This window comes from Cyrtonyx montezumae, unplaced genomic scaffold (genome assembly GCF_038088225.1).
Source record: "Cyrtonyx montezumae isolate F1298 unplaced genomic scaffold, pur_monq_1.0 scaffold_14, whole genome shotgun sequence".
Classification (NCBI taxonomy): Eukaryota; Metazoa; Chordata; class Aves; order Galliformes; family Odontophoridae; genus Cyrtonyx; species Cyrtonyx montezumae.
In genome coordinates, this window is record NW_027071870.1 from 6,332,043 (window position 1) to 6,620,400 (window position 288,358).

The 288,358-nt window shown below is 35.5% G+C and overlaps 2 protein-coding genes across 2 annotated transcripts in view; both read left to right on the top strand.

Moving 5' to 3' along the window:
- The first annotated feature begins 1,835 nt into the window (after positions 1 to 1,835).
- MALRD1 (MAM and LDL receptor class A domain containing 1) lies at positions 1,836 to 211,871 on the top strand. The gene is made up of 40 exons (XM_065731331.1): positions 1,836 to 1,998; positions 4,153 to 4,290; positions 7,226 to 7,320; positions 7,402 to 7,560; positions 11,326 to 11,419; positions 14,587 to 14,730; positions 18,094 to 18,251; positions 23,215 to 23,307; positions 25,061 to 25,268; positions 31,170 to 31,316; positions 34,349 to 34,458; positions 39,629 to 39,796; positions 40,901 to 41,021; positions 47,302 to 47,454; positions 47,606 to 47,711; positions 48,568 to 48,935; positions 50,524 to 50,936; positions 56,805 to 56,892; positions 58,879 to 59,055; positions 61,295 to 61,472; positions 77,184 to 77,340; positions 78,711 to 78,821; positions 79,868 to 80,081; positions 83,245 to 83,492; positions 86,731 to 87,028; positions 102,558 to 102,803; positions 105,172 to 105,329; positions 125,795 to 125,975; positions 136,469 to 136,597; positions 146,114 to 146,275; positions 148,546 to 148,703; positions 154,475 to 154,676; positions 165,953 to 166,228; positions 171,391 to 171,516; positions 173,482 to 173,548; positions 200,699 to 200,781; positions 200,867 to 200,957; positions 209,367 to 209,442; positions 211,087 to 211,143; positions 211,458 to 211,871. The coding sequence occupies exons 1-40, from the start codon at positions 1,836 to 1,838 to the stop codon at positions 211,572 to 211,574; spliced, it is 6,438 nt and encodes a 2,145-aa protein (XP_065587403.1). The 3' UTR covers positions 211,575 to 211,871.
- Positions 211,872 to 234,137: 22,266 nt separating this feature from the next.
- Positions 234,138 to 288,358, top strand: part of PLXDC2 (plexin domain containing 2) — a 228,017-nt gene continuing 173,796 nt past the window's right edge. Inside the window, exon 1 of the mRNA XM_065731348.1 lies at positions 234,138 to 234,658. Coding sequence (XP_065587420.1) covers positions 234,550 to 234,658 — 109 coding nt within the window. The 5' untranslated portion in view covers positions 234,138 to 234,549. The remainder of the gene's footprint in view (positions 234,659 to 288,358) is intronic.

Here is a 288,358-nt window from a genome sequence, read left to right on the forward strand (position 1 = left end):
ATACAGTCAGTTCTGAAAACAATCTGTGCAGTTCACCGCAGTTGGATGGCAGTCTTTAGAGAAGTCTAATGTGTTGGTTTGTCTTCTTCCAAAAGAAAACTAGTGATTTCTTTGCTGTCTTCTTTCTCAGTGATGTGTCTGCTGAAGGTAAACTGATATTAAGTCCCTTCCTGTAACCTTCAAATGATGTCTTCAGTCAGGATATTGACTTCTGTTTCTTACGCTGGTGGTGTACTTCTGTAAAAGGATGCCTTTGTAATGCCCTTTACTGCTGGGTAAGCCCTGATGGGCTCACCACACAATGAACTGTAAATCCACTTAAACAAAGTAAATCCATTCCTTGTCCAATAAGAAGGAACTCCTGTGTCAGCCTAATTGTACATTTTTTCTTCTATTCGTACCATTACAGAACTCATCATTAAACAAATTATGGGGTGAGGAAAGTTTATATCTATTACAAAATAACCCTGAACAGAGTGCTGGCAGGGTAATATACTTGGGCTTTGTACTGTAATTTTCTCTAACGATGGATCCCTGCAATAGATGGCACCTCTAGTAAATTCTGACTATTCTTGTTGGTAAGACTATATCACTCACTGTTTACAAAAATTAATCTATGTTATCCTATTTGTAATGCAAAAGTACCAGCACTTCCGCATAAGGTTTGCCAATACCAAAGAACAAGCATAGAGCCAAGTGCCTCATCAGCTTAATGGTGAGGTGCTCCCAGTGTCAGGCACAGCCAGCCACTAGAGCCTTTGCCATGGGGTTTCCCCCTAGCAGTTACTAGTGGCATCTGGCCAGGAAGATATCCCTGCAATCCATTAATACCATGGCTGTATATATACCAGCAGGAGACAATAAAGCATTACGTATCAGGATAAGCAAAGTCATTCACAGGAAGCAAAGAGACTTGTTTACAGCTGCAGAGCAGTTTCTCACGAACAAGTTCATTCTAGCTACATGCAGAAAGTAGAGACAGTTTACTTGTGTTCCCAAGCTAATGCAAGCCCTTTCTTGTGGACTAGTGGCCTTTTCAGGCTATGATCTGTATTTTTCCACACTCTAGATATCTCTATTTTTTCTTTTTCTGGAAACATTAGACATCACTAGCAGTAACACAAATTATGATTTTTTCAGAAAATACAGAAATTTAGTTGTCTGGAAAGCATTATAAATAGCTAGTTCATTTATGCAAATTGTGAGTTGAAAATCAGATACCTTGAATACAGTATCTATTGCTGTAGCTTGAGTAAGTAATAAATAGATACTTCTTTAAATTAATGGCATCGTTTGTTTACAGCTCTTGGAAATCTTTCTGTCCTTGTATCAGTCACTTGTGATCTATGTGATGCAAAATCAGTGTTGAATTTCTTAACAGTGTTTCTACATCTGATGCATAAGCTCTGCATAAGTTTTGTAAGCATCTGCCAAAACCCTATGAGGAAAGAGTTACTTATGAATTCTGGTTACTTAGTAATTCTCCTGCGTGGTCATGTTACTTCCTTATCTCGTGTTTGCAAGCTATCAGGCAATAAATTCTGTCAATAAGTTAATGATACACACTAGACTTGCACAGCATGCACCAAAATTTTTTAGTCATAAAACAATGTTACAATTCAGTTAAATATTATTTGAAGATACGCGGGGTTGAAAGTCGCTGCTTCACGGAAGCCATGTTTCATTAAGCTGTGGATTTGGAAAGTGAAGTTCTGAAGAAGACTTTGAGAGATATGTGCAAACGCCGACTTTTTTTTCAGAGATACTTCTCAACAAATACTAGACAGTGAAAAGAAATTATTTTCCAAGTGGAAGTTTGGATAGTAACATAGCTCATGAACAAATCCATATGCTTTTGTGTGTTATACTGTGTTGCGCTGGCAGATATTTGTTCACCTATAGGAAGGGAATGGCATTGTGGTGATGGTTCCTCTGCTCCAGCTGGAGAGTTGTGTGTTTTCACCAACCAGTGCCATAGCAGCAGTGATGAGAGACAAGGTAAGCATATACACTGTACCTAATTCATAAATCTTCATACTGGCGTTATGTAGCAAAGTGTCTCCTCATCCATTTACAATTCGAATGATATTTTACAAATATTACTATCTTAATTTATGTTAAAAACATTTGTTGAGATTCAGAATTTATACTCTATGCCTGTGTTAAGGCTTAAGAAAAAACAGCATTCTTGTAACTACTGTCAGATACTGTAAATTAAATGTTCAGAAGATGCATTTTTTTCTTTCCAGGTGGAAAAAGGGAGAAATTGTATTGAATTTATGAATGGATTGCTCCTAGCTTAACCATTGCAACATCAAAAGACAATGAATATGGTTGCTACAATTTTCCTTTAGGGAGTCCAAACAATGAAAGTGAATTTGAATGATAAAGTCTGAGTAAATTTGCAACAGAAATCTACTATTTCCAGAACAACGAAACAAAGTTGTGCTGAAAATAATTTCATGCAATGCATAGGATAGTCCTGCTCACTGAAGATCGTTGATTTGAACTGGAAGGAAGGACTTGGATTTGTTGTTACTTCTAATTTTAATTAAAACCTTATTTAAGTTCTCCTGGTCTCCATGCAGCAAAGGAAGCCACTATTGTTTGTTGGATTTGGGGGTTTAACTTTAATTTTAGAATCTTTAAGTGAACTTGTGTTTACCTGTGCATACATGTTAACTGGAATATATAAATATGAGCATTCATCTGATATCTGGGAGAAGGAGTAGCAATTCAAATCCAGATTCCTTTAGCTTTTCTTTGACAGTGTTCTTTTCATTTATCCAAATATAATACAGATATATGTTTGGTACAGAATTCCAGAATCAATTCTGGGAAAGCTGTCCTTAGTTCCTCTGCAAATAAGACAATCGTTAGCTCTGTATTGTGTACTAGTAAATTCTTTAACTTCATTGTGCTGCACTACAATGTTCTAAGTGCCGCTGGCTGAAACCAATGCCTGTTGAATTCTCTAGATGTATCTTAGGTTAAGCATGTCATTTCCACAAGAGGTGGCTGTTTTAAGTTTTCACTACATAAACTTGAAACATGCACTGTGCTCGATTATTGATTTCTCTAGAAAAAAAGCACTTTCTTTAGGCCACATCTTGTATTTTGCCTGTATTATACTTCCATTAATTTTTATGCAGGCTTTTTTACTGTGTTCCAGTGAATAGCACCACAGATAAACACTTAAAATGAAAGTAGAGAAGGTTTCTCCAAAGATCAGTTAAAAAAGAACAGTATTCTATGAGCTGTATGATTTTGGCATTGTGAAAATGTCAAAATGTGTTCCATTAAAAGTAGGGAGATGAGGAAGAGCTGTAGAACTCGGAATGGCAGGTTGTGCACTCTGTGGCTGCTCAGATAAAATACACAGTACAACCCACATACTTCTTCTTTCTGATCTTTTCCTTTTTTTTTTTTTTTGGCATACACATCTTCCAGCAAATATTTTTCAAGTTATACTTTCTGTGAAAGCAAACGTTCCTTTGAAAAGCAGTCATGAATAATCAAGGATTTTCTTATTGAAAAAGATACTGTTACTGTTTTGTACATCTTTGTTTTCTGTCTATTTTAAAATTCTGAAGAAAAAACAGAACATTATTTTGTGCATTTAATTTAATGTGAAACAGGTATGCTTCCACTGCATTTGTGTTTTTCATGAATCACTGAAGTGCTTCAGCCACTTCAAGAGCTGAAGTATAAAAGCATCAATAAAATGTTGGTTGATGAATCAGCCAGTCTGCACTTTAACTTGATTCTGGAGTACATCTGTGAATTATCTCTTTTTCCCTCTATAATTAACTTGCCCTAAGTTGATGTGAATATGAAAACCATGAAGTTGGACATCATAGTGTCACTTTAAAAGATGAAGTTGCAATGTGATTTAAAATGATTAGTGAACTGTGATGATGATATAAAAAAGACCAAAAGTATTACTGAGGGCCTGGCATGCGCAACTAATTTACGAGGCAGCATGAGGGCAAAGTAGTCCTCGTATCTAACCAGAATCCCATTTAGAAGGCAGAGCCTTACCTTGACCTTCTCTACTGCATGTGAGAAAAAGCTGACAGATGTTTTCCACAGAGTGCATGGAATCTGGATGCAGTCTCACATATCTGCCCTTCTGAATTTCTTTCAATTTAGGTTTCTCTGAAAAATGTGATTTTGAAACTGACCTCTGCAAGCCTCTTCGTGAAGTGAGTTTACATCCTGGATGGATTAGAAGAAATGGCAACTCTGGTGTGGGACCACCATATTCTGACCACAGTGGGAATTACACTAGTAAGGATCCTTGCCTTCACTGAAGGAATCATGGGACTTTACAAGTTATTTACTTCTGTATTATTTGCTTAAATTATTATTTTCTTGATAGATCTGTTGGGTTATGACATGTTTTCTGAGATAAAAAACGTAGACACCAGAGCCTTCTAGGTGCTTATAATCACGGTAGTCTATAAGTGTGGAGGGGGGGGAGTTGAAAGTTGAAGGGAAGAGGCTGGAAAGAAACAGTTTCTGCTCTTGTTGTCATGGAAGATTAAGTAATTGGTCATCAAGAGTTGCATTTATCTTCCTGACCCCTACCTGTTGAGAGCAGATGATTTTGTATCTGGAAATAGGAAGAACTTTCATAGCCTATCTGAGCCAGCTTCTCTAAAACTTATTAAATTTTCACTTTGTATCAAAGATCGACCCTCAGTGGAGTAATTAATTCTTCCTGTCCCCAGAGATATATATTCCTTATGCTTGTCCTTTTGCCAAGTTAACCTTACTTTCCAGAGCCTGGCTTCTTTGTTCTGGAATACTTAACTTTCTTCATAACTTAAATTGATTTGAGCTGAATTTTTAGCTACAATGTATTTATTCCTGCTTTCCTAAGCTGTTAGAAAGCTTGTTTGTAAGAAAGAAAAAAAAAAAAAAAAAAAAAAAAAAAAAAAAAAGCTGGTTAACAATTTGATGGAGCACTCTATTTTCAAAGAAAAGATGTGGGCTTATTGTCCAAACTGTTTAATTATCTTCTCTGTTTTCCTTTCCTGTCTTTCTCCTTATCCATCCACCCCCATTCACTTCTCACAAATGCAGTAGTGATTTTTTGAGTCCTCAGAACAATCACAGGAAGGCAAGCATAAAATGTTAGAGAGTATACAACAATATAACTTACAGAAGACTAAATTACTGCTAAGAGATCAACAAGCCTATAGGTGTTTTTGACCTCACTTTTAAAGTGTTATGATTTGGGAGTGTGGAAATTTGTACTGTTCTGAAGCAACTGCTACCTCCTACATACTGCATAAGACACCAAACAGGTAACAGTTCCATTTAATGATTAGTGTGAATTATAGACTTAGAGCTGAGTGCCTGGAAAAGTTTTTGTTTGTTTGTTTGTTTTATGAATATCTAATGTGCCAGAGACAAATGAATGGGGCTGGGCTCTTTTCAGTGGTGTGCAGCAACAGGACAAAGGGCAATGGGCACAGACTGGAGCACTAGAAGTTCCATCAAAACATGAGGAAGAGCTGCTTTACTGTGAGGATGACAGAGGCACTGTACAAGCTGCCTGAAGTTGTTACGGAGTCTCTAGAGATATTCTAGACCTACCTGGATGCTATTCTGTGTAACCCATTGCAGGGAACCTACTTTAACAGGGTGCTTTAACTTTCTGATCCTCAGAAGTCCCATACAACCCATATGGATCTTGTGATTCTGTGATATTTTTAATAACATTTTACTTACGTAGTATACAATCACATCTTTCACCATGTATTCTGAAAATAAGACTCTTATCAAATAAACATTGGGTTAAACTGATGTTAGCAGAAAAATCTGGGTTATTACCAGAAATTTTTCTTAAAGTAAGCTTTATATTAAGTGCATGATTTAAAAATCAAGTGTTTATCAGAACTTACCATGAAACAAGTATGAGAGAAGCACAGTGTAATAAAAATCTAATAAAATCAAAATAAACCAGGCAACAATATTGCTCTAGGTGAAATTTCTTGAGTCTGTGCTTGCTTGGTAGTATCTTTCACCAGAAAGCAGCAATTCCTACCTATATCCAGTAAAAATTTACCTATTATCTTGTGAAATACTTGTGCAGAAGAAGAAATTTATGCAGCTATCCAAAGCCAGAAAGTTTTCAGACTGTCTCGTTACTGGAGACTTAGCAGACTGTGTAATCTGTTTTATATTTGTTCCTGCTTAAAGACTGGAAAATATATTGTACAATTTACAATGAAGTCCTACAGCAGAGCATAACAGGGAAGAGTTCCTGTCATAATGATAAGAAATTGCACACAAATTAGCAGCAAAATCATTTGTTAACATTTAATCATTTACTAGCACTCACCTGGTTCTCTTTAGCTTTGTCTGTCTGCATGTTTCTTTATTTTCACTGTTAATGCAGTTGGAAAATTTATGACAGATTCTTTAAAAACCAAAACAACAAATTATTATGAATTGAAACCTTTTATCTATGCAGACTTTGAATACAGAAATTACTGTTGAAAGAATTTCTTAATTACCAGTTCTGCCCCATCTGTGTAAGACTTAGAATCGGTGGGAGGTGTAATCTGATTTTTGTTGTTGTTGGGTTTTTTTTTGCATGTGTGTGTTTGATTTGTATGTATTTACCTTTAAGGAAGCAAAATAATAAAGTCATAAGTGTAAAACCAGATGAAACTTTGCTGTCAGATACTTTCAATTACAGCAAAGATTTTGTAATGCATGGATAATGGGTAGATTCTGAGAATGACTCTTCCTTCTGTGAGGAAAGAAAGCATACCCACATCCTCTGGAAGAGTGGAACACTGTGGCCTCCTCTCAGATCTTTCTCCACCTCCTTAAAGACTTGAGCTGTTATAGGTCACAATGGTTTATTGTTTAGGCATGAAATATGCAAAATATTCAGTTTAAATTCTTTGATCAGCTTACTAAGCCTTAGTTTTGTTCCAAAATTCTGTACTTTATTGAGAACTTAAGCCAGAAACTGAAGTTGTGGAAAATTTTGGAAGGGTACCTGATGTTTAGCCTGAACACAGAGAAGTGAAATGTCAAAATGAAGAAATGTTTGGTGTACAATGGCTATGAGTGTGCCATGAATCTTTTTTAAGGAAAAAATTCTAGTTGTTTTTTTCATTACTAATAAATACTTGAATGCATCTTTCCTTGTTTTACAGTTATATTTCCCCAAATTTATATATATATTAATTTCTTTTGATAGCTTATTTCCTTTCATTGTCCTCTGAAATGAGATCCTCTTCTGCAACATTAAGGTCCAACGTTTTGCTTCCAACTGATGAAGAACATATTTGCCAGGTATTTTGATGCACAGTCCTTTTTTTTTGCTTTTTCTCATAGCACTTCTCTGGAATAATTACAACTTTTTTTTTGTCCTAGATTACATTTCAGTATTGGATCAGTCAGAGCGGAGTATTGATGGTGGGGCTTCAAAAGCTCTCTGAAGATGCCATTAAAAACATCTGGCATGATTCAGGAGAACTGCAAAACCAGTGGAAAGCAAAAACCATCACAGTCAATAGCACTGAAAATTTTGAGGTTGGTATCGTGAGTTGACTGTAAATTGAACGTAAAGGAAAGGGTTTTTAAATTCTTTTTTTCCAGTAAGGCAATGCTAAATATTTTGTAAATGGGAAGCATTATCAAAAAGTATAAGATCAGCTATTTGGAAGCTCAGGACTGACACTAATAAATGCTGCTTGTTCTCGTTTTTCTGGTATTCAAGGTGATGATATACCTCACTTAAAATGTGCATGTGTCTAAAATAAGACTATCTTATTACGTTGTAAACTGTATACCTGCCCATAGAAGTGATGTACTTGGGATCTTAACTTTCAGTAAAGTATGCTTTTAGGTTCAGTTTAACTGTATTGTTAAATTGAGGTTTAATTCATAAGTATAATGTCTATGAAATACTGTTCTATACTGATAGCTTCTGTTCTTTAGAGATGCATCAGGTGACAAACACTGCACTATACACTGTAGCTGTGCTTTTTATGGTAACTTTGAGCCTTCATCACAGCATACATTGATATTGATGTTATTGCTTAAAGATATGAGGAGTCATTTAGCATGAAAATCTGAAGGCATGAGAGCACAGCTTCATTTCCATAAAACATAAGATTAACACAATTACTTGACTTGCAGAGGTAAAATTGTGTGAAAGCATTCAACAAAATATGACGTTTTGAAACAATATTTGTCTGCACAACTCTGTCTGATGATGTGTGTTACCTAATATATACACCCAACTCAAGTATCAGTGTTACCTGTTGAAAATTTAGCTCTATCTAATATAAGCAGTTGTTTACCAATGTGAGACCATACTGGGAAGGTTTATTTCTATATTTACTTTTTCATTCTTCATATCACTTAGAAAATTGACTGACTTTGGGAATGGTCAAAAAATATATCTCCTTCCTGCCTCTAAATTTCTGGATCAAATCCTAACTAGATTATAGATTGCAAACCTTCTTATGTTTTGGCTTCTGTAAAGTGAGCTGGCACATCCAACTTTAAAGAGACAGATATCAAACTTTCTGCAGTAATCATTACAATTGACAAAAAGAATGTAGCCGGGCACCTCACTATAGCTTTAGAACAAGGCTGTCTTTCTTTGGTTGCAAGTTTTCCCTCTAGTGACAGTTTGCATGATGCTGGTCACACAGTTTACTTGCGCTCCTGAACTTTTCCTTCTTTGAGATTTTTAGCCTTTCAGGGCTATCCGTGTTGTTTTTCAAGAAAATGTTTGAATTACAAATAAACAAGTAAATAGCTGTTTTTAGATGACTAGTAATCATACTTTGTTCTTTGCGTCAACATGAAAAATTCCCATTGTAATGAAACTAGTAGAAATATAATTACTTCCTGTTCCAAACTGACAAAATAATCAAAATCTTTCACCTTTTAGTGAACTAAAATTTCGTTGTCATGAATATTGAATATTTTGATTATAATTTCAGATTTCTTAGCTATAGGATTTCTTCTCAACAGTTACATTTTCTGTGGGGGAAAAAAAAAAGAAGAGTAGGAAATGGATATAATCTTTTTCCTTGAGATCTTTTTTGAAATAGAGTGCTTTGCATCAATTTTGCAAGAATGTTTGAGGTGAGAATTTAATTAAACTCAGCCTTGTTGCTTGTTTTCTTTGCCAGTCATTGATGATGACAGATACTTTTTATCTCTTCTTTCTTCTCTTCAAATAAGTAAATCCTGTTTTTGTTTTTGGTTTTTTTTTTCTCGTTAAGCATATATTATACACTACAGTTTTTGGTTTTGGCTTTCAAAAATTTCTAAATTCTGAAACATGAAGAATATTACAGGTTGAAGTGCCCAGCACACTACAATCTCAGTTGGTCTGATGTGGCTCCTTTGTAGTGAATTATATCCTGGATTGCTCTCCTGAACTACTTTTTTTCTCCCTCCAATTGAGATTAGATTTCCTTTTCACAAATTTCATTAAGGGAATTGGTTCAGGACTTAGGGTTTTGCTTCTGTTTTTGCAGTTATTTCCTATGTCAAGTCTTTTGTTTTGCTGCTGCAGTAGGAATCTCAGAAAGACCAGCCTGTGTGAAACTGCTAGTTATATTCATGTTTTACTTACCACTAATGGAGCTGCAGCATTAATTTGTTCTGACAGCCATAGAAACTACATATAGTTAATTGTTAATTACTGTTACAAGTAGTGTCATTAAGGAGACACTTGCATTATAGACTGAACTGGAAAGCTCTGAAGCTTTTGTAAAAGACAGAAAACCGAACAAACTTGCTCAAATGTGGATGAGGATCAGCTTGATTTCTACCAGGCTAAAGCCCTCAGGGAAAAGCAGATGGGTGTTTGCTGGTAAAACTTTGGTAATATTTTCAGATTGAGGAGTATCTGGAGGCACCTAGCATGGATTTCTGTCATCACAGGAAAATTAAGACATGCTGAAGGAAAAAATAGAATAGTTTCTAGAGAGATGGGTTCAGAGTTGCAGCACTGACTCTGCTTCCATTCCAGTCAATAGCTACCCTTTCTTGATAACTGGCTTCTGTCTTGTAGCTAAACACTTTTAATAGAAATAGCTGTTGGCCATTGGAGAGACCTCCTTGCGTGTTTAAATCACCAGGATGTGTACCTCTCTCTTGCTGTACAGTACTGGGATAAATTGACTTTGTAGGTTGCAACTCCTCTTGTGCAGGTCAAATACACATTTAAAGTAAACCACACTCTCTCCATGCCCTCCCTTCTATCTTCTCCCCAAGTCCTAATACCCTTCCTGAACAGTGTAGTCTTGTACAATGGAATAGTACTGTTGAGGACAATTTATAGGACCACCACAGGTTTTTTGGTACGTTTGCTTACTCTTGGATCATACACAACTTCACCCCTGGACTCTAAAGCTGATATTTGAGAAGTTATTCTTCAGATAATATTGTGCATTCACTATTAAGAGAGAGATTGTACCTCTAGGTGGATTGTGCCTATAGGACTCATGAAAAGCCTAGAGTGGTAACATTCCAAGAGATGGGGAATAATTTAGAGAATGATATTTGTATGTTTTGTCACTGAATTACTTGTAATTTTGTATTTTACTTGCATCCCTAAATAAAGTTACATTTCAGAGAATTTTTTCAGTTGAGAAAGAACATAGTTCAGAGTGTGAGACTAGGTTACTGTTTAGTTTTATTATGTAGCACAGCCTATCTTCATATGCATCTATGTGTACCCTTAACATTTACTACTATGAATCTCTGCTTCTTTCCAAGGAGTTTGGTTGCTTTTTTTCCCTCCTACTTCACTGCAGTAAGTTAAAATCTGTTTTAAAGACAAAAATGTAAAGTATTTGAGTCTTCATATAAGTAGAGAGTGTTTTTTTGCAAAAGCATTACTATTGCAGTTTTGGAGCAGAATAACTGTTGAGTTTTGCTTTTCATTCTGAGTACTCTTCAAGGTTTGTTTTGGCTGAAAACTTGTTTATGAAAGGTTTCTAAACTGAAAAGGTGTTTTTTGCCCTGACTTTATTCCAAGTCTCTGGTAAATTTTGAAAATAACCAGAAAACATTCATATTTTTCTGTGGGAAGAATGGTTTGATTTATAAAATAAACAAAACAAAAATAAACAAACAAAAAAATGAACAAAACAAAACAAAAAAAAAACCACAGTCTTTTATGTTTCCTAAATGTTATGATCCTTGTTTAAGTTTTAATGTGTTTTTCTGTGGTTCCAGGATCTTTTCTATTAAAATTAGTTTGATTTAGCCTCCTTCATCTCTTACATTGGTGAATGTCTTTTGTTGATTTCATATTAAACTCTGCAGGTTATCTTTCATGGAATAGTGGAGAGCCAGGGACAAGATGAAACTGTTGCTATTGATGATGTTTCTTTCAGTGAAGGATGTTCTCTAGCATATGGTAAGCATACTTATTTTTCAGGAAACGGTTCATTTTTCTTTGCTTTTCACTTTGATTTGAAGAGAAACACAGAGGGGAGAGAGCCATATGGTTCTTAAAGACTTTCTTAGCTTTGTTTTTTTTACATTACTAATTTTCATTCCTCTAAACCATCATCTGACAAATTACATCTAAACAGAGTTGCAAAAATGGCAGTAAATACCTCTCGAAGTCTTGTATGTTACTCTATACCAGCACAGGAAAGCAGTAAGGTCTCATCGGGCAGAAAGAATACTTGGCCAAAATTGGTCCAAAGAACTCATACAGCTCAGGGAAAGCCTTGAAGATGAGTTTGGGGAAATTCCCAAAGCTCTTATATTTATTTTTAAATATCTGAAAGGTCCCACTCCTCAGCTGTAGGGGGGATTATTTTGTTCTGCTCTGCTACATCCAAGAGTTGTAGTGTCAGGCTGGTCAGCTCTGCAGCTGAACCATCTGTGCATGCTGAGATTCTTCAGCAAAACATTTAGTCTTTTGCTTTTTAACCCAACGCACTATCATGGGAGAAGAATGCAACCCATCCTAGAAACAATTAGATTACTTGCTCTTCTCTATTACAGAAGAGGGTTGTAGTGTGGTACCCAGGCAACAGCCTCAGCTCAGTACAGTTCTGGTTCAAAGCATCCCTTTTGCTTCCTGCCTCTGCGATCTAATACAGAGTGTGGTTGATCTTTAAATTTAACGTGAGGTATGGGTGCCATGGTGGAAAGATATACAGTTCCTTTTTGGAAATGCTTTATTATTATTATTATTTTTATACTGTAATTTAAAACAAAGTTCTCTGGAGATCCCATTGGGAAAATAGGTACATGTGGCTAACGTTTTAGAGTGCTGAGAAATCATCAGCAGATTGTAGTGAGACGAAGACAGAAATCTTAGTGTAAAGATTGAGTCACGAATAGAAAAAGTCGTGTTGCTGGTAGATTGAATTTGGAATAACTTTTTTAATGTAGTCCTTAAGGAATACCTGGTTAATTGAAGTGGTGTTCTTTTAAATTTGTCAATGAAATATGTGTTTTTAGTGTACTTTCCAGATTTTCAATGCCAATGTAAACGTACGTGAAGTGAACCGTGGATTTGTATTCATTAGTATGACAGTGCTGTTAGGGTCATGAATAAAGTAGCTTATGTGTTTGTGTTTTTAGGAGTTTCCTGATCCAAACTTTGGTAGGTAAAACCAAATGTAATTTCTTGATGTTTTGAAGTCCTTTTTTTTTTTTTTTTAAATACCCCTCTATCCCCAAAATGTGCTCTTGCAGTCTCATGTCCAGTTTTGAAAACGAGATTTTCATATATAAAAACACTGAGTATAGCACTTTAAAATATCCATCTTTTACTTTCTTCCCAACAGTTGTCAAATTGCTTCACTTATCACACAAAATTACTATTTTAGCTATTAAATAGAAAATAGTGAAATTATGTTCTAGAACAGTTGTAATATAGTCTCCTGTAATTATAACTCTAGCAGACATTCCATTCAAAAGTTTTATATTCTTATCCATGTATCTACAATTGCTCTTAAAGCATCCCTTTTGAATACTGACAAAGCGTATACAAAGAACTCCTTTATTAGGACTGATTTTGCCACAGGCGTGAGAACAAAGACCCTGAAGGCATGAAACTGAAATACTGTAAGGGAGAGTGAAGTATTTGTATTGTCCTTCTGAAGCTGTTCGCAATGCAAAAACTATGTATCTTGTTGGCAGTACAATGGTACAATGTGATTTTTTTTTTCCTTTTTATCTTTCCTGGAAAACTGTGGTGTTATATACACACTACTTCTAAACTTAAAAAAAATGAAAATAAAAATAAATTCCAATATGAATTTTTACAACTGACATAATCTCAGCTAAACATAACTCCTTAGCTCATTCTATTCCTGCAAAGATGTAACCTTTAATATAAAAATACAGAACCAGGTGTGGGGATGGGAGTTAAAAACAAACAAAAAACCCCAAACCAAAATGTAAATATTACTGTTATCATATGTTAGAAAATGGGTGTTTTGTTTAGAGACAGATAATTTGCAAAGGAGAAATCCTCAATTATTTATAAATGAATTTTTAAAAAGCAGAATTAATTGAAATATTTCCAATAATTATTGTTTAACAGTGAATTCAGCTCTCCCTTTGGGTTTATTTGCAAATCTCTTCAAGTGCTGAAATTTGGCAAAATCAATCTTTTTATGAACAATTCTAGGAAATTGCATTTTCCATGGGAAATAAGTTGCCAACAAGCTCTTCACAGTTGATGCATTTGATTGAAAAAAAAAAAGGGAATATTCTTATGCAACATTGGAATAAATTGAGGAAATGACAGGTTTATAGCATCAGTTGAACAATATGTATTACTGAAATATCAGTTTTGTGAATACCACAATGATTTTGAGATGCAGTAAACAGTAATGTGTATGTATACCAAAATAAATTATTTTTTCCAAATCATTTGGAATCTTTGCTCTCTCTGAGATATTCTGACTTCAATTTAAAAGTTCATCTTAACTAGAAGATTGCCTTTGCACTTAAATAATGTTGAGAAGTAAACATTTTTGTTCAGCAATCCTGCTTAAAATCATGACTTTCTTCCTCTAGCCATGGTTAATTTCACAGCATTTTACGTCTATCATCCAATGTCTCAAGCTTCCAGAATTTAAAATTTCTTAAAAATGTAGTGTCATGTTCAGAATCTTTTGGTTCTAAAAGGAAGTCTTTTGTTGCAAGCACTATGGACATGTTAAAATGAAATTCTCAGCTTGAAGTGATTTTGTGGTGGCATCGTGTAGGAAAGAACATAAATAATTCTTTTAGTGACATGTTATTTTTGATGTTTTCTGGCAGTTCTTGTTGTGGGAATGAGTTTACCAAGGTTGCAATGATCAGCTAACGCAAATAACACTGCTCTGAAAAAATCATTTATCTTTAAGGAATGTTGTTTTTTTTTTTTTTAAATAGTATTACTCAAGACAACAGCATGAAAAACTAAATAGCTCTCATCAGTAGCCTGAACACTTGAGGAAACCTGAGGCAGAAAAATTGCCATATAATTTAACAAGCATATGTTTCTGATGAGAAATAGTCTGATAAATAATAATTTAAGAAGCTGAGTGATTGCTTTTCTTTGTCTCTTAGCACTGCAGACTTCCAGTTTTGAGCTTGGCATGTGTGAGTGGAATTTGGATCAGGCAATTGTGCCTACTTCATGGGTGCAACTGCAATCTGGGCACAAGATTGCATCCTGTTCCTCTTTGAAAGATCACAGCAATGACACTAAAGGTGAGAACCTTAAGTTAACACGTAGTTGTTAGCTGTCATGAATAATTTGGTGCTTTTTGGGAAAAAAATGGTGTCCCAGTGTGAAAATAGAGCATGACTGTGACAAGTAATTGTATGAATTTAGACTTTATTTAGGTTTTGCTTCAACTTTTTAGTAAGGATGCTGTGAATGTGTGCTGGTAACATATAGATTTTAATTCAAGAATTCCAATATAAACGAATAATCGGTTTAGTCTGTAGTTAATTCTTAGTATGAGATCTTTACAACAGGTCTTTGGTGAATTTAAGTTCATCAAACTCCTGGCATGGTTCCTTTGTTTTGTGTGTTTTTCTATTGTTGGTTGTTTTGTTTTGATACCTGGCTGTTTTACTTTTGTTGTACCATTCTGAGCATGTGGTCGTGTAGAACATTTTAAACCTTTAGAAGTGAACAATACAGAAAAATTCATTTTAAAATGCTGTGATGACTTTAAAGACAAAACAGAAATACTACAGTTGAAATTTTCAGATATAAGGAAACTTGTTTTTGACACCACTATGCAATGCTTATCTACTGATTTAAGTAAAATGTCTTTTGAAATGTTAATGCATATGAAAGTGTGTGTTGTAACATGAAATGGAGTTGCCATGCCAGCTGTTTGGTTGTTCAGTGGAGACCCTCTTTAGAGGGGCTAAGTAACACTAACTTGTAATGGTGTAATTTGTGATGCAGTTTTGATCTCTGACTCCACAAAATCGTGTTCCATCTCACTGATAGCAGCAGAATGAATGATTAGGTATTGTTTTGGTTTGAGAAACATTTTTATAGTAATTCTCCACATTTATTTCATTGCACTCTAATAACTGTGAGCCAAATTACAATAAAATACTAATCGAAAAGTATGTAAGCTGTATTAAAATGAATTTCTGACAGATAACGTTTATACACAACAGAGAGCATGCTGATCAGTAAAGCAGATTTTATTTTAAAAAGAAATAAATCAGTCACAGTACCTTTTAAATTTCCACTGGGACATCTAACAACAAGAATTGGTACTGGTATGAGCTAGTAATTAGTATGGGTGTCTCTTTTATGGCATTATTTTGCTAACAGAAATGCAACTGAAAATATTTAAGTAACTTTTACAGGACCAAGTACAATTAACCTCTATAGAAGCAGAGCACATTCTGAAATGTCTACTGTATAGGTGCTTGAGCACTGTTGTATAAATATTATGCTGATTGGAGAAGTTCTTTATCCTTTGGTATCATAAATAAAAAAAGAAAATGTGAAAGCAAGTGTCAAAACAACACACAGTAGCTAACTGCATGTTAACTTCAGAAAGCATTGAAAAATCTGAACTATGACAGCTTATCTCTCAATATGTTATTAATTTCAACTCATGCAGATGTTTAGATAAGTAAATTAAAAGGTGAGATGTTTAATAAATAGTAAAATTTCAGAAATAATATGCAAACAGCAAAAATATCTTGCTTGGTGATTCAAAATTGCAATGAAAATAGAGTTTGACTAAGCTTTAGTCTTTGATTTTAATCAAAGCTTTTACTACATAAATAGAAGAGAGGTAAGATACTGAATTACAAAGCAGTGATCTAGACAATTATATTTATAGAGAAAGGATTGCTTATAGGTTTTGAATAATCCTCCTTTCTTGGCATTCTTAAATTTAATAAAATGTTCTGTCCTTGGCTGACTTTCTTTCTATGTTCTTTTATTGCTTCTTTTCTCTAGTATTGTACTGTACTTCCTCTATAATTTTTCTGTTATTTCTCTAGGGTCAAAGGTTCTTACAGAGGTTTTATTTCTTCCTGTTCATAAAATATTTTTTTTTCTTTAGAATTGTTTCCTGCATGCTATATTGCTTCTATGGTTTATTCTTATACTGAATTAATCTTGTTTCCTACATCTGGGATTACATTTATTTTATAAGAAGGTAATGGAACCTAATCATTAGAATATTTCTCCATTACATTGCATTAGCCCTTTTGTTGTTATTCTTAAGATTCTTGTTCCTGACTTGGAATTTCTTAAAAAATTGTCTTCGAAGAGTAGAAACAATGGCAGGTTAGTTTTGAATCTTCTTCCCCAGGGTGGTAGAGTGGGAAATGTACAAGGGACTAGTTCAAAGGGAGCTGCTAGGGAAGAGAACTTGCTAGAGAGGAAGAGTGTCCATTCTTTGGCACAGTTTTATCTGAAAGCTCAATTGTTACTCTAGAAATTAACAGCACATAAATTACAAGGCAGGAAAATCTAGCCAAACAGCTAGGAGCTCTGATGCATTTATCGATCTCTTTCAAATAGAATAGGTTACATCTGTAATTAATTTTCTTTCTATCATGTTTAACCGTTGCGGCTGTAAATTATGTGCCACAACAGTAGGGAACAGTAAGGAATAACTCAATGAAATTGAAAGCATGTATTTTTTGTGTGGAAGACTGCATAATATGAAGAATAAGTTGACAACAAAGGGAAAAGAATGTGGTCCCTTATGAGTTTTTCCACGTGAAATGACAGTTTAACCCTTCAGTTTGAAATAATTTTGGTAACATCTGCATCTGAGATAATTTGCATTTAGACACATGAATACAGAAACTTCAAATTCAAGACCTTTAATCAGTCAATGTTTATTATAATATCTGCTTCAGAAGACAGCAAAACATTCAGTGACTCATGAGAGGGGAGGAAAAATGATCTGCTATATTTGATAAAGTATTTAGCCCTTTTATTTCTGACAGATAAAAGACGTTGTTGAAGGGATTGAGTACTCTCTTAGATCTCTGTAGGAATGCTTTTATAAAGGGCAGTAGGTCAAGAAGAGCACAAATTGCTTTCCTGCTTCAGAGGGAAAGACAATATGCGCTCAACGCTTTGTTGCAGAAGTTCTGGCTGAGAACTAAAGACCTTAGTTATGTGTGGTGGAGATGCTATTAGCTCCTGTAGTAGTAAGGCAGAAGAACACTTCTCCCCTTATTTTGAAAATTCCACAGAAGTATTACTGTAAAAAGATATTTAGTGGAAAATGTAATAGGAAGGAAGAAAACCAAGTTTCCAAATATATTTGAGATTAGGTATCAAAGTGTGGCTGCTTACAGGTTTTAATGCACAAAGTGACAAGTTTGAGATACTGTCAACTGATGTCATTTTTGGTTCCCAGGGCAAATGCTGATAGATATCTATCTCTTTAATAGGAAATGCTTAGGTAACATCCAAGTCACATCACCAGCATGACAATCGGATTCCACTGTAAGAGGAATGGGGCCATGGTTTAACTGCAGCAAAGCGATCCTTATTTTTCAAAGGCAAGACATACAGATATGTTTCGTGAAAAAGTGATCTTTTTTTTTTTTTTTTTGTATTCTTAGGTCATTTGGTGTGTCTAGAAGCTAATGACAGTGCATTATACGGAAGTGCTTATCTAAATAGCTCCATGTGCCATTGCTCCAGCGAGAATTGCCATTTTCAATTTCAGTACTCCATGGCAGATAGCAGTGTTCTCAAGGCAGTACTGTATAGCAGTCAGGTAAGAAACATGCGTTCATTTTTAAATGATCAAGATGCAACAGCCCAGCTTTTTCCAGCCAATCTGCAACTGAACGCATGATATCACATGCTTACCCTTCTGTTTGTGTGAACAGTCACTTTGTATTGTTCCAGTGTTGAATGCAGCTGTAAAACCTGAGTATTTGCCTATCTGCTATAAATTAATGTGGCGGTGAATGTTCTGCAATAGGACTTCACGTTGAAGCTCTAACTACTACAGACTGAAATGGTTTGGGAATTTTAGGGAAAAGTCTGTAATAGCAGCATTTCTTGTCTCCCTTCTGCACTGGAAATGAGAAAATCAGTGTCAGGAATGCTTAAACTATGCTTTTTCTCTGTGAAGGCACAGTATGAAGTTATTTACTTAGTATGTCTGGAAAGCTCTTGCTTAGCCACCTGATTAATTTTGCTGACTGCTGTAGTGCAGTAATTTTCTCCTACCATTAGTAGATACAATAACCATGTCAAGCTGAAACACAAATGAGAATTGAAAAGTAATAATTATTTCCTTCTTATCTCCCTTGTGTTGTGCGATCTTTCGGCCAATGGAATCTTCTATTTCTTATTTAATAACTTAATATTGTGGCTGTTATACTGCTACTTAATGAAAGCAAGAACAAGACAGCTGGTCTTACTAATGTCTCTTCTATCTTGATGCTGGGTTTGAATTATTTTTACCCAACAACACAGGTATTTAAAAAGACTGATCTAATTAATGCTTAATTTGCAAAGGTAGAATGCAAAAAAACCAAACCAAAACAAAAAAACCTACAGTCTAACCCTGTCAATATAGGAATATGTAACAGTCTTATTTCTCTTCTATCACATCTTCAAGCATTCATGAAAAACTCCAGGCTCTTGTGATTTTTTTTTTTCTATAAAGAGAAAGTGTAATTGTGCTTTTCTGTGATCTGCTATTGTATCACGGAACTATAATGTAGTTAGTATTTTGGCCAGAATTCATTGAAATTTGGACCATTTTGCTTGCCAATAAATTCCCAGGCATGATGTCTATTGCAACCTTGAGATACATTAGGAATGCTGATTCCTGTGGTTGGCTTAAGAAGCAACTGTGAATCCTATTTAACAGTTTCCTTTCCTGGAAGAAAAAAAAAATATGTACACACACACACACACACACACACACACACAAAAAAAACAAAACAAAAAAAAAAAAAACCCACCACCACCATTAAATTAATTAAATTAATGAGCTTGCCACTCTTAAATTAATGAGAGGAGTAGCTTTTATATATATTTTATATATATTTATATATATATATATATTTTTTTTTATATATATTTATATATATATATTTTATATATAAAATAACCTCTCAATTGTATGATCCAGTAGTATATAGTTTTCCCCAAAACACTTTTGCTATATTTAGTGGTTGCAACCTCCTGTCTTGGAATAACTCTTACTGTGACTCTGTACTGATAAGCCAGACACACTAAATGGACTGCATTTATTGTACAGCTGTCAATACAGTTCTGCACTGTAGATATTACCAATATGTTCCTAGCCTTTCTCACCCCTTTTAACAGAGAGACCATCTAAAATAAACGTTATGACAGTAGATGAATGATAGAGAAATTTGATAATGATAGAGACTATAGAGAATTTTTTTTTTTTTGGGGGGGGGACATTGCACCAAATCTGAATGTGCTTGAAGAATGTCCTCTGAGATTTTTAAAAGCCTTAATAAAGTCAAGATAATTCCTTTTTTAAAATTTTCTTAACGTTGTCTATAATGTCAAGAAAATAGAGATTACACTGGCTGGATGTAACTTGCTCATCAATAAAAACAACTAGTGTAGGTCTCTCGTTTTTAATTTCCTAGCTATTTACAAGATTGTTGTTAGCAATTCGTTCAGTGTCTCAGGAGTGGTCAACTTTCAGCTAATTGAGCTGTAATTGTATAGTCTGTGTTTTTCCCTTCCCTATAACACAGAACTGGAAGAACAAAGGTTCTGTAGTTTCTTCACAAATTTTCAGTTTCTTGTTTGCAGTAAAATATTTCATTCACTACACATCCTTTATTAAGTACTCCTTTCCCTCTCCGTTTCAGTACTTCAGACTTATATATATTTAATATTCATCTATTTCATCCCATGTCTGCATTCACATTTGGCAACTTTAATCATCTTCGGCATTTGATAGGTTTAAAACTTCGGTTTTCTGTTTTCAAATAAGATATTGTAGAGTTCAGTCCATCACGTTCTATTATTTGCTTTTTTGTTTTTCCCAATTAAGTAGCAAGCTTATATTTGTCTTTTAAATCTTTGTCTTCTATGGCTCACAAAATAGGCAGATATTTATTAAAAAATAAAATAAATCTTGACTTATGTTTATATGTGCAAGCATGCTTTTACACTGTGTTAAAATTTCAGCAAGTGTTCAGCAACATTGGCAAAACCCATGCCAGTACACTCCTCTGCAGAAGTAAAAGGTTGTGCATTAATCATTTTGAAGGAACAAATAAGAATTTGTTTCACATTACTCTGAGATGAAAAAAGCTGGAACAAAATGATGAGTGCAGTTGCACAGCAGTATGTGAACCTATCTGTAGAGAAACGTCAAAAATAAAAAATGTTGTAGTTTAGAAAGTGAGTTGATAAGAAAAAGTCATGATAAGCTCTTTCATTCCTCAAATCTGAGTAGCATTATCTTAGGAAAAAAAATATGTAAGAAGAAACAAATCCTATGATTCTTGTTCATTTTAGTCTAACAAAAACTGTTTGCAGATAGTGCTATATCATAGTAAGAGGAATAGGCAGAAGTCATTTTGAACAACTTCTCTGCATCACCGGAATAAATCTCAGGGGAAAGTATGGTAAAACTGATACGCTGAACCTTCTAGAAGACATAAAGAGAAGAAGCAATGTGCTAGAGAGTCCAACTTGTTTGTACTAAAGTGATGGAAGAAACACTACAGAGAAACATTGTGAAGAAGGAAAATATTATGTATCATTAGCTTATTAGAGTTGTAAAAAATCAGAGGGTATTGTAACGTCTGATACGTGTTACAATAACTAACTTGGAAAATTGCTGTCCCTGAACTGATTTTTCAGTGGCAGTTTATAAACAGCCCTATGAAGTCTGGATACTAGTGCGCTCAGAAAAATTAACAGCCACAGTTTACTACCACAAGCTACCTTTATTCAAATAAATTGGGGAGAAAGGTAGCCATGAGGATGGATGCCTAAGTGATTAATCCCATGTGAGCAGAATTGTAGTTTACACAGACACAGGCTTTTTTCAAACGCATGCATGCCTCATAGGAACGCTCTACATTTACTGTTTTGTGGAGTGTATGTGTGTAGCGATGTATACATGCCCCGATATTGTCACTTACATATTCCTAAAAGAAAACATTTAAACACATTTAAAACCAGGCTATATTTTAACCTGTCATGAATTATGGTTTCTAGTATACCATCCTTTTCTGTGTTTTATATCTGAATGTTGTAGATTTTCTTTGGAAGCTGAATTATTTAGCAAAAAGAAGCATGATTGAAATGTCCTTGATGTTGAAAGTCTTTTGATAAATATCTATGAGTACGTAATGTGAACTAGTTGAAAAATACCCACATCTTATACTAACGTGAAAATTCACTACAGACATTTCTGTGGCTTGTCCAAATTTGTTCTCTTCTATCTTCTTATGCTTGGAATTAGGGTATTGACTTACCCCTGTCTTGCAGTTTTCCAAAACTAATTTTTGAACACATACTCAACAGAAATTCGGCTTTCAACTTCGTTAACATGTCAAAGCAGTGGAAGCCTTGTAAGGAAAAGAGGATAGGTACTTGTGTATTGAAGACAGAAAAGAGATAACTCTCCTTGTCTATAGAATTGATGGAATTTCATAAACATTTCATATTTCCATTTATTCATCTCATATAAAGTAATTTTTTAAAATTCTTTCAGCTTGTCTCTGTACAACATACTTTCTGCTTTTCTTATCCTGCTTCACATCTTTTTTCTTGGGTTGGTTTTGAATTGCTTCTAATGTTGTAATATCCTTTGTGGAAAAGATATGACCAATACTTTGCATAGTATCACAATAGAGGTCTCACCTCTCAGTTGATTTGTGTAATTGTAGGTCTGCCTGTTCATATCCTATATTAAATTTTCCTACTCTTCCCATCCCCTCCCTAAAATTTCTTGTTTTGCTCTATAATGGTGCTGATTCTTGAGAGGAATTTATTTAGGGATTGGAAGTTTGTATTACTATACTCAGTTTCTTTACAGTGGTCTCATCATTTTCCAGTTGGGATCACGACAAGAAGCAGAGTGAATATGAGTTGTTTTTGCAGATTATTGCATTAAGGGGGCTTTGAATACGTGCATAAGGGGAACCATAGTGTGTTTGGCAGTCTTGCTATCATTTTCAGGAGGTAAAATAAAAAATGGGAATTGAAGTGAAAAATTCCTTAGATTTTGGGTAGTACTCTGTTTGCTTTACAAATTAAAAAAAAAAAAAAGTATGTTTCCATAACCATTTATTAGGTAAATTTGACAGACCTTGAAGTTTCTTTCTAAGAAGGAAAACTAAATCTAATAATGACAAAACTTATGAGGAATACTTATTTCTGAAAGAGGAGTCAGTGTTGAGAATGTAATGGAAACATATTATTAAATCCAGCAATAGTATAGTTTAATTTACATATAATTCAGTTTAATTAAGTACCACATTAGCTTCTGATAATTAATAACAAATGAATTAATCACTGTAAATAATTCTGTTTACCTTCCTTCACAAATACTTTGAAGAAAAGGTTGCAGATGAATTTCTTATGTTGTATTTCCTCACAACTACAAACATGTTAATGATCTGTCTAGGATATATAAAAAAAAAAGTCAGTTATAGTAATTGACTGGCCAAAAGAAGGTCAAAAGATAACTTCATAACATTATATTCTACATTCCGTAGGAGGAGCATGTCTTGTGGGAAACCAACATCACGACTAACAAAGAATGGGCCAAAGCTTGTATACAGATACCAACAGGGCTAGAAAAATTAAAGGTAAGAGTGAAAATGACAAGTGCTTAATCTTTTGAAAATGCTTTTTGTTGTTGTTTAAAAATTTTCTAGGATATGTAGGAATTTGTTAAATTTATATATATCCCAAAGGGCTCTGTTCATTAGTTCAGTTGAGTAAAGCTCTGATCACAGATCAGTGAAAACACTGATTTTCTCAACGTGAAACTACTGTCCTTTGTAACGTGTAAGAAAATGCATATGCATCTCAGCATACTTCAGCAGATCAACTGAGTCCATCTTAGTTATTAACAGCTCGTTAAATACAAATGCTGTTATGTGGGATGATGTGAATGATTGCATGATTTCAGTGGAATTACATGAATGAATAATTGTGAGTGTATCTTCTCCTTGATTTTTTTTTTCTTTCTAATTTGCATAAAAGAATTAAAGGCTTCTATTTTAAGTAATTTTACATCAACATTTTTATCATAATTCTGTAAATTACTTTTATACATATTTTGACTCTCTCAACAACCTGCTGATCTGTTGAAAAGCTGATCTCTGTGAAAAGACAAAGACCAAGCCTACTGCAAGCATTTATGTTTTGACAAGTAAATCCAGCAAGGTGCTGGATTGCAAGTACTTGCTTTCACCTGCATCTCCTTTTCCTATAAGAAGTATATGTAAAGAACCAGATGTTCATAAGAAAGCGCTAGAAGCTTTTGTAATATTGAATATTACCTTTAATGGAAGATGCTTCATTAGAATTCAGTTTTTCCCAGGGCTCGTGAAGTTAGAGAAAGCTATCTGCTTAAGTCTCAAAGTGTGTTTATTCTAGTTTTTCTCTTTTTTCTCTTTTTTTTTTTTTCTGAAATCCTTGCACCTTTTCTTGTGCTTTCTTCTTCCTGCGCATGAATACATAGTGAGTCTTCTATTGTAACCATGCCCCACCTGTCAAAACCCCCAGCTTCGGAACTTGATGAACACAAGTAAGAAATTCATCTTGCTTTGAAACCCAGCACTGGCTTGCATAATGGTCAGGAGCAAAAGATGTTCTCAGCTTATGTAAAAGTTCTAGAGAAGTTCTGTTGGAGGGAGAAATAATTCATGAATCCTTAGTCAGTAGTGCTAAAATAATAAGAGCATAGACTCAAGGATTGGCATATAGTACCCCATATAATTAAAACATTGGCATGATTCCTAGTGTTGTTTTCACTCAAGCAAATAAGCTGTCTCCTGGTCTCCCAGCCTGAAAGAGTTCAAGGGTTGCAAGAAGGCAGAAGCCAATCCCACTACACAGGTGGGTGCAGCTTTCTTATCTCAAGAGATTCACTGTGATCTGTGCTATGTCAATCAGTGTCTGAGAGGGACTCTAACCAATTTTTAATCTCCTGTGAGTGTAACCTAATTTTTCTGCCTTGAGAAACCAGCAAAATGAGGTTCTGAAGAAACTTTGGAAGACATGGACTTTAGGATGTTACGTCAGGTCACTCTTCTGAAGCCCAGAAGCATTGCAGCTTTTTTAACTTAACAGTTTTGATACTTGGAGTTTTTCTTTAAAACGAGATTTCGTCCTTGGAATTTGTCAAACCATTTTAACTAAATACTTTCAGAAAAGTCAACCCGAAGTAGTCTTTGCAGGATTTCAGCTTCTGGTTGGAAGTTTGACTTCTTTCTATATTGGAAGACATCCAGTGCTTTTTGCAAATAGGGCATTACTTTTTCATGTTAGGAAAAAAACAACTGGTTTCTTCCTGTCTGTTAATGCAAATATTTTGACTTTAACAATTCACAGCTTACACTTAAAGGAACAATCCAGAGCAGGACAGGGTTCATCTGTCTAAATAACATCCAGTTTTTGGACATCGAATGCTCAGAGCTATCAGCTTTCGGCTCCATAGAAGAATTCGCCTGCACCAATAGGAAATCTACTGAGCCTGGATCATCCTGTGTCTCTCACCCAGACTGCTCTGACTACGGAGATGAGGATCCAGCAGCTTGCTGTAAGTGAATTTTAGAAGGATGCAGTGCTGAAAAGAATAGTGAAACCAAAATAGGTTTATCCAAGGAATGGAAAGGAAAAATAGGAAAGTCAACTTCTATTATACATGTTCTGTTTTGTTCCTAGTATTTTTACTGATATATGACTTTATGACTATGCTCATAGCATTGTTTTGTTTTCCCCTTTCTATGGCTTTCAATTTCTTTGTCAGATCTTAGCAGTGTGTTTTGGATTTAGAAAGGTGAGTAGAACCACAAAATTTTACATACTTTTGTCTTAATGTATCTTTTGTCTTCAGTGTTTGCAACTATAATTCTTTGAGAGGAACTGAAATCTGCCACAGAACTTCATTTAGAGCATTTCTCTAAATTGGACTGCTAGTGAGTTTTTGAAAGAAAATGCAATGGGTGCCATTAGCTATATTTTAAGTGGTTTATCTAAATCATGTTTTCGATTGAAGGTAACTTTGCTTAGTAGGCATAATATTCACTGTATAGTCAAAAGAAAAAAAGTTATTGGAAAATGTATATGATAATTGTGAAATGATGGACCTCCATTTAAAAGTGTTTTTAGAGGCCACAGCTTTTAAAATGACTACTGTACAGAGTGCACTTGTTTGCTAGTGTCAAACAGGTGGCAACCTATTTCTATTGACAGCAATACTTAAATGTGTGTTGCAGATGAAAGCTGTATGCATGTTTCAGGTATCAGTAATGATACAGATTGTTGTTGGGAGCTGCAGATTAAAATGTTGTAATGTTGTGAGTCACTCAGAGTAGCAAGATGGAGGACACCATTAATGTTTTATTTTCAAATTGACTGAGAAGGTTCAGGAACAATTTTTGACTGAGTTCTCTTTACTTCACAGTTTTAATCTTCTATTCCTTTTGAACACTTTAATAGCCATGCAGTAACTACTTCTGAATCAAGTTACATGTATGAAAGTTGAAATATCATTTTAAATAGGAAGTTTTATACTATTCTATGCCCACATTCTATTATACTTTTTAATCTTAAACCCTGTGCCTTGGATAGTGAGTTTGGCACTGTGTAATTGAAAAACAGTAGCCTGGATATAGTCAGTCTCATAGCATACAAAAGAGAAGACAGTGGGAGTCTCCAGGTAATATTGCTTTCATCATAGTTGGGTAGGAAAAACTGAAGAATGCACAGGAGAAAGATTAGGGAGTCCGTGCTGGTCTTTCTGAGATCTTTGGAATTAAGGTTTTGGCCCAGTGAATGCACAATCCTCTTCTAGAACTGTGCCTAGCACTCTACTGGCTGCTGTTGCCTCTGCAATTTACATGGGCTTACCATGTGACACTGATTCTTGTTCACTTCTAGTATGTTTTAATTTAAAGAAAATAAGTTCAACAGTTTCTTAGTTTAACCTGAAATATAGAGATTATATGCTTCACTTTGTGTTTAAGCACTTACAGGTTAAAGTTAGATCATCTTGTTTAGCCAGTACACATAAGTATGCTCATCCTCTCAAAAAAAAAAAAAAAAAAGGTGAGGAAAAAATGATGTTTCTATAATATGAGTGAGGCACAGCAGATTTTTGATTCTTTGATCTAATGACTGAGGAGAAAAGGCAAGAAATCTTTAAACTAAAATTGACTCTTTTTAAGGTTGTCTATTTTAATGGCTAATATTGCCTTGAATGCTTCATATGCACACTCCTTTCCAGGAAGAACTCTAAAGGTGAAGCTTGTTTCTTCAGCTTTTTGATCAGCTTAAAAAATTTGTCTTTCTGGCACTTTCTGCAGTCTTGAACAAAAGAGACCTAAAGCAAAAACATTAATTTTCTTTTTGTTCTTTCCTCCCATTGTGTATGTTTTCCACATTGTCTTGAAGTTGTCCTCTGTGATATTTTGAGTGAACTAAGTGAACTATGACAATTCACATTAAATTCCAATAAAAATTCCTATCTAGTACAATAGGGCATATTTTAGTCTCTATTCTTTTAGGTATTCTAGCATCTATCCTTGAACATATACTCAGTAGCTTTTTTTGATGAAGTGCTCTCATGATGCAGAGCTGGCAGACCTCCATACTGAATGAAAACAAAGGTAGACAGCTGTTACTTAGCAGTGTGAAGGATTCTCTACTTTGAGAATTTTCTTTGCTTCATTGTAATAAGGAGAAAAAAACAATGTTTCTTCGAAAATGTGATTTATTATAAGAACTTACATATATGTTTTACAATACTTGGTAATTTCTGCCTATTTATATAAATAAGAATGAAAACTTGCAGTCACAATATTTGTGGGGAGCATTTTTGTGCATTTGAGTAACATTCTTTGATCTGTTTTGTTGAAATCAATGTGTTTAATGAGGTGAAAAAAATCAACATTTTTAGTATAAAATTGAGAACACTTCTAGATCTCTTATATCATAGTGAAAGATAAATGATCAAATCCTAGTTAATATAAACATGGAAAGTGAGATAGAGTTCTTAGATCACTTGAAAGATTAAAAATATCCCTTTCATGCTGATGTCAGAATCTCCTCATGCTGATGCCTTTCCTTTGTCATCTAATATAACAAAGTTTTGCACTATGTACCACATATAATATCAAGTGTTGGAAGCAGTATGCTTACCATTACATATTTTTTTAATTTTTAACATATGTGCATAGTAAACAATGCAAATGTATGAGCTAGGAATATTAGAGACACCCTTGGCAAGAAGTTTGGGGAGCACTTTCTATTTTCTCTTTGATACAGAAGTCTTTCTGAAAATTGCGTACTCTTCAACATTCATATAGGTGCAAAATCATTGTGAAAGAGGGTCATCCTCCTGTGTTTCTGAAAGAAAATCACCCTCCTTTTAGCCTTAAGACATCTGTCTTTAGTTTAACTCTTCTGTTTTTTTAGTTCTTGTCTCTAGTATTAGCTTATATATTTTCAGGCCTTCATAACATTTGTATGATTTACAAGTAAGAAATATGTAGAATGCAGGAAACTTGAATAACTTCAGAGCACTGTATCTTTTACTGCTGTATAGCCATATATACATACAAATTCAAATTCTTCTAGAGCAGATGAAGGATGCAAATCCTCTTGTCATCATTCAAGTGTGTTGTATAGCATTTTTATTATTCAGAAGCATTTTTTTTGTTCACATTTCCCTGTTTTTGTGACATTATTTTTCTTGTATTTCTGTTATCTGTTCATCAATCTTGGATCAAAGTGTGAAGAAAACAAAAAGCTACATCCCTATTATTTCACAACCATCTTCTTTGCTTATGAACACTGTTGTATACTGGCTTTGCATTTCACCATAACAATTTTGAAAAAGTTTTTTCTTTTTTTCTTCTTTTTTTTTATTCATAGCTCTGGCATGGTATGGTAATAATAATATGGATTTATTTTTTATAAATCTATAGAATTATAAACAATTTCAGGCTAGATGACCTATAGCCATCTGTGATCTTCTTGAATGACCCCTCTAATAAATTCAAGTTGAAAATATTCTTTATGAACTGGAAGGAAACATGCACTGATATTAAGAAGATTTGTTCCATTTCTAAAAATGCTACGAAATGACAAAATATAAATGGCACAGTACTTCTCTACAGAAATGCAGAACACATGGCTTTTACCCAAAATTGCTGAGGAATTTGGAGGCTGTAACCCTGAGGGACGGAAGCAGTCCTTTTTCCAGTGTTTTTCAGGGATTTGGTACTCTCTACTTATTTTGTCTTTCAAGTATATATGTTTTGGGAACACTTTTCTCCTGCTTACATCCCAAAGTGATTGCTATTGCAGAACTGATATAGTAATTTAGTCCTTGACTAGTAGAGATATACTGATACTTCCACGTGCAAATGTGGATTACTTTTTCAAATTTTTTGTTGTCTGGTTTTTTTTTTCAAATTTTGTTGTTAATCTTCTTATTAAAATAAAGTTGTCATTTCCTTATAATTTTCTGTTTTGTTGAACTATAAATACATATCTAAGAGTAAGAATTCACTATTTTGCTTTTAGAATATAGAAGATACTTGTACAATTTGAATCTAGTGAAATCTTCACAGTGTACTAAATAACAAGACCACTGATAGTAAGAAATGTAATAGTAAAGAACATAATATACCAGAAATATACTTTACCTTTTGTTAAACTTACATAACTAGCTGTTCTGTAACGTATTTTTTAAAATTTTGTTAATTAACATGAAATTAACAAGTCCAGAAACTGCGTGTGGTAGAACACTTAGATTCAGTCACTGCCTCTTGCCCAGGAACTTTGATTGCACGATGATGATGATATGCTGCTTGTTCAAAGCCTGTAATTTTAAAATCACATGTGCAATGATGGGAAGGGGAAGGGAATGTAGCATCTATTTTCATGTGTGGTGGATGTGTATAATATATATATAACTCAGCATACACTGAATTAGAACAGGATTTTTTTTCCGCACAAAAGATTTGCCACCAGATATGTTACTAACTTAACAGTTGTGTTCTGACTTGGTTTAAAAAAAATGATTGGGTTAAATATTTTGATATATTGTTATGTGATGCTGATTGTGATATTAAGACTGCTTAACATAGCAGAGCCCAGTTCCTAGACATATTAATTGCTATACAGGAAACAGCTTAGTCTTGACTACCATTTTGCCAGTCTGCCATAATGTATGGGCAGTCGTCCTGGTTAGCAAATTTCCTGGTTAGCAAATACTTTTGTTAAAAGTGTAAGCTTTCTGTAATTAAATAAGCAAATACCATGTTTAAGTAATACACCACACCAAATGGAAGAATTTTCTCCTTTGAATTTTAATATCCATTGTCAATCCAGTTAAGAGATACTGAAATTAATGATTTATTTTTTACACTAGGATTTGACTGCTCAGATAATCTGGTAACTGGAAGAACTGCAGTACTGAACTTTAATACTATGGTGTTTCAAGAAAGCAAATTTTATTTTGCTTTGTACCATCTGATAATGGGAATAATTGTGTCTGAGGTTGACAAGTTAGTTCAGTTGGAAGGGAATTGCCTATTTCTGAACCATTTCAGAGCTGAATAAAAGATGAAGCATGTGAGGATGTTGTCCAAATGCTTCTTGACACTGACAGGCATGGAGCACCCACTTGTGAAGCTCAACCAACCTCATAATAAAGAAATTTTTTCTAATGCCTAATTTGAACCTCCCTTGATATGCTATTGATGTGTGTCCTGTGATGGGATGAATGTGCTTGGAGGCTGGAGAATACCATCCTTCAAACTAAGTTTTGCAATTGAGATAAGCAGCCCAAAGAATTAAATGTAGCACTTTATGAAGCATTTCAGGACTAGGAAAGAAAACTTTCATACTGTACTATTCTCATAGCAAAGTAGTTATTTTATCTCAGGAACTGAAAGAGTGTATTTAAGTCAAATTCTTTTCAACTGCCGAACTATTTTTTTCTTTGCAGTAAGTTTTCCAAAAGTCCTAAATAATTCATAGTTTTAAATCTTATTTTCATAAATGAATTAAATAGCAGCTTAATTTGTCTTTACTTCCAGCATATTTAAACTGCTAAGTATGTTTGATTTTTTCTTCCACCATGTACTCCTAATTAAATTTTCAGTAAAATTCATCTTTGAGAAAATATAATTACACATCTGTAACTGATGGCAGCCTACGTACAGATATCGTGCTTACTAAGATATTATTTATTATTTTATAGGTAATTTATTTTGCAATTCTGAGTTTAAGAATGGAAGGACCTGCCTGATTTGTTTGTATTTTACAAGTTTCTCTCTATCTAAATAATCTACATTTCAATGAAGCATACCAGTGATTTCTTGATTAGAAATCCTTCTACATCCAAATACAAAATATTTGGTAGAGATCTGTCATTATAATGTTGCATCTAGTTGAACTTAACTGTACCTTGTTCTTTGTACAGCAGCTTATTACACTATGTGTAATTTTGACACTGACTTCTGTGGATGGAGAACACTGAACATGAGTGATGCTAAGTGGAACATAATGAAAGAAGGGTCTCCCTTTGGCAGCAGACTCCCTGACAGAGATCAAATAACTAAATCTGGACATGGTGAGAGACTATATGCACATATATATGAATCATTCTTAATGATGCCTGTCTGATGAAACTGAATTTGAAATATATTCTATGTATTATGTATGTAAAATAGGTAACATTACAGAGAGCATGTTTTTCAGAGATGTTTTTTCTTAGATATTATTTGATTGCTGTAACCTTCATTTCTTTTTCTGGTCAATTGAAGAAATATGAGACTAGATGTAACATTCAGTTTTTTGAAATCATGCCTTTTGAATGGACCTAACTAAATTTCATATGGAGAAAAAGTCATTGTAATGTTTTGTAGAGAACAGGTGAATTAATTAATTTTTCTCCAGGATAAACCAATATTTCTTCCTCCAACCCTTAGTTGATATAAAATGTATTCAGCTGGAAAAAGTTGATTCTAACAGAGAAATGTTTTTTACTGAAATTTATGTGTTCTTCATATACTGTTGGAAGCTCCACAATATGCTTGTTATTATCAAATAACACCTTCAAATATTCTGTTACTTTGCTTCTATTACAATGTAAGTATGACGGTGCTTCCAATGGAGATTCTACTGCTATCCCTTTAAATTAATATTTACAATGGAGCGTATTATATTACATTCAGACCTCCACACTTCTTGCACATTCACATTAAAGGAAAGTGAAACATTAATTATTCTACTTTAAATATTCAAAGGTAAAGGAAATCCTAGTTTGTTTTCTGAGTAAACTCTAGGGAGCTGTGAATGTGTGCATGCATGTTATCTACCAACTCTGTGCATTCATATTTTATTGGTCCCCAAGTGGTGAAGCACAACAAATTGTTGCTATTTGTTTTTTGAGTAGCAGATAATATTTTTTGTTGTCACACCAGGAGGTCAAAGTCTTCCTTAGTGTGTTCTCTGCAAATGTTGCTGTTTCTCAGCTTCCCAGTGCTCACAGCTCCAGAGAAGAGCACTGATATGACTACACGTTTACCACATGGGTTATTCTAGGTGCTGATGAGATGTAGCTGTAATGTAGGTGGCCTGAAGAAACATCTCTGCAGCATGTTAAATTAGGTCATGTGGGCTATGGCTCTGAAGCTGCTTTGTGATACCTGCCTGAATCATTTCGCAGTAGGTTAGTAGCTTTATACAGAGTTACAGGCTGTAGGTTGAAGCCCCTACCTCAGGCAAATCTTGGGGTTACCACACAGTATCTCTCAAAACCAGTAATGATGCATTCCCTGTGTAAGTCAGTGCAAAGGTCGTTCTGGTATGGTTTCATAAAAATCTATTACTATGCCTGCTTGAGCCCACATCACAGCTCTGCAATAAAGCTTTCAGAATTTGAGCAAGTTTTTGTCAGTGTTAAATTGGAACCCTTCAGATTTAAATAGTTATCTGTGACATCACAGGGTGTACATCTTTCTTCTCTCCTGGGGAGGGCAGCATCAAATTTTGATTAATGAAGATCTTAAGGAGTCTACTGTATAGCCTCAGCTGCAAATTAAGAGAGGATCCTTTGATGTGCCTTTGCATTGCAATGAGGGGAGTTTCCCTTATGCCATGGAGTGCAGCATGCCTGCTTGTACACGGTGCTGGAACGGTTACCTCTTTGTGCCAGTCTTGCTAAAGCTCTGTGATTATTCACATGGGGCTGGACCTAACCCTCTGCTTCATTATGTATCCATGGGAAATAAATGGCTATGGAGTGTGACTGAGGCAGCATAATGGCTGATTTTCCAAGATGTAAGGCAATATGTGTGTAATATCAATGTGCAAACAAGACAGCCTTTAGTGTTGTTTTGCGTAGACTTTCATGAAAAAATCTCAGTATTCAGCGGAGGCAGCACTGATGGCATTCAAAATATGCTGCTTTAGGGCCCCTTGAAGATGTTTATCCTTTCCTACCTTTGTCTGAAGCACATCTGCTGTAGTTCAAATCCAAAGGCAGTTTGTTTGCCAGGGTTCAGATTAGATCTTTAATTAAGCTTTCATCCCCACTAGCACAGACAACAATGTCAAGTCTGTAGACCCCATGAGAAAATATAGCTTATTCCACTGGCTCCCATGCTCTGCAACAATGTTAGCATGCTTAAAACTGTGCTAACAGTGAATACTGTATCCTAAAGGAAATTATTTTTAATATAAAAATCAGTTTGTAACATTATTAAATCCAATTAAATTGTGTCATTTAGGGGTAAGCTGAGGTCATGGTTCAATCTCCAGGGTGCTCTTCTCCAGCAGTCCCTTTGTGCTCCCCAGACCGTGGTAAGGGTGATGGAACTGGTGTGAACCAGGTGATGTCACTTGGAACATTTGGAGGACAGACATTGAGTTGCTGGAGCAAGTCCAAGGAAGGGAAACAAGGCTGGTGACTGTCTTGTAGGATATGCCGTATGAGGAGCAGATGAAGGAACTGGGGCTGTTTAGGAAAGAGGAGGCTGAGGGGAGACCTTATAGCTCTCTTCAAATACTTGAAAATGATTGCAGCGAGAGCAGAGTTGGTCTCTTCTCACTGCTGACAGGACAAGGGGAAATGGCCATAAGTTGCACCAGGGGAGGTTTAGGTTGGATATGAGGAAAGACTTCTTTACAGAAAGAATTGTTAAGCACTGGAGTAGGCTCCCCAGGGAAATGGCGAGTCACCATTCCTGAATGTGTTCAAAGACCATCTGGATGTGATGCTCAGGATCATGATTTAGTGGTGAGTTGTTAGAGTTAGGGTAGTATGGTTAGGTTGAGGTTGGACTTGATGATCTTGAAAGACTTTTCCAACCTGAGCGATACTATGATTTTAGCAATGGCTGCACAAATACCAAACTTTTCTTCACCTTCTTTCCTCATCTTTGGATTTTATTGCTAAGGAAAGAGCCAGGATCACAGGAGCATTCATCAATTCTACTTTTTCTTTATTTATTCACAGGGGCAGAGTTGAAGGGATTGCTGTTTCATTTATTTACGAGTAATTTTCATGTGCCTCACAGAGGACATGGCTAACTCTCTGAGGTAATTATTTACCACTGGAGCATGACATATTTCTTATATTTCTTTAAATTTTGTTTACAGAAACATTCATTTACTTCAGTGGATCATATCAGATGTACACAGAGATAGCCGTGTCTGATCTGGAGAGTCCCTTCCTTGTCAAGCAGTCCCCTGGTCTTTCCTGCTGTCAGGTAACCTTTGGACATTAACCTGCTCCCACCTTTCTAAGCTGTCACTCACCAGATGTATTGAAATGGTATTTTTCTTGCTATTAGTATTGCTGCAGAAAAACTAGCTCCATTTGAATTACAGCAGAACAAGAAACACTAATCTTTTAGGAGGAGCAAGGTATTGTTATAACTGCTTTGCTGTTTTATATTTGTATCTGATTATTATTCTTTCTAAAGCACCTGGCTCATATGTAAGGATATTCTGTGTGGTTGTTTTTTTTTTGTTTTTTTTTTTTTGTGTGTGCTATGTAAAATATAGCTGAACAAAATTATGAGGGCCGTATCAGCTCACAGCCTTCCTTTTGAGCAAAAGCTGGCAAAGAATCCTCATGCTGTTATCTGTTAGCTCTGTTAGTTGGAAGTATTCCCATGTCCAGCTTTCCTTTACAGGAGATTTGTGGTTTGGATTTTCTTGTTGGATTTTGTTTTTTGGATTTTTTTCACAGATTAAATGTGCTAGAGTGTTTAGAGAGAATTTGCTGTCGTGTTCCAGATACGTACTAAGTTTTATTCATAGAATAGGATGCTTATTATGCTGAACTTTGCAGTAATTAATTGTTTAACTTGAAGTTCTTTTTGTTGTTTTTTGTCAAAAATAGCTCTTTAGGGAAATGCAAAAGGAGTTAGTGACGATGGCACTTGACCTGAGGAAAAAAAAAATGAAAAAGGGGAGTAGGAGTTCTATTAAGAAGGAAAAAATAAGCAAGTCTGTGAGTAGAAAAGAATGTTGCAGTTTTCAAAGAGAAAGAAATTCAAATTGAAATTGAGGAAATACATATAAATAAATACACATATAAGAACAACTTTTTTGCTTTTCTTTTTGTTTTGTTTTTGTTTTTGTCCTGAGTATTTTGTAGATTTTCATTACCTTCTTTCATTACATTCTGATATAAGTCATAGAGGAGAAAAGAAAAAAATACTGAAAGTTTTAAAAATTGTCATCTAGTGTTTGTGGTTAAAAATAGCCCTTTTAGAGAACCAAAATAAAATCTAGACTGGTTACTTAATTTTACAAAGTCAATGTGAAATAGAAACTATAGTTTCACCTAGAAATTTTTTGTTCCAGAAACAAAGTGAGAAAATGTTTTAAGGATCATCCTGCTATACGTGTCTGGAAAAAGAGTGTTTCTGAAAACTGGAAGCTTGGCTTTCTGCCACCTTTTCCCTGTAGGCTTTTATTTCTGGGAAGGAGTAAGGAATAGCAGTTGCTCATTAAGATGTGTATTGATGTGTTATGCTCTCTGTATTTAGATGTGAGATGTCTTATGTTGGATGTCCCACTGAGAGGATAAAGGGATCACCATAAAGAGATCTATGTATGTTAATAGCTTTACAAGTCTTTTGACTCTAGTGGTTAAATTAAAAAATAAAAATAAATTGGAGTTGAGGGATAACAGTTTTACATTATGCCTCACTGGCTAATTGAAGCTTAGAAGTAAATTCTTTGTGCAGCTTCCTGTAGCAGAGTCTTTCAGTAGCTGTCAGCTAAGAAACATTTTCATTTAGCTCAAAGTTTTAGAATTGTAAAATTGAGTTTCTAGTCCCTGCTCTCTGCTTATGTCTCTTCAATGGACGGAAGTAATCCTATAATGGAACATGTAGAGTTAGCAAGCAACAGTAATTTTATTTCTTTACATAAGGAAAACTCAGCAGTTTTTTTTTTAAATATGTGATAAATATACTTCTTTTTTTAAATTTAGTTTATTTAGGATATGGGTATTCAAACAACTCATTTAAAAAAGTGTTTGAATACCTGGTGCCGAGTTATTCTTTTTCTAAATCTTGAGATTATCTTATACAATAAGGAATTTCGATGCACGAAGGGGGGAGAACTAGTATCAGTAATAGACCATGGACCATGATGCCCACAAGATGATTTTAAAAAGAAAAAAGTGTTGCAAAAAAGGGAACATTTCCATCAGTAACTGCTAACCTACCTTGTACTATGTAAACACATCAGAAGAAACTATCGTTTTATATATTCAAAAGTGGTATCTTTCAGGCACTTGCTTTTTTTATGGGTTAAATTTGGTGCCTGAAGTGAAAAGTAGTGCATCCATGGGCATGATAACTTTCAGATTATTAGCCAATTATCTGTATGTAGACTTCTCAAATTTACCAGCCCTGCTCTTTGACTTGATAGGCACACTGATGGCCTGCAAGCCATAGGTGTTAATATGATAATTAGAAAAAAAAAACAACAATTCTCAGTGTCTGCCTACCCTTGAGCTACTACATCCCTTAAATAGAAAGTTTTCATTGAATCACAATATGTGCATAAATTTATGTTCATCTCCATGCTCTGCCTGGATTTAATCTTCGGAAAATTAGTTATTGTGAGAGATCTTGATGATCAGACCTTCTTAAGAAAAAGCAGCAGCCTCTAGGTTGTTCCATGTCTACAGTTAAAAGCTCGTGCTGCATCTATGGGGTGACCTATAGTGTGTTAGAGAAAACTCTGAAGGGAAGGGTCTGTCAGAGTGAGGATGCCACCGAGGGACTGTGGCCCATCAAGGCCCTGAGCTGAAGCAGGGAAAGAAGAGTAAGAAGCAATGAGTAGAGAAGGGAAACATATAAGAGGTGGCAAAAACAAAACAAAACAAACAAACAAGAAAAAACAACACAACTGCTACTGACATACCCAACCTCCTGCTCCATTGGTCATCTCACCAAAGGAACTGGTTCAGGCTGTGTGCAACCAGAAAGGAAAACAAAAAGTTAAACCCATGAAGGAGATGTTAAATGCTGATATTCCCCTTGGGAATGGGGTACAGAGGTGTTTGCTCAAGTATTTGTTTATTTTCAAACATAATCAATGATAAGGAGTTTGTATTCAAAGTGAATTTAGCAAGAGTTACGTGCTCTCAGAATGCACTATTTTGCCACTTATTAGTCCCAAAAAACCCTTGGAAATAATTATATTGTGTTGACTGTCCTGCTCAAATAAAATACCTCAGTTTTTTTCTTGTATATAATTGAAAGCTAATGCAATCATCTGTTCTTGTTCTGAAGCAGAAGACAGGTTTCATTTGGCTATTATCCTAATGTGGTCTGAATTTCTTAACTCATTAAATTTTTGGTACAAACTGGAGGGAGGAAAAAGAAAAAGGAAATTTACTTTAGGCAATGTGACAATCCAAGGTGCTCTGTGTAAGGACATGTGAAGATGGGCAGAGAACTGTGCAGCATCTCATTCACAACATTTCAAGCATTATCAGTGCTTTTGAGGGTGGTAAAGTCTGTAAATATAAAAAAGGATTTTGTTTTCCACTATGTGAAGAAGTTGAAAGAGCTCACACTAAAAAAGTAGTTTTTAAAAATGTTATCTTTTCCCTCCAGTTCTCTGCTTAGCTTTTGTCTGGTTAGGATTAAATAATTAAATCTGGTTTATTCTGTATTTCAGACCAATCATAGCATGATGGGCTTCTCTTTGCTGAATGATTTTTTCTGTTGGACAAGCAGTAGCTTTTTTTCCAGCTTAATTGCTGCAGAAATTGTTTTTTATTCTTACTGTGTAGCAGTCAATCTACTTGTTTCAGTCTATTGATATGTTATTGCCCAGTATATGATTGTCTTCAAATAATTGTCATTGATATTGACTATGGAAATAGAGGCTCATAAGGCTCCCTGAGTATAAAAATCTTATCCAAGACTTCAGAGATTAACATATTCATTGAGCTATTCTATATTTGACATCTGTAGAGCAAAATAATCTTTGAAAACTTTCTAAGTCCATAGTAAACTGAAGTGAAATTAAAGGAGATCATTTCAGTTGGTATATAACCCATAAGAGATGCAAGTTAAAAATATTTTTTTAATAAGTTTTACTTTTTTTTTTTGGCTCTATTTTTGGACATAATACTACTCCTCAGCACGCCATTCATAGCTCTTTCTTTTATTCCACCATAGTGTATGTATAGTCCTGTCTATTTTTTTGTGCTATAGTGCATATATTTGTTTTTCTCCAAATATAATGCCTCTTATTTCTGTGGAACTTAGATACAGAGAACAGAATAGCACTATTTGACATAGTGTATTCTCACAATATTTTTTCAGCATGGCTACCACCAGTAACTGTGCATTTTTTGCCATGATAAACAGGAGCCTGTATGCAGTGTTCATAAAAATCTGCTCCTGTGGGGGTGACCCACTGTTTAACAGCTGCTGTTACAGCATAATTGCTAGGTAAATGTTGCCAATAAAATATAGTTTTCATCAGACCAAACAGATGGAAGTTAGAAGATGCCAATTCTGCACTACACTGTGGGTGTGGTAGGACAGTCCAGCTAAGACTGGCAATATGCTTCATGGTCTTCAAACTGGTATGGGGCCTGGTATTCTCTTGTTGCAAGATAAAGGTTGTCTTCTCTGGTGTGAATCTAGAAATCTGAGCTTTCAGCTTAGCCATCATCAGAATGTAGTGATTGGAGTTTGTGATTTGTCCAGGTGACAATGTCACATTATTGATAATGATGTAATTCAGGAGACTGTCACTTTCAGCTGACAAACGGTGTTCTTTCTGTTCTGGTGTGAACATTCATGGAACCCAGATGGCACAAACTGCAATATTTCATCATTGCCACCGTACTTTCCAACACACTAAAACTGATATTAATCTCTGTACTCAGTTTCCTGGTCATAATCCATTGATTCATGCAGATGAGCTGATTTAGATGCTCTTCATAGTGTGACAGCTATGTGTGAACATCTGGAATATGGCTTGTCTTTCATGTCACTGTTGCAAAATACACCACCCACCCCCTCACTGTGCTCACATCCACTTTTTGATCTCCATAAACATTCAGCAAGCATCAGTGATATGTCAATGGGTGCCATTTTCTTTGCATGGAGGAACTCAGTTCCACACCTTTGCTACACAGTACACTTCTGCGTCAGATGCCATTCTGTCAGACTGCTACTTTGCTGCCATCTGCCACATGACAACAAAATGTAATGGAATATTGGTGGGAAGGTTCAACCTTCCGTATCTACCAATATCTATATTGTAAGCCAACATAATGAAATGGGAGGCATTCATTCTGGAGCCGTGCTCTCATATGATTTGGTGTTGAATTAATTGTAGATTGATGATGCTGTTTTTAAAATGTTTCATTATGAACTCTGTCAACAGGTAAGATTTTGGTATTGGCTGTCTCAGGACTCACAGCTTTCAGTTTTTAAGAGGACTGCCTTGAATGAAAGTTTGGAAAAAATGTGTGATATTTTGGGAGTGCATCAGATGGAGTGGACAAAAGCAAGTATACCAGTAGGAAGTGCAGCTGGGGACTTACCTTTTCAGGTAAGTCGAAATTATGTTACTTTCAAATGGTAACTACAATTTAACCTTCAGAATTGTTACTTCCATAATAGAAGGTAAAAAGCGAATTTCTATCCTTTAGTGCTCATCAAAAAAAGAGGAAATCAGCTCTTTCAGTAGGTATAGGTATTAAACAGTAGCATCATTGTTTACCTCAGATTTCAGTAAATGACTAGTGAATTGTTTTTTTAAAAAAGGAACTTCAAAAACCTCTCATCATTGAGGGCTTAATTACATTGTCTAAAAGTAGAAGTGCAGAACCTTGAATTTAAAAGAACTCTACTTTCATTTGTAATCTCCTGAATACTTTCTTGTATTTATAAATGCATCCATATAATCCTTACGTTCACAGTACTATATGTAAGACATATTTTTTCTTTTCTATTTTTATAATATTTTATACTCTTTTACAAACAGCAAACTAGAAATGAGGAGAACCATTAATGAATTTATTAGCTGAAAGAAAATCAGAAACATTGATTTTGTTAAGATATATTTTACATATCTTATGCACATCACAGAAAGTATAGTTATTCACTAAAGCAGGGCTGGTATAGAACTCAGTTAAACTGAGTTATAAACTACCTTGTTTGTTTGCCTTGAATAGCTCATTATGGAAGTTGTATAGCTTTTATCAGTTCCAGCATGAAGATAGCTCATTCAAGCAGTGATGTCTATTATCACTTGAGATTGAATCAAGGTTGCCTGGGTTACAAAGCTTTCCGAAAGTAAATGTGGTTATAGTTTTGACAGTTTAGGAATAAATTTCTCACTGATCAAATCTCAATCATAGTTGTTATGGGCTGATAATCCAAGTTGGCTGTAGGTCATATTTATATCCTATGGAGAGAAAGGGTGGTCAGGCACTGGAATGGGCTGCCCAGGGAAGTGGTGGAATCACTGACCTTGGAGGTATTCAAGGAATGTTTAGACATTATGTTGAGGACCATGGTTTAGCTGGAACAATTGATGATAGGTGGATGGTTGGACTGGATGATCTTGTAGATCTTTTCCAGCCTTGGTGATTCTATGATTCTGTGATCATGTCATCACTAATGAACTTGCTTACTACTTTTATCTTTACAGATCATTTTCCGAGCTACCGTTCTAGCAGTGAATGCTACTGTTGCTATAGATAACATCAGTATAACAAAGGAATGCAAAGTTGTGAATATATCGCTATCAGCTTTCAAATCAGGAAACCAAGGCAAGTTTCCCAGTTTTCAATACATTTTCTCTGATGTTTGCTAAATGTTATTGGGATCCAGCTGATGGCTTAAAAATACCTATAAGAAATTAGGGTGTAATCTGAGGAAAACGTCCATCTGCTTTAATGAACTGTACATAACAAAATTTTCATCCAGAATGTGCTTTAAGTAGTTTGGAGTAGTTCTGTGAAATAAGCTATAAAAGAAATGTCCAGGTATCACTTACTGTGTAGAACCTGAAGAAGCAAAGCATCTTACATCTTCCACTGATGAGCACTATCTTTAAGGCAAGAGGGTACTTCCATCATCACTGTCAAATACATAACTCAAAGCAAGCTCCCACCATACTTGCCTGTGTGCCTGCACTCTCTAATCTTGAAATACAAACAGATGGAAACATAGTTATGACCTTCCATTAGACTGTTGCTTTTTGATATCTCCAGTACTAATGCTATGTTCCAAAATGACGTGCACTTAAATGTAGTCAGTCGTAATGCTATTAAGTTATACCCAACAGAAACCTGAATATCATCTGTGTTGAAAATTTTAAAGGCAAGTTGGAATACTTCAGTGTTGAATTTTTAAGGCTTCCTTAACTGTCTGGTTAAAAGTAACCAAATAGCTGATGAAAGATTACTTTGACTTTTATTTTCATACACCTGCACTCCCTATGTATGAAATCACAAAGGCAAAGCAGCAATATAATTATCTAAATAAGCTGAAAAACATTCCTCTCCTTCTCTTTCAGAAATCTACTGAAATAAGGTCAGAAGGCTTTGGTTATTTTTTTTTAACCTTCCCCTTCCCCATTCATTGAAATTTAGGTTGTTTTCTGATGTGTAGTTTGCAAACGTTTTCTTGTCCTGGAATTTTCACTGTGAACCAATCTTTGCTATGTTTGAGGGGTGCTCTTAATTTAATGCCTCCTGTTTTATTATGTTGCCCCAATGACATCAGAGGCAGATGTTGGAGGTATGATAGTAGAGGTAGAGCCCTCCCACCACTATCCCATCACATTTTATTGCTGTCTGACAGGTGGCAGCAGAGAGGGAGTCTGATACATTGATGTCTGACATGGTAATGAATATGAAGCACTAGTGTGGAATTGAATTCCTCCATGAGGAAAAAATGGCACCCATTGGTATGCACTGACACTTGCTGAATGTTTACATAGACCAAACAGAAGATGTTAGTACGGTGAGATGTTCTAGATGAATGTGCAAATTTTTATAAACACAGTATGAAAGCTCTTGTTCACAGCTGGTGTAAATGAATAGCTAATGGTGCTGACTATGTTAAAATGTTTTGGAGCTGAGAGTTTGCCCTATCAAACAGTGTTATTGTGCTCTTTGTATCTGTTGTAGTTTCCATGGAAATAAAGAGGAGGTATTACTTTGCGGACAACCTACATATTTGTGGGGACTAGTCCAGGTGATATGTCTGCCCTTGCTCTCGTGTGAGTGCATTAGTTCTGGCATATGTCTTGCCCACCTGAGGACTGGTATCCTTAGTTATTGTCGTCAGTGCCAGTGGTAGTAGGGAAACTGCTGCTTTTTCCAATCCACTCAAATTTCCTTTAATTACTTACTTATCTGTCATCAGGCAAGCACCTGTTCTAGAGTTTAATTTCAATTCATGGAAAAAAAATTCCTAAAATATCTCATGCTTCTTCAGTTATCTAGCTTCTAATTGTCTGGCACTTCATTTGCACATGCTTCTTCTATGTGTTTCAATTGGTAACAATTTTCTTGTTTGTCTTACAAAAATTACCAGACATGTAATGAGAATTTATTTTTCTTAAAATGATGAGACTAGTCTATTGTGTATTTGCACAGGGCTACATTCACTGTATAGTCTGTTCTAACTATGAACAAATTACATTTTTTGTTGCTCCCCACATTGACCTGAGAAGATTTAAATTCAGTTGTGTTCCCTCTTTAGAGTTAGAGTGTGGTGAGAATTTTATGCCACGTATAGGAAAAGTACCATTTGTACATACCTTATAATTTGTTGAAATTATTCTGTTCTTATGTGTCTCCTGGTCAAATAGATAAGTTTAGCTCATCTGGTTCTGTTGCAATTATGAGATTCTAATTTTCTTTTTTAGTATTATGGTAAAATTTAGACATTTATTCCAGATTCCTAGTTTCATTGTACAAAAATACATATCCTGGACTAAAAAAGTCCTTTAGATCTATTCTTCCAAGTAGTCAAAAGTAAAAACAATGTAAAATATAAGCTATGAAATGTTCTCTTTTTCAAGTGCTGCTACTCCTGACTATTAGCTCACAACTTTACTTCTGCAGCTGAAGAATTTACTGTGGCTATAAAGCTATTAGACATGACTTCCATGCATTAAGGCAGAAGAGAAAAGTGGCTGTCTTTTTCAAGTTGCTGATTTACAGCAATGACCTAACATACCTGTCACATTGTGTGCTCATGCTCTGGAAGATGAATGTTCGCCATAATTTCTAAAGTCTGCAGTCTATGCTTTTGGTGGAGTTCAAATTCTCACTTTAGCAACTGAAGAATTACATAGTATAGGAAATAAAAAAATTGAAAGTATTCTGAGAACATGAAGGTATTCTTGGTATTTGCTCTGAACTGTGGCACATCATCCCATAGATTCTCGCTCTCTTTTAGTTTATTATTTTTCTGTTTACTTAGTGTAGATTGTCAGATTTTTAACTATATCTAAATATCATATTGTAGCTAAATGTGTGTATACAAGGTGCATGTGAAATAATATACGTTAGGAGATATATATAAATATTGATTTAAATTTATGCATTCATACAGAAAATATACATTTAATCATCATTAGCAGTACAGTGTACTATGTAGTTAAGCATAAGCATATTCAGACCAGCCTTAAATGAAGTAGTTTGTAAACTGCCCATAATCTCACTATATATGAAACATTTAATTTCACTGAGAAGGCAAATAAAGAGAATGGTGTGTACTGTTTCTTAATAACTGCTTCTGTATTGTACCTGTTTAAATGTAATCACTATTGGGTTTCTAAGAACCACCTTTGTAAAAATAACAATTTCCTTGGTACTATAAGAATTTTTCGTTATATGGATAGGTGCTAATCTTGCCAAAGCATGAAACTACTTCTGAGGTTGTAAAATCAAACTCTTTCACGTCAAAACATGCCTCCTATGCTTGCTATTCCTTTGCGTCAGCCAGATGAGTAACTTTTAAAGGTGAGGCCAGGATTAACAACAACCTCAGAAGGATAGGCCAAAGAAGTGAAAAGGTTGCCAGCTTGTAAACAGAAGGAACATGAGGCTGTAATTGCCTAGACAGCTCGAGCTTGCTGATATGGGAGAAAAGTAACCAGGTGTTTGGATGAAGCCAGGGAAGGAAGAAAGGTGTTTGGGCGCTGGATTGGGATGAGATGTTCAAATAGCCAGTGAAACAGGTCCAGGAGAGAAGGAAACAATGAAAGATAAAACGGCTGGGAAGAGAGGGTAAAACAAGCAGAGAATGGAAATGAGGGCTGTGGGATAGAATTGTGATACTTTGGGAGGGAACAACATGAAGTTCCCTCCCTTTTTTAGTAAGTGATGAAAGACTGAGAACTTAGGAGCGGTCTGAGGGGAAAAGGAGCTGTCTAGGGAAATGGCTGAGCAAAGAAAGGAGGACAGGGTGGAGAAAGACAGGGGGGATTTCCTTCTTCCCAGTGAGACTGGGTCTGAAATAAGTGATCAGAGAAGAGTAAATTGTATGATAGGAGAAAAAGGGAAGTAGACTGTGGAAATGAGGAACATTGAGGAATTGCTGGTGGCGTGTTTTTGTCTGAAACCAGACAGGCTTTCAAAATTCCTATACAACCTAGAAATCTCAAATCTAACTGTTCTACTTCTGTCAGTGTAATATTTTTAGGACAGAAGAAAGGAAAAAAGGTATATCTCATTCTTATATATTTACTTCAGTCTGATTTTTTGTACACACTGTGGCAACAAATATGGCATTAGGTTCAACAGAGGTACAGGACATAGTAAGATGGCCTAAATAATGGTCAACATTCAAATACACTTGTTGGGATTTTTTGTCTGTTTTTTTCCAAATAGTCTGATTTACTATTGATGAGCTTTTGCATTTTTAAATTTTATTTTTCAGTGTGTTTATACTGAAAGTGTTTAAAAGTAATTTAATAGGGTCTGTATGTCCACTGATAAGCTGTTCTTGGATCCTAAATATGAAGATGTCAATAAAGTGACATCTAGTTTTTAGTCTTTAAAGTGTCCATTAAAAAAAGAAGATGAATGTCTTGATATATGAGGGTCTTTATAAACTCCTCTTAAAGTAAAGTGAAGGTTTTAAGACAGTAGTAATGATTTGATCTTCTCACCTGAATATTTTCATGCCAGGCTTTCCTCAATGGTGCATTATGTGTTTTGCTGCCAGACCAGGAAAGATCTGAGGGGGGAGGTTTGTGAGCTGTCAGTCTTGTAGAAATCCATACATCATAATCATTGAATTTTACTACCATTTTCAGGATGTTTATTAAATTTTTGATAGGCATTCATTCCGCTTACAGAAGAGCTGTGCACCTAATTTGGGGATATTTTTGAGTGAAGTTTCTCAAAACAAACAAAAAAATTATAATATGCAAAAACACTTTCTAGCAACCCAGAATCAGCAAGAACTTCAAGTTATGATAACAAGTCAGCTCAGGGAAGCCTGAATCCACTGACACTGTAAAGGCAATTTCCTCCAAACATCAATACCAGCAATAATTTCCTCATACACAAGGAGCAGAAAGCTCAGCAGAGTCTGTAGGATTACTTGACAGAGTATAATTAGAGCATGTAAGAAAGTTGGGTATTAGGACAGAAGGTAGATTGATTTGTGTCTGTTCACTGTGAGAGGAATTGCAGAGGTACCCAAATGACTGTCTTTCACTATTGACGATCAAGTGCCTGTCAATGTGATCATGAGACAATAAGAGAATTGAAGCATTATAAAACATTCATCAATTCATCAAATGAATTTCACTCAGGCTCCACCACCACACTCTATACATTTATCTTCCCTAGATTAAAAAAAAACAAAAACAAAAAAACAAAAAAACCACAAAACTTGGTTTAAGAATTACTTGAAGGTTTGAGGGTTATTTTGTCTTGAAGTATTCATTCATGCTTAAGAGAAATGCATCGTTTATGTAGTTACAAATTATAGAAATAAGAAGTCTGGGCTCAGAAACTCAACTATTATATCTTTCATTTTTGCATGTTTTTGAGTAACCATTTGTGTATAAAATTTGTCAAATTCTTTGTAGTTCTCCTTTTAATTTGAGATATTTAATTTCTTTTCTTTAGAGCTTCTAGCAAACAGAAGATAAATCAGAAATAGCACACTTTTGTCTTCCCATTAGTATGTTCTGCCAGTGGATGATCAATCATTTCCATTGTGCCTAGGTCCTTGTATATCTGTGAATGATTCTGCCATTATTTCATGCTAGAAAAGCAGTCTTTCCGAAGAAAAAAAGAATCATACTTCACACTTGATCTACATCATTTTGTGATTGACATTTCAAACTCACATATACCATATAAGTAGAAAAACTATTTTGTATTTGATCTCTTAAATGTTATATTGTTTTCATTTGGGTTTTCATCTGCTTTGCTTAATAACACACAAAATTTTGTCTTCTTTAGAAGCCCTAACTGCCACCAATAATGATATATAATATGCAGCCAAATATAATTTTCAAACCTTTGTCACTACAGTACTTTGTGTTTCATAGATGTCTTCCTTTTACCAGTATTATAGCATATCTTTAATGCCTGGTATTTAGCTTGATTCTTATTACAACTAGAGAATGTTTTTGTTATCTTTTAACATACTTGCTGAAATTCAATAAATAAGGGATCTGATTTCTGTCTCTAGAATTATTCCCTCAAAGATCTTGCAAAACTCTTGTTATTGCTTTATGTGCTCTGTTTTTCTGCTCTGCAACATGAGAATTGCAAGGTCTGTTTTCAGCTGATCCTCACCTGCTTTGTGTGCTTTGGCTGCATAGCTTTTAGAGAAAAGTTTTCATTTTATGAATGCAATGTGTATAGAGATAGCTCAATTGTTCCTGTGGGACTGTTATCTTACTCTGTTTTTATAAAACAAATACGGCATCTTTTCCTCACAACTCTACTAGACATTTTTCTAGGATGGTGTTGGCATATTGGAAATGTTTTCTTTCTTTTTCACACTGTAAAGTTTTCTTAGTAATGTCACACGTACAGAGACAAAATGTTTCTTACCTCATTTCAGCTTCTGTGTGTGACTTTGAAAGCGATGACTGTGGTTGGTTTGAAACTGCACATGCAGATGGGTTTGATTGGGTAAGAAGTTCCAGTAGTTCTCTTGAACCCACTTTTCAGCAGCAAGCTCCTCCTCAAGATCACACCTACAACAAGTCTGAAGGTAAATCAATCCAGGCCTAGTTACGGAGGGCTGGCATATATATACCTGCTCATTAATCAGTTTTAAAGTGGTGTCTGTGAGCTATTTCCAAACATTTAGAAAAACTTTCTTTCTTTAGCTTGAAAAGTTGTTTTCTGTTTTCTTTTCTTAGGTCATTTTATGTTCATTTTGAAAAACAGCAGCAGCATTTCACAAGTTGCTCAGCTACGAAGCCCAGAATTCCAACAAACAGGACCAAATTGCACAATGTCCTTTTGGTATGGGAAAAAAAGATTTAAAAAGTCTGCATCATCTCACGTTGTTTTTCTTGGATTGAAATTGTGGCTATAATTTACTGTAGTACGCAACCTCCTCTGCAGTATTTATTGTCTTTGTCTATTCCTTAATCAGGCAGTCTTCATTATAACCAATATGTGGGTTTAAGCTGTAGAACAGAACTGAAACATGGGATCTATTTGCTGTAAGTCTTTGGGCAAAGTTATGTTAAAGGGCTATGTCTTCATATATATAGGCAAATACTATTATTTTGATAATATTTTGACTTAAAATCAAATTGAAATGTTATCTCAAGACTTAGAAATCATTCAAGAACCTAGTACCTCACTGAATCATCACTTATCAATAGAGTATCCAAAATTGAATTGTACCTTCTTTGAATGAAATCTCCAGTGCAAGAATTAGAAATCCAATTTTGATCCTTTTCCAATATTCATAGGGAAAAAAACTATTTTAGCTATTTTCTTACCATAATCTATATAGAATCTTGTCAAAGAGGGAAATAAAAAATGAACTGTAATTATTTGTATACTAAGATCAAATATGTATGGCATAAATGTTCACATGAGTTTAACATTATTCATTTTTTCACTCAAATACATTTACCATAAAAAAGAGTTCTTTATCAAGGAGTTATATAGGTCTGGAAATACCACACTGCTGGAAACAGAACTGGGAACAGAATCAGTTTAGTTGTATGATTGCTCAGTTATATGAGCATATTAATTATTAAAATCATTAATATCAGTATTAATGATTTTAAAATGTGGTGAGATCTTCCAAAAATTCTATTAAAAAAAAAAAAAAGGCAACAAAATGTTGTTTTTGTCATTTTAGGTATTACAGTTACGGACAGTCAGTTGGAGCAGCAGAGATGCAACTGCTTGTGAACGGGTTGGATGAGCCTACTGTTCTTTGGCGGGTATATTACAACCAAGGAAATCAATGGTTGCAATCATTCATTCAGCTTGGACGTCTTTCGCATCCCTTCCAATTTTCACTCAATAAAATCAGCTTGGGATTTTATGATGGTGTGTCAGCAATTGACGATATTACATTTGAAAACTGTGCTCTTCCACCTCCAGCATTAAGCTGTGAAGGTCCTAATTGGTTTTGGTGCAGAGACACAAAAGCATGTATCAGCCGTTTATTGGTGTGTGATCTTGTGGATGACTGTGGGGATGGATCAGATGAAGACAAGTGCAGTGAGTACATTCCATTATTGCTTTGTAGCAAAAGAAATTGACAATTCATCCCTGTAGTTAAAAAAAAAAAAAAGGCTGTACTTGTACTCTTTCTTTCTATTAGTGTCATAGCAAATGATGATGCAACTCAATATAGTTGCCAATAGAATTCTCTGAAAACTGTTAGCCTAAATACATATGACGAGTAACATCTAAGGGTAAATATTATTCAACCTCTTTTATTCAAATGAGTCATATTACTTTAATTATTTTGTAAGATGCACACATTTAAAGCATTTTGTAAACCGCAATTAAAGTTTATTTTAATGAAGAGAATTCTGTCTCCCAGTTGATTTCAGTTAATGTGCTGGTTTGGACTACACTGATAAAAATAAAATAATATACACTGACTGAAAGAAGTGCACATTCTACCTCTATATAGCTCTATCTAGCTAGAAAATATCTGTATTATTAGAAGTTACTAGTTATTCTGGGCATCACTTTTCGTTTCAGAGAAAGAGCTTATAGGAATTGAGGAAAGCAGTTGATCATTCATGTTGTAGTGCTAAAGGGTAGAGTTGATTTTCTCACCCAAGAACTCAAAAACATTAAAATTAAACAATTACTAACTAGCAGGTGCTTTATCACATCCTAAGGTAACCAAATTATGCAAATCAGAGTGAGTCCAAGAAACACTGGACACCTTAAATGCTTGAGGGGATAACTGACTGCACTGATATCTGCTGAGTATGATCAGTTGATCTGAACTTCAAAGACAGTGCAGGATTTCCAGCTTATCTCAAGTTCTCCCACTTGAAAAATGCTTATCTTCCTTTACCCATTATGAAGTCTACAATAAGAAAATACTGAATGACTGATTTTGCAGTTTTAAACATCATAACAAGTAAAAGCTTAAATAATATATCAAAGAATTGGCTATTATATGATTAATAATTAGATGTTAATCATTAATTACTGTTTATGAAAGGTAGATAAAAAGCTGGAACACAAGTTAACCGTTTCTAAAGCAGTTTTTCTTTGCTTTAGAATTAATAGTTCTAATGAATATATTTTGTCTTGATGTCAAGTAATGATGTGTTATAAACGCCTTTTGAATTTAGCTGCTGTTCTATAAAAACATATTAGTTTACTTCTTGCATCTAACCACACATTTAAATTCTGGAATTTATTCCATCCAATTCATTAGTTAAAAAAAAAAAAACAACTTAAGGATTTTTTTTTAATACTTTAATTATAAAAATGCTTAAATCCATTTAATAGCATGAATAGTATAATTTTCTTCACAGTATTTATTGAACGAGTGAATGATGTGCTGATTACCAAATGTAATGAGAAAGTACATAATTAAAGGTTTTTATTTAATTTTGTTATTTTTCCCTATACAAGGGTAAATTTGTTCTTTGGGGGAGAGTTTTTGCAAAGACCATATGGATTTTTATCTATATTACACGTCTTTCAAAAGGAAAAAGAAAACAGATTATTTTCTTTTTCTCAGAGCGGGTGAATAAAGAGTATATTAAAACAGTACCGCTGTCTGATATTGTTGTGCTTACTTTACATCTGACATTTTGTTCTGCATATGTTTCAGACCCTGACCTCCAGTGTAACTTCGAAAATGGGCTGTGCAATTGGGCACAGGATACTGAGGATGACTTTGACTGGACCAGGATAAAAGGACCAACCCCTACGGTTAATACAGGACCATTAAAGGATCACACAACAGGCACAAGTCTGGGACATTACCTGTATGTGGAGTCTTCAGAGCCACAAAAATTTGCAGATAAAGCAGTTCTACTTAGTCCTCTCTTCAACCCTTCTTACAATGGAACCTGCATTTTCCGCTTTCATTATTACATGTCTGGAAAGCAAGTTTACACTTTGTCAGTCTTCCAGAGAACTATGAGTAATAGCAGGGGAATGTTGCTATGGTACAAGTATGGAAATCAAGGAGAAAGATGGATAAGACAGACACTGTACATCAGCAGCTCTAAGCCATTTCAGGTATGATCCTTCTAGGTTGTGTTACGTTTGTTTTGATGCAGCATAAATGCAGAAAGTGTATAAATGACTGTGCAGTCTAAAAGCTCTCAGTGACTGTGTGTTACCACTTGACTTTGCAATACGTTTGTGAGTTGATTTTCTTTGAGGAAATACTTCCAAAATTTTTTTGGTTGGAATTTATTTTTTCCCATCTCTAAAAAGATTATAATAACCTTTTAAGTATGAGCAAATGATATTTTAAGTAGGAGATATGTTTTTCAACATTGTTTACAACAAATTTATTTGTAGATCTGCTACAGAAGAGCTTACTTACTTTTGTCATCTGTTTCCCCAGTGCTTGAAGTGCTTAATATCTCATAAGTGATATTCAGGTTTAAAAAGAAAGATTTACTTGTTACTATTAAGTTAGATGGGGTTTATTCCATTTTTTTTTTTTAGGTGCCTAGTGAATAAAAAAACAAACTCTGAAGATGGCCTAGATTTTTTTTTAACACAGACATTTACTTTACTTTTTCTCTTGCAAATTTAAAAGATGAGCATATACTTAATTGATACCATATGTTCCTCTTCCCTCACCAAGCAAGTCTGTCATTTATTTACCACATGCCAAGAAAAAAGATCATTGCTTATCAATAGTAACCTTACGTGACTTACATGACAAAATGTTCATGTTTTTTAGAATATTTCCATGTGGGTAAAGCCATTTACAGTAGATTAAACAATTGTGATCTCCTTTGGTTGTGTCAGTCCCTTCTCAACCTTTTCCTCAGAATTTTAAATTTCGCAGGAAATCTCTTTTCTAGGTGCTATCAAACTGTGGCTGAAGTTTGTTACTGCTATATTAGATAGATATTTTAAATCTGTTTTAATAAGGTATCAGTGAGCAGAACAGGTCAGATGAGTGAATCAGGAAATCCAGAGGTAAATTATTTAAATGGAAAAACTGCAGGTCTCTGAGCCAAGATTAAGTTAACTTTAGCATTAGAAATATACAAGTAATAAAACTAGCTGAATATATACATACTTTGTACTTGTAGTTATCTTTTGAACTTGAATGGAGAGCTGCAGTTCTCACTTTCTTGGGAGGAGTTGAGTGATGTGTGTGTGTACTACCAGTGGAGGTCTCCAGAGGAGGGCCAGCAAAAATTATCCAAGGAAGAGAGCACCTCTGTGAAGACAGGCTGAGAGATCCGGGGATATTCAGGCTTGAGAATAGAAGGTTCTGGGGAGACCTGGGAGCAGCCTTTCAATATCTAAAGGGGAACTGTAAGAAAGAAGTGAGCAGACTATTTAGCAGGATCTGTTGTGATAGGACAAGGGGAAATGGTTTTAAAGAAAATCGGAGATTTAGATTTGGATATAAGGAGGAAATTTTTTTTTATTGTAAGGGTGGTGAGGCACTGGAACAGGTTGCCAGGAGATGTGGTGGAAGCCCCATCCTTAGGTACATTCAAGATCTGGTTGACTGGGGCTCTGAGCACCCTGATCTAGCGGTAGGTGACCTTGTTTGTTGCAGAGGGGTTGGACTAGATGCCCTTTAGAGGTCTCTTCCAACTCAAAAGATTCTATGATTCTTCAAAAGCTTGTGATTCCCCCTGTAAGCAAAGAAGCAGAGTATTCATCTGCAGTATTTCAGTAACTGTTCTCTATATGTGACTCCCTAGATGCATTACAGAAATAATCAACCCCTGTGATTTTGAAAATAGAACAAGAATTTGGATTAATTTACTTTTGCTGAAAACCGCAAGTGAAAATTCATTCCTTGTCAGTGATGTTATTTTTATGGGGCCCTTGATACAACATGGAAAATAAAAGACAGTTGAGTGTACTTACAACTTGGCTTGATCTAAATTTATTTTCTTATCCCTGAGATGTCTACTTAGATGTTTTTTCCTTATGAATGTATTGCATAAGGATTAAGGGATAAGCAAATGAAGGGTACATCATTGTGTGAGTGTACTATAGGACACCCACCCACAATGACAACACTGAATAATTTTTCTTTAAGGAACTAAATGAGTCCTTTAGGTCCTTATGGAGACTTTAACTTGCCAGATATTAACTGGGAAACATCATGCAGCTGATTCAAAGAGGTCCAGGAAAACCTTAAAACACCTTGATGATAGCTTCCTGGCATATGTGCTAAGGCTCAGTGACTGCGATGGGGTGTGCCTCCAAATTCAGCAGTTGAAGCGCACAACATCAGATCCTGAAACAGAAGAGAAGACACAGAGGAACCCCTCGTGGTTCTAGACATACAACAAAAACTGTAAGATCCATCCTGTAGGCCACTTCTGGCTTGACTTGATTGCTTGCTTCCTTGTTCCAGGTCTCAAATTCATTGTATATGCTGACATACCAGTTGAAGTTCATTAATTTCTGTTGTTGAAATTCATATATTTCATCAAAATCCTGTGTTAAAAGATGCTCTAAATTCATCAAGGACTTCTGTGTTTCTTAGATTTCTAATACCAACTTGTGTTCATTTTTCCATTATCACTCCTGATCCATTCTCTGGTAGCAATTTTCTCTCAAGGATTTTGTCATAATGGATTTCCACTCTAGCAACAACTTCATTTTCAGCTTTCACTTTATCTTCCTTTCCCTATTATTCTTTGTGCTTTTCCTAATAATCTGCTGAGATTTGTGTGGGGTTTTTTTTCTGTTTTTGTTGTTGTTGTTGTTTTGGGTTTTTTTTTATTTTGTTTCTGTCTATTGAGTGCTGCCATTATTTTCTGAGTCTTTTCATTTCTGCAATTATGCTTCGTGTATACTGATATTCATGTGTATTTCTTGCAGCTTGGTAATTCCCTTTCCAGGCATTGCCTATGTTTTTTCATCTTTGTTCTATGTGCTGGTTTCTTTCATCTCAGATACGTTTGCTTGTTGCACAATACTCTGGTTTTCAGATTTCACAGAATCACAGAAATGTAGGGGCTAAAAAGAACCTTGTTTATTTTAACTGGCAGGCAGTGACTTGCAGAAATGATTATGTTGTGTATGGGAGCCGTGCCAGACCAAATTCTGTAGAATACTTCATGTCTGTACTGTTGGAAGTATCAATATGTTTGGTATCATTGTATTTCTTTAGTCACAATTTTTCTTAGAATTTATCTTCAGTAAAGTTCAGCAGTTTCCCTTCTTTGTATAATTCTTGAGTTTGGAATATCTTCACACAGTCTTGAAAAAATTATAGAATGAAGACTTTTTATGACTTCGGTGGGTGAAACAAGGAAGGCATTTTGGTATAGATTTAACACAATGAATGGTTCTGTAGTTTAAGAACATACACAAATACTATTGTTTCATTAGAAGCTGTACTTTTCTTGATACTTTGTATGTACATAACATTTCTAAAATGTAGATTAGTTTATTTCAGAGGTATGCAGTGAAGTGCATGTCTATCCCATATTTGCTTTCAGTAACTTATGATAAAATATTCTATAATTTATTTATAGTATTATATGCTTGCATGTTTCTATCCCCTTTTAACAAAACCATAAGATTTCTTGCAAGAGATAAGCCCAAAATCAAAGTTAGCAAGTTCTAACTTCTAATAAAATCACTATGTAATGCTGCTGATACTTCCTGTGACAAATATCGTTCAGCTGTATGACTAGCTATGTACATCAAAACTTCAATCTCTATTTCCTAGGCATTCAGATACCTTTAGAGTTTTCCATACCTAAATGAATACCACTCTATCTAAAACTATGTTTGTATGGAAATTAAGATTTATTTTTGCTAACCTTCTGAGTGAATTGAGTAGTGAACTATGGGTTACTATAAAAATATAACATGTACAGAACAATGTTACTCACTGTGATTATCCTACAAACATTTGTCATAGTGTTCCTTCACCCTTGTATCTACTTTGTTCAAAATATAAAGGGATCAATAATTTTCTGCATATATGGTATCATTCTAACATGTTTTCCTTCTTATGGAGTGAGAAGCATATTTTATACAGCACACCTCTTGCGATCTCTGTAGTCTTCATTCAGACTAGATCTCTAAAGTTCTAAAAGCTGAAAATTTTGGGAAATATTCATCCTCATTCAAATAATAAATGAGATGTGAAATGAATTTCATAGTAGATGAATTCCCTGGAGATAGTTTAATAATAGCTGATGAAGTTCGAAGAATTTCAGCAGGCAAATCACAGAAGTTTTATAGTGCAGAATTAGCTTATTAATAGATCTTATTTTAAATTTTGAACTACAAAAAGCAAGACAATGTGGTCCTCAATTCTAAAATAATCTATTAAGTACCCACAATTGAAAAATTGAAATTGAAAAACCAATGGATTATGCCTTCTTAATATTGATTAGAATAATACCCCTGTATTTCAGTGTACACAAAAATCTTAAGCCATTAAGATAAAAGAGATTTATTTGAGCATGCACCTATTTGTTGTGTTTTCTGTCTTACTTACTGAATTCTTGCTATATACACCCCAAATAAATAAATAAATAAAAGAAAAATATAAAAAGGGGAGGAGGGGGAGAAATTAAGTGATTTATTGACATTGTTATTACCATTACATCAATGAGAAGATTTTCCAATTTGCCTTACTCCTACAATGTGATGCCAACTCTGACACTATTGCTATGCCCTTAACAAAGATATTACTACTTAAGGGATAGAAATGTTACTTCCTCCAGTGAAAGGGTGGTAGGAGATGATAAATAAGCATGTCTTCACAATGTTGCAGCTGGCTAGATGGGTGCAGGGGGCTTTGGGGAGAGAAGCTACTCAACCTACCGGTTCACATCAGTCAAAACTCAGCACAGTCTCACTGAAAAACAGAGTAGTTTATAGGTCTTGATTTTTCTCTTTTTAATAACTATATAAATTAGTTTAACAAACCCTCTGCCACTGTCTGAATTGTATCTCATTTATGGATAATTAATTGTGAGCAGATAATAACTCATGCATGAAAAATAATGTCAAGATATTATATAAACTGCCATGCATTTACCAGTCAAAATTAAACTGAAGGAGATTTTATCTCTTTGAAATAATACATTTTCATATATGACCTTTCCAAGTACTATATATCTTAATTTGTCCTGTTTAAGTATTTTTATTCTGTTTTTGAAAATAGCTACGTATATATGATTTTGTGTGTGTTACAGTTTTAGAAGGCTTTGGTTTCTCTCTCTCTGTCTCTCTCTTCATTTTTGAATATTGCCTTATAAATTAGTTACATCAAGGAAATTCTTGTTAAATCTTTCCCTAATCACTCACTTAGGTTTTTAAAGTTCAGTATCAACTCAGAATAAAATAGGCTTATTCAGTCATCCATACAGTATTTTGCCAATATTAACATCTATTCCTTGGTAGTAGTAGATGGTAATAAGGAAGCAACTACAACACTGGCAATTCTAATGAATTTGTAGAATATTTAGAATATTTTCCTTGAAAGGATTCCTGAACGCACATAACCCACTTAATTTTTTCATCAGAGATCTGAGTGTACATAATTAATTCACGTAAATGTTATTATAATTGATCATTATTAATATTCTGACAATAAGTATAATAGGAGCTAACTCTAACATGCCACTTATGATAACCATTGCCATCATTTTATATCCCAGTGATGTTTCAGTGGATTTATATTATTGTAAAGCTAACCCATTGTATTATGGTTCACTGTGATTAATGTGACCACCAATGAAAGCTGATAATAATTAGCCCTTCTGTAAAGTGTCTCGAAATAGAATATCCCCTAGAACAAATTTAATCTCATTTTTAGTGTGAAACATGGAAAATGACTTTTCTATCAATCAATATGAAATATTTAATGAGAAGTGGAAGTCTACTGTATACTGACAAATGATTTTTTAATTACCGTTTCCTTAGATCCTGGTGAAAGGTACAGTAGGAGATGGTTTCACTGGAGACATTGGCCTTGATGACTTGTCCTTTCTAGACTGTAGTCTCTACAATGGTAAGGGCAGAGCTGAAGTTGTGTAATTCTCTTTTCCACGGACTGATTGTTTTTTGTTATTTGTCCTGCTTCTGGAAAAACACAAGCAGATCATTCTAAATCAGATCTAATGAGGAAATTCAGACAGGCATTAGGAGGAAATAGCTGTGCGTGTAAGTTCCTAAAGGGACCCTTTTTAACAACTCCTTAACAATAGGGTGCTTCCATACTCTTTGGAATTTTGATTACTGTTTAATACAACCTTCCTCCTCTCCTGAGTAATGTTTAAAGTTGTTACAGTGGCAACTGCTCTCACTTTACAATTGCAAACAGTTCAGATGTTAAAGGCAGCTTGAACTCAGAGCTCATTGGTACCCTAGGGTATTACAGTGTCTACAGAACTGTATAATGTTACATCTATTAAGGAAGGGATTTTAAAGGGACTTCTATTAGCTGCATCTTTATGTACAGTCTGGTGGATTATCATAGAATCACAGAATGGCTTGCCTTGAAAGAGACCTTAAGAAACTTCTAGTTCCAACCCTCCTGTCCTGAGCAGGATTGCCGCTGACTACATCAGGCTACCTAGGGCTCCATTCAGCCTGCTGCTGAACACCTCTCTGGGGCATCTGCAACTTCTTTGGGAAACCTGTTCTGGCTCCCAGATGCTTTTTCTTAAGAAATTCAAGAAAGGAAAGATGGGCTTATTAACTTGGTGGTAAAGTCACTTATGTAATACTAAAGATGCAGAAACTTAAGCATACAGTTTTGATGCTCAATTTGAATGCTTTAACTATGGGCTATTCAACGATGTTTGCTCTAGGTGGAATGGTATTTCAGAAACTATAGAAAATGGATTATTTCAAATGTGAGACAGGAGATGATTCTGTCCTGAAGGTTATTGTATTTAAAAAATTTTTTTCCTGTTCCAACGTGAGGTGGAACAGCAGAGCCTTAAGTGTGGCATCTGTGTTCAAAAATTTCTGGCCAATAAGATCTTTGATGGTGTGAGGAGTTGTAGATATGTGTATTATACCATATGACGCTTCATCCAAAATGTTTCTCCTCTTTTATTTTTTGTTTAAGTCTAAAGATAGTATTACCACATCATTTATTTGCTGTCATAGAGGTGCTTGCTGCCTTACAAAAGAGATGGCTCTTGGTTTTGGGTAATTATTAGTAGTCTCAATGCACTGTACCTACGGAGAAAAAAAAATTCTGTTCCAGACATATTTCATATCAAGTCTTCACATGTAGTTTTAATTAACCCAGGTGTATTACTTTATTATATTACTATTACTGTAGCGCATTGTGCACAACACCTAATGATTACATTAATGATTAAATTCAAAGGAGTTGTATAATGAAAATTCTTTTTATGCACAATGTTAGCGAAGTTCTTCAAGAAATCAGAGTTAGCCTGAAGAAAGGTGCATAGAAAAGAACTGTAGGAAAAGAAACATAGAGAATGGATTGCAAAGCAGTGGTAGGAAATGTTAATGATATCACATTAATTTTTCTAGAGGGAAAAGAATATATTTCTTCATTGATTAAATTAAAAGGTTAGAAGGTTAGCTGGTAATTTCTACAGTTAGTTACAGTAATCAATGTGTTGAAAAAAGGCCATTGTTATCTAACAATCTGTTAGCTTTGCTTCACAAGGAAATTGAGTTTTTGTAACTGTTCTGATAGTCTCCTTGACATGAGTTTTTTTAATTAACTATTTTCATTTAAATTTGAAAGCCACGTGTAAGGCTTAAATAAGTGTTGAGGGTTGTATAAATTTTAGTTGGCAGACTTGACCAACCTAGGGCTTTCCACTGAGGAGACGTAGCTATCACATTTAGTTCCTGTTGGGCAGCGTTGAAGAAACTTAGCCTGGCTACCCAGACTATTTTTGCAGTAAAACTATAACTTTGAGAAAGGATGTGTGTGGCAAGGGAAGAAATCATTAAAAATCTGGAGTGCTTTTGTTATGTTTCTCAGAATTTTCCTTGTCTTTTAAAGGAACCTTTCCAACAGTCTCTACAACTCTGTCAGGAACTTCAGTTCCTGTCACACTCCCATTCAACAACTGCACAGAGAATGAATTTGTCTGTAGAGACTCTGGCCGTTGCATCAACATGATCCAGAAGTGCGATTTTAGACCTGACTGCTCTGATAAATCTGATGAATCAGATTGCGGTGAGTTTGCTAATTTCTATACTTTGCTCTTTTATTAGTTTGTGCCTATTCAGTATATTACTTTAACTACTGTTTATTTACCTTTATTATTTGATACTAACATTTAAGCATAATTTTTTTGTAAATATTTTTCCTAGAAAAGAGCAAAATTTTGTTCAAAATGTGGAAAGCTGAGATATTTTTCTGCTTTCTGCCTTTTAATGGGATGGTTGGACTTATATTCCAATTTTATTTTCCAATTCAACTTACTGGCAAAATTGGTGAAAAAAATCCCCTTTTCTCAAATTAATTTATGTTAAAATTTTCCAAATGTTCAGATTGGAAGAGAGAATACTCTCTAGTCTCATACTTGGGGCGTGTATCTGGGATACTTGAGTCCATTTCTTATCTACTTCTGTGACTGTAGTCAGTACTTTCAGCAGCAGACACGCTGAAGTTCAACTGTGAAAATAATAATGTTTTTGCTATTACTTAGTCCATTTAGAAAGTTTGATTTTGGCAAATGAGCTGTCAAGTCTGAATTGACAGGAAAGCGTAGTATTAGGCCTCTTAAGTTTAAATGAGAAAATAAATTTAAACCTGTTATAGGTCTCAGGTGTTTTCCTGTGACTAGAGTATCCAGCATGGTGTGCTCTGCACAAAAGTCAGTGAGTCCCAATCTCTAAATTCCCAGAGACTTGATGAGAGCAATAGACCTGAGACAATGGGCTGTGCTACCAGACCGTGTCCATAGATTTCTAAGACATTTGCTTATTCCTTCTGAGTGACACCAGTTCACACTATAGCATTTCAGGAGAAACCATCAAAGACGTTCTGCCTTAAAACGCAATTGCTTTTGAACAGAAACATTTTCAACTAATTAATGAGAGGTAAAAAGATCTCACTGATGATCAAATCTCTTCATTTATTATCCATGGTGTGGGGAACTCCAATCACTTCTCTCAGGGCTGAGAATTTAGCTAAGAAAAGTATAATTAGTCTCCCTCCTGTCTGTTTCTTAGGTGAATTAACCTGACATAAATGTGAGTTGGGTTATTTACTACATAATATATACATTCCTGTATAATGTGCATAAACACTAACCATTGAAAAACAATACTGAAAAATACATGAAGAGCTTATTGAGTAGACACTTTTTTCCTCAGAAATTTATGATGTGTTACAATCTTTTCCTTCTGAAACAGATAAGTACTAGATAGAATATACTTTCATACATTTACTTTTTCTGAAGCATCCAATCACTACAGCAGTGTTGTCAATTTGTCTCAAATAACAATGCAAAAATTAAGTATGTCCTGTTCAAGGGCAAAAATATTTTCTCAGAGAAATATTATATATCTCAAAGGCATTTGAAGCATTGTTTTAAAAACATGTATATATTTTTTTATTTAAGCAGGATAGAATACCATAATACCGTGCCACTCTGTAGTCTCAGGAAACATCACACATCCTCATATGGATACTCACACTGGCTGTGCTTTGATTCCTCAATGGAGATATAAAACTATAATTCAGAACTCATTCTCTCATTAGTCTATCGTTTCTAGTCAAAGTTTCTGCAGAATAAGTAGTATAAATGAAGAAACAGCTCCAATTCACCACTCAAATATTCTTCAGGGAGATGCATTATGAGGGATGGATGGCAGTGAGCTCATTTTTCTTGTCCAGTTGCTCAGGAAATCAAAAACTGAGACACAAGCAGCTACACATTTAGTTAGTAAGATAATAATTCAGTACTTGACATCAATGTCATATACTAGCATTATTATGTAGCTTTAAGGAATTTTGAGGACTGCTTGAAATAATGAATTGATTTGTCAGAGTTTCTGTGTAGGATTTTGTGTATAATTTGCAGCGAGTTTATAATATCATCAGCATGTTAGAGTGAAGAAGGGCTAACATACAATAACATCAGATGCCTTTTACATACATCCCAGCGTATATCACAATATATTCACTATTTGAATGGACTGAAAGCTGATCGGAACACATACAGTGATAATTACCAATGTGTAGAAGTGTTGCTATGTTCCTAAAAAGTATCTGCCTCATAGGAAAGAAAATAGAAAGTATCATTGATGTTTCATCTGTAGAGGAAAAAATACTAATGTTAGAAGTCTGTAAGTATTAATAAGAGTTTACATTTTGAATCCCTTTTTTTCTATTTACTTTATTGTAGTATAAATTAATGGTTCCCTATTTTTATATTAAAAAAAATATTTCCTGTTCATCTCTAAAGCTAAGGATATCTGCAATTTTGAAGATAATACCCACTGTGGATGGTATCAACCAGCCTTGGAAGAGAGATCAGAAACTGATTCTATCAGTAACACAAAAATGTTTAAGTGGGAACTTGGAAGTGGTGCAAAACTGTATCCCGGAGAAGAAGAACATTGCCCATCAACTGATCATACTACGTGAGTAAAGTTTTTCAGGTAGTCATCTGCTTTTTGAACTGTGAGTTTAGCCATGTGTGAATTGCCACAGGGAAAACTGCGAAGTATCGAAGCATGACGTGTGATTTAAGTGAAAATAAACAGGATCAGTGTTGCCAATGCAATAGGTAAATCAAGTATTACAATGTCAATAAACAGGTACAATTTCTAAATGCTCTTCTGCAAGTAATCCTCCAAAATTGTCCCTATACAGAATAATAAATGTGTGCCTCTTCTACTAGAGAACACGTGGGATATAAGAATGTTTCCTCTTTTGGGAAAACAAGTTTTCTATACCTCTTTGGAGGATACATGGTTGATCCAGCTTTATGCATATCCATGCCCCAGCCTATATACCAGTAATACATAAGCTATGAGACATCAACCCTCCCTGTAGCACCTTGTAATATCAGCTTGGACTGCTTGTAGCATCCAATGGATAGGATGCTCTGACCAATGCAGAGGTTGTTGTACCAGCAAAGCAACTTTTGAAATATAGTCAATTTTCGGCTGCAGCTGTTCCTGTTCTGTTGTCTCTCTCGCTATTACAAAATTTTCCTTCAAATACTTTGCAAGCTGTCTCAAACGACTTTGAAAACTGTTTACACAATTGTTATCTGTGCAATTTTGCCAAGGGTGTGCAGCGCCAGTTATCCCAACAGTGTGCCTTGTGAATTCAGCTGTCATTTGGTAATTAACTAGCGCACTTTGAATCAACTGTAGTTAAACTGAAATGTAGTTCATTTTATTTATGTGCATATATACATCAGATAAAAGTTATCACTTAATAGAAAAATAGAAAATATTACTACTCCAACAAGTCTTTCATGTTATTTCTTTTCTGTCTGTAGTATTCCGTTTTCAAACAAGGTATAACTGATTGTTATTCCTTGACCAAATACTATTTCAATGATTACTGAAGAAAACTGTCAGTTTTCTCCTTGCTTTAAAGAATCATTTTCTAAAGTTCCTGGAGAACAGAGCTGTTTTGTATTACTTTGTTGAGCATTTTCAATAAAAAATATAAGCGTGCTAATGAAGAAATATTCTAATCAGAGTGGAAATATGTCAGAACCTGAGCTGTCATTTTCTGTGAAGGTTTATATGTGGTTTTCCCTTTAAAAATAAAATAATAGAATAAGTTCAAAAATCTACAGTCCATCTGAAAAGCAGACTGTTCAAAAGAGAGTTTGGAAGCTTGACTATTTGAGTAAACAGGCTTACTCTGCAGAAAACAGCATAGTCTGTGCACATGCTATTCACTTTATGTTCACAAACTGAAGTAATTGTTTTGAGAGGTTAGAATTTTACCTGATACCAATAAACTATTAGAAATTATTCTTTAAAAGTTAAAAATAGATGAAAAACATATAGCATTCTACTCTCCTAGTGAAGATTTCTAAATGTGTGTTGGGTTCTAGACATTGTTTATAATGATAAGTAGTTCCTTCCAAAGACATACTTTCCGTTTCTCTCAAGGAGGAGGAATTAGCTTTTTTTTTCATTGAGATATAAAATAAATTAAAAAAAAAATTAAAAAAAGAAACAATTTAGAAGATTTTTGAATACAGTCATATGCCAGAAAAAGATAAAATTTACTAAAATTTTCTAAGTTTGAGTGGCACATGTATTAACTGTAAGAAACTTTCAATGTCATGCCAATTTGCTTAATCTAATTAGGCAAGTTCCTTACAGTGCCATTGATGCTCAGTAACGTGAACAGAAAAAAATTTGCCTATATGTAGCAATAGTTGTATTTGCATTCTGTTATAATAGTCCACTTAGTGAAAAAATAGATTTTAAATTAAAATCACAAAAAAATTAGAAAAAAATTGCTATTTATATGCTAGGTTAAAATGAGTTTTATATGACATTTGCATAGTCTGAGCTTATTTCTATACCTGTAAAAGAATCATCTCAGTATGATAATTGACTGTGTATTTCATTAAAATTAAAAGCCCATAATGACACAAATTCCACATTCATCACTGACAACAAAACCAAAAAAAATACACACACAAAAAAACCCCCACAATTGCAATATAGTGCAATTGTTTCAAAGTCTCTAGATTTTCTACATGACGGAAGTGTATTCCATAAAAAAGAGCAAATACTTAAGACAGCTTGGCTGTCAAATCTTTCACTGACTGCTGTTTAAATGTTATATATTAGCTGATAGTAGCATTGCACATACACTGAATAAGTCATCTCACAGAATTTTCACTACAGATTTGTGTTGGTAACAGTGATACATGAAATAATATCACTGTTTCTTCACCCAATTTTTCAGGTTTAATAAAACTAACTACATATTAAAAAGGACTGAAACAATTGAAAGTAAATGATCCATAAAAATTGTAGTTTTAAGGCAACAATGATGTATTATAGTTGAGATCTTTCACACTGGACGTAACTGATATAATTTGGTTGTGCTGTTTCCCAATCTTTTGTTATAGATGAGAATGGAAGCGTGAGGATTCCAAATTACAATGGAAAATACAGAGCAGTGCTTTGTTGAATTAAAACACTAAAATGTTTTTATTTTCTTTCCCCAAATTAACATTGGTATAGATGAGAAATGACCTGTAATATTATTTTCTTATTAGATCACAATGATTATGTATAGAAATAGATTCATTCTGATACAAGAATGGATTACAATCCAATGCTGTAGCCAGCAGAGCAAGGGAGGGGATTTTCCCCCTTTACTCAGCACTTGTGTGGCCCCAGTTGGAGTATTGCATACAAGCCTGGGGCCCCCAGCACAGGCAAGATGTGGAACTTTCGGTGGCCCAGAGAAGGGATCACAAAGATGATCAAAGGGCTAGAACACCTCTCGTGTGCAGACAGGTTGAAGGAACTGGGTTTGTTCAGCCTTGAAAAGAAGTTGTGGGGAGGCCTCATTCTGGCCTTCTAATATATAAAGGAAGTTTATAAACATGAGGGAAATCAAATTTTAATATGAGTAGGTAGTGATAGGACAAGGGTGGTTTTTAAACAGAGTAAGGGAGGTTTAGATTAGATACCAGGACAACTGGTTATTTTTTTTTCTGTTGTTGGTTTTATTTGCTTTTTTTTTTTTTTTTTTCTGAGGGAGTGGTGAGGTGCTGGCACAGGTTGCCAGAGAGCTTGTGGATATGCTGCTGGAGGTGTTTAAGGACAGGTTGGATGGAGCCCTGGTCTAGTAGTTGTTCTTGCAGCTGGTAATGCTGCCTGTGGCAGCAGGGTAGAAATGTGATGATCCTTGAGGTCCCTTACAACCTAAGCCATTCTATGAATTTACAATGAGCTTTTTCAGCAGAATTTCTGTGAATAGTTTGGGACTCAAACTGTCAATTTCTCAGAGATTGTTTATCTGTGCCACCGAGATGTAGGCTGATGAACTGTAAGGAAGTGGTGTGTGTGTTTGAACCTATAATTACATTAATTGAAAGTACTGACTTGAGAAATAGAGAGTTGAACAGCTTGTATATAACCCCAGTGCCTGCAGGAACAGAAGCTGTTATGGAATTCTGTGGCTCCCTAACAGTCCTGTGAAGAAAAGATGAAGAAAGATTGGTAAATGTTTTGCAAAGAATTAAGTGACATTCACTGTGTAATGAAATGACCATTGTGTATGTATTAATGTAGAGATCTGATGCCATGTTTCTCCACTTAGCAACAGGAATTCCTTATTACGGTTGGGTTTAAATGCCATAATAATGAAAGTATTAACCCCTATGGGCTTAAACATGTATATAAAGCAAGAAGATAACTAAAACCAGTTATTTTCATTTGAGAAAAACTAAGTAATGGAGTAGCAAATTCTACAACTTTAATAGTGATATTTGGATACAAAAGTTAATTGAGAACATTGTAGGCTCTTAATTGATATGATAATTCATACCTTAATAAGTTGTCAAATCTAATGAAGCAAAACGAAAAAGGACATAGAACAAAAATTCTGCATTCACATAATAATTATTACTCTGTAAGTAACTCCTCTGATAACCATTTTTAACACATCTGTCTTGCTTTTGTCTGCTTTTCAGATGATAATTATTGGAATTTACTTTAGGAAAATTTGAAGGCCTTAAAGTAGTATACTTTAAAATACTTCTTGACAGCTGAAATGAGAGCTGAGAGCCTAAGGGCTTCACTGCAGATGAAAAAATTGTAGTCCCAAAGAACACTACCTCTTAAAAAATGGGAAGAAAGCAGAATTTAACTACTTATAAACACTTTATATATATAATTTACTGTTTCACTTCTTTAATGTAACAAGAGACATCATTTTATTACATGTACAAATCTTCCTTGCTCTGTGTCATTGACCCTGACAGGGGTGTAATAATAAAAGGAACACTGAAATTACTCTGAATACTTTTTGGGTGCATGTTAAATCATAGGTAGTCTCCAAAACTTTTCTGTACAGTTAAGAAATATATGGTGTGAAGGGGAAAGAGACCTGAGTAACTTTGACCTGGAAGCTGTTGCACAAGAAATCAGTGTTCATAGGACAGGCTTACATACACAAAGATTTTTTTGGACCATTCCTACCTGAAGGGATACAGTGACACTAAAAATAAGGTTTTCTTTTTATTTAAGAACCAAACCAATAACAGCAGGAACAAAACACAAGGGATTAGAGGGAAAAATGGCCAACTGTAGTTAACAATCTCCCAAATTAGCATTTTCTTTATTATAGCATATTTTCCCCTGGAACTCTTTTGTAACAGAAGCTAGGAACTAGCTATATTTCATCAGGATCACCCTACTGTTATTATTATTTTTTTTTCTATTTATCTATAGTATTTATCTATTTTATCTACTTATCTATAACATGATTTTATGACTATTGAAGCACACTGTGATTGTCTGAAGCAAATGTTGAGCACTGATTAGGTGGTGACTTTGTATATGAATATTATTGGGTAGTAATTGGGAAATTTCATTGATTACTACCTATAATTTTATTCTTGTCTTTATTCCTCTTTTTTTCTTTTCTTTTTTTCTTCCCCTTTCTAAGGGAACTAAAAGGCATAAAAGAAGAGACGTGAAAGAAAATAACATCTTTAATCCTGTTTCCTAAGTGGCAGTCTCTACCCCATGAGAAAGCTGATTTAATAGGTAAATCACTGTTGCATAATTCACAGGTCTAAAGACTTGAGAATAATCCATAAGAACAATAAGTAGAAAATCATTGCAGCAGCAGCCTGCAAGTTCCTGGATGGAAGGGTGTAGAAAGCTGGAAATTAAAGACAAAAACAAAGTTGTAAACTGGAGAATGAGGAGAACAAAGGCCACTTCCCTTCCAGTTGCTGCAGTAGTTAGCTGCCTTCTGTGTTACCAGAAATGTAGTTGGTGATCTGTCTTCTCAACACCCTCAGCATAGATGACTACGTCCTTCACCATTGTAGGAGTTTTTTCAGAGTTGTCTCGCCTTCCACTTAACTTCATACTAGTGCTTCATTCTTCTTTCAAGGCACCATCATTCAAGGAGCACTTTAAGTCCAGAAGTCCAAAACGTTTTAAAATATTTTTGTGATATTGAGATTGGGCTTCCATATGTCCAGATGAAGTCTTCTCCTGGATAGTGTTCCTTCTTTTATGTATCATAAAGTGGCTTTGTTACTACTGGCAAATTTGTCACTTAATATCTGAGGTTCAGATAACAATAGTTCTGTCCACGTGAAGTTTACATGTAAACTCTCAGACATTTGTGATCTGTGTGCAGACCTCTCAGTCAAGGCATAGAAGGAGACATCAATTATCTTTTCTCTATAAAACATATATTCTCATGTTTTCCCTAGAGTGACATGCTATGCAAGTGCTACAGGGAAATGCATTCTATTAGGCTCTGAACACTTAGAAGCATATTCTCTCACATAGGTGATTCAGACAATTTTTTAAAAAATAAATAATAGTTCATCTATCTGTCTATCTATCCAAAAAGATCAACATAACGCATTACTACTGTTTTGCTTATTGTTTTATTTATAGCACTATACAGTTATTACAGCCTTTCTAGAAACCTTGACTAGATGATTCATCAGAAAAAAAATGTGTGACAATTCATTCAATTTTTTAAATAGTTTGTTTTTCCTGAGAATAAGAATTCAGATAATCAAGGTGCAGAGTTTTTGAACAAGGTGCAGCTTGAGGTATGTTTGTTCTCAAAGTGGCTGTGAAACATGGACAAGTCTATGTTATTACTGCATTAAAGTACTATCAAAATATCACAAACACTGCTTTACTGTACATGCTGGTAAAAATCTCAGTTGACAGTTAAAAAGACCATAAGCATTAGACATTTGATTCTAAGCAAAAATGTATTTACTAAGCAGTTTTTATAGCAAAGTACAAATTCTATACTATACTGAAACATAGAAAATTGCAAATTAAAACTAATGCCTATAGTGATTAGAAATTAGCTCGATCTTTTCACCCTAAGCTTAGTTATTTGAGAAGGAAATTCATTCTCATTGTTTCCCTTTTGCCTTCGACCTCTGAGGATTTATGGAGATATGTCAGAATGCTAATGAGTTGTGGCAGGTTGAGATGAGCCATGGAAACACCATGAATTAATCTCAGCTCTGTGTCAGTCAGAAGCCATGAGGCTAACGTCTCCAATGGAGAAAATCTATCTAACAGCCAGTGACTTGTATGTTATGATCAAAACATGCGATCTTTCATCTCAGGCCATTTGCTTTGTGTGTTGTTTGGTAATGCTGCAATGCTTTTAAGTGTTGTTGGTAAAGCTTGAGGGAGTTTGAAAAGATATTTTCTGAGAAAAATTATAAAGGCATGCTTATTTTGAGCTAAGTTTATTAGGCTTGAGTTCTGGATGTCGGATGATGCTACTTTAGACTTCTGATATTTTAGGGTAACCTTAACTCAGTGATTTAGTTTCTGCTCTTAAAGTACCCAATGTTATGCAATTTCAGAAAGTGTAGCTGTGATATTTAAAACAACAACAACAAAAAAACAAAAACAAAAACAAGCAAACAAAAAAATCCATATGTACAGTTAAGTGTAGACATTTTCAAAATTTGCAAATGCACAATTCTAACAGAAAGCACAGCTGTACAGGAAGGTGCCACTATTATGATTTGCCTGAGCAAGAGATCTAATGTTTGTGGCTGCTTCTTGCACAAGGTCCTGCTCAGCTAGTGAAAGAGAATGAGATCTGAAGCACCATGAGATTTATGATTCACTCAGCACTGTGTGCTCTCCTCTCTGACCATAAGTGGTATGTCAGTGATGCAGTTCAGGTGTACTGATGAGCTCCAGCCAAGTTTTAGCTAAGGTTGGTTCCATTTGTTGTAATATGAGAGCGTGTCCCTTAGCACAATACACAAAATTGTCCCAGAACAATGAGCACTGACATGCTAACTCAGTCATCTCTGTTCCGCTGTGATTACATTCTATCACTAATATAAACCACATAGATTTCTAGTCCCTTCTCCAACCAAATCTGCATGGCCTTCTGGATTCTTTTCTTCTTACCTGAATGATAGTGGCAGATGAATCTACAAAAAGTAATTATGATTCATTTATAGAATTAAAGTTTTTCCTCTAAAGCTTAGCACATGGGGTACTCTGAGCAGCATAGATAGTGTCTGTGGGGTTTTTTTCTTTTTGTGTGTGTGTTTTAATGTTTTTTTATTGATTTGTTTTGTTTTAATCAAAAATCTTCTCAAGAGACTTATGCTTCTCTTACAGTTATAACAAGTGATACACTCCTTAAACAGTGCACAAATAGCAATGAAATTACTATGCAGCTTTTTTTCTCATTAATTTCCTTTGAAAAAAAAAATCTTTCCAAATTTGTATCCTTTAATCAGAACCCATGTTTTACAAAGACACTCCTCCAAATAGCTTAAATGAATTTAAAATGCATAGAATATGAAATGACTGATGGGTAAGCAATTGTCTATGTTCCTACCGAAAGGACATAAACTAAAATAAAAGCTCTCCAAAAGAAATGACTTCCTGAATACAAAACCAAATTTCACAGCAATATGCCACAATAAATGCTTACTATGCCGATTCTGTGTTTGTCATTTTGTGATGAGTGTCTGGAGTTTGATGTTTTTCATTATGCTTTACTTACGTTGAACTTCCTGTCTCGTTTGTTTAGGCTCTGCTGACTATTATCAGGAATTTCTTGGAAGCACTGAATGTAATGACAACACATTTAAATAAATCTTTTAGGCACTGAGCAGATTAATGATACCTGAGAGTACCACAGGTAGTTACACTTATGTATAAGTGAAGGAGAGGTATGAGCTTTATGTAATGTTTTTATGCTCCATAGAGCTATTCTCAGTAGTATTATTTACTTTAGTAATAAAATAATTTACACACACAAATGTATGTGCATATCTAACTATCTCACTTGAGAACCCTATTCATAGTGAAGTGAAACATGAAAATTTAAATCTTACAGGCTCATCAGCTTATTTTGAGAATGTGGTTATTGTACTAGAATATGGAAAGTGAAAGGAAAGGAATAGTTCAGCCAAGCTCAAAGGAGTTTACTGAGCGTGCTATAGTAAATGTATCTACCACAATCTCTCATGTGCATTCTGCTTATATACATACAGTTCTTGTGATTCTTGTGATTTGAGTTTGAATGTGTGAGTGTTACTCCAGACTAGGGACTTGAGGAATAAGGTGATGAGGCAACAAAAAGAATTGTATTTTAAAATGTTTATAGAATTATTGATTTCCAATCTTTCCCTCCAGTTATTGACAATCCTGCAGTGCATTCTGGAAAAAAACAACAACATAACATTGTAACTAAAATGACTCCAGTATCCTCTTGTTCCTCTGTAGAACTAGAAGCACAACTTTGAATTTCTGGTTACTGCACCACCATTTGAGAGAAATAAGCCATCCTCAGTAAAGAAGTCTGAAGTATTATTAGATTCCAGGTTAAAATTATCTTTTGACTTTATCATAATTTGTTTTTTAGTGTCAACTTATATTAATACTAGCAAATTTCAGAAGAATGTTTCTGGAAAAATAATCTAGAATTATACACAGTCATCAGAATAATTCCGTTAAGACACAGAAGCCATTTGTTGATGAAAAACTGAACATAAATAGCATTAAATTTATTTATATATTTAAAAGCAGTCTGTACTGTGTGTTTAATGATTCTGAAGCAAGTACGGAAATGTTTTTTAGAGAAAAATGGTTGAATTTGAGAAGTGCTAGGAGGACAATTAGAAGCTTTGCAAAAGTAAATTAACAATCAAAAGTTATTTGAAGGATGATGTCAAACAACTAGTCCATTTTGAGTAATCATGATTTAAGAAGGAAAACTTGAAGTATTTTTCAGCTCTGTACATGAGAATGTCAGATCATGGCTGTAATCTCATAATGGAAATAGTTTGATTTGTACTCTGCATGGGCAAGCTTCTACCAGTAAATTTTCTATATGAAATTTATATTAGTTGATTTAAAACTAGACAACAGTCAAAGACACTCAAAATTTTATGCAGTATATTTGTATTGTAGTCAAAGAATGTTGTACTTCTCTGTAGTAAGGTTTTTTTTTTTAGAATTTTGGCTCTTGAGTCTGGTAATAAGTATAGCACATTCTGAGTGCAATAATTCCTCTTTTAATTTATACTGATTTTCTTTGGAGTATGTTTCTAGTCTGTGTGTCTAACTACAGGTCCTGTTATTTGGTCAGTTCTTAGTTATGTTAAATAGCTTTATTTCTGTTCAGTTTGAACTATCCACTGAGAATTCATCCTGTATTTGTGTTCCAAACTTTAGCTGCTCAGGATAGAAAATTTTGTATCAAAAAATTTTGACTCTAGTACTGTGCATTTGCATCCTTACACCTGTTTTGGTTTTTAAATGTGCTTGGGATACAGTGATGACCTTGAGATTTTGCTTGGAATATCATGGGATACAAAGACTCTTCCCATGGGAGTCAAAGACTTCCTAATCAACAAGGCTTTCACAGTAACACCTGCAAAGTGTTCTGCTTGACAACTTTGCCATATAGTATGATGAACAAATAATTAAAATTTAGTAGAGAGGTAAAGTAGATTCATGTACCATAGTTATACGTTTTCAAATAATTATATATAGAGAGGGGAAAAAGAAAAGTGAAAAAAGGCTTATCCTTACAATAAAAAAGACATTTTCAAAGCACACTGATTTTATGTCCCTATTAGCGCAGAAATCTTACTTAACCTATCTACTTAACCCTTGGTTCAGTAACTACATTTAAAGAAGGACTGAATAGCTGCCAATGCAAACATCTAAATGAACATCGATCTAAGGAGAAAAGGAGGCATTTGAGGTGCAGGAGACTCTTATAGTATTAATAAAGTGAAAGAACTTGATCAGTTTAAAGTCATTTAACATGCAAGGCATAATAAAACAAAATGAAATATTAAACTTCTAGCTTGACTCTGGAAGAATAATCCCAATCCAAAATTACTCAGAAGAACTAGATCTGTGGGAGTCAGAAATTTGTGCAATTTTTTGTAAACATGGCTAAAAGATGGCTTCTGTAACAGAAAATAGCTCTTGGAACCTTACCTTGCGAAAAAATATCTACTTTATGACATGAAAATTATATTACTTTTTTTGGTTCTAAGTCAATAGCGTATGAATGTTCAATGCTAATGAAAGAGGTGACTAGATAAAAAGTATTTTGAACATTATGGCAAAATATTATTTCTTTTGGAGTTTACTTGTGTTTGATACTAAATTTATCAAAAATAGCTATAAGTAAGAATCTGCAATCCTGACTTCTGACCCGGTCAGTTTTAATTATAAGACAAGTTTACAGATATGTTTAAATTTCATTGAAAATCCTGCAATACATGTATTTATACTACTTCTAGTTGTTCAGTATTGACTGGAGTGGCTGTCCATTCAAAGCCTATTAGAAGTTAAGTGGTTGTAATTGTTTCATGCAGAAAATCTTCCTCTTATATTCAGTGGAATTGATTAAGTTATTGGAGTTCTTATTATCCTGTAAGATTAATGGAACTTACACATTTTATGAAATACTTCTGTCTAGTGGGAAATGTCCCTGCCTATAGCAGGAGAGGGTTGGAACTACATGATCTTAAGGATCCTTTCCAACCCAAGCTGTTCTATGACTCCATGATATTGATTTTCTGCAGTAATATTCTTACAGCTGCAATCCTTCACTCATGAAAGGGCCCTGTTGAAACTCATGAATGTGTTATGTGTAAGTCACTTCAAGACAGAGGCTGTAAAATTCTCTTTGTATCTTATGAACTGTAATAGGCTATCCTATATCATCTACTGAAAGATAAGTAATCAAACTATTTCTGGTGCAGATAGTGAATATATAGCAAATACTACAGAAGCAACATATTTTCTTCTCATTCTCTTTTCCTGCCTACTAGAGAAGTGTGCTCTTCAGATTCACAGACATTATACATCTTGAATAAAAGCTTGGCCACTGGCCACAAATTATCGCTTTCCTACCTCAAGTGCTGGCTTCCTTTGGAAACAACGTGCATGATGGGTAATGCATCAAGTACCTGTTACCCCGAGAATGAAGGAGGTAGTGAATTTAAACAACAACACTGATAAGTGACAAGTAGAGGAGTGAAGACTGAGTAAACATATTTATCCAGCCTCTTCTATCTTTCCATTTCTCTTTACTTCCCCATACATTTCCATAACATTTTTTTCCAACTCCATACACTTCTTTATTTAATAGATATCATGCAGTGAAGTGTATCACCCAAGGTTCTTGAGACTAGTTTGCTATTTTTAAATGTAACCCTCCAGTGAACGTTGAAAAAAGGGCAAAATAACTGCTATGAGATGAGAATTATCTGGGTAGATACGTGATTTTGGCCTAATTCCAGGTAAGAGATTTGACCAAAGACAGCGAGTAAGAGATGAATGTCTGAATTTCATCATACTACTGTTTGTAACCTATTGCTTATTCAAATGAATCTCAATGACTGTTCTGAACTTGCAATAGCATTTACAGATAGAATATTTAGTATGTTTTCAGATCTCTTAATAATTCTGCTTGTTACTTTAATCCCAGCCCTCTTGAGTGTTGTTGTCAATACTATATGACATTCTTAGGCCACAATGCTGAAATCCCTGATGTTGCCACTGATTTTTGTTTTAAATTTTGTTCTAGTTTGGGGAAATTTTGACATTCTTAGGCTACTGAAGACATGAATTCCCAGTAGATGATTAAATTCTGAATTTTAAAATATTTTTCTAGACATTAAAAGAACGTGATATTCTTCTACCACCAGACAAGACTCTTGTAAAAAAAAATCAGAACGGAGGAAAAAATAAAATAAATTCACTATTCTACCTTGAAGTAACAAATTTCTTCAGAAGAAAGGAGGGAAATAAATGACTAGATCAAATGAAAACTTCTTTGAAAAATATGTAACTATATAAGTGTCAAAGTTTTCAGCTGTCACTGCAGCTTATTAGAAAAAGCTATTTTAATTACTTTATTTTTGGAGTGATACAAGCTTTAGGGTAATTTGGTAATAGCATGTATTTCTATATTTTGAGCTTATTTTCTGCCATAGTGCAAATGCAAATATTTACGCTACTTATGTAAATTCATGTAGTAATTATAAAGATGTCTACATTGCCAGGATACAGTGGTAAAAGAAAAGCTTCAGGGCCACTTCTGTCTTCTGCTTTTGAAAATAAAGTAAAACTGTAGAGAAGATTCAGATTTTTCCAGATCGTTACTCTTTCCCTTGGCACCTCGTGACTTTATCAACAATTCTCAGCCCATTAAAATGTCTGATCTTTGCCAAGTGAAGTTTTGCCTCACAGTTCAAGAAGTATTTCTAAAATTTTTACTCCTTCAAAAATATCCTCTTCTACACGGCTTAAAAAAAGATTATCTTTTCTTGAAACTTGCAGGCATTTCTTTTATAAGAGAGGACATTACAATTCTGCAGGTAGTCAGTTCCATTTTATAAGTGGTAATATAACTTAATCATGACTTCTTGTATGTATTTCATTTCTATTTAAAAAAAATGTGCTTCATTTTAACTAGTTGATGTACACACGTAAGATATTGTCTGCAAAATGATGTAATCTTTTCCGCATTAGCTCCTTCATTTAAAGAAATATTATAGTATTCCCCTTTATATTTAAGTAAAGCCATTATATGAATAGTTTACAGCTGTGAGTCACTTTTCCATGCTACAAATACGTTATGGCAATAATCCACTTTCCTGCTTTTATACCTTTGAAACAATTTTACATGCATCTTTCCTAATAACTGTAAATAATGATTCTCTCACTCTTGCATGCTGTGTAAGGTTTTGAGAAACCTCCAGAAAGTGCATGATAAGCAAACATTTCTACAACAGGTAATTAAAAGTGCTCCCACTATTCTGACCTATGGAAGTTCTAATGATTGCATGCTGCCTTGTTGAAGGAAATAGCTTGGGATTTCTGTATCAAAAAGACTTTTGCTATCAGAATTGTTAGTTATTTTCACCTCCTAAAATATTTTCTGTAGTTTTCCAAGACTATAGCAGATCTCCTGTTAATCTTATTTTTTAAAGTAAGAGACCGGAGAAGGTGGAAACAGTATTTTTTGTAACAATCAGTGAACCAGATGTTAATTTGCAATTATTTGATGAAGACTGTTTTTTATCAATTGCTATTACTAGATTTTAATTTTTCTATAAAGCAAAATTTAACACCCAACTGTCAAGAAAGAGGAAGATATGGAAAATTATTTTCATTTAAATAGAAAAGATAAGGAGATATTGGTGAAATTTTTACCATGGGCTAGCCAGAAAGATCAGTCTGTTTGCAGACTATCAATCTGTCAGCAGTTCCTGCATATGTGATTCTAAGGATTAATGAATTAATTAAAGGATTTCAAATTCATAGAGAAAATTGCTGTGTAAGTGTAGTCTTGCTTGTTTCTAGTCTATTTTATTCTATGTCATGTTGTATTTAGAATATTCTACTCCTAAAGTGACTGAATGGTGGAATTCATTAGTCTCCAAATTGTGTGATGGGCTATAATTAATATGTTAACTTTTAAAATTATTTTAACATGCAAGTTTTTACAGATAATATATTTGATCTACATTTTTTTTGTATGTTTATGGTAATAAACCTATATATACTAACTTTGTAGTTATTTTATCATTCAAGTAGTCAGTCATGAGTTCACTGTAGGCATCACAAAAGGAAAGGAAAACAGGAAACCATAATGAAGATATTTTAGGAAAGGAAATTTTTAACATGCAGGTCCCACCATCAAGTTTGTAAGGCCTTGTTGGAAATATTCATGTTTTTGTGAAGTACCAATTGTGCAGTATCTCCACTAAACAGAACAGAATCTTTTATTTGGTCAAAAGCTGCATTTTCTTCAAAAGGCAGCTTTTTTAGCAACTAAATCTCAGCTACCCAAAACCGTAAAACTGTCTCACTGTGTACTCTCAAAGTCTGATGCATACCCTAAAGGCAGCTAAGAGGGATTTGGATAGGCTGAACAGCTGGGCTGAGCAAAATGGGATGAGGTTCAATAAGACCAAGTGCCGGGTCCTGCACTTTGGCCACAATAACCCCATGCAATGCTATAGGCTTGGGGCAGAATGGCTTGAAGAATGTAGAGAGGAAAAGGACCTGGGGGTGTTGGTTGATGCTCGGCTCAACATGAGCCGGCAGTGTGCCCAGGTGGCCAAGAAGGCCAACAGCATCCTGGCCTGTATTAGAAATAGTGTAGCCAGCAGGAGCAAGGAGGTGATCATCCCCCTGTACTCAGCTCTGGTACGGCCGCACCTCGAGTACTGTGTTCACTTTTGGGCCCCTCACTACAAGAAGGACATTGAGGCCCTGGAGTGTGTTCAGAGAAGGGCAACAAAACTGGTGAGGGGTCTGGAGCACAAGTCTTATGAGGAGCGGCTGAGGGAGCTGGGATTGTTCAGTCTGGAGAAGAGGAGGCTCAGAGGAGACCTTATAGCACTCTACCACTTCCTGAAGGGGGGTTGTGGTGAGGAGGGGGTAGGCCTCTTCTCCCTGATAAGTAATGACAGGACGAGAGGGAATGGCCACAAGTTGCGCCGGGGAAGATTTAGATTAGACCTGAGGAAGCATTTCTTTTCTGAAAGAGTGGTCAGGCACTGGAATGGCCTGCCTAGGGAGGTGGTTGAGGCACCATCCCTAGCGCTGTTCAAGAAGCGTTTAGATGAGGTGCTAAAGGACTTAATTTAGTAGTTGGGTAGAGATAGTGATAGGAGGATGGTTGGACTAGATGATCTTATAGGTCCTTTCCAACCTTATGAACTTATGAACTTATAAGAATTTTACCCACTCTTGTAATTTCTTACCTCCGAGCTAGGAGGATGTCTGCATGTACACCATCTTTGAGTAGGCTGCTGATTTCACTGATGAAAGAGGATGAATGGAGTGAAACTAAAAGGCCATCGAGGCTCAGATATCTGACACTGTGTAAAGAAAGACTGTTTTTTGCTTTGTTTAGATGTGATACAAAAGTACCAGATGCCTTTTCAAGAAGTTTAGTGGGATTCTGGCAACACACTGATGAATTAAGGGCATCCAGATGCCCAGATAGTAGGTGTAATATATGTATAAGGAAATACTATCACTTTAGTACAACTGAAACTTAATTTTGATTACATTTTTTTTTCTTTTTAATAACGGAAACCTTTTCTCTCTGGGCAGGTATACTGAAGAAGGCTTATATCTGTTTGCAGACAGTTCAAATGGAGAATATGGTCACACTGCTGATATTGCTACACCAGTCATTTCCTTTACAGGACCCAAATGCAAAATCATATTCTGGAACCATATGAATGGTTCAACAGTAGGTTCTCTGGAGGTATGGAGTTGTAATTTGTTCTGGTTCGTTCTTAATGTCTGAAATATATGTGAGAAAATGAATGCCTTGTCATTTAATTATAGCCTATGCTGTCAATTAATGAAAATGAGCAATTGCTAATGTTCTACTGCTCTCAATATGTTTTGATCTGAAGGAAATGTTAGATTAAGTATGCTGTGGAAAACATTTTACAACAAACTAAAATGGTGACCTTTAAACATGTGCCAAGACTGAAATTTCCGTTCAAGAAAAAGCCTTCTAGTGCATAATACCTCTTGAAACTGAAAAAGCAGCAGTAGATATTTGGAAATTTAGGTTTTTGGACAAATCTGTGAGTTTGTAAAAAGAACTAATTGTGTGAAAATTCATTGTGACATTTTGAAGAAACTGCTTACTGCTATGTTATTCATTTGGAAGCGTAACATTTATTTCACCATGACAGTGGGAAAGGTGAGGATGGCTGATGCTTGCACTGGATTATCTTAGTGGACTTTTCCAACCTTAATTATTCTATGATTCTGTAGTTTCTAGTAGGAAACTACAATTTCACTCAGTTACTTAACTGACAGCTTTATCAATTTTAAGGTATACCAAAGTTAAATCACAAAGTCATTGTATTTTAAACATTGTTAATTGTTGCCTTACTTCAATTGCTTAATTATTCAGTAGACTATAAGGGAAGAAAAAATCTGGAATATAAAATTGTTTAGTTAATCTGGCATTATTTTCTTTTAAGGCTTATAAGGCTTCTATAAATGTGAATCTTTTCTGTGGTTGAAAACTACTGAAGTCCCTTTATTAGTCTTCTCTCCCTTGAATTAAACAAAAAGTGACAGTCATAAGTTTGGATTTTTGTGTGTTAGATTACATACCTGCCATCAAATGTAATCTAGGACATATTGAAGACTCCTGCTATTTGCATGAATGACCGTCTGTGTTTCTGTAATTCGAACACCTGTAAGTTGTTGGTTTACTGTGCAATCCCCATTTGAATATTAGCTGGAACCATTTTTATCCACTTTCTGCTCTCTGACTTGGCATGGGTAACTCTAACAAAGAATTAGCAGTCAGGTTTCAATGACTTGCAAAGTAATTCAAATGCATAGGGTTTTCAGTTAAATTAGGTTACAGGGAAGTCCTGGTCCAGATAAATAACTAAGCAGAATGTGTTTGTAGATGAGAAAGTTCTAAAGCATCGTTTTGTTTTGTTTTGTTTTTTTTTTCAAATAGTACTTTACATCAATGAATCCCTTTGTACTGGACATTTAATGGTGATATAGAATTAAATTATAGAAGATACCATGGACAAAATAAAGGAACATGGATTGAGTTTGTAATGGAAATTTTTTGTGACCTGAATTTCCTTCTAGGTACTTTGTGTAACAGGTAATAAGACTTCTACACTTTGGACTCAGAGTGACAGCCAAGGTCCAAAATGGAACAGAGCAGAGGTGTTCTTGGGAATTCGATCAGATTTTCAGGTGTGTATTCGTATTTTATGTGCTCTCCAGACAAGTGGCTTTAGATACTTTTACCCTCTGCATATCCCCCTTCTTTCCCTTTTTGCCACATAAAAACATTTTACATTCCCTTCTGAATAGCAATAAATAAATAAATAAGAATTATATTTTCTGTTTGATCACTTATCTGATACACACATATTTTTGGAATTGTTCTCATTCCTCTTCAGTCTTGGACACACATCCATTTGTAAGACAGATTATATTCTATATCCAACTATAGTTTTTAACTATTTGACTTTCTTCCCCTTAGCATGTAGTAGCATTGCATTTGATTTATGAAAAAGTAATATTGAGCATTATATCCATTTGTAGTATGATCTGAACCTTCGACATCATAGAGATGCTTAGTTGTCAGTATGTCATGCTTCCTTGTGTCTTTCTTAAAATAGAAACACACATCAGACAGAAACAACAGTGGTTTGTGAAGCACTGGATAATGCTGCCCAGAGAGGTGGTGAAAACCTTATCCTTAGAGGCATTCAAAGTCAGGCTGGACTGGGTTCTGAGCACCCTGATCTAGCTGTAGATGTTCCTTTTCGTTGCAGGGAGTTGGTCTAGATTATCTTTAAAGGTCCCTTCCAACTTAAATGATTCTGTTATTCTATGCTTCATTTAAAATTGTGTTACATTGCCCATTACTTCTGTCATGGATGACTTTTAATTGAACTTCGAATTTCTTTTAACATTCACAGGAATAACTAGTGAAAGACTAATATTTTTCCTGCTTACTTTGCAGAAGTGGAACTCCTTGCTATTAATTCAGGAATTTGCTGGTATCTGTTTGACTTATTCATTTTCTTTCCCTTTTTTGTAAATGGCTGATGTTAGATAATAGTCCTTTGGTAACAGTAGTAACGTCTACAGGTGGTAGTGCAAACTTACTGTGCTATGAGAATAAGAACATACCACTTGCAAGATCTGCAAGGACCATTGTTGTCTGTTCTATTCATGTTGCATGTATATCTGATTAGCGTTTTACTCTAATATTTTGTAATATTTGTTAGATTATTTTCAGAGCAAAACGTGGTGTCAGTTACATGGGAGATGTGGCAGTGGATGATATTATCTTTGAAGATTGTTCCCCTCTGCTCATTCCAGACAGACCTTGCACATTAGAGGAATTCACATGTGCCAACAAATACTGCATCCCAAAGGATAATCTGTGTGATTTTGTAAATGACTGTGCAGATAACTCAGATGAGAACCCTGTCATTTGCAGTAAGTATGATACTTTTTTTTTTTTTTGTTTTGAAAAATGTAATTATAAATAACTGTGCCTGTGGGGAATTCTGAATGCTTCAGTGTTTCTGGCAACCTATCACTTAAAACAGCAAACACATGGGTAATTATTGAATTATATTCCTTAATTTTTTTAAAAAATTAATAACTTTTATTTAGTTTGAAATAATGTGATGAATAATAAAAATACTGTTAGTAAATTTTTTAACGTAATTCAGAAAACATCTGTCTTTAATACAAAGTAAAAATCTGTTTTCCATATGAAAAGAATGCATTAAGACTAGGAAAAAAAAAAGCTATATCAAGTAAAATACCTTTGGGAAATGGGGACCTAGTTTCTTTGATATTCAGAGGATTGTCAAGTATAATAGAAAAATATTCCAGTATGAATGTTGTACAATTATAGTTTTACGAGAGACGTCAAGAAACAGCATTAGTAGTAACAGGAACTAAGATAGTATTTAATATCAAATGTTTTCTGGTTTTGTTTTGTTTTGTTTTGTTTTTTCTCTAGAGAAATGGGTAACAATATATTATTTAAATAGTACTAATGTGTTTTTTTCCTGTACGATTTTAGAAAATGCTCACAAGATCAATCAAATCTTCATAGTCTACTACATGGTTAAAAGTTGCCCTACTCTTATTGAGGTTAGGTATGCAATTTATCAACTTCTCAGGGAATACAATTATATGAAGCAAAGTAACGATGATATCCTATAAAGTGAAGGTAGATGGCAAAGGGGCTATATTTTTAGTTATTTTTCACTCTAATAGACTTCTCACTGATTTCCAAAACAGCGATATAGCATATCTCTAAGCTATTTGATAGAATTTTCCATAACAGTGATAGGAATTAGACCTTAATTTTTACTTTCTCTGAATGTGGTTATTTATTTATTGATTATTTCTTGTATTTTAATATGTGCTTACGAGATCAGTGTGAACAAGATCAGGCAAAGAGTTTCAGTGTTTCATTGGAAATTATTCTCTTATAGGATTTGGTGAAAGAGCTTATGTGTAAGTGTAGTATACCCTGATTCCTGTTTCTTTGAATATAATTAAACTTATTTATTTATTTTAAGACAAGAAAGTAGGTTGCCTAAGGGCAGAATGTTAGTCTGGATTTTGTGAGAAAGGGCGCTTTTAAGGTTTGATTTGAGCATTACTATCCTATCAATTTACTGTGCTGAATTCTCCAAAGACACCGCCACATGAGTGTTAAAGCAATATGATTGCTCATTATGCTATCCCATTTAAGTATGAAGTCTATCAGATAGTCAGCCATTTTCTCCAAGTGGTAAATCACTTAAATAAATAAATAAAAAAATTAAAAAATTAAAAAATAAAAGATAAAAAATTAAAAGTGTGGCCATAAAAATTTTCAATCATTATTTAACTTCGCTCAGAGCAGAAGATAGCAAAAGCTTGTTTGAGTTCTGCTACAATAAACCAAGTTTTCTAGATGTTGTTGACAGTGTCACTTTATGTGCATGAAAACTGATCGATCACTGGTTCCAGCAATTTTGGGGGCTCATTGGCTAGTACATAAATTTTAGCAGGATTGCTACTTCCATGGATTGCTACTTCAGATCTTGTTTGTTATGTGCGCAGAGAGTTATAACAACCTATGCAACTTGAAAGAATTTCTTTAGATAAGATCCTGAAATATTATGTAGCAGTATGGTCATAAGGCAAAAGATGAAGGCAGTTTCATTCAGCTGAGTTAAATGGTGATCTATTTCTACATAAAAAATTATGTTCTAAATGCTATTATAATTTACTATTTTTTAGCATTATCCATAAGATTTAAAAAGATGAAAAATAGCAGGTTGTTATAAAAAAATATTAAAAGTTACATTTTTACATTTTATTGCTTTCTTTTTTTTTAAGAACAAGTTTTGGAGTTCTTTTTCATGCACACAGCCTCCTCAAAGAAAATCTGCCTGAATTTAAGGACAAATTTAAAAGAAAGCTGTTTTGGTGCATGTGTACTCAATGAATGTTAACTCATCAGCTTAATTACTGAGTCTTCTGACAACATTCCAATTAAAAAAAAAAAAAAGGTATTTTTAGGTGGCTGAACTTTGTAAGAAGTTCAGGTTATGTTTATGTTGTAGGAGAAAGCCTTTGTCATTCCTTACACTGTCAGATCAAATGATCCGTTCAATTTTCCAATTTATCTTCAAAGTACTTTCCTTTCCAGCAATAATACTAACAATATTAAGGGTACAGTCAAAAGTATCTTAAAAGTTCTGGTGAAATCCCTGGTTCTTTAAGCAAGATTAGGCTTGATTAGTATGACCATTATAATAAAGTTATGGATTTATAGAGCAAACCATATATGCAGCTTATACTTTTGGAACTGTGTATTGACTCAACCATAATTTGTGTGGACACATGACTAACCATGTTGTCTGTTTTGATATTCAAAATTGGAAAATTAGTAAATTAGAAAAATTAGTAAAGAACATGCATTATGATTTTTTTTTCTCATAAGCTAAATATAATTAAAGGAGAAACCAAAATAATCTTCATAGTGGCTAATAAAATCTGCATGAATTACTTTGGAAACATGTTTAAGTAAACTAGCTAGGGGTTTGTTTCAGCTGAAAGTTAACATTCCTACAATTTGGTTTTACCTTTATGGTCTCTATGGAGCTCTGTTCTTTTAATTGAATGCGTTTATGTTCTGCAAATATTGGAACTTCATATCCATTTTCAGCACTGTGGGGATCTCACCTGGCTGTTGCAGTAGGCGTTAAGTTGTTCCTCCTAAAAAAGGATATTGTTCTGCAGGTGTCTGATTCTCTATGGAGGATGTCTATTGATATCTCCCTATGAAACTCTAGACTTAATCGGATTGCTCTATTGTGTTATTTTTATACTTATAACAGTGGTACATAGATAACTGTGCTATTATTAGTATAGTTCACATATATGCTGTCTTATCCTATGCCATAATTAAATCCTAGAACAGTAAATAACTCTTTGCTTAGTAAGATGTATGAGTATTACTTGCTTTGTTTTTATTGCATTTTAAAATTTCTTTCTTGGCAGAAAATTGTGTACCAGATAAAAGAGTATGTGACTAATTAACTTTCTGGAAAAAAAATATTTTCATGTTTTTGCATATATCTTTCAGGAACCTCCATTGGGCACTGTGATTTTGAGTTTGATCTTTGTGAATGGAAGCAAGATGAAAACGATGATTTTGACTGGCACCTCAGAACTAGCGGTACTACTAAACTGGGCACTGGACCAGCTGCTGATCATACCTTGCAAGACCTGTCTGGCCACTACATTTTTATAAAGAGTTCTTTTCTTCAGCTGCCAGGACAGAAAGCTAGGATTTCTAGCCCTGTGTTAAGCAGGATGAATAAAAACTGCAAGGTATGTGGGGACTGAACACTAGCAGGAGTGCAAAATTTGAATTCTAGGTTCCACCAAGATAGTATTCATAAGATAAAGAAAATTACTAAGATTCTTCTGATTAAAAAAAAGCATGTTGTGAAAAAAAATCGGGACCTGACCTTATTTCTAACTTGGAATAATAGGAAAACAAGAATCTTTTTTGCTAGTTTTGGGAGAGGTATGATTTCTGTAGCTAAGTATTCTGCAGGAAACTCAAATGAAATTAACAATGAAAGAAACGTATGTGATTTATAATAGGCATTATGCAACACCAGTCCTGAGTATCCTACAGCTATGTAAAGGATTGTGCTTTAATTAAGAAAATATGTATAAACACAATAACTGTATGCTTAAAAAAAGAAAAAAGCTACAAAAGAAATATTGCATGAAAGATGAAGAAAAATTTTTATTTTCCAAAGCATTACAACATCTTCTTGTAATTTCAACCTGATCATTTCTTTGCAAACCTTTATTTAAAAATTTTGCTATTTTTGATATAACATCAAATTCTTTGCTAAAATAATATCCTTCAGTTTCAGAAGACAGCTTGCAAAACTCATCCGTCAGAAGGTGCCATATGTTGAAAATTAAGGGAATTTTTCAGAAAGCAGAACTAGGTGGTGCTTTGAATTGGTGTTTGTTCTCTGTGTATGCATCTATTGCTTTCAATTTTTTCTGGTCTTGTCATGATTTTATGTCTTTAAGTGTCAAAGAGAAAGTAAGATGTATCTGAATTTCTAACATCAGTGTTGAGTGCAAAATGAAAGTTTAAACATAATAAGTGGCAACAATTTTAATTTTAAAACATAATTTTAAAATAGCAATTTAAAATAGAGATGACAAAATATCTATACATAATTAATTGGAGAAAACTACTGTGCATAAATGAAGCTGCTCTGGGTGAAAATAGAAGAGTTATAGACTTTATGAAATTACCTCCCTAAAATGAAAGGAAGAAAGAAAAATACCCAACATTAGGTAAGGGAAAAGGGAGATACTAACAAAAAGTGACTTAACCATTTGATTTAAGATTAATGAATTAATCTGTCTTACTGCTTTCTAGAATTATTTTTGTTGAAAGTAAGAGTAAACAAGAGTGGTCTATACATTGTGCCACACAATCTAGGGTAAAGAATTTTGAAACTACTGCGATTAAAAGAAACATTCAAGCTATTGTTTTGCTCTTTGCACATGGAGATCTGTTTAACTTGGCAACAGAATTGTTTATAAGTGTTTATTGGCTATATGTCTTTATTTACTCTCTATAGTTCAGGGACTATTTGATAGTCTGAACATAAATTAACTACTTTGCTCTCCAGCATCTAGAGCATCTTCGCTCTTGTTGCCACCCTCGGAACTCTTATTCTATTTGATACTGAGAGATAGTATCACAAAATCAAATATTTAGATAGATTCGTGATAGACAGAATGGGATGGAGAGGGGCCGGTTTATTTGAATTTTAAAGTATAACATTTCCTCCATTTTTTTCCTGTTATCTTGTCAGTCTTAATTCGATTCAATTTAGAAAATTTATTTCCAAATAGATTAGAAAGAATAGTTACTAAAAAAATAAAAATAAAAAGAAATATGATAAATTCTTCAAGATAGTCCTGAAGAAATTAAATAGCCAAGAACAGCATCTACAGAACTTTGGAGAACTACGACTATGAAGGGAACCTGTGTTATAATACAAAGCAAATTCAGTTTATGAAACTTAGGCTTATAAAGTATACAAAAATTATAGATTAAACCTAACTCGACAGTCAGTTAAGTTATACATGGGGGGGTTCCCATTCCAGAAGGATTTGCATACATGCTTAAAATTTGGCGAAAAACTTATACTTTATGACTGCATATAATACCTAGGAATTATGTGAAATTTGAAGTCAGGAAATCAAAATCTAATGATCTCAGACCAGAATAAGTTTACTTCTAAAACTGTGCAGAGCATTTTATAATTTCACGATATATGTATATGTTGAATAGACAAACCACATTTAAGGTTTTAAGAGATTTTAAGAGAAATGGGGTAACTGTGGAAAAGGAAATGAGTAAACAAATAGGAATATTTCCATGTAAGAAAGCTGACTAATAAAAATGATAATAATATATTATTTCATTGTTCATATCACCGAATTGAAGGGGTTGGAAGGGACCTCTAGTGATCATCCATATGTTCCAAAAGTGATCATTATAAGACTTTTGTACGAATAGTAATACAAAGCTCTTGGTAGCATTACTAATTAGTAATAGAGAAAAAAATTAAAATGATTTTTTAAACATTATATTTTATACAAAAGACTGCAGGTGTCTATGAAATCTTGTAGCTCTAGGTAAGGCAAAAGAACCTGACTTAATGTTTACAGAGGTAACATAATATTTGCTATTATTTTTATACAAGAAATAGGACAGATATTCCTTTCTTTAGGGCTTGTGCTATGCTTTAGACTAGGAGAAATTTAGGATAGGGAGAAATTTGAGCTGTAGACAAGTTCTTGTATAATATAACATGAATTGCCTTCATTCAGTGCCTTGTATAATTTTTGCAAATCTATATTTATCAGAAACAATATTGAATTAGACTAAGTATTAATCTGATGAAATACAAGCATTCCTTTGCTCTTGAATTCAAAATAACAGAGAACAGTTAACGGTGCTTTTTCAGTGTTTTTCTTTTTTATCTTCTATATTAGTTTATCTTACCTTAGTACTTTATCATTTATTTTCCCAATGACCTCTTATTTTTTCTTATCTATTATTTTGTGTTCCCACCACTCATTTTGCTCCCACAGTAGTTTTCATAATATCATCTTCTAATTATTCACTATAGTATTTCAGAAAGACTTTTAACACCAGAAAACTGCTCAGAAAAAAAAGAAGTTACTTCCCATTTAAAAACTGGCACTGCTCCAGCCCCTTTATGGTTCTCTTTCTTCTTTTATTCATCGAGTATTTTCTTTCCTTTACATTCATATGCAAAAGTTCTTTGAAAGCAGTGCAGTGTCAACTGTCATGGTATTGTAATGCTGGCTTTCAAGTTTGTTTCATGGAATAGTTCAAAAAGTCATTTTTGTCTGCATTTTAATTACATTGTGTTTGAAAGTGTAAAGCAAAGAGCTAGTAACACAGCTCCATTTAAAAGTTAGTATAAATACATTAGCAGAATGTCTCTGAATTCAACTACTGTGTACTGGAGTCTACTACTCTTACTTACAGGTATCTTTCTATTACCATATGTATGGAGCTCACGTGGGATCACTGATTGTCTACCAGGTGACTATGTCAAAACATAAAAAGATCCTCCTTATTCTTACTGGAAACCAGGGAAATTTCTGGCAGAGCAAGGCACTGAACCTGGTTGGAGATGGAAATGAAGATTTCCAAGTCATATTTGAAGGGATAGTTGGAAGAGATCTCAAAGATGGCATAGCACTTGATGACATCACATTATCTCGGGAGTGTTTACCATCCCAGGAGTTTCTACCAGTAGAATCCACAACACTGCCTCCAACAGGTATGTTCTTGCTAAAGGTCCTGAAAGAATACGTAGCAGTGGTGTTTTCATTTCTTTTTTTTTCCTTCTCCTTCAAAGTAGAAAGAAAATGCATATCTTAATAATGTCATGTTGAAATCAGTGAGTTTTTAAGCAGTGTTATGAAATGTTGATAAAATTATTTTTATGATGTAACTTTTGAAACAGTAAGTCAATACTTGTGAATCTACAAGTCCTATGTCCTGCCATGTATGCTTAGACAATATACTGTTCAATTCAGTGGGATTTATTTATCAGTATCTACTTGTAAAACGTTCTTAATGTAAAATAACTAAGAGTAGGACAGAGCCCAATATGAATGTATTGTGTTAAGGTCAACAAGCACATGGGGATTACTCCAGTGTTTTTTTGGCCAATGAGAAACCCTACTGAGATCCACTATTTAGGCACCATACTCTTCTTGTTCCCTTGTGATATGGTATCAACAATGATTCCATTATAAACATCATCCTCACTTATTGCACAATGGAAATAAGACTCAGAAAAAATGCTACCAAAATTATAGTGTTCTGATGGGGATGGATTACACTGTCTCCATGGTAAGAGGTGCTTCTAAAAGTACTGATCCTGTTCATTCACAATATTTACTTTGGATATGAAAAGTGACTGAGAAGCTCTTTCTATCAGAACAAAAAATATCTCCCTCTTTCCACATCTATCACCAGAGCTGCTGAAATTTAAACTCCGAAATTGGAATTTGGGAGATAAATTTTGTTCCTGGGCCTACTATTTGCACGGCTGTGGCAAGTCATTTTCTCTCTCTTCTCTTTTTCCAATGAATAAAATAAAGTTATTATTTCCTGAGGTCAATGAATACTGGGAGAATGGATTGTTAATTGATGCGAGTTGTTTTAATTTGTTACTACCACTAATGAGCAGCCTTCCCCTTTAGGATATCATTCAGCACTGCTCAGGCACTGTGATATAACACTGATGAGACTATATCAAACCTAAAAAACACCCTACCCTGTGCATTCTCTGTAAGATAAGCTGAAAATACATGGGTAATGGTTTCCAAATATACTCTGAACAATTTCAGTGCATGCTATTGGTTCCCTACTTCTGTCAAAAACAGTCATGGATATTTATTGCAAATGAGATTTGTATTTTAAAGTTCAGCTTTATATGAACATTACCCAAGAGGAACACTAGCTGAGATTTCTTATTCCTTTTTTTTTTTAATGTTTTCAGACTATCTGCTTTAATGGTAGATGCAACTCCCTGTGGCAACATTGGAAACTCTAAAAGCTTTAGTTTTGATAGTAAAGTATGTTCCCAAACCCTTTTTATGATGTATATAATAAAAAGGCTACTAAAATCTCAAGGAAAAAAAAATAGACATCAGAGATGATTTTTTGGAGTAACTCATCTAAAATATATTTTGTGAACTTTGTAGAATCACCAGTTTAAGATAATGGTTTAAATTCATCCTTATATTATCCCATCTTTTCTGTATCAGCAATTTTCACTTGTCCTGAACAGATAAAAACTACATTAGTCACTGAGGTTTCTAACTTACAGCCACTATTTGACAGCGCTGTCTGCTTGGATCATTGCTTGAAATGATCTTCAGTTCTGTAGAGAACAAGCTTCTTGTATTCAACAAATTAATAAAATATTAACTACATTATCTTTAAGAACTTAGGAATAGACATAGTGGGTCATAATTCAGATTAATTTTGCTCGTATCCTGTCTTCAACACTATCAGTGAGATGCTGAGTAAGATCCAAAAGAGGCACATGATGCATCCTCCTAATGTTTCTATTTTCTGTTTGTAAGACTGTGTTTTGCAAATGTACATCTTTTGTGGTCACTTAGTAGTAGTGGTAGTGACTGAGGATTATCACCTCAGTGAAATTGAATGATGGTATTCTCTGTCATTTAACAAGAATTTGGCTGCCAGTCATACAGAATTAATTCATTTTCTTAAGAAGGAATGTTTAGTTCCATTTTAGTCATGCAAGGTACATGACACATCTACCTGGGGCTGGCAGCCTTAAGATTATGGAAAATTGTGACTTGTGTCACAAAGGGTGCTCAGGGCCGAGCTAGCACTGGACACTATCTCTATGGAATTTCAGTCCCACAGGGTACTTTTATCATTCTTCTTAGACATTCCTGGCATGTACAATTCTGGGTAACATCCTATCACTAGCAAAGTTTCTTATTTCATTGGCCACACACTATTCTATTCATTTATGTGTAGAATGCATGATCAATGTTGTGGGTTTTTGTTGTTTTATTGGTGTTTTGTTTTTTCTTTCTCTTTTAGGAAGGATTAGAATCATTCTAATACAACAGTCTAATTGACAGGTGAAAAAAAAATTCGATTTCAACAACATAAAATAATGAAAAAGAAGAGAATGATCATTGGTATATTTTAATTTGAAATATTACTCTTAACTGCATATCCTCTAAGGACCATAAGATAATGTTTCAATCAATCTTTTGTGGATATAATTAGATTTGTAAAAATTTACAGACACATAAATTGAAATAACCTTGGCAGTTATTCTAATATATAATTATAATATGAATCACATTTAATGTTTCTTAGCAAAATGTTGTCTCCTTCTGAGAAAAAAAAAGTTTCCAACCAACAAATTGAATAACAAATCATTTTCATATCCCTTTAAAGCAACCAGTATCATCTGAGAACAGGATGTGAAACAAATAAAATAATAGATCTAAAGTACTTCAAAACAAGTTTTGGAAAGGAAAAATAACAACAACAACAACAAAAACACAAGCCTGTGAAGAGTACTGAGAATTTCTTATATGCCTAGATAGAAGATAGATATGTAATTGTATGTTGCATGCAGTTTTGATCATTTTCTTATCAAAAGCGATTTTTTTTAATTCATAATAATACAAGTGTGATATTTGGATTTCAAGTCAGGATTCGTTTGCATTCTTTCATCTCAGTGACATTTGTAAAATTTTTCTTATTCAAAAAAGGACGTAAATACTGCTTCAATTCTACTCTGTAGAAACCTGAGGCATTTTGAGTTACTTGCCTCTGGCTGCATCATGATCGTGGATTAAAATGTGAAGAATACACCACATTTGCCCCTTGACAAAGTTATAATCATAACAGATTTTCATGGCATAGAAAAAAAATCTGTAACCTATTTCTGTTGTTGGGGACTCAAGATAGCCAACCTTAAAGTAGTAACTAGATTTTTATGTTGCACGTGTGTAAGTATCTCAATGAAAATTAAAAACAAGATTAAAACTCTCAATTATAACCCTGAGAAGTTCAGTGTCAATAGAATGTGGCATTATTAGAATGTAGCACTCAGGAGAAGAATTTGAGGGTGTCAGTTGATTACAAACTCAGCATGGGCTGGTAATGTGCGCTTGCAGCCCAGAAGGCCAACCATAACCTTGGTTGATTCTGCATAAAGAAAAGCACGTCCAGCAGGTCAAGTGAGGTAATTCTGCCCCTGTACTCTATTCTTGTGAGACTCCATCTGGACTATTGCATCCAGTTCTGGGACCCTCAACACAAGGGCATCAAGCTCTTGGAACAAGTCCAGAAGAAGGGTATGAAGATGACCAGAGGACTGGAGAGGACTGGACAGGCTGAAAGTTCATGCTTTTCAGCCTGGAGGAGCCTTGGTTGGACCAGATGATCTTGTAGGTCCTTTCCAACCTTATGAACCTATGGAGAAGTTGCAGGAGGGACCCTATAGCAGCCAGTACTTGAAAGGGGCCTACATGAAAGCTGAGGATGAACTTTTTATAAGGGCATGTAGCAACAGGATGAGGGGAAATGATTTTTGAATGGGAAGAGATGGATTTAAACTAGATATTAGGTAGATGTTCTTTACTGTGGGGTTGGTGAGACACTAGAACAGGTTGCCCAGCTTGGCTGTGGATGTCCCCTGCCTAGAGACATTCAAGGCTGGGTGGGGCTTTGAGCAACTTGGTCTAGTGTGAGGTGTCCCTGCCTATAGCAGGGGGATTGGAACTGGATGACCTTAAATGTCCCTTCCAAACCAAACCATTCTATGATGGAATATAATAAGGTATTTATAAAGCAGAACCCTGTTAAAGAACCCCATTCTTATTTTCACTTTTTAGAATACTAAATAAGAAACCTGTTGCCCCATCTAAATTTTTCCAGGACTGGCATTATTAGCTGAGAACTTTCCCTGCCTTACCTTCAGGCAGAGGCAAGGAACTGTGATTCCTTGCCTCTGCCTGAGTGGTCCCAAATCATTTAAGCTCTAAACCTTTGAATTCCAAGAACATGCTAATCAATTACTCCTGCAAGAGTGTAATCATTATTTTTCTCTCACATGTACAGATAGGAAAAAACATAATACTGCAATATAGACTTTAAGTGACTATTAGGCATTCTAGCACCAGCAAAGGTGAAGGAAAAAAGATGTGAAATTTCACAGGATTGAATTCTGGTTTACCTTTGATGAAGTGCAGCTTTTGTCTTGCATTTCAGTTTTCTAGACATCCCAAAACAAATTTTCTGTGTGTGTTTTAGTCTGCAGCTGTGTTTTTGTTTCTTTTCTCTCCTTCTGTAATTGTAGCAACAGACTGCATTTGAAGAGGCTTTTCAGCGCCTATTTATCAAGAGTTATACTTTGTGTTACTTCTCTAGTTACAGTGTTTGCGTTTTCTATATTGTATATGCTAGTAAGGAAAAACAAAACATTAATCTGCACTTGGTATTTAAAAATTTTGGTATTAAAAACTTGATATTTTAAAAATATTATTTAAAGCTCAACTTTTATTTTGTGTTTTATATAGAGGAAGAGATGAGGAGTTTCACTGCATGGCTTCATTTTCATTCTAGGATTTATTTTGTTCTGAAATTTCTCAACAGAATGTATCTCCGAAGTGGAAGAGACATTTCTTTTTTCCATTTTGTTTCCCACTTTTCCCTTTTTACCCCTTTTCAGTTTATTTATTTATTTATTTTTAATAATTTTTTTTTTCATTATATAATCTTATTCCAAATGTCCCCTTTTAATACTTATGCTTATTTCATCTCCTTCTACAGATCATCACTTTGGAAACTCAGTCTCATTTGTTTTCCCTGCTCTGACCAGGTCAAAGGCAGTTTTGCATATAGAAATGCAGTAACAGTGTCCCACACCTGTATGCTGTGTTTATTCAGGACTGTGACATTAAAGAGACACTAATTTAGATTCATTATATTAAACTGAATTTATTCTGGTAGATAGTAGCATGGGAAAGTAACACAGCTAGTATTGCTGTGCAAATTACCTGAGGACATAGAAAGTAAATTCAGGGAATGGAGGCTCCAGGTAACTTTTTTTCACTTGCATTAATCCACTATTACTCAAATAATAGCTGCAGAAGTATAATATCCACACATCAGGATTCACAGCAGAAGTTGAGGATAATGGCTCATATAAAATCAGATTCAGTGGAAAATTTAAAAACTCAGAATACTGGATTGTAGATAATTGTGATTAAGAGATTAGAGGTAATTCATAGCTGGCATAGGAAAAGTCTTTCAAACTTTTTTTTATTTTTTAGTCTGTGTACTTTGAAGATCTTTTTATTTCCTTTAAGGACTTTACTGCAATTAAGATAATGGTACAATTTAATATTCAATATGTTTTTCAACACTGATATTTTTTGCAGCTACTTAGTATTGCATATATTTGCTGCATAAAGTTTTGCACATTACACTGTTACTTCGTTGTCTTCCAATAGCTATCTTTTTAGTTGAGCACAATGCGGTATTTATCAATCCTTTATTTATGATGTCTTTTAAGGAGATGCTCCTGATTATGTGGGGTTGTAAGAAAAGTTTGTGATCTTCCAGTAAGTCAATAGTTAAGTCTACTGTATAAATTCTACTGTTTTTCGTTCCAAACCTTTCCACTGATTGTGTGTATAGTTGTTGAACAGTATAGTTTGCAAGCACATATTTGTTGAGTATCATACAGTGCAATTACTATCATACAGAGCAGTTTATGTAACCAGACAGAGAATGAACAGGCATCTTTTAAAGATATGGTATCACAATTTCTTTTGTTACAATGATAAAAGCTGACTTGAGAAATGCATTTCTACAAAAAGAAATGTGATGGGCTTGTGGATTACATGGTAAGATAAAGTGTTCATCAAGGAAAAAAAGAGGTGTACCCATTTCAGTGAATGAGATCCAGAATGTAAATGTAATATTTTTCATAAGAATAATCCTATCTATACTATCTTAAGCAAAACTTTTCTCTGTTCTCACAGTGAGGCAATGATCCCTTCTGTACCATACTGTTGCTGTTCTGTAGCAGCTGGGGCCAGAGATGGATTCATACATATCATACAGTCGTTCCCTTTGGAATCAATTTCACTGAAAGATTCTTATGTGATTATGTGTAGGGTATTTTAGCAGTCATTCTCTCAAAATGACTTCCAGGTAGATAATATTCTTTGGTCAAAAAGTTATGTCAGCCATGAAGCTTAAGATCCTTAGTCTGCCATAACTGAGGGTGATCATAATTCCTTCCTTTCTGAAGAAATACCCAGGACTGAAATCATGTGTTTTTAGAGAAAATTGGCCTCTTCTTGAAGATAAAGAATTTTGAGAGTAAAAACTGCTAATTTAAGAGGTTGGTTATCCAAGTCAGTATCTGAGGCCGCATCTTGAATACTTTGTTCAGTTTCAGGCCCATTGAGGCCCTGGAGCCTGTTCAGAGAAGGATAATTAAACTGGTGAAGGGTCTGGAGAAAAAGACTTATATGGAGTGGCTGAAGGAACTGTTACTGTTTAGTATTGAGAAGAGGAGGCTCGAGGGAGACCTTACCACTATCTACAACTGCCTGAAATGAGGTTGTAGTGAGGTGAAGGTCAGCCTCTTCTGCCAGGTTAGGTGTGATAAGATGGTAGGGAATGGCTTCAAGCTACTCCAGGGAAGATTTAGTTTGAATATTAGGAAAAATTTCTTCTCAGGAAGAGCAGTTAGGTATTGGAGCAGACTGCCAAGGGAAGTGGTAGAGTCATTGTCCCTGCAGGTGTTTAAAGAAAGGGTAGATGTAGTACTCAGGAGCATAGTTTAGTGGACAATACTGGTGGTAGGTGGATGGTTGAACTAGATGATCTTGCAGCACCCTTCCAACTTTAATGATTCTATGATTCTGTGTTTCAGTGTTCTAACTGTTTATGGTAAATATAAAGCATGATCTACTGATTTGTCAACTTGGGAAAACATATTTTTGATGCAAAAAGTCTTAAATTTGGATGCTCAACTTCAAAGTAGTTAGGTTTAGTTCATCACAAATCAGAATGCCATGGGAGAAGCCTTTCTCATTACTTTGTGGCAGCCACCACTATAGAATTTTTCTTCCATATTTTGAAGTTCACTACTGTTGTGCAGCTAGGTTTCAAAAGAAGATTGATATAAAAAAAAGTATTCAGTTTCTGTTCAATTTCTAGGTGAAAGTTTGATTCAGATAAATAGGAGTTTTATGAGTAGTATTGATCTTCAGACAGCTGAATGGCAGCGCTTGCAAAGGAATTGGTGCATCTGAACTGATCATGAAAGTTTTAGGATAAATTTTAAGAGGATCTTTTAACTGAAGACCAAAAAGTAGTCTTCTGGTAGCAGCAATGGAAAAGGTTACTGATTTTATAGAAAAGAGGAATCGCTTGAGGTTGTTACCTTTCATAATAGTGGACTAGATTTTTTTTTTATTTGAGTGATTGGTTTTACAACCAAGGTTTCTGTGAAGTGGGATAAAAATTTCATCAGATCTCTTAGCAGCAAACTAACTTTTCTTCTGTACAAAGAATGCTGCTAAAAATAAATATGTACTGAATTGAAGTACAGTTAAGAAAGCTGTAATTGCTTTGGGAAATAAAGGTTGTGCTGGATTGGACAAAGTGTAAATGAGGATGACCAATAAAAACTGCTTTTGTATTAATATTTTTAACAATAACGTACTCCTTCTCCCAGAAGTAATACAAGTAACAGAAATACTTTATCGCATTAGAAACAATAAAAGGGACAAACTATGGCATTGCAGACTCCCAAATCAGACCACTTATGCTGAATGTATATTTACATTTTCCATCTTCTTTGCTTTTGTTATCTAAGGAAAAAACATGAATTTTGCACAGAGGAAAAGGAGAAACTGACCAGGTTGGCAGCAATATAGTTTTTTGACATATTGAGCAATTACAGTTTTTTGGTATCTTTGCCTTTCACCAAGTTGTTCTTATTGACCTTTCCAGTGGAGGCACAAAATCTTTTAATCATCATATTCTCCTCAACACGCTATAACATTCTGTTTGATATAGGTATAAAGTTCTGTAATATCAAATGTTGAATGCAGTAATCCTGAAATGTGTTCCTTCTGAGTAACTAGAGGTGAAGTATTCATATGGTCTGTGAGATTTGGTTTGGGGCTTTTTCAGTTTGTCCTACATCTGCCTCTTACTGAAGTGTTGCTGAAGAGTTTAAATGAGATGTTTTTAAATTCTATAATTGTTTACAGAAATTATTGCCCAAAATTTATTTACTGTGATTCTTTCATATTTTCGTTCTACGTGTTCTCCATAACTGAGAATATTCCAGTGTGGTTTCCTTTGTATTTTACATGCTTGAATATTGACACAGGTTAAACTGATTGATATTCATAATTGGCAGTCATCCTCAAATAATGATAAGTTTACATTATTTATCTTCCTGTTTGAACAGTGAACAATCTTATAAAAATTTAAAGATATTTGTGGACTATCTCACAATGTCTAAATTGTCAAAGAAAAGTTTCTTTAGAGACTTCTGATGTTTTATTGCATTCTTAGAGGAACTTAATACACTCAATCAATGACTATTTTGTATGTTTGCTGCTTAAGTTATATCCTTTCTCATACCTTCATTTAGCAAAGAAAGAAATGCTCAGATTCCAGGGCTCCATGTCCATCAAATTGTTCTCATGACCCAACTAGGGGAGTGTCTTCTGATTTTAGAGAAGGGATATGACTGAAAATAACAGCTGCTAAGGCAAGCATTGAGAGGGATTTGATGGAAATATTTTTCCCCTGTCACATCTACTAAGCATAATTCAGCAGCTCCAGCAAATAGCACATCAGTGCACTGCACGTCCCTTTGCTCTGTTTGCTTTGGACAACGACCCACAGTATGGTGGAAAATGTGAAGTGATAATAAGTTCCAGTGCAAAGGGACTTTGGAAGATCTCTCCTTTATCTTAGGTTATAACATAACCAAATGCATTTAGATCACAGAGTCCTCAGCTTTGCTTTGGTATTGTAAAAATTATCTTCTGACCTAACACAGCTGCTCAGATTTTGTGCACTCCATTTTGCTCTACTGAGCACTAGTAAATGGAAATCCATACCTTCTTCCACCCTTCTATCAAGCAAATAGCAGTAGGATCATTGAAGCAGAAGTCATGACTAGATCACACTGGGATCTGAGGTGGAAGGTTCATCAGCTATGCACCACTCCAGGCTTTATTCCAAACACTATAACAGCTGCTCAGGAAAGATTTTATTGTATACAATTTAGGTGAATTGTTTAAGTTGTGCTTCTAAAGGTCATGCTTGAAGTTGGAGTCAAAATTGGTGACGTTCAAAAGGCAGCTTTACTGGCTTCATCCCAGAGCTGCTGATCCAAGATACCCTCACACAAATGGGCACAGAGTGTTTGGCTGCTTGATATGGTGGAGAGGATAGGAGGTGCAAGCCTAAGTGTAAACATTTTGATCTAAAATGCATATGTTATATATATATATGTATTTAAATAGCTTAAAGTCACAAATAAAAACAAGATTTTCTGACATATTTTAAAAATTGTAGATTTAACTCATGAGTAATGTTTCCTGTCCTTTCTAAGGTGTTCCAACAGTGAATATTTTGGCATAATTTGCTACAAACATGAATTTCATGTGGTCTGATTTCATCTTATTTACTAGAAGCAATCTCAGGTGATTGTATTAAGCTTTTCACATCAATACTTATTTTCCTCAAAGTAGTGAAAGTGTATGATGAGTACCATTATTTATGGAAAAAGCTTTGTGTAAGAACTTCATGTCCCTCTCTGTCAGTCTCTTTGTCTTCCTTCAAAAGAATATGTTCTAAATTTCAACTTGGATTTTGAAGGAAAAGAATGTTTAGAAGTGTTGTACCCTGTTCCCATTATCTGTTTATCCAGTTTCAAGAGATTTCCTAGGTTTTCCTTACTTTTTATGTAAATTGAAGCCTTAAATTATCTTGTTAACACTGGAATAATCTTTGTTTGGCATCCTGTTTCCATTTTCTGGCAAGAAAAATTCCCATCTGAAGAGATTCACTGAGAATTCCCTTTTAAACTAAACTGCTAGTATGTTTTATAGATCAAATGCTTGTAAATTTACACAAGAAATATGGTAAACTATATGTTATTTCCACTACTGACGATAATAGTATATCAGTGGGGAGAAAGAAAGAACTAGTGAAATCTCCAGTAATCAAAAACTACTATTTTTTTCTTTTTTTCCAGTGAATGCACATTCATGTATACCTAAGCACCTGAGTCTGATGTCTTTATTCTTCATAATACTGCTTTTAGAGTTCCCCCGTCCTGCCTATAGTACACCCAATAAATTCTGTACGAATGGACACATATGTCCATCTTGCATTCAGCTCCTCTTAGTCTTCAGGTTTTCTGTTCATTTTAAATACTGCAAAGTACCAGCTGTGTCACAGAATGGTTATGTCTTAGTGTGTTGAATGGATGCTAAACAACAGTCATTTTTTTTAATGACTACTCTTACTGGTTCTGAAAAGGAGTATTACTGGATCTGATTGCTGGAAAGGAATTTTCTTGTGTTTACACATGGAAGCAGACAAAATAATAAATCAAGACAAACTTAAATTCAAATATTTAAACTTAAAGCTATAAAAAATTATTTTCAAAGAAAGAAAAGAATATGTATAGTAAGTTTGAAGTCTTTTCATTTCCAGATCTTCAACTTATGAAAGCCTTTAATAATTCTAATTTCCAAAGCTCTCCTTTGACATGAAATGTATTTTTCACATTCCTGACAAGTCATAACGACTATACATCAGCAGCTGTGGTGAAATCACTTTACTCTCTGTATTTCAGTAGTACTGGTGACATATTTGAGAAATGTTCCTGTTAACTTGTTTTTTAAAAGAGACATACAGTTCAGCCATACCAAAATGTCAGCTTGAAGAATGACCATATAGGAATTATTGCAGGAAAGCAATCAGAGGTCTAAATTACCCAGAGAACCCTTATCTCTGGGATGTCAAGCTCTTAGCCTACTAATTAGTTATTCCAGCCTCCATACAAGATTATGGTTTTATAAGAACTCTGACTGGTATACTTCTAGCTATGCAAATGCAAGTAAAATCATTTGAAGCTACTTTGAAGTACTTGCAGCTTTTCAAGTCTACTGATACATTATTCTTAGAACTGATGTATTTGAATAGGATTTAAGTGTGGAAAACATAGATAATAGCATTAAATACAAGAAGTTTAGGTGTGAGTATACTTTGGAATGTTCTTATAATCTGTCTGTTCCTTCTTACAACATAATTTATTTTGCTGGTGATTTTAACACAACACTGAAATACAACGAGAACTGAAAAAAAAAAAACATATCACAGAAATTAAACATTAAATGCTTATGAAAGGAGACAACAAATGCACTCACAAATAGAGTCAGTTCTGCAGTCTTCTAGGCATTTTGATCTTAAATATCTTTATAAGTTAAATTATGCTAAATTTGTTTCTAGTAGGCAAAGCACATAGAAAGATCAGCTTTAAGAAATTTGTAACGTCATGGAGAAATGTGAAATTTTCATCTTTACATGTACATAATATAAACAGCAATGAACATTTAGTTTATGTAAGCTATGTAAACTGCTTTTTTATTTTTAATGCATCACTATTATTTTAAAATCTTGTTGAACTTATCGGATTTTTATCTAATGAATTCCAAGAGTTATTAAATAATTTCTATTTAAACTAAAGCACGTTTCTAGGAAAAATTGTTTTTTAATCAAGACTTTAAATTATGGAGAATTTTTCGCAGTCCTTCATTATCTATTGACAATAGTTAATTTTATTGTTTTATTTTAGCTTAAATTTCACTAACTTTTTCAAGTAAATTTTTTTCTCAATTTTTTTTTTTCTATCACATTAGCACATTCTGCTATCAGAATGTTTGCCTACTGATAGGTAATTACAAAACATGAGGTATTTCTTCAGCTTGTCCTAATAAATTATGTTAATTGATCTCAATTTGGGCAATCAAAGTAAGAGTGTAGTCAGACAAATCCTTTAAAACATTCCATGATCATTCCAAACAAATATCACAATTTATTTTCATCGTGGAACAAAAATTAAGTTAGAAAGTATCTTTTTTTGTTTTTATTTTTAAAAAAGAAAACTAGATGCATGCTCATGTGTTCTGTTTGTGAACACTAGTAATGAGTTTTTATTCTCAGCTTATAATGCTATTTTAAAGAAAGTGTTAAAAGCTGATGCCTACTTAAATTGAAATACGATATTAAACAGAAAGGAGAAAAGGCAAAACAAATCTTGTGGAAGAAGCAAACAACTGCTGGAGAATTTCGTGATTAAATACAAAAAGTTATCTTTGCAGGTAAGGTTTTTCTGAACTGAAATGTAGGATAATCATCTTAAGACCCTACAATCTTTTAAGTGAGAGTGGAAGAAAACAGGTACATTCCAAGTGTCTCAGTCCTCCAAAAGAAAAAAAGAAAGAATAAATAAATGATGCTTATGCAATGATGGAGTTCATTGCTTTTAGAAATGTATTAATGAAAGTGTTAAACAGCCTTAGCAGTCCCTCAACTGAAGAGCACTTTTATTAGTATTTTTATGACTTATCATGTTGATATTTCCATTTTATCCATGTTCTATAGTTGTCATGTAATGATTTTTTTGTTCAAACAAGAATTTAAAAGTTTGTGTGTGTGTGTGTGTAAGTTATATATGTATGTGTGTGGGATGCCTATATATAGGATGTATTTATATATATATATATATATATGCACATATCCCACAAATATGCATACATTTTAAATTTGGTTCAGTGCAAAACATCTGCACTAATCTTTAAGAAACACGATTCAAAGGAAGAAGTTACTGAACTTTACTAAGCAGAAGTTCTTCTCTATTAAATATTCCTATTATGTCCATGGTCACCTACGTAATGAATTTGTTTACATTCCAAGGATTGAGGAAGAAAAGAAGGAAGAAAAAGGCAGAGAGATCAAAAAATCTGTTCGTGTAGGATTATTCCTCCTCTCAGTTATAAATCTTTAGAAATACAGCAATTAAACAGAAACCATGCAAACTACAGAAGCACATCCGGAAACAAGTCACGTTACAGACTTGAGTAGACAGTGTAATATCATTCATTACACATGCTTCAATAGATTCATTCATGCCAGGATTCAAGATGGATTTTTCTTTTGCTTCAGATAACAAAGGGTTCCACTTTTCAACTCCACTTTTTTTCAACATTACATTGGAACCAATGTTCTAATGGGACCTCAAAATGCAATAGATTTCACAATTATTGATCACAATGAATGGCAAGGAAAATAATTCACAAGCTTGGACTCTTAAAATTTAAATTTCTAGTTTGAACGAAAAATATTTTTGTGCTTAAATTCCTAACACAATGACATGAAGTGAATGCAAGGGTCATGATAAATAGCTCCTAAAAATGATGCCTTCTAAGGCAGAGATTTCATAACAAATTTTTGTCTTTGGGGAGCACAGATGATTGAAATTATAAAGACTGCTTCCCTCAAAATATTTGTGATATACACAGGGCATGCATGCCAGGGAAATATCAGCTGAATAGAGATGTGATTGCCAGATATTTCTTCTCACAGTTTTTCTTTGTAGTTTGCATTTACTACTACAGATTGATAAAGAGGATAATTTTCTGATGCACTCCAAATGTTTTGCAAGTTGCAGTAATTAGATTCTGATTTATGCATTGATGTGATTAATATGTTCTTTTGGGCAGGATCATTTTCATAGATTTTGTATTAAGCAAATCCTCACTGATAGTCAGAGTCTACTCAGTCTCCAGCTCTGGAGACCTTTGCCTGATGTTCTTCATTATTCTAAGTTCTTATCAGACTTATTCTGGTTTGCACCCTTCTGATCAGGACTTTTTTCTTCCCTCTCTAACTTAAAAGCCATATCATTTACAGTCCTCTAGATAAAACATGAAATAAAAATTGCTTCCCTGGAAAGTGTATTAAGAATTTCTATGATATTCTAATATTTTAGGATGCTTTAAATTTTTATTTCTTAAAGCATCTATATTCCAAAAGTTTTTAATATAAGAAAAATGGGGCTAATTTTGTTTTCACATCTAGCGATTCAAGATTTATTTGTGCTTTACCCAAAGCCTACACCAAAGAGGTATGATAATGTTCTTCCACTTTGTTTGGTGCATTTGCAGTTTATGCTCTGATTCAGAGTCTGAGAGATGGAGGCTGCTAATATTATAACTGAATTCTTTTTTTTTTTTTTTTTTTAACCAATGTTTCTGTTGTTTTGTTCCCATGATAAAACTCAGCTTTGGATGGATTTCATTTAGGACCATCAGATCCTTCTTTAAATTAAGTCGATAGTTGTGGAAAATATATTTTTTGTTCCATGTGATTTTTATTATCTATTTATTTATTCTTCCTATACCTACACAATTTTCATACATGTGCATATTATGTATCTGTGAGTATGTAGCAACAGTCCTACTTGTAAATAAAACTCTGCTTGTGCATTTATTTCTGACAGAGTAAAATGGAGAATGGGAATAGGGATTCCTTTTTGGAATTTTGTGTTTGCCTTCTTTCATGATTAGATAGCATACTGTAAGGACTGCTTTTCATACATAGCCCTGTAGAAACTGATCTGAAATGAAAACATGAAGCTTGGAAATGGATCCTGTGAAATGAGTCCTCCAATGTTTAGGCTGCACAATAGCAGAATTATCCTTCAGTAATGCTGGGAGTACTGCACAAAAACGACAGCATCACCCAGTGAACTCTTTTACGAAAGAAAAATCCATTAAAAGGCAAACATATAAAAAGCTTTTTCTTCCAAATTGGAGCTAATGAACTAAGCTCATCTTTGCAGCTAAAATGGAATGGTTTAATCCTACACCACATGAAAGGAGAATGTCACCAATTAAGTCAGACTAGAAAGCTTTGTTAGTGAAAGAATGCCTGGCTGGAACTTGCCCTCAAAGGCTTTACAAGGAAAACAGTCATTTATTTAGGCAATCTCTTGACAAAATACAAAAGAAATAAACTGATAATGGATTGACACTTCTGGGGAACCAAAGGATTCTAATAAAACTTCTCTGGACCACCATCCTCCTCCTAAATACAAAACTGTCTGCAATATAACCTTCCGGAAACCTTACTGGGATGCAAGGCAATGTGATTCACCAGGGTACTCCTTCTCTTTTCAGGCTCCTGCTCACATGGCTATTGGCAATGTCAGAATGGCAAGTGTTACAGACCAGAACAAAGCTGTGATTTTGAAGACAACTGCGGGGATAATACAGATGAGAGTGAATGTGGCACTTCCTGCACCTTTGAGAATGGCAGATGTGGCTGGCAAAATTCCTTGGCAGACAGCTTTGACTGGGTGCTGGGGGCTGGCTCGCCTCAAAGTTTGAGACCTCCCAGGGACCACACGCTTGGAAACAGAACTGGTATGTTGTCACAATCGCAATGCAATGTCTTCATGGAGCTTCTTGTATTTCCATTCAGAGGCAACGGGGGGATTCTACATGTCTAATTAGGGTGACATTTTAAATAAGTTGAATGCATAACTTAATACACAAATATTAATTACTGATGTAAAATGACTTCAGGTTAGGGAAAATTGATTCTCAGTTGTTTCTACTTTAGGTATTGTTGTACCAGTAAATCAAGTTAATTTGTTACTTATACAAGATTGACGTATATTCTGTCTGCAGCCAGCAAGGGTGATGTAGCTCAGCACTGAGATCCACTGGGTCCTATCCTCTGGGCTGAGCTCGGTTCCTGGAATCCTCAGTTTGCGTTAGAACAAACCACAGTGTTCTGAATGTAAGGAATAAACAAAAACCTACAATAGCCTACAATATATTGCATGCTGTGCATTAATACTTTTGAGCATTATCAATCATAAAATAGTAGTTTTTCTAAAGCACAATCATAAGGTTTATTTTCTTCCTCATAACTGACTGAAGAGTATGTATGTGAACACTTTTTATCTTCTTTATACTCATTAATCATGTTGAAAGTAGGTTATAGTGAAGATGGAGAAATGCTGTTTAGGAGTTAAGAAACAGCCCAAATAATGAGGCTACCAATAGTAACTGTTAGACATTCTATTTTGAGTAATTTTAAGAAAATAAATATATATAAATAGACTTCCCTTGTAAGTGACAGAGTAGCTACACGGCTTCTGGAAAACTACCCAATTAATTTTTCCTGTATTTGCTACAGGCCTTCATCCTCCTCTCCCTCTGAAGTTCTTATAGTCCTGGCAAAAATGTTACTGAAGCTAAGCTCAGGCTATTAAATTGAAATATGCCACAGAAAAGTTGAACAGATGTTTGGGAATATATTTAGAATTTAATGAGTATTTCCATGAAATGCTGAAGGATAAAATAATAATAATAACAAGGTAGCAATAAAATCAGAAATATAGAAGGACATTGTCATTTGCTTTTTACAAGATCCATATGTGTTACAGAGATTTCTGCAACACTGCAGTTTTATCTTGACAGAACTAACACAATTCAGCTCAGCTGTTAAAATATTCTCAAATGGGGTAGAGGCTACGGTATTTCATTATTCTTCTGATCCTTGTATAAAGAAAAAGGAATCTTAGCTCTTACTTTTGCAACTCAAGTCTGTCCCTCAGTCTGACATGATTCCTTTCGAAGAAGACTGGTAATTATTTTGTTTAGTTTCTTCCTCTTCTTCCTCCAAACAGGTGTTAACATAAGCATCAACATGCCAAGCACTCAGAATAGCCACATTCTCCTAGCAAACATCAATGCCACAATAAGGCATGCTGTTAATCTCCCTCAGTGTTTATGTATGTGGCAGACTTTAACACTGGCAGTAGCAGATGTAGAAAAATAAGCTTTCATTTGTATTTTCTAAATTTATTTAAAAATAGAACGCCTATCACAAAGATGTCACCACACTTATTATGTGTATGATTGGCCTCAGGGAGGAAGTAATTTTCTCATCTTGTAATATTATGTCAAATATTTATAGCTGTAAATGTGCCAGAGAGGTTAGAATGAGCACATTTTAGTCCACAGGGCTTTATCTCTAATTTATAGAAAAATGTAGTCAATGTGAAGTTATAATTTTATAGTGCGCTATTTATGCAATGATTATGTTTATGTGCACTATACATTTGTTTGTACAAAGAAAAGAAATAATTTGGATACTTGCAGAATTTGTTATACTTCTGATTAAAATAGAAATGGAAAACTAGAGGAGCATATCAGTTCCAGAATATATTAAGTATGAGCATCTGCTTTTGCAACTTCCTCTGACTAAATAATTTATATGTGAGAAAATATTCAAACAATAATGATTACAGATGTCCAAAAAATCTCACTGTTTATGAACATGTGAATATTTACTGGGTTTTGTGGTTTTTTTTTCTTTCATCACAAATGTTTTTATTGTTTGACTTCATAATTGTGAAAGACATCTTTCAGAAAACTTTGCCTTGAAATTTATCACCATGTGGTCATTGTTTGATGTGCTGTCAAAACAGTAACTAATGCAGTTAATCAAGGTGAAGTGATCAGGGTAGCTGGGAAAACTGGAATATTCCCTGTCTTCTGAACTTCTGTCTGTCAAAATATTAGGCTGTTACCAGCTTATTCTTATCATAGCAAATATATAGGAAAGTTATCTGATAATTTTTAATGTAAGCAAATGCTCACCAGCATTGGAGATATTTGGGAAGCATACTTTATGTCTCTCTGAGTATTTCTGTTTTGGTCGTGGAATCTAATCTGAAAGTGAAAAACAATTTTTCAGGAATGCATAATTTCGTTTCAGGACAATTCCTATATCTTGAGGCTACTACAATAGGGCTGAAAAATGAAAAAGCCCATGTGAGGAGTTCCAGATGGAAAGAGTCAAGCAGGAACTGTGTGTTGAGCTTCTGGTACTTCAAGTCATCAAAAGCCACAGGACATATTCAGGTTCTCATTAAGGTAATAACAAAATTATTTTCTTTTCAATATCTGATGCCTATTAAAGTGTAAGTGCTTCAGCGTATTACTTTGGGTCTGTTAGAGCAGCATGTGGACTGGAAGAGTCCCACTGCTTTTGTCTCCAAGGCTTCTCTTGGTCCAGCACTGTTTTTGTTATTCCAGTTTCTTAAAACTTTCACTCTTTCATTTCCAAAATGTTTTTTTTCTTTTTTTTTTTCTGAAACACTGCAGAAAACTTTAAAAACCTCTTTCCTTTTTCTCTTTTTTAATGCATTAATTTTCTCAGTGCAATTTTATTATTTTGCTGTCATATATATTGGTAACTATGTCTGTAACCCTGTAATTCTGGTAGAATGACACTCACAAAAATATTTAATTAACAACTAATACAAAGTAGGGAGGAAATTGTTTACCTTTCTTTGTTGACATGTACAGGATATATAATAAATTTTCTTTAGAAATGTCATTTTCTTCACTAAATGTGCAATGACATAAAACATGAAAATAAGCAGCAACTATTGAGCATTACTGTTACAAATGAAAACTGCTATCCTCTTTGGAAACTGTGTATTTCATTTGCTACTTGTTAAAGAAAGAACATTAAATGCTTGTAAAAGCAAGTTTAAAATCTGTACATGATATTGACAAAAATACAAAAAATAATTATCAGTGTAGCAAATGTGTATACCTCAACTTCCTGTGCATACTATTCCTAGATTACGGTCTGTAATATTTCCTTTCTCTTTTGGTTTGGGAAATATTTTTTTCTGTTTCTTTAATCCTCATTACAATGAGTTATTGCCCCCAGTCCTATTTTCACCTATTATTATTAACTTTTCATGCATTATTTTATTTTATTTAAAATTATCACTGTCTCCAGTGAGCTTAAAGAGAATTTAAAGACTATATAAGTGAATGATAGTTGAATAAGGGCTTGACACTCTTATTCAACTTTGTTTAATGCAGGCAAGAATCCTAGATGAAGGTTGAAGACACTCTTCTCATTAGTAGTTCATCCTAAACAGTTTCAAAAATCAGCCTTATTTACCCATTAAGTTGTTTATAGAGATTTGCACATCAAAAATCTAATCAGAGTTTCTCTTTAACAGTATTTTTGGAATAAAGTCATTAACCACTTTGTAATCATGAGAATTAATATGGAAGGATTCCCTTGTAGTTCAAACTACTGTACTAATATAAGTCCATCTTATTTGAGTATAAACATAAGGGAAATCAACTTTTTATCTGGGTATGTTGTGATAGGACAAAGGGGAATGGTTGCTTTAAACTAAAGGAAGGGAGGACGTAGATTAGCTATCAGGGGAAGTTTTATTTTTTTATTATTTTTTATTTTTTTACTGAGAGAGTGGTGAGGTGCTGGAACAGGCTGCCCAGAGAGGCTGTGGATGCCCCATTGGATGTGTCTAAGGCCAGATTGGGCAGGACCCTGGGCAGTCTGATCTTGTACTTATCTAGCAGCTGGCAATCCTGACTGTGAGAGTGGAGTTAGAACCTGATGACCCTTGAGGACCCTTCCAACTAAAACTATTCTATGATCTCTTGACTTGAAGTTTAGTTAATGTCAGAGGAAGCAGATTAATAGGCAGTAATAGCTGAAAAGTTAACATAGAGGAGATGATCTGGGAAAGAATTTGCCATCTCAAGTTTCACAGATGAGCAAACCATCTCCAGCTACAGTCTTCACTTCTATTACAATCTGAAAGTGAGAGTGAACAACGGTGTACACCACTGACACAATTATAAAGAAAACAATCATACTGAGACAGAATGTGGAATATTACAGAGGAAGAAAAATATCAATCAAAGGTTAAAAAGCTATTTTTTAAACCTTAGCTTGTTATATGTATTAATGGATGACTTCTCTTAATGTTTCTTATCCAGTTTCAGGAAGCTTGAGTATTATCTGTCATATGAAAGTATGAAACTGTAGGATCATAAAGAGAATCATATAATTGAAAGAAAAAGTCAATTTCCAAGAGAATTTCTCTGCAATTCATATATTTTTCCCCTCATATTATACTGCATATTCCTAATACAAACCTCTCTGTAAATGGAATAATAGTCCAATCAAAATGATGTACACCGTCAATCTAAATTGAAATTACAAACTGTTTTACAGCTGTGCATAAGGTCAGTAGGCAATCGAAATATTACCAGAACAGATCTGTATATTGCTAGTCAAAACTTTGCTACTGAAAGTAAGATTTTAACCTATTTCTCCCTGGCAGTTGAAATAGAATATAAGATACTTTAGGAGATATTTTTAAGCTAAAGTACTGTAAGAAAAGTTCGTACTCAGTATCACCACTAATCTTTTACTGGCTAATACAGTCAGAGGAAACTTTTATTTTGAAATGTGTTTCTAAAGAGTTGAGCAGAAACGATGAGGTATAAGGAAGGACAAGACATTTTATTGCTCTGCTGATTTGAAGATATGTTTTCTAGTGTTTATTTAGTTGTTTTTGTTATGAAAAGAAAAATAAAGATGATAATTAATCCTTTGCATAGACATGGTTAATAAAAAATATATACAATGTAGGGTTTAATACAGTCAGGGATGCTTCAAATAGTATATGAAGCCTCTGACAAGAAATATGCAGATGTCTAAAGAAGATTAAACTAGCTATTAGTAACTACCTTCACTGAATGTGATGAAGCCAAAGTATATGGGATCTCTTTTGGAAACACCAGCAGACCTCTCTGAGGCATTTGTCATAGCGAATTAATTTCATCCTGTTACAAATGTGCAAAGACATAATGGTATTCAGGACAAGAAGCCCTGGCCAGCTCGTATCAAGTGAAGCAGGGCTGCACCAGCAGTGCTGAAGTGACAGCCCAACCTGGCTGCAGCACCAGGCAGCTGGAGTCAGCGAGCAGACCATGCCCTCCAGCTGCTTACAGGCTGATAGAGCACGGACCCCATCACCTGGCTGCTGCAGCTCCTCAGCCAAAGCTGGAAGCTGTCTCAGTTTCTCCCTTAGTATTTTAATTGTATTTAGTTTCCCTAAGGAGGATCGGAGAGACAGAGACGCAGAAATGTGTAGCTAGAAGCTCAGATATGGATGATCTGTGGTGGTATTTCCAATTCCCATTATTTTTAGCAGATTAGCCTACTGTCTTGTGTGGTCAACAGGAGAACGTGCAGTAGAGATGTTGTCGCCCACTGATTTCTTCTGTACATTTGTATTTCTAGGATAGAGTAGCTTAAAATGAATTTTTCACAAATCAATATCATTGACCTAACTTACTTCTTTGGGAAGTCACTCAAGAATAAAGTCCAGGGAAACAACTTACTGTGCTTCACAGCTCAAAATAGACTGTTTCCACATCGATTCTTCTCACTGGCTGCAACAATCAACTCCTCACATTAATGTAGCAGTTATAGATTTCATTGTGTTAGTGTAGCCTTCAAAGCAGATTATCTGAATTCCACTTAGTTAGGGGAAGAAACTTTCCATCTTCAAAGATTTCCTTGAAGTTTTACTGAAGGGACTGCTAAAATCCAAAGCATGCTCCAGACTATGTAGGAACTGTACAGATTTTTCATTTTCCTCTCTAGATCTAGTAGAAATTCCTGTAAATTTATGCAAAAATAGAGAAATTCCTGTAAACATGCAAAAATCTGTAGCTTTGGAGTACTTTTTTTTTTAATTTTTTTTAATTGTTCAGTAGCTTATGTGTATCTTTCTTTGTGTTCCTAGTGCTTTGTTTTGTTTTTCAAATTGTTTTCCTTTATTTAATCCAGGAAAAATGATATTCAGAAGAATTTGACTTGACATAACATCATGGGGTACTGACCTTTATTTAATGAAAATCTATATAGTTTACTCCCATTTTTGGCCTGTGAGCAGTTATTGAAAGTTTTATGTGGGTTGATGAAATCTATGCTCTGAAGAAGCAGTAATCAGTGGTAATATGTGAGTACTAAATTATTTCAAGGAACTTCAAAGGAACTCGGGCTATTATAAAGCACAGTATTACTTGTCAAGAAAGAAAGAAAGATTGATTTTTACAGCAGATTCACTTCCAACTGCAAAATAATTTAACATTACAAAATCTAACAGCACATTCCACTTGTTTAGGCTTTGTTATAAAGAGCTATTATTGAATCGAATCTGAACCCATGACATAAGCATATATCCAAGTAAACAGATTGAAACAAAGGTTAAATAGAAATAAATCAGTTTTCAACAAAAGCCTCATTTCTCTAAAAAAAAAAAAAAAAAAAAAAAAAAAAGCTTTTTAGAATGACAAAATACAGATGTATAATCCTAGATATGGCAGACACCATTTAGTGCATTTAATAATCTTGGGTTATTATGAAGTTATTTTAATCTTCTTACCAGTAAATTATTGGAAGCACATAATTCACTTTATTCTTCTACTGCTACCAAATGTAAGCATTCATTCCAAAGAGCTTGATGAGCTGGAACATTACATTTGCACAAGTTTGTACAAAGTGAGTACATATTCCAAAGTAGGACCAAAGAACACTCATTTAATTTGGAATTATACTTACAAAAGGTACATTGGAGCATTCATAATTTAAAATCATTGTGTTCCTAGAAGGTACATATGAGAAATTGTTTGAATGGAATCTGTTTAGTATTTTTCTTTCATTCTTTTAATTTTCTTTTTAATTCAGGGATGTGTCATATTAGAAAACAAGATTCTGACACATATAGGCAGCACAATGTATACAAAGTCACTGAAGTAACATATCAGTATCTTGTTATATTACTCTTGGAATAATAAGTCCTGCCTCTCAGGGATAAAAATCACTATGCAGTTTTTTATTCCAGGTTGGCACAGTATGACAGAGATAAAAAATGCACTTTCAGTTTCTTCCACACTCCACAGTTTTCCAGCATTGTTTAATTGAACTAATTCCCCAAATTGGAGATCTCTGCCAGTGATTTACTTTATTGATTTCTGGACTTATAATCTAAAAGAGTGGTGCTGCTTTATTAACATATAAGTCTTTGAAGCATATTGTGGACCTTTGCAAATCAGATTTTTTCTTTCTCTAACACATTCCAGGGCAGACTTTCAACTGTGATGGTCATGATTTAAGTATATCTCATGCAGAGTCTTTTAAGGATCACAGAGCTGCTGCTGAATGAGTCTTACTGAAACAGATAGCAAAATTAACTCTTTTTTTATACAGCATATATGAAATAGAGACATTTTTATGAAGATAAAGGGACTTTTTCTAAATGATTGATGTGCAGCTTTGAGGTTTTGCTGTTTTTTTCATATCTCTTCTTTTAAATAGGTAAATGTACAGATTGAATTAGCATACATTATCTTTTAACATGATTACTACTGGTACGTTTTAGAAAGTGTTTAGTGTTGATCAGACCTGAAATCCCAAGGCTGTATCTGATTTTCCTGATGAACAGCTCTACATGAAAGACAAAACAAAAGAGTGAGCATTTTCAAGAGCTCCACTGAACATCAGAAAAGGTGGATCTTCTTTTCTTCCTTTTTCCTACCTCATCTTTATTCATACTACAAGACCCAATGGTTTTCTAGGAAGGAAAATATTCCTGCTGTCAAACACAGACTGAGTTGTTACACTAGCAAAGCTTCAGCAAGTAGTGATGCACCATTGTAGCTCACTGTAGAGCTTAAATTTGTTTCTGGTTTTATCCTCCATTAATACAACCTTCATTTCTAATTCAAAGTTTGTTGTTAGTATTTGAGAGTTGTTCTAGTTTCTGTTAGTCTTTGATCTTTCCCGGGCTTGCAGTAGCAAGCTACACTTTGCTTAAGATGACTTTCATGAATCAGTTAAGGAAGCTAAAGAAGTTAAGGAAAAGTGGAATTTTCATGCTTCCAGAAATATTTTCACTTTCTGGCCTTCAGCTGAAAATTCACAATATTTTCAGGACAATGAGGAAAGTAGAGGAGTAAAAGCAATTGAGTTTCTGTTTTTGCTGTAATTTGTTTCCTAAGCACAGAGGTATCTGATTCCAGTTTCTTTCCTACAGAGTAAACAGTTTTTAACACCTGTTATGCCGTTAATAACCTAAACAGGTATTTGTTTGTAAGTTGCACTGACGTTTTACAACATGACAGAGATCAGTAGATCAGTAATCATTCACATCAATCGGTATAACAGGAGCTTTGAGTGGTCCACTATCATCCCACTTTCTTCCCACTGTCTTACTATGTAGACATACTATTCCATGACTTACTAAATTTTTAATACCTGCCTATGAGAGTCATTGCAGATCAGAGGCTAATTATTTGCAGTCTCATGGAAACTCCATAGTCTATTAATTGGAATTGCTTAGGCCATCTCATAGTGATGGATTCACCATATCCAAAGATAAGATAGCATGGTTGAGAGATAAAATTTAAGAATGAAAGGATGTGTTTAAAACAGAGCACAGAGTACACAAAACAGCAATAGGATATATAATTAAAATTTCACTGTTTATTCAGAATCCTTGTTATACACTAATTCCTTAGCTGGTACAATTAGTCTCTACAGTTAAGTCTGACATACTATCCTTTTCTTATTCTCTCAATAGAAACATTCAAACTCTGTAAGTACCAAATGCTTTCAATGACTTCTCAGTTGAAATATAAATACTTGTTGTTTGCTTCTGTATTTTTTTTTAAGCTGAGAAATTCAGAATGCTATCCAAGCAAACTTTGTCATCCTGTTTTCTCAACTAACATTTCTGTTTTATTTTCTTGATTACACTGGGGTAACAGTTCTAAAATGTAATCTGGTTTCTCTTCTTGAGTCAGGAATATAGCTTGACAAAACATATGGCATACTATTAATTCTATAAACTTGTAGGTAATGCATAATATACATACATAATATTAAAAAAATAAGCATAAAATAGGATTTTGACAATGGAGCTGCAAAAATACGACTAAATGTGCATGTGTTCACTGTCAAGTTTATTAGATTCAGCCCATAAGTTTGTGTTACAATGTGGGGATTGCTCGTGATGTGTCCCTAGAGCAAGTTTTGAGTGCACAATGTCCTGGCTCCCTGTAAATATGTTTCAATTTTTTGTATATATCTGAGTCTTCCTTGAGTGTTGAAGTGGGCTCTGGTGTCACATAGCCAGGACAAACCATGACAGGTACAATAGGGATGACTGAAAGATTAGGAATGTGACAGGACCAGTGTACCTTTCTCAGAAGACGAAGCCACAGGACATGCACCCTTGTAACAGAAATGCCACAGGTACCATTGAGTATTCCTGTACCTAAATTTGGACTCAACCTCTGAACCCTTGGCTCAGCTTTTAATAGAACTGTTTATAAACACCTTAGCAGACAAAGTATCGATAAATTTAGATTTGAATTGTCCACTGATGTAAACACATAAGAAAGAAACAAAATCTCACTTTTAAAAGAGAAAATAACCTTCCAGGTAGAACTAAAGGATCATCTTGTGCTGCCATATACATTAGTAGAACTATGAATCTGGGTTAGGGTTTTATTTACCAGCTGTGAAATGCAGACATAACTTTTTGTGAACATATCTTCTTCAAATAGCATTTTCTTGGTAGTTTGTGTGAGTGGAGTTTTCATTTCTCAATATGTATAAGCATGATACTTGTTCATTTAATAGGAGTTATATGCTGATTTAGAATTTAAGGCTTGTAAGCTTTAATCAATCAAAAATAAATGTCACTAAAGTATAACTTTAAAATAACAGTCTTCTCTAAAATGACTGTTTAATTACATTTGAGTTTCCTAAATAATCTGATATTAAAAAAGCCACTGTCATAAGACATTATGAATATTTTCCACTCTGTGGCTCAAGATTTATATTTCACATTGGATCTTAACTGTAGTTATGGCAGACTGTAATCTACAACAGTCTGTTTCTCATAAATTTCTCTTAAATTATTATAGAAAGAGTAGTGGCAATGAGTATATTTCAGCTTGTCTGATGTATTCAGTGATAGGATCCTTTAATCAAGAGTTTATACTGCCAAATTGTGTTGTAGCTAAATTCTTCCATGCTTGGTAACCTTATAGGTTTTAATGTTGGATAGAGTCTAAATCTGATAGGGATCAAATCCAATTAAGAAATGACTGTTAGGAACAGCATCTGTACAAGGTGCATCCAATGATTTATAGAATGATCTTCATTGTGACACCTATAGTCATTAGAGTAAAGCAGTCATCTAACAATATTTTGAACTCATGGGGACAAGTCAGAAATATGAGCAGAAAAGTTAAAAAAAAATACAGTTATCCTTTTACTTTGCTGTGAAAATAATACAATTGTAGGGACATTCAATTTTATTATTCTATTTCTATCAATTGATAAAGATCAAGCAACAATGCCTGTGTTTTATAAGTATTGGTTGTTTTTTTTTGTTTTGTTTTGTTTTTGTCTGACTTTAAAGATTGACTGTCCTACCCCAATTGGGACATATAAGAACCCTAGACGGTTCTTATATGTCCCAATTTGATGTTGCTTGACTCATGAATTCTGATGACATGTAAACAGGAAAATAAATGATGACAAAAATGTCAGGAGTTGTAAACAGCCTATATGATAAGAAAACTGTTCCCAAATGATGGTCTTGAAATTAAGTTGTATAAGGAGTGAATAAACCACATTCTAAGGTCAGCTGCAACTGTGCAATGGCATGTATGGGCAAAAGGTAAGGTAGGGCAAAATGCTTTAAGTTAACTTATACATTATTTGTATTTGTAACTTTAGTGATCTCAGACATATTTTGATGTATCAGAATGTAAAAGCCTGTTGTAAATGATTATGATCTACTTGTCAGTACCACATTAAAAGATATTGAATTTCTTCTTCCCTCATCAACAATTCATCATCAAAAATGTTTGTGCCTAAGTGACACTGATGACAGATTTAAAAATATAACAATATAAAAAAAAATAATGCATAGTATACAAACTGGTGAACAAAATCAGAATTTCTTCACATTCCATTTTGCATTTAATCCTATTGTACCTGTGCAATCTGGTCCAGGGATCCTGCTTTGGCAGGGGGGTTGAGCTACATGATCTCTAGAGGTCCCTTCTAACCCCTACAATTCTGTGATTCTGTCTGAGCAGTCAAATTTCTTATCTAGCTTTTCAGATTCATGTTCTTCCTGTAGTTCAGCTACACACCTTAGGTTTTCCAGCTGCCCTCACTGCTTCCCACCTTGCCTCACACTTTTATACCTTTTTGCTATATGTTTTGCCAGGCTATATGTGCTAAACTAAAAAACTGAGGTGCTCGTGTAATTTTAATATTACTCTTAAGAACAATACTTTTTAACAAAAGAAAACATAGTAATGTGATTTTCTGTTTGAGTCAATGAAATAATGAGAGTTAAATACTTCTAAAATCAGGACTTAATAAGTTTGTTATGTGGATTTCACCGTAACTACTCACTGCTGCTTTCCACTGACTAACAGAACGAGTCTCTTACTGTTTTCTAAGATAGAAATGAGGTTTGATCTGTATAAGAGACAAGATTCTTTGAAGAAGAATTTTTGATGTGATCCAGAAGAGGCAGTATTTAAATTTTGTTACGTGAACCATCTACTTCATTTCATTGATCAGCGAACAGAAGAAGATTCCTGTTATTTATGACATGGAAATACTCATTAGATTTGAAGTATTCTGTAGTGCACAACATTACTCTAAGCAGTTTGACAGCATGATTCAGTTTATAATTGCGTTCCATGGGAGTTCAGAGGGAATATGTCATCAAAAAGTTTATTAGCAGTCACAAAATGATTTAGGTGGATTTCTATCTCGTTAACACTCTATACATCAGATGCGTACTTCAAGTGTTAATGAAAGATTGGCAGTTCTGCTTTTCCTTTTTTTCAGCCTGTCTGCTTTATGATTGCATGGGTTATAGTAAGGTATTAACAACTCACCTGACTCGTTTAATGCACTTTTTTTTTGTAGTTTTTTGCTTTTTTACCTTAGACTTTCCCTTTGTCAATAGTGCAGTGTGTTTGAGTCAGTACATCTTGAAGTTAATCTATGTACAAATTGCTGTCTCCTTCTGAGTTGTAACAAGATTTATTGCACATAGAAATTAAGTTCAGGTAGGATTGGACATCTTTTGCTATTAGTGATGCAGTCAGATCATTCCAAGAGAGGACAACTTTCTTGAAGACATGCAACTCAGAATCAGTCTTTTCAGCCTGAAAGGGAAAAAATTTATTGTGTGTAGCTAATGAACCTGAATGGCCTTACAAATAATATCCAGAGAAGATGTGGTCATATAAGGAAAAGAAAGTGCAGGAGACAGTTTATGAGACAAAACCGTGTATTAAACCATATTTTAAAAAGGTAAAGCACACAGTCCAATTTACCTTTTCAGAATATGCCAATTTGATTTATTCAGTATCCCATTGATGTAGAAGGTTCTTAATCACTTAGTTTTAATGTAACCCTTGCCATAGAGATAAGATCAGACAGAATTTCTGCTGTAGGAGCTGTGAGAAAAGTATGTTCTTCCACTAATCTGCTGGAGTTATCTTGTTTTCAGTTCTTTGGTCCCTTATTGGCTATATTTTTCCTTTTATTTGTATTTTTTTGCGTGTGCGTTGCAGTGTTTCTCTTCCTCACACGAGCAGTTTTATAATCTTCTGATAATTAGTTTTGTGTGTATTTGCTGAAGGGATAAAATGTGTTCAGAAAATGCATACAGAGCTTCTGCACTGTCCGCAACATCTTGAGAAATACAGAAAATTGGAAATGGGGAATGAGGGTTTTCACAACCTCTGAACTTGTAAAATAGAAATGAATTACGTAGCAGTTACATGGGAAGAAATATCTGAGGGAACTCAGTTGTGGATTACTTGTTTTTTCGTTGAAGTCCAAAACATTACTGGAAGGAGCTCCACCGTTTTTGATCCTAAGGAGGGAAAAAATGCCACTGAATTTCCTGCTATTTCTTATCTTTTTATTATTATTATTATTATTTGACAGACTGAAAGATATTATAAATTCTCTTTCATATACTTGAAGTCTGGCCGAAGCTTGTTTACAGAACAATTGTCTCTGTGTCATACAACCAATTACTTCCATGCTACAACAGAAAAGGAATCTTAAAGATTTCTGTGCTTTATCCAGCAAGTAGATAGATTTTGTAAGACCTGCTGTTGGATTCCTGTGCTAAAAGTCATAAAAGCCTACCATGCAGCCACTGTGGTGTGTGCTGCAGCCTTTTTCTGTTCTACTTACTTTGTCTAAGGGAGTCTTGCATATGATTTCTCTCATTCTAAAGTAAACATCCACATAGGTCGTAAGAGAAGTGACCATTGCTTTCCATATAGCTTCCTTTAGACATGTAACTGTATATTTTATACCTTACTAGACAGTAATATATAGCACTCAATATGCAATATTGGTTATATTCTGGAATGTTGTCATATATTTTGGATACTTCATAATTATGCCGAAAATGTAAATACCCAGGAATCTTGTGAACTTTTATCTTATACATTCCTCACATCATGTGTATAACTTTTTATGTACATAAACATATAAGTTGTTTTTCATAGGGTAGAGAAGTAGAGAAAGAGGTGGAATCAGGCTGAAGTGCTTCAATATAATAGGAAGCATCAGTTATGAGAGTCTTCAATTTGTATAGAATGTATTTCATAACTGCAGATTAAAATTTTAAATCAGATCTCTGATTCCTTGGTATTTTTAAGAAATAATTATATCCAAATATATTTCAGATGTGGGATTTGAGCATTCCTCTTAAAGATGTTTCTTTACTCAGGATCAGTTCAGTGGAATTTACAGATTTTTAATCTACCCTTCCTGTTTTTAATCTAGCCTTTTCTATTTTCTTGCTACTTTTCTCAGCATTTCTGTTTTGATTCCCCTGAGCCTGGCCAGTCATCTAATATCCTAGTAGATCTGTTCTATATTTTTACAAGCCCCAAAGCTACAATCAATTGGAAAAGAACATCCTAATAGGAACAGGAACAGTCTGTAAATGTCATGAAGAAAAATGTACAGTTATATGGCAGTGAACATCCCACTTCATCAAAGTAGGGGTGACAACTTACTGGCAGTAATCATTCTCATGTGTCTGAAAAAGCATACTAACATCCTTGTTGCTGATTAGTAGGAAATATTCATGTCAATCCTTGTCCTGAGATCTTGCCACTTGGAGTAAATGACAAGTGAAATATTTAGTAAAAACTTGAATGTTTTAATGTAATTGTACAAAAATTCAGAATGCCACTGCTGGTCTTAAGGATTATTAACTCTCATTTCATGCTTTTATTTTACTGTACCCAAATATTCTTTTTTAATTATTATTCTCATCACCAAAAAAGCTTGTTGTTTTGTTGTTGTTGTTGTGGACTTTTTTATTTCCAAATCTTTAGTCTATTTTTCTCAGCAGAATTCCTGTAAATTTTTTTTTTTACATTTTTTATGCAGAATCGAAGTTGCATTTGAACTGAACTGACAAATTGAAATACTGATCAAAAGGAACAAAATCCCTGAAAGCTTTTGTGTTTAGCTGAATTGTCCTTGCATTGGGACTTTCATTTTTCAAGCCAACTGTAATGACAGTATTAAAGTTCTTCATAAACAAATCTTCACATTCTGAAACATGGAGATTTGCACTGAACAACTCCATGATTTTCACCTAAAAGGATTGATTTTGTTAACAGTGCAACCCTGACAACAGAAAAATCCTTCTGACATTCCAATCATGGCACAAGAATGTACTTTAGTAAAGAGTATTAGATGGTCTGGAGGTTATGAACTTGTGAAGGTGGACAGTCAACTGAGTTAATTTTTACAATTGCAGTCACAACAGAGTGTGATGACAGTCAGGAAACCCACTTCTGAGGGCTGTCAGAACAGTAATAAATATTAGACATGATAGAGGAATTTAGGGCTTCAGAATAGCTTCTGGGACATCAAATCTGAATCCCTTTTACAGCAGGAAATTTTGGTACACTTATTGTGTTATATGCTTCTCACAAAAGCACAATTGTCACAGATTTTCCTATTTTAACAAAAGTTTTTGTTCCAATATGTATCTATACCTTAGAGATGTGTTGCTTTAAGATCTTGCCCTTAAATAGAATCAAATCATTTCTAAAGGAGTAATTGTAAACTTATTATAAAAGCTGCCTAGTCCTTCAAGGAAAAAAAAATAAGGTTCTTTCAGCACTCACTGTCAAATGCTTGTGGTTGGCTGTACAGAGGTACTCCACTTCCAGGCAGATACCCCCACCCTGGGCATACCTACCCAGCTCCTCATTGAGGTCAGCAGGCACTCTGGGTGTCACTACTTCCAAAGCCCTTGAAGTCATGTATTTGGAAAGCAAATTTGTTGTCTTTCTTTCATTCCCAATCCATAAAAGAGGATAGTAATGAATCATCTTTTGAGAGAAGGAGAATCTGAAATGTGGTTCTTAAAGAGCAACAACTCCTTTATCAAGTTATTATGACTATTTTGAAGATGCTTACTTTTAGATTCAAGATACAGCGTTGCTAAAATATATATATAAAAGAAACCATTAACGAACAACAAAAAAAATATTAATCAGTTAAGTGATTTTGACTCTTGCATCTTCAAATATGTTCTTCAGGAGAAAAACCATGACAGGTTTGAGGTTATCTCACTTTGGAAATCTTTTTTATGGTTTTGATTCTTGTATCTCTCACTGTATACAATCTACATTTTAGATACTCTCTTAAGTAAAGGTCCTAGGTCTGCATAGTGTTCATCATCCTTACATTAGTACTATAGTTTGTTGTAGCTGTTGCCCAAAGTGATTTTACAGTTATTACAGAGTTTCTGTAATATTATTTTCCATATGAGCTTTGTATTATCAGAGAAACACTGTTGACTCAACACTAAGACTGGAACAAAGTCAGAAAACCAATAAAATATGATTAAAATAAAGGGATGGTAAGGTTTTTGACAAAACAAAAATAAGTTGCTCAAAATGCTGATGGTCTTAAAAAGCGGCTTTAATGCATATTTTTACACTTTGCTGAATAAGACTAAGGTAAAAAATAAAAACCAAGCATATATGAGCCTTGAGTAATCTCATCAGTTTCAGCTGCACATTCCTAGAGTAGAACATACTCTGTTTCATTATTTCTGTTTTCCTATTTTTGAGGCATTAACCTGTAGATGGTTAAGTTCCGTTATCTGTTGGTGAGCTGGATTTTGTTGTTTATGCTTATAAATTTTAAGCTACCTCTGTTGGCTGAAATCTTATCCAAGGGCATGTTTATTTTAATGAGAGACAAACTTTCAGAGCAGTAGCTAAAGGAAAAATATACATAACAATTTATTTACATGACTTAGAACATGTACAGTTGTTTTGCTTGCTTTGTTTGCATGTGCAAAAATGTAGTTTGATAAAGCTGAGATGACACTGTATCTAGTGATGCTATGAAGTGCCACTGAACTGTTTGTACTGAGTTGTTATCAGCATAGTGATGCACAGCATGCTAAAAGACACGCTCATTCATAACTCACATTTTCATGTCTTTGTTTCCTGCTCTCAGCTTTCTCCATGTCAACAGCTTCTTGAAAATCTCTTTATTTCCTCATCTTGATCAGTTTTCCATACAAGACTACCTTTATTTATTTTTTTTTCAGATTGGGTTTCTCAGGCTTTTCAAATAATACAAGAAAACAGCAGAAGGCTCCTCCAGGCCATCTGATCATGATCTCAGCAGGAACATTCTGAATACATTATTTTGAATCATTCTCAGGCTTTGCGCATCATTTCCAACACTGAAAAGTCCAGATATTAGATAGTTCTATCAGACTTCTGCTGCCACTGAGTTAGGCAGGAAACAGGCTACTTCCTGTGACTCAGAGGCACCACCCAAGTCAGAGAAATATGTACAAAACAAATGATAAGCATTCCTTTAGGAAGTTAAATTTTAAGAGAAAATGGATGAGAAATTAAAAAAGAGTATGCTAAGTGAATTGAAAATGATTTTATGTGAAACATACAATTCTTTTTCTTTTAAGGTAAGAGATTCTGCTAGAAATTATCATTCTGTCTTATTGCAATCTAACCTGGTAGGTTTTTTGTTGTTCTGTATACAAGCTGTGTACAAAGTAGTCACTGCCAAGATAGGAAGAAGCTTCTCAATATAGGATTCACTCTTAAGCTATTAAAACTAAATAAGTAGATAAAAGTTATTAAAAGTGTCGGCAAAGATATTCATTGTTCTGTGACTTAGAGAGCTTCAACTTCATAGAAAATACATTTAAAATATGAACAAATGAGGAAAAGTTGTGATTTTGCTTGTTTCCAACTCATGTTCATTGAAGCTCTTTGGATTTAAAAATGAAAGTGAAAGACAGTTCTCTGTTCCTTGTTGAGTTAAAGGAGGAAGGAAGCAAACGGCGTATTTCATTGTTGGACATTCCACCTTTAAACTGTTTGGCCAGCCATTTAAACGATTTTATGATGGCCTTACACAAAGAAAATAAAACTGCATTAACAACTTGCATATTAGTTAACTTTATTTGCATGTCATGAAAATAGAGTGGAACCGAGAAGACAGTCTGGAAAATAAATTCCCCTTCTGCAGGGGGATTAACATGCACATAAAAGGTGATAAATGAACAATGTCTGTAAAATTTATGTCATGTTATTTCTGTAATATGTTTTATTGCATTATATAACACATATTCTTTTAAATCTTGATGGTAACAATCAGGAAGATGCTATTTTCAAAAGGATGGGAAAGAAGAGAAGTGCTTTTTCCTAAATATTTAAAATAATTTCAGGAGAGTCTTGAAAATCTAAATGAAAGATAAAAATGAATGCTATCACAAAGCCCTTTGATACCATCAATCTTGAATTTATTTGTGTGCTATTAATAATATACAGTTAATGTTTTTTATAAATCATTTGAAAATATTCTCTCTCTGATTAAAAAGCCCTCAAGAATATTTGGTTTGGGGAGTCTAGAAATATTTAGCAAATGTTTTTATTGCCTCCATCCGTTTGGTAAGCTCGAATTCATTTCCTGTGGCTCTGTTGAAATACAGATCAAATGCAAATGAGACAGGGAAAGATTTTGAACTCCTCTCAGTTCATAACTTGAATAAGAGAAGTGCAGCTCAGGATCAAAACCTGTTTTTTGTTGCTGTTTCTCTGCAGAACTATGGTAGAACCTTTGTGTTCATGCTGGAATTCTTATTGTATTCCTCTGATAGAGAATGTGTTCATAAGAGTTTTCTCTGCAATATCTTGTACGGGAGAATTACATGCATTTATTGCAGGCCCTCAATTCTGTTTCTAATATTGTTCTGACTGCGTTAGAAATGGAGCCTTAAAAATAATTGTGAACTCTGATGCATAGGGAAAATGTAAAAGCCAGACAAAGTAAATGGATTTCTAAGACAGAAAGAAATCCTTCCCTCTCCTTCATTCTTAGTATCCCCAAGCAAGTTCTGGAGGATATTGAGCCCAGTAAGATATTCTCCCCTTGAAGTGCTCAGAAGAGAGGTTGTAAGCACTTAGTTTGTTCTTTAGATGAAGACAAGCATGGAGAAAATTCTGATTTCAAAGATAAAGAAATTGTAAAGAAACAGTTCCTCTCAGACTATCAGAAGGTGAGTAAAAAATCTTCTGCATGTGAATAGAATTACCCAATATGGCAAGGCATGAAATTGTACAGATCTAAACAGTTTATGATCTTCTTAAACCATAACTCTCCCACTCTCTGAGAGGTTTTTCTCATCTAGCACGTTGGTCATTGGAAGACAAAGACTCACTGCTGCAAGTCAATAGAAAAAGAGCTTTTAAATGCTAAGCTTTCACTCAGGGTGACTTACCACCTCAAACTTGACCTTACACTGTGTTCGACCCATAGAGGGCAGTGACACGCAATTAATAAAGAGCTTTTCAGAGAGTGGAACCAAGACATCCTCTTCACGTATAGTTTCAGTAGTCTCAGTGTGAGTTTTGGAAAGAAAAATATCAAAGAAATAGTGTACTATGTTTAGAAAAAAAAATCTAGTGGTTGCTATGTGCTTGTGGTGATGTGAAATTGTTAGGATTTTGCTGTCAATTGAGATATCTTACACAAGTTTTTAGAGAAAATATATTTTGCTTGTTCTTGCTATGTCAGTGAGATCTGAAAACCTGTTTTACTCCTTGTAATAGTTTCATATATGTAATAGTCAAACTTATAATTTGGTCTCAGTGATCAGAATTCAATTTAGCTTTCTATTGGAGAAGACAGGAGTCTTCCAGAAATGTGGCAGCAAGACAGATCATAGTGTTTGGATTTTGTGGTTTCCATTTATTTGTTTGCTTGTTTGTTTAGGACCTTATGTGTTTAGACTCCTCCAGGGTAAATAGGATAATAAGATTTTTACCCTGACTAATAGCCAACATGATCAACCCTCCATACATGTGGTCCAACCCAAAAATCTTAATCACCATTTATCAGTCTAGTGGAGCACAGAATTAGACAGAGCTGAGAACCCAGGTAGAAAAGCTATCTAGGCACTCAGTATGTATATGAGTTAGTAGAACATCCTCATCAAAATGCAAGGATAGGTGACTCTGTGGCCTCCAGTCTCCTCTATGCTGAGACATGTTTCTTATTATATCTCTTGTATATATCTCTTTTATATGAATACATGTATGTTGGAATGAGAAAAGGTCATAGGTTTTCTGGATGCAATGGGAAGGTCAAAGCACAGTCATTTCCCCCACCTCCAGGCCATACAAGTTTTTGAAGTAAATGAATTCCAAAGATACGAAAGAAATGCCTAAGAATGAGGCAGATTAAATGAATGTGGGGAAAAAAAGAAAAACAAAACAAAACAAAACAAACAAAAAACCCCACAACAATAATTCATGAAGTGGAATCTGCAAAGTTTATAAGCCGTGATCCTCTCATGGCAAGAGTATATCCAGAAAAGCATGCAGCTCACATCCCTTAGGCAGGCCAGCTCCAGTCTGGGCCTGGGAAGGTGAGGGCCAAGAATCATGCCTGTCTCTCCCTTTCACGCCTCTTCTTGGCTTTTTTGTGCAGACAGTGTACTTGTACTTGTATTTTCAAAAAAGGACATTTTTTTTTACTTGGTTGGAAATGGAAATGTTGAGGTACTAGCAGGCTGACCCCTGTTCTTACCACACCATCCGAATATTTCCAAAGTAGATTTCTTAATAAGACAATACGTGTTTAAGTACTGAAAAGTAAATTTATATAAAACAAATGTAATCTGCAGTCCAGATTACAACAGCCTTCATGCAACTATACAGAGGTTTCTTTTCATTTTGCTATGTAGAGCCAAAAAAAAAAAAGTCACCCTATATTGCTTTCTGAAATGCTTCTGTTGTATAGAGACTGCTGCTGTAGAAAGCAGTCAGAAAAAGAAATGGCTGTTTCTTCTATACCTTGTTATTGTTCCTATATTCAAGACTTTGTGAGATGCAAAGACATGATTGTTTTTTTTTCCTTTTTTTAATTTAAGTTACTATTTAAGAAATTTCTTTCAACCAAAAAATTTTCTACATGTTTTAATGTCTCTTGGGCAGGGGATTGGGAAGAAGTAAAGCACTCATTCTTGAAACTACAGAGACTTGATAATTCATAGTTATGACACCATTGCTAACAATACAACTGAGGACCTTGTTATGATTAATAGTGCTACCTTTAACTTTTTCAGATTTTATAGACATTTACCTCTGTATGTTGTAAGAAGTTCCACTGATTTCTATACAACTGAACTTAGCTGTAGTTTTTTTATGCATTTTCGTATTAATGCTGTGATATATGCAAGTATGAATGCTTCTTTCTCATTTGAATGCATAAATTGAAAGGATTTCCTTATTAAGTCTCCTAAACTCACTACTAATACACAGTACTGGGCTACTTTTGTAAAATTAATGAGTTATGTCTTAATGATAATGTCTGGGAATTTTTTCCATTCCCAAATGTTCTCAGGGGCAGACAGAAGAAGTTCCAGAATCAACAAATTATTTCATGTTAAAAAGTGCTTCTCTTTTAAGTTTTGCTTTATACTCCATATCAGAGACCTTAAAGCCAAATGTATCTCATCATAACTATGCATTTTGTTCTCGTCATGAGTAGACAGAAGATGTTTCCAGACTGAAGAAATTATCCTAAGAATACGAAGATCATTTAAGAAGTTTAGAAACAAGAGAGCAGATATTTAGAAGTTATTGAAATAATTGAATTGTTAACACATCTTTGAAGAAAAAGAATAATAAAAGTAGTCAGATGCTTTACCACTGCTAAAATCAACTTCAACTACAGTATTTAGTCTTTTTGAGCTCTGTGTTATTATAGGTTCTTCTATACTCTGTTTTAAATTAAATATTTAAGTGGTTACTTAAGAAACATTTTTATATTCATACTGGTTTCAGCTCCCCAAAATTATATTGATTCTTGGCCTGAAAGGAAGCTGGCATACCCCATTGAATAAATGGATCTCAGATGTGATAGCACATGAAATTCAGGAGTCTCACTGAGAGAAGTATGTTGTGAAAATCATAACCGAATGTCATCAACCATCTGGGGAATAAGTGGCACAAATGAAGATTTTCCAAAACACCATTGTCAAGCCACACCTCAGTAACTTGATTTCATGGTAGACCCTAAGACTTCTTTTCAAAAGATATCAACAGTTCTGTGATGCCTTTGAATTCAGAAACAGCTAGTATAATGTTTTTACGCAAGTGTGACTGCACTTTCTTATTCAACATGCAATAAGAAAAAAAGCACTTCATTTTCTCATCATAAATATGTATAAGGCAATGTTATTAACATAAATCTGATCAAACAATTTGTATAAAGAAATTTAATGTTTTGCTTCCCTAGCTATTTTAGCTATTTTAACTATTTCTGTAGATGTTGCTTCTTTGCATACTGCTTTCTTAGAGCCTTCATTAGTGTGTTGTTTGCTGCTGACTTGCCAGTTAGGTAGTATGACTGAACATTTAAGGAAAAGCTTTTAAACACATTAACATATTTTAAGGTCAAAATGCTTCTTCCTTAACATCAGAGAAACTATACTAAACATGAATATTTTATATTTGTTTTCTCCCTTGAATAAACATCTCAATCATTAAACTGTTATTTGTATTTGAGACCCTAATTTAAAAAAAGTAATCTTACATCCAGTAAAGTATTCTAAACACAAACAATTTCACTAAATGCAACTATGCCAAAAATGGACTGCTTTGGAATTCGGTCATACAAATAGTAATTTGTGTACTGAGGCTTGATCTCTTATTGATATTTATCTGACTTCTACAGTAATCATTCAATTTTTCTATTTTTTCCTATCCCAGCAAAGCGCACTTATTATTTCTTGACAAAACTGAAAGGGCATGTTCCAGTCTTTTGTCTATTTTTGTACAAAAACTGGTATTTGATAATCCATACTAATCTTTCTGTTTACACTTTATTCAAACTTCAGAATGACGACGGAATTGTCAAAATATGGAGTGATTCAGGAAATGTTAGTGATGAATGGAACAAAGTCGAGTTACACTTGGGGAAGCTGAGAAATTTTGAAGTTATCTTTGAAGGTATTCGTACCAGAGACCTAGGAGGAGGAGCAGCACTAGATGACATAGAGTTCAACAACTGCTCTACAGGTAAATTCAAGATAGAAATTTCTAGAGGGATGCTAAAAGGAGTGTAGGTTGTTCTTTCATGTTTTTAAACATCTAATAGTTTTATTGTGCCTCTATCCAAAAAATCATTCATGAATTCATTGTTTTCACTCATATAACTTTAATAGTATTCTATTCGTATAGAAAGTCTTTCATTAGTACAATATTCTCACGCTAAATTATTGCAGATAAATCCAATAATATGTTTCCTTATTTGGTTTTAAGTAAGAATGTTTGTTCTGTTTAGTTAATTTCCAAGCTGTTGAGTCTCTGTTTTTGTACATAATAGTGTCATAGAAACAATGTCAGATGGTATTAATTGAGCCTGGTGGTCTTCGTATTTTATTGCAAAATTTCTTTGAGTAAAAATAAGTTGAAACTACAAATAAGCCACTGTCAGTATTCCTTTTCTCAGTGCAGTTCAAATGTTAGGGCCAGCAAAATAAACAAGACCTGTAACTCACAAGGTATTCATCCTAGTTATTCATCTCCTTGTAGACACAACATAAAGTACAGATGCATTTTGCCTTTAACATGTAAATAAACAAATAAATAAGGGGAAAAAAGCTGATTGGACTGTGGCTTCCATTAAGGAAGAATATAGTCTCTATCCCTGGTAGAAAAAAATGTGTGACAGTAAAGGTGGATTCGTTGACAAAAAAAATAATTTCTAAAATAACAGTTCAATAATGCTAATATAAATATATGTTATACATTGTATTATACATAATATATATTGTTGTTGTTATTATTATATAATATACAATAATAATAATATAAATATTGTATGAGTTGGGGATGTTTTTTAGGCTAACTGAATGTTCTGCCATGCTCTGGATGATAATGCTTTGTTTGGAGAATAGAAGTACAGTTCTAAAGAGCATATTTCTATCTAATTTCATCTGGAGAAAAAAAAAAAAAAAGCAGTTTATATAGTTGGAAACTGCTTTGTTCTGTAAACCAAAACATGGAATCTGGGAACAACTTGGGTCCTACTACAAAACTGAACTGAAAATGCTAAGACCATTATATCCTTAAAAGCTCATTTGGGCATATGAATGCTGTGATTCGCTTGTGCTTTTTCAAAATGTCACATTGCCTCCACTGCCAGGCATGTAATCATTCTTCAAAGGGCATAAGGAAATGGTTAAGGCTGCCCTAGCAGAAGATGAGAGATCTCTATTAAAGTTTGTTGACAAATTATGTTCAGGTATATTATTTCATAAGGTGGGATCTAGTTTAACTCCATACCAGAGATTCTGTCCCACATGGGGCTAGAAGAATTTAGATATCTCAAAGTGATTTTCATGTATATGTTCAGCAACAAAAACATACCAGGATTTCTTTTCTGAGAAAATGCTTCATCTTAATTACGTATATTTTATGGTAATCCGCATCATTGTTACATGAGCATTACTGGAAATATTCATAAAGTTGTCATTGAGCTAAAGACCATTGTTTGAATAGGGAGTTGGAAAGGTATCATATGAAGGATCTTAAAGCTCTCAAACTATTAAGATTGCTGAAATTTACACTGGCTTTAATCTATGGCACTATAAGTCTGAATATTAACTGTGTATTATAACCCGTGCTGCATGAATATTCCTTTACAGAGAACCAGTTGAGAAAATAACTCCAGTTTGTTACAGTGTGTAACAAGTTGTCTTATAGCACTGTTTCAGCCAGAAGCTGTTAAAAAATGCAGTTACACTATGTGCTATGATTATTTTTATATACTTATAACTTTTGATTAGAAATAGTACCATGTATTACGCAGAAAATTAATGTTTATGAAGGTGGATGATTCAGAAGAAGCCTTTCTTATATGAGTTAAAAATGCACGGTTAGAATTCAAATTGCAGTATAAAAACATTTTTCTAAAGATTAGTTTAGTAAAGTTGAAATCCAGGGACAGTAATCCTTTGTAGATAGATTTGTCATTTGCATGGTGTATGTTTTTATATTGCAATAAAATACAGACTATTTGGTGAGGAAATGCTCACTTAACTTCAGTAGTATATGCAAAGTACTGTATGGTTTTGATTAAAATTTAAGTTCATTCCTTTTGGAATATTTTTATGCTTATGTTTTTACTCATCAGAGTCAGAACACTGTCATATATTTGCTTTTTGACTGCATGTTCTTGCTTATGTGCATATGTCTGAAAACAAAACAAGCAAACAAAAGAAACCCTACAAATTTCCTGTCTCTACAGTGTCTGCAGTGTAATTAGGGTTCAAATCAAAGTCAAGAAGGAGTCATTGCATTATTTTTAGTGCCTTGCACATCAACCCATGGGTTTTTTTTGTTTGTTTTTTTGCCTTTTACTCTACAAGATGAGATCCATTTGCTTAATTTTTTCAAGACTTTTGGTGCACTGACATGATCACATGAAGGAACCTGATCTGACGTTTTTCATTCTTGTTACTGATTCTTCTCCTCTGTAGAAAAGAGAAACTAGGTATGCTTTGTCATATTCTTGAGAATAACGTTTCCCATCTGACCTAAGACTGGGATGTTTAGAACAAAGAAAATACATCATGTCTAAATTGCTGGGGGTTTTTAGTTTTGTTTTTGGTTTTTGGTTGGTTTTTTTCAGCACAGAGTTTACATTTTCATTGTGGTGGTTTTAACAAAGCTAAAAGACAGCAAGCACAATCTTATGGTGATCAAAGAGAAGTGTAACATGCAGATCAGAAAGGTCGTGGGCTTATTCTCAACTAAAGGGGTTGATTTACAGCTATTGTTCATGTACCATGTTTGTAGCTTCATCATTGCTGACCTAGTAATGGGCAGGGTCCTGCATGGGAACTGGAGGCCACATCTGTATTTTCCAGCTAGTGAAGCTGAAATGTCCTACGTTGCCATAGATATCCATCCACAGTAATTACATAAACAGAGGAGTAGATTGTGCAGAGAAGAAAAAATGTATAATTAAAAAATTAAATATGAATAAAAAAAACAAAACAACACAACAAAACAGCAAGAAATGGAAATGAGAAAACTGGAAGTGCATGGGAAAAAGAAAGATGAATGTTTTGCTGCTTTCTAACATGCATAATGTAGTGGTTGAGGAGATATTTAAAGCAGTTTTGGAGCTCTGAGATATTTGGGAGTAGCCATTTTCTTCTTGCAGACTGCCAAGGAGTATTCCTGGTTTGCATTTTATAGTCAACACGAAAGAAATAACTGCCTCCTTGCAGAAATAAAGTACTTTAGTGGAGCAGTCTGTGTGAATACAAGACCTGTTTTATGGAATATGATAATATTCAGTAGTTATAGCAGAGTTTAATAAATCCAAACACTCAGTTTGTTGTGCTTGTTTGCCTTTAGCTTGCTTTCATACAGCACGTTATAGAAATCTGTATGCATCGTAAAGGAAACAGTAATGAAATGGGTTAGCTCTGCAGACTTCTTTGCATTTTACTTATGTAACTGTGTGGTATGGTATATGACTCATGATATGTGAGCATTTTCAACTGATAAATGAGAAACTTTCATGCAGTTCATCTGTATACATCTATATACATTTCATCTAAAAGTTAATTAGTAAAAGGCTTCTTTACTAGCAGAATAATACAGATAAGTTTCTGATAAGTTTCTTATGATCTGAGTTTTTTGGGCCCTGTCCTGCAAGGTGTATTTCTCTCAGTTCTCCCTGATGTATATAGAAAACAAAGTCAAGAAGTGACTGTGGATTTATTGGAAATATTGTCCTGAGACATTGTATAAAAGAGTTTTATTAGTTGGCTATGAAAGAGTAAGCTTTGATAACAAAAATAATTTAAATTTGATAGAGGAGTCATGTTACAGCCAGAGAAATGCTGTTGTTAATATTAATGTAATGATTTATTAATTAAGTTTAAAATATATATATATATTTGCAAGTTCTTGAACAGTAATACATTTTACAGCTTTAGAGCTCAGAATGATCATCTTTTATGCTTTTTAATAATGGACTGACCATGGCTATAGTTATTTGCACGGTAAAAAAAACAATAAATCTTTTATGCTGAAAGGAAAGGAGGAAAGGGAGGGAAGGAAAGGAAGGAAGAAAAGGAAAAGGAAGGAAGGGACTTGAGACATTATTGATTTGCTCTTGCCACTGATGACTTTCTGTAAAAAAGCAGGGAATCAAACATTCAGCTCATCAGACATGCTGTTGCTGATAGTCTTAGTTTTATAAATACATTATTTTTTTGAAAAGTACGTTTCAGATACACAAAGCAATATAAGAATGAAGGTAGACCTTACTCATCCATACCACACCTAGTTATTTTTGTATTACAGGACACCACTTGTAAAGCAAAGGAGGAAAAATAAATAAAAGTAAGTGAAAAAATAAATTCAGAAGAAACAGAAATGTCTTCACTGATCTCAGTAAGTTGCTTGTTTGGAATCACACTTTACTTGCTTTTCTCCCCTTGTTAAAACAAAAGAAGGCAGACTTTAAATCATAAGCAGTATTAAAAATACTTTTTTTTTTTTTTTGAGAAAACAAGATCAAAATGCCATGGCATTCTTATTAATTAGAAATAAATTTAACAAGTTGAGCAGAATGGGATTTTTTTTTAATATAACAAAGCATGCTTTGCCTGGTGGTAAACTTGTCTTTCCATTTCCTCTTGTATATTTGTCTTTCTCACCCCTTGTTTATGGCAGGGACCATAGCTGAAAATACAGCAATCCTTTGAACAGCTTTGCTTCCGTACTCCCATAAACAAGAAGCTTTGAAAGTCTCAGTGGAGAAATCCTTTCTCATTAGGATTCCATCCTAGCTTTGCAGATCAGAGAGAAAACGACTGAAACATCCCAGCATTTGGGTGCATAGGCCAACTTTTTTACTTTTAAAGTAAGATAGTGTTTTCTTTGAATTCTCAACTAAGTATGATGCAAAGATCTACACTTAGTGAAGAATTTAGTTTCTTCTGCTCAAACACTTGAGAAGAGTTCAAACTTCTTCAACAGAATATTCAGTTCAAACTTAGCCATGAAGTAAGAAGGAAGAGAATTCTGATAGGGAAAACAGCTAGAGCCAAGTCATTCTCTCACAGTAAATATTTCTATTTAGCCAGGACGTATGCCCAGTAATTTGCGTTTTGATCATTTTCTTTCTTTTTTTTTTCCTCCTGAGACTGTTTTTATGTTTCATGACATTTTTTGCCCTTTTTGGTAAATCCTGAACTGTCAGGATATTCAGATGTGGAATACAGGAGTTGTATCATCTAGTTAAAACTATTTCGCAAACGTGATGATAATTATGGTAAAATACTTATTTTCCAGACCTCTTAGAAAGGACTTCATGTTAGGATAGATGTGGAGGAAATTTAGGCTGCCCAAACCCAGGTTGCAACAGCTGTCTGAGATACAGCAGGGGAGCAGCCCATTAGGAGGAGAATGAGAAAGACTTCTCAGTATCTCTTTCCAGCATGTGGATTCAGTGTTGTGTACCTCACAACCCTGTCCTTCACAGAAAGACATCTTCTAAATTGTTATAATGATACAAAAAATGAAGGAACATTTTGTTGAAAGACCACTCCTTTCTTTTGCCTCTGAGCAATGGAATATAACAGCTATCCACAGTACCCAGTAAAACAACAATCTTAAAAGAAAACATACATATAAGTTTATTTAATGTCATATGATGCTGAAGACATTCACCTAAATGGTAATGCATATGAAAATTTTCTAGAAATATGCATATGAGCAACCATAAATTCATTCAAATATTATATAGCCTGAATTCAGGGAATGAACTTGAGAGCCTTCTTTGAAAAGATTAAAGGAAAGAAGAGATATATGGCACCAGGTTAGAAATCAAAGCATCTCTACTTCTTGACCAAAAGAGAAGACTTTTTAAGACTAGAAAAATATACATGGTAGTGACAGCTGGATTTTTTTTATATACATATATAATATCGAACAGAACTTTTTGAGTGCTCTCTGCATTGGAATCAGGACAAGGGTGATGCAGGGAGGAGAAAGGACTAAGAGTGATAAACCATATTGTTAAACAGTTTCAGGACTTAATTTTCTGTGCTTGAACATGTTTATAATTTTTCTGAATTTTCTGCAAAAGGATTACTTGATTTTTTGCCCTGTCTCCTCTGTATTAAAATCTGCAGGCTACAAAAGTATCTTCTTTAGAATTAAGCAAAATACGTCGGCTTTCTACGTCAGTACACAGTGTGAATGAGCTCCTTATCTCTCTGATACAGACTACGCAAAAGCTGAACTTTCACTTTTAAACAAATATAAGATCATAGAATCTTCTGAGTTGAAAGGGACACTTAAAGGTCATCTAGTCCAACTCCCCTGTAATGAACAGGAACAACTACAGCTAGATCAGATGTTCAGAGCCCTGTCCAGCCTGACCTTGAGGGTCTTCAAGGATGGGGAATCCAACACCTCTCCAGGCAATCTTTTACAGTGCCTCACAATCCTTACTGTATGCCTCACATCCTTATTGTAAAAAGTCTTTTTTCTGTAACTCTGTGTAAATCTCCCCTCTTTTAGTTTGAAACCATTTCCTCTTGTCCCATCACAACAGATCCTGGTAAAGATTTCCTTCTTTCTTACAGTCCCCCTTCAGATACTGAAAGGCCACTACTCCCAGGTCTCAACAGAGCCTTCTCTTCTACAGGCTGAACAGCTCCAGCTCTCAGCCTGTTCTTGTAGGGAATCTGTTCCACCCTGGGGATCATTTTTGTGGCCCTCCACTGGAGACCTCCAGCAGGTCCACATCTCTCCTGTACTGAGGACTTCATATCTGCATGCAGTACTCCAAAATCTTGTCCTTGTCTGGTGTGTATTCCTATGCTCCATTATATCAGCATTAGAAGTTGAAAAGACTTATTTGTTTGTTTAATCTCTTATATGTCCTAAACCAGAATCAGTTCTACATTTCTGAAACTATGGATGCATTTTTTATTCTTCCAGTTATTTGGTGGCCCTAGTCACCAAACTCCTACTGGTCTTCAGCATCTTTAGGAAAACCACTTACAGAATTTTGAATTTACAGGCAAAATTCTCTCTTTAGAATTAATATAATAACTATAATATATTATATTATATTAAGTTGGATCAGATGTTTATGTCAGAAACAATGCATATCTTCAGATTAAATCAGGCCTTTTCAATTAAACACATTAAGTAGAATTCCCAGTGTTTTTTTGAATTCCAGAAGAACCTGATTTGAAACAATATTTAGCTTGCATCATTAGAAGCTTTTCTTCTAGCTTTCACTGCAGAAGATTGCCAAGGTCATTCATAAACAGAAAAGTTATTGATGAGTATGCTAATGGAGTTTTAATGTTATATAAAAAGTCATGTAGAAAAGGGTATTGAACAGTTGGGTTAAACAAATGACAAGCTTGATGCAAATTGTGTTTCATAAATGCTGAACTTCACAGTACTGAGTATAGTTGGGTTACTGGTAAAATGAATCCCACTAGGAGCTTATAATTCATACATTTTAATTTAAGTGAAGGATGAAACTTGGAGAGTAATATTAACTGAGTAATACTTTCAACTCTTTTTTCAGATACTTTGAAAGAGGGGAAAGAAATGGTACAAATCTTACACAACTTTGTAAAAGGAGAGTCTTGTATTCTTTGTCCTGTACTAGCAGATATAAAGAAAAGAAGTCAATTTTCAAGCATTCTTTAATAAGCAATCTTTACCCTGGTAATAGAAACAAAGTTGATATTAAAGTATTTATAAACTATCTTCAAGTAATACATGAGCTAGTCTTTCATAATTTAGAGATAGAAAATGGAGAAATGTAAATATATAGCTTGTGATAAATCCAGATAAGAGTTAAAATTTTTTGTGGTATGAATGTGTTTGTTCATGTCCATCTTGCTTATTTTCTATGTATATAAAAACATATATATTCTTAGGAGGGAAGCTCTTGTCTTTACTGATACTCTGATTATTAGACTATACAAAACAAAATATTTAGGAACAATTGTGTTTCTACATAAATGCATGTTATTATAGCAGCCATCGTTAACATGTTTCTTGTGTTGGATTTAGTGATTCATAGATTCATAGATATGTTAGGTTGGAAAGGACCTACAAGATCATCTAGTCCAACCATCCTCATATCACCGTCCCTACCCACTGAACTACTAAATCAAATCCCTTAGCACCTCATCTAAACGCTTCTTGAACAGCGCTAGGGATGGTGCCTCAACCACCTCCCTAGGCAGGCCATTCCAGCGCCTGACCACTCTTTCAGAGAAAATTTTTTTTCTCAAATCTAATCTCACTCTTTCCCGGCGCAACTTATGGCCATTCCCTCTTGTCCTGTCATTAGTTATCTACAATCCACACCAATTCCATTGGTCTCTTAAAAGCTACTTAGAAGACATTTTTTTTTCTGCATCATACTGCATTGTACCACATTGAAAAATGGTATCCTGTTGTATGAATATAGTTTCTCAAATGCTGCCATTTCATTTGGTTTAGGGATTAGCATATTGTGCAGTTAGTAGTTTCTACTTATCTAAAATCTGCCCATTGTTAGTTTCTAGTGATTTTCAAGTTTTCAGTAAATGCTGCAGTTTCGATAGAAAATGAAAGAAATGGGTATGATAAGCTATTAACATTTTTCTATGTCTCAGTAATAATTTCTTTTTTGTAATTTATGAGTAACTAATTTCAAAGTATTTGTGGTAGAATAGTTTTTATAAGGATATGCTTTGTGTTCTGGCAAATTTGATCCAGGAGAGAACCCACAGTTTAATTTCTTTACTTGATGGGCAACATAACATTTAGAATGTTCTCTTATTTTCCTCATGCAGAGATATCTTACATGCTTTTACTTGTGTTAAATTTCATGTCATCTCCCTTCAGTGAGAGATTGAGAGATACTCATTTTCCAATCAGTTCTATACATTTTTATGTTTAAATCAACTTTTTATGTTATATGTTAAGATTGAATGCTAAAAATAAAACTTTTAAGTTGTAATTTTCATATGAACTTCTATTCCGTTACTGAATAGAATATATTTTTCTTCTGTTCTCGATATTGGAACTTTTTTGTTCAAAACTCACTGTATTTATTGTCTTGATATAGTTCTTATCTAGTGTAGGAATTTAGGACAGAATGATTGTGTACTCTGTAAAGGTAATTTTTAATGCCACAGCAGGAATTGTCTAACAGGAGTTAGATTATTTATTTAGTTTGAAGATGTTATGCAAATGCTGGTATGTTAATTCATACAGAGATTTCATTTTTATCTCTGTCTAAGGCTCTGGCAGAGTATCCATCATGATTATAAATCTAATCTGGTATCTCTGAAAATGATATGTGAATAAGGTTTTACTGCAGAAAAGTAACAGAGACGTGACTCTCTGTTTGGACTTCATGTCACTTTCATTGGTAGGGATACAAGTTTCATTAGGACTATGTATAGATTACGTGTTTCATTTTAGGATAAGCAAAGAAATAAATAATCTTTAATGCTAGATTCTGGTATGCTTGAAGGTCTGTAAAGTTCACTGTAAAAAAAGAAGTACAAAAATAACTCATATTATGTGCTAAATATAAATGATAGGGCAACACTACATTGTTTTTCTGCTTGATTAAAGGTAAAAGGAGGTAAGGTAAAGAATGGAGCCAGTCAAAAGCCATGGATTTAAATTATCTTTTATGTATGGTAAAAATGTGCCTATGTCATATGCAGTGAAATAAAATGTGAAAAAAATATTGTACCCCAGTTCTTTATTATCTTTACATAATTTATATTGTTAAACAATGTAAGTCACAGTGTCTCTTAAGGAAGTAAATTGGTTTTCAGGTCCATTATTTCCAGTGCACAGGAAGGAATGGAAGTCAGGGAGCTAAATTCTTTTCAGCAGCTCCCATTGACAGGGCAGGAGGCAAGGGGCATAGGTTAAAAAAACCCCATAAATTTCATCTGAATACATGAAAAGACTTTTTTACTATGAAGAAGATCATACACAGGCAGTTTGTCCAGAGAGATTGTGGAGTCTTCATCGGTAGAGATATACAAAACCCAATTAGAAACGGCCCTGCATAACCTATTCTAGCTGCTTGTACTCAAGCAGTGACATGAGATAGACAGCTGAAGTGGTCACCTCTGTCAGACTTTAGAGTTTTTGTGATTTTCCAGAAATTAGGTTAAACTGTTAACGGATAACTTACCTGCTTTTTAACATCTCAATTATTCTATTTTAAGGAACATATACAACAAATGTGGAGGGAAACAGTCATGCTCATGCTGATGTGAATTTCTTTCCAGGCAAAACATTCTTCCTGCAAACTATGGGACAGGCCAAGAGAATAGTCTGGGCCTACATAAAGCACCATTAAAAGAGTGGGACCAAATAACATCTGTTGGAAGCAGTAAAACAATAAAGTCATGATGTGTAATAGTTAAAAAAAATTTAAAAGAGCATACTTCATTTTAATTACAACATTGATGTAAGTGTCCTGTTGGTTTCAGCTGGAGAAAATCCCAGGGAATGCCCTGCCTCCACCGATTTTGTGTGTTGGAATGAGGACTGCATAGAATCTCATCTCGTCTGTGACTATAAACCAGATTGTGAAGACCTATCGGATGAGGCTGACTGCAGTAAGTATCTCATTGCATGTTAATATTATCTTCAGTTAAAATTTTAACTTCAAATTAACTCAGGTGGTTTCATGTAGCTGCTCAGAAGATAATTACAAGCAAGTTAGTGAATCCTCCAGCACAGAACGCCTGACATTTTCAGATCCTCTGGGTTGTTTATTGCACCAGAAGTGTGGTTTAGACAAAAAAGTATAATGTGCTCATTACAAAGTTTATCTAGAAAAAAAAAAAGTTTTATTTATCAGTAAATTGCAATTCAAATTAACTCTGAAAAGAAACTAAATGATTGAGCTGAAAGCGTTTTGAACTGCCAATATTGAATAAAAAAATACAATTAAGCAAATTAATGCACAGTAACATGATTCTGTTATAAAAAGTAATTATATAGAAAGAAGCCCATCTTTCAGATTAATCCTATCTTTGCAATCTAATTTATGTATTCTTTGCTCTTTGTTCTTGGTATGACTGCAGAACTATGATAGTGTTTTCTTCCTTTACATTATTATAAAAGCAATTGGACAAAATCCAGTATGTTTATATTTTTGCAATCCTAGTGAAGGCTGAGGCAAAATTTGCCTACAGATATTCTTTGCTAATACTATTTGAGATGAAAGAACACAACTCATTTTGAAAATCTGGATGAAGTTAATAGCTTTTTCAGTTCATGTTTGAAATTCAAAAGCAGTACAACTTTGCACCCTTTCTCTTACTCCAGTTCTTTGTTTATTGACAGTCACTCTCCAAATCGGACTTTTGGAAAAAGAAGCTTAAACATTCAGTGCAATTCAGTAATAAATCTAATTCTTAATCTCTAAGCTGTAGTACGAATTCTACCATACTGTACATATGGTCAAAAGCAATCATGATAGACAGTGAAAGTCAATGCATCACATACATAAATTCATTTTTGATACTGTGTTGAAGTCCAAGTTGAAGTTCATCAACACTAGGTGTTCTCTTGAAAATCAAACATGTTTGCTTTCACGTAGCTGCGGAACAATAATGACCCATTATCCAATTGTGTAAATTACACTGTTTTAGCCAGACAGCAGATTTACAACCTCACATGAAGTTGTTACTGCAGGAAATGTAACTTGGATCTTCTCTCTTTCCACTTGCTACCTCCTATAGTGCTTTTTGCTCCAGTGATTTTCTGTGAGCAATATTCATGTAAATGAAAGGGTAGCTTCAAAAGGCCATCTCAACTCAATTAAAAAAAAAATAATAATAACAAAACAAATTTCTTGAATACAATATTCATATTTTTTCAGATATTAGACAAAGTAAAGACAGTAAAAATACAGAGTAAACTCAACCTTTCAACATTTTACAGACCAAACACATACCCGGTAAAGGCTGAATTGCTATTCAAAATAAACAGCATTCTAATGATACTCAGAAAACTATTGAGGAACTTGTTTTATTCTGTACATTTTGTTAGAGGAGATAGTTGTTTCCTTAGAAAGGAGTTTCCTGTGTTGTTTGGAGGTACTGTAATAGCATCAGCTTTCTTTTCTTTTTTTCTAAATGCAGCCTCACCTTGAGTTCTGTGTGCACTTTTGGGCACCACAGTACAAAAAGCCCCAAGGTGCTGGCATTCAGGGAGTGTTTGGACAGCACTCTTAGACATAGGGTTTGTATATTAGGTGGTCCTGTGTAGATCCAGGAGCTGGTCTTGATGATTCTATAAGCCTTGTGTGTCCCTTCCTACTTGGGATATGGATGCTATGGTTCTGTGATTCTTTGTTGCAATATAGGTAGCAGAATTTCATGATATGCATGATACTGAATCACAGTAAAACAACCTAGTCTTTACAATACCTCAGAAAATCTCTAAGGCAGAAAAAAAAATCAAACAGATTTTCATTTTAAATAAATAGTTTGAAATATCCTTTTATAGTTTGAAACCAGGACAACTGTAGATGGAATAGATATAGTCTCAACAGAATATTTTTACTCTTAGCTCTTGCTGTTGCTGAGGAACAGAGATACTGTAATCTGGTATATAGAGTACCCAGATAAGCTTCTGGTATAATATTGCCCTATCTGATCTACCTTAGTTCTTACAAATGAGGTCTGACATTTGTATAAACACACCTTTCCCTAAGCATATATCTTACAGAATGGAATAAACATCATTAATGGGCACAAGATAAATGTTTTATTTTTTCTAATCTTTAGTCCCTCATAAATCAGCACTGCAATTTTTTTTAGCCACTAGCTGCCTGATATCTGCTCTGAAAACTTTGCCCAGATTGTATTTATAATTATAAAGTAGATTCACTTAAGAATATCAGGAAGTATGAGGGCTGCTCTGAAAGTAATGCCTCTTATTTTGTTATGTTGGCCCACAATGTCAGAGGCAGATGTTACTGATATGGCAGTAGTGGCTGAAACTTCCCACCAGTATTCCATTATATTTTGTGTGACAGATGGCAGCAGAGGGTCAGCCTGACAGAAAGGCATCTGACGTGAAAATGTGTATGAAGCAAAGGTGTGGAATAGAATTCTACCCAGTGGCATTCTTGACTCTTGCAGGATGTTTATGGAGACCAAACATTGGATGTGAGCATAGTGAAGGGTACTAGGTGGTACGTTTCAGCAGTAGCAACAACAATAGGTCTCCTCTGCTGGTGCAGATTTTTACAAGCACAGCATGTAGGCTCTTGTTCATGGCTGGTGAAAATGCATAGCTTGTGGTGGTAACTGCTGAAAAATATTGTTTTGTAGGTGAGAGTTTGCATGCTTAAACCTGCCACCATGCAAAAATGATTATGGACATTTCTCTGCAATTTTCTCCTTTTCTCAGAGCTCAAGGTCCAATCTTATTTCACATTCCACTATAGTTTTATACTAGTATAACTCCAAATAAGCCAGTGGGCCACAATCTACTCAAGAGCAATTCCTCTGTGCAGGATTTACAGCAGAATCTGGTTAAAATGAACTGTATATTTGTAGCCTTTTTTTTTTTAATATACTCATGTAAATTACTTCCTCTGTGCCTTTTTCCATTCAGTCAGGCAATCTAGCAAAATTTTTGTTCTCTTTCGATAACCCTTCGGAAGTACTGAGGTGAAAAAAGCACACATGAAAGCAGTTTCAATTTTCATGAACTGCACTCAATTATACACCCAGGTTTGATTAATAGCAAACCTCAGCATTGATGAACCAACTAGAGAAGTGCTTGAATTATTGAAATGAAAGCAATTTTTCAGATAAATGGAACAATCATATGATGGCTTCTAAGTAGGTTGTTTAACCCTAAAATAAAAGAATATATCAGGATACTCCATTAATGCTGTAAATATTGTTCATAAATGTTTATTAATTATTACATTCAGAATGTGCTGTTAAAGATATTAGAGTAAAACTCCTGGAGTCAGGCAATCTTCTATGAATACTATAAATTATAAATACATTTGTACTTTGATCTTGTTAGAACTGTATGAGAAAATTGTACTTGCTGTTGAGATTAATGGGTTCCCTCCTTTGCCCTGACTGCATGAACGACTATTCAGTGGCAAAGCTATGCTTTACTGAGTTTCCATTAAGTTTGTAAGGCAGTGTCAGTGTTGTTGCTCAGTATATTTGTGTATTCTTTTCACAGTTCCCAAAGGCAAACATCACTAAGAGAATGTCTGAGGTTGGAAAGCACTTCCGCATATCTAAGTCCAACCTCTTGCTTAAAATACTATACACTGGAAGAATTTGTCCAGGGCTGTTAAAATGATGTTTACAATAGGTTTAGACATGTTTTAGAAATTACCTCTTCAAAAGTGGAGATTCCATAACTTCAGTGGGCTACTTCAGCCAGTGCCTGACAAGCTTAGCAGTGAACTATAATGAAAAATTAAGAATATTTTTTGTCTTTAAATAAAATTTTCTGTTATTCAATTTGTTCTCATTACACCTTGTCCTGACGTGGGACACTGCTAAGAGCCTGGCTTTGTTTCTTTACACTCTCACAGCAAGTATTTATACCCACTGACACCTACTGTGCTACTCTTTGGGCTGAAAATTCCCAGCTCTCTCAGCCTTTCCTTATGAAAGATTCTTAGTAAGAGTATACAGTACACTACAGAACAATACAAATTCTTCTAGCATCCAGTAAAATAGATGTTTGATCAAAATTCTTCTTTCTGTGTCCTAGACATTTAAGTACTGTGTCGAACTTTTACTGAAAAGAGAGACCAAAGGGTTTGCAGTCAGAACCTGTGCAGATCTCTGTCTTACAATGCAGATTTATGACACTGATAAGTTATCTTTGCAAAGAAAAAGGGCAACTTTTTTTTTCTTAGAGCATCAAAGCAGAAAATAGGAAAAAAGCCCATCAGATTACTAATAGTTAATTAAATGTACTAAATAGTTGGCTGAGAGGCTGGTGTAGAGACAGACACTTTGAGGTTTTTTACCATGGGGCAGTTTATTCATCTCTTGGCCTGTTATCTGTTGATAGAATGCACCTGTCTCAAAGGGGGAAAAGAATCCTAGCACAGGAGCTAGCTGCACTCATCGAGAAAGCTTTAAACTAGCTGTGACGGGGGAAGGGGACAAAACAGGACTCACCAATAATTAGCCCAGGGGGGCTGTGCTGGAGCAAGGGGTGAGGCAGATGTCTCAGCTGAAGTGCATCTACACCAATGCATGCAGCATGGGCAACAAACAAGAAGAACTTGAAGCCATTGTGAGGCAGGCTAACTATTGACCTTGTTGATATTACAGAAACGTGGTGGGACCCCTCCCATGACTGGAGTACTTGGATTGGTGGCTACAAGCTCTTCAGAAGGGATAGACAGGGAAGAAAGGGTGGTGGCCTAGCTCTCTATATCGAAGAGTGTTTTGATGTTGAAGTGCTTGAGGTTGGAAATGACAAAGTAGATTATCTACGGATAAGGATCAGGGGGATGGTCTGTAGGGGTGACATCACGGTGGGGGTCTGGTATAGACTGCCTAGTCAGGATGAAGAGATAGATGAGGTGTTCTACAAGCAACTAGTAGATGTTGCACTATGGCCAGCACTTGTTCTCATGGGGGACTTCAACTTCCCTGATATATACTGGAAATATAATATTGCGCAGAGGAAGCAGTCCGTGAGATTTCGAGAGTGTATAAGATAGCTTCTTGACACAGCTGGTGCGAGAACCTACCAGGGGAGGTGCCCTGCTTGACCTGCTCTTCACTAAATAATAGATAAATACCAATAAATAGAGAAGGACTAGTAGGAGATGTGATGGTTGGGGATTGTCTTGGCCAGAGTGACCAGGAAATTGTAGAGTTTGCTATTCTTGGTGATGTCAAGAGGGTGACTAGCAAAACTGCTACCTTGGACTTCCGGAGGGCAGACTTTGACCTGTCAGGACACTTGTTGCAAGCATCCCTTGGGACTCGCTCCTGAGGGGTAAAGGGGTCAAGGAAGCCTGGATGCTCCTCAAGATGGAAATCTTAAAGGCACAGGAGCAGGTTGTCCCGGAGTCCTGTAAGTCGAGCTGGAGGGGAAGAAGACCAGTGTGGATGAACCGGGAACTTCTGTTGAGACTCCGGGAGAAGAGAGTCTGTGTCCTCTGGAAGATGGTACAGGCTACTTGGAGAGACTACAGAGAACTTGCCAATATTTGCAGGCAGGAAGTTAGAAATGCAAAAGCTTCAAACTTAGACTGGCTACTGCAATAAAGGAGAGCAGAAAATCCTTTTACAAATATATTAACAGTAAGAGAAGAACTAAGGAGAATTTCTCTCCTTTACTTAATGTGGCAGGGAATATAACCACGGAGGATAAAGAAAAGGCTGAGGTTTTCAATACCTTCTTCACATCTGTCTTTAATAGACAGATCAGTTATCCTCAGAGTACTTTTCTCCCTGACCTGGAAGTCTGGGATGAAGCGCATAATGCACCCCCTGTGATCCCAGCAGAGACGGTCAGAGACCTACTCCTCCATCTGAACCGCCACAAGTCCATGGGATCAGACGGGATCCACCCAAGGGTGCTGAGGGAGCTGGCAGAGGTGACTGCCAAGCTGCTTTCTACCATCTATCAGCATTCCTGGTTATCTGGAAAGGTCCCACAAGATTGGAGGCTTGCCGATGTGACTCCCATCTACAAGAAAGGCCGTAAGGAAGACTCGGGGAACTACAGGCCTGTCAGCCTGACCTCTGTATCAGGGAAAGTTATGGAGCAGATGATCTTGAGGGAGATCACACAGCACGTGCATGGCAACCAGGGGATCAGACCCAGCCAGCACGGGTTCACAAAGGGCGTGTCGTGCTTGTCCAACCTCATTTCCTTCTATGACTGGGTGACCAGACTGGTAGGTGAAGGAAAGGCTTTTGATGTAGACTACCTGGACTTCAGTAAAGCCTTTGACAAGGTCTCTGTCACGCTCCAATATAAAGGAGGGAGATGAGGTTCTTAGATTATGTATATACCCAGCGTGAGATTAAGAAACAACGGTCCAAATGTTGGTCCGACCAGTTTATTACCAATATTGACCAGGGAAATGGGGAAGGCGGACACTGTTAAGAGTGATGGGGAAGGGAAGGCGAGTGATAGGAAAGATAGGAAAGAAGCAAGGGTTTGTACAAAACAGGGAAAGTCACCAGCCAGGATCCTAGGAGCGGTCCGGTTGCAAGCGGCTCTGATGGTCCGAGGCAGAAGAGCAGGGGTGGCAGAAGTGGGGAGAACAGCAGCAGCAATGGGCAGCCTTGAGCAGCAAGCAGTTTTCCTGGAGAAGTGGCACCAGGTCAGCACAGGAGAAACAGAGCGGGGTCAGCACAGCTGAAGCAGCAATGGCTCAGCACAGGAGAAGCAGCGAGGGGTCAAACCCAGGAGGGGCAGCAGCGAACAGTGATCAGCTCGTGAGGTCTCTCCAAAGAGAAGGCCTATCCGGGAAGCAGCAAGCAGTGATCAGCTCGGGAGGTCTCTCCTAAGAGAAAGCTTCTCCAAGAGGAAGCCACTCCAGAGAAAAACCTCCAACTTCGTGGCTGCAGGACCCCTCTATTTATCTCCAAGATTACTCCAGTCTACATGACAAACCCCTCCTGCTTGGGCGTCAGGCGAGTATCACCTGAGATGGTTATCTCTCCCTGGAGGTGAGTTACACAAAAGAGTGTTCAGCAGCCACTGAGCTGCAGCTTAAGTTGCCCCAAGATATGCCCATCAGCTTGTCCCATAGACAAGGCATTTCACAACCTTTGCCCAGGACTAGCTTGGACATGTTTGGACATGTTCATCATCAAACTTTGAGGCAATGGTATAAAATATTAGTCTCTTACAGTCTCCCACAGTATTCTCCTGGGGAAACTGGCAGCCCGTGGTGTGGAAAGGTTCACTCTTCTCTGGGTGAAGAACTGGCTAGAGGGCTGTGCCCAGCGGGTAGTGGTTAATGGAGTTAAGTCCAGCTGGCATCCCATTACGAGTGGTGTCCCCCAAGGGTCGGTATTGGGGCCCATCTTGTTTAATATCTTTATTGATGGCTTAGACGAGGGGATTGAGTGTACCCTCAGTAAGTTTGCAGATGACACCAAGTTGGGAGGATGTGTCGATCTGCTGGAGGGTAGGGAGGCCCTTCAGAGAGATCTGGATACGCTGAATAGCTGGGATGAGGTCAACGGGATGAGGTTCAATAAGGCCAAGTGCCAGGTCCTGCACTTTGGCCACAATAACCCCATGCAATGCTATAGGCTTGGGGCAGAATGGCTTGAAGACTGTATTAGAGGAAAAGGACCTGGGGGTGTTGGTTGATGCTCAGCTTAACATGAGCCGGCAGTGTGCCTAAGTGGTCAAGAAGGCCAACAACATCCTGGCCTGTATTAGAAATAGTGTAGCCAGCAAGAGCAGGGAGGTGATCATCCCCCTGTACTCAGCTCTGGTACGGCCACACCTTGAGTACTGTGTTCAGTTTTGGGCCCCCCACTACAAGAAGGACACTGAGGCCCTGGAGCGTGTTCAGAGAAGGGCAACAAAAACTGGTGAGAGGTCTGGAGCACATGTCTTATGAGGAGCAGCTAAGGGAGCTGGGATTGTTTAGTCTGGAGAAAAAGAGGCTCAGAGGAGACCTTATTGCACTCTACCACTTCCTGAAGGGGGGTTGTGGTGAGGAGGGGGTGGGCCTCTTCTCCCTGATAAATAATGACAGGACAAGAGGGAGTGGCCACAAGTTGCACCGGGGAAGAGTTAGATTAGACCTGAGGAAACATTTTTTCTCTGAAAGAGTGGTCAGGCACTGGAATGGCCTGCCTAGGGAGGTGGTTGAGGCACCATCCCTAGTGCTGTTCAAGAAGCATTTAGATGAGGTGCTAAGGGATTTGATTTAGTAGCTTAGTGGGTAGGGATGGTGATAGGTGGATGGTTGGACTAGATGATCTTGTAGGTCCTTTCCAACCTAATGTATCTATGAATCTATGTACTCTTTCATACGTATTTTTTCTATCTACATCTGTTGTATCTATACAATGATACATAAATAATTGTATTTTAATGTTACAGTGTAGTTCTATATCAAAAAATGCATTCTAAATCTTCAAATCTATTTGGCGTTCTGAATTAGTTGCAATTTAGAAGCAGTTCCGACTGTAAGACTGACTATGGCTGTTAATAATTTGGAACCTTTCCCAAGAGTATTTTACAGGCAAAGTATGTGCTCTCACTTTGCAGTCAGGCTCCTGCCCCAGCTCGAATTCTAACCTGAAAAAATTGAAAAATTTGCTCTTGGAAAATTCAGCTCTTGGGTATAGTCAAAGAACTATTCTAACTAAGGAAATGATCTTAAGAAGCAAAAGTAGTTTCTGATAGTGTTTGAATGATCTCTTTCACAGCACTTGTACAATTTTGTTGACTAATCACTCTTCAAAAGTCACTTAAAATCAGAGGCAGATCTAGAAATAGGAAGTTTAGCCAAGAACGTCTTAATTCAGTCCAATGTCCTAATGGCTAGAACTTCTCTCTCATTATAAAGCTGACTTCAGATATAAGAGGAACAAGAGTGATCCAACCTATGTTCACGAAAACCAACATTGGGCTGGAGTTCAGTTTTACTTCAAATTTTGCTGTAAATTCTTCTGTTTATTCATCTTGAATAATAGTTAAAATTGGTCAATTTGTCCTCAAGATTTACCTGGGCTTATGTCTTCAACAACATTAAAGGCTGTTTATACTTTCCCAGGAAGAAATCAGTGGTGGGTTTTCTGCTTTGTTCTTGTTTGGTTTGTTTGATTGTTTGTTTCTCATCATTAACATGTTATTTATGTCAGCTTATGATGGTTGAGTCACCATCTCTGAACACGTTTGAAACTGTCTGGATGTGGTGCTCAGGAGCATGATTTAGCAGTGAGTTGTTACAAGTTAGAGTAGTATGGTTAGGTTGAGATTGGACTTGAAGATCTTTTCCACCCTGAGCAATTCTAGATTCTATGATTGTATGACATAATAGATAAATAGAATTTTCTCTGTTACCATGTTCAGTATGTCCATTACATTATTGAAGAGCTGAGATGATAATTTACTACATTCTATATTTTCAGGTTACTACACAAGTATTCCTGGAAGTTGTAACTTTGAAACACAAGAGCAAGAATGGACCACTGTATGTGGATTAACACAAGATCCTTGGGACGATTTTGACTGGAATCTTAGTAGTGGCGATGTTACTGGGCAAACAAGGCCTGATACAGACCATACACCAGGTATCCATCTGGAGTACATCAGACTTCTTTCAAAATTATACAACATAGTCCTATAAAAGCAGTATATTTGTACAAGTCTGCAATGAAATATTTAATTGTTTATTTGAAAACTTTTAAACAAAGATATTAATATTTTAATAACAAAAAGAGGATATATTTGTCACTAATCATAAGTTATTAAGTTATTGATATTAATACTCTCAATGTTTCAAATAATCTACTTCTCCTGGAGTATTGTGCAATCTTAATGAACTCCAGGAAGATATGCAATCATTCATTAGTCCTTTAAAAGCAGCTGAGGAGGAGTCTGTGGATGTGTGTGAAATGCTTAAGGTTCATAAGGTCTTAAATTTTCTCCTTGATATTGACTTGACAGAAATCTTAATATAGAAGTGTTTCCTCTCTTAGTTCTTCTGTCCTACAAGATGATACAGCCAGACTACTCGCAGAATGCCAGTAGGACAAAATGTATTGATAGACTACAGTTATCTGTGTTATGTAGGAATAAAGCTATAATTATATATTATAAATATATTACATTGCGTTATATTTTATAAATGTTATGAACTTGGATCGTAATTTAATTTCCACCATAGATATCTCAATCTCTGTTTCAAAATTGCTTCATTCTGTTCTTGAAATTTTAATGTTTAGGAATAGATAGGAATGTAATTTTTATCTTATGAATGAGTAACTGTTTACGTTCATTGTACAACTGTCACAATCTCAACAGTTTTTCTTTTCAATTTTTAATCAGTATGAGTTCCACATTTAATTTTTTTTTGTTTGTTTGTTTCACATTTTGAACTGAACAACGACATCCACAAGTGGCTGGAGCCTTTTCTGTCCTACTCATTAATCTTTCCTTTTCACTTACCAGATCCTACTCCTGCTTCAGGAACTACTAGCCAGATCATGAGGAAAATGCTTAACTGCCACCCACCACAGTTCATAATTTTAGGAAAATCATATACCTATATTAGTCTGTGTTGCCACTGGGTGTAAATGTGGAAATTCATTCTTCTTGAAAAGGGACGGAAAAGTCAGAGATAGAAACAAATGCACCTATCCCAAGGAACCTGTGCCTTGCAAATCAGCGGTCTAACTAGCTTTCTTTTCCATTGCTGCACTGTGATGAGAAAAAAAAAAAAAAAAACCACTAGCCCTCAGCTCTTCAATGAGCTATAGTATATTTTTCTATTTCAATTCCTTAAATTTAATTGTTCATCTTTATATCTTTGAAATTACTAAGCAAGCATAAGAATAATAAAGTTAATAAAAAGAGGAGATACAGGAAAACACAATTACAGCAAATGTTTTTACAAAATTGCCTGGTTTTTGTAATTTACTTGTATATGAAGTGGGCAAGAAATTTACAGGTTAGCTGTAATGTCAGAATTGCCAGCAGACTAAATACTGACTCCCTATCCAGAAATATCTGTCAAGGATCTGTCAAATCAAGGAGGCATATGCCCTATTTTCCCAGCTAGTTCCTTAGTTTGCAAATATTTGGAATCATTCTATTCATGAATAACATGCTGTATCCACATAATTACAATATTTCAAATATTTTTTTCTCAACTGAGAAAATTTGTTTTCTGATAAAGTTTGATGTGATACCTAGATAAACCATCTGACAGTCATTCCAAAAATGATTAAAAATTGATTCAGAAATGATAGAGATTATTTCCTTGACAGACATTACTGATTAAAAATTATCCAAATTCTAGGTTTCCTTTGATTGATATCCAAAATGAATGTTTTTCTCTTTGAACTAATGGCCACTAAGGCCTGAAAGCTTTTGTAAGTAGGCCTTCTAGTTCTGTGTATCAACATTTTCCATTATTTCATATATTTATGAATGATTCATACAAAATGAATTGATGAGCTGACTCTCTAAATACTATTAAAGTAGAGCTGAGTAGTTCGGGACAGTAATGTTTGGAGTTCATATACAGGAAATCCTCACTCACTTTTTCAGTATCTGTGAATGCGTGTTGGTGTTTGCAACATTATTTAAATTTATTACTCAAATATGAATCAAGAATCTACACAAGGATGAAAAGGCAGAATGAGGTCTGTGGAAGCTTATATTAATATTGAACGTAATAAATCGAAATAGGCAAAGGTTTAACCTTTATAACCTTTATAACCACGTTTGGGGATACAAGTATGTGGTAAAAGATAACAGCACCTGAGGGGGTAAAAATGATAATCTTCCAAAGCATAAAGTAGTTCTGGAAAACTGTGTTTTTAATCTTTTTATTAAGGTAAAGGACAGCATTTTTTGTACATAAACTCAACTGCCCAGGAGAAAGGAAGCAGAGCAAGGATAATAACTACTGAATTCTTCCCAGCCAGCCTTGGGGTCTGCAGAGTTCGGTTCTGGTTCTGGATGTTTGCTTCTAGGCAAACAGGAGTTCTAAAGGTAAGAGAAAAAGCACTTCCACTTAACGATGCTATAGAAATAATTCCTTAGTAGTGTTTGAATTTTTGCATCTGCAGTGATCTAAACCTTGGAGGCTGTTAGCTGTACTTCACCTCAATCTCATTGTCACCACACAATATACAAGAATTTTCTGTTGGCTTTAACAGTAATAATTATGTTCTAGTCTTAATTTCACTTGAAGTCCTTTTACTACATATTCAGAAACTGACATTGCCTATTTCATTAAGGAACAATATCAAACTCTGCTATCCTATGTACTCTGTGTACGTTTCCTGCTCTAGGGAACCTACTCTAGCAGGTGGCTGGACTAGATGATTTCCAAATGTCCCTTCCAACCCCTATGATTTTGTGAATCTCTGATTCTCTGAAAATTCATCGTAATTTTTTTAAAGTTTAGATTCAACAAGCTTGTAATTTTATTATTTGAACATAGCTATTAAAATACTACACCATGCTTTCAAACCCATTCTTCTCCGTTTACATTATTTATCCATCCATATACTCAATCTTTACACATTCAGATCAAGAAATTGGAACAGTCAGTAAAGGTCAAGAGCAGTTTCAGATTAAACTGAAATAAAAAGCAAACAGTGATTATGTTTTGGATCTGTTGGTAATGGAAATACTCCGATATTATCCATGAAAGATTTGCTTTAAATTCAGTATGCAAGAATGTAGACAAGATTTTTTTAAGGAGTTTCTAAACTGAAGTTTTTCAAGCATTACAGAACCCTTAGAATTAGTAAATAAGTAGATGCATAAGTCCTCTGTGTGTTTAGGCAGGCAGCCAGCCAGAGTCTGCTTTACTTTTTTCTTTTTTTTTCTTTCTTAAACCCCTTCCATCAAACTATCTAACTTTGATTACTTTTGATTTCAGAGAGATCCATGAAGAATTATCTTAATCCAGCATACAAATAAGTTTTCCTATCAGCAGCATTACTTTTTATGTAGAAATATATTAAAACATCGACTAAAATATGAACTGCAATCAGTTAAATAAAAAAAAGACCAAAAGATTAAAATAAAAAGAGAGAGGGAGAAGGAAGAAAAAAAAAGACAATAAAGCAACAGTGTAGAGAACTACTTTGCTCAGGAAGTGGAGATGAAAAAAGTCAAATTGTAATAGGAAGTCTGAGTAGTGCAATAGAATATAATAATGTCCCTACAACAGCTGATATTGCAGGTATTATCTGAAATACAGCTTTCTGCAACATTCTTGTCACATCTGTGTTAAAAGAAAAGACTGCGGAGAGAGAATATGTGCAGAGATCAATGATTAAAATGACCAATATCTGTAAAAAGAGAGAGAAAAAAAAAAGGATTTCTTAGTATAAGAAGTAGATGTGGTAGATCTACATAAAATAAAGTAAAGTAAAAAAAAATATAATGGGAATAATTCTATTTTTACACAACATAGGGAACATTCATTGAGATTAGTGATAGAGGAATTAAAAGCACTTTCTCTTCTTTATTCAAAATTCACATTTCACTGACAGATTTTTATTATTATATACTGTGATTTTCTACAGGGAAACAAATGTAGTGTATTATTATTAACTTTAAAAAGGATACAATATTCACAAGAACTAAGATAGAATAAATGTTATTTTTAGAAGATCTGAGTGCTCATCGTTTAAGACATCAGATAACTGTTAACCAACAAAAAGAAAATTACTTCATAATGATTTAGTACAAAACATAGGCTTTTCTTAGAAGTAATTGTCAATAGCCTTTGAGAGTTGATTTATTCAGCATTAAACACAGGACTAGTCTATTAAGAAGAGTAATTCTAAATATATACAAATTGTGTTGCATAAATTCTGCAAATGTAAATTTTAAAAATACATTTCTATTCTCATTTTGATTAGTTTTTAGTTTAATTTAATGAAACAGTAGAGATACTTTAGCAAGAAATCAAGGTTATTTTAACAAATGTTCCATTCCAGTGGCTATCCTATTGCGCATCTGTCAGAGAGACAGAAGGCATTTTGCTTTCATTCAGCCGCAGCATGCTTTTTCTATTAGTTTATTTCAGGAGTTTGTCATACAATTGAGAATTAAAGCCAGTGTTAATTCCCAAAGTGATAGTATAATTCTGATATATCAGTCTGCTGCCTTAATATTTGTTGATACTAAAGGAAATGAGGTCCAATAAATTCTCATGTAGGACAGCTCAATTTTACTAAAAATGGTTATGTTTTTATTGCTTCAAACTCATGTTTAAGGAAATACAGAGAAAAGAGGCACCACGTTTTCAAGTATTTCTCCAATTTAACAATAAATGATGAGTCAATCTCTTTGTGGGCCTTAGAGAAACTGTTTCAATGCTCCTGTATTTCCTGTCATTTCAAGGAAGGTGTGCAGTGATGACTGCCAAGGAACAAGAAAAGTTGGAAGATATGATCTTTAGGATTTAGAGCAGAAAACTTAGTATCTTTATTCACTGGATTCAGTGGAACATCCTCTCAACTGATGCATGCCTCTGGAGCCTAGTGTAATTGTTGTCTTTCCCAAGATTCTCCTACTTTCCACGCTGATGATTTAGGAGAGCATGGTGGGAACATAGGGAGAACACACTCTACAGAGCCACTTTGATTTCTTTGTTATTAGCCAATTAATTAAACTTCCAGATGGAACATAGTACCTTCCAGTATAGCAACTGCTAGCATCAGGGAATATCAGGAAGAGTCACAATGAAGGTATGAGATGGCCACATGAGTTCTAACCACTGATGACTAAGTAGAAAATTACAGCTTATATTTTATGACCTTCAAAAGTTCATGCATTTTCCCCATCCTCAAAATGAAAAAGAAGCTGAAAACAGTGAATTCAGAAGTCTCTAACACAGAGAACATACTGTGTAGAATTAAAACTGAGTTCTGATTCTCAGGCAGGGGAATGGGATTTGTGAAAGAATGCTGTTCACATATGGACTACAAATGAACCAGATGGCAAAGGCACCTTGGAGAAAGACCAAGTAACAAGTATAATAGCTTCTTCATGCATTTGACTCTTGGAGATTATCATGCTAAATTCTTCTTAAAATCTCCATGAAGTGTGTACTGGGATATTTTCAGACTTCAGCTTTTAACTCCACAGTAAATGAGGTGATAGCTCTATTTCTGCTGATTCCCGTTCTTTGCAATTTAGATTGTGAGTGAACTCTAGAAAGTGTGTCAGAACAAACTGACTAGTTAGTCCAATACATGCTTGTTACATTTGAATTTAAATAATAAAATTTAGCCTTCAACTAGATTGAGCACATTCTTCACAGTCTGGTAGACAGTTATTCAACAGGATATTAGCTGAAGGTGTTGATTTGTTCTTACTACTGTTGTTTGGTAAGGTGGGATTCATATTATTAGCTTTCTAGTTTTTCAGGCCTTAAATTGTTTCCATTACTAGGCTAACTTGTGCACAATTCATATGCTGTTGTGCGGGGAGGTGTTGGAAAGTCTTTGAAGACACTAAGGATCATAGCGCTGTAACTTTTGAGGGCATTAGAGAGCTGATATCTGTGAGAATTTTCCCTACCATTCATGTCCTGCATATGTTTACAGATGCAATAACCCAGCACTGCTGAACAGAAACTGAGGATTATTCTCTATTCTCTTCATTCTATGTCTGCCATACTCAGCAACTGTACTGTGTGTATCCTTATGAAAAGTAAAAATTTTGTGTACACAAAATATACTTCCTGACTCAGAAAATATTTCAAACTTCAGAGAAAAAAGTAACCTTGGTGATGGATACACCACGACTTCTTTTACTTTATGTGGGTATCATCTCTGAGAGACCTGTATCTAAAAAAAACCAGGCACCATTTTTTTAAACTCAGTTGTAATCTTTTCTGATTTACTATATATTTTAAATTACATATTTTTTTCAGAAATTTCAGCTGAAACTTTTAAGAGGCATACAAAAAAGATAGCCACTTTCTTGATTAATTAGTGAACAGATAAAAACTCAAGGAAGTGAAGTAAATTATTTCAGGAACACAGCAATAGAAAGTGGGAATTAAGTATTTCCCCGAGCGTACATGAAAAGTAGAATAGAGGTGGGAGTTCATCTGAGATTTCCTATGTACCAGTTCAGAGATTTATATTAAAATCAGTCCATTTGCTCATATTCTTATTATGACAAACCATATATCAGGTTTAAATGTAACAGGAGACAGTCACAAATATTAACATGACATATAATCTAACCATAATAGTTACATAATTGCATGCCCTCGCTATGTGTTAAATCTAATGTATATCTCAAAGAAATGAAATATAAAAGGTATGAAATTAACCTTGCATCCATGCAGGCAGAAGCAGATGTCATCAAAATGTATTTTCTAGTCCTGGTTTGACTTGCTGCCCCCTAGGCCCACTGCACATTTAGAGCAGATTTCGGCATGAATTTATTTCTCATATTGAGTGTGAACTGCTAGCCTGGCTTGTGTGTACACAGCAGTCTGCATTCCACTTGAGATCAGTCTCCATGTGGACATGACGTATTTTCTCTGTACATAGAAAGAACTGCTCAAGCAGCTAGCAAGCTTTGAAAAACCTTTCCTACCAACCTGATGATAAAGCACACAAACATCTGATTTTAAACCGTGAGACACCCTTCAAATGTCCAATTATAAGAGACTCTAGTATTGCCTTCAGAATTGTTTGATTCTTCCCATAACAGCTATTTGTTCATCTGTGAAACTTTTCCATTAGGTGTACCAGAAGCAATATTAGCTCAGTATTAGCCTTCAAGAAATAGAAAATGCGGCTGCGTGACACCTGTATGACACAGTAATAGTTAAAAGCACACTAACACTGCTGTGTATTCTAAGATTTAATGTAATGAGATTTCATGACTGGTAAAACAGTGAATGGTCCCTGTGATACACACAGATGTTGTAACATAGTCCTGACTTCATCTGCAGTTATTGCTTTTCAAGTTCCATTGTGGAATGCTGAAAAGGGAACATGAACCACCAGGTCAACTAATGAATAACTATATGAACAACTTAAGAGAATGATGCTGTTGAAAGTAAGGAGATGAGAATAACAATTTAAATTTCCAGTCTTCTAAAGAAATATCAGCTGAAATGGTTGGAATATGCTGACTTTCATTGCTCCATTTTTTTCATTATTTATGACCCTATTTTAAATATATGAAGATTTTGAGCATGTGAGTGAGAAATGCAGCTACTTACGTAATTTCCAGAGTCCTGTACATGACATTAATTCACCAGGTGTTTACTTGTGAATGTATTTGTCATTCCTATTTCTTTCACTGATTTTCTTTATTTTATTTTTATTGTTGCTAAGTATGTTTGGGTTAATTTACGATGAAACGTAGTATAAATTGTACCAAACTAGAGGCTTCAAAGTTGAATACTGACCCTATCATCTATGTCTCTAAAGTCTTCACCCAGACTAACAACTTTAAGAGGGTCGCTTTTTAGAAATGAAAGAATAGCTCATGAATCTTTTCTTCAGTGTTAAGACGAAATTTGGGTTGGGTCTTTACTCCTCAGCTTCTATAATAGGCAGTCTGTAGGTTTTCTAAGTAGTGATTCTATTAGCAATTCTTTTTATTTTTGTTTTCATAGTAGCTTTTTACTTGCAGCTGAGTTAGAATGAGCAAAAGTAGTTAATTTTTTTTTGGTCACCAAGAAGGCTGTATTAGTCTGGCTAGCCATGTTCTTCTGTCTCTTCTTCAGCACTGAGTCAATTACATCTCTTGGACTTCTTGGTCAACAGGTATACTCAGTTGAAGAACATGGAATGGATATGCTCATGTGGTCTTCTAGCAAAAACGAAGAAAACAAATGGATGTATGCAAATGTGGTCCTCTCCAGTAATACTCCTTTCAGAGTTGCCTTTGAAGTTGAAGTGGGGCAGAGTAAACCCACAGAATTTGCTCTTGATGACATTTCTTTCACCCCAGAATGTATGGATGGAGGTATGTTACTGCAAAAATATTAACAATACTGCTCTATTTTCAGAGTGAAGAGGAAAACTGTGGTATTGCATATTTTGTTTAACATCTCCAATACATATGATCTGGCTTCTGCAACACAAACTAAGTGAATCAAACTGTAAAGAAAATGGGTTAAATTCTAATACCTTATAAAGCCATATGTATTCTGTAAGAAAGTCGGTGATTTTCTCAGCAAATTAAATTCCATATATGATAAATTGTTGGGGAAAAATATTAAAATATATGTGCAAATAGAGGTTCTGATTAGTATATAAATCATTCCATATTCTAAGATTGCTTTGTAGATCTTCATTCATAAGGAGCAACTGGGAAAGATTATAGCTAAACAGATTCCAGTGCAGATGTTATAAAAATGTTCTTGAATAAATAGAAATCTATACTGCTCTTATTATTCATACTGTGTATGAATTAGTTTTGAATCTATTCAAAGCACTGTTTTGTTAATTTTGATGATTAAGCAGCTTCTTTGAGAACTAACCCCACAGAGATTAAAACTTGAAGTGAAATATGCATTCAAGCAGGTGGCACTTACTTGAGCTCCATCTGAAAAAAAAAAAAAAAAAGAATGATTTTCAAGCCAGTAGGCTAAGGAAAATACTGTTTTGTAATGTATTATAATGAACTGCAAACAGCATACATAAGCAAGTGCTTGCTCTACTCTTGTCATGTTAATAACCTTTTTAAATTATCCCTTAAGATATATTTAGCCATTTTCATGTCTAAAATACCACAATAGAGAGAGAAAATTTGAAATGATATATTTTAGATCCTTGAATTAACAAGAAGTCCTTGTTTTTTATTCCAATAATGTATATAAATCAAATTTCTAATTTTTATGGAACTTTGGTAATTTATTATGAACAAGTATGTATTCCAACGCCAGGCAACATTACAGGCTTGTGGCAGATTGACTGGAAGACTATAAAGGAAACGGAGCTGGGGGTATTGATCAAGGCTTGGCTGAACATCAGCCAGCAGTGTGCCCAATTGGCCAAGAAGGCCAATGGCTTGCATTAGCATTGCCAGCAGGAGCAGGGAATTTGTTGTACCTATGTACTCAGCAGTGGTGAGGCTGCACCTCAAGTAGTTTTGGGACCTTCACCTTCAAGAAAGATGATGAGGCTCTGGAGCATATCTGAAGGGCAATGTAGCTGGTCAGGGGTCAGGAGCACAGGCCGGAGGGAGCTGGGATTGTTCAGCCTGGAGAAGAGGAGGCTCAGGGAGAGAGATCTTATTGTTCTCTACCTGAAGGAGGTTGCAGTGAGCTGGGGGTCAGCCTCTTCTCTCGTGTAACTAGTGATAGGATTAGAGGGAATGGCTTCAAGTTGCACCAGGAGAGATTCAGACTGGATGTTAGGAAATACTACTTTTCCAAAAGAGTGATCAGGTGCTGCAATGGGCTGCCCTGGAGGTGGTGGAGTCACCAACCCTGGAGGTGTTCAAGGAATGTTCAGACACTGTGTTGAGAAACATGGTTTACAGAGAACTATTGTTGATAGGAAAAACAGTTGGAGTGGATGATCTTGTAGGTCTTTTCCAATCTTCGTGATTCTGTGACTCTATGATTCAGATAAAAGGATTAGTATTTCATAACTGGAAAAACATCATTAGCAAAACATTGGTTGAAGGATGATTTTGTCATAGTTTTTAGTTCTTGTCACATTATATCTCTTTTCCATACTCTGCTGAAAATCATCTTCCACTCATTTCAGTCCAAAGCCTTCTATCCTTATGGCATTTTCTCTATACCTCCATATGTAACCCATAGCTTACATTACATATCCTAGACTCATTCTCCTAATGCTTCCACAATTCCAAATTCCATTAATCCAACTTCAGCTCCTGACTCTGCCTGTCATGCACTTTCAGGCATCCTAATTCCATATTTTCCACACATACTCTACCTCCACCAACCAATCCACAACTGTATTATATGCACCCTGACAATTGTGCCAGTTCTTTCTACTATCCATCCTCCAGTGTTAGTGTCAATTTTTCTGTTGTCCCAGCTGTGTATTTCTCCCCCATTTCAAAGGAAATCAAATACAATTTCCTGTTAAGTTTGTGTCTTGATGTATCATCTCCTCCACAGATCAGAAATAATTTCAAGATATTATTACTTACATGTATTCTGATTTCCTGTTTCTCTAATAGTTTTGTATTGTTTTATGGAAAGTCCTACCCTAGTCTGCACTCTAGGCTACATATGCCCAGTCTGTGCTTGCAAAGAGGCAAAAAAACTTCAGAAAAACTGCATAATTAAATAAACCTTAGTTATTTATGAGGAAGAATTGAACTGGACATTTTAATCAAAAGCCTAAGAAGAGTAGCTGCTCAGGACAAAATGCTATTTTTCACTGATAACTTAAAAGTCAAGACAGTGAAATTTGAAAATATTACCTGCAAGTAGTATGAAATCACTGTAAAGGGAAAGCTCAGTATGCCATTCTTGCAGATACTTGAGCAAGAATATTTTGCTTTAATGGAGAAAAAAAAAAAAACAACCAGAAAAGTTTACCTACTACACTTCCAGGTCTGCTTTGATTTTCGCTCCTCGTGTTTATTCAAAGACTTAGCTCAAAGAAGAGTGTGTATATCTGCAGTACAGGTTTTCTGTAATGTTATTTCTTTCAGAAGATAACTTTGCTCCTGAATATTTTCTCCTCTCACTGCTTTATTATTTTTCAGCTGTTCTTTAATTACTTTGGGCTTCCTGAGGCAACATGTTCTAAACAGAAGCAATCACAATTTATCTGGTTGGGAGCTCTAAGCAATAAAGCATTACCAGCAGCTCTAATTCAGCTGAGATTTTTATTTGCTTTTAAGTAGTCAGCCCTCATTATCCAGGAGAGTTTCGTCACATCCAAGAATATTTCTGAATCTTTGAACAAAGGGTGATCAAACTACTCCCCGGCTTACTACAGAAGTAACTTCTAGCTGATGCTCATGCATGGAGAAAGCTGCAGTGCCAGCTGCCAGTGGCACAGATTCTAACTTGATTCAGAATTAACTGCTAATAGTCTTACCACATTTCAAACACCACTCTTTTCTGCTGATATAGTGTATGGTTTTTATAATTCCCATCACTACTCTATTCCAGAGATCACCCAAGCAAAAATTATTTGTGCTTATGAAGATTGTCTATTGGTAGAAGGTACACCTCGCTGCAGTCATCACTGACTGCTGCTGCAACCTGTCATGTGGTGGCATTCTCAAGTAGCCCTGCTAGCCCCTCCTTAATGTAAACACAGATAGGGTACGTTGCCTCTGTGTCATCTGATAATGGTAGAATTGCACAAATCTCTGTGCTTTTTCTCTACAGATAATTTACTCCTACAGATGATCTTTCTGACTTCCCAGAGGAGCTAATATTGCAGAGATGTTCCATGACAAAGAAAGAGATAAAAATCACAAAGTTTAGGAGAGATACTCTTAGAATTTCAGATTAGCCGTGGCAAGAAAAAGGTCCATGTAGTATAACATACCTTCAGTAGTGCCCACTTATGGATGCCTGGGAGAGCACTCATTCCAGTGATGCTTTCCCCATTGCCAGCCATTTCTGACTCAGTCTTACCAAACTATACTTGGTTTCTGTATAGTGCTAGTACTTTTTCCCTTGAAAATTTAATTTCCCATTTTAACACCAGCAATTTTTTAGTACAAACAGAATATATCCTGATGCTTGCCCTTATCTAAGTTTATCTTCACAAGCGGAATAGCTGTTCAGTGTTTTCTCATGTAGGCCTTGAAACCTATAAAAGTAGTATTTAAATATTGATGAGTCACTCTTCTCTCTGATAGAATTTCTTCAAGTCTTCTCCATATTGTAGTTTCAGGTGTCACAGTAGATGTGAGTCTGACAGACCTAGTCCTGAAGGTCCTTCAGAACAAAAATAATTTCCACTGACCTCCAAACAAAAGAAGAATTAGGCCTTGCCTAATGTCCATGTTTACCTACAAGAGTAAAGAGGAGATGATCCCAAAGGGCAGGAACTACATAGCATTTTCTCTTTCAAGCTGAAAGGAAATGGACTTTACCACAGACATCTTTTCAACAGAAACTGTTAAAAACATCTCAAATGAATGTTCATAATCAAAACACAGAAGAATACAGATTGTTCCTAAGACTTCATTAAACCTAGAAAAATAATAGTGACTACAAAAACTATCCTCCTAAAGAAAAGATGGCATAAAGAGTCATACAAACAAACAAAACACACAAATATATGTATGAGAATAATGAGCTAATCGTTGCTGGCTAGAAATTTAAAAATCAGTCATGTCTGAGCTACCATAATTTTAGGTGCTTTATATATCTTAAACATATTTAATTTTCAGAAAATGATGATCAGTCATTTTTCTGAAACTTTGTCCCTTGTTTCAGATTAGAAACAACCAAGCAAAGACACATATACCTGAAAATGCTAACATCAAAAAATCCTGTCTAATAATTATTTATACATTTCTCTTCAACATAGATTGAAGAACACACTTTATGAATCCAGATTGTCTATAAACCTTACTCTGCACTTCCTGCAATGGACTTGTATTTGCTTCCTAACAAGATCTCCATGTTTATATACAACAACATCAGATCATATTTCAATCATGAGACCCTCAGCTTTTTTTCAGTACAGAAAAAAAATTGATGAGAGGTAATTGAACTTTAGTTTACTTCATGCACATTATTCACAACTGAATATTATACACAATTGAATGCAGAATAATTTTCTGCTTGATGAAATTTACAACTTTTAGGCCTAAATATTTTAAAAAATATTTGATGATTACTTCCATACTTACTTCTTGTTGCATAATTATGTCTACCTAACAACTAAAAGGAGAGTTAAATAAAATAATTCCTATATTTTTGAGCATAAAACTGGAAATATACAAAACCTTGCCTTTCAGTGTTAAAAAATAGAGGATCTTGAAAAAAAAAAAAACATATGTATATATATACACACCATATCTTTCTCTGGTACCTGTCTCTAACTGTCAGACCAGCAAACGTGTTATAGGTTAAACTAGCCAAATAATCAGACAGCCTAGAATGTGTCTGTCTAGCAATAATTCTATATACTCTGAGACTTTACAAAGGTCTCTTCTCACCAGTTCTTGTAAGAAAGGCATAATTTCATACCTCTAACAACCCAAAAAGGAGTTTTACTGAAGGTTCTATGTATGTATGTGTGAGTGTGTGAAATGATAATGGGAAAATTCTGCAGCAAAGCAGAGCTATTCTGACAAAGGCTTATAGGGATTCAATGATCTATCTCTGAAACTGGTCCCTGCATCTGCACATGAGAGGTACTGGAATGGTTAAGTGGTTGAGATGCACATTCTACAACATCAGATCATGGGGAAAAGCTCTGTAGAGGACACTTAACTCTGAATTCTCTAAGTTGTAGAGCCAGGAGAGTCATTGTTAGCTTGTCTGCTCATGCTTGTAGTTAAACAAGTTGAAAGCTCAGGGAGTCTCCTTTCTCAAGGGCAAGATATGATTCATAGGAAGTCTGCCTCTATAAACAAAGGAAGGGAAGAAGGAAACAAAGAAGTGATAGAGGGCTTGGGGATGTTTGTGAATAGTTTTTCTAGTTAGATTCTCCTGAAACATATCAGAATGTGGTTTGGATCCTCTTTGCTTTGCAGAGATAGGACATTTCTGCAATAAATAAATAAATAAATAAATACAAATAATAACGATGCATCATATAGCACCTCAGAGAGATACTTCCGTGTATTTCAGCCACATACCTGGCAGTGAAGCCACAAGTTTTGCTGATTTCACAGGAAGGAAAACAGAATATTTCTAGTACGATACAGACTGCATACACTAGCATAATCATTGTCAAATCTTAAATGGAGTTATATTATGTATAAATAAATATAATATATTGGCCTAAAACATTTAGTTTCTCTCTGCCTTTCAATGTCCCTGAGCACAGAATGTTGAAATCTGATTGAAGCCAGATGCCTCTTGGGAAATTAAAGTCTGGATTAGAATTGCCTCATTAATAATGAGCCTCTGAAACCTATTTGTTTACACCAAAAAAGAAAAAAAAAATAAATCACAGAGATGATACTTTACCATGCTAACTTTGTTGAAACAAATCAATATATTTTCTTAGTGGGATAGCAAAATCATTTAGGAAAAAAATATTTTCATGATACTATATTGGAGAAAAGAAAGTTCCCAGATTATTTATTAGATATGACTTAACTTTTAACAACAAGACTAAATCACAAGGTGAGATTTATCAAATTAGGCAGATCTTACCAGGATGCTCCTCTCAGATGTTGCTAAATTGGGATGTGTACAAACTACCTTTCATTATAAATTAATCTGAGAAATAAAAGAGTTAGCAAAAAACATAGAAAACTATTGTGAGCTATGATATTGCTGGGATAAGTTCTGATTTTGTTAATTCTGGATTTGAGTTTCTGGAATTCTTTCCAGTACCCTTCCCTATACTTCTGTATTCTCAAGAGAGAGAGTGAGAGAATTAAATATTTAACTACCTAGATTCAATCCATTTCCTCTTCCATCCCCCTTTTCTTTCTTTTTTTTTTTTTTACAAGCTTTGACAATAATATTTTATTTTTTATTAGAAGCTTTACGGAGCCAGATAAACACTCACAGATATCCTGTAGAAGTATTTGAATAAGTTCAGTGCAATGAATTGTTTTACACAAGGTTATTTCCCTGTAGACACTGAATGGGCTGATTTTATGCTCTGATCCAAGTGCACTGAAGTGAAAGTGAAGATTACCACTGATTTCAACTTCATTAATGTGCTGGATTGGACGTCTAATTAATTTAGACTCTCATCTAATGGAAACTATTGGAGGAGTTTATTTATGACTTTTTTAGCTCCGGTTAATAGGTCCCCAGATTTTGTTAGATTTAGTAGGTAAATTACTTATGCAAATGTATCAGAGAGGTTGTTAGTTCTCAAGGGCCTGATGCAGGCCCATTAAAATCAATAAGTCTTCCCATTTACCTAAATTGACTTTAAAGCAAGCTCTGATACAACGGAACTAATGCTGTGTTATAGCATGTGGTAACATTATTTCATGCTTTCTGGTGTTGATTTAAATGCCAATGGCTACCAGTCTTAATTAGAATTCACTGTCATAGGTGATGCATAAGTATTTATGGAGATCTACTCTGCGCCAGAAATCTTGGTATCTGAACAAGCTAGGCAGAAAAGAAATGTATAGAATAGAGATCTCATTTCATGTAAGATAAGCATTCTTATTATTCCTTGACTGTACTACCTTTGGGTAACAGAGGCTACACTATTTTCAGTGGCTGGACTCATGTGCCACGTGGTGAAGTCTGGAGTGCTGTTAGGAATCAGGCTCAATGCTGTGTGCCCAGTCACATGCCATGGATGAGAAAAAGAACTGTGCAACAAAGCATCTGCACGTAGAAAACCTTCATCTGCCTACAAAACTCTTCTTAAAACGTCATACTTTTTTAAAATAAATCCACATTGTACAAATGTTGCAGACCATGAGCACTTCACTCATCGAAGACTTTTCACACAGTATATGTTCCATATTTCCAAGTCATCAGTTCCTGAACTCTATGTAGTATAACAGATGTTTTGACGACTAACACATTGGAATAAAAACATCCCTAAAAGCACCTATTTTAAGTTACAACAATGATATACAGGAATATGATGCTATAGTTATTGCACTTTATAAAGCTGTACATAAAAAATTTGGTATCAGATTTTTACTTTTTGTATCCATCTCACTGTACTGGGCTTGGATGGCAAGGTTTTGTTAGAAGGAAGCTGCAGGGGTTGCAGCTTGTCATTGTCGGTAGATTTATTTCCAAATCCTTAAATAGGTCCAAATAGATATTGATTTTTAGAAAAGGTAACCTGTATGATATCTCTTCCACTCCTGAACGTTGTCTGAAAATGAGAGCCACTCAACACTCAGAAGATGAGTGCTGAGTTGGAAATATTTTTTCCATACTTGGAGAAAGGCGAGGGAAATGTTTTTCTGGCATGCTAGGGTTAGGCAATTGTTGAATGTAAAGATTTTAAATGACTGAAATTGCTGATAATCCACAGATGAATACCCAATTTGCACTTTAAAAAAAGGCCATATTTTAGTTTCTACTATTTACACAAACATCATGTATATCTGTAGATTGGGTATAGTATTTGAATATGTACAGAAGTTTACAATTAGATTCTAAGGCTGAGATGGGTGAGTACACCCTTGTGCAACTCGTGACCATGGAGGATATTTATTACATTACCACCAGCTCATTTTTCCCTGTAAACCACATTGCAGTGTTAACATTTTAACATTTTAGTTTAATTCTCTTGAGCAGCAAGGAAACAGGATGAATACTGCCACTGTTAAGAATGAAATATACCAGCAGTACATACTGCAATGATGAGCCTAATATAAATAATTACATAGTAGCTTTCCATCTAAGTAATTTGTTTTGCATTAATGATGTGTTGCTTGTGATTTCTTTTCAGTTTGATATTATTAATTTGCATATTCCAATTAGTCAGTTTTAATGGTTAGATATATACAAATTAATGTTTTATAAATTTCCAAACATTTTTAGCAGACACAGTTAATGTATAATTAAGAAAAAAATATAGCCTAAGATGTATATGTAAAGAAACTAGATTGAGCCAAGGAGTAGATTTTGCAGGTCATGGAAATCATAATCGTTTAAGAAATGCTGTCCAGAACACAATCTTTATATTGCACCTGAAACCAAGCAGATATGAACTAAATTACATTTAATCTGAGCTCTTAAGCAAGGTGATATTCTTAAGGCATTTGACATCTTATTTATGGTTCTGGTCTAAAATAATTTTGCTAATTTCAGGGTATTGCTTTCAATTTTTATTAAGTATTGAAAACATAAAGCAGAGTTAACAAGACCTCTGGTTAACCTTCCCCTTGACTTTACCTCAGTCATAAATTGGAAACATCTTCACTGCTCTTGGTGACTTCCTTTCACTCTAAAATGATCTGTATGCAAGTCAGGAAGAACTTGTTTCTATGCATTATTTTCTAACAACAATTGGGAATCGTGATAGAAAAAAGAAATAATCCCTGATTTATTAAAGCACTCAAGCATTTGCTTAACTACTGAATTTAGAATAGGATCATGTGCATGCATAAGCACTTTCTTAGATTGAAACCATAAGGCTGAAATGATCAGTGCTACAAAAGCCTGAAGGCAGTTTAACATGCAAGACTCATAGCAATACATTTAAGTATTACTGAATTTAAGAATAGATTTCAAATTTTATGTCAGAACAAAATCAGACAACTATTTACTAGCAAACATATCATTAATATGTTAGATATAGGGGGTGAGGGGAATGAAAGTGAGTTTAAAATCTTCACAAATGTGCTATAAATGCTACTTTTCCTTCAACAAGTAACAATAGGAAAGGCAAATGTATTAACCATGTAGGTTCAATTTTAATTGCAATTTCCTAAGAAATTGTGTGGGGTTAATTTCCACTATGTGAAAACGTAGACAAGTCAAAACTATACTATACAACTATAGAAGTGCATCCCTTAGTGGAATTCACTGCAGGATAAGTCATTTTCACAGCTTAAGTACCTCATAGGTATTACAAGGAAAAGGGGTAGAAGTAACAGAAGTAAAATAATGTTATTTAACAACTTTTTTTTTTCCAAGAGCAAACTATAAGTGCAAAAGGATTCATTTTTAATAAAGATTGACTCTATTTTTAATACTGCAAGTTTTTGTCAATGCAGAAATAAATATATTCTCCCAGTGACTTTCCATATATTTCCATGATATCATGGCAGAATCATGACCTTATATACAAACAAATGTGGAAGTAATGAAAGTCATTTTTTGAGAGTAACAAGTTTGTAGCAACGTATCCATAAGTGCGATCTTTTCAATCCTTTTAAAAAGTATGTCATTAGTAGATTTGTGATTTAATTCTGAATACAAGCAAGTAAAACAAAAGAAAAAAAAAAGTAGATTATTATTTTCACCGTGTCAAAATCCATTACTGTTTTTTGACCAATGTATTGTATACATGTTTTCTGACAGCATGACAAAAATCAACATCACTGACCATATAAATGATGTCAGGAATATTGTTTTGTATGAAGCATAGAGCTATGATTATTGGATGTGCAGTGAATCAACGTGAAGATCAAAGATTGAAGCTAATAATGGTCAAGGTTACATAGAATTTTAGCACTTCTTCCTTGTAACTGTTTTGCAAGTGACCAGATCATAAACTAATATCATATATCCATTTTGTTTGAATGTAGTAACAGCTTGACTTTGAACCAAATGCTATTGATATTTATGATGGAAGTATTTTAAAAACAAAGCCACAATCAGATCGTGATGCCCAGTGGATTAAAAGTAGCAAATTAATGCAAAATCCATTTGACTCCTGAGGCTAGAGTGTAATGCTTGCACCTTCTCCAAAGGCAACCTAAAACCCACTATGAACTTTTGAACTTGATCTGCTCTGCTTCAGGCCATCAACAGGAAAACTATCATCTTTTTCAGATGTTGTGACATTGGTTGGTCTTTCCCTATCTGTAACAATCACAATCTATTTTTTCTTTTGTCTTCTTTTTAGATGTATTCTGGAAAATTTAATCTATTTTTTATTATTATTTAATTATCCAATAAGTCAAACTAAGCTACAGAATCAGAGTAATAATAAACTACTTCAGTAAAAAACTTTGATTTTTTTTTTTTACTCTTATGAGGGTTCAGACCTCAGTGTGGATAATAGTATGTGAAATGTGTTAAATATGTTCCTTGTTGATAGACTTATTTGGTCTTTCAATGTCTTTTATCTGTTCATTATACATGTAAAGGAAGACCTTGAAAGCTGTCAAGAATATTTTAAATGTTTTCTTATATAGACTGAAAGATAGTTTCCCTAATACTTTGTTATTAACCTTTCTGTATGGAGATGATACAGACAATAATGGGAGGAAAACAAATGCTGCATATGAGCTTTAGAAGGAACAGTAAGAATATGCAGCAGTTAATGCAATGTGGCAATGTGTTTTTTAAGAATGTGCTCTATTTAAGAGCTGTGCTTCTATATAAATTATTTTGCTTTAAAAAAACAAGCACTTTAATACTGAAAATCAGCTGCCTTCCCAGTAGTGCCTATTACTTTAAGAAAATAAATATTCATTCCTGGTCTTCACTTCTTTTCTTGCAGGACCAGCTGAACCACAGCCTCCAACTTGCAGTAGTAACCAGTTCCCATGTGCATATGTGCAGCAGTGTTTGCCGCTCACTGCAAAATGTGATGGGGCTGAAGACTGCTTGGATGGAAGTGACGAAATGAACTGTCCCACAGTGACCCCTACCACTATGTCTCCAAGCTCCTGCAAAACAACAGAATTCCTGTGTCCTTCTAAAGGCTGCATCCCAGCTATCCTGAAATGCGATGGTGTGCCTGACTGCCCGCTTAATGAGGATGAATTTGGATGCCGTAAGTTAATTTCATTGCTTTAGTTACAGCTATGCTTTCTTTCTCAAAACAGTGACATGAAAAAGAGGAACATAGTGAAGAGTAGCAAAGATTTCAGCATTCTCTAGTCAAGACAAGAAAATCATTGATTGTATTGCCTATAATTTGTTCCCTGGTGAGACCCTCTACCTTTGCAAGTAATTCTGTTTATGCTTTCCTGTTCCCTGGCAATCAGCTTTGATAAGGTTTGCTTTGTATTTCTGTTAATAAGTGGAAGAATTTCCACTTTTATTTCTATAAATCAGTCAGTTGCATTTGCTTTGCCTCATCTTTATTTACAATACCAATGAGAGACTTGTGCAGTTCTGCAGTTTGGTGACACCCACAGTCTTGCTCTCTTTCTAGGATTTCAAGACAAATCTGTTCAGGTAATAGCAGCAATCTCTGCCCCAACCAGAGAGAATGGTCTGCAGTAAAACGCAAGGATTTCAACCGTACCTATAAAGAGACACTTTGAAGTTTCAGATAGACACAAAAGTGAGCATACTGCCCATTCCAAAATATTCCAAATCTTCTTTGATAGTTGAACTGAGATCAAACAGAATAGTTCAGTTGGAAGGGACTTTCAAAGATCGGGTAGTCTAGCTGCCTGACCTCTTCAGTGCAAACCGAAAGTTAAAGTATGACATTGAGGGCACTGGCCAAATGTTCTCAAACTCTCTGCCAACGCACTGTGGAGCCTTTTCCAGTGCCTCTTATCAGACATTTCATTAGAGGATAGCCAGCATAATTAGCTATGTAGCTTTTTACATAGGAGAACATTTTTTCCTAAACTTTTCATTTGGCAAAAGTTTTTTTTTTTTAAGATTTTGCTTTTCCTCCTGGTGAGAACAAAATGTATCAGTTTCCAGTGGGCTAGAAATTACAGTTCTTTAATCATTTGTATCGATGTACTGATTGTACAAGTAGACCAATGCACAAGAAATTTATTTTAAAAAATGATTTTGTATAAACTGGCTTGGACTTAGCAGCCTATCTGTACATGAGATTTTGTTGGAGAAATATACATTTTTATGAGAGGCCTTGAAGTTTGATTGCCCCAAAAAACATGTGAAAATTCTACTTGCCCTAAGATCAAAAACATCTCTTCATTCAATCCTGCCTTTTCAACCTGTCCTCAACTAGGGAACTCTCCGTTGTATCATAGTATGTGTACGCCCCAGTGCCAGACCAATGAGTGCTTCTAAACAACTGAGATATCATTTCATTGCTTTTGACTTCTAAGCAACGCACAGAGAATGAGGGGAAATTAAGCCCTTGTCTTCTCAAAGAACAAAGATTTTCCATAGCTATTGCAAACCTAGGAATTGTGGGTGAGGTGGGAGCTATTTCATAATCATACTGTTACTCCAAAATTCAGTTTTGATTATACAAACATGTATGTTTTGACAATATGAGATTAGAATGCAAAAGCAGCAACATATTTTTTCTTTTTTTTTTTTTTTGTATGAAGATACTCTTTGCAGGGCAAAGCAGAATGTTAGTGGTTAGTGGTGGTTTGGAAGGAAAACAGTGAAAAGATGATTACTGTCACGCACTCAGTCTTTCCACCAAAATTTGTACATTATGAGAGCACAGCATTTCATCCCTAGCTGTCTACTTTTAACTTGTGAAATGCCATGCACATTTATCAGTGGGGCAAAATGAGAGTGAAAAAGGAAATATCTAACAATTTTTTTTTGTTTTTTGAAATATTTGCATAATTCATAAAATAATTGAGTCATTTGCTATTAACGTCAGTCTATGTCTACTATTATAATAACAGACTGGATTCTGCAGATTTTTAAGAAACCTGAAATGCTTTTCTTTTTTTCTAAGCAGTTATGAACAAAGAGGAGATTGTGAGTTTTAGTTGATCTTCTTGCTAATTTAAAAAAAATTGCATTTAAGTATTACTGGCACTTTCCATTGTGTGTGTGGCATGTCCCTTAGCAATGTAATTCATGTAAGTGTAAAAATAAATGTCCAAAAATGTTCTGTCAAGTGAATTCAGGAATGCATCAGATAAATTTATCTCTGTACTCTGCAGAAATTAAGTATAAAACCCAAAAGAAGACCAGGGCAAAGAAAACCAAACAAAAAATGCATTAGTCAGTTCTTTACTACAACCACTATCTCTACCACAGAAATGCTTCTCTTTTATAGAAAAGCATTTAGAGATTTGTCCAGGAAGATGTTCCCATCGAGTTTATTCAGCAAGTTCGGTTGTATGATTTTTTTTTAAATATATATGTAATACCAACTAATCTGGGGGATTTTGTTGCTAGTTAATTTTAACCAATCTTGGAACTGTTTTCCAGTTATCTTCTACTTGGAGATCTCTCTTCTAACACTTATGATGAGTAGTACTTTAGTTCACCTATTTAATCTCTTTTTTTATTATTATTATTTTATTACAGTGGTAAGGGTATAAAATAAACATAGAAACACCAGTTATTTTTATTATTTTTCACTGGATGCAACAGCATCTGACCCAAATGCTAATAGCAAGGAACAGTGATTTCCCAGTTCTCTGTAGTGCTCCAAAATATATCTGCTGTAGTTACGGTAAATTTGAATTACATTGTAGATATTAAATTATATAACTTCAAGTGGGCTTTGATATTTTTATGCTTACTACAGTTTAATTTGGACATAGAAAATAGGTGAAAAACTGATATTTTCACTTTAACATCCTTGCTATTATTAATGTCTGTCTTTAGTATCTTTATCCTAAAGACACTTGAGGGATTCTCACACAGTTAAAGAGTAACTGGTGTGAAAAACTTGAGGTTATTTTCAACCATGATAATAGAAAGCAATATTAGATGCCAGATCTGTGCAAAGTATTTAAGAGTCAGATTAATTGCTCTGAAGGTTTCCACTGTAAGTATACAAAAGTCTCAGTGCAATAAGCTTGCTCAGAGGAGAACATGAAAACCACAACAGTTATAAATGCACTAAAAATAATTCACATTTTTCTACCCTATCTTCAAGCATGGGTCCAGCAGCTGATCCAAAACTAGGGAAAATAATAATAAAATGTCAAAAATAAGACACATACTTTCTTACCACAGCGCTCAGTGCAAGTTAAAACTCAGGAACTGAATCTCTGCATTAGTTGTAATATATTTGACAAACCATAAACAGTACTTTATATCCATGTTTCTGATGTCTGTAAAGTATGTGTACAGGCATATAAGATCTAAAGAACATATGAAGAGTTACTAAGTTTAAAAATATGGTTTATGTTAAATTTCCAACTTAGTTTCTGTTGAAGTTCTAGTATGAACAAGCACTTACTTTTACAGGCTGGATAACTGTGTGCAAATAAGCACTTAAAAAACTAGTCCAATTGCAATTGCAACATCATGCCCTAAATTGCAAATGTCCAGGATTTGGATCTGTTACAAACAAAATAAGTATGAGATTATTATTTGGTTAAGAAAGTACAGCAGAGGGTATGGGACTGTCAGTTATTTTCTGGCAAGCTTACAAGATCCTGAGATAGATGTTAGGTTATGCTACAAGTGTGGGTCACGGGAAGCACCACAGGAGTGGAGCGATGCTGTAATCTGTTGTTTTTCATACTTGCCAAAACCTATTTGGCTGATCTGACTGGTCAAGGGAATGGAGAGCAGACAGAGCAAGGGAATTGTTACACAACAGAATCTAGATCCTCTGCGTAATGGGTGGAAGTAGAAAAATGTTTACCCATGAGTGAATGACAAAGTATGAATTATTAGTAAGAATGAAGTATTTGCTGCTGTAAAAGCAAGGGCTTCTATTTCGACTACTGTGGTAAAAAGAGATTGGTGGTGGTGGTGCTTTTATCTTGCTGTCACTAGCAGCAAATTCCCTCTTCTCTAACATGACTTCTCCAGTCATAGAACAATACTGTAATCAAGAACTTTAAATTTCTCATGAAGATTAATTAATTTTTTTAGTAAAATAATATTCTTTTCTAGATTTTTCTTCAGAATTTAATATGTGGTCAGCACAGGTAATTAGAAATTTTGATCCGACAAACCTTCACTTATATGAGCAATTTCATAGTTCTAAGATTATGAAAATTGACAAGAGCTGAAGGATTTGACCCCATTGTTCCAGTCTAAAATTGAGCACCATTTTAAGTGTGCCATATTTGTGTGATATACCTAATCTAGAGATTTACATTATATCTAAGACTGGAAGAGACATATCCTATAGTACCCCACCTGTCCTAGCTTGGATTCTCACTGCTGTATGCACTGTCTCTTGAACCCTAGAGCAGGAAAGAAGTATGAAACTTAAATGTGACGCTGGTATATTTTAAATATTTCTGGATTTCTTTCTCTCTTTCTAACCCAGAATAGTATGAACACATCTAACTTCAGTGAAGTCAGAACTTCCTCTGATTTGCATTAATATTATGTTGAGAGAGTTCAGCTTCTATTAGCTAAACAAAAGCTTTAAAATGTAATAGTTGCAAGCAGTGTAAGAGAACACTGTGTTAGGTAAGACGATCCTTTACTCTATAGGAGGATGTAGAACCACTGCATATTTCATTTATATCAATGACTCAGTAATAATTCTGTACCTAGAGCCTTATGGCTTACAAGATTCCATCAAGATTCTCCCCTTGTAATTTTACTGGACAAACTTAGAAAAACAACGGAATGCCCAGGAACAGAAAAGGTGTGAAAGTTCAGATATTTCAGTATAGCTTTTCTCGTATTTTGTTCACTAAATATCTGTTAATATTTGGTCTCTCACAATAAAAGGGAACTGCTAACTTTTTAGTTTACGTTTAATTTCTTTTTCCCAGGTTATGGCTGGGAGTTGAATATGTTATGTGATAGTTTCTTATGGGTTTTCATTGTTTTTTACAGCTTATTCTGAAAATGATTTAAGTAAATATGCCCTTGTTTCCTTCATGAATACAACATGGGAAAATCCAACTTCTGTAACATCTGTGTACTCTGTTTGTTTATCTATTTAGCTGCTAAATAGCAAAGTTGTATGACTTTGAAGATGAAAGCCTGTAAAGGTCATGTGGATTCAAGTCTATAAACTAAAGAACAAATGAAGATTTCTGACTTTTTTTTAACACTGATAAGAGGAAATATAGCTGACAGTAACTGTCATGTTACTTTTCCTTTCAGCCATTACAGATTGTTTCAATGGTTCCTTGTTATGTGTGTCAACAAATCAATGCATAGCAGTCTCCCAGCGTTGTAACGGCATTGCAGACTGCATTGATTTCAACCTTGATGAGTCCAGCTGTTCAGGTACTTCGTTTTCCATTAAAACATCATTTGCAGTGCTGAAATACAGTGGTTCATTAATGAAACTAGAGCCAGTCCACAAACTAGACTGAATTCACTCTGATAATCAGATTATATTGGGTGTGAATTTGTGTTATGAAAGACTCACTCAGAAAAATAGCGATGGAAAAGATGGAAAATAATGTGCTTAGTTAACACGTACAAAAGGAACTTTCATGTAGGTACGAAAACATCTTTTTTTTTTTTAGTTCCTCTGTAATGTCCTACTAAGACACTCTTGATTTTAGCCATTTGAATAGAAAGAACAGCACTTCTGAGTTTCTGGAGCAAAACTTGCCTGGGAATATTGTATTCATTATGTCGTTGTGAACATTAAAAAATAACTATTTCACAACGCAGATAAAATATATACTTGATAAATTAGATTGATAATATATTTTAAATGAAGAATATTTTTAATTAAGAGGAATATAATCAGAAATTATTGCAATGTAGAAAAACTAAACCTAAACTAGAAGTAATTTACTGCTATGCTCCATTGTCTTCCACTATTTTTACAGAGAGCAAATCTTTTAAGTAATTGGTTGTCCACACTTCTTAAAACTGCAAGTGTCTGCATTGAGTAGCTCTATATTTCTTTGTATCAGCAAATGATTTTATGTGGCATACACCAAAAGTTAAAGAATTATACCTGATTTAATAATTACATTTGCTTTTCTAATGCATAAGCATCATATGAAAACATAGAAGAGTATTCACAGTTGTGCTATGATTGCACCTTGTTACAGTATTTGAGAACAGAAAATAAAACTTGACAGTCATTCATCTAATGGGAAAAGGTATTTGCATTTTACTAGTTATTATTTAGAAGACAGGAAATTCATTTCTGATTTTTAGTTATTCTCATTGTGGTGGAGTAAAACCAAAATTCAGTAAAGCAAAGCCTTTTTAAAGTGAAAATCTACATGAAAGGATGTCAAAAGCTGAAAGCAGTGTATGAATGATACTTTCTACTTTACTCTTTGCAAAACCTATGTTGTTGGTTAATCTCAGTAGGCAGCTCAGCCTCACACATCTGCTCACTTGTCCCCAGCCAGATGCCTGGGAAAAGAATAGGACAGACAAAACTGAGAAAGTTTATGGCTTGAGAAAAATTTTAACAACAGTAAATAAATAAACGGCCTGCTAAATATATAAAAGCAAGTGTTGCAAAAGCAATCACTAACAATTGCCTGACTGATCCTCATCTAATTCTTGAGAATGAGCAAACCCTGGACAAAACCCCCCAGTTTTATTACTGACCATTATAGTTATAGAGTATGGGACATCTCTCTAGTTAATTTAGATCAGTTATCTTAACTGCTTTCCTTCCCAGTTTCTTGCCTATTCCCATGTTCCAGTCTTGGAGGGGAAGAGGATGAAACAGAAAGCCTTGATGTTGTGTAAGCATTGCTCAGTAGCATTTGATACTTCAGTACGTTATTAAGGTGGATTTGATCACAGCTCTGAAGCACAGCACCATATGGATAGCTATGAAGAAAGCTAACTCCACATCCAGTAAATTTTATGAGACTGATTCTGTGTGTTATAGTTCTGGGTATCATGAATCAGAAAGTCGATGATACATGAGTAAGCATCTGTTCTTTTGTCACCACTCTAAGAAGTGACAGAAGCTTCCTTTCTGGAGTCAGATGTAACTCTTGATTTGAGACTAATTACAAGTCTGTTCAACTGAAGTATTATTTTTCTTTAAGTTCAAGAGATGTCCATTGATTTTAATGTATTTGAATTTCATACTGTTATCATTAAGACTAAAGGAGAAGTTTTCAGAAATACTGAGCACCCAAAATGCTATATGTGAATATTTTGCCATTCTGAAAATCAGACAATGGGAGATATAATAATTTTGAGGGTATGGAGGTGGTGGATTTGAATTCTAATTTATACTTTTTTATTTTTTTTTTGTAGCGTGTCCTGAAGAATACTGCAAAAATGGAGGAACCTGCTTCATCAAAGATGATGTTCCTTTATGCCAGTAAGTTTCAATGGGGAAAGGGACTGTTGAAAGACAAGTCTTTGTGTCTACATTATTTTTTTTTACAGTTCCTGAGTAATACAGCATTGAAAATAATATTATTTAATTGAGAAAATTTTCTGTATCTTTGATCTATCTTTACATGATGCAGCCTGTTTGTCTGACCCCTTGTTTTCTTTGTCTCATGTTTCACATCAACATTTAACAGCACATGCTTCTAGAAAAACTGATGCATGATGTACAGAAGGGATTGCATGCCTCAGATGAGCATAACATATTCTCATCTTGCCTGAATTAGTGATGTATTCTTGTATAAAGGTTTATTTTGCATATATCTGTGTATCTTCAGAGAAAGTTGCTAAGCAAAGGGTTACATTTATTGCATTTTTCTGTAAATACATTTTATATTAAAAATTGAATACAATTCTTCCATGGAATATAAGAATCATTAGAAAGTGTCTCAAGTTATCTGACAGTTTTCAGTTACACAGGATATCACTGTTTCCCACTGGGAAATTACAGGGTACTTTTAAAGTGTAAAGTAAACAGTGTTGTTCTTTATCACAGTTTTGTCCTTCACATACTTTAGTGAATCATGCCAAAGAGTTTACCAAATTACTGAAGAAGTGACTGTATCTAAGTGAGGGTATCTATCTTAGTCAGAACCTGACATTAAGGTTTGTCTCTCAGTCTCTGGGTAACTGATATTAATAAGCTTGCTGACAAAATTTCACCTATTGAAGAACCTGTATATTTTGAGAGATGTGTATCCATTACAGGATGAAGAAATGTCATAAATAACAGCCACAGCAAACATGACCACTTTCAGACATGATTTGAGAAGGGACGTTCGTATATGAGCACTTTCATTTAGTGCTCAGAAAGTGCTGTTGCAACCAGATTTCCCAAAGAATCTCCTGCAGTATAGAACAGAGAATGATCTTTGCCAGAAGCTTGGAGTTTCATCAGGGTGGCTGTTTCAATATTTCCTGGGAAACAGAAAGAGAGTGGGGGATAAAACATGAGGGATGTTGCGCATAAAATGAAGAGGATAGGCAGCAAAAAATAAAGGGATTGAGAATAGCCATAGAGTTAAAAAAGATTAAATTACTGGTCAGTGCACTAGGGGAGTATTAAAGATTTTGAGGATAGGAGAGAATTATAAAGACTGAATTTATGTTAGGTTTTGCAAATGAAAAGAAACCAAAATAACTGGTGGTTCTCTGTTCACAGAAATAAATAAAAAAAAAAGTTGGAATAGTACGTAGTAAATAGGGAGCATGATATTAAATCCTGATCCAGTATATAGGTAATTGGACTGAAGGCACAGAAGTAACTATGATTTAAGTGATGAGCACATGCAGTGCCAAGAACTGTATGTGCTTATGTTGCGGGAATAGATAATCTTTACTCAAGAATTCTTGAAAAAGTATTGCATGTTGCAAAGGTGGAAAGTTTTATGAAAACTCTGCGTTTGGAATACATGATTGGAGAACAGAATAAAATAATTCTTTTTATTCAAACACTTTCTATGCAATATACCAAATTTAGAGCAGTTAGACTAATACAAAAGTGAATAAAAAGAATGGTTTTCTTAATGCCTGAACTGTAAGAAGACTTTAATCCTTAAGCAGAAAATGTAATTGCATTCCTTGCCCTGTAATTTAATAATCAAGTTATAAATTAAAAATACATCTTCATTAAACAAATTTTAAATCTCATTCAATATATACCACTTGGCTAACTGAGCTGTGGAAACTAGAATTTCACAGATTTACAGTCAGCTTTGTAGTTGTATATATAAATGATCCAAAATACAGAAAATTAATTATTTTGTTTGCTTGCGTGATAAAAGTGAAAGTGTTGACTTTCACTTTTAAGTTTTAGAAAAAAAAAAAAGATTTTATGAGGTTATAATTTAATCAGATTCTGCTTATCCTCCTTAGAAAAGCTATGGGCAGTGCTGCCCCCTATTTTTCACTTCTTGTTCTTCAAATGTGCCCTTTATAATAATCACAACCGATCTGTTTTAATGGGCAACTGAAGTATTTTATTCCCAGTAGCATAATTAAAGTATTTCACAATAAATAGTGACAATAAAAAGACAGCTTTTTTTGTTGTTGAGACATTTTTTCAGAATCTGATTTTTTCTTGAAAGTTGTAACTCTTGTTATGCAGAATACATTATTGAGAAGAAACTCTACAAGGTAGTATGCATCTTTAAGTATTGCCAGAGTAGGTTAGTTCAGTGCCTTTTCCAGACAAGCATCATATGTGTCAAAGGGTGGAAATTCCACATGCTCTCTGTAAGATGTCTTCCATTGAGGAGTGATGTTTTTTTCTAAACATTTTTGCCTTTGGATGTAGTTATACATGTGATGTCTTATTAGATTTTTTAAGAGAGACGCTGATAGCTGAGTTTAAAAAAAACTGTCAGTGGGAGAATGTTAAATATCATATAGTATGTCATGAAAAAGCACCTAAGAAAACAAACTAAGAAAATAAAATGTTTGAGAGAATCTGTCCTGTCGGCTAGAGACGAAATTTCTCATTTCACCTGTTTTTCCTGTTGCCCTCAGAGATTCCCATGTAAGCTGCAGGCAGCATTGATGGTATAGCAGCTGCTAAATCACTCAGATTACAACCTGCTGAAGCAAAGCAAGCTGCTACTGGTGTAACTTTGTCCTAAGAATTTTCCTTTAGACATACTGAGCAAATGTGAATTGATAAAGATAAATTGTAAATTTATCTTGTAAATTGATAAAGATAACTTGATAAAGAGTGTAGATAGATAAAGGGTAAACTGATAAAGATATATAGAGCTTATATATCTACCCTGGAAAGTGCTTGTCATGAAAAAGTAAGTGTAGATAGGGAAGGAATGGAACAAAGATGTAGTCATTATGTGAAAAAGAAAGATATGATTAGTGGTCCAAAAGATGGGACACTGAAAAGGGATGGTAAGCTAAGATTAGGCTTCTAAGGAATTAAGAAAAAGGCATATTCTTATATGGAAATGTACATACAAACATAAATGGCTAACATAGAGAATCATGTTGATAACTTTTCATTACCCAAGTGCTATCTGAATAGAGATGCTGATGCAGAACTCAGCTTGCTTAATTTGAGAATGAAAGGACAGTATAATTCTCCAGCATTAACAAGATAAAGCTAATTGTGAAAGAAAACATATATTGATGCTCATGTGAAACTCTTTCCTACAATTTTTCTCTATATATATTATTTTTATTTATCCTTTTTCTATTCCTTCTGATTCAGAAAAAATTCATAAAATCAAAAGAATGGTATTAAAAAAAAACAAAAGCACAACAAAGAACATGAGTTATCTACAATATGTAAGTGACCATGAAATGTTGTAATTAGTATGTGAAGAAAAATGTCTTAAGAACATCTTTACCTAAGAATGACTCCAGATCTATAAACATCATTGCACTTAAAATTTGAAGACATTTTTGTCTACAAGCTCAGGATCTGGGAAGTGTAAAGAGACGATGCTTGGTAAGCAAGAATATGAGAGATTTTTACGAGAGAATGTTAATTTATTTTGGATGCTGGAAGTTTTCCAAAGTATGAAGGTTCCCTGAAAGGTTAGTCTTATGAACTCCAGGTATTGAAGAGTAGGAAACAGACAAAAAACTTTAAATCATGATATTTTTGGTTCTGATTTACTCATCACGGGTGTGATGAGTAAACTCAGTGGTGTGAATTCACTGAAATACTTTTCAGAAGACAGAAAAAAACACAACAGTTGAAAATTAGGTACCAGAGAAGATCTCACTCATAAGGAGACAAGGGTTGAAAAAATTTTGAGCTAGAGCCACCCCTCCTTCACATTAATGTGGCTCTTTTTGAGCTTAAAAACATAACTGAGTATATCCATTCATAGTCCTATAAATTCCATCTTTTGTCTTGTATGAAATCAAACAATATTGAATGAACTCTAGCTTCAGATATTCTTTCTTGCCTTCCAGACTCAATCTTTCTACATTTAAATACAGAACAAGGGACGCTAAATGGTCTGAAGATCACTGTTCTTATACCCTAAGATTACCTACACGTGTACCTATCTAAACTTAATTTGCAAGGATCAGCTCACCCCCAGAGATCTCTCTATGACATACCTGGAGTCTACAGGTTGGGAATATCTAATGCAATGCACAATATGTCAATAGAGTTGTAAGGGATATAGGGACTTTTGGAAAATGTTGAAAAGAGTTTTGAACTTTCTGTGGGAGGTTCTTATAGATCTGTGCTTAGGGTGGCAGGAAAGCTGGGGATGGTGGAGAACAGTGTTTGATAATCTATTATTACATAAATTGGGTAGGAGAAACAGGTATCTTCTATTCTGTACCAGCTACATCCTGTTGTGAGTCCTACCCAGTCTAACTCGCAAAACGCCCTTATCTTACAATGCCCTCAAGCTATCCTTCAGGTTTGCAATTTTCCCTCTTATTCAGTCAGGGTGAATTTAAGTCTCCAAGAATTACACTCTTTGTGCTGTTGCTAGGTGGCTAAGAGATTGCCTAAAAGCAGCAAATTCTACTAAATTAAGAACTTTTGAACTTCTCTTGCCGTCTTTTGCAGTGTTGACTGATCTGGAAAGCTCCATGCATTTTAATTTTAAATACATACAAACATAGAGGATTTTTCTCAATGCTTGGAAGGATCTTTTCATGCTCACTATTGCTCTAATCAGCTACTAGGCTGCATCTCTAAGAGGGAACGAGAAACTATGTGCTATTCCCACACAGTCTTATTTGTAACTTGCAGGGAAACAGTACATATATATATTAAAGCCAAAATAATTTTACTTGCTTGTGGTCTGCAAGTCACACTATCAATGTACAGAAGTATTTCCCTTTCAAAAAAATAGTTTGAATTGTAAAATGTATGTGAATTTTGAAATATTTTTTCAAGTATGTAATGTTGATGTGGTAGCTGTAGTGTTGATCTCAGCAGAGAATAAATGAAAAATAAATACAGAAATAAGCATCAGTCATCAAGCTAGGCATCAGCATTCAATGCATTGCAGCAGGTAGATATTTTGATTATTTTTAAATGGTGGAGGTGAGAAAATCTTGGATTTAAATGTATTATCTCTTTGTGGACAGGAAAATGAATTGGCCAGGACACATACTGTTTTTTCTTGGACTTTGCTTAGTTAGAACATATGTGGTCTTGCATCAACAGATTAAATAACAGATACACTAATCATATGCCTAATTTGTGGAAAGTCATCAGACAGCTACATAGCCACTCTCAAACAAACTATGCCTTAACTGTCTTCTGTACAGGTACATGAGAGTTTGATTGGTGATTCTGTCTCTGAAAGAGCCCAAACTGGTTTCTCCATTTTTTTTCCTGAAGTTATGTGCATACTTTGAGTAGCTTGGAAGCTGTAAAAATTCCTTGTGTAGATTTCAGGTATCAGCTATGTATCAACCCTTGCACTACACATAGGCTGATCCTTGTAAAGTATCTTTTGAAAAAGAAAACACTGGAGCCAACCATAGGTGATGATGGCTTCTTTAGTTTAATTGCTAGATATGATGACAAATGCCTGAATTGTATAATGAAATAAATTTAAGCTCTGGATCATTAACCTAATACGTTAGAAAAAAAAAATTTGTTTATATGTGAGTTCTTTTGTTTCCATTTAGAACGTTTCCATTTTGAATTGTAATCCTTTTGTCAGTCTTCCTTCTTAACTATTGCATTTTCCACTGCTCTATTGAGTTTGCTGTGGAAGCTGTGCAATTTTTTTTAACTGCTGTTCAAATAGTTCTAAAAAGTTGTCTAGGGTTCTGTAATGAAGCTAACAAGCAGATGACTACCAATATATAAATGGAGAATGTACTGTGCAGGTTTGGCATGTTTGAGTTTTCTACACAAACCACTGATGCAACTTTTCATGATTAGATTAATACATTAATGAAATGCTGCTTAAGCATTGCTACGGCAAGTTGAATATGCTCAAATTTGTTTTGCACAGAGCAAATTCTAATTTTTGAATGGTTATTTCTACTCTTGTGGTTGCATTTTCAAATTTATGCTATTCATATAATCAGGTGAATTAAGTGTCTGTTTATATTTATATTGTAGTCTATAAGGAAAACAAAGTGCCAGTGGAAGATTTTTAACCATCTATTATTAAAAAGCTATACAAAGGTGGAAAGAAAACTTCTATTTACTTTTTCTTATTATTTTTTTCCCTTTTTTAATCTATTCTGTAAATTAATACCTTATTCATATGATATTAGACATATGGAATAAGAGCTTAGGAATATGGAATAAATATATCCTAAAACTTGTTTAATATACATGAAAAATATTGTGTTGACCTAGTCATGGAAATGTATTACCTTTCCATCACTTTTTTTGCCAGAGTTTAAAGTAAAGTTGTTTGCTGTAATATGTTTTGAGGCTGCATAGCAACTATTATATTTGATGTGTATAAAAAAAAAAGATTGTGAATATCTGAGTTAGCTTTCTCTGTACAGTTTATTTGCACTACCAAATCAACGTAACTAAAGTTTTAGTCTTGAAAAACTAAAGAAAATCTTTGTTTAATCAACATGAGCTACTTTACAATCCCTGTAATGCAGGCAAGTTGTGTCTGTACCTCACACATTCCTTGACAGTTCATCATTTTGGAGTGTGTTCTTACAAATATGTCACATCTAACAAACATTCTTGCACAAGCTGTCTTTATCACATGCCTCAGCACTGTCCCTCCTTGCCTGGATGTCACAGAGTTGTCAGGCTGATGTTCCTCAGAAAGCAGCTGCAAGAAGGATTTTTCCGACTGTTGCTCTGATCATATCCTTCTTTCTGCAACTCATTGCTCCCCGTTTTGCATCAAATGTAACTCATTATCCAGTTTTCAGTGTCTTCATATTTTTTTCCAATTCCCATCTATTATTACTCATTTAACAAATATATTTCAAACATGTTTTAAACACTAGCTACTAATAAAGTATTCAATATGGACAGCAGATCCCGTGCTAAGTGCAAAAATATGATTTTTTCTATATTCTAAAAGACCTCTGCACATTTGTCTAAGTATAGAGCACAACTTGGCTTAATTCTTTATACTTACTGAACAGAAAGGAGGTATGTCTTTCAAAATACCTTCATTATAAATGTACGTGAACGAAGGACTAAGCACAGGAAGAAGTAAGATATATGATTTACCTATAAACCCAGAGAAACAAAGCTTAGTACAATAACCTTGCCCATGTGTTGTTTGTTTGTTTGTTTGTTTGTAACCTATTCTGTTCCAGTAGCATAAACTCCTCACAGCTGTTATTGGCATGCAAAAACTGCAGCAAATACTGTGATTAAATTTCCATAAATGATCAAGTATTCAAAAAAAAGCAAAAAAAAAACCAAACACAGTAGAGAATTACAAAATTCTTTCTAAAGGCAGGCCAGTCTGCAACATGCAAAGCTCTGCTGATGACTTTTCTGATAGCAATCAGAAGGAAAACTCTACTTTCTCATGTTGGCTCAAGAAAGTAGTTCATCAGGCCTATAGAAAAATGTCTTAGATAATGTAATGGACTAAACACACTTTTCCATCTTTTAAATTGGAGTTGAGAGAAAAACGATTTGCATGCACTGTGTAAGATATTAGCATTGTAATTCTGTAAACTATAATTTGCTTTGACTGAACTTATATATAGGAATTATAGTTGTTTGGAAGATTGCTGCCTTTTACTCCTTTCAACCTTCCCTCTGGACATGTAATGAAAATACTCTTGCACAGATTCTCAAGAGAAGGAATTATATTTTTCCCCCCTATAGTAAAAGACTTTAAAGTTTTTTTCATGAAAAAGAGTAATTTCAACAAAACATTCTGCCAAACTAGTCTTAGAAAGTAATTTTTGAGATAAAATATTTCATTTATTCTAGGGAAAGTCTATTTAATATTTAGAAAGAAAGAATATTTATTTTTATTCTTAGGCTGTAATCTCCTGGGTTTTGGAGTTTTGGATTTTATTTGTTTGTTTGTTTTGATTTTAAGGAAATATCCACTCAAAATTCCCTGACCTCAGGACACATTTGAATTGCCACTGTACAAACACATTAAATATATATATATTACACAATGAAGGGAATAGGTTCACATGAGAGTTATAATTTTTGGAACATCCAAGAAATAATTTTTCTTCATGTAAATAAAGTGTGTCATTATTACAAAGTATTTCCACACAGTACACCAAAACTGCCTCCCTTCTAATGTTACAAGAGTATGACAGTTGCCAGAAAACTCTTTCGCCTGTGGCTTATATTCTGGTGACACACAGAAAAATTGTAAAAGCCATTTTCTTAGTGGTTAAACAAATTATTGGAGCTAAGTATTCAGATCTGTGCCAGTATATGCATTCCTCATGACTAATTTGACTCTTCTGCAACAAGGAACCCACATGGAAACTTGTTTCTTTTTCCAGTATTGTTATTTTTAGGGCATCTCAAGGAGCAGTTAGTTTTAGGCAGTTTGGTGAAGTCTGGAATTAAAGGTGTCTGGACCTTTAAAAAAAATTTTAAGCAAAAACTCTAAGACCACAGACAGACATGTCTGAGTACATCCTTTCACTCTGCTTCTGTAAGATTATAAAAAGTAGTCTTGAGATTAGAGTACAGATCTAGAAATGAGAAATTCTAAATCCAGAGTGTGCAGCACTCCTAATATAAGTCCCTCCAAAGCACACAGAATTTAAAAGCCCTTCTCCTGCTTACTTCAAGAGATTTTTGACCCTATACTACTTAGGTATTATTGCAATTAACCCTTTTTCTCTGCTACTTTCTTCTTCATCAGTAATGAGATTACAAGAGTGTTCTCTCTCTCTTCTCCAGCTTTTTTTTTTTTGGTCCTGTTTGTTTCAAGCTCTTCAAGAAAGGGGCTCTCTGGAGTTTTGTTTGCCTTGATGTAAAAGGGACCAGATATACTAACAAACGCAGGACCTACAATACTAATTTTTAAGTGAAGAAACAAATGTTAAGGTCCCATATCCTGTCTGAGCCTTCAGAGTATCTTGAGATAATCACTGTCTTGAAAAAAACAAAAAAACAAAAAAAGTTTTAAAATGTAGAATCATAATATGAGTTCTTGCATAGCATTTATGTTTTATTATATTACTATTTTAAGAGGTTGAAAAATGAATGAATAGATAGCACACTTCTGCTATATATGTTTTAATGTTATTGAAGCTTCTGGAAGGCTAGTGTTGGAGAGAGAGGCAATGTCAGATACACAACATATGTATAAACTCTGCTGTACTTAAGCAGTGAAGTACCAGAGTTGATTTGAGAATATTCAGTAAAGATTATTTTGGAGTTGACCTAAGAATATTAAGTAAAGGTTATTTTCATTACTTACACAAAACTAGAACAGTTTATTTTACCAGGAATCACTGCTCAACTGTTGGTGAAGCTTTTAACTTTGTACTTGTAACATCATATAACATATACATGATTAAATCAAATATCTTTAGGCTGGCCAGTGATCAATATCTCTCCACCTTTAATTGCTTCTTACTTGCTCTATGTAAATGTTGATTAATGTGTACACTTCTACTTTTATGATTTAAATTCCTTGTAGAGAAATATCAGTGATATCTGGATCTAGGATAGTACATGGACCTTACGAATTTGCTAGCAGTGAGTATATGAATATTCAGCTGTATTTTCTCAAGCAATTCATGGGTAAGACAGAAATTGATACAGATATGTTAGCTCTCTAAACAATTCTGATATTTCCAGATGATTATCCTGAGCTTTCATCCAGTTCAGGCAAACCACAATTATATGCAGATGACATAGGAAGGAGGAATTATTGGCATTTCTGTCCACGTTCATTTTGAAACCCTATGTTTATGAAGAGTCATGAGAAAAATACTGAATTCGCTTAACTTCCTTTTGATTAACTAAGCTGGGGTTTAGGGGCTGGAGAAAAGCTTTCTTCCACTGAATGGTTACCACAAAATAAGCACATCTGTTGTAACTTTAATAGTGTGGATCCAGTAATGCTTTCCTAATCACCACAGATATGACACACAGGATATTTCTCCTGTTCTTAGCTCTCAGTTACCAGTGAAGTCACCACCCACAAAGTATTGTCCGTGCAAGACAAACTTTTGGCAACATACTGAAGTGCAAAAGCTCATCCCAAACCATGAGAGATGTCAGCAAACAGTTAAACTTCCTTTTTGCTGTGTGGGTGACCAGAGCAACAGGAAGGCTGTTTTTATTGAATCCTCATGGAAAATAAGTTCTCAAAGTTTAAAGGAAAAATCAAAAAACAAAAAACAAACAAACAAAAAGTGTTGGAACAGTAGTGCAAAGGAACAGTAAACTTTCAAGAAAAATAAAAAGTAATTCACCTTAAAGGTTAATAAACTCATTAAAAGGTTTATACATGAGAATACCTTGTACATGAACACTGTTGGTCTCATGTTAAATTCTCAATAAAAGACCGAATAATCTGAGATAATAGCAATATTTCAGTGGTGAAATCAAAACCAAGTAGAATACAGCTTCAGTTTACTAAACTAAGTAGATGCTTCAGTTCTCACTCTATGAGTTATACAATTTTTATATATCTACAATAAATTTTGTTTCTATGCTTGTCAGGATATAGATCACATAGGTTTTGTATGTCTAGCTTCGGTCTAGAAGCTAAAAGAGGCTTACAGTTGTAAGTAACTCCACAGTAATAATTGGATCTATTCTTCAGCTGATGTAAAATATTCTTACCCTCATTGTGAAGTGGAGAGTAAAACAAAGCAAAAACCAGCCAAGCTTACACCAAAATTCTGTAAGTTAGGAAGGATTTTATTCACGTCTTACCAAAAGGACTTACTTTGAAACTTGTTTATAAATTATTTAATCTAAGAACTTGAAGATATTGCTTTAAAGAATATCTGGACATCATTTTTTCTTTTAATGTTCAATTTATTGCTTAACAGTTATTGACAGATTTAAACTTTTAGGTGCTCGTCTGCTGAACAGCAAAATTATTGCATTACGATATTGAACTGTACAAGCTACTTTAAGATAGTATTTGACCCTGGGTTTGTGGGTTTTTCTTCTTCCTGATTTGAAGTATACAACAAAGCTCACTCCTTCATTTATGCATTGTGTGTTTAATTAACAGTTGTCATTTTTTAATATACAAAGAATAATTCTTCTAATCCTTCTGAATGTATCTCCCAGTTTAAAAAAAATCGTGTTCTTTAAGACTGCCAACATAAGTGATTTATTTTAATTCTTTATTGTAGTCTTTATATGTTGATATTGAGGTTTCTTCTGATCCAAATTTTTTTTTTTCCTCAAATAATACTTCAAGTGTATCTATTCTGTGAAACTGGTGACTTAGGTATTTGCATTTTTTTGTTTGTTTCTTTCTTTGTAACTTTGCTTTACTTCTTCACTTGGTAAAATCTCCTGTAGAAGTATTGTGCAAACTAGTTTTGTGATATATACAGTCAGTCCAAAATATAAAACAATGGGAGTGTGATTTTTTCATTGAAATTTCAAACCAAGTCAAGTCAAGAGGTTCAGAAAATACTGTAATCTGTAGTTGGTTTTGTGTGGATAGCACTGTGACTCTTCCAACTTCAGAAAACCTATCTGTTCCAGTGTTTGTGATTATATCCCCTGCTTAACTGCTGACCTTCAAAGTCTTTGAACATAAAGGTGGATTATAAGCATTCCTTTCTCTCCTGGATATTTGAGCAAAAGATCCGGAATTTAAATCCTTGTAAGGGAAATCTGCCAGAGCTTTAGCTGTTTAAAGGAGAAAACCTGTTTGTCCATAAAATACTGCAAATATATTCATGGATCAAACAATTGAAAATTTCTGCACAGTAAACCAAAATATTGTTTCTTAAGTACAGCTCCTTAAAATTCTTATTTATTATAAGCATCCAAGAAACAAATAACTAAATAATTTTTAATTTAAGAGAAGTTAGAATACAGTTCAATTTTTAGCTTTCTATCCAGTCAAGATATTTTAGAGTTAATTAAAAGGTGTAGAAACACTGATCATGTGGAAGTCTGGGTCCAAATTTGCTGATCTATTCCAAATAACTTTTAAATTCAAATGGAAATAATTCACTGTCATATAAGTCAGTTAATTTAATTTTTCATCAGATTATCCTGAGTAGAGAGCTGATTCCTCCACCCCCATCTTGCTCAGTTAATCAAAGGTAGGATGAGGAATCTGGAAGGAGATTCAGGGTCAGGAAGTGTAGGAGTGAAATCTGTCTTATGGGGATGTGTAGGAGTGCTTCTAATCTGGCAGAACTTCTAGTGATGTGAAAACATTTGTTAGACCTTTAAATAAAAGAGGAATATGTTTTGTTAATAACTAAAATAGTATAGATAATAAAGGTGGATGTAGAAGATCTGATGAACTGAAAATTAAATAAAGATAGCACTTTATTGACAATGTGCAGAGAGAGGTATAAATACTGCTGATATGTTGCTTTCTTACTTTGTAAGAGGTATGTTTAAAAAAAAAAGAAATAACAACAATGGTGTTTTCCTTTCCACTTCTGGAATGATACTGACTACAAGATTTTTAACATTACTAATTCACAGGTAAGAGTGAGCTAATGGGAGGGAAGGAAGGAAAGGAGAATGGGATGAAGAGTAATCACCCAAGTTCTGGGGACTAACTGACCATGCCACCATGTACACTGACAGCTTCCTTTGTTAAAGTTGTGTTTGCACATAGATGAAACTTGTGCCTGTGAGAAGATTTGGCTGTAGCACGAGGCCACTGTCTAGGACTTATAATACATAATCTGTGAGCTATCCTTTATTCTTGTCATACACAATGACTTAGGTGATAAGTCATGTCCAAGGCTGTTACTGGGGCACAGATGTTTTAAGGGACATGGGACATTATAGACAGAATAGATAAATTCTATTTAAAAACATTTTTCAGCCTGATACCCTAAAAAAAAAAACAAGGTTAATGTGACTGTCCTGATATTCCTTTTGTACACAATTATTTGCATCCACATGTTTATTTAGCCCGTAAGACAGTTTTAGCCAATCCTGATGAAGAAAGCAGAGATGTCAAAGATGTGATATCCCCACAACTATTGTAAAAAATAACACTCATTTGTTTTGGGGCACCACACTAATGCTTGTACATGTGCTACATGCTTTTATGAGAGAGATATGGGAAAGATGTGCAAGAAATAGGATGAAGGTGAAGAAAATCATGAGGAGATGGTGAGAAAAGTGATATTACTGTGTGAATCGGCACAAACTCATAAGATACCAGGCGTTATTAGATCTATCTCTTTATCAGATGTTCTCATTATCAGCACTATATACCACATAATGCACTTCTATGTCAGATGCCGTTCTGTCAGACTGCCTCTCTGCTGCCACCTGTCACACGGCAACAAAATGTAACAGAATATTGATGGAAAAGTTCCACCTTTACTTCCATACCACCAGCATCCACCTCTGATGTCATGGGCCAGCGCAATGAAATAGGAGGCATTACTTTTAAATCAGCCTTCATATTTAAATAGGAAGAATGCTGCGTAATTAGTGGTTACAGAGTAGACATAAAAATGGTTTATTCACTTCTGTCCCCTTACCAACTTGTCCTCACTTAATGTGACCTTCTCTGCTGCAGTTAACTTTGACTCCTTATGAATGGTCATAAGCTCTACTCCTTCTCCTCTGGTTCCAGAGAAGTCATCTGTCAGGCCTGAGGCCTCATCTCTCTTTTTCCTTACAGTAGTTTCTGCATGAGCCACATGATGGCAACTTTGTGCAGTGCTTTCCTATCTTGACAAGTCCCCTCAGCCTTTCCCAGAGAAGGAACAACTTACTGACGCCTTCAGATAGTTCAACTAAACCTAATCAGGATGATTAAACGAACTTAAGACAAAAATGAAAACAATCTATCTGCATATTTACATTTGGAAAGAAACAGGCTGAGTCTCAAACACTCAGTATGAAAAGTGAGTATCACAGGTCCTGAGATTAAATCAGAAAAATGGCCAACATGCTAATCTTATATTATCCTATTACTATATTCACAGTTTTATAGGTACACTTAGTGCTCACACCACATTTTGTGGGATTTAGTAGTCCAGATCTTGGTGTAACCTAATCACCATCAGTTCTGAAGTTTTCAGATCTCATAGATACCATAGATTTCTGATCTCTAAAATCTTGAGTATGAAGAGAAAGGACAGAAAAAGTGGTCGAGTCAGCTCTGTAAAACAGATCAAGTGTATCATGAAAAGAAAGAATGACATAACATTCAGAAGAACTACTATGAGAAAATCTTTCTAGTAAGAAAATCTTAAAACAAATAAAAAAAAAGACTCTACTGGAAAACATCAATGTTTAATCTCTTTCAAAAGATGAAAAACTGTCATGTTCAAATAACTTCAATCTCCTTTTACACAAAATACCTAAGGTGGCTTACACAGGTCATATTTAAGAATACATTTTCAAATATATAATGATTGGATATAATATAATAAGAATTAATTTACTATGAATGTTGAAAAAAAAGTAATTGATGTGCATTAATGTGATACATTTCTAAATGATATTTTTTGTGTAATTAAGATATCATTTTTTTAATTTTCAGTTATTGATATGAAGATTAAAGGCAAGGCATTGTATCATCTTTGTAATAGTCTGTTTCAGGAGTAGGAAAAAAAAATCATCTGCCAGAATTATGGAGAAATAATTCACACTTTTTATTTCAAATATATTTTAAAAATTGCGGTATCCTCACAGTCAGAGGAAAAAAAGTGGATTAATGAAATCAGTTGTTCAGTTTATATAACAGATTTCATCCTGAGCCTTACTGCACTGACACTATGCCTTCGGAAAATGTAAATCTGTCCCTTATTAATATGGAATGTTTTTCATGGCTCACTTCTACCTTGTCTCAACAGATGACTTAAGACAATCAGTAGAAAAACAGAACATGGAAAGAATTTCTTGACTTCTCAAATTTTTGGATAGGTAGACTTCCTCTGTTCAAGTTGTTTACCAGCAATGCAGGTTAACACGGTTTTCATTTTGCCTAGTGATATACATTAAAGGAGCATAAAGGATGCTCTGCATTGTATAAGCACAGTGATTCATTGCACAGCAGTATTAACTCCATCCTTCATCTGTACAGCATATTTCTTGGCTGCAAATGAGTTTGTTGAATGAATAAGCTGGATGCTGTTAGAAATTCTATTATTAGCTGTAGCTCAACATATATTATTAAAAATAATATCTACTAAAGGCCATTGGAAGAATTTTGCTTTATCAGAATGCCAGTATATGAGTTGAAATTCAGTCCTTTATTGAATTAAAGCAAATGAGCCAAATTTTGAACTATTTTCCTCAATAAAAGTTACAGTGATGTGCCAGGAGTTTAAATTTGTCTTAATGTATACATATAGGCTAATATTAAGTGCTGAAGTTTGAAGATTTGAGCACTGATAATAACAGAGAAGATTTAGCTACTCATAATATCAATATTTTTTCCTGGCTTATATTAGTCATGCTAAATTACCTCTGCTGTATGCCATAATGATAATCTCATTGCAAAGCCAATCACTGAATACCAAAATTAAAGCTTTTTATTTGGAAGGAAGGTCTGGGGGAGTCTGTGATCTTCCAATTAAATACTGTATCTGAAAATGTATGCACGAGGGTATGAATTGAAAAAGCACAGGAATCCTTAATTCTAGCCTCTGCTAAATTTTGAAGTCTTGACTCTGTAACCATAACAACACAAAGGGAATGTGGTGCTGAGAAAAAGGTTATGAAGAAATTATTTTTATTGCATCTAAAGTGTCTTAGGTTCTCATAAATTGTTTAAAGGTCATTTCTCTGGAGATTTCATAATTTTAACTTGTTAGAATGAAGCTAGAGTGTGAATTTTGCATTCTTCTGGGGAATTCATTTTTATTATGAGTCCCACCATTATTTTTTTGCTTGGATCACATTGGCATGTTGAACTTATCACTGAACTTAAGCCTTTTCTGAGGAATTATTCAAACAGAATAAAACCCACTGTATCTGTATTACACAGAGGGTAAGGGAAACAGCACTTTTGTGGCTTTTTGTTTTCGATCTCTTATCAGTACGCATTTAAAATACAAAATAAAAAGAAAAAGAATGTGTTCATACTAGACCTGTACAACGCTGAGAAACAGCAGCATTAAATGTTACTGTGTACTGATGTCTCTTATGTAAGCAGTTAAATTTATGACTGTTTAAGAATGACAAAGTGATTTATAATCTCTAATACACACTACAATCCACCTGCTAGGAGCAATAGCCTGAGTTAGCAGATTGGTTAAAACACAGACCATTTCAGCTGATAAATGAATACACCAATACAGGAAAGATGAAAGTGGGAGGAGATGGGAAGAATCAATAATTATCTTTTTCTTATTATTAATTGCACCAAATATGTGGTTTAATAATGACAAAATATTCATTACTTATCTTCTTTGATTAAGGATTTAATTTAAAAAGGAACTTGCAAATTCATGCCTATGAAAGCCATGTCAAAGGTAAACATCAGCAAAATGGATATGAGAACTGACTTCATAATAAAGACCTATTATTTCTTTCATAACTACAAGGGCTACTCCAAAAGTAATGTTTACTATTTCATTACTTTGGCCAACAAAATCAGAGATGTATGTTGGTGGTGTAGCAGCAGAGGTGAAACCTTCCTACCAATATCCCATTACACATTGTTGCCATGTGACAGATGGCAGCAGAAGGGCAGTCTGACAGAATGGAGTCTGACATGGAAGTGAGGATGGAGCAAAGGTGTGGAATTGAATTCCTCCATGTGGAAAAAATTGCACATGTTGACATTAATCGATTCTTGCTGTATGTTTATGGAGAACAAACAGTGGATGTTAGCACAGTGAGGTGGTGGGAGGCACGTTTCAGCAGTGGCAACAGTGGATCACCTCTGCTGGTGCAGAATTTCACAAGCATAGCATGCAGACTCTTGTTCATAGCTGGTAAAAATGCACAGCTAATGGTGATGACTATGATGAAAAATTGTGTTTTGTAGCTGGGAATTTTCTCTATCCAGTAGTATTATTGTGTTCTTTGACTCCATTGTCATTTCCATGGGAATAAATGGAAGGTATTACTTTCAGACACAGTGCTGGAAATAAAGTAGTCTCAGTATAGTTAAAGTTCAATAAAAGACAATAAGAAACTGCATACAACAAAAAAAAAAGTGAAAACAAAGCAGTAAAAGAATGGTGTTTGTGGAAAAAAAGCCACCTACTGTAAATATATTCAGATCTCTTGTTGTTTTCTTCTGATATGCATCAACAGAACTCTCATATAAGAAAAAATAAGAAAAAAACCTTTCACTGTGATACTAACAGGTTTATTGTAAAATTATTTATATCTGTCATAATTTACTGCATTATTTCTTTTACAGTTTTTCTACTTTTACGTAAATATGAAATCAGTGCCATTTCTGAAAGCAAATGAATTTTACTACCTGCTGTAAATACAGATCAAACTTTCTGTTAGGTCATTCCTTAGTATTTATTTAATCCTATTGAAACTGCAGACCTGGGCTGTATCAGGTAGAAAAGCATGTAAAAGTGTGGTAGTGTTCACTTTTGAGATTTCTGTTTCATTGTCTCTCTGTCCTTTCCATATCTCTCTCTCATCCTTTTCCCCTCCTTTGAGAGTACTTCAAGAGGAAATCAAGCATCCAAGTGCATGTTTCATGAGTAGGAAAAGGGATAAAAAGAAAAAATAGAAGAGAAACACAAAAATACCAGAGGGCCAACAAAGAAAAAGGAAGTAAAATTAGACCCCCACACCTCTAAGTAAAAAGGGGAAAAAAAAAAAGAACTGTGAAGCAAGAATTGAAGAGAAGATGGACAGCTGGATTGGAATAAAGGACTTTCGTTTTTCTATAAGCTGATTTAAGCTAAGGCTATTGAATGAGCTTTTTCTGCAGCATTTCAGATACCTTGGTACTGAAGTAGACTTCTCAAGCAGATTCATTTTGTACTGTAAATGGTAATTTGTATTAGTTCAGTCTCCTGATTTTAGATTAGAGCAAAGGAAAAATGGTGAATAATCCCTTTCTACTGGTGAAATGTCTCTGTGCTAGGCATATCATTTGGTGTACCTACACCAAAGTTTCCTCAGCATTCCTAGCATCTTATCTTTCAATTCTTGTTAGCAAAATTCCTACGTTATTTTTTTATCCTGTCTAAAAATGCCTTTTATATAAATATATAGGCAATATTCTGTTAGCCATTTTTTTTAAATTGCAGTTCCAGATTTAAATGCTGTGGACTAATACTCATGTAAGACTGAGTCATTATTTGAACTCAGATCTCACATGTTCAGTGATCAATGTACATACAGAATTTTTTCAACTTGTTTCTTTCCTGTTGTGTCAGTATCTTATTTCAGCATCAGAATTAAACAAATCACTTTCTGATGGTTTGTCCTTCAAGTAAGTATGGCTTGAATTTTTATTCTCTTCCTAAAGAAAGTTCAAGTGAAAAATCACTTAAAAATAATCACAGACTTTTTGGAAAGACTTTTTTTTTCTTTTTTTGTGCTTGGTATTCATGAGCTTATTGATGTTATTGTTTTTTGTTGTTGTTGCTTGTTGTTTTGTTTTCTTTCCTTGAAGAAGTTTGTAATATATATATATTTTTTTTACAACGACTAGCTAAGTAGATAATGATTTCTCTGTTGAGTCTAGCACCAAATACTTTCTTTACTATATTTCTTGTCTTACTGGGCTTCAGTGTTGTTTAGAAAATCTGTAACCACAAAGCTATTATGTAATAAAGTTAGAAAAGGTAGCATTAAAATGAGTATAATAGTTTGAAATAGTGAATTTAATGTCTGGCCATCTGCTGTGAGTGCGTATTTCATAGCCGCAGCGGAATGAATCTGTGCCATTAAATAGAGTGTGCTCCACGTACCAGCCCTCAATGAATTCTGAGTATGAATTCTTGAGCATATTATTGAAGAGTAAAGCTACAGAAGGAAATGACACAGCAAATAGTTTGTAGATACGTCTGCATTTCCTTATGGTAAGCTATACTGAAAAGCTGTATATAAAAACAAACAAACAAAAAAAGATTTTTATTTTAAATCAATCTAATTATTAGTCAAATAATTTCAAAATCTGGGCTTCTTCTGCAGTTTTTAGATAGAAACCAAAAAAGAAAACTAATAGGAATTCATGCAGGTTTCTGACACTGGCAGAATTTCTTTAAAAATTAAATTCAATCTCTGTGAAATGTTAAATTGAATTAAATTCAATCTCTGTGAAAAAAAAGACTACTTCAGTAAAGAAATTTGAATTACTCCAGTCATTTCTATTTAAAATGACTGAAACTAGAGAAAGTATTTATCCTTCTATCTTTAATAAATGGTTTGTCTGGACTTAACAGGAGGTCATTCACAAGCTGCCTGTGATACAAAGCTCACCCTTGTGCACCTATTTTATATCAGACCTTGTTTGTTTGTTTTTTATTTAAGCATTCAACAGCAGGTATGAAGGTGCTGCTCCTCTTGGCTCGCTGTGTAACAGCCAAATGCATCTATCTAATCTCAATGGGCTGTCTTGACTCTTTTGTAACCAAACGTCTCTTCATTTCAAAGTCTATCTTATCTGGACTTTCTCTGGATTCCTTCCTTTTCAGGCGATTAATGTTAGAAAAATTAGGTCCCACTCAAAACCTTTAAAATTGCTCACAATAGTTTCATTGTATATCTGTATAAAAAGTAATTAGATACAGTTGCTGAGTCCTTCCTTCTAACAGATACCTTTTCTTATTCAACATAGGCGGTAATTAAACCCTCTCATTGTGGCTGTAAGAGCAAAGAGCAACGGCAGTGTATCACACTGGAGACCTGAGAGTAGCTGACAGAACACCCTAGGAGTGAATAAGCAAGAACATACATGTAGAAAATGATGATGTCAATATAATAATTTCCTTCTAAGTTACTATCGGTAGGAACTTAAAGCTCTGCAATCCCTAAAGATTTTCATTCTCTGTTCTAAAGAGTCATCTTTAGTACTTATCATTAAGTTCTTGGCTTCTAAGACTTACAGTGGCGAAGACTCCCCAGGTCAGTTAATTACTATGTGACAAATAGCTTCCTTATTTTTAGTTTAAGATTTATTTCCTTTCACTTTGATTGAATGTTCTAAAAGATAGACAGCAACTAGCAATGTTTCCTCCATCTACCATATATCAATTTGTTTACCTTTAGCATATCTGCTCCCATCATCTTTATAAAGAGCTCACATCTTCTTTATAAATTAGAATTGATCTTTTCAATCTCTACCATGTGATTTTAATCACTATAATCTCTAATATCTTCTTACTCTTTGAGCACATTGTATCTTTATACTACAAATTGAACACTTACTTTCATTTAATAACCTACAGTAATTCCCAGTCTTTTCTCAGAGTACTTATAAACAGATTCTAAATAAAATATAACTCATATTATTTTTCTCTATGTTAATTCTTCTATATTTATCAGCTATGAATTTAGCACTTTTCAAGATAGAACTGTATATATGGGTCAGCAAATCTAAGCCCTTGTGACCACGTACAACTACATAATATAATGCAGTTAATAAGTTCAATTAGCTTCATTTTATGACTAATCATGGGGAATTCTTGGCTTGCATATTCTTCTCTACCATGCTGTGTTACGGTGAGTTTTCAGCACGTGATGTTTTTTAGGCACATGACACCAAATACAGGGGAAATCAGCTTGAAGGTTGGCTCTTCCAAGGTGGATAAGAGCCTTTCTTTTCTGTTTCAATGCTTTCTAATAATTTATTCATATTTCTTCTCACAGCCAGCTTATAAACATTTGTATGTGTGCCTGTATCCTCCAATAACCCAAATAGCCCCTCAATAACTCTGTTGTTTGTCCTCCTAATTGTTTCTAGATAAAAGCCATGTGTCTCTTGGCTCTCCTTTCTATAGACTAAACAAGCTGAAACCTTTTGGAATCCTCCTGTAATACTTTCTGTTTTTCTTGCTTTGCTTAGTAGTCCTTGGTGTTCATCTTTCTGAAAAGGAGTGAGCAGAACTGCACGCACTATTTCAGAGAACGTCCTGTTCTCTCCCAGTGTGTTAATGTGTCTCCTTGTTCTGGTTGTAGACAGCAGGCAAAAGGTTACAGTCATCATAAGTATGATATCTTCTGAGGCCATTCACAAAACATTCAATATTGAAATACTGTGTTTAGCATTAAAGACTAATAAAAGAGTATGATTACTTTTTATTTCCATTCATTTTATAATGGAATGAGGAGTTGCTGTTTTCATCATACTCATAAACATCTAGTAAACTTTATGATACAAAATATAACAAAATATTCTCTGCAAAGGCAGAGAACTGAAAAGGTTCTTTAAACAAATATAGCAGAGGGACGTAACAGCTATTTTCTACAAATAACTAAGGACTTTTTATTTTTTTTCCTTTATCTTTTGCTTCCTTTCCTGGAGCAGGTTGCACTCCAATACATATGGTGTAGCTCTTGAATAATGGCAACACTCATATGTGTGATGATACACATATAGTATACTGCAGACATTGGCAGTGGCAAATCTGAGTTCGCTCAGAAGACGTTGCATTTTGTGACAGATTTGTAAGTAAGAACAATACCTGGCGAATGCTCCTAAAATAAGGAGTCATACTACTTATTTTAATATACAGAGCAATATGACTATATTAATCCATATTTTACTGCTAATATCAGGCATTAAGTGGTTAGATGAGTAGATATTGATCATTCTGAATGTAATAAACAACCTTAGTCATTATGAAATTTTGCTAATTACTACTGTTAGGGATAAAAGCAAACAACAACAAAAGAAACAGTTTTAACCACTTAGTTTTTCATACACATCAAAATCTTGCTTGAAAATGCAGCTTGTTGGAATTCTTTCTTTCCAAGTTCAGAAAAAGCTCTGTTCATACTTGCTCTTGGAGGTCATGGAATCAATTGTCTATTCCTACTGTCATCTACTCCTACCCAGGAGCCATATGTAATACTGATAGGCCAGAATGATAGAGGGTATTTTTCTATCGCAGACTGAAGGAAATAATTGCATAAACAATGCATCAGATGAAGATGAGCAATCAAGTAAACATCTGTATTTATTTGGAGGCTTGCATATGCTGTCATTAGTACAGCATAAAGTTTGATTTTCTGAAATGCAGCAATGTGTCAACCAGACGTTATTGTAAATTAAACCTTCCTTGGATGAACATCAAAAAGAACAAAAAAACTTGTGTTTTTTATGTTATTTTGAGTGAAATGATCTGTGACCTCAGGCACAGAATGCAGCAACACAAGCAATGTTCACTCATCTGTATTACCAGTATGTGGATTAGAAAATAATGTGTTAGAATTCCTAGAAGAAAAGTTGAAGGGTTAGCATTTTAACCTGCAGGGTGACTTTCCTATAGGAACTCAATAATAGCAGAAGACATTTTGTCAGGCAGGGTAGATTAGGATGTGCACGAGGATGGAAGGATTTAAGTGCTATTTCATTTGTCTGTCTCTCTTGCTCCTCCTGTTTCAACTATGAGGGAACTTCCTGTCTGAATGGATTGCAATGGCTATCTCTGTGCTTCAGATGAGCTTAAGACTCATGTAAAATGTGCTGCTGCTAATTAGTCAAAATCTAATTAATCCAGTGAAATTAATTTTACATAAATAATGTGAAATTTAAGGTTCATGGCTCGAGAGATAAATTCAAAGCCTTTTCAGAATTGTCTATCTTAAAAGTAAAATACCAGAAAATAATTATTAAGGAACTACTTCAAAAGTGGCATTAGCCTGCTAATGAAGATTTAGCACATTGCCCAGAAGACATGGTTGATTTGTGCTCCATCAGATCCTCCACCACCATCAGCACCCCTGTATCCCTAGCTGCTCCCATCCGCAAGGAAGCTAATAGTGACTGAAGAAGAAACTTATTTGCCTCCCACTTGAATGTAAAGCACTGTAAATACAGACCATGCACAGCAGTGGGTAGGTAATTAAGATTATTCTCCTTCATTAACTAGTCTTCAAGTGAGCCATCTCTTGGATTTGTGCCATGAACTGCTCTGAATTACCTGGAGCTGTTAGAGTAATTAAAGTTCACTTTGGGATTGCATATGCCAAGGACTGAACAGTAGAAAGCTGAAGTTAGACTTCATTTCACATATAACTGTCCGGTATTATTTCTGTTATTCACTGATACAGTTTTGTGGTAGCAGCCAGAGGCCTAAATCTGGGTATTGAAACTACTTTTGTGACCACAAAAGCATGAAAAAATAACACCCTGTGCCCTCAGTAAAAGCAGCTAGAAGAATCTCTTCCAATCCCTCAGAAATACTATGAAGTAATATCATGTTCATTTTGAAATTTACCTTTCCTTTCTTTTTTTCCTGATATTTTTATTTTTTTCCTTGCTTCTGGGTTTTGTTTTGAGAATGTATAAATTGACATCACCCTTGTGGAACTCTCTTAGGTCTCTGAGTGTGTGAGCTTGGCAAAAAAAAAAAGTTCTTCCGTCTTTCCATCTTTATGTAAAAGTTTGAGCTTCACCAAAGCTGCATTTTCATCACTACAGTACTACTATTACTACTACTACTACTACTACTACTACTAATAATAATAATAATAATAATAATAATAATGATGCATCATTGCTATTATTATTAATACTAACACTAGTATTATTGTCTGCAGCTGTTTGAGAGTTCAGCAGCTGTCTGAAATGCAGCTTAATATCAGCCCTTCACTTTATTTTGACAGTCAGAAGCCAACACTGTAGAGAACACGTTCATCAAATATTTTTTCTCTTCCGTTCTCCCTTTCTCGGATTCAGATCAGCCATATGTTCATCAAGCAGATGCTATTGTTATCTAACTATTGTGTAGCAGAGATGATAGACAAAAGATTAAATGATACATATATCATTTGATGACCTGTAAAGTAGTTTTCTGGATTTCGTACCTAAATCTATTCTCTTGTCTAAGGCAACACCTAAAATATTTATTCATTGTGACCTTCTGCAGCAGAATAATTGGAGTAGTTTGTTTAGATTTATATTTTATTTTAAATTCAAGCTACATAGCTGTTATCTTCTTTAATCTGAGTTATTGGCAGATTCTAATAATTAATTATTTGTCCATTAAATATGTTTTATTTTCTCCCCTTGTTAACTCCACAGCAGTCAACTTGATTTTCTACAGTGTAAGATACTATAAAATGATAAAAATATCATAAGTATCTAGAAAACAATCTTGTTTTGGATATTTAAGACAAGTTCTCCTCTATTCTGTGCACAGAAATGTTTTGCTTCAGAAGAAGCCAGGGGCAGTACCTGCATAAAATGAGAAAGAGATGTTAATGAAAAATCAGCTTTACCTTTTTTTAAAATTTTTAATTGTATTTAATTTTTTTTTTTAGATTTACTGAAAGTTGCATGCTTCTCAGCAAGCTGTAACTTATTTTCTCTTGTTTTTTGTTTGAGAAGTTGGCATTTATTAGGTAAGGAATGGACAATTTTTAGAAAGACTTTAGAAAGGTCCTCCAAATTAGAATCAGGGTTTTTCTGATATCTGTATATTTTACCTCCCTGGCAGGAATGATTGCTAAGGTCCTGTACCAAAGATAAAGATGATCAAATAAAGCTATCTGTGAAGATATAAGTGAGAAATCTTAACCAACAATATAATCACTTCTCAGATTTTTTGTTCTTTACCATTAGTTTTCTATTCTTCTCTTTGAGGATTAGCTGTATTTTCTTTACTAACGTCATCTTTTTTTGACTTGTCTTCTATCTCCTTCTATAAAATTTCTCATGCTTCATGCCTTTCACTAATTTCTCCCTGACTGGTTTTGAACTTGTCTAAATTACCAAGTTCCTGACATATTATCCTCCTTTCACATTAATCTATTTTTGCCCCTTTTTAAAATAAGTAATAGAAGTATTATTAGGGAACATTTGCAGTTAGAACATAGCTTGTCATGGTGAATAACCATTCCAGTGACCAAAATTACACATTGATATCTGACATCAGTTTCCTAATTAGAATGTGTCATAAAGCATAAACCACTCTGTTAGGATTCAAGGGTTTGGAGGAGAGTTTGTGACCAATCTAAGTTAGCTGGTTGTTGAATGTATAGAAAGATTAGGGTGAAAGAGTACCAAACTGAAAGGTACCTAATATTAATCCATAATTCAAATACAGCTGTACAGCTAACATGAATGCATGGAGATAGTTCATCATTAAATGTAAACATAGCAACAAATGAAGATATGGGTAGTTATTACTAGGTAGTAGGATTTCCCCATTTTCTTACCATTACATGCACCTACGAAGAACGATATTTTTGCATCTCTGAGGTGTGCTATGCCCCACTGGTTGAGGAGCAGCAGATGGCACTTCTCTTGCCATGTCTGAGTAGTGCTTATGCACAGCTGCAAATCTGTTTTCTCTTTCTTTCTTTTACAGTCAAGTAAGTTCTGCAGTGACAAGAAAGAGCAATTTCAGTTAAAAGCATATCTCTAGCTCAACAAAAAATCTGGCAAATGGGGAGAAAAGAAATTACACAATCGAGAGCAATCAGAAAATGATTTTGATGGGTGATTACCATCAGATTGCAATGTTTCTACGTGGATCCACAGGGCTTGGTATGAGCCCTAGAGCAATTTCACATTTGTATAAAATCATCAGTCCACATAAAAGAACAGCTTATGGATTACATGATTTTTGTAATATTCTGAAGAAGAAGGAAGACTAAGGGGACCAGGTATTTTCAGTCATTGAATACAATGGGTCTCCAGCTCATCCTTAGCCATCAGCTAAAATTGTACCACTTTTTCTTTAAAATGAGCATGTCAGAAGGTACTACTCCAGACTCCAGAGCTTGGTTTCATTAGTATACCATTTATTAACCTTGGAAAAAGTAACCCCTTAACCAGAGAAAAATCAGGTCTGTGGCATGAGATGAATTAAACCAATCTCTCTGCTCACTCTGTCCAAATAGAGCTAGTACTTTCTATATAGCATGTTCTCCACCCACCATTTTTCAAGGGCCCCCTGAGTTGCAACAAATCCCTTATCAGTCTTCTTTGGTCTTTGGTGAAATAATCTTCCTCTAGTCATTCCTGAAATTAGGATACAGGTTTGTTTTCTGACATATCCTAATGACTCTGAAATTTTACTGCAAGAGCAAACAGGTGCTTACTGCTCCTATCACCCTAACTGGCTCTCTCTATGCTTGCCTGAACACATGCAGGAAAGTGAAATACTCCCCTCTCTCCAGAGTGCCTCATTTAACTTAGTGCAGCTGCTGAGATATGAAACATAGGAAGAATCTTGTGCTATTTCATTACAAACAGCTCAGTGTTCTCTCACATGTGTTCAGATAAAATGACTTTAATATAAAGATTAAATTCTATGTATGTCAGATTTTGTATTATACAGGAGAGCAGGGGATAAACTCAGTTACAAGTAGAAGTTGCATCATAAAAATTGATGACTATGAAAAAAATGGTTGGCATTACAGTAAGAAAGCAGCTCAATGTAAGATTCCCCCAAATTATTTTTTTTGTGAATGTGTAAAAAGTTATGAGAAGTGAAATTAATTTCCTATTCATGCAACAGTAGTAGGACTGGAACTGGATTGCTGCCATTACTGCCTTCTGATGCTCTTTAAAAAAAAAACAAAACACCAGTCACTCAGATGATTTAAAAGCTGGTCAAAATCATTCCAGTGAGACACTCACAGGGGTGTTCAGCTTATCAAATGGAGAGCCTTATTTAGTTGACATCACACAGCTGTAGATCTACTGTGTAAAGTACATCTACCTTTACAGAGTAAAGTTTCCTTTACACTAGTCCTTATTTGGGCTAAGTGTGGGTGCCTACTGCCACTTGTGACTCCCTGGAGTACCCAGAAGGATGGTGCGGAGCTCTCCAGTCACAAGATTCCCCATTCACAACCAAGATCTTGTGTGCTTATAATAATTTGGGATCCTTGCTTCTTGCTTTTTCAGATTTCTTTTTTTTTTATTCGCAGATGTGGAAAAGAATGGAAAGGAAACCGTTGTCATATAAGTGCTAAGCCTCTTCAATCTCCCATTTCAAGCCTCCTTCGAAATGGTGGGTCAATAAAAAAGAAATATCTTATTAATCCTTTCAGTGTTTCCTTTTTTCTCATAATGGTCTGATTGCTCTGATTTTGCAGATATTTGGATTGGGTTGGGGATCAGTTTCTTGCTGATTAAAATTGCAGTTGCTGCCTTATGTTTCGTATCAAAGAAGAAAGTGTGCAAAATGTAAGTGAAACTTTTATTCTCTATAAGGCAGCCACAAGTGTGGCACAAAGCAATGGCTAACTGCCCAATCTCTTTGGTTTTGATGTATAAATCACCCTATAGTCTGTTTGCCTTCACCTCCAAACTAAATGTACAACAGTTTTGCAACATTCTAGTCCTAATATTAGTGGATCCCAGTCCACTAAAAATGAGTTATCACATGACTTTTTTTATTCAGCTTTGTAAGATTATTCTTAAATCGTAAACTTCATCCAGCTTAATAGCAATAGCTCTGCTTTTGTGCAAGATGGTTAAATGTGAAAAATATGATGTATATGTGGTTTCTTGAAATCTCTGAGGCCAAATTAGGTTATTAAAGGCAGGTTCACAGCTTTTTCTGAAGCTACTAAGTATACATTTTTTTGAGAACATTTTTGCCTTAAATACTGCAATATTTACAGACACCTGGGATCTTACTCTTACACGTAATACCTGGACAGCATAAGAGCAGGGCTTTTTTCCAATTTTAAAAGAATAGTCTTTGTCATAAAAATTATTTAACACATTGGCAAAAAAAAATCCAAGCTGTAAACTGTAGAATCACATGATGATTTCCACAAATCATACTGTTTTTCTCTGTTTCTTTAGTTCCTGGACATGTTGACAGTCTAGCTTCCTGTTTGATTTTTTATTAGACCTCTTAATCAGTGCTTCTTTAGATGCGCTTCGCCTGTGACGCCATGTCTGTTCCTTCCATCTCTTCACTCTGCCTCTTCATCTCACACTCATTATCCAATACTGCTATCATTCACTAGGATCACTCCTGTACAGACTCTTGGCTTGTGGTCTAAGTACTGGTCTTACTCATGGTGAATGAACTTTCTGGATGGTGACATTTTTTTCCCAATTGCATGTTTCTTCCATCCTACACTTAGCTTGCTATAATTACTGTGCAAACAGCAAGGAAATTGTCTTCTGACACCTTCCTACATAAAGATCATCCTCACCGAATGAAGGAAATCAGCAAACTTGGTGCTGTTTTATTTCAAAATTTATTTCAAGTGCCATAGATAGCAGTACTTGTAGTACTAGAGATCTTTCTTTATCCAATTAGTTGATATAATTTTTATAAGACCAACCCCAGATTGATAGTGCATTATTTCACAGATCTATTATCTTTTAGTTGTGTTTCACTTCCTGCCTTTCAGGAATTCCTATATTGAACTGCCTTGTCCATTCTTATGTTGTTAGATTTCACTCACCTTTCACTTCCTTCTCTAAAATTCATATTCAGAGATATCTCTTTTCCTTTGAACCTCTGCTTTGCTATAGAACTTTCTTACTTTTGGGATGTTGTTATCTTCAAAACTATCTACTGAACTGTGCAAACTCCTGTCCTCATGTTATTGCTGTCACTGCCTTTCCTAACAAAGCTTACCTCCCCTGGCAGATAGAGTTGTCTATGGACACAGAAGTAAAATGTTGAAGCAAGAACATTTCATGGTTGTGCTACTGTTAATTGAGTTTGTAGCATCAACTACTTTCTTTATGTCTGCTTCACCTTCTGTTAAGTGGGAATAATAACATTGCTTTATCTTACTTCACAGAGGCTTTAAACTAAATTCATTTCCATTTATGCGACCTGCTAAAGTACATATATATAAAGGCACCTCAGAAGTGCAAGATGAGTTGTACCACAAAAGCTGCTTAAATTTGTTTTGTAATTTCAATTAATATTTTTCAAATAAAATATTTGATGGAGTTGAAATTAAATTATTTTTCTTAAGCTACTTTCTCTTGTGTTCTAAACACTTCCCTTTCTCTTTCACAAATATTTGCTTAAGGCTTTCTGCAATGCCTCCCACTTCTCTTCCTCTATCTTATCTGTATTTGAGGAATATTTTTTTCCTTTCTTGTGGGTATGTATGCTAAAATAAATGATATTTTATATATATACATGAAAAGTTATCATGTTGCACTTAGGCCAAGCACTTAAAGCATCATGTTAGGTATGAAGGAAAACAGCATGGGATGAGAGTCTTCTTACTATGACACTTCTGAAATTAAGAGAGCTGTGGAATTAAAAAAAAAAAAAAAAAGAGATTAGGTAGTTTACACAGCACTCATTCTGGCCTTGATTTAGTTTCACTGGAGCTACTGAAAGCTTAAGTTATAATACTGGAGATTTTTGTGGCTCTGAGTTTTGCTACTAGGAACTGACTAAAACTAACGAATTACTTAACCCATGGTAGAGAATATATATTTGTATTTTCATTGTTTTTAACCATAGTTGACAATGTGTAAGTTTGAATGTATTTTGTAGGCATCATCAAGGAACAATTTAACTACTGAGTGCCAATTTCACTGAAACTTTGAATTTGTGAAAATACTGAAATCTGAAATTTTGAATTTGAGAACATAAATTCATCAATTTTTTCTCTTTCTCTTTACTTACCTGAAACCAGCAAGATTTGGTATATAAAAATTTTGGCTGGAAGCATAGCAGTAAATTAATGCAAGTTATTCCTTAGCTACTTAATCAGTAATCAGCAGCGACTAGCCCAAAGTTAGCTAATGTTACAACACTGTATTTCGGATCTTCGAGATAAAGCTTGAGAATGAGAAATGACTTGTGTTTGTGTAAGTCTGTAAAATGTACAATGTGACAGCACCACACAGAGGCTTGAGATTTTACTCCCAATTTTTTTTTTAAGGGAACTTGAAGAACTAAAAGCATTAATTGTTCACATTATACTTTCCCACAGTTCATTTTCATTTCATTTTTTGTCTTCTTTTGGACTTCCTGGGTTGTGTTGTTTTCTCAAAGGCATTAGGCATGAGAATAACTCTGTAATCTAAAGTCTCTGCTTGGTCTTTCTTTCACAGAGAAGCTTTTGCCCTCTTGAGCCCATATTTACTACCTTTTGAAAAAAAATTTTCTTCTTTAGCTATTTTTAATGATTTCTATAAGAGCCTCTTTGATTTTTCTGTCCTGCTATAGAACAAATGCATGCATTTGTAGCTGCTCCTCAAAGAATTATATTTACAGTCTTCATTAGCTCTCAGGGCATTTTTAAATGTAGTGCAGATCCATCAAATGAAATAGCATAGGAGTGTGCACAAAAGCTGAATGAAAAGTTTCAGAGTCCACAGAACTAATCTTTTCACTAGCAAAACAGGCAGGAGGCAATAGGGGTATGCTGGTGAGCTCTTAAACACTTGCTGCTTTTAGAAAGCGTTTCTATTAAACAGTGAGCACCTGAGAGTTTCATTTCATCTTTCTTTTTCTTCACTGGAAAGGCTGATAGTAATGTAAGCCATCCTTCCAACCTGGACAGCATGCTCTTTTCTTGCTTTATTCTCTTTCACCTTCCTTAGTAATAATTTGATCTTCAAGCTCGAAATTCATCAATGTTTAAGTGGGAGTTACTGGAAGACATAAGTTTATTTACTAATGGACAAAAGCAGCCTGCCACAAAGCTTGGCAACAGTCTACTTCATTACTACAATGGCATTCAGATATTCAAGCAACTTCCCAGCTCCCAGCTGGGGATATATGGAAGTTTTGTATAGAATTCCCAAATTGGAGGAAGCTTGTAAGTTTCTCACGTTCCTGTTCATGTTACAGAGATGATGTGTTCTGCTTCAGAGGGAAAGGCTGCCAGTTGCTTCACTTCTTCAGTGGCATATGTCCCTATTGACTGAATAGATGCAAAACCTCATTTTGACTTCCATTTTATTACATTTGCCCACTCATGCTTCATTTTCTTTCAAGAACAAAACACACACACACACACACACACACACACACAAATAAAAAATAAAAAAATAAAGGAAAATCAATTACTTTCCACCTAGCTAAGCTATGTAGATACATAGCTATTGCCTCCAGTGCAGTCAATGTCTCTGGACCCTTTCAATTTATTTCTTTCCCCATCTTGATTTATGACTTCAGCTGCAATACTAATGCTTCACAGTGGTTATCAGTCCTATCAGTTAAAATTAGCACAAAACAAAAATTTTCCAAAGCATATTAATAATATGTCTTACCACATAGACAAGAAACTGAAAAACTGAGGAGCTCAGAAAAAGTATTTTAGAATGATAGAAAATCATGGGAAACCAGAGCCAACAAAAGTCATCCTTCATCCAGCCACACAAAAGACTCAAATATGACACCTCTGCATGTTGTACTTTAAGACCTTAGGTAACATAGATTTGATGGCCTCTTAGGATAATCTTGATACTGCAAGTAGAAAGTTAGAAAGGTTTTTTTTCTAACTGCCAAGATGTCTTTCCGAGATTTAAGGTCATTAGTTCTTGTTCTAATTTGTTGTGGAGATATACAGATGAACATTCCCCTCCTTCCTGGAAAAAGCTTGTTATACACACTCAAATGTTTTTGTGCCTCTCTACAGTCTGCTTTCTGTAAGCTAAACAAGCTCTGGGCTTTCAGAATCTTTTACAGTTAAGGGTTACTTACAAAAATGATCATTCCTAGTTCCTGTCCCCAAGACCCTCTCCAATTAGACCACATCTTTCTGAAAGTTTGGTGTGGAGAAAAGAATAGTGTGTTCCAGAAAAGGTTCTCCGAGGGCATTTGAAGCACTGCCAGAGGTAGCTGTGCTTCTGTTCCTGTATCCCAAAGTGATTAACAAAATGACAAAGTAATTACATTTTTTCAGCTTGTGAACAAGAGGGGAAAAATATACTCTTCTTGTAAGAGAGAAAATGAAATCATTTTGGAGAAAAAGAAAAAAAGTGAAGCAGCAACTTTATCTATTGTTTGGGAGCTGTTTTATTAGTTTAATGTTGCTATCCTAATCCATTCCTTCTTCTGTAGAATGGATTTTCTGAAGCAAAAAAACTATTGCTATAATAACAAGTATTCAATTATTTCTGCTGTAATTCAGAGTTTGAAGTACTCAGTTATTTATACTATTATTGAGAGATTTTCTAAAATATGTATCTCATGACTAGCACACCTAGAAAAGCAAGCAAAGAAACTGGAGGTGACATTCTGAAAAAACAGAGGAAATCTGTTCTGGATGTGTCAAGATGCAAAGAACTGACCATATATATATGCTATACAGATATATATATAAAGTTTCCTAAGTTACTCAATATATATAAAGTGTAGACCTAGAAAGCCAAGGCAGCATATTAATAAACTAATCAAGCAACAAAGCGACTTCTAAACTGATTCCAAATTAAGCTTTTAGAATTACTGCCTTCCTTGCATCCTGTCCCCCATTTTTAGGGGGGGAAATGCAAAATACATTGCACTTCTACAAACATAACTTTAGTTTAAAAGGTTTTAAAAATGATTTTGCAATTGAGATCTTGAATTACAGTTACTATTTAGAAGTTTTGAAACTGCTATAAAATTATTTTAAGGAGTTATTTTAATTATCATCTTAATTTTAATTGACTATTTGATCCATTAGGATTTTGTTGTTATGAACCTGATGATAAACGTTCTTGTACTGTATTTCCTACAGAAAACAGAAATAATTGATTTTTAATTGAGAAGTATAGTGAAGAGAGCAGAATTCTTGGTTTTAGGTCCAAACCAACGAAATCCAAACTTTCTCATTAGAAAACATGTTACTGAGCAGTCCCTTTCTACACAGGTAGATATTTTGTGGAGTATATAACCTTCTCCCATATGACCGAAGTTATATGGGAAAACCTAAGACTAGGTAGCATGTGTTTGTTTTTTTTTTTTACTAGGGGATGCAGATGGGTTTAGCAAAGCCATTATCCATGTGACCTGATCTACATCCCAGGATGATTATTCCTTTCCTATTGTGGTATGTTTGGTTATGTTAGAAAACACATTTCTTTCTGAGCTGCTTTACCCATGTTTGAGTTATTTTTGCTGATGCTGTTCTCTGTTTCTACAGCATCATATTCTTGGCTTTTCTAACTTTTATTCTTATTCCCTGCTTGGTACATTCTCCTGAACTTGGCATTTATGTTTTTCTATTTTTTCTACATTTCAAATTCATTAGTTATTCTGAACTATAATTTTTGTGAGCAATGGGTTACCTTTGCCCTTATTGTACAGTGGTAACACATAGGTGACTTATGTTATACAAGGCAGGATGAAATCCAAAGCACTACTTTGGCAAAAAGTTTCTTGAAAGTTGGAGATCAATTTGTAAAGCCTATTCTCTACTTGATATAAATCTGAATTGCATAAAAACAACCAGTGCTCATATTTGCCCTTAAATTCCCATTAGATGCCAGACTGCATAAGCCTTTTCATGATTCAGGCCTATAGAGTAGAGACATCTGTAATATGTTGGATAACCTGAGGAAGTCTGAATTGCTGTACTTAAGGAAACCTCACACACATAAGCTGAACCAATTTCAGCACAAAATAGAGAGAGATGTTGAAGAACATAGCCAACACATTTTTGTGCCTACAGTTCTGCGTGGCAGCCTGCTGGTTAGTGGACTTGCAGAGGAAGCTGGAGATGTGTGTTCAGTCTCCTTTCTTTTCAGGATACAGCTAAGAACTCAGAACATTCTTGCTCAAATGTGTAATATTGTCAAAAAATCCTTAAGTTGTATGGAGGAGGGGGGAACAAAAATGAATTAGGACCATCCCTATCCTTATCATCTCCTATTGGCAAATTAGGTGGTTCCATCTGTAAATTGTGTGACTCGGCCTTTGGAAGTGTCTTCACTAACTTAAGCAGAGCCGTATTTCCTTATCATGATCTTAGCCTGTACATATGTTTTGTGATGCTTAAATGAGACACCAAACAAAGGCATGCAAATCTGACCCTTCGGGCATAAGCTTACAAGCCCAGCCATGTTTCTAGAAAACCTGTTTGAGTTTTCTTTTGGCCTCAGGTTTTGTGAACCATGGTGTGATGTTAGAGGAAAAAAAAAAAAACTATTCTCTGCAAGTTTTATGGACTTTATTCGGGAGAATTAGTATGCAAATATATGCTGAGATGCATATAAATAACCTAATATATTATAGCTTCACTAAACTAACAGCATCAGAATACTATGAATAATTAACAGTATGATTAAGGCCACATGAACAAATCAACAGGTTCAAATATTCAGCTCTCCACATTGCTGTGACAGGTAATCAAAGTGAATTATGAGGTCGACATTGAAGGAATTGCTTTCTGACAGTCTTGTGAAAGATTTTAAGGATACGTATCTGTTTTAGTTTACAACCTTTCTTGCCACAGATTTAACTCATAAGGCGGTCTATTTCTGTAGGCTACCTGTGTAGTCCTCCTGAACATCTATTCTGCTTTCAGTTCTTTGCCAAAGAAATCATGCAGTGTGTCTTGCCCCTGGCTCTTACTTCCTAACCAATCCATCATCTGTCTTCATGGCTGCTCTATGGTGTCTTCTCTAGTCCCTTTGGTGCTGTAACTTGGAGGCTGGCTAGCAGTTAATAAGGAGAGAGTGCTTAAAGCACCTGTAGGAAAGGCTTTGGAATAGCACCACTTAATAGAATGTAATAGAAGAAAATCCATCCCTTAACCACTGAAATGGAATATTAGTTTTAGAGAAGGTTTTTATTTTAGTGTATTGTACAAACGCTTTTTTTTGTTTGTTTTTGTATGCAAAACTTCATGTATGTAATGTATATGCCTTGCACAAATTGCATTACATTCAATGAGGGAGATATTTTTACTCATAAAAGCACCAGTGAGGAAAAAAAGAAAAAGCTAAATACATATTTTCGGAAGTCATCTGTATGGCAAAAAACTTCAGATGTAGGTAGCAAATGTCATCTCCAAATAGCGTTTGCTTATGAAGAATTAATGGGCACAGTTCATATATGCTTCCCAAAAAAAAAAGAAATGTGTGAAGGCCTCTGTTGGGGAAAGCATATGTTTAACCTTCTAGCTGAGTTAAGGAACAGAAGACCCACAATTACTCCTACTTGTCTATTTTAAGTTGCTTAAGGCATTACATCAATTCATGAAATTTTTACAATCCACTATCTTCAGGGATTTTTTAAATATTCTTGATTTTCCAGCAAAAGGTATGAAGAATACTTACAATAGTAGTTTTCTGATTATATGAATGGCCTAAAATGCTTTCCCTGAATTAATTTAAAAAGTCCATGCACATTATAGCAATGCATCCTATTAGCTAATATCTTTTTAGATGTAATATATAACACAATGCCTGCATTTTATGAATACTTAATAGTTCTGTGCATATATTTCTTAACAGAAACAAATGAAAAATATTATTTTAATATATCACACTTACATGGATGATATATTTGTTTTCATTCATTTTAGTAGAGGTGAATTGAAAATATATTTAGCCATGTTTATTTTTTCATTGATAAGAAAGTGTTTTTCATCCTGAAATTATCTGATTCTTTGAGAGCCTGTATGGCATTTTAGGGTTTCACTTTCGTTTGTTTGACTATTCAAGGAAAGTAGAGGAAACCATAAATACTTCATTTGCCAATCCATTGTATGAAGACCTTAGTTCATCTGGAAAAGCAAAGGTAAGCAGCAATAGCTGGTTCTCCACATTCAGAAAAATGAGAGTTTTTAGCTCTTGAATAGGTGTCCCATTAAAACAGTGTAATCCTCCAGCAAATGTTATTTATTTAATAAAATTTAAGTCTTAAAAACTGGTGTATCAGATAGTTCCAGTGCATTTGCAATGTATAGGCAAATTTGAAATCAACCCAGTTCTGAGAATATGTTGATGTTTATAACTTATATATATTTATATATACAGTATTATATAGTTATAACTAAATATCTTGATGTCTGTGAACTGCTGAATCTGAGAGAAAAAAAAATGTTTTAGATGAAGTATTTAGCCAGATATATCAAAGAAAATTCTAAATTCTTATTGGGATTTGTCACTTTTTACTTCAATGAAAAAAAAAAAAACAAAACAGCAACAAAACATGCACAAAGGTGCTCAGGTTGCCTTTGTACATTCAGTTAACCTTAATAAAAGATGAATTACTATTTCCATCACTGTAAAATTTATTTTGAAACTAATCAAACAAGTCTATACAGTGTCTGCTCCTTGGTCACTTTTTTCCCTAATACTTCTTGTTGATCATAATGGAAAGACTTCTAGGGTAAAGAAGTTGTTTGTGATTAAAGTCTGTATCTAAATGTGAACATAGTGTAGTGAATCTTGTCTTCAAGAAAATTTAGCTATCACATCAGATTGATAGCTATAATTTATGTTTTAAATTCAACAAGAGAAGTGCACTTGACTTAAAATGCAGCTTTCTGTGCTATTTATCATTGGAAATAATAAAGTTGAAGCACCTTGAGTTTACAAGGAGCCAAATCAAATTTAAAACATCCTTTCTGTCCTCATTCTGATATTACCTTTATTAGAACCGAAAGAATTAAGCTAGGATAGAAATTGAAAGATAAAATTTCCTTGCCCCTTCCACAGTGAGTAATATAATATTTCACCACAATTTTCAACAGGATTGCGATATGTCATGTTCAATCTCTTAAAGGTTCCTTACAGATTATTTTAGAGACTAAAAACATTCACTTTCAGGTTTGGGTTTATGAGAGGGTTTATGAGAGTAGGAAAGATTCCTGTCACAATAACATACAATATATCAGGACATATGTATCGCATGTAAAATAGATTTCTGACAGTCTTTGTTTAACAGCAAATTGAAAAAGAGAAGCACGGTGTCAGGGGAGAGATTTTCAGAGAAGACAGCTACAGGCACTGCTACTGAAGCACAGTGTTGTACCAGATTTTCCTCTTTTCTGTAAGATTGTGAAGATACGTGTTTTTACTGATTCTTCCTCTAAAAAGAAAAACAAGAGTTATAAGTTTTGTTTGTGCCTGATGAACCTTAAAACTGAATGATGTATCACAAGTCAAAAGATACTATAAAACCTGAACAACATCTTATCTCCAGCTGAATGCCCATAAGTGATGCACTTGTGGACATCTTTCATAATGAAGAATTCTCTCTGGACTTCTCTGAACACTGAAACTGTGCAAGTCTAGTGTTATTTTACACTTGTCTATACTATCTTCTTGCATTTTTGCATTCTTAGAGTCTGTTAGTCTGACAGACACATGGAGGGATATTTTCTGAATATTATTTGCAGCTCAAAAAATGTGCTGAAACTGTTGTGTATTCTTACAGTTTCCTGGCTACACCACCTCACCTATTGTTCAAATCAGTGTTTCTCCATGGCATGAGGTATGTAATAATGCATTTATCTTCTAAAGCAGGGTATGTATTGCTCTTTTACATAAAACGCTATAGCAGAGGAAAGAGAAAGAAGTAACTTAAAGTGCTATTAAAAATTGTAGCACCTCTGGAAGGTGCTAGTATCTTAGGAAGATAATAGGGCTAGACTAGCTGCCAAGATCCTCATAATAGTAATTTCATTAATGCTGTTTACTGTAGCTATTTGTTACATCATCCAGTAATTCAAAAATTTCCAGTAAAACAGATGCATTCTAACTAATTAATTGAATTTTTTTTTAATTTTGTTATTTTTTTATTTTTAGTATCCATTTATTGAAGGTGAAAATGCTACCTCTTTTCCAAATCCTCTCTATGGTGAGGCATCAGCAGACATGGAGAAATTATGCAGTTCCTTGAAAATAGGCAGAAAGCAAGATTGATATTGTGTATGACTCTTTGCCTGAATATTTGTTCTAAAACCTGAACATGTTTTATGATCCTGCAGCATTTGCAGTATGAATAACTCTCCCCAGAATAAATCTTTTATTAGAATAATTATGTTCAAAAAGTAATATTGTATTAAAAATTGAATCAATAAGTATATATATAAATATAATAGAAAGCCAAATTTATATAGTCTTTCATATTTCTGTTGGTGCGGAAATTGATTGGTAATTATAACTATGAATTCATTTTACATTTGGACAGTTCAAATGCCACTATGTTAATAAAATGTTTAATCAAATCCAGATTTCTGAGGTCTGATAATCATAATTTTGTATCTATTATTTGAGAAATGATGACTTAAATATTTCTGCAATTTTACATTAGAAATGGATTTTAAATGGCTGTTTTAGTGCTCCAAGGGGCAGAGGCAAAAGAAAAGCCTTCGTGTAATTAGAAACATATTAAAATAAACCAAAATGGTCATGAATCATGAATATGAATATCTGCTCAGTATGTGATTCAGCAGTGTGATACAACAGTATGTACCCTTATTTTTAAAAAGTTGATTTATTATTAACTTTGAAAGCCATATCTGACCAAATTCCCTTCTGGTCAGATCGACAGTGTCTACCACAGTGCTACCGACGTATTTAGTTTAGTGGTTGACAGAAGATAGCAACTAGTATGTTCATGTAACTTATTTCTGCCAAGTAAGCTGAACTCCCACACGGCTGCAACTTATGTCCTCACAAGCCTACATGGGGGGAATTCTGTTTTGTCTCCTGAGTTTGAATAAGAGATAACTCACACTTGAAATAACTTGAATATATGTCATCTTCCATAATGCCCACTTGAATTATCTACTGTTCATTTTCAGTTTGAAAGCTTAAATGTTTCTTCAGTGCTTATCTTTTCCTACCTTACTACATTTTAAACACCTACTTAATTTTAAGCCTACTGGTAAATTTAAAAGATACAAAACTACTTCGTATTTCATAAGATAAGCTTTTGGATGCTGACATTATCTCTGTTAGTTCAGGTAATGTTGAAATGCTTGACATTTATTAGACTTTCCAGTCTCCCCACAGAAAAGCACATTGAAGCCTGGCTTCATTCCATCATGTATGGGACTACTTCGTTTTGGGTGTTCTGTTGTTATTGTTGTTGCAGTCTTGTTCATCTTTCACTTTTTCTTAATAACACAACAGAACCTCAGAGCTCTGTACCTGGGATCACAGAAATACTTCTCGTTTTCTTATCTAACTAACATGATGTTTCCTGGGTAACAGAAGTAACAAAGCCTGATTCCTATTGATATTTCCCCATCATCCTCTCTACATCTTTCTGACAATATGCTTAAAATCATAGAATATCCTAAGTTGGAATGGACTTACAAGGGTCACTGAGTCCAGCCCCTGGCTCCACAAAGGACCATGCAAAATTTAGAACCTATGCGTGAGAGAATTATTCGAATGCTTCTTGAATACCAGCAGCTTTGTGCTAGACCACTGCTCTGGGTAGCCTGTTCCGTGGCCCAACCACTTGCTGGTCAAGAACCTTTCCCTAACACCCAACATGACTCTCCCCAGACACAGCTCCATGTGATTCCCTCAGGCCCTATTGCTGGTGAGTGATAAGTGATGACTTTCTGTTGCATTGTAAAACCACAGATCACTTTCCTCTCTCTTCTGTAAACCCCTGTAGCATCCTCACTTCTTCCCCAAGCTCTGTGGCCTACCCTAAAACTGTCTCTTGAGCATGTTTCCCTGAAGTGTCCTAACTGTAGTTGTAAACAAAAAACAGAAGTGTTAGCCACTGTGCCTGGCTCAGAGCTGCTGCCAGTGGGCAGCACACTGTTCCTTCTCTTACTCTGTACCCTGAAGCTGGACTTCTATTTCCCGCTTCACTGCTGATTTTAATGAAGACAGTGAGAGCTGTCACCTTCCAGACACGCACCTGCCTAAATGCCAAATTTAGATGGAAGTGATCAAAAGGTATTATGGAGATTTTTGACAAGGAACCACAGTAAGATGATTACACATGCTGTTTTCCTTCTGAAACATGATTAATATGACAGAAATATGGAATTTACTCACTATACTTATTAAGTTGCTATAAAGAGAAAAGACATAATACAGCAAAGTGCCAGGTGCCTCCAGCTCCTGAACTGTGGTATTTTGATGAAATCTGTGAAATGATTGTTTTCAGCATCATAAACATTGAACATTCCTACAAGATCAAGCCCATGTAGTCAAATTTTCATTTATTCTGCAATAGACAGACACCTCTTTCAGAATTTCAATAAACACTGAAATTCTGGTTATACCATGGACCTTAAATCTCCAAGCATTGTGTCCACTTTCAGTAAAAAAAAATACATTCATAATAAGGAAAAAATCAGTAATGCCAGAATTTATCACATTATCCTTTAAGAAACAAAACATATTTATTATTAATGGTACTCATATTTTAATGTTGTAAATAAAAGTATGTGATAAAGAATTTATGAAATAATTCAAAGAATATTATATTTTTCATCACCAGCTGTTTCCTGAAAGATTGTCACTACATTATTTCTGAAGCAAAAGAAAAGACCAAATCATTGGTCTTTTACCAAAATTCTTCTTCATTTCTACCTATATAGAGAATATTTTTAAAGGAATTGTTAACATCCAGAGTTTTCATCTTCTTAAACTTCAATAATGTTTCACGATTCTTATTTTAAGAATCCACTGAGCAGTAATAGTCTCACATCTAACATCTGAACAACAACCCAAGAATGAAATGTTTGGTTACAGATAGAAATTAGATATTTTATTTTCTTTATTTTCTATTTTATGGCTGCACTTTGAACCATATCAGTAGAATTTATATTTTTGTTTCTGTTTGCTACAATTTCACCTCTCAATATTTAAAGAGAATGTCAAGGAAAAATAATTTCTTAAATACTTACACATAGATTTCTTACTTCTCCTATTTAGTAATAGTCCTTGATTAAATAGCCTCTGTATGTTCGTGCTGTTAATATCATAAATTCCATGTAGTAAAAGTAAATTGCTTCCTACAGAGGCTTGTTTTCCAGGAGTAATTTGAAGATGGTTATTCTAGCCAGATGAATATTGTACTATTCTAGTTTAAACTTGTTTGTACACTAATAATCCAAGGTAATCGCAGAAATAAATTGCAAGATAAAACTTTTAACAAAACCTAGTAACGTCTGCAATGTGGTCAATACGTGCTTTTTAGAGTTGTTTTAGCTTCCTGAATCTCAGAGTAATAAAGAATATGGTCCCTTGTTTTTGACAAATTTATTTATTAAAACAAAGCATAGTTATGATACATTTCAACAAACACATTGTTTACACAGATAGCTGGGTCCTGATCTTAATGTTCTAATAACTTGTGATTGTCTAATAACTTTTCAAACACAAAGTAATGCTTCTGGCTTAGCTGTTCCATGCTGCAGGGAGCTAGGAAGTCTGCTTAGAGAGAATTATCATCTATGCAGCCTGTTTCAGTGCTTGCCTTTCCATTTGTCATTGGCCACTACTTCGGGATTTTGAAAAACATGGGGGAAGGAAGAAAGATCTCTTTACTCAAGAAAATTTAAGTGCAAACTGGTGGCTGTGTGCTCTTCTTGCCAGTAAAGAAGGACTCTGAGCATGCTCAGAGCTTCCCACTTGGCTCATTGGTTGAGCTGTTTTGGAAACATCAGTGCTTTGTACTGCTATCCCATTTCATATTCCTGCATCTGCTCACTACTGCAATTACAATTGAAGCTCCCACCAATGAATTCTATGTATTTGCTGATGGTGCCCTCCTTGGGTACCCTTCTTGGGTTGTCGTTTTGTTTTTTTTTTGTTGTTGTTTGTTAGTTTTGTTTTGTTTTTTCCCTTGTCTTATTACTTCCAAAAAGAAAGAGATTAGAAGAGATCGTAGAAGGGATCCAAGAACATAACACTTCAACTGAGTGTTCAAGAGGTGAGAATGAGATGCAGCAGATTAACTAAAGCAGCTCATGTTGTGATGCTGGATTTCTTGCAGTCCTCTGGTCTTCTGTGGAACACAAGCCAAAATATATTTGTCTCCCAATGTATATTTCTATAACCACTAGAGAAAAATCCATTTTTTCAAATGTATATCTCTCCTTTTTAACAATTCTTCATAAAAGCAGTTCATTTGTCCTTTTGTTTTTCAACAAGGTCAACAGAATATGCTTTGGGGAAGAGCTGGTCAAGTTCAGAGAAATTTTAAGCAATAGCATGAAACAAAAATCATTATCAACTACAGGGGATGGTGGGTATTCTACTTCTCCAGTGAAAATAAGAGTGTGAGACAAGTCAGCAGGCATGCTCGACTGGGTTAAATGGGCACAAATTATTCATGGGAATTCTTTAATCTTCTGTTTAATTATGTGATCATTCCTAGAACAAAGACTTTGATTGATCATAATGGCAAGAAAATGTCAATTTGCTCTCAGCACAGTGATTAGCATACAGCTATAGAGAACAAAAAAAAGCAAAAATGTAGTGTTTTAATATTTTCTGCATGTTTTAAAAGTTTAGGATGCTAACTATAAATAATTTAGAGGTCATTATAAGTATTCACTTCCAAAGAAAGATGTTTTCATTTTATTCCTTATTTCAGTCTTTGAGTCCTACTTCTGCAAGTTACTCATTTTTCTTTTTTCAACCATTTTATACTGTTCATAAAACAGTTTTGATTTCTAAGACTCAGAATACAATTAACTGAGTAGCAAGGTGTGGTTACTTTAGAAACATTGTATTGAGAGAATTGATATTAGTAATCTATTTGGTATTCACATTGATATGTTAGCAAGAAGTGTACATTAATAAGCACTATATCACAGTTGGTCTCTGATGAAGCTGTGTATTACAGCTACATTAGTAGTGTTCAGTATGATTGTCTGGGATTTAATAATAAAGTGCTTTTTTCCATGTAAAATGGGGCTGTATTCATTTTAAAAACATGATCAATCATAATAAATTCAGAGGTAAGTAGAACTCTCAGGGTTATATGCTTCCCTGAGCTTATACACAAAATCTCTACTGACATGAAGTAAAATCGTAAGGATAAAGGAATAACTTCCAAGGTATTTTAAAACCTAGGCACAAATATCTGGAAGAAAAAAAGGATTAAATATTTCAGTGCTTCCTGTTTATCTGTCTTATTCTTCAAGTAGATCGTCCGGCTGCTCAAGAAAATTCAGGGGCCAAAGCATGCTCTAATTAAAAAGGTCTGGTAACTCATAATAATTTCCTCTGCATATCAAGGCAATTTTTAAGGGAGTATTTAGTAACAGTTCAGCTGCTACTTTAAACCACTCTAAAATCTGCCTATCTTGTTTGCTTTCCAAACCTCAGCTTCAAATCTCAGTGGTGAGAGTTTTGAAAAGCAGCACAATAAAAGTATATCTGCATTGTGTAGTTTATTTATTTTGAATATCATAAATGTACCAATTCAAACCAAGTTGACAGTGAAGAGTCTGAGGTGACTTCATGGACTAAGATACCCAGCAAATTGTTTTTTGAGTTGCTTGCTTTTTTGCTTTTGACATAGACATGGTCTGAAGAGGCAGGAATCATGACAAACTGCTTTGGTTTGAGGTTTAAAATTTGTGCAAACACATGCCCAAAGTGCCAGGAATGTTGCAAAGATCCACAGTGCTATACTAAACAAATATATATATATATATATTTAATGATTCTTAACTAGTAAATTCAAACTCATCAAAGATGTTTGAGAAAAAAAATTTCTTACATTTAACCTTTTTATATAATTTGCTTCAGGTTTCACAACATTCTGGATTTAATAATGAGTGATTAGTGAGAAAATATTGGTATGTCTGTATTATACACTATGAATTTATTTACTGCAAAGGTAGTAGAGTGCCACCAGAACGGAACATCACACCACTTTTCCGTTACCTTAAATGCTTTATACAGGACACAACACAGACTTACAGAAGGAGCCTGTATATCAGAAGATATTTAGTCCTTCTTTGACACCCACATGACACATTTGACACTGCCAGAACTGTAAATCACATAGACAGCCTTTATGTTTAACAAAGAAGTATCACTATTCCCTTAAAGCTGTACTTTCTTGATGATAGCACTCGCTACTTTACGTGCCAGCCAACAGAAGTCTGTATCAAACTAGATCATTGTGTGAGCAGAAAGCAAATGTGCAAGTTTTCAATTCTAAAACCACTTCTGCTGCAGTACAGACACAACAATGCTCGCTTTCAATAGCTAAAGGGAAAAAAATACAGATTAATAGACATACCAGTCAAATTGCTGTAATTTCCAATCCAGTAAAACAATGGCAAACAGCCCAAAGGAAATACCCCAAATATTTTATTTCAGCTGTGTTGATAGTGAATCGCACAATGGGAACTTTTAACCTTACTGATTAAATTTAAAAAGGAGAAAACAAAATGCCCCTGTTCCTAAAGGTACCTTGTCTAGTGGCAAGATTTAGGCAGCAATGTTTCAGAGGACAAATTCAATCTGTATATGTTCAATAGCTTTCTGTAAAATCAATTCCTCTACCAATGTCCTAAGAATCTAAATTGTAAATTAGCTGGTTTAAATTTCATTTATGCATAATGTAGAACTTTTGCTTTTCAGGCTTATGTTTGTACATTTTATATTTTATTTTGGGGTGCATGTTATGCGCAAGGGACACTAGTGAAAAGAAATATTTTGTTTGATTACTATTTATTTAATGCTATTTTATTTTAATTACTTTGTTATGCCATAAGACTTTCTATATGTTTCAACATAAAGAAATGCTGCATATTGTTGCTGTTAAATGCTAATAGCAGACCTTAAAGAACAACAGAAATAGATCATGAAGTTATCTGCAAAATATAATTACACAGTCAGTGATCCAGTTTGTACCGTATTTCTGCACAACGTATTTGCAATTAATCAAAAGGAATAGGTATACTAGTTGTGAAATTAACACAAAAATACCAGAGAATCATCTATCAAGCCTTCCACCAACCATGTTCCAACAAATACCATGTAAATACAGTGGTAGTTCTTGAGAAGTCCTATAATAAACAAGGTTACACAAATGGTTTAAGACAAGCATAGCCATGTTGTTTGGTTTTTTAGTGTGTGTGTGTGACTGGTATCAACATGGATTGACAAAAGTTCCATTTAGAAAAGACATAATATTCTAATTGATGATGATATGAAATGGACAATAATGAATATTCTTAAATGTCAAAAGTATTCTGTAATGCAAAATATTAATGTGCAAGCTCAGAAACAAAATTCTAGACTCTTCTTATATGAAATTAACTTTCTGTTAGTAGAGATGGATAAATATTGGCAAGTTTAATTAAATCCACTAAAAGCTGGCATACCTATCAACTTCTCATTAATACCTATAAAATGATTATCCATGTAAGTTTTAGGTATGGAGCAAGAGACATAAGTAAATTAAATGACAAAACTCAGACCAGTTCTATTGCAGGGAGGAGCTGAGTGAAATTGTTAAGCACTTATTTAACTTTTAAGCATCTGGTAAAATTACTTGCTTAAGCTTTACTGGAATACATCTTTAAACTTCATTGCTGCGATTTACCTCTTAACTGCCTTTAGCACTAAATGTCTGAGCTAACCTAATAACACAAATATTGCTCTCCAGCTCATCTAGCACTTTTTCTCAGATCTATGCAAGGGGGCTTGATTTCTGGTTCTTCATATTTTCATTAGTAATCCCTCTGAGTTTGTTATAAAAAAAAAACAAAACAAAAACCAAGAAACAACTCAAGAAAGGAACACTTGTGCTGTGAAACCAAATTTTGCTATTTGGTTTTGTAGAGAATCATGTGGCTATGTGCTGGAGGGCTCTGGGGGAGAACATTCCCCTTCCTCCTCAGGATTTCACTTCTCCTGAGTAGGCTACCAGCTGGGTTGCATCTTTGCCTATGCCCAGCTTATTTTGTTTACCTTTCAGGGATGTTTCGTTGGTGAATTTCCCCCAGACATTCACCAGAGCTGTTCCTTGTCCCTTGTGTACCTCTGCACCACTGGGACACTAATCATGACTATGCACTCTAGGAGTTTGTCCAAGCCCAAAGAAGCTGCACGTTGGAGACAGAATTGAATTTTCTGGGCTCATGATATATACACTTTTTCTCTCTCTCATGGAAAAAGTGCAATTTTTTTTTTATTTTTATTTTTTGAGTGGCCTTGACTCCTGACTGAGCTGACCATACACTGCGGTCTGTACATGCAAGATGCTGAAGCAATAACCACAATGCTTTGCTTTGGGTCCTTTGAGCCTAACGTCTGCAGAAGACCACAAACCAGTGAAAGACCACTTTCCCTTGATTCTCATCATTTATAAAACTGCTGTCCTCAGTGAACATCATCAGCTGAACAAAGATTTAGCTGAGTAGTAGTAAATGACATCATAATATATTTTTCCCTAAAACTTTGTAAGTTAAAGGTGTGTCTTTGCTGCTGGAATACATAACAATTAATGTGGTGGGGGTGCTAATTTCTGCAAAAGCAAATACAGACAAGATTATGAATGTATTTTTATATCTACTCACTAGTAGAGTCCAGATTTGCAGATTGCATTAATGAGCAGAACTAATTCAATGTACTGTATACAGTCCACCAAATTCTGGAGTGATTTCTGAAAAGATTAAAGATCCATCTCACCTGAAATAAGACCACATTTTGCATCTGGTTATAATTTTTAAAAATGCAATTGGAGATCCTGTACTAGCAATATTCTTAATATAAGAATTTCATACAGGGTCCAGAAAATATCTTTTTTCACCTTCAGTCCTAAGTAGACAGAAATTTTTCTTCTGTTGATTAATTTATAAAGGTAAAAAAGAGTATTGAAACCTAATTACATGACACTGTATAAGGAACAAACAATACATTTTGTGTTACATAATTCTTCAAAATGGTACATTTTATGTCCTTATTAAAACCAAAATGTCTTGAAAGTACTCAGAAAATAAAGGGATTATTTTTGTCAGTGATAGGTATATTCTTCTTGATCTGTTTCTAAACTTAGAGTGCACATATAAGAACTTTCAGAGATAGAAGAAATTTGCACATGCTTTATACATTTGAAAATGCAATTACTTTCCTGACAGCTTTTTAAATACATGATCAATTTGGCCGAGATTTGGGGAAATTGCTTTGTTTTCATAACTACAGTAATCAATCAAAAACGAGAATGAGGTCTTTTATCACTGATATTTCAGGGCAACGGACAAGAAAATTGATAGCTGAAATTTTCTTTAGCAAATATTTCAACACTCTATTCTCCATGAAACTCAAACATGTTTCTTTGTGATCTTGCATAGGCGTGAAGATGGTTGTATCCAATAGCAAGAAATGAGTACTGGGATCAGTACCCATGTAGGTCACACAAAGGTTGCCTCTGTAAGATCTCTGTTCCTGCAACTTAAATAATTTCAGCCACGGGTAGGTCTTTATGTAGAACGTGATTGAAGTTAAGTAACTTTTCAGATTACTTTTGCCAGACACTTAGAAACTTCTCATCGCCAGCTGGAACTACCAAAGACTGTCATGAAGAATAAATACTTCACACAGCAGTAGTCATCCAGAAAGTGTTGATAATATCCAAGCTGCCCTCCCCTCCATTTCCCTCGTTCCCTCCCACTAAGAAACTAATGAGGGGCAGCTGCTATAAAAGACTGCAATTCAGCTTGAGGGAAAGGTGGTAAGAAGTTGGAGATATATGTTGTGGGAGTGAGTTAGTAGTCCTAGGGAGGCAATACCCTGCCTATGGTAGGAGGCATCAGCAAGCTAACACAGATTGCATCCGGCAGGAAAGGATGAAGTTGTGTATGATGTTACCTGCAATATGAGAAATGGCGAATCTGATTTCAAAAGACTTATAGGAATAATCTGTTCTGAATTTTAAGTCACTCAGAATAATGTTCAGAAATGGTGTGTGCTATGTGGGTAGGGAGGGGTTGTTGTGCAGAAATTGTGGAACGTGTTTCAAACACTGCTGTTTACTTTTAGCACCTATCCTGAGTCATTTTATATATTTTTTAAATGAATTTAGACTTTAATAACATTTTTTAAAACTTATGTTTTTTCTTGGTTTAGATAAGAAAAAAATGTTTGTTTTTTCTCAACTCAGAAGCTTCTTTTCCAACAAGAAGCCTAGACTGTACTGTTGCTGTCCTGGTTTCCAGGCCCAGTCCAAATTTTGCTGTCACTTGCACCATTGAAATGATGAGGAAATGCTGACTCTGGCAATTAAACGCCTTAATTGTAAAGAGCAGTTTTGATTTGTGTCTATAGCAGTGTTGTTTTTATTGAAATACCTCTCTTGGCAGTTTACTTTTTTTAAGTTGTGCCGTAAAGCACTTTTACTGTGGCTGGTTTAATTCTCAAAGCTTCAAAAAAATCAATTTGTTTCTTTGTACTCAGTATACTGGAGCTGAAAACAATAATGTACTGTTACTTCAGTGTCACTGCTTAACTTCTGTTGACCCTCTGGTCCATGAATATTCCCTTGAGTTCATTACTGCACTCTAGTTCCTGGATTTTTTTTTATTCATGAGCTTATATATGGTTCTTAAATAACTGCTATCAGAGTTGTTAAGAACAATGATTGATCTTAGGTCAAAAACAATTTACCACATGCAGGAACACAATCCATTAGACACTTCACATGAATACCCATTGTACTGCAGAGTTTGAGGGGAAAGATGTGAATGTTATGGATAGAGCAATACAAAAAATGAGTAAAAAAAAAAAACAGGTAAAAACTGTATAGCACAAATCAGGCACACTACCAATTACTATTCAGTCCTCTGGGACAATTCTGAGTTAAGTGCCCACTGTTGTATATTGCAGCTTTTTTCTGCAGGAAGATTACCAGGAAGGTTTGAAATCTGACAGTTGATAAGATGTCAGCAAACACTAAGTCTGAAAAATAACTGGAAATGAACTTCTCTTGCTGCAGGGAGATCTTTAGGAGCTGTTTAGAGTAGTGCAAGGGAATGAGAGAGAATAGCACTGCAGGCAGCCCAAGGTTCCTGACCAACCTTCAAAGGAGATGGTTGGCTGAAGGAGTCTCTTCCAGGTAGCCCTCAACAGAGCTGAGGACAGCAGTCTACACTGCTTATCTCTTTTACTGCAGGTCAGCATCTACTTTTTTTTTTTTTTTTTTTTTTTGGAGGGAGGGGCAGCTGTCTATATTGCAGTTATCACAGAGCATCTGAGCAATAAGATCTTTGTCTGAATGTGTACATCTGCAATCACCTAATTCATCTGTCATACTGAAAATATCTAACGTACGTATTGTGAACAAGCTCTTGCATAGAGGTTTCTAGTACAACTCTACTGATAGGATAATCCAATACACTATATATGTAGTGCATATAGTGAAAGAGATTTTGGAGTTTCCTTCATTTTTATTTCTTTTAACAGTATTTCTGAAGATCCTGGTATCTCTGATGCTGAACTAGCCACACTGTCAAGTCTCATTACTTATCAAAGTGGCATTTAGATAATTGTCAGATGAGACACAACAGTAGATAATCCATTATTCTCGTTGCTGTTTTTTGTTGTTGTTGTTGTTTGTTTGTTTGTTTTGCCTTTCCAATGAAGGATTTAATTCAAATTATTAAACTGAATCCAAGAAGTTGCAGCAAGAAAAAATGGTGTTTTGAAAATGTTTTTTCCCAGTTTGAATGGAATGAATGTGCCTCTTCTACATGCTCTAGGGAGAGAGGACAAGGTGTAGAGTGTGAGATGAATAATGTTCTGATTTAGTGGAAGAAAGTTGCTGTAGGGAGTGATAATATGGAGCAAGAGGGAAAAGGGCAGGAAAGCTGACTGTAGGATATGACTTGCTTGTGGTCTGCAAAATGCCTGTGCTAAAGAGTGTGCTAAAGAGAGAGCTGAGCCTAGTTATCTTGAATGCTTTGTCAGTGCCCTAAATAGGAAACACAGACCCAGCAGTTAGAAGTTACAGCTACTCAAGAACCTTGATAAATCAGGATAATGAGACTGTTCATGGTTCTCTCTCTCTACTAATCTTAGGGAACATATTTTCCCTCACTTGAGCCACAATGTTTTTCAGTTACAATTGCATCACTTTTTGCAGGCATTAGAAAAAATCTGAGTTCCTGTGTTCAGAAAAACATGAATTCTAGAATTGCAGGTAGAAAAGAAGGCAAAGAAAGAATATATACTGAAATGAAAAATAAAACAACATTGTTTATATATATATATATATATATATAAACATTTTTATTCAAGCTTTAAAGCCTGGCGGATAGCAATCTTCTTAGAAAGAAAAATAAAATTTTACCAAGGATTTCATGCTATGTAGCAGATTTAATGTCTTGCAAGTGCAGTTCAGTAGCTGGGAGAAGGAAAGACAGAGTAGCTGCTTCTTTGGAAGTCGGTTTCCATCTACGAACTACAGCAATAAGAAAGTATGAAAGAGACCTACAAATGTCACATTCGTGACTATGTATGTCATTTGTATAGATGCTTTTACTTTTCTTACTTCAGGACTCACATGAGAGAAGGTAAAGGTTGTATTTAAAGAATCTGTAAAGACTCCACAAGAGTCAATCCCTAGACAAGCAAATAGATAGGAATAATCATTATGGAAGCATTTGGGGAACTTGGACTGTAGATACTGTAGATAAGTAAAGCTTGCACTGAGCTCAAATCAGAAAGCAAGACAGTTGTGAGTTAATTCTACCAGAGAAACCTAGTCATACATTTTCTAGAAGTTGGAAGTGTAGGTATGTACTAGCTTCTGCCTTCTTCATCCTAAATCTGTTTTGTAAAATCTCCAAGTCTTTGTCACGCTAGCTGATGATTTCATTTGTTTTGTCTGATTGTTATCCAACAGAAGTAAAAGCAATGTAACATGTTAGCATGTTAGCTCACTTACTTGTGCCAGAAAAGCTGGAGGGGGAAGGATTTGGGGGTATTAGTCAACAGCTAGCTGAGCATAGCCAACAGTGTGCTCAGTTGGCCAAGAGGGTGAACGTCTTGGCTTGTATCAGAAATAGTGTTGCCAGCAGGAGCAGGGAGGTGATTTTCCCCTTGTACTCAGCACTGTTGTGGCTGCACAGGAAGTCTGCTTTTGGGCCCCTCGCTACATGACATTCAGTGCTGAAGCACATCTAGAGAATAGAAACAAAGCTGGTGAATGGTCTGGTGCATAAGTCTTACTGGGAGTAGATGAGGAAACTGGGGTTGTTCAGTCTGAGAAGAGGCGGCTCAGGAGTAGCTCTGCACAGCTACATAAAGGGAGGTTGTGGTGAGGTGGATGTCAGCCTCTTCTCCCAGGTAACAGTGAAAAGATGAGAGGCAATGGCTTTAAGATGCACAAGGGAGGTTCAGGTTGAATATTAAGAAAAACTATTTTCAGAAAGAACAGTAAAGCATTGGCACAGACTGCCCAGGGATGTGGTGGAGTCACTGTCTCTGGAGGTGTTCAAGAAATGTGTGGCACTTTGGGATATGGTTTAGTTGGCATAAGGCCATCTAATAGGTAAATTGAGACTGTAAGACTTTCTTGGTTTGTTTCGGTGATTGTAAAAAAACATTAGCTATATGAACTGCTATGAGTAATAGAACTGATCAAAATACTGAATTTAGATAAATGTGCTGTTTTCCTAAGAGACGGAGTGGAATGGAAAAAAAGGTGCAGATTTCCAAAACCTGAAATATAATTTTTAAGAACAGTAGTAGGTAGCATACTTTGAAAAACATTTGGAGGAGATTCACTACTGTCAAACTTCTAAAAACAATTTACTTTGAAGACTTATAATCTCTTTATCATCTAAGTATGTTTGATAGACATGTTTGAACAGTCTACAGTTTCTAACTTTTTTTGCTTCAAAGCATCATTCTTTATGAGAGGGGGGAAAAAGATAAGAGAAGATCCAAGGAAAATATAAAAAAGGAAAGAAAGGGATGATAGACTATAAAGGACCTAATTTTTCTTGATTTAGCAGAGCAACTTTGATGCTTGTAGTTGGGCAATTCAAACTTCACTGTGAAGCAAAAAACTGAGAGGATCGTAATCTCAGGAAAAAAGTATATGTTTACTGAGTGTACATTGCTTGCGTATTTTTTACTATATGCTCATTTAGGACCCCTACTGTGAGCTGGTCACACAACCATAATTATGATCTCTTTGAAGACTTATTTCTTTGGCATTACATGAATAACATAGATGCAACAAACTGAAATTATAATCAGGGATTAAAAAATAAACAAAAGAAAAAAGACAAATTTCATACTTAGTTCATGGAAACAAGAACTCATTTGAGACTAATAAGATTTCTCTTAGCGGCATTGTAGAGCTGCTACTGTGAAATTGTTTCGGTTTTTCCTGATTGCATGAAATAAGGTTATTCAAAATCCATATTAGGAGAAAGAAATTGACAAAGAAATTCACAAAGCATATCTGAATCAATCTGAAGACCACACTTAGACATCTGCATCCTCAATGTTTTTGCACGAGCTGGTCCTTTGATCCGGACACCTAACAGCATTACAAGAAAAAAAGAAGCAATCCATAATATGGGGTTTCATGATGACATCAGCTGCTCACCTGTTGTTAGTGTGTGGGAACTGCTGAGTCATGGCCTGGGCCACTGATTGAGAGCACCTGGATAAAAGACCTGGTCAGCCCTGGAAGCACAGGTGAAGGCATTAGACCTCATTTAAGGGTTGACTGCCATGAGGAAGGATCTGTTGTTGGAGAGCCGACCTTTTTGGAGTTCTTTTCTGTGAACCTAGATCCTCAGAGACAGGTGAGTGTTCCTTTCCTTCTTTTACTAACATCTCTTCATTTGCGCTGGTCCCTCTGCCATTACAGATGGCAAAGCATGCTTTATGCTCCCATAGAGATTTGTTTTAAAATCTGATTCATGGTGATAATATCCAGACACAATTTGGCATGAAACTCAGTTTATTTTCTGAGATTCCCAAACCGATCTCAGGCTTTCAGGCACCTGAAGTGATTGTCAACCACGTGAGTTTGTTGGAGGTTTCCTGATTTATCAGAAGGGCCTGAGCTCATTTTCAACACCACAAGATCAACAGGAAAAATAGAAGCTGTTTGACAAAGAAATAAAAGGTTCTTAATCACAGAATTGGAAGGTATAACTGTAGCTTCTCCAGTGACTTTTCTGCCATGAGGTAGACCTGATGTGTTAGCATCTTCTGTTTTTAGGTCTGGCTTGTTTTGGAGAAACTTTTGATTATATACCTAATTTGAAATTAAGCAGGAGTTTCCTTTCCTTCCTATTTTAGGTCTTTTCCCACATCCGTTATCTATTAAGACTAAAGTGGCTGTAGTAACTTATTCTTCTCTTCCCCCTGTTCTTTATCTTCCATTTAGTAAATGCAACAACACTGGACTTTTCCTGCACTTATCTCACTGGGATTTAGTGTTCTTCAATTAACATTAATTAAATTGCTCTTCTGCAAATGTTAAGGTTTTAAAGATCATTAGATGAGAAATACTAGCTGTAAATGCATATTATTAAACTCCTTAATCTCTAGGTACATACTGAAGTCTTCACAGGAGCTTTATGTAACCTAGCACCTATCAGATGTATTGATGTTAATAAAACATAAGATTTATGTCCAGAATCACCTTGTCCTCCACCTTTATGACAGTATTAGATGTAAACAGTGCCACAAAAAAAAAAAAAGCAATCTAAGTAGGGTCATCCTGAGGTAAACATGTTAGGGATGCTGAATTGTTGTGATTCAGATTAAGAGAGGGTGCAATTGTCTCTTTCTACTGTCTAGACATCCAAAGAGGTTGTCAAGACTACAGCTCCAGTTTACCATGAATCTGCTTTTGCTCCATGGGGAGAGCTTAACTTTGAGATCAAAGTGTCATGATGAACACTTAGCTGGCATGGATTTCTAATGTGAAAATTCAGCAAGTGCTATCCTTTGCTGGACTGTAGCTCACCATTTCTCTCATTAGGCACGCAGCCAGGCTCCATGGCTGCAGAGACTCACATCTAGATGTTTGTACAGGGGCTAACAGCTCAGGGAAGATCAGATCAACATGGAGGGGCAAATCATGGGGAAACCTCACTGCAAAGAGTAGTGGCAGCTGTCAGAAAGTAGGGGTTACTGCTTGGGGCATGCCTATTGCTTAGAAGAAGTATATGCTTACCTGCAGTGAAATAATTGTTTCTGAGAGACAGAAACCACTATAGAAGTGCTTTTCAATATGCAAAATCCAACTAGTGGCCACTTCAAAACAAGATAAAAGGAGGCATTGATCTGCTTTAGCCTCTGACTATTCCTGCTGTTTTCTACTCCTTGAAGACTTCCCTGGCAAGGGAAGTATCACCACAAGTGGAAGGAAGAAGCCTGCTTCATTACACTCTTCTTTGAAGATATATCTTGTCCTCAAGCCTGCTATCACCATGTATCACAGTGGCATTTTGCAAATCTGCTGTGTGTTCCTACACACCAAATGTTTATTACACATTTTAAGATGTTCCGTCAGAACACATGGGAAAATATGTTTAAGTATTTGGTCCAGCTCTGTATAGTAGGTGATTCAGACCAGCCCAGTGAAACCAGTTTAAAAAAAAAAAAAAATGCCTCTGGCAAACTCCATTCTCTGCTGGCCATGGCTGCTACCTCTGTGCCTGTTTAATTGGCCATGTCCCTGCTTGCCCATCTTGGTGCGGTCTTGGAAAGCCTATACCAGGGATGAAAGCTGCTGGCATGCTTTTCAAGCAGGTTTAAGGGCATATGTATGCCTTTCCTGTGTGAAGTCCAAGCTCTTCAGGTATGTGGAAATCAGGAAGCTCTTGCAAAGGTCAAATGAACAGAGAAGTGGAGAGCAGAGAGGAACAAAAGAGCTGCCTTGCAGCTGAAAATTCATCCTTCCCTCTTTGGAAATGAGCAAATCTCTTCCAACGTGTATAGTGTACATTTCCTGTTTATGAAAACTGCATAGAGGAAAAGATGCGGACTTGAGCATGAATTTGTGGTCTTTAACCAGACTGCATCAGCTAGGGAGACTTGATGACTTGCTGGAGAAAGACCCTAAAATATTCCTCCTTGAAATCAGGCACCTTCTTGCTAAGAACTTGGCAGAAGTGATACTATGAGTGGACGGACAAGAGCAATGCATGGGAAAACAGAACTCTAATGCCACAACGTGTTAATACAGCAAAATGCTACACTGCTTTTCAAAAAGAGCATATGCTGTCTAATGGGACTTGTGTGCTTGTCTAAGCTGTGCAAATACCACAAAGATGTATGTTGGGCCAGAACAAAAGCAAGACTTGCATGTTTGATGAAAAAGTGGGTAGAAGGGGAAGAGAAAAAGTCAGCATTTAAGAGAAAAAGAAAAAAAAGAAAAAGAAAAAAGCTTGCACTGGAGTTTATATTCTGGAGACAAGGAGATGAGAATATGAGACAGGATAAAGGTGTCTTACCTGTTGCATGACCTAATGCAGTGCCAGACACGTAGCACTAGTAAAATCGGGTTGTTTCTTTTGTTCTTTCACTTTTATTTCCATTTGCTTTCTCTTCTGTGTCATTGAGCATGTTGCAGTTATCCTACAGTTTGAATGTAGCCTGCTGACCAGCACTATATGGTTAAAGTCTGCCCTATCACAAGCTTTCAGGGTGCTATCTGGTTCTTCACTGTCCTTAGGTCCCCTATAGCTGTCACTGTACTGGATGCATGATGAATGAGTCTCAGCTGTAGGCTTTGCTGGAGTTACACGGATGGGGCTTAGAACTCCCTGATTCTGTTTTGGGCTTTGCTGCCTTGCGGTTGTCAAAGTTGAGCAATGTCCCTAGAGCTTCTGGTCACAAGCAGGCAAAGGCATTGCTTGGCGCAGTGTTGCTGCTGACTGTATCAGTGTTGTTGCAAAGGCAGATTAATTGAAGGTCTGTGGAACCATCTCCAGTTCAGATAATTCCACTTTAGCTGGAGCTTTTTGTTTTTTCATTTTGAAAAGGTGGAGGCATCACCATATAAAAATAAATAATACTCTTAAAATCGTTGAAATTTTCGAATAGTAATCAAAACTGGTTTGGATTAAATTTCTTGTGTAACCTCAGACATTATTCTGTTGTGTGTTGTCTTGCTTGCTGAAATGTTTCTCTTTAATTTTTTTCCCCCAGCCATTGGCACTTTATCACTACAAGAGATAATGAGACTGAGTTCCAGTGGCTACCACACCGTGAATCTGAACTGTCTCTTTACACCCCTAGGAAGCAGTACGTAGCCATAGATTGAGGCAGAAGCGTGAGGTAGTTCATGTGGGAGGTTTGTCATGCTGCTGTCCTAGAGATAAGCAGAAAGCTTCACTGAACAAAGCTGCGCTGGCATTAACCACACAGCTCTTAGAGGCAGAGTATAAGCACATCCTAATTAATCACAATTATGCAAACTCATGCATTTGCATATAGCACTGTGCACGGAGTTGCAGGGAGTTTGGCAGTGATGCCTCCTGGCTGTGACTCAGCCAAGAAGGAAACCTCAGTACCTGCCCCAGGAAATCAGAGAGACCAGACCCTGAGCTCTCCCAGCTGGTAACAAGGGAAAAAAAACAAAGGCTTGTTTAAGGTTGTAGTGCAGCTTCTTTTCCCCTACTTAATAAGGAAGCTACCTCTCTACTTTATACTTTTCATCTGAGTTTTGCATGGCCCTTTAATGATTCAGCTAAACCACTGTGCTTCTCCTTTGAACTGGGAGAGTCAAAGGCAGCTGCCAGCTGGGCAGAGCTTTGAATTCACAGGTCTAACACCTCACTTTGACCATGGGAAACTCACTGCCTCACCCAGGTTCCCAGCAGTGACACTACTCACCTTCCCAAGCCCTATTCAGCTATCAGCAAAGGGAGGGAGGTGAATCTCAGTGCCAAACTGGCTGCAGGGCACTGGGGTCTACGTGCAGCCTCAATCTGTGATACTCATAGCATCAAGCTGTGTACTGCTTGCCACGTAAAGGCCACATCCTCGATTTTGTCTCTGTATGGACTGATGCAGACAGAGCAAGTATTATTTATGACTCTAGAATTATCTAGATCTCTCTGCAGCTGGGAAGCTACGTAATTTGCTAAGTGCTGCTCAGTTACAGAGGAAGGTGCTGCTGGTTGTAGTCTGTTTCTTATATGCAGGCACAATTCTCTGCAGCACAATTGCAAATGCAAATTTGCTAAACAAGAAAACTCACTTTTGTTTGTTCTGGAAGGGAATACAGAGGTATTCTCTCACTCTCCTGGATGCTGCAGGTACTTGCTAGTTCCTTTCTCCAAACCAAACAGAAATCCTCCCCAGACTCTTCGAATTCAAAAGCAGGTACCTTTCAGGCTGATGCTGACTGCTTACAGCCCCCAGGCTGCCCCAGCTGTACCCATCCCAGCTGAGTAAGTGACAGAGTGTTAAAATAAGAAATGCTGGAAACTTTGTTTATTGTGAGCAAAGACAATAAGACCAGAAGACATGTAGGTTGAAGAGACTGTGCTCGTTTAACAAGAAAACAAACAAACAAAAAAACTTAAATGAATGTGTGAATGAAAATGAGCACTTGAAAGTAGTATGATAATAGAGTACAGTGAACGGGGGGAGTGTCTCCACCCTTCTTTTCTGAATGACTGATATAATATCCAGAGATGCTGGTGCTATGCAGGAAGAGAAAAATATTAGGCCATATGCTTTAATGGCAAAAATGAAAACATTCGTGTTGATTTCTGTGGAACCAGTGACACTGCAAAATACATCCCAAGACAGGTGAGAGGAGCATGAGGACAGAAGTAATTGAGAGTAATGAAAAATGATCACAGGTACTGCATCTCAAGTGAATACAGCTCAGGAAGCCTTCAAGAAGCTTTTCTTTCCAATTTACTTCTGGTTTATAAATAACAATGAGCAAATATGCTTCTCTGTGATGAATGCCTCTCTAGCAGTGCGATGTTGTCATTAATCATTAATACATGTATCCTTGTTAGCTTTACTTTCAATGCAATACAGTGTTTTGCTTGTGGCTTTACACACAATTATGCCAAGATATAGATATGTGCCGATCGTCTTTTTGAATACAAGACGGACAGTGCATAAAGCCTTTGTTGGAGGGCACCCTGAAGCACGAGGAGCACTGAATGCAGTGACTGTGTGCCACCCTTCCATTGGGCATGCTGCTGAACTGGTGCACAACTAGATGGAGCATTGCAAATTAGGGCAGCAGGACCAAGATGTTGCTGGCACTTTTATCTACAGCTGCATGCTTCAGTTGGCTATTGCTAATCGTTAGCATACAGAGTTTTTTTCACCCATCTATGAAGAATATAAATCTGAAACTATAAATCTTCTCTGGAAGACTGAGAAGCAGATTGAAAAATGAAAGAAAATTTGACTTGCCCTCATTTAGACTTTTCTCAACTATATATAGAGGGCTTAAAGGATTTATTATTGTATAGTTTAGCAAGATGTGCACTTTTCCTTTGAGTTATTCAAGCCTTTTTTAACATTTACTATAATATTATAATATGCCAATTTATGTTTCAAAAGAACAAAAGCATATGAAAACAGGCCTTGAACGTTCTCCAGCTCTTACTGTTCTTATTTTCATCTAACAATAATGCTGACGAACAGCAGAGAGAGGCAGTTCATCTTTAGCACTGACTTCCCACTCCTTCCAGCAAAGGCCAAAAGCACAATAACCCACTCAGCAGCTCCAGTACAACTTGAGGGAACTTTGGCAATACCACTGAATGTCAAAAAACTTTACTGGTATCAGCCTTCAGATATACAATAGGTTGCTATGTATATTGTATAGTAATATGCAGAGGTTGCTCCAAAGGTGATGCCTGCCATTTATTTCCAACGAAACTATGACAGATACAAAGAACACAATAACACTATTTGACAGAGGAAATTCTCAGCTACAGAATGCTATTTTTTTTCAACCACCATTGGCTATGCATTTTCAACAGCCACGAACAAGAGTCTGCATCCTGCGCATGTCAAAATCTACACCAGTGGAGGTGACCTACTGTTGCCATTCGCCACTGCTGACACGCACCACCCACCACCTCAGTGCTCACATCCACTGTTTGGTCTCCATAAGCATTCAGCAAATGCTGGTGAAGGTCAGTGGGTGCCATTTTTTTCACATGGTGGAATTCAATTCCATACCTTTGCTTCACCTGCACTTCTGGCATGACACCATTCTGTCAGGCTGCCCCTCTGCTGCCATCTGCCACATTGCGACAACCTGTAATGGGATATTGGTGGAAGGGTTCAGCCTCTACTGCCATACCACCACCATCTGCCTCTGACACTGTGGGCCAACATCATAAAGTAGGAGGCATTACTTTTGGAGCAGCCCTTGTAAATTCTATGTTTTTGTTTACACATCAAGTATTTCTGCTCATCCTTCAAATATACTTCTCAAAACCACAAGTGTTTTGCTTTCATGTACACATAAGCGCATCAAACATTAAAGAGCAAGGCAATTACAACGGGGTTGATGAATTCTTAATCTCACGAACAGCGGTAAATTGAGGGAGAACACGGTCTCATCACTGGCCGTTCCTATGTGATTAAGTATTACTTATCTGCAGTGTCGAACATTCTGTAGCCCTATTTATTTGATTAATTTAATTGTCACTCTAATTAATTCAATTATATTTCGTAGCAAGGGTTGCGAGGTGCATTCGCAGCTCTGTAGGGAGCTCGGCTAATTCCCAGCCTCGTACTTCGCCGATCGGGTACAAAGCGGCTGCCCCTCTCTCTCGGCTGTTTCTGAGTGATGGATGTGCCCTCTGCTCGCTTCTGCCTCCGCGCCGCTGTTCACAGATTGACACAGGGGACGGGATAAATCACAGCGCGTTAAATTAAGCGTGTAGATCCATTGTTGGAGGACGGACCCCTCGGTCCTTGCACTTCTGGAGCGGTGAGCGCACCTAAGCACCTCTGACTTGCGGAGGGAGAAGGAAGAAAAACAGAGAAGCGCTTTGCGGTGGGGGGAGGGAAAGGGGGGATGGAAGGAAACTGGTTTCTCCGGAAGCCGAGTAAAAATATGGAGTGTGGGGAGTCAGTAAAGGGGTCTTGGGATGTTTGTCGCTCCGCGGAACGGACGTATCTTTACAAAGCAACTTCTGAACCTCCGGGCCACGTTGGGCCCGGCTCCCCTCGTCCCGCAGACGGCGCTTCGTGGGCCGAGCGGCGGAGCGGAGCGGAGCGGAGCGAAGCGCTTGCGCCCCGCCGCGCTCCGGGAGGCGGCAGCGGGGGCAGCACCGGGAGCCGGGGAAGCGCCCGCCTCCCTCCGCTGCCCTCGGCCTCGAGCTGACAGCCGCGGAAACCGCCCGAAAGGAGAACTTGTGCGTCCCCGCCTGCCGCCCCGCCGTCCGCATCCCCTCCCGCGGCGCATCCGCCCGCCTTCTCCCCCCCCCACTCCCACCCCGAGGCTCCGGCTAGAAGGTTTCCCCGCTCGTCTTCCTCGGAGGGGTTTTTGTCACTCGCGGTGTGCCGAGGGGAGGCACCGACCTTAAGGCACCTAAGCCTCACCCTGCGGGGGAAGGGAGCTGGGTGGGGGCGAGCCAGGAAGGGAGGATCTCAGCGGCTCTCCTAAAATCTATCGGCAGGCTGCAAGGAGGAAGAGTTTGGCACTTCGCGGGCGAGACCGGGCTTGTGTTTTCACCAGCAGTGATGCCGCTGGACTGAGAGCGGCGCGGCCGTGCAAGTTGGGGGGGGACGGAGCCCTCCCCATCCGCCTCTCCTCAGCCCTTCTCCAGCCCCCTCCGCCTCTCAATGAGAGCTCCTGCGAGGGGAGGGCGACTCGGTGCCTGCTAGGGCTGCTCCGCACCGCCTGCCGGACTTCCCCACCCTCCGACGAGGAGCGGCGCGCACCCCGCACCTCGGAGAGTTGTCTCGGCAGCTCCGTGCTATGGCGAGGCTGCGGAGAAGCAAACTAGCCGCTGGATTTCTATTACTTTTCCAGTTCCTGAGCGAGCGCTGCCAGCTCGCCGGCGGAGAGACGCCGAGCCAGAGCCGCGGTAAGTGAGGCCGGTACCTGCCGGGCGGGGCAGCGCCGCGGGGCCCGGGGCCGGAGATGGGGAGCGCGGACTGGGGATCGGCTCCTATTGCCCCCCCGGGGGGACCACGGTGTCGGGTTTGCACCCCTCTTTCGCCGGCTTCTCCGGGTAGAGCTCCCCCTCGCTTTATTTATTTGAATGAAAGCTCGGGACTTTCCTCCCTCCACCATCAGTGGGAGCCGGTGTTGTTCTCCCCGGGCTCTTCGCGGGATCTCTGTGTGTTTCTTCTCGGCCCCCGGAGGAGAAGGGCTCAGCCGGGAATCGAGAGAGGCTCTGGCGCTCTCGGGAGCCTGAAGCAGCGGGGGCTGAGGACAGGGCGCCCAGTTCCCCCCTCCCCCTCCCAACAGCGGCGAGGTCCCGCTGCAGCCCCGGCAGCGAACTATGGGAGGGAAGGCAAAGTTTTCCCCCATCTCCCGCTGGGAGAGCCAGCAGGCACTCCGCTTCCCCGGCAGCTTGCAGCCTTCCCTGAAAACCAAGCGCTGAGAGAAGAGAGGGACCTTGGAGCAGCCCTTGGGGGCTGTGGAAGCCGTTAGTTCAGGACGAGAGGTTTGCCCTGCTTCCTAAGTTTGGTTGCGGTGGTATCAGGGTCCCGGAGGCACCTGTTAGTGCGTGTTACACAGCACCTGCGGTGAGCTTCGCCAAAGTCTCTGCGTCCCTCATTCCTGTACTTGCAGAGGGGAGAGCTCTTGAGGGGAGCTCAGCACGTCAGCAGATAGGTATTCGAGTAGTGAGTGAGAAAAAGCTCGGTTTTGCACATCAGGGAATCTTGTAGCAGCAGCTTCTACCTTGTATCTATACATACGTATTTGTAAAAGCTCTGTTTTTATGTTTGGAATACCGGACCGTTTTTGACCAGCTGAAACATGTCCGTGGTGTACCAGATCTGCCCCTTTCTGCTTTCCTAAAAGATCTGGTATAAACGTGGAGTTCTGAGGTCACGGAGTGAGTTCCCCAAACAGGAGAGCCATGGGAGCTCTCTGCAGTGTTGGCTGAGACATGTACAGAGGGGACTTTTCCCAGACAGGGGCCTACTGCTAGGTTGGGAATGACTGAAGGACCAGGTAACTCAGCAGGTTGCTGGGGGCTCCCATGGGGCTGAAGGGAAAAAGCAGGAGACCGTCCATGTTGTATTGCATGATGCATGTTGCTGCTCCTGAGCCTCCGAGTAGAAGTTGTTGGTGTTTGGTAGTGTTATTGGGTGAAACAAAAGTGTGGCTGTGAGAGAGTATGGAAAGAAAATGACCATGTTGTGCGGCAGCAGACTAAGTTTGCAAAGTTTGTTAGTCTATTGCCATTGTACCTTTAAAAGAAAGTGTTGCCTACTAAATGAAATACAGTTCGTCAGTAGACAAAGAATCATTGCTCGTTACTCATTTAGGCTATTGAGTTATAATAGTCAGCAAGGTCTGAGCCAGGAGTTGCTAAGCAGATAGCTGTACCAGCAGCTTGCTTATTCCTGTCATTGTTTTGTGTGTGAGGTGTTACTGAGTACGGTGGGAAGTAGCAAGGAGTTAAGAAGAAGCAAATGTTACACTGATATATAATGCATTCTGAAGAAAATATACAAAGAGATTGTTGCCTTCTGCTGCTAAGGTGGACAATCTGATGCCAGTTTTGACAGATTGATGTCTGTGAAGATGAAGTCTTCTCCTTTCTGCCTTGGACGTAAAGTTTGCATTATGCAGCAATACTCAGTTGTCATTAACGTAATCAGTCACATTTAACACATTTTCATCATTACAGTTTTTTATTGTTTTTATTATATGTTGCTTTTCTACAGTATATATCTCAGTATATAGACTGCCTCTGATCAGTAAGAAGATAATACATGAAACTGGAGGGAGCCAACTTCAGGTTCTGTGAGACAAAATAAAAAAAGAGCTGATTCAAAGTTTCACTCTGTGTAGCATCCAGTGTGTCCCTTTGGAGTAGCTCAGATAAAACCTTTGAAGAATTAAGGTAGAAACCAAATCTTTGAAGTAGCTGTGGATACTTAAGGGGAAGCCGTTCTGGTATGTTCAGTGGCAATGTATTGAAACTGAATGAGATTAACATTGTCAAGAAATGCAAATGTTAAGTATGCCCTTAAGAGCTAGATCCGGGAGAGGGTTTTGAGGATGGCACCGAAGGGCTGTGACGTGATTTCGACGGAAACTAGGGGAGGGGGGAAGACATAGATACTGTTCTGGTTTTTCCCCCCAAGTTCCTAGGCTTTCCTCCCTGGGTACGATCAGATCGGATCCATTGAAGCGAAGCGGTTTCCCAGGCACGCCGGCGCCCGCCTGCTGCCCATGGGTGATGCGTTAGAGCCGGAGCTGCGGGGAACGAGGGTCCCCGCCAGAGGGCACCGCGGCCTCTGCAGCTCCAGCAGCGTGAGCCCGGCTTCCTCTGCGTTCGTAAAACGCTTTACATCAAGAAAGTACTTAAACGTAAGGTTTGCGTGTTTGACAGTAACCGAACTGCGTGTGACAAGAATTCAGTGAGCTGAAGCAAGCGCCCTGTTGAAAGCTCTCCCAACCATTAGGGCTCCCGGTTATTTGAGGGAGGGCTGGCTGCTTGTTGAAACGTTGCAACAGGAAGCTGGGAAAATGTTGTGTTCTTTAGTTAACACGGTCTGAATCAGGAGGCTGTTATTGCTATTTCTCTCCTGTCAAAGAATATTCTGGGTATAATTTATACTCACTGGACTGCTATCTCCAAAGCATCACCAGCCAAAGAGAGGTAGAATTGCTTTTATGAGATAAACTACAAGTAGTGCTTATTTAGGATTTATCTACTGAAATGTTCACGTCTGTACTGCTTGAGTGTACTCTGTTTAAAATATCACCATCACAGATGAGCATCTGTAGATTTTATCTGAGGAGAATCAAGTGAATGATGACTTAAAATAATTCTGATACATTGCCTTATTTTTTTCTTTGCATTCAAACTTACCTTTTTTTTTTGTTGTTGTTGTTTTGCTTCTGTACATGATATGTAAATAGAAATGATGACTGAAGTATCCCAGTGACATTTACAAGTAAATCCTATTTGTGCATCTCAAGTGTCTTACCAAGAATTCCTTCTGAAGAAATAATCTCTTAACTTTCAACCTGGTTCTTCCTTTTTTTTTTTCCTTCCCTGTTTTTGTAATCATAATTTCTGCTGAAAGTGTGGTTTGAAGTATTGCTAACACAGAGCAGACAAATTAAGGCCATGATAGGGTTGACTTAGTTATTAAAGTCACTTTCATAGAAACTCATTTCCACAAATTTAGAGTGAGAGAAATAGTCATAGTTCACTGAAGGTTTGAAAATCCCCTGGGGAAAACAATGTTTCTGTTTGGTTGTAAATATTCCTCCTCATAGTTTCCATACTCAAGAGAGGCACTTAAAACCCAGCACACACTTGACTCTGAAGCTAGCTCTTGTCTGACCCTTGACTACAAGTTGATTACAAATAACAGGTAAACCACCTTCCTATGCTGTAGACATATAGGAAATGACAAAATGATCTTTATATTTGGAAAGTCCTTTCATTGATGGCAGCAATTTATTATCAACACATAAAAACCTTATAAAGCAAAACACTGAAACAACATCTGCTGTGCTGAATACCACATTCCTCTGAAAATCTTTGCAGTTAACTAAAGCCATTTCCTGTAGGACAAGAGACTCCTGCGGCCATGAAACAAGCAGATGAGGTAATTCATAATGTCAGGTAATGAGAGAGACCCACTGAGAAGAATAGCCACAAACTATTTTAAGTGCGAGTTAGTTATTCATGATGTGTGAGTTAGCACATTCATTTAAGTATTCAGACCCAGTGGAGCAGGGCTGCTGTTCCTTGCACCTGCAATGACCTCAGGAGATGGAGGTTTGGACCTAGAGTTGTGTTTCCTGCAGGGCTATGATTTACTGTGCATTGATGTCCAAAAAGCTGCTTTGGTCTGAATTATGCAAGTTGACAGATACCATACCTAAAGCACCCTCGGTCTGAATCCTACTAGTTTTCTCTATCAAGGAATTGAAAAAAATTATATATCTCCATATAAAAGAAGCTTCATCATTTGACTCTGTTTTTCACAAAAGTCACTGTGGTTTTATTGGGCTCCCTGAAGTAACAAGCAGTGATGCTGTTTGTAACTCTGAAAGCACTGGCAACAAGAAACATCTATAGCTGCCCTGGTTTCAAAACCAATTGAGGCCACAGTATGTGTGTTAGTGCAACTGCTACGAGCACATTTCACGTTCCCAATGTGGTTCATGCTTCCCTAGGAAAATGAATACCAGTGCAATTTGAGAAGGCAGTAGTTAAGGTAAGTGTGTGCTGGGGCCCTGTGTGCAGGGAAGTGAACAAAAGGTCATTTGACAGGAGCATTTCTCATCTAGTATGAGGAAATGTTGTATGCTTGCCAGCAGTGTGAAATTATATCCAACTATTAGGTTTGATGAGGGCTGAGCTGGGAGTGATAATGTGGTGCAATTGGCAGATGTCATATTTACTAAACCAGAGAATTGCGTAATCACAGCAGGAACTCAAAGAGCCCAGGAGATTTTCCATGGAAAAGTATGCAGACAAGCCATGCAAAGTGCACGTGGGTTTTGTTTTCGTTTGTGGCTTCTGAAAAATGAGCTTAAAGCATTGCTATGAGGTAATGTTTGGGAGTGCTGGGCAGCGTGTGTCCTCATGGAATGTTTCTGCTTCCTCACTCTTCTCTTCCTCATCCAACAGATAAACAGTGCTTCAATTAGCTCTCCTTGCTGTCAGCACTGGTCAGTCAGTTGTGTTAAACATCCCTGTAAATTCTAGATTTGAAAGAGCTTGTGTAACGTGTTCATCTCCCTTCACCAAAAATCAGTGTGTAGCTGTGTTCTTTCAAGCTGGATTCGGCCCAATGTTTTTCTCTTCTAAAACAAACGTGCAGCAAGTTCTTAGATCAGATTCAGGGTCAGGTTAAGCACTTGACTTGAATGCTAAGTTTGAGAAGTAGCAAACGTTATGGTTGGATGCATCAAGAGAAATATACGGTTAAGTATGGAAATACAAGGCATACAGTGATGCTGTCTGATCTGCTCTGCAGTCGTAAGATCCCAACAGGAATATTTTCTTCAGTTCCAAGCACTGTAGTTCAAGAAATACATAGAACAGTTGAAGAGTGTCATATGAAGAAAAACTGAAAGAAATGTTAGAGAGAATGAAACCAAGAGGCGACATGGTAACAACTATCAAGTGCATAAGAGACTTCTGCAGTCACAAGAGTAACTTGTCTTTAACAAGAAATAATGACTTAAATTGCAACGGTTGGATTTCTAAATGATACAGCTATGGACATAGATTATCTCTGAGTAGTCATCGTCACTGAAAGAGGTCAGATAAACATGTTTGAAATGTCATTCTGTCCAGAAAGGCAGCTGAGCTGTTCCTGCCTTGGAGCAAATGGCTGATGGTTTGACCTTTCAAGGTCTCTCCTAGTTAACTTGAATCATTCTGTGTGAGCAGTTTTAAGTTTGTAAGAGTTCACCTTGAACTCAGCAGTTAGATAAAATTCAACATGAATTCAAGTGCTCTCTTAGCTTGAAGCCTCTGTCCCTCATTTGTCAATAATATGCATGGCTGTAATGTGATTTTACCTTACACTTTCTGAAACTGTAGACAAGGGAAGATATTTAAAATGCTCCTTTTTAGAGTTTTCATGTTATGAAATCAGGCTTTTAAAATGAGATTTTACTCTAAATTGTTTTAGCACTTATCTTTTAATACTAACACTCTCTAGGTTGCTTTATAAGCAGCTAAATTTTATTTATTTATTTATTAAGATGTTCTCATAGAGACGCTTTTGGACATTAAGCAGACATCACTTCTTCTATGTATCTTTATTTAGAAAGAAATCTTTGATTTTAATAGGAAAACTTCCACAAACTGAATACATAAACCTTTCAGTTAAAACTAAGTTTGATAATATTTCAAATGTAGGTTTCACGGTGAATGCTAGGAGCTATGGTCCATTTCTTTGTAGATATAACTAAACCATTTGAAAGGGCTGCTTATATTACAAGGATGGAACACCATTTGTAGTTTCTACTGCAGCTTCCCTTAACAGCTGTAGTTACTAAGGCAGATTCTTTTAGAAGTTTCATCTGAGCAGCACAATTGACTCTAGAAGTAAAATAGGATGCAGTGGTTATCCAGTAATGAGTACTTAGAACTGTATTTTTTTTCTTGTATTCAAGAATTAAGTTTTTTCTTCCCCATTGATTATAATATGACTTCTGAAAACACTGAATGAGCAGTAGTGCATCTGGGCTGAATTATTACAACTTTACTCTTCACAAGAGTTGCAACTAGGCTGATTGTAAAAGGCAAGTATCATCCATCATATTTCAGTCTCTTCTGAAAGGTGAAGAGTTTAAGAGGGGGAATTCATCATTCTGCTGGCTCTTCTTTCAGTGAGTCAGCAATTTAAACCAAAATCCATTGGAAAATGTTATTTTGGCATCTGAGAGCAAGGACTCAATTTGATTTGGAGGTTGGCAGGACTCTTTACTAGCATAGCTACTCAATGACGTTCCCCAGCTGTGTGTTTCAGCTTTCATGTGTGGGTATATGTGATTCTCCTTTTGAAGCCTTCTAGTATGTATTTGCAATGTAGCTTCAGCAACCCTGAGATATAAACTCAGGGCCCACTGTTAGCAATCCCTTTGTGCCCTAACTGTTTTCAGAGTTGGCTTTTCTATCCCTCCTTTACCCTCCTGTTGCCCTTCTTGCCCGCTTCAGGGATTGCTTCCTCTTCATCTGCAGTGGTTCATTAGTTCATGTGGCTGAGCTGTAGGTGAGATGCATCACATTCCTCATTAGGAGAGATTTTGGAAGGTAGGGGTGGCGTCCTTCAATTTCTGTTGTGGAAGGATTTTGAAACAGACTCAACACTGTTAAGCCTGGCTTCATCAACAGTAAGAAGCCAAATGTAAGTCTACTGAGGGCCCTGTGTACAGGCCATTTTATTGTGTAGTATGAAGTCCATTTCACCATGGTCACTGCACCGAGACCGTAGTGTTTATCCTATAGCACTGAGGACATTGCTACTGTCAAATTTCCTACTCATTCATTGTGCCCAGCTCAGGTTTCCTGAGTATTTTTAGCCACTTCCCTGTTTCTACCTCAATACATAACATGATGTGTTAAGTAAAGAACAAATAGACACAAACACAAAGCCTTATTTAGTGCATCTTCATAGGGAACAGATTGAAAAAATCACAGTGTCATCAAAGATGATGATGAAATTATGAGGAGAATGCACATAGTCTTTTTAAATTACTCAGTATTATAAATCCCCTTCTAAGAGTAGAAAAGACTGCAAAAGAAAAATATCTGACTTCACTTCAATACTGTCAATTATTATATAAACTAAGTAAAAAATGTACAATGAAACAGGTTGAAATTAGAATATTATGTCAAATTTGGCATGCTTCTGTCAACTCCTTAAAGTGGAAAGTGTCAAAAAAAGTAATTTAAATCTTCTTGTTTAAATGGTGACAAAATGCTTTATTTCACATTTTCATTTTGACTTTTAGATGAAAAATGCTTATACATCCTAATATAATCTAATTGAAAGGTACTTTTGCTTGGAGTTTGTGTGTGTATATACATATTCATTCATATCCTATAGCAAATATTGACCTTTTATTTTTAATCAGAAGAAGATCAGAATTTCGACTTAGGATGGGAAACTAATTTTCTAGCCAGGTTTAAAGGAGGTTTCTAACTGTTGAGAATTTGGCCAGGTAGGTGCTTTAAGAACAGACCATCTAATCTTGTAGAAATCTTCCTATTGTTTGATGGCAGGAAAGGAGGAAGTATCAAAAATTAAAAATAAAAACCCCTGAATACTTGCCTTGATCATACAGTTAGGGGCTTTTCACTTGATAACATATTTCTTGTTCAGGTTGCTTCTTCATTAATATAATATTCATGAAGCAACTAAATGAAAAGAGAGCACATTTTCCAGATTGCGGGAGCTGTAAAGATAATAGATTTATGGTTTATTTGCAGTGAAAGCATTTATGGACTAGAAGCTTAGCATTTGGTGTATTGCAGAAACGTGACCTCAGTATCAACACATAATGGTTCCTATTTGAAAATATATCTACTGATCTCGACTGTAGTCTGAAAACAAAGAAAATGGATAGGGTGAATAACTATTATAGATTAACATCAGTTCTGGTTTCCATTGACTTTTTAGTGAATCTGTTATCCATTTGCTTTAAAAACAGTTTTGTGAAAAAGTATATATAGTGCAGTACTTAGTTAAATCTTGCATAATTTGCATAGTAAATAATTTCAATTTATAACTGGAAGTACAGCACTTCTTGTGTTTGCATTTAAGGAAGGAGAACAGAAGGGATCTTTCTTCAATTAAGCATCAAGCTAAGCAAAAGTTCAACAGCTTTAAGTTTTGCTTATGTGTCTAGCCTTACTGAAACATTCTTTTTCACTGGCAATACTGCAATCTGTTGTAAACATGTACGTTTTCCCAGTGAGCAAATAAAATAATAGCAATAGTAATTTCTCCTTACAATTGCCTAGGAACCTTGCTTGAAGGGACCACCTTGGTCAAAGGGGCATTCCCTAGGATCCAGGCAATTGTGTCCTGGATCTGTGGGCCACATACTCCATGTCACATGCCCCAGCGCACTCCAGGCCATCAACAGCACAGTTTCCAATACCCCATAACAATTTCTAGGCACATGATTTAACAGCAGTAGCCATAATTATACTGTGCCATAGAAGATAACAGGAGCACAGGCAACAGTCTGAATTTTTACAGTAGCAAAGAATTTTTAATTCTTGTTGTTTTTTTTTTTTTTGAAAACTTGTCTTTCTTTACCTGGTTTTTGTTTCCTGTTTAGTTTGCTTTTGTGTTTGTGTGGGTTTTTTTGTTTATTTTTTGGGGTTGGTATTTTTTTGTTTGGACATTAATGTTTGCATTTTGTCTATAAGGACAGGCTGAGAGAGCTGGGGCTGCTCAATGGGAAGAAGGCCCCGTGGAGAGCTGAGAGCAGCCTTTCAATATCTGAAGGGAGACTGTAAGAAAGAAGACTCTTTATCAGGGTCTTTTGTGATCAGACAAGGGGAAATGGTTTCAAACTAAAAGTGAAGTTTAGATTGGATATAAGGAAGAATGTTTTAGAGTGGTGAGGCAGTGGAACAGGTTGCCCAAAAAGGTGGTGGATGTCCTATCCCTGGAGACATTCAATGTCAGGCTGGTCAGGGCTCTGAGCACCCTGATCTAGCTGTAGGTGTTCTTTTTCATTGCAGAGGAGTTAGACTAGGTGACCTTTAAAGGTCCCTTCCAGCTCAAACAGTTCTATGATGTAGCTTTTTCAGCTCATTTTCTCTTTTGCATGATCATTTGGACATTTACTGCAGAGTTAATAATACTGATTTTTGTTTCAGTTCAGGGTCATTTTCTGCAACAGCATACATGACTTACAGAAGCACTCTTTCTTTAGTACGCTTGTCAGTTTGAATGGGAAAGGATCTACAATTATCTTTTGTCAGTCTCTTGATCTAGCCATGTATCCTGAAAAATGATTTAGCACTTAAAATGAGGTTTACATACTGTCTCAGCTAAGATTACTGAGTTCTGCCATACTAGGGACAAGCTTCTGCTTACTTTCTTGTAATATTTTTCTTGATATGAGTTTGTGTTGTTTCAGCTCATTGGAGTAATTTTAATCCTCTTCTATTATGCATTACTGCAAGTTTGAATTCAACTTGTGTTCCTGACTTTGCTTAGGTACTCTCTAGTGCTAGGCCTCCAACTTTTGATATAAATAGGAAAGTGATTTTGAAAAAGTGACAAACTTGCTAAATTAAAAAGTATGCAATTCCTGTATCAGAGTGCATGAGCTACTTGCTTCTGCAATAACACACTTATCTTTCCAGTTTCACTTTGCTGCATCAAATTCAAAACTGTAATTTCTCATTCTTGAATTCCCCAAGATAAGATTTTAAATCGTGATCAGATCTTTCTTCAAGTGAACTAAGGCTATATGGGAAAAAAGTCCAGATTTGAGTTGACTAAAGGTTTTGACTAGTGCACAGACAACAAGACTGACTTTGGGACTGCTGTAGTTCTTGCCATTTCAGATGCTCCTCTCCTTAAAAAGAAACTTGCAAAAAGTGAGGGATGGATGTGTCTTTCACCTGTTTACAAAGCAGATCCCAAGCTGCCACATTTTATATTCTAATAATAATATAATCTGAAAGTGACGTCTTCAGATTAGGAAGTTATATCCAGCTTTATCTGCACAAGTTTTCTGTAGCTATTGTACTGTATAATAAAACCAGTTATTTTCATTTTAGCCATAAGTGTTTCATGCATATATTTTAATTTCATTACTTTATCCCTATTCTGCTGTGTTATGGCACAGATTAGTGGAGGTGCATACCAAGCAAGCATTCCTGCTGAAATTTAATGACTCTGGGGCCAGAGAGATTGACAAGTGCTTATGTCTTGCAATGACACAATCAAGTGTTATTGATTGTCATAAATCCACTGCAGTTTTACATTCACCTCTCTAATTGCCATTAGTCTTCGAAACTGGCACTGGTACAGTTGCTGGTTCTCTATTTTCAAGATTCTATTTGGAGTTCTAGGGAAAGATTTTCAGACTTTTAAGTAGAATTGGAATCTATTTAGTTTTCTTCATAAAGAAGGCAGAGGAAAATGTTGATTTACTATAAAAATAACAATAGTGGCTACCTTTGCAAGTCTCAATTTGGCACAGCACTTAGAAATGTGATTGAAGTATGTGCTTGAAGAAAAGTGCATATGTAAGGTCTTTGCCAAAGCTGTTCTAGAAAAAAATATGGTAGGTGTTACTGAAATACTAATATGAACATTTACATCTAGAATTTAATTTAGGAAAAAACAAGTTAAAACTCTGCCCTCACATTGTTCAGAAGAGACACAGCTTAATCCTATGAGAGCAGATTGGAGAGCAGTTTGAGAAGAGACTTTAGCCCACAGAGGCTTCCCTCTAAATCTGTACTGTGCTCAGTGGCCCTTCATGTATGTGAAATACTGCTGTATGGGATCTTTGGTCACAGTGCAGCTTGATACCATTTCCCATGGGTAGTCACTATGGCTTGTATGCTCGTAGGATGAGAATGAGTGGGAATGATTTTTACCTTGGTGAAAATGTGCTGCATTTCTCGAAGTTGTTCAAAGTATTCTCATTTTGGGACTGGTGTTATTCAACCTCTTTAATGCTGCAGAGACTATGGGATTGACTGTAACCTCAGCAAGTCTACAGATGGCACCAAGCTGAGTGGTGCAGTTGACACCAGGTACCTGGACAAGCTTAAAAAATGGGCCTATGTGAATCTAATGAGGTTCAGCAAGGCCAAGTACAAGGTGTTCCACTTGGGTTGGAGCAATCCCAGATATGTATACAGACTGGGAGAAGAACTCCTTGAGAGTAGGCCTGTGGAGGTCGTCTTGGGGTTTCTGGTGTACAAAATGCTGGACTTGAGCGTGTGCTTGGAGCTCAGAAGGCCAACAGTATCTAGGGGCCCTTTACAGAAGATGAAGAGCTGTTGGAGCTCCAGGGTTTCAGAGGTGGGACACAAAAATGATCAGAGGGCTTCAGCACCTCTTCTACAATTGTGGTAGCCAGGCTTGTTTAGCTTGGAAAACAATGCTCCAGGGAGACTTTATAGTGTGCTTCAAGTACTTCAGGGAATCTTATAAGCAGGAGAATGGTGAAGCACTGGCACAGCTGCCCAGAGAAGCTGTGGTTGCTCCATCCTTGGAGGTTTTCAAGGCCAAGTTGAATGAGGCCCTGGGCAACCTGATTTGGTGGTTGGCAACCTTACCCTTGGCACGGGGGCTGGAACTAGATGATCTTTGAAGTCCCATCCAACCTAAGCCATTCTATGACTACAGAGACCCTCAAACTCTTGAAATAGAAAAAGGAGGAGCAAGTAGAGCAGTCTGTGGGTTCACTATGCGAGCTATCACAACATTTGCTGTGCAGGAGTGATGGACCTGATTCAGTTCACTTTATATGTTTCAGCAGCTGTGTTAATTCTACAGGGCTACTCAACCTGAAAGTCTAGCAAAGATATCAAATCATTCATGTAGAGTAAAATAAAAAAAAAATGTTACTTTGACTCCTTTAATTTAAATCCGTAGGGAGCCAGAAAGTGAAGATAGGAAAGGTTATATTCAGAAACTCTATAGAGAAGCAGTGTTCTTTTAGGGGATAATGTTACATTTTCTATTCTAATTCTTTTTCAGACTTTAAAAAGAAGAGGATGGGGGGGTGGGGAAGACGTTTCTTTGACTGTACTCCTGAAAGCCACAGGAAGGAGGAATCAGCCCTTGCAGCATTTGAGGAATGTCAGAAACTTCTTTAATTACAGAGGACAGGAAAATGGAAGAGAAAGAAAGGTTCCTTACCTATACCTTCCTGCCAAATGACTGCTCTTATTAATGTCTGCCTTGTTTAAAAAACAAACAAACAAAAAAACAGAGGAATGAAAAGACTTTTTTGTCTATGTCTGTACTGGGCTATGCTTCTAGGCATTCAGGAGCAAGGCTTCCTTTTTTAGTTCCTAAATATCTGTTTTAGCAAGGCACCATAGGATGGGGGGAGGACAGGACAGGATAGGACAGGAAGATAGAGTGGGACCCTTCTGGTCTCTGTCACTTTTAAGATCCGTTTGTTTATGCGCTCCTATAAAAATGTTTTTCAGAAGGAAGGAGACAGAGTGAGAAATAATATTGATAATGACAGTTATAAGCAGAATTTGTCTCTGTGATAATTTTCTGTATGTTTACTGCTGTAGTGTTGCAATATTGGTTTAACTTGGAGCTTGACAGAATATCCTTTGCCTATCATTGCAAATCACAGTTAGAAAGTACTAAGAATGTAGCCCAAAATAATGACTTCATTATAAGCGAGATGCTAAATGTACACGTGTTCTGCTCTTGCTGCACATTCATCTGCAGTCACAGGCTATACTTCCTTGACTTGTTGGCTCATGTGGTAGATCATTTATCTTCGTTTGACAAGGCAAATTGCTCCAGTCTTCATGTTTCCCAGGAATCCTTAAGCATGTTTGTGGTTCAGAGGTGCCCATCCCCCACAACTTGCTCTTTCCTTCATAGGAGGCACTTCTGCTTTTATTTAGGGATTGTGATACCCACCTGCCAATGTATTAGTAGAAAGTTCATTGGGCTACAGCTATTCCTGCTGTTCATACTTAGCAGCCAAAAGGCATCTGAAGAATAATAGCTGTCACTCTGCAAACATACTGAGATATTCCATGTACATTTCATGATTTAAAATCGTGTCATGCTTTTTCTACTTCTCATCACATTTGATATTTATGCTGTTACATATTTTACTTAGTATTTATGAATTTAGAATGGATGGCTTTGAATTTTGAAATAACTTTTTTTAAGCTTCTCTATAGGTTTCATTATCATCACATTTTAAAGTGCTTTGTTATGGCTGATGGATTTAGCCACAAAACTGCCTTGTCTAATAATGGTTATTATTTATTTTCATTTCATTCATGGAGCACTGGAGTACTGAATGATTTGCCAAGATCACACACTAGAAGTTTAGTATAGGGACCAGAAAAAATCCCACTGTTCTAATTTGTATTTTCACATTTAACCTCTAGAATAAGCATTATGATATTTCACAGGGATAAAAATGCAGACTTAAAATTGAATATAGAAGAACTACTCACTGAAATACAAGTCGATAGCCTCTTTACAATTTCTGTCAGAAATCCACCATCCTGCCAACAGCTTTTTAACTTCTATTTAAATATTTGGCATCCCAAAATTGTTTTTTCCTTTCTGTTTCTGCAAGATGCCATTCATGCTTACTGCTAAGTAGAGCTGCAGCCTCTTAGAGAGTACTCAGGGAATTTATTTTACTTCTGTGAGAATGCTAATATATACTTTTTTAAAAAAGTGTATAGTTGTATAGTTAACAATTTTATTTCTTCTCAACTTTCTCGTCTTCTTATTTTTCAATATTTTCCTTCAGTGCTGTGAGAAGGCAGTAGGAGTGGAAGTCAGTTAAAGCTAAGGGAGCAGACATCTGTAGTGTCCTGGGGAAAAGAATTAGAGAACTGGAGACCTAGCAGGGTCTGGGCTTATTTTCAGCATCTCTCATGTCCATGTGAAGCAAATAATGAAAGCCCTAGAGATCTCCTTAGAAGGCGACTAATTTGGAGAAATACTGTAGCCCAAGGATAGTTACGTGACTGAGACTTTATTTCTAAATGAATTTCACTAACAACGTGAGTTTCTCTGCCTTAATGTAAAAATACAGCAGAAAATGTGTGCAGCTCTAACATTTCTTCTTTCTCCTCTTACATAAAATACACTTGATCTTTCACTAAGTTGCACTGCAAATTCACAGGTGCAAAAAAAATACTGACTTAAAGCCATGCTAAGTTAACACATCAAGGCCTACCAGCATCATAGGTATTCCAAAGATTAAGCTCTACTGAAGGACCCCTGTTATACAGGAGACTAGTGGGTAGGCTAGAAATCAATATGCCTTTCATCAGCCTAGTTTACTGTGACAAAGTTAAGCCAAGTTGCTGAACTGTTATTCCCAAAGAAATGATGACCAGGAAACCACAGCCAAATGTGAACTGTTAATTTTCTTGTGCAATCTATGCAACTGAGCATTTCATCTAATTTATAGGCCTTTTGCAATATAAAATTAATGACCTGTATATTTTATTTTAGGGTCTTATATAAATTAAATGCATCAGCTTAATGTTTTTCTTTTCTCTGAAGTACAGTTATCTGATTTGGAAATTTAATCAAGTCATCAAATAAAATTATTATCTCAGTTCTGAAAGATATAACATCGACTGAATATTTAGAGTAGATTTATAGGAAAAATATATTAATTTTTTCTTGTCTTTTCTTTAATAATGTCCATGAAACATTCTATTCATTTATCTTGGACTGTCTGGCTTTACAATGATCATACTCTCAGCAAAACTGAAAATATGAGAATTTAGATATAAGATGAAATAACTTAGGTCTCTCCGTTCTGTGACTGTTACTGCAGAGTTCGCCAAGTACTTTATCTTTAGCATTTAGCACTGAAGTCAGCAAGACCTAAATGCCCAAAATCTCCTTAAGCACTTCTATCTGTCAGTTTAAATGGTTATATTTTGCATTTAGTTTGGGTAAGTTTATTCACTTGCAATAACACCTGACAATGTGAAGGTTGTACAGTGACCTTAGTAAAAATTTCAATTGGGTGCAAATTGGATACCAGCCATTTAGTGCTAGAAATCACAATGGAAAAGATTGTCATCATTCTTGGGACATGATGTTTTTTTACTTCTAGCCCCATGCAGAGTATCTGAATATATCTGTCTCAATGAACATTTTCCATTGATTCCTGAAGAGTTCAGCTCTGTGACTGCAACCAGCCTGGGGCAAGCTGCTGCTCTGGGAAGTGCTGGTGCACAGCTCTGTGATCCAGGTTTTCTTTGCTTCCTGAGACTAAATTATTATTTAAGGAAAAGTAAAATGTCACGACTGGAAGGATGCAAAATGAATTGGAAACATTTAGTGTTAGAATTGTGGAACTGGAGGTCTCCTATGATAAATATCTATCTGGTTTACATAAATGTATAGATAAGAGAGATGTGTATATATATGTGTGTATATGGGTGTACCTGTATACCTATTTAAAGTTCCAAATTCATCATACAATATATTTTCTTTGCCTTTATACTTCATTTATGCCTATTTATGCAGTGGTTTCCATAGTGTTTATAGTAAGGATGTTATTTTGAAGGCTTGGTGTATTTATTTCCCAGAGGTACAATTCCTTTTACCATTCTAAGACTGCTTTTCATTTATTAAAGTTTTATTTTGGTTTATTGATACAGTACGGTGCATTAAGGAGAACGATACCCCGTTTATCCTAGCTTAATTATTATTTTCAGTATTTTGTCTTCTTTTTTTACTCAGTAGTAGGAGAAGACTGCAAATATCAACCAATTATCTTTTTTATTTTTAAGTTTACTTCTTCTTTTAAACTTTTAATTTCTATTAGTCCTAGTACTGTTCCTAATAGCAGCTCGTAGTCCATTCAATTAAAATGACTGTTAGGGATATCAAGGTTCTTTTTATCACTTTTTTTCAGTTCTTACACAGGCAATTTTCTGTGTTGATGACCATTGTGCCCTGCTGTACTTACAGAATTTAGACTAAATTTACTTTTCTTTCTCTGGTGAAAATCCCAGCGGCTCAGTAACAATTTGCCTGCTGGGGTTTGTAGCAGTCCCTGACAGAGCGTGCAGGGTCCAGCTGCCCCCAGCCACTGACTGCAGCCCAGTAGGAGGAAGGCACGTGACACCCACAAGAGCTCTTCAAGCCAGAGGGTAAGCTAGCCATGCAATAACAGCACAGAAGTGCAACACAGTGCAATCTGGTCCACTGACATCTGATAGAGTTCTTGGATCTTGTGGTTCTGGCATGGTAGAGTATGGCCGTCAAGGTTTTTGGTGTCGAAACAAAAGATGAAGCATAGTATCAATATGTAGCAGCTATTTTCTGCTTTAAAACTGTACATAAGCTTCAGGATGAAGTTTTAAGGGAAAAAATCCCCTATTTATCTATACATCTGATTGGTTTCTCTGTAGCACCTGGATGCTATATGTACTTGGCATAAGTTATACGCTCAGCATATGAAAGCAAATAGCAAAAATAAGCTTGAATTAAAACAAGATTATTTGAGTTTAATGCTCTTAAAATACTCTTCTCTTATTTGGGGAAGCAGGAACTGAAGAGACAGGGAACGCCTAATGACTTCATAAATAGACTGTGCTGGCAGACATGCCTGTGTAATTTCCTGCTCTTGAGAGCTTTATGACCTCTTCAGCCCTGACTACATCTTTTACTGTAGTTCTCCATCTGCTGATGGGAGTGAATCTTAAGATGAGCAGTTGTAAGCAGCAAAGCAACTTTGTTACCTCAGCAAACTATTACCAACTTCCTCAACATTCCTTGTTAGGACACGCAAAGTGATGCATTTTGGAAGAGGGTCTAATCATAAGTCTAGTAAAATATAAATAAACTTAGCAGACCCACAGGTGTTAAAGCAGTGGCATTGATCAAAGAAGAGACTTTTTGGATTTAAGAACACAATAAGTTGTTTCATGAGTTTATCCAAACAATTTTTGCAAAGAAACTGTGAGCCCTCTTCTCTCATAACTGTAGTTTAGTTAAAAAACTTTCTAAACTGAATGTCAGTCCAGGTTCAATTTTTATTCTACTAGGCTTTGTTGTTTGTTTTGCAGAAGGTTTTATAAACAAATAAAAATAAATTCTCCTTTTTTTTTTTCTTTTTTTTCTTTTCCCTAAGACCTTATTAAATTGGTAAGGTGTAGTCTCTCTGGAAAGAAAAAGCTCTTGGTTTCATACCCTTTGCTGATTTTCTGTGTTTTTCTAGGAAAAAAAAGAAGCTGGTTTTGTAAATATTATACAAAATACAAAGACCCGAGTTTTGAGAGATTTAGAACTCCTGAGTAAAAGTTTTCCTTATTTTATGATGTTTAATATAATTTATCCCATTTCAAAAGAGCAAAGTTTGAAAAACCAAGTCAAAGATCCTAGAAGCATGTGTGAAAGATAGATCAGCAAAATATATTGGTGCCACAGATTCACGAGGGGGATAGTGAGATTTTCTAAACATTACCTTAGTAAGATAAACAATTCAGAAAACAAAGGCCAGCAATTCCAGTAACTTATTTAACTAAAAAGAGAACACAGAAGGATGTGTGGGGTGGCACTGAGATTTATCATTTATTCTAATCACCAAATCAAATGAAATACCTGTTTTTCATTATAAGTGATTGTGCTGACCATGGGGAAAGACACAAGATGAAGGTGCACATGAGAATGAGAAAATGGGCAAATCCCCTACCAAGGGGAAGCAACATGTACAAGCTGAATGCACTAAATTCTACAGCACTTACTAAACTAATCTGCAAAGCTCTGAGGTCTGTGGTGAGTTTGGAGAATAGTAATTACTGTTCCTGTGTCCCAGAATGAGAAAAATAGTGACTTATTTACCTTTGATTTTTAAGATCTAGAGTGAAATGGGAGATAATGTAGCCAGAATTTGCCAAAGTTACATTTACCTGGATAATCTGAGGGCATTTACAAGAATGAATAGATTGTTATTTCACTTCTTAGAAAAAAAAAAAAGGATTGTGGTAGGCCATCTTTTACATCTGTTTCCAAAGAGGTTTGGTATGGTATCACACAGGAGTTGTTAGTTCAAGCAGGGAATGTGGTGTCTGACAGAAGAATCACAGTGGACACAGACAGAATGACTCTCTGAAAAAGTAGCTTCGTTCCAACTAGAAATTACTGTGAACTGGCTTTGATATAGAACATCCTAGACTTTTCCATGAAAAAATTGTAAAAAATAAATAAATTGGAAAGTATGAAAAAAGTTGGATTATACTGTTGTACTGATGTTCTTTTCCTCTTGTGTCTGAGGAAACCATGTTAATATAATTAGGAGATATTAAATGGAAAAGGCATGCAATAATTAAGAGTTCAGATTCACACCTGTAGAGACTTACAGTCAAGATTTCTGTTTTTAAGCTCCAGAAAACTATCTACCTCAGTACTTCAGAAAGACCGGATCTTAAGAATGTGCAGCAGATGTGGAAAAGGCAAATTTGCTCCTAAAAGATATAAGAACTTCCAGCAGGGAGAGAGAAGTGCAGTGGCACAACTGAGCATAGAGAGCTAAATGCTGTTTTCAAGAAAATTATCATTCAAATTACAACGGGTCTCACGAAGTAAAGCCTGGAAGAAGGTGTAATACTTCTCAATTACTATATTTAAGTAGAAAAAAGCAGAGAAGAGAATATTGAAATAAAGAGCAAACAGTTTCACATTGGCTGTGGAATAAATTGATGCTATAAATAAAAGATTGCTAACCAGTGAAGCATTTTGGTTCTGAATGTGCTTCCCATTCAGAGTCAAAGACCTTATTAACAGTGCCTACCTAAAGTTTCAGGAATGTTATAGCAGATGCATCTGGTTGTGATGTGGCATTCACATATTCAGTATAACTGCTGTATAGCTTAAACTGCTTCTTTCAGGCCCTGTTGTGCAACATCATAGATAAAAGTATTTTATCCAGCTCAACAGATAGTGAATGAGCTCTTCAGCCTTGCTCAATATATCTTCCACAGGTAGCACCTGCAAGAGCAGAGAAAGGGAAAGGTGTTGTGCTTCTGTGATTGGACATGTAAGGGAAGTAGACATGTTCATAAGCAGCAGTCCATGTTTTGGCATGTTCTTCCTTGCAAACTCCTTTCTCTGCAATCTGAAAAGACACAGACTATGTATGCTGAACAAGTGACCAGAAGAGCTGTCTTAGACCAAGCAAGTGTAGCTCCTAAAACTTGCTGGTCTGGCAAGTCTGAGAAGCTTGCTGGTCAGTCTTTCAAAGTGGCTGTACTGATGGAGGTGGTGATATTGTATTTTGTACACTTTTGTCTTCCTGGAGCTTGATTCAAGTCTTGAAAATCAGTTATTTGACTTAAAAGCACTAAACCACAGTTCCACTGTTCATTGCCTCTGTGTCTTCCTTCAGAGAGCCCAAGGAATAGCAGGGCTGTATAGGCAGGTTCAAAAGCTAGAAGACAGGTTTAAGAAAATGTATGTAAGAAGCATCTACTCCTCATCAGAATAATGGAAAGGGATCTGAGGGTTGCAGCTAAATAACCAATTCTAACTTCTTAAGGTTCTTCATGAGTTTGCAGCTTCTTTGTCTTTTTGTTAAAACCTCAGAATATGCTTTTGTTTAAAAAAAAAAAAAAAAAAAAGAGTCTGACTGGCAATCCTCAAAAAAATGAAGACTTCAGTGTGTAGTTCCATTCTGTAGTTACCAAACAATAGTCAGATAGTCACCAAACAAATTATTAGGAGATCCCCAGTTTCTTCAAGTATTGTCTTTTGTAAGGACTATGCTGAAAATTGTACTTGATCTCCAGCAGAGAAGCATACTGCTTTCCTTCTGTCTTTCGTCAGTCTATAAAGAGCTCATTGAGGGTGGTGACCATTTTTAATGCCACATGAAAGTAAAGACCTCTCTCCAAAGTCTTTAACAGGAAGAGGAGGGATGGCTACAGGAGCTTTATACACTTGCCATCAACACCAATTGAACACATTTCTGTATCACATGAAAAGAAGTTCTAGGATGTTGAGCCACATCTGTGCTCAGGAAAGGCTTGTGTCACACTGGTATTTGAAATAAAGACATACTGTAGGTATTGATTTATGTTAGCACCTCATTTATTATAAATAACATATATTTTCTGCATATCAGAAACATATCAGGTGAGATCTCATCACTCTCTACAACACCCTGAAAGGAGGTTCTGGTGAGGTAGGGGCTCCAAGGTAACAGAGGTAGGATGAGAGAAAATGGCATTTGGTTGTGCCAGGGTAAATTTGGTTTGGAGATTAGAAATTATTTCTTCTCAGAAAGAGTGGTGATGCGTTGGCACAGGCTGCCCAGGAAAGTGGTGGAGGTTCTGTTCCTGAGGCTGTTCAAGAACTGTGGAGATGTGGCACTGAGGGACATAGTTAGTGAGCACACTGGGGTTGGTGGTTTGACATAATGATTTTGGGGGTCTTTTCCAACCTTTATGATTCTGTGATTCTATGGGAACCTCTGAGCTGAGAACTCAAAATTCCATTCCTTGTTAGCTTGAAATTAAATATCTTCTTTTGCTTCTGTCTCTTTTTCTTTGCTTTCCTGAAGCACTGATAAGCTGTATGGTATCCTATCCTATACTGTCATTAGAGTCCAAGCATTGATTATAAGAGGGCAGCAGATCTTGGGGAAAAATAAATAAATAAAAAACATTATAGTAATAAGAACACAAATGTAGCAGCCAAATTTCCTCTCACTGGAAACCTCCTCCTTATAAGTAACAAGTGCTCCAGTGTGTTGCCTAACACTAGTTTAATATATTCTTCCAAGTGATTTCTATCAGTCTAATTGGAGAAAATGAGAGTGTGCAATTTTAAATTTTCTTTGATGATGTTGGAATATATATTTCCTAGTCTGGTGTACAGTCTAAGAAGCAACAGATTCACGGTGGTTCAGCTTTCAGACGTTCTCAATGCTGATGACAGTGAGAGGTACTCCTGACTTCACGATTCTTTCTTTACCATACACATATATATTTCTGTGATATCTTCAGCATTACTGACTCCCAAATTAAATACTGCAGATCTCAAAAAAATCATGGGATTTGTTAAGAAATAATCGATTGGCATATTGCTGCTTGTTTCTTGTATAATTTCTGAATTAGATAAACATTTTTCCTGCAAGACAGAGTACAAGATGCGAGAAAATGCAGTAGCAGAACATTTACAATTGTTCTTTAATAAAATGGAGTCTGTGTGAGCTAATGACACTGTATCAGGTCTGGGATCTATGAGAGCCCTGAAGTAGATTAAGGCCATTTAATTTCTTGCCATTACTTTGCTGCCTTTGCCCACTGGACCTTAGATGCTGTGAATAGTTTGCGCTGCTTACCGTATTTTGAGGTCTCTTCACACACTTTTTAACCACTAAATTAGATTGTGCTATCTTACATGGCCACAACCTAAGCTAATAAACCTTTCTCTGAGCCACCCATTGCTGCAGAGAGATTTCGTGTTAAATCCACATATGATGTATGTAGCTCTTTCTGTCCATCCTGAGACTGAAGAATGCTGTGTGTAAATTCTGTGATTTAAGAAAATTTTTGCCATCCTCCACAGCTGCAGGACTTGACCCATAGATACTTCAGGCAGCTGCTGTTTAATGAGTGCATGGATTTAATGTAGCACTAAATGGTAAACTGTGTAAAGAGATCCCTGTTCCGTCTCTCCTTAGTCCTGAGCCAGAGCTATACTGACATATAGTGGTGAGGGAATTTTGAAGGCAAGCAATGTGGGTAGAAAGCTAACATCCGGACAGAAACACACACTGGGACCTACTGTGTTGTTGGAAATATGAGGCTCACTTACTATTATTATTTTAGTAGTGAATGTCCATGAGAGCTGGCTGTGCTTCTGAGAAGATCACATTTAATTTCAGTACTAACTCAGGGGAAAAAAAAAATCTGTTTTCTTCTTTCTTTAAGATATTATTATTATTATAGGATTATGACATCTTTGGGTTCTGGAAGGCCACAATGAGGTCTCTTCAGAGTCTTCTCTTTTCCAGGCTGAATAAGCTCAGCCCCCTCAACCAGTCTTCTTAGGAGAGGTGCCCAGCCCTCTGAGAATCCTCATTGCCTCCTCTGGACTAGCTCACATAGGTCCATCTTCTTCTTGTGCTGGTGGCCGCAGCGTTGAACACAGGTTATTTATACATTTTACATTTTTTTCCACTTCTTTCATTTGTATCTTGCTCACAGTAACCTTTATGTCGCTGCACCATATCTTCCTGACTGATGGATTTTATTTTAGGTAACCTGGGGGTGAGTGTTCAAGAAAATCACTACTGTGATTCTAAGGCTTCAATTATTTCCTGGGGCTCTGCTTTTTGGAAGCATACTTTCACAGTTTCTGACTTCATGAAAAGCTCCTGATTGAATAATAGCCTTGAATTCAATTAGAAGCCATGTGTTTTTCTGAGTAAAATACACAGAAGATGGCTATTTTCCCATAAGCACCATGCTTAATTTTCTTGCAATCTATCTCCACATTACACATGTGCTGCTATGGTTGTCATTCATTAATTTTCCCTTTGAGATGCTTGTTCAGTCTTTTTTTTTTTTTTTTGTGAAGTGCTGAAGAATGTATTTACATAGTGTTTTTTCAACTCCTTCTTTCTATGAAATAATTACAAATTGAATCATTTGCTATCTGCTTATCTACATTCCTAGCAAATGATAGGTGGACGTGCATTTGATTGCATCAGTTGTTATTTTATGTACTTCAGTTACTGAAGTAATTGTAATTTGACAAGTGCTGTCCATTCTTCTGCATCTCAAAGACTACACAGTTAGAGAAGGGAAATTACAGAGAAAACATGAGCCACAACTGGAAGTGCTATTTGATTATCTATTGAAAGATGAGGATAGTATTTTTTATTTGTTTATTTATTTATTTTTGCGTCCAGGTAGAAGACTTTTACTTAACCTGTTGAAATGAATCTTCATAAATAAAGCATGCTGATAGTGCAGGGAAACTTTTATCTATGATTCAGTATAATATAATGGTTGTTTTATAACTGTGACTGAACTATGGTTACAACTGTACAATTGTTGTATAATTGAAAGCAGTTTCCTTCTTGTTTTGAAGAGTCCTAAGTGGTGATGGATGACAGTGAAAAGCAGAAACATGATTATGAATTTGAGACATGATGCTGTGAACCATGAAGGCTCTAGAGAGCATGACAGCTTGCCACATGGGGCCTATCTATCTGTAAGCTTCTTCAGATGCTGGCCTCTTCACTCAGGTTCACAACAAAGTGATTGAGAGAGTAGAAGGCTGATTTTGGCTCATGTATTCAGAGGTATTTAAGCACTTTACAGCAACAGGATTTAGGTATCCAAATACCTTTCAGTATCTAGGTCTTTCTCACTTTTGCAATAAATGAGCATACAGAGAAAGACTTTGAGGGACCTTGTGTTGTACACTTTGGTCCCAATCCAACATAACCTTTAAACTTATATTCAATTGTCAAGCTTTTTTGTAATCCCATTGAAGTACCTGTGTGAGTCATTGGCTGGAGCAGAATAGACTTGGCATCCCTCAACCTGGTACTATACAGAACTACTTGGCTGTTCAGAAATCACTTATCTCAAATTAAAAAAAAAAAAAAAGAGGCTTTAATTACCAACTCTTCTTGTGTTGTTTGAGTGAAGGAATAGTTACCAGACAGAAATAGCATTTTATATCTAATGACCCAGAAGTTAAAAGTTGTGTTTCCATTACTAAACCATCCAGTCTCCCTAGCACTGAGTACTCTCTGGTGTGTGCTTATTGTCATTATGGGTCAGAGGCTGGTAAGCTGTTTCAGCTTCATTGAAATGTTGGCAGTTCAGGCTCTTTCCTATAAAATAGCATTGTGCCTCTTCTAAAAATGAACAAACGGGGAAGCTATTGATTTCACAGTCTGTTCACTTTACTGAGCCTGATGGTGAATGAGCAGAAGGAATGCACTAGGTAAACTTAATCCAATGTCTCAGTAAGCATTTTGCATAGCCTGGTGAACAGCAGACATTGTTCTCTGCCCAGTCTGGAACAGCATTTTGTCTTTTTATACATTTAGGTGCCAAAGATTTGGATTCCTGTTGCTCTTGTACAGATTACTTGTAAAGCTGAGCTATAGTTTATTATGTTTCAATTATCTTGTGCCATGCTGCTGAGATCTCTTGCTTCTCAACCCTCATTTGCAAAATAGTAGTGGAGGCTGAGCTCTGTTTTTGGTATGCATGCTGCTGCCTGGAAGAGTCTTGTTACGTGCTGTATATACATGAGGGAGTGTATTGTGTCTCTGCCTTACCACTTATGAAGAAGCTAAGTTCTACAGACAGCATTCTTGGCTCATATTCTCTGAAATGTGATAATTATATGATGTTTTGAATTCGCCCTTTTATGGTCGAAAAGCAACACGTTTGCCCCCTGACCTCTGATGATACTGGACTTTTTGCATGGCATCAAGAGGAGGTATTGCTCCTCATCAGGAGGTCTGATATTTAAGAGACATCTTTTGTGCCGTGGGCAAGAAGGAAGGTTGCCTAAGGGATGGTGTTAGCTGAAAGTGACAGTAGCTACCTGCAAATTACACCCCTATACTGTGATTGCAGAGGTCTAGGTGCATCAGTATGTGACAATAGAAGGTACTCTGTGGTTTGGTTTTTATAGAGCTTAACAAAGCAATTGCCTCTCTGCTTATTTCAGAAAGTAACTGGTTCCACAACTTACAAAGGATTGTAAATAACTGTAGCTGAGTTGCGCCTGCTTGTTGTTTTTTTCTCAATAGTGGGTTTAATTACGATTTTATTATTTTCTTGAAGGGCTTAGTCATGCACCATAAAAGTAACTAGGCTTGCATTTTTTTATTTTTATTTTTTCTCCAATGAGTGGGTGCTGCTTTACAGTGGTACTGCTCTACAATTATCTTTAAATTAGCAGTTAATGTAAAGCAGTGAAAACAGCACTGAAGTAGTTGTGCTGCCTCCAATGTTGAGGAATTCGTGGCTTTTTTTTTTTTTTTTTTTTTTTGTTAAAAGTTGGTTTATACTCACACAGATCAGCCACCTGACACTTTTATCTCTGATAGTACAGAGTGGATGTTGGATTCAAGTAATGCAGGTAACATTTTTACAAATGTTCAGTTTCCTCCAGCTGAGGACAGAACTTGACTTCTGTGTTCCAGAAAAGTCTACAAAAGTCTCCTTGGTTAGTGTAGCAGCATGCTTTTATTCACCCTGTAAACTTAGTAACTCCTTTCAGAATGACTGTATCCTCTCAAAGTATAAACTAATAAACTGCTTTAGTCTGAGTCTCTACAGCTGAAGCACCTTACTAAAGCTGAGACACAAAATAAATTGATTAAGGGGATAGCACAGTCCTTTACCTTTATAATATCCCAAGTAAAATTCAAGGCTTCTGTCAGTAACTGGTTGCAGTAGAAAAATCAATTGCTATTGTTGCAAAGAAAAAGGCAAATTTTACCACCACTGATCATTTATTTTCAAGTATAAAACAAGAGAATCGGTAACTGTGATTTTTAGAGAAAAGTCCAGTAAAGTCTTCAGTAGTCATTGTTTATGACTATGGATACTCATTTCAGCCATTCTAATTCTTTGGACATGACTGAATAAGCAGTACCCCAAACTGGAAATGTTTACTATACCTTCTAAAGTCCTAGCTGCAGTAGCTATGGAGCAGACATGACTGCCTTGAGGTGCAGTTAGATTGAATATTTTATTTCCTCTTTTTATGTTATTCCTACTCATCCTGGTGATCAGAATGGGGCTACATGGAATTTCACTTTATAAATTTATCTAAAGATTCCTTTTGATGGTTCATTTTCAGTGTCAATGAATTTGCATATTATCCAGGGAAATACCTTTAGAAAACTTCATTCTGCTCTTTGTTTAATGTAGCTACCTGGTTTGCTTTGTTATATCTGTGCCAAGTATATCATTCCCTGAAGCTTTTTTCCCCTTGCTGTTCTCTAAAGTTATATTAGATGGTCTTTCCCTAGAATGCTGAAATTGTTTAAGATTCAACCTATGTGAAATCAATTGATAGAGGGTTCAGATATGTCCTAGAAAAGAACTGGAGGTTAAAAGACCTGCCCAGATGGACAGTACCTCTTTGTCTCAGACACCTTAGTTCTGAAAGGCAACAAGTGAGGAAAGATGGAAAAACTAACAAAGATGGAGCATGCAAAGCAAACATTTTCATCCTCTTATAGGATTGTAAAGATATACTGTGATATCTTTTGGAAACACCTACAGGAAGAAATAAAAGAGCTGAAGAAAACAAGAGGTTTTTTAATTTTTTTTTTAATTTTTTTTTTAATCTCCTTTTTCCTTTAATTCATATTTGAACTGTAAGAACTTGCTGTGAAACATTATGAAACCTGAGAACCGCTGAATTTTCAAGTGAGTAAATAATTCACAGAGTTTAATATAAACATCCCCAAATGCAGGAGACAGTAATATGCTTCAGGTGTATGCAACATTCTTAGAGCTCTTATATATCTATACACATTTTGAAATGCTGCTATTTCATTGGAGATTATTTTTCCTCAGATGCCACACATATCCCTTCTTTCTGGATATTTTGCAGGGGAGCACCATGTGTGAAACGTTAAAGCTTTGAAGTGTATTTGTTTTCCATTTGCTGCAGTTTTGAAAAGGTTTTTCTAGTATAGTAAAACAAATGGAAGTTGTGGTGCCTGCCTGAGGAAACGTAAACCATTGGTTGTTCATAGTTTTATTTCTGTGTATTGGAGTATTAAGGGTCTACAGCAAGTGAATTTTACTTGTAATAATGGTTTATTGGACAACCGTCAGACCTGTGGCTGTGGGATGATGACTGACACATCCATTCTCTCTTCTCGATCCTCTTGTTTTTCTACATCTGCACAGATTTCCTGCAGAATTTTATTTACATATTTTCATTTACCACTCAGATATTAATTGAAGAGAAAAAAAAAATCAAGTCAAACTTCACACAGGGGAATTGAAAGCTATGAATACAGAATTGCCTGTGTAATTAACGCGACTTTGAATAATGTCATACATTTTTAAAATGTTGCTCATAAAACTATATATTAATGTGAGATATTCTCATAAGACATTAAAATTTTTCCTTTTTTTACCATGAGATTGGTCACATATTGGAGCGAGATGCTCAGAGAGGTTATGGTGTCTCTGTTTTTGGAGGTGCTCACGCCTTGTCTGGACATGATCTTGAGCAGCCTACTCTAACCAGATCTGCTTTGAGCAGGGGGTTGGATGGGACAATTCTGGAGGACACTTCTGACCTCGATTATTTTGTGATTCAATTTATTGTTTTGAAGAAGCTCACTGCTAGCCCTGTTCTCAGTTAAATTGGATTCTCTTCCACTTCTCCTAAAGTTGTGAGAAGCTCTATTATACTGCATATATATACAAACAATTCCTGTCTATAAAATGTGAGAGGCTGGGCTCTTACTGAGTTATTCAGCAGGTTATTTCAATATTTATCTGACACAGTGCAAGGAGACACAAAATGTGTATGTACAATCAATGGAAATAAGACCATCTTTTCTATAAATGCTTTGCAGTGAGTAGAAAGGAGTTATAAGAACCATTGAACCACTATTGATTCTATCACTGAGCAGAAGAGACTCTTCACCTTCAAATATTAGGTGATTCATTCTTTCATCGTGTTAAAGAACCTAGTACCTCCAGAATCAGTTGCATTTCCATGATTAGTGGCTAGACTATTACAGCGCATGCTAACTGTAGCAAAGCCAAAGATATTTTATCAACATAGAATCCCCTTTTCACCTCTCATTTGTCTGTTGTGTATAGCTGTCATCTCTCTATATTGGAGCCAATCAAATACAGTAAAAAGATTATGGGGTGCATTGTGAAGTACAGACTTTCTGCAGACCATCTGTGTGAAATTCTTCTGCAGATACCCCCTTTTTGGGTTCTGCTCTACTGGCCTGGCTCAGTGCTACTCAGTATTCTAGTTTTCACTCCCATGTTTTTACAGCACCCTTCAAAAATGACTAGCAGATGCCCAGTTTGATAGTGCAGGACCACTGATCATTGAGCACATATGTTCTTTTGTCATTCTGTCTTAATAATTGAAATTACTGTCAGATAAAAAAACAAAAACCCTGCTTAGATTCTAAATAAAAATAATCTCTACCTAATCAGCTGGATGACTTTTCAGTTTACAAACAGTTCCTCTACTAATTTATCGTCTGCTGTTCAGGGAAAGTCTGTACTAATAGCTTTCATCTTTGCCTCCTGAGTGCCTAGCCACACTCACCATTCTTCCCCTGGTATCATTTAGCAATCCTAGGTTCTGGGTAAAAAAGTATTTAGTTTTATCACTCTTTTCTGTTGGTTGCATTCCTGGTATTCATAGGTATGGAAATAATTATCTGGCCTTTTTATTTTCTTTTTTACAATCAAACAGAAAACCAGTTTTAGTCAAATAAGTTTTCTGGATCTCCTTCATAAGCAAACAATATCTAGCATCTTCAGGGATGCCACATTTTATTTCAATATAAAATCCACTAAAATGAAAACTCAGCTTCTGTATGTATGCATGTAGTTTTTTGTTTGTTTGTTTGTTTGTTTGTTTGTTTTAATATAACGATGTGTTTCACTTACTGTAACTTCAGTTGGATCTTTCATATTATACCAAAATTAAGCCCTTTACCCATTTGGTTGGAGGGGAGCGAGAAGGAAAGCAAGAAGAAAGTTGAAATGCAGTGCAAGTAATTAAAAGGTTGCTTACATCTGCTTTCATTATACAGCAAGTTAAACTTATAGCATCTGTCAGAGAATACTTCACAACTGATTTTTGATGGCATGGTACCCTATATTGATAGAGAAATATCTTTTGTACTGTATCACTTTAAGGCACCATAGGGTTCAAAGGAATGATCTATAGGGAGGGCAAGGAATGAGTGGTTTTCTAAAGATGTTTAATATGTTAGGAGACAGTAGCTTCTGTCCTTGATTCAACAGTAGTTAATACAGAGCAGGAAGAGGCATGGAATAATGAAGGATAATTTATGAAGCTTTGACTTGGAGGATTTGAGTTCTGTATCAAAGAGAGTTCCAGAAGTTAGTAGTTATGGAGAAATAATGGGACATAAAGTGCTGTTTGAAAGAACTGTGGGGAACAAACTCCTATTACAGACTTGATAGTAGTTCAGGGAGATGATTTATGGGGACATGAAAAGTCTGATGTTTGAGGATATGAGAGGAATTTTTTCTGGTAAATTTAATTGATTATGATAGATTGGATAAAAGAGATCTTCTTGTGCTTTCTTGAATCTGAGAGGGCTATTATCTACACAGAAATATGTGTTGTGGAAATGAATATTAGAAGCCCTATTTTTACAGTTAGCTTCCTTTTCTGATAAGTTACTTGAACAAAAAGAAGAAATTGTGTGCAGTAGCTCAAAATTTTGTTTTTCTGAATTATATATACCCTTGTGATATATATAATGAATAGACTTAAGTATACTCACATTCCTTTTTGAAATACATTCTGAGTGACTGCAGTTTGTATTCAGCTTCAAAAATAGTAGGACGGGAAAGGTGGGGATTGTAACAGTTTGGATCTGTTCTTATTTTACCTCTACTGATTCAACGATCTTCAGGCTGAACAGATTTATAACTAGACACCTGAGAAATACTAGTGAAATATGCAGTGAAACAAGAATGATAATTGTCATGAGAGCAGCAGTGAAAAGGCTTTTTGCCAGTTCCACAGACATCAACTAATCAGAATAATTTAAGTCTTGGACACATTTCAGAAAGGCCATTTATATAATGACTCTGAGTGAACTGTCTAGCTTAGGAGCTCTTCTCTCTGTTGTTAATTGACCACCTTTATTCTGAGAAAATAGAAGATGCTGCTAATAGTTTTAAAGAATTCTCTAGTAAACACAGTAAATGAAATGCAGTACTTCTGTTAGCCAGAGCAAAGATTTTCTAACTGATGGAGGGATAGATTTTTTTTCTCACCTATGTGTCATACTTCAGTGACAACAATAAGAGCTGTGCTCCAAATTCTTGTTTTTCAGAAACTCTTTTTGCAAATACCAGTGGATGGCCTCAAATGACAGAGATGGCATTTATGGAAACCACCCTTTCCATCATCCTGAAATATCCCTAATTACATTCTTTATTTCACAGTTACTTTCTCTCTGAAATGTCTTTAGGCTTCCTCCACACTTCAATTAAAACAGTACTTACACTAGAGTCATTATGTTCATGAAATTGATGACTGTTGATCAGAACACACACTCCAAGGCCATGCTATAAACAGCACTGTGAATTTTGTTTGCGTGAAGGCTAATAATAAAATTTGGTGAGACATCACTTAACCACAGGCACATAAAAAAAAAAAAGAATAAATAAATAAAATGGTACTGTCATGCAGCTATGTATGTTGTGATACTAAGCAGTCCAGCCTTGACTAGGGTCTTTATCCAACTAGCACAAATAAATTTGCCCCAAAAATATATCATAAATAGTTCAGGACTGTAGTTGTGTTAACTTTGAAATCATGCAAATTGTAGGCTTTTTTGAATCCATTATGATCCGTTGCATTGGCAAATTATCTGCAAACAGTGGAGGCTACAATATTGTGCTTATATTATGTAAGAAATATTTTAGGCTTTTATAAGTAAATATTAAGTTGTCCAATAGAAAAGGTAATAGGGGCAACCACTATGTACTTTGACTGACCTAACATTCCCTTGTCAATGAGAGGCTAAATGCAGATTGAATAACATTATTATAAAGAATATTAGCGAAGTGACCATGTACAAGGAAGGAAAATAAGAATTATTTTGTTCCATAGTCATGGATTCTATAACATTAAAATGCAACTAAAGATAAGATCAATTCTCTGTTCACATCTGAGAACTCAGAGGCTATTGCACATGCTAGACACATTTACTAATAGCTTGTCAGCTTTGAAAAATCAACTGAGAAATACTTACTAAATTTGCAGATGAAGGAAAGGTGAGAAGATTAAAAGTACTTCAAGGGGTTGGATTCAGGATGATCATGACAAATGAGAGCAGTATACTGAAAGAAATAGAAGCCAATTAAATGTGAAAGTGTGCAAGAGTCTATTCCTAAGAATACTGTCTGCACCATTACAGGATGTGAAAAGATAGGCCAAACCGAGGATTCATATTAATGCCACATCCAATCTTGTGCACTGAAGGAAAGGTACAAGCCAGGTCAAAGGGAAGGACTTAGTTGGTGTAGCAAATGTGACCTGTATGGATGAAAAGTGCAAATGAATATCAAAGGGGCTTGGTTAGTTTAACAGGCAGCAGGCTGAAGTGAAACACAAGAATATTCTTTAGGTGTTTAAAAAGTTATTGCAAAGAGAAAGGAAATATTCTGATCCATGGGAGAATAAGATAAACATAACTGGACAGGAAGAAAAATGAGAGTAGGGGGGAGTAGGATTACCCTTGTGACTGTATGAGCAGTTAAGCTCTGCAGTAAACTGTCTAATGATGTGGCAGTTCTCCACTGGTAGAATATATAAGAATGTTAGACAAATGTCTGGCAAGAATATCTGATATTGACTGAGCTTGTATCTGATTGAGTTTGCTTCCATGTAGACACATGTGAAAGATAACTTATTGTTTACTTTTCTTTGCTTTCCATGAATACAGAAAAAAAATCTTTATCCATGAAGTTTCCCAAATCATTTTATTTTGAGACATTTCTATTTCTGAATAACTGTTACTGGCTGAATCTTGATTGTTGTTGCTGGACTGAAGCTGAAGAATTCATATATTAACCCTGGAAGACCTCTCACCAGACCCAAGTGAAAGAGAATCTCAAAAAAATGCTTTTGAGTTTATAACCCAAAAGGTAGGCATGGAGTAGGGACCTTCACTAGTAGAATTTTTCACTGAGAGATTGGTGAGGTGCTGGAACAGATTGTCCAGAGAGACTGTGGATGCCCCATCCCTAGAGATGTTCAAGGTCGGGTTGGATGTGGCCCTGGGTGATCTCATCTTGATTGAGCAGCTGGAAGCCCTATGTATGGAAGAGGGGTTGGAACTTAATGAACCTTGAGGTCCCTTCCAACGCAAGCCATTCTGTGATTTCATGAATCCTGAGACAAGAGATAACAAAATGTTTTGTTTATTTTAGGGAATATCTTAGGAAAGTTTTATTGCCAGTTTATTTTAGAAAGGCTTTACAAAATGAACATCTACCAGTACTGAAGGACAGAAATACAACTACAACAGCCAGTGGATAACAGTACTTCCTTTCAGAATAAATTAGCAGAGAAACATTTTAGGACAGCATAGATTAATTGCTACTACCCTGACTCTTTCATGGGGTTAGGACATTGTCTCAGTCATTTCTTTTTCTCCTTATATAACAGAGGATTTTCTTCATTTGTATTCTTGCCTTCAGAACGGTACATGGAAGTCTGTCCAGGGTCCTTGTGAAACTTGAGAATCATGGGAACTTTTCTAAAAGTAAAATGAAATAAATCAGGACTGAAGCAATGTTGTCTGAATGGGCTTCTGAAAGCTTGCTAAACCAGTGGCAAATGCCTTGTGCTTATTTGTGATATGATCTGACACTGGAACTTGAATGTTAAAAGCTGCAAGACATGTTCATGTCTTTTTCTCAGAATAGGAAAGAATGGACATATCTGTGAGCGTGCTTCAGACACTTTAAATTCCAGGTTGTGTAATCACCCTATGTTTCAAGCTTGAGAAGTACATACTGCAAGTATTCCTCTGGGATAACTGTTGTGTTGTGGAACAGGAATTTCATTGCTTTGCTCAGCCAATTCTGAAGTATTAAGCACTTTAAATAACAAATAAAATTATTGAATTTATATTTTATTTAGCAAATGTGGTGCCTTGTGTAATCCAGAATGTCTTTTGGTTGGATTCGCTTTCTGTGCTGTATTATTCAGCACCACCTCTGGCTCTGAGTCCCAGCAGCTGCCCTGGCTCCCAACCTTTACCTGGCAAACATCCTGCTTCAGAAAGCCAATGTTTGCAGGGACAGGGGATCAGAAGGGAACAGCTGCAGACAACTGCACCTTCTAGAAGTACGTCTTCTAGATACAGTAATGTTTGACTACTCGAGAATTAAAGAGAACTCCCACCTTCCATGCATTAACAGATTTAGTATTTATTTTTTCAGTGACTGAACTGTTCCATACTTGGTAGATCTGTTCCAAAGCTGAGTGGAATGAATCTGATGTCTTTCTTTACAGATGCATTTAGCTTATTCTTTGTTTTGTTTTTTGGTGTTTTTTTTTTTTGTTTGTTTTTCATTTTTCTCATTCCTTCCACAAACAAATAGGGAGCAGGTTTTATTGTCTGCATTTTGATGGAACTGAACCATATTTAACTAAACTTTTCCAAGGCATTTCTAAATGTATTGTTTCATTTTTCATCTTTAATCCTCCTTTGAACTCTTGTTTTCTGTAGTTTACTGTGGCATTCTTAAGGCAAAAGAAACCAAAGCAAATACACAGAAAGTCTCTTTTCCTTTCCCATTCCTCAGAGACACTGATGGATAATTATGTCAGTATGTGCATCTTTTGAAAATGAATCAGAATATGAGTGCTTTTCAAGCAAAGCTAAAAGCTAGGAAGAAGATTTAACTTTTCTCTATCACTGTTCAAGGCAGCAGGAATAAATATAGCAAAATCTTTGCACTGCAGTAGTGTATGGTGAGTTAATGGAAAGCATCTATAGAATCCTAGGAGAGCCTTACCTAGTACTTAGTTGGTCATATGTTGAAGACACTAGTATATGAATTGATTTGTGAAAGACAATTCAGAGTAAGTTCTTTTTCAAAGGAGAGCACAAGAATACTTCAATAGGATGTGGCTTCTAAAAGTCTGAGTTAATGAAACCACCTCCAACATGTGCTTCATCCCCATACTGCAGTCTTTCCCTTTTCAATATGCTATTTCTTAAAATAATTTATTATGTGCATTATGTTGATGTATATTGCACTAAAAGAAGACGTTCTTATTTTACCAACCAGTGATCTTGATTTGATACATTAAAGAACCTCTATGTGCTGGTTTAGAACCTCCCAGCAGATGGATGATTTCAACCAAAAGCATCACATTATTTTATGCTTTTTTTCTATTTCTCTGATGGAATTAAATCTTATCAAAACTTAAAAGTGCATTCTGCCTCCTTGAGAATAGTTTTGACATTAATGTGCATCTAAGCCATTCTATCCTGTTGAAGAAGCCTACTGCATTCCAGGTGGTGCATGGGAGCTTCCTAAAAAAGCTATATGATTCTGTGACCTAATATGGCAGGTCAAATTACCTGGTGTAGAAAACCTGCTTTGGCAGGGAGATTGGACTCGATGATCTCTTGAGGTCCTTTCCAACCCCTATGATTCTATGATTCTATGAAATTACTCCCATTTTTTAAAGCAGGAAAGCTGGCAACCTAGGAACATCTTTTCAGATCTCAGTTTTGCCAGAGATAAGATCACGCCAGAGGTGTGATGTTTCTGGATGCAGAAACAATGTTTTCCTTCCAGTACTGTGTTTAAATATGTTATTTGAACAGTAAATCACCCAGTCTACTCAGAAATAACAGAATTCTGCTAATAACAGACACAAGCTACAGACACATGCACATTTTGTCTGCTTTGTGCATGAATGAGGAAGAAGTTTGCTTGATGAATGATAGGATGTCTATATAATTTCTCTCTCTGTATACCTGCCTCCTTCTAGAATGTTTACTCACAAATTAAGTGCTTTAATTTGAGAAAATGTACTCTTTTATACACTTGGAAAAGAAAATGTCTTTCACAAATTTCAGATAGAGAAATATCTTAAAAAACATGGGAAAACAACCAACCAAATAAACAAACAAAAAAACCCTATTGTTGCTTGTGCTCAGGATTTGGACGTCTTTGCTGCTTCCCAGCAGGAACTGGTTGCTGTCTGTCCTCTGTTCTGGTTACAAGCAGAAACTGCATTTTTTAAAATGATTGAGTGTTCTTTAACTCATTAATTAAAAAAAAAAAAACAACTCCTAACCCCATCTTCTAAAGACATTACTGGTTTGACTGCTGGTTTTCTTTCTGTTTTCTCTCTATTCCCATGGTTTTTACAGTTTTTGGAGTTCTGTAGGGAGATTTTTTACTCTTTCATTATCATTTCTATGTAGTTGATGGATGATGGTCATTCTTTGCTGCTTCCCATGAATTATTACTTCTGTCCACAACAGTGGTTGTAACATAGGAAAAGGAAAAAATCATTTTTGCACCTGTAATTTTGCCTTCCCTCAGTATTGATTTACTACGTAGGAAAGAGTTTTCTTGTACTGAATTGGTAATCTGTCTTACATTTGGTTCCAACTTAGCATTCCTTGTTTTGGGGTTTGTGTGCGAGAAGAGATAGGAATACATAAGGCTGAAGAAGTTCATTTGTTGGGGTTTTGTTTGTTTGTTATTCCCCTTCAGCTTCCCATTCTTTATCCCAGGGGCTACCTTCAATTATGTATTTTGAAATTCTTGCTTCATGTCATGTTAGATTCTTCTGCTAAAGTTGTATTGACATAAACATCTGCACAAAATCCCAGTTAAAAAGAACACTTAGTTGAAGAAATTGTTATGAGAACAGCTGCCAGCTGACATCCTGTTACTGCAAAGCAGGAGAGGCTGGCATGCACCTAACATTTGTCCCTTTCTACCTACTGTGTATGGACAACTGAGCTGGCTCAAAATTGCATTTCATGTGGAAAAGGGTGTCAATTTATATCACCAGACATAGTCAGAAGCCTACTAAACACTGCTGTGGGTTTTTTGTTTGTTTGTTTTTGTAGGTTTTTATTTTTCCACTTTCAATTACAAAAGCAAAAATACAGTTTTCTATAGCATAGAAGTTTTGTTTTCATAATTACTTTACTATTCCTTGCTCTTAATTTCCAAAAGGATGTAAGGATATATAAGAGAGAGAGTAGGTTTTTGGGGATGACAAGACATTTTTGGAGAAATGGTTTGTTTGCTTTTTTTCTCCTTTCTACTGAAAAAGTTTAAAGAATGCTTGCTTTTTTTTGTTGGTTTGGGTTTTTTTAATTATTATTTTTTTGCATGTATTGCAATGCCAGGAGAACATTCTGTTTTCACTGATGTAATGGTGGGAGTTATCATAGACAAACATCAGGCACTTCCACTGTGTAACTGTGTGAGGACAATATAGTTAAATCCAGGAATTTGATGGTGCAAGAAACACAACACCTGTTTTATTAGATTTAATATTTTATAATGGATTGCTGCTGTATTCCTCAGGCAATGGCATTCTTATCTAGTATAGAGTGAAGGACAATGATTTTATATAGATCTACATGATAATTTTCCAATAAAATTTTCACGTGTAACTAAGACAGTGATTAATGCTAGACATGAAACAGGAATAGAGATTGTCCATCAATACCTTTTAAAGGATAATAAGGTAATAGTTTGTGTTTGGTTTTCAAAGCACAGGATGATAAGTGGAGATACACAGCTGTTAGATATTTGCAGCATCTGTGGCACAAACTCAGATGTGGACAATCCAAATAGTTTATTTCAGGTTCTAACATCCCTTATATACATTCACAAGTTTTCTCTTGTAACTTTCCCACCCGCCTTTACATGTCAACAAAACATTCCATAAACACTTCTTAACTGTGCATGCAGGCACTTATGCAATCAGGTCTGGAGTCATTCCTAGCCACGCTCTCTTCCTTCAGTAAGGGTCATTATCACATGTCCATCTTGCAGCTTACTTGACTTCGTTTTTCTTCTTTTGGAGGTGTCCTTGTTTTCAGCCTTGCTTTCCCATGATGTTAATCATGCTCCGCAGCTTCTGCTCTGAATAGTCTTTCTTGTATTCCCAAAGATATTGACATGTTTATGGCTTATGTATGCCTCTGTCAGGAATGACACTGTAAAAAAATTCATTCTTCACCTGCAATTTTGATGAAACATTTGAAATAGGATGTATCATTCTTTTGAGATTATTTTTACTTGTCCATTCATGCAAGGTAAGGTAAAATATCCAGTTCTTGACTTCCTGATTAATCAGCCAAATGCATTCCATGTTTGGGGTTTTGTTTTTGGTTTTTACAAATCATATTGAATGACTGGCAGTGTAAGGACCATTTTAGAGATAGCTGTGGTCTATATATGTTTTAGAGCTAATGGACTTTGGGTGTTCAGATGCTGGAATGGCCTGCCTTGGGAAGTGGTGGAGTCTATATATATATAGTGTCCCTATAGCTGTTCAAGAATCGTTTAGATGAGGTGCTAAGGGATACGATTTAATAGCTTAGTGGGTAGGGATAGTGATATGAAGATGGTTGGGCTAAATGATCTTGTAGGTCCTTTCTAGAATCTATGAATCTGTGACTTGAAAAGCAGGAAATTTTTTTTTAAAATGTGATTTTAACAAAGCATGGCTTTATCTGATAATGTTTGGTAAAGAAATATTGTATAGCACTTTAAGAAAAGTATTCACAGTGATTTTATTTCACTGAACCACATTTGCTTGTTGGTTGTTTTAAAGTACAGTAAGAGACAAAAAAATCCTGAACATCGGTATGTTTTGACAAAGTGAGAGTATTTTCTAACAAAATCATTCAGGATCCATTGGAGAGTTCATTTTAACAACTATAGACCATTAGCAGAGCTCCAGCTACTCTCTCTGAGGTGCCAGTGCTTCAACAGCTGTACAGCCATATGGCTGGTATAGCAAAGAGGAGGGAAGGGCATTACTCATTGCCCAGAAAAGAAAATACTGTGGCATTTATTACTACAAACCAGGGAGTCTTTCTGTGAGTGCAGACTTAACAGAGACTTGCAGTGCCTGAAGCTCCTCGGGAGGACAGTAGGAAAATGTCAGTTTTTATGCTCACCTTCCCTCTACCCATTATGAAAGTCACAGCCCTAAGGTTCACTGCTAGCCACCTGATACAGCATTTTCTGATAGTGGGAGTTCATGGCCTTTTTTGTCTCTTAGTTACTTATTCATTTATTTACCTGTTTATTTATTTATTTTTCATTTAAAGCAAATTAAAGTCATATGCCAGTTATCTGAAACAAGCAACATGATAATATTTGTTGAGTAGATGTCAGCAAAGTATTCTGTTTCATTGTGAGAAGGTATTTACCAACTGAAGCAAATTAAATCATACAGGCATTTTATTTAAAAAATGAGCTAGTGAAGTAAAAGTACATTCTAAGTATATAATGTGCATGCCTATACTGCTGACTAACAGTTGAGGAAAAATTACTGATGCTAAACAATATGCCATTAGCTGATAGTATTCTAACACTGACCTTTGCGAAGAGGGTAATACACTGCACTGAACTGCAGTCACAAAAGAACAAGAAAAATATTCTCTACATATTTTGTTTCCCGCTCCCCAACTTCTAGGAAAATTTTCAAAAGGTTTTATTATGCTCTTTTTGGACTTCTAAAAGGCTTGTTCTCAGGCATCGTCAATGCTTGTGAAAGAAGTTTGAGAGAATAAGTAGTTTAGCTCAGAAAGTAGCAATAATGGCTGTTTAATGGTATGACTTTTTACCCTTTACCTGCAATGCTGTCAGATATCTGACAGCAACACATTAAAGCGGTTCAGACTGCATCCCTCAGCAACTTTTGTTTCTGGCTCATGTCCTTAAGTTCTGAGTCTGAAAGTTCAAATGCCAACAGTGTGCACTTACTACTGATGAATTCAAAAGCTGGTAAGAATATTGTTGCACCTACGTGCCAGTCTCCTAGCTGGCAAATAAGCATTAATTTTCAAATCTAATCCAGGTGATTTATTTATTATCTATCAATGTTAAACTAAGAAAATATCCTAGTAACTGGTGCCTGCATAAGGCAAAACTCTGAGCAAATTCAGAGATTCTCTTATGAAGCAAGACACATTGTTTATGATACACTCTTTAAAAGTGAACAAATGGACAATCTGTTTAAAACATTTTTACTTCCTTTGGGAAATGCTAGTGTAATGTTACTGAACACCAAAACCGTAAGACATGTTGTTCTATTTGTACTAGTCTAGAATTATGGCATTTATTTTCATAATGAGGCAAAGATTAAGATATTGTGTTGCACCTTGATGTAAAGCTTCTGGATGAAGCTTGCCTGTACTTAAATTTTTTTCACACACTCACATACACATGTGTATGCTCATACAAAAACATCCATCTAGCCTTGCCTGGAAAACCTCAGTTTCACTGTACACTATTAATACCCACAAAATGTGCTTCAGTGATAGAGGCAGATAATGATATTCTACATTGCTTTGAGAGGCAGTGAAATCATTTGTCTCCCGTGGAGTTTTCAGCCTCTGCCACAGAAACAGGAAAGGCAGCGCTGCGTTCCCTCAGGACAGTACTCTTCAGACCCTTGGTAAGCCAGAGGAGTCGCATGTTAAAGGAATGTCTCATTTAACATGTGAAGGATTTGATCTGTAGTAAATTGTTCAGCAAACAATAGTTCATCTTCTTTCTCGTGATAACGTATTTGTGTATTAGCAAACAATGCTGCTTTAGATGCTTTCTAATCACAGAGGAATACAACAGGTTTTACAATTATTTGTATACATGCAAATAGGTTTCTACAGAGTTATAAAAAGCAAGCCAGGCTTTAGGAGACAAGTTGAAATTCAGATGTCGTGTTATGCACTCAGAAATGCACATAAGTTGGGTCTGGATATGCCAACATATTCACATAGTTATTTAATGAAAAGAGAAGGAAAAGCAGTTTTGAGTATAAGCAAACAATAAAAATACTAAATTAGTCAGAAAAAACATTGCAAATATGGTAAATACATCAATTTTCAGAGATGCCAGCTAGGAGCTATGAGATGCTTTTGTTGGAAAAGGAGTGCTGCAACAGCAGGCATTAGGAAGGACTGATGGGAGAGAAGGGAAAAAGGAACTGAAAGGTATAAGCAACAATTCTTGAAGTGTCCCTTGATTTTCATTAGAAGAAAATAATTAGCAGTGAAGGTAGCAAAATGATAAGAGAAAAAGAGCTAGTTATTTGCAGGCAGGAAAGGTTGTACTGGCTAGAATACCTTCCTTAGTGAATTCTTTCTTGGAAAAAACTGGAGAATATAAATTCAGCATTTCTTAGTGGTTAAGCAAAAAATCCAAAAGACAAGGAAGGTTTTTTGTTTGGGGTTATATCTATTTATTTGTTTGCTCATTTGTTTCTTAAGGACTTGGATGTTTTAATCTAGTAAATGATAGATAGGATTTTTTTTTTTTTTTTTTTTTATGAATAAATCATCAGTCTTGCTCAGTATGAGTAACCCACCCAAGAGAGGCAAGGAGTATTTTTAACAGTCTGCTTTCTTAGATGTGTGTATTTGAGGTTTTCTTAAAATGCCCTAGAAAGGTTTATCTGATCTGTGATGTGATCAGAAGTTTCCAAGTTATCTGGGGTGTCTAAAACAGTGAGTTGGGCATCCATATAAAAAAGCTTGATTGTTTTATTTGACATCCGTTACCTCCTAGATCTGTACCCCACACAGACTTATCTGACTGAAGGGGGAGGCATTTGAAATGCCAATCAGTTTTATATTCTTAAAAATAACTTTTTATTGAATTATCTGATGTTAGCAGCAGTATTTGTCCTGTAGAAAGGCAGATTTAAACTGGAAGAAAGCATTCAATGCTTGGTTTCTCCTGCTTCTTGTTTATTTTATATTAATAATGTTGATGCCAACTTCTGCATAGAATCTCAGGCTGTGAAGAATAGCTAGTACATTGCTCAACTTGAAATTAATTATCTTTTCATATAGAAGAAGGCAAGAACATCATTAATGTGCATCCAAAGTGTATAGCACAGTATAGTAGTGATCTCTGAAAGGTCAATGTTTTACCTCTTTACAATGATTTTCACGGATCAGCATAAATGATCATCATAATTGATCATCAAAAAACTCTGTTTAGTAAACCAGAAAGACTAATCTCACTTAAAGGAGTGAGATTTTTTTCCTGAAAACAAGGAAACTAATGGGAAAGTTCATTCTAATTAAGATCTGTGAAGCATTAGCAAATGAAAAGGCAAGTAACTACTTTTTTTTTTTTCCTTTCACTATGTATGCATTGTATAAATCTTACCTTACTGAAAAACCATTTAAACTAGAAAGTTTTTAGAAGTCACATTGCCCATAAGAAAATTAAAGTGCACCAACGTATCTTGGAATGCCTGTGGGGAGTTTTCTGCTTAGGCTGGTGGTGCCTCAAGCTCACAATCAAGCTTTTATTTCAGGAGGATTGATGGCAGGTAGCTGTTGGGAAATTGCTTCCTTCTTCTTTTCCCAGTCTAGTGTACAGAATTACCTGCCATTTAGAATAATTTCCCATGAAGTACCTTTGAAAGTCTAGATGAATAATGTACAGAAAGGCTGGGATTTTATGCTGTGCAATATCAAGGCTTTGTCTGTCTTAATACAGTCTTAAGTACATTGGGACTTTCTCTTAGCATGTGAACTTGAGTCTGAAAGCTAGTTCTGTTTACACGTCATAGTCATAGCCTTAATCCTCTTCAAGGTTTTTATTTGGTGATATGTTTTATTGAAAGAAACAAATACCATTAATATATAATATTGTGTTTACAAAGAAAAGATTTTCTGGAACTTCAGGTATGGTGCTGCTAGTATAAATACTGTTTGCCAGATCCATTCTTATGCTTATTTCGAAGGTAGGAATGTTTTTAAACTGGGCAATAAGGATATTTTGATACTGTGAGATTTGTAAGTTTTGGCTGTTCTGACACCAATGACACTTATGTAGAATAATAGAATTATAAATTCTTAAGAGTTGGAAGGGACCTTTAAAAATCATCCAACCCCCTTGCAAGAAACAGGGATATGCTAAGATAAAGGTTGCTCAGGGCCTTATCCAGCCTTGCCTTGGAAGTCTCCATCGGCTACCTCTCTGAGCAACCTGCTCCAGTGCCTCGCCACCCCCGATAAGACTTTCACTTTTTATCTAACCTAAATCTACCCTCTTTAAGCTTGAAGCCATTTCCCCTTGTTCTAGCTCAACAGACCCTGATAAAACTTCTGTCCCTTTCCTTTCTGTAGCTCCCCCTTAGACACTGCATGGCCACTATCAGGTCAAATCAGAGACTTGTCTTCTCCAGGCTGAACAGCCTCAGCTCTTTCTGCCTATCCTAGTAGGAAAGGTATTCTATCCCTTAGATCACTTTTGTGGCCCTCCTCTGGATGCACTTCAACAGGTCTATGTCTCTCCCGTACTGAGAGAGTATTGTACTGCATCCTGTATCTGGATGCAGTAGTCCAGGTGAGGTCACACCGGTGTAGAGTAGAAGGGCAAGAGCACCTCCCTTAACCTGGTAGCTGCGGTTCTTTGGATGCAGCCCAGGATACTGTTGGCTTTCTGGGCTGCAAGGGCACATTTCTGACTTATCCCAAGGTCTTTTCTGACAGGGCTGCTCTCAATACGTTCATCCCCCAGCTTGTATTGATAATGGGGTTTGCCTTGACACATGTACAAGACCTTGCATTTGGATTTGTTGAACTTTATGCGGTTCAACTGGGCCCACTGCTCAATCTGTCTAGGTCCCTCTGAATGGTATCCTGTCCCTCTGCTATGTCAACTGCATCCCACAGCTTGGTGTCATCAGCATACTTGCTGAGGGCACACTCAATTCCCCTGTTGAAGTCACTGATGAAGATATTGAAGAGTTTCAGTTCCAGCATTGACCTCTGCAGGTACTTGTCAGTGATCTCCATCCAGACATGGAGCCATTGCCCACTGCTGTCTAGACTCAATCCTGCAATCAGTTCTTTGTCCTTTCAACAGTCCACCCATGAGATCCATATCTTTCTAATATGGAGAGAAGGATGTTGTGAGGTACCATGTCAAAGGCCTTACTGAAGTCCAGACTGATGATATCAGTGGCTCTTCCCTTGTCCATTGATGCACTGACACCATCATTGATGGCCACTAGGTTGATCAAATAGTATTTGCCCTTGGTGAAGCCATGCTGGTTCTACTGTTTTACTACCATGATTAATGTGGAAGTAATATAAAATAAGTTTTATTTCTTTTTGCTTACAGGCACCCAAAATTTGTAGTTCATACAATGACTTTTAGTAAGCATGGATACTAGTTAAAAGAGGTAGTTCCAGAATGTCCTCCCATATGCTATCTTCAAAAGCCATCAGTTGGCTTAGTTTCCCGAACCAAAGTAACTCTGAATATGAAAAGGATAAATAATAGCTAATAGCAAACTTTTGCTGTTATAATAAAAAGACAAATTTTCTTCAGATTTTCTGCTTTTATTTATTAGCAAGAAAAAATACATTGATAAATATTTTAGAGACAGTGGTCAAATATTTTAGTGACAGTGGTCAAAGATGGACTTGGCGGAAGTCATCAGCATCCTGTTCAGATGTGGAGATCAACATCTGAGAGACATTGTTGAATTCTAACTTTTAATAGATTTATTGCTACAGAACTATAGGGAGAAAAGCATATAAATTGAGAAAGGTATAAGCAGGCAGTTCTTGTCTTTCCAAGGTAAGAAATAATTGGAATTTTAGGCTTAGTGAAGACAGGTGGAGATTTAAACAATAGATATTAGCCAGAAATGCTGAAAAGTTTGGTTATTTTGTCAGGCAAAAAAAAATCTGCAAAGAGGATGACACAAAAGATAATTTCTTTAGATTTTTTGTATATGTATTTGTCAGTGTGCAGTACAGGAAAAACTGCAAGAGGAAGAATTTGATGGCATCACTGATTTCTTGATCAATTTTGACAACATGAGGCTGCAGGGCAAGAGTAAAGTTTATTTTATTTTCCCTGTACATTTCTTCCTGGCAGCAAGGCTGAGTTCTTAGCACAAGCCAAAAAGTACCAAATAGGATCTAGATGCTGTGAAAAGGGATAAAAGAGTCAAACGTGTAATGAGATTGATTCTTAGTACATCCATTTTAAAAGTTTCATTTTCACTGGAATCACTTCAACAATGGTTGAAAAAAGAAAGAAAAAAAAAACCCAATCAATTTATCTGATAAGTCTTGAAACTATACATTGTGCCATGTTTATCCATTGGGTTGTTTGGAAGAAAAGATTAATGATTTCCTGCTGCAGAGGGTTTGAGAAACGAGAGGCTCTCTGTAGTACTTGTCACTTGTAGGGTAGTTCTAAGTAGAGTCAGACTCCTGAAAACCAGAAAACTTTAAGGGAGCAAGAGTGAAATTTCTAAGTAAAGTTTACAATCCTTTCTTTTTCCCTGCATGCATGCTCTCACAACCATATATGCATCTTGAAGACAACTGACAACTGTTTTGAGGATTCATTGAGGCCTCTGAACTACAAAGATGCCTTTTTATCTTTACCATTCTAAGTAGACTGAATTGAAAAAAAAAAAAAGATCTTGAACGTTTATGAAAAGATTTTTTCACAGAGGGGGTGGTGAGGTTGTGGTATGGCTGCCCAGAGAGGTTGTGGATACCCCATTTCTGTAAGTGTTCAAGTACAGGTTGAATGGGGTCCTTATTGCTAGTGCTAGATCTTGTGGTTGGCAACCCTGCCCTTGGCAGGGGAGTTGGAACTAGATGATCCCTCAGGTCCCTTCCAACCCAAGCGATTCTATTATATATATATATATATATATATATATATACACATATACACACACCATGATATATATGCATATACTACTACAGTATGTATACTATGCATATATATGCATGCACAGGAAGAAACATGGGTAGGATTTCCCTAGAAAGGTGTTTTGTTGTTTTTTTTGTATACTTTTGGCAAGAAATAGCATTGGAGTTTAGTATTTTATTGTCTGTAATTTCCAATTTAAAATGTTTGGAAGGGAGACCTCTTGGTCAATTTAAATAAAGAAAAAGAAGTGAGATGAGCACAGTAGAAACAATCAATAAATTCATTAACAGGAGAGAAAGGCATGCACAATTAGTGCATGTCCACCATGTGCACTTGACTCTGCACCGACAGCTGAAGCTGACACAAGAGATTCTGGAGAGCAGTCTGGTGTCAGGCATCCTGTTAATTCCCTCAGATTAATTCTTTCACCTTCTTCACCTTCATTGACCACATCATCTGCTCCATCTGGCAATGTCTGTGCTGCTGATTGTAGAGGCTCAGTTTGAGCATGCTTTTGTTTAGCTTTTTCTTTCGTATATTATGGCTTCTGCACTGGTTTATTGCTGAGTGCTAAACCTAGAGACAGAAAAATATGTTTATTATCATGGCACAAACTCTGCAAATGAGATTCCTCCTCTGCTGTGTGAAACCTACATTAACATGATAGAAGAATATGAAAAGTGATTGTGTTTTCATTTTACCTTTCTATATATGCAATTGATGTTCGTAGAAATTGAGTTCTTACCGGATAGATTATGCAACCTGCTATCTTTCAAAAACCTCTTGTTTTAAAGTTAATGCTCATTACCCATCTTGAGTTATAGACTAAGCTGTATATACCCATAAATAGAATTTTAAATGTAAAACAATTGTACTGAAGTAGCATTTCTCTATCCCACCGTTAAATACCCTTCAGATTGTTTCTGGTCCTACAATACACAAGAGAATATTTATGTAACCACAAGTCACAAAGCACTTACTTATTTCAGAAAGGCAAGAGGAAGAGAGAGTATGTGTGTATCCCAAAGGCATGAAACAAAAGCATTAGGGCTAATACTGCATCACTGCATACTGGAGACTAGGCTGGTTTGGGTATACTTCATGTAAGCCAAGAAGCCTTGTCACTGCAGCTCCCTCTTGATATTAGCTGTTTTTGTGCCAGACTGCTTCTAATGCCAGCCATATACCAGAAGGGTATGAATCTCTCAATCAGCACGAGAGAAATGGTTGGTTTGAAAGCCATACATTGACTATCTTTGCTGTGTATTCTGTTAAAGCAGTTGTTGAAATTCAACAGTGAGTAATATGACTGAAGCACAGTGTTATGAATCTTCATCTCCGGTAATGCAGAAGGACAGTAGCATTATAATCATGTCATATCTTATTATTTTTATGTCTTCTTGTTATTGTGTTGTATAAAATGGGACAAAATGTTTTTAAAGATTGCAATCATATTATGTAGTCAGAATAATTTCAATATGAAATGGAGATTATACATTTTGCTAGTGCATAATTAACCAAAGAAGAGCAAATCTGTCAGGGATCATTGTCCTCCTGAGATGTAGTTAAATCATGGGTACTTCTTGCACAGCCACAAGACAGGATAAGATTAACACAGGTTAAATTAAGATGAACAAAGGAGATATTTGGCGTAAAACTAAGGCCATGCTTGCTTCAAGAGTGTGTATGACTCCTCCTTTAGACAGAGAATAGGCCAGGCTTTCTTAAGATGGTTTTTCTTTCTCATCTGTTGAACAGTCTTACCCTGAATTCAGTCCCTGTGATTGTCTTAGTACTCCCATTCTTTTCAGTAGGCTTTCTTATCTGAATAGCAATTATTTCTGTGAATAAGCATTTGTACTGTTGAGCTCTTAATCAGTACTTGCAATTGCCATGTGCTAATAATGCAGTATGTTCTACATGAAGTTACGCTGACATTTACCCTCAGCCTCACTCCATATGATTGCAAGTTGGCAAGACAGCATCTCAGCCTCTATGCCTTGATTTACCCTTTTTAGTGTTCTAAGGTCTTCTGAAGTGATGCTTAATCTTAGCAAACGTTAATTGAAGCCTTCCCTAAATTGAAAATATTGCCTCGAAATGTTAATTGATGAGGAAAAGCAAAACTGGCTTTTGGCTTTTCTAACACCATGTAGGTAGGGGTCACATTACTGCATCCTTCAGTTTCCTATTGATTCTCTGATTACTTTAGCTGGATAGAAGTTTTGACTCAGTTAATCTGTTGCAAATGACAAGTCTGGATGCAAATTGAAAGCTTTTGGTTTGCATGCATGTCTGGCCTGCAGGCTGCCTCTTCATCCAATATTTGACACAGTGGAATTGTGTCACAGTTCAGCAGTAAGTAAATGGGATAATCGATAATCTTGGTGGTGGCTTATAATTACATGATGACTCATTTAGGAATAGGGATAGATCTCTTAAACAGATGTACTGAGACTATCAGAATATTTCTCTTATGTGATATGTTGAAACTAGTAGGTGAACATTTAATTAAAGAATCTAATCTATCTGGACCTTTCAGACTATAATTAAGAACATACAGTATGTGCTTGCTCACTGCTGGAAATTTTACATCTCCAGCTGAGGTAAGTGCAAGGAAATATGGCCCAAGTATTATGAAGATTCCTTTTCTTGTCTGCAGTGGAAGAAAGTAGTTTCTTATTTCTCCTGTTCTAACTCCAACATTGTTTGTGTACTTGTGTTATCAGTTAGTCTGACTTGGCTCTGACATACTCATAAAAGAAATTACCAGATTTCAGTGGTTTTCCTTTAATTTTAATTCCCTTTTATATGAAATAGTGTTACTTTTTGCATTTTTTAATCAAGGGGGAGTCAAATTCTCTGAAGGCACAAAGAGAAAAGGAGAGCAAAAACACTGCTATTGGATGTCTTGTCCTTGAACAGAATGCCACTTTGCATCACTGCAAATGTCAAAAAAGCGATAGCTTGTCCCATGAGATCAGTTTGATTCAAAAGCTGACAATTCAATGAAGGACAATAACTTTTTGTTTTCTCTGCCATAACTGAAGCTTTTTTGCCTTTTTTATTTTTTATTTTTATAATCATACTTATCTACTTGACACCCTAGGCAATTACAATGAATAAGGTTAAGATTATTAACAATAACTTTATGATAAGTTTCTAACAGAAAATTTACTGCCTGCTACACTTTTCTAATACACACCGACTGTGCAGCTAGTCTTATTTTAGTGAAAATGGGTTTGCTTTTGTTAATTACGTATATAGACTCACTTGGATGAAGTTCAGAGAGTTCAGACGCACAAACCATAAGTCAAAAAAACAGTTAATTCAATTAGCAAAGTTAAACCTAACATAAATTATTATTATTTATGTGGAACTTGGACCTTAGTGTTTTTTCATAGGAGACAAAAGTTACATGGTATAATATTCATAATATTACAGTAAGTCTATCAGGTTTTCTCTGGAATAATTTAAGATTATTTAAGGCTGCGGTTTCTTCTCCAGTATAGCTCTTTTTGTGTATTTACCTTTGAAGAATAATCTGCATTCTCACAGTGACATTATTTGCAAGTTGGCAAGCCAGGGTGATAGACTGACTTCAAGTATTTATTATGTCGGTTTAGGGCTGAAGAGAATATGTTTTGTTGACCAGCTGAGACATTAAAATCTAGTATTAAATTTTCAAGAGGATTGGCTGGAATTTTGCTCTTAACGCACTGATAATCTGTTGTTGGAAAAGGGAAGTTTTATATTGTCATTCTGAGCTGTGCTTACCTCACAGTAAGGGAGTCACCTGCTTTCCCTCCCAACATACATTTTGGCATGGGGAGTTTGACAGTGCTTTTCATCAGAGATTGCCAAGTAGGTACTGCTGGATGCAAAAGAGCTTTAAAGTTCAATGATCTAAGTATGGAAAAAAATGTAATTTTAAACTCAAAAATAGGCTTTACCAGATTTATGCCTTTGTGCTCATGTGACGCTGTAAAACTTTGGAGCAATATATGCAACTTAAAGATTACGATCTCAACAGTTTGTTGCATCCTTTTTTAAAAATAAAAAAGTTTAGTACCTGCATTTATGTATTTTTTTGCTAAAAAATTGCAAAATAAATAAACCAACATAAGGATGAGCACGTCTGTTATAGACTAGAATGCAAAACTCCCTGCTGTAAACTCTGCATGTATAAATGAAGCTTGTTATTATATCTGGTATCACTGCTTGTGTTCCTTTTCCCCTTTCTACTGAAGATAAGCAGGCATAATATGTCAGTGAATTCAGACGTTGGAGCAGGTTGCTTCTCTGTTTTATGCTGTTTATAGGCTTATCACAATGACAGTACAGTTCAAGGACAGCCGTAGGGCGGCAAAAGAGGATCATATCACTTAGATTGAAATTTATAAATGGTAAACTACATAGAAAATACTTTATGATGTAATACAGAGAAACTATCAGTTTCAGAGGATAAAATGGTGAACATTACTGCATCTTTCATCATTGCATCTTCCAAGATAATGGGAAACAGCCTGGCTGGTTTGTTATACCAGGGATTGCTCTAGACATGGAGAAAATGATGGCAGCTAAGTGCCCGAGAGATCCAACCAGCCATGGCTGTGCTTTCTGCTGCATCCATCCCACGAGTGAGGAGGATCTGGAGGTCTGTTGCTCTGTGTCATGGGCAGCACAGCATGAAGGGCAATGCGAGAAGAAAGCCCAGGTCTGTGTGGTTGATGTTTCTCCTAGGCATCCCAGCTGAGCCCTTTCCAATCCACACTTAGGACTGGTGTGGCAAGGCTGAGGTCTGATTTTGCTTTTGTTGCCAAGAAGCTTTGGGCTACCCCTGATCCTAAGGTGGGAATGTGGTCATGAGGGACACCAAATCTGCAATTACTGTGCTGCTGAGATTACTGTAACACCTCACTGGTCCTGTCCCCTGAAATGTGCCTTCTTCTTTAGCCAAAGCTGAAGTAGTGTAGTTGTGTGGTTCTTACACATTCTTGTTACTTGTTCTCTACCCAAAATGTAGGTTATCGTATACTCTATCATATAGGAGTTTGCTACGCACACAATTGCTAGAGATCCAAGGAAGAGAGACAGACTTATGCATGGTCTGTTAGTTTTATGTTCAAGACAATCTCTTCTTTCAGAACAGGATTTTGTGCTAGTTTTTCAGTTATTTTTCTAAAAAAATATTTTTGTCTGATTTTCAAATTTGGCAGTAGGAGGTTCTGTAGTACTGCAATTCTCTACTCTTTCCCTGTGCTCTGTGCTGATTTGGGTAAGTTATATGTCCTGCCTGTGGTGAGAAGTTTAATTAACATTGAAAATATTCAAGCATCAAAAATTAGAGGTGGTAGAACAAACAGCAAAGAGCACAAGTTGCAATGGAAGAAATCTAATTAGATTTTGGAGAAAAAGTCACAGAATTGATTGTGCTTTGGAACAGTAGTATATTGGAACACATGACCTCCAGAGGTAATTAACCTGAGCTAAGGATTTTAAGGGTCTTTTTGGTATGATATGTCATGTACTGATGACCTTTGAGAGGTACTGCACTTGTCCTGCAGAACCAGTCCTGTAATTGTGCCTTGCCACACTATACATTGATCATAATAATTAGTCACTGCTAAATTCTTCTCTACTGGAATTCTACCACCCTCAGTGTTACATATTATTGATTTGCCAGGATTATTAGATTGCACACGTCTTGCTCACTGAGTTATGGCTGTAGATGGAGTGTATTTGACAGATGTCCTGGCCATTATCCACATTCCTCCTGCCCTGAAAAACAGAGGGTATGAGTCTGCAAGTCTGTCAAGCCAAGCCCTTTCACAACCTTTAATTTATTTTCTTGTATTTATTTTGGAAAAGATTCAGCAAAATGAAATTTGTCTTCTTGCTGACAGACTTAAATGACAAAATTAGAATATATTTTATTATTCACAACCTTATCAATTATATAATTGGAGCGTGGCTCAGTTCACAGAATTATCTGAAAAAATGTGACAACATTTTTTAGAGAAATAAAAAAAAAAATAGGATCAGGAGTGTTCAAATGAATACATGACTGTTTTCAATTCAAACCTGAAACCTCAGCTGTTTTAAATCTTTTTCTCAAATGTGATTTTAATTTAAAAAGGAAGAACAGAAAACATGGAAAGAGAAAAACAAATTTTTGGCAGGAACCTGACTAGACAGTCACTGGAGTAAAAAAGAATATTTGCCGTCTCCGAAATATGACATGATTTCACAAATGTCTCTGGTTTCTTCACTGTGGTTCTTTGAAGACGAATATGCACAGAGGTTAGGAGTGGTGTGGAAGACTCCCCATAGAGTAATGAATAAGCCATTTGAAGAAATACATGTGTATGTGTTAGAAAAAGGCCAAAAAGATCTTGTTCACATTCATGTGTTTTTCACGACAGTTCCTTTGTCAGCAGCCAAATTCTGCCTTGGACCCTGCACAGATGTTTTCCCTGCTATGTAGAGAGGAGGGAGCATTTTGATACCTCACAAGCACTGTTTGCTTTTGTTGAACACAAGCTTCCTGTGTTGTTTGAGGGTGGAGGAAAGACTTAGGCTGCCTGGGATCAGTAGTCAACTGAAAACAAAGAGAAGGCCTCGTTAAATAAGAGTTCTGGCACCAAATCAGGCCAGTGTTTGATCCTTCTCGATTGATTCCTTTGATGTTCAGTACCAGCTGCATTATAATGCACCTTACATACATGTTATTTTTCTAATCATAAACACTGATGGAGTTTTGTTTGTTTGTTCTCTAGAACACATCATAAATTAATTATTTGTATGTTTTCATATGCTTACATTTAATACTTGATTTTAATGGCTCTTGGTTTAGCTTAAATATTATCTGCTTGATGAGGAAAAAAATAAACCCTTCAGATCTAATGCATGTCTATTACTCTATTGGAAAGAAAAATGGAAGCATGGCTGCCTAGCAGCTGTTATACAACACTTTTTAGAATTTTTTACCTTCCTTGGTTTGTACCAAAATAAATATTCTTTGGGATGCAACATAACATTCTAAAACTAAGTTAACACAATGACAGTATGAAACCTGGTGCTTAAAGATCCTACTCTGATAATACGCTAAGTATAACAATATTCTACCCACAATTCTGTAGATTTTGGGAGGATTGTTTTTAAACCCTCCTTATCGAAACACTTGTTATATAATTACAGTTATTTATCCCAACCTTTTCCTGATACTTTAAGCAACAGTCTTCTCTGCTTTATGAGAATCAGAATGAGGTCATCCAGTGGTCAGAACAGATATTTACAAGATTTGATACGGAAACATTACCATACTGACATGGCACAATTTCATCCTTGAGGCTTTATCTGAAATCACTAGTACACGTATTTAAAAGATAGATGTATCATATGATCATGTCCTCTCCCATTTCAAACACTGCTGTCACTTACGAGGTCTTGTAATATTTCTGTACTGATCTCTACTTTCTTTCACTAAAATGGATTCCTTTATTCTATGATTCTATAATACATTATTCTGTAGCATATAGACTAGTCTTCATCACAGTCTTTCCAAGACATGGATGTTCTTTTAGATACAGAAATGATTGGAAAAACTATTCAGATGATCTGTCTGCACACTTCCCATATCTGTCCCTTGCAGTGTGGACCACCTTCTTTTGTCTGTGTTTAGCTCCTTCACCTGATTTTCCTATTTATATAGTTTGCATACTGATCTGAGAGGTGCAATGAATCTGCCTCCTTCAACGAAGTTTTACAATTACCTGTAGTCCTTATTAATTTTTCACATTGCCATCTTTTTTATTGTATGACTATCTTTTAGACAATATCATGAATTCTCTTAATCTTCTAACTCCCTTAATCTTAAGGAAGGCCTGAATATCTTTGCTCTTCATTTCCTGCCTTTTAGCCATTGTCTTAGTGCCTAGAAAGCAGCTGTTCTGAGCAGCAAAGGGGTTAACAGGAATTGAAAGGACTTAAACAAAAGTGTAAGAAGAAAATAATTAAAGAATTCTTTTGTGATAGGAAAGAACAAGAGGTAGCTTTTTAAAACCACAAGTCGACAGCTCTGCCAGGGCAGATGTCGTTTTGAAATAGAGTTAAAGCTGAAGCTGCTGAAGGCATAGGACAAACAAAGCGTTCGGTGTCTAACATTATTTCTGGCTAGCCTATGCTCTTTCGTGTTTAATTGCTTAATTATAGTTTACTGTACATTCTAATGGCATAGACTCTGAATCATTCAAGCTAAAGCAATGCATGATGCTGTTGTGCATTTTTCCAGTCTAAGTGGAATTCATTAATGTGCCTATCCAAGCAAATGAAATGATCTTTTGTGCCATTTGCTCTTGTTCTTTCCTGGTTTTCTCAACAGGCTAGCATCATTTGTTGGCTAAGAGCTCTTCAAGTAAAAAATAAATATAAAAAAATGAATATATATATAAAAAAATTGGAATAACTACATTTTTTGCAGTACCAAAAATGACAAAGATCTTGGATGATGATACTGATTAATCCCACATTTTGAAGAAAACAGCAGATTTTCATATTTAAAATACAAATCACTGTTACGTTGACTATTTAACATTGCCACTGAAGCCTTAAAACAATATTGAACTTTCAGCTAGTCCTTCAGGGGAGTGTTAAAATCTTGCTGATATTCAGCAAAATATTTGACTATTA

What these genes read in the sequence shown, in the direction of transcription:
- MALRD1 (XM_065731331.1), top strand. Translation starts at nt 1,836, where the DNA reads ATGAACAAATCCATATGCTTTTGTGTGTTATACTGTGTTGCGCTGGCA. An exon ending in CAACAGTAGGTTCTCTGGAG is followed by an intron (nt 77,341 to 78,710) that starts GTATGGAGTTGT and finishes ATTTCCTTCTAG; the next exon opens with GTACTTTGTGTAACAGGTAA. An exon ending in AAGAAGAAAGTGTGCAAAAT is followed by an intron (nt 200,958 to 209,366) that starts GTAAGTGAAACT and finishes TGACTATTCAAG; the next exon opens with GAAAGTAGAGGAAACCATAA.